The following is a 288,358-nucleotide window of genomic DNA, read 5'->3' as shown; positions in this document are numbered from 1 at the left end:
TGCAGTAACAGGGATTTGTTCATAGTATCGAAGATGAAGAAGTGATCATAGCTCTAAGGTATGCATTTTAGAGGCCATGTGAACTAGACTTTTTTATTTCAAATGATCGTTCCTTTCACACCCCTGAATACTGGCCATTTCTCCTGGAACACCTTGTGTATTCCTCCATTATTAGCGACAGCAGTCTTTACATTTAATTTGACGAGATATTATGTTCATTTGTCATGGTCTTTTTCGAATCAGATCCCACCTCTGAGCAGGTGTATCACTGCTGCTGTTTTCCTCTTTTCCCTGGCGGCAATAGTCAAATTGTCTGGACGCCATACAAGATAAAAGATTTGAGGCTCTACTATGCCACATTCTGAATTGTAACTTTACCTCTGAATAATATTTGAATTCTTAATACAAATACCGCCCTCTACACACTTCATTTGTATTGATGAAATCCCTCATATTTTACTGATCTCGATAAATTTGCTGATGAATCCTTAGCATTTGCTTGATGATGTCGCCATTTACCTGGAGCAAAGCAAAATAATCTGGTGACACCATTTCAATGTAGAAAGATATGATACAATCTGAAACAAAGGTAAGGACGTGTAAATAAAGATATTACAAAGGGTGACGTAGTACATTACTGAGAACTATAATTTTCGGATAAAGACATCATTAATAATAGTATAAGAGTCGAATTTACATACTCATTTTGTTACCTTTGTGTTAACTAATATGTGTTATGAACAGGGCACAAATGTTTGTGACATACAGGTACTGACAATTTTTACTCAATAAATTCCTGAGAAGGGATTTAGCAAGAGGCTCTGTTGGGTGATACACGGCTCTTTTAGGGGTTGAATTGGAACTTACGCTGGTTTACCTATGTGGGTATAGTTTTATTTTTTTCTGTCTATTTTTATCCATTCATTGGCCTAAGTAGGTTACGGCAAATATTAATACGCGGTATGCCCCAGCAATATAGCGCGTGGGGCTAGCGAGAAAAAATAAAGACCATTAATTTTCTTATGTCTGTAAAACTCCTATCAAATGTTTCATCGATCTTATACTGTTTGTCTCCTCCTGTCCGTGATAGAGATAGGATGTGGATTTCCGTTTAGTTCCTTATTTCATCTGATCCATCAGTCTATGTCACTGGTGTCTGTAATGCGAGGTGCGACAATAAAATAATGAGACTGATTTTCTTTGCAAGATGTGGCAACCCTGCAGGCTTGTGTAGGCTCAATACCTTTGGCCTTGGCCTATAATCTGCTTCTAGTCCAAGCGGCACATTGATGCAACTCCTCAGTCATGAGTTGTGCTGTAATAAGTTAAATGTGTTTGTGTCTCTCGTCACGGAAATGAAACCGCATAATATTGCGCAACGGTATGCCATTTCGTTTTGCGTTAATTTGGGTGAAAACGTGACGACAACTTACGGTAAGCTTCAGAAGGCTGTTAGAGAGGAGGTTATGTCAAGAGCTCAAGTTTTTCATTGGCATAAAATGTTTAGTGAAGGCAGAACGAATCTTGAAGATGAAGGCCGCAGTGGACGACCATCAACGTCACGGACGGATGTCAACTTGGCCAGGGTGCATGACCTCGTATGATCTGATCGAAGATTATCCGTGGAAAATGATTGCAGAAGAACTGAACATCAATCGAGAAACGATTCGTCTAATAATAACTGTAGATCTTGGTATGAGAAAGATTTGTGCAAAAATGGTCCCCAAAAATCTCACACCACAACAGCGAGAAACACGGAAAAATGTGACAGCCGATCTGTTAGAGCAAACGGAAATCAGTCTAGAATTGTTGAGCCGTGTTATCACTGGTGATGAAAGTTGGTTTTTTCAGTACGAGCCAGAGACAAAACACTACAGTTCGCAATGGTGCTCAAAGGGATCACCCAGACCAAAAAAATCTCGCATGTCAAAGTCAAAAGTGAAATGCTTGCTTATGTGCTTCTTTGATTCCAAGGGCATTGTTCATAAAGAGCGGGTGCCTCCTGGACAAACAGTTAGCCAATATTACTACAAAGAAATTTTAGAAAGACTTCGTAAAAGAGTTCTTCGTGTTCGTGCCAACATTGCTTGGATTCTGCATCACGATAATGGGCCATCCCATACTGCTCTGTCAGTACAGCAATTTTTAACCTCAAAACAAATTTCAGTACCACCACAGCCACCTTATTCACCAGATGTCACTCCATGCAACTTTTTTCTATTTCTAAGGGTCAAAACGGCGGTCAAGGGACACCATTTTCAAACAACACAGGATGTCCAAAAAGCTGTGGTGAGGGTCTTGGAGGATATTACAGAAGATGAGTTCCAGAAATGTTACCATCAGTGGCAGAAGCGATGGAAAAAGTGTGTGCAATCAGAAGGAAACCACTTTAAAGGAGACAACACTGAACTTGACTAAAACGGTAAGCAATATTTTTTTTCTTATCAGTCTCATTACTTTATTGTCGCACCTCGTACTTCTTAGAAGCAAGAAATTTAAGCTGAGCAAGCTGGATGCCGTAACATTGTCTTCAAAGAAGAAGAGGGGGCAAATAACTTCAGGGCTCGAAGAACTATCATTTAATAACCCAATATCATATCTCACAAATTTTTCCTGCATACAAAAAATCATAGGCCCGACTGTCTGGAGTGAGCGTCGCTGTGCATAAATTAGCTGAGACGCACGCTCCCGAGCGAACTCACTACTGTTGTGCCTCTTGTGCAGCGAGAGGAAATTTCCATCATATTTACTGTTCTTAAAATTATTAATGAAACAGTAGATATTATGGCTCGAAGTAGTCATAGGGTCATACCCTACAAGTCTGCTTTCATGCCCAGCAGCTAAACTCGCTGAAAAAATAATTTCATACTGATGACCTGCTGACACATGTTTCCAATAGCCTGTTCCACTTCATCCTGCAAGAAAGCACAAACACGCAGATTCAAGTACAGACCAGTCTTCCCCCGCCACCACCCACAAGGCGAGCATATTATACAGGGCTGGAGCTGTGGCCCCTATATTGCCAGGATAGCGTGGAGCAGAGTGCAGTGGTGAGGACCTGTCGAACGCCCAATGAGACACCGTGATCAGAAATCGCGTTTCTTACTCATGAATAAACAGTTGTTTTTCTTCAGGGCTGCCATTACACAGGAGAGCATACGGGTTCTGGCCACTCTGGTATGTGCTGACACCAGGAGACAAAATGGTTCAAATGGCTCTGAGGACTATGGGACTTAACTGCTGTGGTCATCAGTCCCCTAGAACTACTTAAACCTAACTAACCTAAGGACATCACACACATCCATGCCCGAGGCAGGATTCGAACCTGCGACTGTAGCGGTCGCGCGGTTCCAAACTGTAGCGCCTAGAATCGCTCGGCCACACCTGCCGGCCCACCATGAGACCTCACAGTCTCGGTTGCCGTGGCGAGCGAGGTGAGGGACGCTCAGCTCTTTCCAACGTCACAGTCAGATAGCTGCAGCTCGGTAGGTGCTGCATGTTCTGCCTCTGGTGGCTACCATGTTACCAGAGCGCGCTCTGTGACATCATAGACTGTGCCCCAGAAAAGCAGCCGTTCTGTACGAGGTGGCCGTAGTCATGAAGTGTTATATCATAGCCCCTCGTTGAGGGAACAGCTAGCGACGCAGGTGCCCACTCGTAGACGCAGGTCAGGGGGCAGCAGCTACTGCGCTCTCCTGTGTTGATGGCAGTTCAGCAACTCACCAGGTACCAACAGCTTGGCCTTCAGGGGGCTTGGCATGCAGATCTTCTCAGCAACAAAGGCAGAAGCGAGGTGGCAGCAGCTCACAGCAGCTAAGTCCTTCAGGTTGGACAAGCTGTTGCATCATGGATGGTAGCCATCTAAGTGGGCCATGGATAGAGCATCAAAGGCCCCACCTCAGCACTTTTTAGCTACAAACTGCGAACTAAGACGTGAAAGTCAGGGTATTTGTACAAGTCAGTCTATCTGAGATGTAATTCTGTGGCATCAATGACTGATTGTTCTCCAGTTTTTTGAACCCGCCAAAACTCTACACCATGCCGCAGTTTACTAACTCTATTCTTCATGATTTCATTCCAATTGTTTCTGCAGCATCTGTGTGCCAAAAGTTATTCTTGCATACGACTTAGGCGCTGTTGCTTCACTGTGTAGTCAACAGAAAGACATTACACTCATCGTGGAACTTTGACTCAGTGCGAATTTTCACCTGATGATTAGTACATATTGCGAAGATTGACTTGACCATGGTTTGTAAATGGTGCCACATCGCTTTGAAATTTTCGTAGATAGCATTCGAAGAACTACAACCAATTTTCGAAGTCATGTGCGTCAGGCTGTAGGTACAACGAAATGTGAAGAGGATGAAAAGCAATGGAATGTAGTGTTCGCAGAAAACTCGCACTTCCACGATGCATCTCAGAGACATTTGCATTGTGTGTTACTGCTGCTGAAACTTTAGTTTCAGTTCTTCCATCAATTGCTCTTTTTTTCTCAGCTTACTTCATTCCCCACACTTCCAGTTACTCGAATTTTTTGATAATGTTTGCAAAGACAGATCGTGATGCCTGGCACGATGTAGATACTCATCAGCATACTACCGCACTCAAATAGTTTGGCGACATTCGCCAAAAACGATATACTCTTTTTCAACTGTCGTATACGTTGTGAATGCCTCACTAACGTAGGAGCAAGTTAACCAACTGCTACAGCAACAGAACGCAGGATTTAAGCGCATAGATAAACAGAAGAATCATACTTGAGTTACGTGTTTGCTTACATTTGGTATAATAGTGCAGACAGACGGCGGGGCAGTGGTTGGCGGCGCTATTATCTTGATACTACTTGATCAAGTCTGATACATGTTATGTCAGGCCAACTTGGGAGAAGGTAGGAGAGAACTAGAGAGGATGAAGGAAGGCAGTGTTGAGAGGGGTGGCTGGGAACTTGCAGTTGATAGGAAGGCTGGGAGGATGTGGACGCGGTCCGACAGTTTTGTTGCATCTTTCAGTATCTGGTTCCGCCCACCAGACTGAAGGGAGAGGAGTCTCAAGATGTTGAAGGAGCAGGAAATGTGCAACTAGCTCCCTCCATGAACAGAATGGCCAGGAAAGACTCTAACGTTAGAAAGAAGAGAGTACAGTTGCTAGGCAGCTATCATGCCAGGTGTGTACGCCCTCAATTACAGGAGATGTTAGCAGAAAAATATCTGGTCACCAGCACTTTCAAGCTGAACGCTGGGCTAAATCAGGTGATTGAGGTTCAAATGATTCAAATGGCTCTGAGCACTATGGGACTTAACATCTGAGGTCATCAGTCCCCTAGAACTTAGAACTACTTAAACCTAACTAACCTAAGGACATCACACACATCCATGCCCGAGGGGTGATTGAGGGTTTAGGGTGTTTGTGTAACGGTTTCATGAAAAATGACTGGACAGAAGTAGTGAGTGGGCCAGGGAACAACTTAAATAGGTGTCAGGCGTACACCCAAGAAAGATAGCTTCTCTTAGTGGCAGCGTCAATGTGCGCATGGTTGAGCTGTTCTGGCAGCATGATTTGCCTCGCTTTGGCAGTGCTGTTAGGTGACTCATCGTGGAGCTGAAGATGGAGCTGATGACTAATGACCGTGCGCACATTTCAATGGTGTTGGTGGGGATTATTGAAAGATGGGGCTACACTAGGTATAGTATGCACTTTGGCGGGATTGGGAAAGGGTATTGGTCGACGCAATTACTGAGAATATAGCAGATGAATTTGGGACCACACATTCTCAAATACCTGTTCTAATGAGTAGGACAACTAGTCTTATTGGGCTAAATCAAGACAACAGGTTCCCTCCCATGAAAAGTCTCAACTGGTTTACAAATTTCTTCAACGTGTGCACGGAAGATAGAATGTAACACACAATCTTCCGTTATCAGAGAGAAAGAGAAATCATAAGGACAAACACCATCGTAATTTGCTCAGAATTATCTATTCTTCACCAAAATATGCAGCCTATTAAAAATGAAGTACACCAGCTACAAGTTGAATTACAATCTTTGCCCAACAAAGTCGTATGCATTACAGAGCACTATTCAGAGACATTGAAATACGGTATATAGTGCTGTCGTCATGTGAATGTGCAAACTGCTGTTGTAAAAATACTTTAAAGGGTATTTATGTCAGATATGGTGCACATTCTAAAGTTAGAGTAGATCTGGTCGCAGTTAATGTAAATAACCATTTTGAATAGGCAGCAGTTGAAATAGCAAAGCTAGATGTCTACAAAATTCAGTCATTCAGTGCGTGTACCACTCATACAGTGGTAATGTGGACATTTCTTCAACAAATTACATGAAGTCCTGGAAAGAGTCTCAGCCCCAAAAAAACTGACGTAATAACTCTTGGAGACATGAATATTAATGCAGGTGCTGAATTTCAAACAGCAATAATTTACTAAAACTTTTTGAACACTTTTGGTTGGCACAAATCCCAAACACTGCCGCTAGGATATCAAAATGTTAAGCATCAGTTTTACTCCATGTACTTATAGATATCGGCAAGGAAAACTGTAAAGTAGTTTTAAAAGATCTTGGTCTCTCTAATCATTACTGTCAGACAATAAAAGAAATGACACTTATTCCAATGATAATAAAACTCAAGATAAGCTTAGTGAAACCCAGATAACTGCAGGCCTACAGAAGAATCTTCTCGGAACGTAAAAGGCATAATTTTTTTAGGACATTGTCAGAAGCAAAAAACTCTCGGTAAACACAGGGTCGAAAATGCATACCATAAGAGCTACGAGAAATTTTTCATCTTCGATACTGTGAAGCAGATCTCTTCTACTGAAAGCTCTTTGCTTTTCATATTTTGGGAAATGGTAATGTGAACCAAAACAAGAAAAAAATGTCCAGTAAACATGTGCTCTAAAATGCACATCTTAAGAGCTATGAGCACGTGCTCATCTTCGCCACTTGGAAACACAACTATTCTAATGAACAATTGCTCATAACTTTTATGGTATTCATTTTAGAGCAAATGTTTCCTGGACATTTTTTTCTCGTTTTGGTCCATACTACTACTTCCCAATATGTGGAAAGCAAAGAGCCTGCAGTAGAAGAGATTTACTTCGCAGTATCGAAGATGAAAAATTGCTCGTAGGTCTTATGGTATGCATTTTCGATCCTATGTTTACTGAGACTTTTTTGCTTGTAGTATCGTGTACTTTCAACTATATGCGTTTACGCCATTAATTATATGTACGAGGGTTGGAAATTAGTGGCAACTATTTATTCACGCCCGATACAAAAGAGTTACATGTTTGAACCTGTTACTGTCCTTCAAAGTAGTCACCGGCGTTGTGTAGAACCCGTTGTCAGCGATGTGGAAGGCGTAGTATACCGTTAGCAGAGCCTGTTCTGTTGGTGGTGCGAATGGAGCGGTCTACTGCCTGTCGAATCTCTGGAACAGTTATGAAGCGAATACCACGAAGTGGTTCCTTCATCTTCGGAATCAAATCAAAGTTACAAGGACTTAAGTCCGAGGAGTATGGTGGATGGTACAGTACTTCCCAGTCCCATCGACCGAACAGAGCAGCCACAGCTTGCACTGTATGTGCCCACGTATTGTCGTGCAAAATGATGGGTGGATTGCGCAGAAAGTGTCGCCGCTTCTTTCGCAAAGCTGGTCGCAGGTGATAGTCCAAAAACGAACAATAATACTGTGCATTGATGTTCTGCTGTGGAGAAACGTAATGCGTTAGGATAACACCATCACAGTCGTACACGAGAACCACCATAACTTTCACCATACTGGGGCTCTGACGCACTTTCGACTTCCGAGGCGACCTATAATGACGCCATTCGTTGGTCTGGCGTTTCAGTTTTGGCTCACACTATTGTGGCCCATGTCTCATCCAGTGTTACGATACGGCGTAAGAAAGCCTCTTCTTAGCGCTCATAGCGCTCCAAACGCGTCTGACCAGAGTCGTAACGCATCCATTTCTGCATTTCCGTCAAGTCATGTGGAACCCATGGTGATGCAACTTTTCGCATACCCAGACGTTCCTTCAGGATGCGAAGCACAGTCGTATGCGCTAATCCAGTTTCGTGGGCGAGCTCACGAATCGTATGGCGTCGATCACTGTCCACTAACGCGGCGACAGCATGATTTCATCTTCAGAGACGCTAGGACTACCTGCCCGATGCATGTCTGCGACAGTTTGCCGACCTTCGTTGAAGGCTTTTACCCAACGTGCCACTGTTCTGTACGGCAATGCCGATTCCTCTCACTCCTCTTGACGACCTTGATGATACTGTCGTGCTGTACGACCTCTGGCACATTCAATCCTGATCCAACTCCGTTTTTCCTGTTTCGAAAACATAGTGACACCGTTACGTTAGACAGCTCGCTCACAAGTGACTGTGTTTCCCTCGATTGTGCGCACGCCAGTGACGTGGAACGGGCGAGTCTATTTGCTCATAGGTAAGGTAGGTATGTCAACAACGTGTGCTATCAGCGACCATAGTAGATTCCATTGCATAGTGTCTCCACAGCAGTGTTGCCACATTTAAGTTCCAACATACGTATATAAGTGATTATATAGACATAAGTAATAATTTCTTGTACGTACCTGGCGATTCATCGACATCTGTATTGTTATCCCACTTGGATTTCATATAACTGTCAAGCTGTCAAGTAATTTAATTGTAGCACATACATCACATTGTCACCTTAGCTTCCCATAAGAAAAAAAAACAAATTATAAGCATTGTATACAACTGTGAATTATTAACACTTTTGACGTGAATTAATCTCTACTTATTTCGTCAATGACAAAGGGGGCCGTACCTCAGTAACTCTGGGTGGAGCATGGCGTTGAAACAATATTGCAATGTTTTAGGTCGTTAATCATGTTTCCAACCCATTCCAACTTCCTAATATCCCTAGAAACGAGAAAATTTGATGAATATTCAAGTGTGAGGGATTATTATTAACACTTTTTTATGTGAATTAGTAGCTACTTCTTTGACTGTGAACAATCAGAATCATTTGCCATGATCTTTGGATAGGGTATAGTGTTATGTCACTGTAAGCAACCACGACATTGATCTGATTATGCAGCTCAATTATTTTATCTAAGTCCCCAGAAACAAAACAACAATGAAGTATTGTATGCGCTTGTACATTGTAAAAGAACTTCTAGGTGCTGGCATAATGCTAGCCAACTCATCATAAGCAGCAGCTGCAATGTCGACTTGCTTCCACTGCTTAATTATGTTATCTAAGTCCCACAGAAACAGCAAGAAGAAACAATATATCACAATTATTGTGTAAATGTCTAAATTGTAGAAACACTTGTAACATGAATTAACACATACATTTATTCACTAAGAGTTGTGGTAAATAGTTGGAGACCCATTTGATATGTGCTTTATGCTGCCTTCAAGTACAGCTGGCTCATACACTAGTATGAGGTCTAATTGGTTGCACAATCCTATGGAAGAAAAACACATATGTATAAATTGTAAAAACACACACAGTCATACACAGTTACATATCAGTCTGACCTTCTGCAGCTGGCTCATGTGGCACCCGTTCTGCACCGATAATATCCTCATTTAATAATCCTGGAAAATGATAAAACGTCATGTAGCAAACATAACAGAAAGACACACAAATCTATACATAAACATATGTACGTTCAGTCACAACTGTCATCAATAGTCTTCGTTAACTTCTCTATGTTATTATCACCAAAGAGAAAATTCAGTAGTTTATGTCTTTAATGTGTGTAGGGCACATACCATCAATGTAGTTTCATACTTGGCGTTAGCAGACAGTGTGAAACTGAAATGAGTTCAGCCAGCAGAATTGCTGTTTATATATACTGTTGCACTCCATAATGATAATTCAGGGAGACTGAAAAATTTTTAAGTTTCTCCAGAAAATGTCACAGCCAGAGCGGAAGTCAAGGCATGGTGGTGCACAATATCTAGAGTGGAATGTTAATGTGGAGAAACAGTCGATATGGCATGCAGCATGGGCACACCACTAAACTAAATGCCACACACCACCTGAGTTGAAAGATCAAGGTGCCAATGCAACTGAGCGGCCTCATGGAGATTCAGTCATAAGATTGCCCAGTGGATAGCCCTTCAAAAACTGAACGCAGATCAAGCACGAAAATAGGAAGAAGGTGCACTGAACTGTGAAAAAAAGCCAAACAGGAACAGTGAACTGTCCAAGCTCAACAAGTGTAACATCGAGTGAATTTGCAGAGCCACGGTGTTGTGGGTATGTGGTGGTCACAGTGTTGGAAGAAGAGAGAGATCTGTGTTCGAATCGCTCTCGCGCCCCAATTTTTTTTTTTCTCCTCACAAATTATGTACTGTCCGTTCGGTCATTGACGTGTCTGTTCGCTGTATTCAAATTTATGTCTTTGTCGTGATGTAACGTCCGTTTGCAACAGCGAGGTGCAAGGAAGGGACCTCCTGACGTACGTACCTCCTATTTGTTCTACACAAATACCTCATGTTATGACACTAGTGTACCGTTTTGAAAGTTTTGACCCCTGAATTCCTTTGTCGTAACATTGTTCACATCTGTTTGCTTGTTGTTTTCATTTATGTGAGAAGTCTATGCGGCATATCGCCTGCTCTCACTGTTCATCACATTTACTTGCGACGATAGCGCATTCTTTGAACCTGACTCATGTTCTATAAACGGTGTATGGTATGACAATTGCCAAACCAACATAAGGAGAACAGACAAGTCAATGGCCGGACGGACAGTTCATAATTTTGCGAAAAAATAAATAAATAGAATTGCGCACGAAGGAGATTTTAACATGGATCTCTCGTGTTGTAGACCAGCATCGTGAAAACGCAACCAGGACGCGTGGGTCTTGCAGTTCAACTGAGGTTTCACATCTTTATCTTTGGTCGTTCACTGTTTCTGTTTTACTTCTTATTTCACAGTTCAGTACACCTTCTTCTTGTTTTCATGAGTGATCTCTGTTAAATTTAATGGACTATCCACTGGCCATCTTACCTTTAAACCTTTGGGGAGGGGGGTTGGGGGTACGGGGGTGGGAACGGGAATTTCCCTTGTAAGATATGCTGCTGCCGCAGTTATTGAGAGACATACCACTGGACATATGGAAATCTGTGTGCTACCAAAACGACGGATGTCACTCCGATTCCGCACATGTAATAACAGATTGCTGTAAGAAAACATTTGGAGAGCGTTGAAACGTTCATTCAGGAAACGCAAAATCGTCTGCGTAGTCACCAAACTTAACGCTTATACACTAAGTGATCAAAAGTATCCCGACACCTACCTGAAAATGATTTACGAGTTCGTGGCACCCACCATCCATAACGCTGGAATTCAATATGGTGTTGGGCCACCCTTAGCACCGATGACAGCTTCCACCCTCGAAGGCATACGTTCAACCAGGAGCTGGAAGGTTTCTTGGGGAATGGCATCCCATTCTTTACGGATTGCTGCACTGATGAGAGGTATCAATGTCGGTCGGTGAGGCCTGGCGCGAAGTCGGCGTTCCAAAACATCCCAAAGGATTCAGGTCAGGACTCTGTGCAGGTCAGTCCATTACATGGATGTTATTGTCGTGTAACCACTCCGCCATAGACCGTGCATTATGAACAGGTGCTCGATGGTATTGAAAGATGCAATCGTCATCCCCGAATTGGTTTTCAACAGTGGGAAGCAAGAAGGCGCTTAATACATCAATGTAGGCCTGTGCTGTGATAGTGCCAAGCAAAACAACAAGGGGTGCAAGCCCCGTCCATGAAAAACACGACCACACCATAACATCACAGCCTCCGAATTTTACTGTTGGCACTACACACGCTGGCAGATGACGTTCACCGGGCATTCGCCATACCCACACCCTGTCATTGGATCACCACATTGTGTACCGTGATTTGTCACTCCACACAACGTTTTTCCACTGATCAATCGTTACTGGCGTGATGTGTGGCTTATGACAGCCTCTCGACCATGAAATCCAACCTCACTTCCCGCCTAACTGTCATAGTACTTGCAGTGGATCTTGATGCAGTTTGGAATTCTTGTGTGATGGTCTGGATAGATGTCTGCCTATTACACATTACGACCCTCTTCAACTCTCGGCGGTCTCTGTCAGTCAACAGAGGAGGTCGGCCTTAACCCTTTTGTGCTGTACGTGTCCCTTCACGTTTCCACTTCACTATCACATCGGAAACAATGGACCTAGGGACGTTTAGGAGCGTGGAAATCTCGCGTACAGACGTATGACACAAGTGACACCCAGTTACCTAACCACGTTCGAAATCCGTGAGTTCTGCGGAGCGCCCCATTCTGCTCTATCACGATGTCTAATGACTACTAAGGTCGCTAATATGGAGTACCTGGCAGCAGGTGGCAGCACAATGCACCTAATATGGAAAACGTATGTTTTTGGGGGTGTCCGGATACTTTTAATCACATAGTGTGTATTATTACCTGTGGCGAAAATTAAAACAAGAGATCTATTAGGAAACACTGACGACTCCCGAAGACATGAAAGTCTAGTGACAGGGGCCTGAGGTGCAGTAAATTTCGCATGAAATTCAACGTCCACTGGTATTGTTTCTCCAGAATCACTTTATGGTGTGTAACAATGTTCAGGGTCAACATTCTGAGCTCTTACGAGGAGAACACGGCAAGTGCCCTAACCCAATTTCCCAGAAACTTTGCTCAGTGGGAGAGGGGTCAAAATAAGCGAATACGTGGCTCGGCTTATCCGTAGATACTCGACCGCGCCTGAAAAAACGAAAGTCAAAATTTTCGAGATATTTTATGTGCCTTTTACTGGGGGAAATCCTCAGCTGAACTACTGGCACACCGGTTAGCGCCCCAGCTTTCTAATTTTGCTCCCCGTGTTCGAAACCCGATATTACTTTTGTTTTTTTTCATGTACATAACCATGTCTGCAGAAGATTACTACACCAATGTTTTCCAGTGTATGGTGATATAACTTTGTCCTTGTTCCTCTATTAACTGTATGTCAAATGAATGATTTTAAATAAAATGAGAAAATTATTTGAAATTGTTTTCGATGAAATTCTTGCAGTGTACCTCGCTTCGTAATTAATTGCAGGCACCAGTTCTCGGAGAAGTGACCTGTTATGGATAGTTTGCCGCGAAATTATTGCCAACGTGCGAAATCTTCGCCAATGATAACGACGTTTCTTTCCCGAGTGAGATTCATAGTAAGAAATGTGACTGTGGCAAACATGCCCTCGCGGGATGCGCATAGTATTCGGAATATCTCTGTTTCATGTTTCTACGATCGAATGCATCAAATCCTCCTAAAGAATAAACATGTGAATAATGTTTTTATTATTGTTTTGAGCTTTTCCTCATTACAGAGGCTTATCTCCAACATATTAATTTACTCGGAAATTACTATACAAAGAATAAACGTTATTAATTTTCAAAATATTTCTCCAGGTGTTTCGATCTTGTGTGTTCTCTTCCTCTGCGCCCATTCTCCTCATTATGTGCTGTACATTTTGGAACCAGGTTGTCATAGGTCATCCTCTTCTTCTTCTCCCCTCCGGTTCCCACTCCAGTATCAATTTTGGTACTCTGGCTTCCTCCATTCGTCGTACATGCCTGTACCACTGTAATTTCTTCCCATCCATTACGTCATATATTCTTTCTTTTATTTCCATTCTCCATATTATTTCGGTGTTCCTTATCTTCTCTTTCCTGGAGATTCTTGCCGATCTTCTCCAGTAGCCCATGTCTAGAACTTGTAATTTCTTAATGTGCTTCAGGTTATTTGTCCAGGTCTCCGTTCCGTACAGAACCACACTTTCTAATATAGATTTGTGTATTAATATTTTAGTACTGTTCATAACATTTCTGCTTCATAAGACTGAGTTAAGCATCCCAATGACCTTCGGTCCGCTACTAATTCTTTGTGAATAAAATTTAAGAATTAATATAAGAACTGATATGAGAATGAAATATGTAAATACGAGAATTTAGAAAGATTGTAACCACTCAACATCACACACACATACATTATATAGCAAATATTGTGAAATCCAGTTGTAATTTTCCAGTTAGTATAATGCCCTTATATCCTCTAACTTGATGAGAAACATTCCAGCAGTAACCGTCTTCGGACACGGGTATACTGTATAAATGGAAACAATAAAAATAAAAGAAAATAGATAAAATGTAATCGTATTTCGATTACGGCCCGCAGAATTTGCAAGTCGAGACGCTAACGAGTGAGCCACCATTATGTCTGAGGAGACCTGAACGTAAAAGGCTCATAAAGTACCTGGAAAATATCTCGACAACACTGACAGTGATTTTTGCAGAAACGACCGAGTATCTACGGATAAGCCGAGACAAGTGTTCGCTTATTTTGACTCCTCTTCCGCTGAGCGAAGTTCCTGGGGAAACAGATGATGGCACTCGGTGTGTTCTCCTCGTTAGTATGACAGCCATGATAACAAGCACACGAACCATACCTTAGTTACGTGCTTGCTTATATTTGGTATAATAAGGCAGATCTCTTCTTCTGGCGGCGGGACAGTGGTTTTCGATGCTGTTATCCTGGTGCTATTTCATCAAGTCACATATACACTACTGGCCATTAAAATTGCTACACCAAGAAGAAATGCAGATGATAAACGGGTATTCATTGGACAAATATATTATACTAGAACTGACATGTGATTACATTTTCACGCAATTTGGGTGCATAGGTCCTGAGAAATCAGTGCCCAGAACAACCACCTCTGGCCGTAATAACGGCCTTGATACGCCTGGGCATTGCGTCAAACAGAGCTTGGATGGCGTGTACAGGTACAGCTGCCCATGCACCTTCAACACGATACCACAGTTCATCAAGAGTAGTGACTGGCGTATTGTGACGAGCCAGTTGCTAGGCCACCATTGACCAGACGTTTTCAATTGGTGAGAGATCTGGAGAATGTGGTGGCCAGGGCAGCAGTCTAACATTTTCTGTATCCAGAAAGGCCCGTACAGGACCCGCAACATGCGGCCGTGTATCATCCAGCTGAAATGTAGGGTTTCGCAGGGATCGAATGAACGGTAGAGCCACGGGTCGTAACACATCTGAAACGTAACGTCCACTGTTCAAAGTGCCGTCAATACGAACAAGAGGTGACTAAGACGTGTGACTAATGGCACCCCATAACATCACGCCGGGTGATACGTCAATATGGTGATGACGAATACACGCTTCTAGTGTGCGTTCACCGCGATGTCGTCAAACACGGATGCGACCATCATGAGGCTGTAACACAACCTGGATTCATCCGAAAAAATGACGTTTTGCCATTCGTGCACCCAGGTTCGTCGTTGAGTACACCATCGCAGGCGCTCCTGTCTGTGATGCAGCGTCAAAGGTAACTGCAGCCAAGGTCACCGAGCTAATAGTCCATGCTGCTGCAAACGTCGTAGAACTGTTCGTGCAGATGGTTGTTGTCTTGTAAACGTCCCCATCTGTTGGCTCGGGGATCGAGACGTGACTGCACGATCCGTTACAGCCATGCGGATAAGATGTCTGTCATCTCGACTACTAGTGATACGAGGCCGTTGGGATCCAGCACGGAGTTCCGTATTACCCTCCTGATCCCACCGATACCATATTCTGCTAACAGTCATTGGATCTTGACCAACGCGAGCAGCAATGTCGCGATATGATAAACCGCAATCGCGATAGGCTACAATCCGACCTTTATCAAAGTCGGAAACGTGATGGTACGCATTTCTCCTCCTTACACGAGGCATCACAACAACGTTTCACCAGGCAACGCCGGTCAACTGCTGTTTGTGTATGAGAAATAGGTTGGAAACTTTCATCGTGTCAGCACGTTGTAGGTGTCGCCACCGGCGCCAACCTTGTGTGAATGCTCTGAAAAGCTAATCATTCGCATATCACAGCATCTTCTTCGTGTCGCTTATATTTCGCGTCTGTAGCATGTCATCTTCGTGGTGTAGCAATTTTAATGTAGTGTACATGTTATGCCGTTGAAGTTTTCTTAGAAGCTTCTTTCAAATGCCACAGAAAAAATTTCAAATTCCATTAGAAAAAAAAGACAAAGTCGATGTCGTAGTTCGGCAACTATAAACAATCAGAATTTCTTGCAAACCTCAGGAAATTTGCTATATTGTCCTATCAGCCGGCTGAAGTGGCCGTGCGGTTCTAGGCGCTGCAGTCTGGAATGTGTGTGATGTCCTTAGGTTAGTTAGGTTTAACTAGTTCTAAGTTCTAGGGGACTAATGACCTCAGAAGTTGAGTCCCATAGTGCTCAGAGCCATTTGAACCATTTTATTGTCCTCTCGCTTTAACTTGGTGAAATCCACATCTCGATCACCTTGATAGCATTATTCAATCTGGATACATTTGGAGGTGGCCTGTCTTACCTCCTTGCCTCCCTCACCCTGTGTACGTTGTGAAAATACGCACTAATGAGAAACTGAGCCGCTCCATCGCGATGCTGGCGGCAGCTCGACTGTAGGGAAGTGTGTTGTTCACTGGGAACACTTTTCAGACGTTCGACTCCAGCCAGCCCTGTAGTATAATATATTTTCTTATGTCATTTTTGAAATTGTTGTGTTCACTTTTATGCACTACAGTCTTTTTTTGAAATTACAAAAGTTACTCCGAAAAATTAAATGTTTTTCCGAGTATAAAAACATGTTCCGGTGCACAACATGGTCATGTATCTAGGAACAAATATTCGACTGAAATTTAAAAGCGTCGCCGTTGAGAAAATCGTGTCAATACTGTATTTCATATTCTATCTGTTACGTTATTACTCTATTAGAAACCAATATTCAGAAAGTGAAAACAAGTTAAGCAGAAGTATTTGTCAAAAATCAGTCACAAGGTAAAGGCATTCTGAAATAGAAGCTATTGGAAACTAGCACAAATTTCCATTTTCAAGACAAGTAAATACTCAATTCCTTTGCAAAAATTGCATGTTCCTTGGTAAAAGACCTCCTTCTGTTTAAAAGTACAAGATGGTGCATGGCCGACGAAGTATGGCTTAACTGTCCTTATGTTATATAAATAATTCTAAAAATATATAGCATTTTACTCGCCATAAAATTCTGTACCTGAAAAACTAACATCATCTCCCAAATAACTTCAGTTCGGGGTGAACATTAATAAAACCGACAAACTACAAGGACGGATTCCTGACTGGAAATTGTGAAAGAAAGGTAGGGTACTAGGAACATGTGTCCGGAAATGGACGATGTACGTCCAACGACAACAAATCGTCCCAGGACAGAGTACAGAGCTGCATCGCATTCACGTCACAACAGATGTTTAAAGTGGCCTGCGTGGGATGCAGACTCATGCAGGATACACATAATCGTACCTTATACCACATTGGCGGGACACTTGTATGGAGCTTGTTCAAGGGTTCGTCTCAATATGCTGTAGAGCCCCTCCTTCAAATCTGATGTACGCACAATCTGCCTCTTCCCCACACGTTCGTCTGGCTGAAAGGTCCCATAGCCACACAAAAGCCCAAAAAGAGCTTGAAATGTTGTGTGATGTGTTTGGTGTCTGTGAGGGTACTTGCTTTGGTATAGTCCTGCTGCCTCTCGACCGTTTCCATTCGCATGGCCGTACACAAACACCATCTCGGCTTGTTCCACATGAATACTGGACTATTCTGGTGCTTACAGTACGCTGCGTCCATCACGAGTACAACAGAAGTGATTTCTAGCGTTCCCCAAGGTGGTATTATAGGCCCTTTGCTCTTCCTTATCTATATAAACGATTTGGGAGACAATCTGAGCAGCCGTCTTCGGTTGTTTGCAGATGACCTGTAGTTTATCGACTAATAAAGTCATCAGAAGATCAAAACAAAATACAAAGCGATTTATAAAAAATAACTGAATGGTGCGAAAAGTTGCAGTTGACCCTAAATAACGAAAAGTGTGAGGTCATCCACATGAGTGCTAAAAGGAACTCGTTAAATTTTGGTTACACGATAAATCAGTCTAATCAAAAAGCCGTAAATTCAACTAAATACCTAGGTATTACAATAACGAACAACTTAAATCGGAAGGAACACACAGAAAATGTTGGGGGGACGGCTAACCAAACACTGCAATTCATTGGCAGAACACTTGGAAGGTGCAACAGAGGTACTAAAGACACTCCTTACACCACGCTCGTCTGCCCTATTCGCATTCGGGAGGACGACGGTTCAATCCCACGTCCGGCCATCCTGATTTAGGTTTTCCGTGATTTCGCTGAATCGCTCCAGGTAAATGCCTGGATGGTTCCTTTGACAGGGCACGGCCGATTTCCTTCCCCAGCCTTCCCTAATCCAATGAAATTGATGACCTCGCTGTTTGGTCTCTTCCCCCAAATCAATCCAATCCAATCCGCCCTGTTCTGGAGTATTGCTGTGTGGTGTGGAATCCTTACCAAATAGGATTGACGGAGTACATTGAAAAAGTTCAAAGAAGGGCAGCACGTTTTGTGTTATCGCGAAATATGGGAGAGAGCGTCACAGAAATGATACAGGATTTGGGCTGGAAATCATTAAAACAAAGGCGCTTTTCGTTGCGACGGAATCTTCTCACGAAATTCCAATCACCAACTTTCTCCTCCGAATGCGAAAATATTTTGTTGACACTGACATACATAGGGAGGAACGATCACCACGATAAAATCAGGGAAATCAGAGCTCGTACGGAAAGATATAGGTGTTCATTCTTTCCGCGCACTATACGAGAGTGGAATAATAGAGAATTGTGAAGGTGGTTCGAAAATACTCTCTGCCAGGCACTTAAATGTGATTTGCAGAGTATCCATGTAGATGTAGATGCAGATCATACAGCCTGAAACACACAAGGAACACACGGCACATGGTCAGAGGAACTGTCATTTGTCAGCGCCATCTACCGTGGCAACGATGCATTTCCGGACACATATTCGTAGGACCTATTTTCCTCCATTTCCAGTCAGCAGTCCGTCCCTGCTGTTTGTCGCTTTTATTAATGTTCACTGTGTATATTATACAGCATTTAAATGTGAAGAGCGTGAAATATTTACAAATGCAGCGCAAAACACAACCTCATATTTGACAAAAACAAGAACTGTAGAAAATGGAGGAAACTGCTTCTGGCGGTCTCTTGTGCGTATTCCTTCACGTGATTCTAAAATCGGTCGCTAGACTGAAGAACCGATCAAAAAACCTCGTGTATTCCTAGGTGCATTATCCTCTAACTACCACACTCCCTCCTGCAACATTCCAGAAGCATGGTGGATCTTTTCTTATACAAAGCCGCCCGCAATTAACGTAGAATGATTAGAGCATCGTGTAAAACACATGCAGATCTCGATCTACCACATCGTCATAAATTCAGTTCTGTATCGGTCGAAAACGCCTACATATCACTACGTACCGCATCCCGAATGAGCTCAGTTCTGTATTCTACACTAAGCGGTTCTTGAAGAGAGGCTGGCAATTTATTTTGTCCTGCCTGTCACTTTACAGCGAGAGGCCTGACCTTGTGGCTTGGTATCTCCGTGTTTTCGACTTACCACCAAGTCGAATCTGTAATTGGTGTCATGGGATAGCCGGTGTTGCTCGCAGCTTTCTATGCGAAGAACAAACACAGGTATGGAATTAGTGCGTGACGTTACTTACCGAATCCGCAGGGCAAGAGCGAACAATATGTCTGTCTCCTCGGGCGCTAGTCGCGTGGGCCCGTTGAGAACGTGGATGTCGTGGAGTATGGCCCTCCTGTAACTATCAGTTCCATAATCCTTTGGGATACCGAGCAACGCGATCATCACTCTCGTAGAACGATAAATTGCAGTATCGATAGACCACGCTCCTAGCGCTGTCATATTCCGACATGTGCTTGGAGGGAGTTCTCCTTCTTACGATGAAGCCACATTCCTATGAAGGAAGATCGACATACAAACCACTCTTTCCCGTTGTGACATCCCAAATCGACCCACGGCACTACACAAAGCTGTAGCCTGACAATATCTCTGTTACAACTTTACCACATCTAGACTCCTGCGCAGGATGTAATAAGAAATAACTGTGTAGACTCTGGCTGTGAGTGAAAGATTCGATCACTCAGGAATAAACTATAAAAGCTGCAAGTGAGTGAGGCAGATGAATCATTTACAAGATCCACAAGCGAGCATGAACAGTAGATGTTCGTGTTGTTTTTCAAGTGCTCTGTTATATCTCCCCGTTTTTATTCATCTGCATATGTTATACCAGAAGAGCCAATTTTCAGTGCTAGTATTAGCGGAATATCTCCAAAGGGTGAACCATTTTTAGTCTGATGTGCTTGACGTACAAGTTAACCTAACAAGTTTAGCGCCTGCGCTGAGCGCAAGATGTCGATAATAGGTCAGAATGACAGACGATTACGAGGGTGAAACCCAGCTCGCGCTATTCGTCCACGAGACTCAGAGGGCCATAGACACGGGTTCCCAGGTAGATGCCGTGTTTCTTGACTTCCGCAAGGAGTTCGATACAGTTCCTCACAGTCGTTTAATGAACAAAGTAAGAGCATATGGACTATCAGACCAATTGTGTGATTGGATTGAAGAGTTCCTAGATAACAGAACGCAGCATGGCATTCTCAATGGAGAGAAGTCTTCCGAAGTAAGAGTGATTTCAGGTGTGCCGCAGGGGAGTGTCGTAGGACCGTTGCAATTCACAATATACATAAATGACCTTGTGGATGACATCGGAAGTTCACTGAGGCTTTTTGCGGATGATGCTGTGGTATATCGAGAGGTTGTAACAATGGAAAATTGTACTGAAATGCAGGAGGATCTGCAGCGAATTGACGCATGGTGCAGGGAATGGCAATTGAATCTCAATGTAGACAAGTGTAATGTGCTGCGAATACATAGAAAGAAAGATCCCTTATCATTTAGCTACAAAATAGCAGGTCAGCAACTGAAATCAGTTAATTCCATAAATTATCTGGGAGTACGCATTAGGAGTGATTTAAAATGGAGTGATCATGTAAAGTTGATCGTTGGTAAAGCAGATGCCAGAGCGGGATTCATTGGAAGAACCCTAAGGAAATGCAACGCGAAAACAAAGGAAGTAGGTTACAGTACGCTTGTTCGCCCACTGCTTTAATACTGCTCAGCAGTGTGGGATCCGTATCAGATGGGGTTGATGGAGGAGATAGGGAGGATCCAGTGGAGAGCGGAGCGCTTCGTTACAGGATCGTTTGGCAATTCCGTGGCCGTTACGAAGATGATAGATAAACTCCAGTGGAAGACTCTGCAGGAGAGACGCTCAGTATCTCGGTACGGGCTTTTGTTGAAGTTTCGAGAACATACCTTCACCGAAGAGTCAAGCAGTATATTGCTCCCTCCTACGTATATCTCGCGAAAAGACCATGAGGATAAAATCAGAGAGATTAGAGCCCACACGGAGGCGTACCGACAATCCTTCTTTCCACGAACAATACGAGACTGGAATAGAAGGGAGCACCGATAGAGGTACTCAAGGTACCCTCTGCCACACACCGTCAGGTGGCTTGCGGAGTATGGATGTAGATGTAGACGTAGATGATGGTGTCCTTAGGGCTGTCATCAGTGACGGGTGGCGCCCGTGAGACGTAAGGCGAGAGGTGGACCGGGCTCAAGCGAAGTGAGACAGAGGCAGACATTGCGTAAGCAGTGTCTCAACGACTCACGAAGGCCGCACGTGTGGCGTTGCGTGAGCTGTCCACATCTCTCTTCATTACGTGGCCCGATTAAAGACTCCTTTACAAGAACCACCAAACATTATCAGCCATCTTGAAAGTGGGATGGTGATAGATATGCAGCTAAGGTCGCACGTGTAACGCTGTGCGTCCGATGGCGAGGTCCAACTTAAAACGTCCACAAAAACCGCGAAACGCGATCTCCAAAAGCAGCTTCTATCGTTGGTGCAGCACACATCTTCTCCATAAGCGTAAGATACAAGCGCAACCGAAGTCTATGTCTGCACTACGCAGATCATAATACACGACTGACATACGTTGCTTCTTTTTCTGCGATTTTAATGGAGCATTTCGAGTTCCTCTTACACTCAAAACCCGCGATTAATGGTAGCTTACATGGAGACACGTCCACGTTTCTTTCTATTTACAGTGACATCATTAGATATGGATCTTTCGACCAGCTTTGTCAGTAGAATCAACAAGAAGTGAACGATTTTTGGTTTCCTCTTTCTTCGGAAGAGCTAATTCAGGCTTTTTTTTTTGCGGCCGTGCCCCTTTCCTTTTTCCTCCATTTTACTATTTTCCATTCAGATTAATCTAACAACTACGTTTCCTTTCTTGTCTAGTAATGTGTATGAGGAATCGCATATTGTTTGTTGTGGTCTTCAGTCCGAAGACCGGTTTGGTGTAGCCCTCTCTTTTGCGAGCCTCTTCATCTCCGAATAGCTACTGCAACTTCCATCCTTCTGAATCTACTTACTGTACTCATCTCTTGGTCCCTCCTACGATTTTTAGCCCTCCCCCCCCCCCTACTCACCCTTCCCTCCAATACTAAACAGGCGGTCCCTTGATATCTCAGAATGTGTCCTATCAACCGATTCCTTCTTTTGGTCAAGTTGTGCCACAAATTTCTTTTCCCCCAATTCTGTTCCGTAACTTCTCAATCTTCTTCTGTAGCACCACATTTCCGAAGCTTCTGTTCTCTTTTTGCCTGAACTCTTTATCGTTCTTGTTTCACTTCCACACATGGATACACTCCACACAAGTACCTTCATAAAATACTTCCTAACACTTAAGTCTATATTCGATGTTAACAAACTTCTTTTCTTCAAAAATCCTTTTCTTGCCATTGTCACTCTACATTTTATATCCTCTCTACTTCGGCCATCATCGCGTATTTTGCTGCTCAGGTAAGAAAACTCATCTACTACTTTAAGTGTCTCGTTTCCTAATCTGCTTACCCGAGCATCACCTGATGTTCGACTACACTGAGTTACCCGTGTATTGCTTTTGTGACGTTCATCTTATGTCGTCCTTTCAGGACACTGTCCATTCTGTTCAACTGCTCTTTCAAGTCCTTTGCTGTCTCTGACAGAATTGCAATGCCATCAGTAGACCTTAAAGTTTTTATTTCTTTTCTGTAGAAACACTGGAACACGTGAGGCAATACTGACCTTACGACTTATCTTAGAAGAAAGATTAAGGAAAGGCAAACCTACGTTTCTAGCATTTGTAGACTTAGAGAAAGCTTTTGACAATGTTGAGTGGAATACTCTCTTTCAGATTCTAAAGGGGGCAGGGGTAAAATACAGGGAGCGAAAGGCTATTTACAATTTGTACAGAAACCAGATGGCAGTTATAAGAGTCGAGGGACATGATAGGGAAGCAGTGGTTGGGAAGGGAGTAAGACAGGGTTGTAGCCTCTCCCCGATGTTGTTCAATCCGTATATTGAGCAAGCAGTAAAGGAAACAAAAGAAAAATTCGGAGTAGGTATTAAAATTCATGGAGAAGAAATAAAAACTTTGAGGTTCGCCGATGACATTGTAATTCTGTCAGAGACAGCAAAGGACTTGGAAGAGCAGTTGAATGGAATAGACAGTGTCTTGAACGGAGGATATAAGATGAACATCAACAAAAGCAAAACAAGGATAATGGAATGTAATCTAATTAAGTCGGGTGATGCTGAGGGAATTAGATTAGGAAATGAGGCACTTAAAGTAGTAAAGGAGTTTTGCTATTTGGGGAGCAAAATAACTGATGATGGTAGAAGTAGAGAGGATATAAAATGTAGGCTGGCAATGGCAAGAAAAGCGTTTCTGAAGAAGAGAAATTTGTTAACATCCAGTATTGATTTAAGTCTCAGGAAGTCATTTCTGAAAGTATTCGTATGGAGTGTAGCCATGTATGGAAGTGAAACATGGACGATAAATAGTTTGGACAAGAAGAGAATAGAAGCTTTCGAAATGTGGTGCTACAGAAGAATGCTGAAGATTAGATGGGTAGATCACATAACTAATGAGGAAGTATTGAATAGGATTGGGGAGAAGAGAAGTTTGTGGCACAACTTGACCAGAAGAAGGGATCGGTTGGTAGGACATGTTCTGAGGCATCAAGGGATCACCAATTTAGTATTGGAGGGCAGCGTGGAGGGTAAAAATCGTAGAGGGAGACCAAGAGATGAATACACTAAGCAGATTCAGAAGGATGTAGGTTGCAGTAGGTACTGGGAGATGAAAAAGCTTGCACAGGATAGAGTAGCATGGAGAGCTGCATCAAACCAGTCTCAGGACTGAAGACCACAACAACAACATGAACTTTCATTCCTACTCCAATGTTTTCTTGGGTTTGCTGTACTGCTTTTTCAACGAACAGTTTGAATAACATTGGGGACAGGTTACAACTCTGTTTCATTGCCTTCTCAACCGCTGCTTCCCTTTAATGCCCCTCGTCTCTTATAACTGCCGTCTGGCTTCTGTACCAGTTGTAAATAGCCTTTCGTCCCCTGTATTTTATCACTGCTAGCTCTAGAATTTAAAGAAAGTTTTCTAATCAACACTGTCAAAATCTTTCTCTAAAATCAATATATCTTGTGTTATCCAAGGATTTTTGCTAGGCCATGTCTTTTAACCTATTTGATTATCTGCTGGCTTCACTATTTCACCTTTTAAAGCTATCCGTTCGCCTCCTACCGTACTCCTACCATCCTGTTCTCGTCAGCTGTTGCCTAATAGTTCCTCTGAAACTCTCAACAACCTCTGGTTCTTTCAACTTATCCAGTTCCCAGCTCCTTAATTTCCTACCTTTCGGCGGCCGCTGTGGCCGAGTGGTTTTAGGCGGACCAATAAATTGTGGTCAGAGTCAACAGCTGCCCCTAGAAATGTCTTGTGTTAGCGGTCATTAAATTATTGTCTGTACAAAATTCTACCAGACAACTTCCTCTTTCATTCCTTTCCCCCCAGGCCATATTCACCGACTATTTTTCCTTCTCGTCCATTTCCTACTATCGAATTCCAACACCCATCACAACTGAACTTTAGTCTTCTCTAACTACCTGAATAATTTCTTTTATCTCTTCATAGATTTCTTCAATCTCTTCATCATCTACGGAGCTAGTTGGCAAATAAACTTGTACTACTGAGGCAGGAGTCGGCTTCGTGTCTGTCTTGACTACGATAATGCTGTTCATAGTGGCTTACCCCCATTCCTATTTTCTTATTCACTATTCAACCCACTCCTGCATTACCCCATGTGTCTTTGTATTTACAACCCTTTATTCACCTGACCGGAAGTCCTGTTCCTCGTGCCACCGAACTTCACTAATTCACTCTATATATAACTTCAGCCTATCCATTTCCCTTCTTAACTTATCTAACATACCTGCCCCATTAAGGGATGTAACGCTCCATGCTCCGATCCGTAGAATGCGAGTTTTGTTTCGCCTGGTGATGGCATCCTCTTGAGTAGTACCCACTAGGAGATCCGAATCGGCGACTATTTTACCTTCGGAATACTTTACCCAAGTGGACACCATCATCATTTAACCACAAAGTAGGACCTGTATGCCCTCGGGAAAAATTACGGCTGTAGTTTCCGTTTGCTTTCAGGCGTTCACAATACCGCAACAGCAAGGCCATTTTAGGTGAGGTTACAGGGCCAGGTCAGTAAATCATTCAGACTGTTGCCCCTGCAACTACTGAAAACGCTGCTGTCGTTCTTCAGGCTGTCTGGCCTGTTGTGGCTACACGTACGGTACGGCTATCTGTATCGCTGAGGCATGCAAGCCACCCCACCGATGGAAAGGTCCACGGTTGATGGGTGGGCCTCATGTACGTCCTATATATTCTCCAGCTCATATTTTCTCGACATTAACGTCCGTTACTTGTTTTTGCTACTGCTATTAAATAATAGAATGAAAATATGTCTATTCACACGTTTTCACCTATTAGGCACGTATGCTTTGCATGCATATCGATGTGAAACTATCAGAAAAGTGTTTCTTTGAGATATTGTCCAACTCGTGCATCATATTGGCTTGAACGTCGGTTATGTCGTTAAAGTTTTCACCTTTCATAAGAATTTCTGCACTTGTCTACTTGTGGTAGATTCGTATTGATAACATCAAGTCTTGTCACTCGTGGTGTTTTTCCAGAAAAAATTTGTTCACACTTCACATTTCAATCAAGTCGCATCAGCGTCCATGCGCCATTGTTTATATTCGGAAGTCCGGTAACCTTCGCACACACTTTTCTCTTCTTCAACACATTCTGGAGAAATTTGCAAGAGACTATCGAGAGTGTTAATTCTTTTTATGCTGAATCCCCCAGATTATATGGCCTTCCGAAGATTCACAAGGAAAAGGTTCCTCTTAAGCGTGCTGTTAGTAACGTTGGTGCTCCGAGATATTCTGCAGCAGAGCACCTTGCTACGCTGTTGGGCCCACTACTATGAACTTTTCTTCCGGAGGATGCTAGTCTTTCTCTCAGCTTTAGTAGGCCACTAGTAGATCGGTGTGTGCATCGTATTGAGAAATCGGCGGACTTCTAACAAGGGGCTGCGTTTGATCGACTCTGATATTTTAGTAAGTTCTGATGTAGTCTCTCTCCTCAATCGAATTTAGGTACGTTTTTCGCAGAAAGTACGGAAAGCTGGCTATAAGGTATCCAGACTTGTCGTAAAGGCCAAAAATCCACACACAACAGCAGAAATGTCGTTAATGTCTGCGCCAAAGAACTGGTGAAATAATTCTTGACTGAGAAGCTGCTATTGAACCTTAAAAAATTCATCTCTCTGCTGACACATTCAGCCATACAACATCTTTCCTACATAAGGTATGCTGATGAGGATGTAATTGCAAGTAATTTCTTTTTTGTAAAGAACTGTCCGAACGAGCAACCGGTGAAGAAATACGTATTTCGCGTGACCAGTGAACATTTGGTCCGTAACGAATTAACGTGAGATGATTGCCTTAGTGTTTGTAGAGACGGAGCTTCTAATGCAGGCCGAATGAAAGGATTCGTGGGTAAAATACGGAAAGTAGATCCTGCTGTCCTTGCCTGTAAAGGACGAAGTAATAAAAGGCCTCAACTTCATCACAATTCATCACAACGCGGCCCCTAAATACGTGGCTTTTTAAAGTTTTATGTCAAGAAATGGGATCACAGCATACTACACTTCTGCTACACACAGAAGTAAGATGGTTATCTCGAGTAAACTGTTGACATCAATGTTCGAGCCTAGAGATGAGATATCTCCATTTTTTGCTATTGAGGGGTATGAGTATGCGGATTTATGGATACAGACAGTTAATAATTGATCGTGTGAGGTGTTCCCACTATATGACCTCTTACTGACGATAAAAAGGTGTTGATGGACTTAATTAAACATTTCTTATTCTTACGGTAGAATTTAAACAAATACGAGATGTGATCAAAAATACGGTGAATAATATTATTAGCAATAAAGTAATAAGTTTACATGGGATCTGATTTAACCTCCTTCAAAGTAATATCTTAATTATCTCAGTGCTGAAACCATGACTGCAAGCATTTCTGAAAGGCTTCTTTTGTATCGAAAAAAAAAACAATGAGCGTGATGTTGATATTCGATTTCGAGTGACATGCCTTCTTAGGAAGAGGAGATTTAGTCGTTTTCCATTGGGAACTGTGAATTTTCGTCTCAGTGTCCTAACCATAGAAATAAGTTTCATCTCCAGTTACAATTTTGGATATGAAGTCCGGATCTGAATGAAGACGATCTTTCAACTGCCACACGATTTTCTTTCTGTTCATCACACAAGTCTGGGAACTAATTTTCCACTCACTCGTCTCATCTGCAAATTATCGGTTAAAATCTTAGCACGGACCCGCACGAAGTGCTAAGTTCTTTGGTAAGCTCTCAAATAGTTTTCCGCTTGTTTGGACGAACAATTTTTGTTACTTCACACGTTTTCTTCTGTGTTTGAGGTTAATGCACTTCCCGTACGTTACTCATCTTCTACTGACTCATTTTCGCTTTTAAATCTTCATATAACCTGTAAACAGTATTCAAAGATACAGCGTTATTGTCATGCACTGATTTCAACATTTCATGAGTTTCTTTGAAAATTTTTGTAATATGAAACAGAATTTAATGTTCACACGTTGTTCGAAACCCATGATGCGCGACAGACACGGTAATCACAGCCTCACTCTCTGGACGCTGACTGAGAAAATATAGAGGGTTCCAACTTCACGCTGCGTTTCTCAACGGATCAAGCAATCGGACAAATTAAACACATAAAAAAAAAAGTTTTGCATCACCCCGGTTCCCAGAACTCCTGAAGATAGACGTTGACTGTGGATATTGTATCACAGACACAGTCCCTTTGACTGTTCAGAGATGTCACTAAACCCGCCCAAAGGTGTAAACAACCATGCATGAGCAGCGCCTATTAGGCGGAGGGGGTCCGACAGCCGATCAGTTCCAGTCATTTCACCAGGAAGGAGGTACACAGCTCTCTTCTGTAGTTCAACCATGCCTAGACGGTCAATACCATGATTCGATCATGTCCGCATTGTTACTTTGTGCCAGGAAGGGCTCTCAACAAGGGAAGTGTCCAGGAATCTCGGAGTGAACCAAAGCGATGTTGTTCGGGCATGGAAGTGGTACAGAGAGACAGGAACTGTCGATGACATGCCTCGCTCAGGCAGCCCAAGGGCTACTACTGCAGTGGATGACCGCTACCTACGGATTATAGCTCGGAGGAACCCTGACAGCAACGCCACCATGTTGAATAATGCTTTTCGTGCAGCAACAGGACCTCGTGTTACGAATCAAACTCTGCGCAAGAGGCTGCATGATGCGCAACTTCACTCGTGACGTCCATGGCGAAGTCCATTCTTGCAACCACGACACCATGCACCGCGGTACAGATGGGCCCAACAGCATGCCGAATGGACTGCCCAGTATTGGCATCACGTTCTCTTCACCGACGAGTATCACATATGCCTTCAACCAGACAATCGTCGGAGACGTGTCTGGAGGCAACCCGGTCAGGCTGAATGCATTATACATACTAGCCAGCGAGTGCAGCAAGGTGGAGGTTCCCTGCCGTTTTGGGTTGGCATTATGTGGGGCCGACGTTTGCCGCTTGGTCATGGAAGACCGCATAACGGCTGAACGATACGTGAATGCCATCCACCATCCGACAGAGCAACCACATCGGCTGCATATTGGCGAGGCATTCGTCTTCATGGACGACAATTCGCGCACATCTTGTGTCCTTCAGGATAACGACATCGCTCGACTAGAGTGGCGAGCACGTTCTCCAGACATGAGCCCTATCGAACATGCTTGTAATAGATTGAAAACGGCTTTTTATGAACCAGGTGGCCTACCAACCTCTCTGAGGGGTCTTCGCCGAATCGCCGTTGAGGAGTGGAACAATCTGGACCAACAGTGCCTTGATGAACTTGTGGATGGTATGCCACGACGAATACAGGCATTAATCAGTGCAATCAGAGCAACGAATCAATGCAAGAGGACGTGCTACTGGGTATTAGAGGTACCGGTGTGTACAGCAATCAGGAACAACACTTCTGAAGGTCTCTCTGTATTGTGGTACAACATGCAATTATGGTTCTCATGAACAATCGAAAGGGCGGAAATGATATTTATGTTGATCTTTATTCCAATTTTCTGTACAGGTTCCGGAACTCTCGGAACCGAGGTGATGCAAAACTTTTCTTGATTAGTGTACATCAAATGTGAAATATTGCTACATGAATTTGCTATGTTGAAATCGGGAGCTAATAGTAGAATAAAAGCGGGTTAAAAGCTGTGAGCTGTCTGGGGAGGTTAATCTTGTATTACTAAGCAACTGTTTCATCAGGTATCTAGTCTAAGTTTACCAAATTCCCAAACAGACTAACATTAATGATAATCTTTTAATAGTCATACCACAACCGGTAATATATATATAAAAAGGAGAATTTAAATAACAAGAAAGAAATCAGTTTATATTTGGAAATTTATTTTTAAGATTGGTCACTGAAATTTCAGCATATTAAATTCTACTCGTAACAAGCTGGTGCCTTATTTAGGATTGCGAAAATCTTACGGAACACATCAAATATGGAGCCAAGATTGGGAGTCTGCATACAACACTGCATTCATAAAACAACACACAAAGAACATTGAAACATATCCAAGAGAAAATTAACCACTACCAACAGATTCAAATTTTCACCCAAAGAAATTACGTTCGTAGCACAATCCTGTCCGTCATGTAATTACCACACACTGGTATACTAAATTCATATTAACTCTTTGTGAAATCTTCCCGAAAAGAATAGCTGAGGGCTACTTTGGTGATTACACCACATGCTTCACGTGGTCAACTTGGTTTACACAAAGCGTATAACTCCACAATAATTTTGATAATTAAAATAAATTAGATCGAAAAGCAAATTACAAAAGAAAAACCTCGAACTGGTTATTAACGTCTTATTATTAACCTGATGGGTCAAACAGTTATATAAGCACGTGGTACTGGTCTCGCAAAGTACACTCCACGTGGGTTGAACATAAAGAAAAGTTGTTATATTGTAAAATATTGTCAAGACGAGACGTTATAATCACACAAGTATTCACATTTAAGATTGATGAACTTAGTTAGAGTTACTGATCAACACGTGGTTCCACTTTACTCACAAAGTAGTAACAAAGCAACAACCGGAAAATAATATGAACTTCACACGAGAATTACACTACGCTGCAATTTAAGATAACCTTAGATATTTTAGAGCTAAAGCCGAAATAAAGATGATTAAATTTTCAGTTAGGCTGAACTTAACAAATCCATTGTCCTATGGACTTAGCAGACACGCGCTTAGCCGGAGATCTTACCACTTCAGACGCTCGCCACGGTCCCACAGCAACTGCCTACTACCGAGCGTGCTTCCTGAGGGTGGCTCACAAAGACAAACGGAAGTGGCCAGAGGGGCAGCTTCCTATACCAACATGACAACGGACGGACAGAACCATACTAAGGATAGAAACCTCTTTGCTTTTAGGAAGCGTAGCTACCTGTTCCGACGTTGGTCCTACTGTTCTCTAGCAGACAGGCTTGTCTGCTACCCTCAAGCATGCAACTACAAATACATTTGCTCATTCATACTCTCACACAGAAGGGAAGGGGGATGACAGTATCTTATCATATACAGTATATAAAAGAAAGCAGATGTAGGTTCCGTATGAGACTGTGTGACATGAATTACATATAAACTGTGTTTTAAAGTGTAGTAGTGTGACAGATCGTTCTTGTTTACGTGTAAAGGTAACACGTTCCACTACTCAGTCTCCTCCCAGATAGTCAGAAACGCCACAGTAAATTTAGAAGAGGAATTTATTCCATAAATGACAACAGATTTAAGAAATCAAACATGAAAGGAATCCAACAGAGACCTTTCATAACCCCAACGCTCCGGGAAAAGACTGTGCAGGGAATTTTCTGGCCATGCTAGGACATTCCCAAGCAGGCTTCTCACACCCTACTTAAACCAAAAGTGTAAAGAAAAGGCAAAAGGTCACCAGTTACTTGCTAAAACACAATAATTTCAACACATCTTTAGAATCTACCAATTTCAAGGAGGAAACAAAAAAACAATCTGTGACACCTATTTAAAAGATATTGTAGACCTAATTCGGTCAGCAAGTAAAAACAATGGTTCCTGTGTCATTAATATGAAAACAATTTCTGGTTGTTACCCATATGGAGTTCACCAGTATTTGCTCATTGCAAGAGCCAACTGATCACAGGAAAATTTATGACTGTTTATTAACAAGTAAAATTTATGAAAATAGCAAAGATGCCACAGCAATTAAAAAAAGAACATCAAATAACATCGGTATTATAAAGCAGAACATTACAATGCACAATCCGCAAAAGCAAAAAAATGATAAGAGAAAAAACATGTTTTACAAAGTGGTTATCGCAAAAAAATTCTATATCGTATAAAACTAGTAATTTGTAGAATTAAAATAACTATGTGGCACAATTTAATCACTCTCCTATATTTCAATTAGCTAGCAAACAATGAGCACTGTGTCATTTTACTGAAACTTCAATAATTATATGATTGTTACCCTTAAGGGGTTCCTCACAATAAATATGCCCCATGCAAAGACTAATCGATCACAGTTCAATGAGAATGAATAGCAACTGACTGATAAACTATGCAATGCCACATGAATGAATTTACGAAACAAAATAACACAAATCTAATACATCACACAAGAACAAACATTGATCAATAAAACAGTACAATAGTCAATATCTAATAAAAAAACACCAATAAATAAAACACCTGCAAAATACAAGAGTCAAAGTCTAAAATAAACAATAAATAGAACACCTGCAAAATACGAGAGTCAAAGTCTAAAAAAAATTAATAAATAGAACACCTGCAAAATACGAGAGTCAAAGTCTAAAAAAAATTAATAAATAGAACACCTGCAAAATACAAGAGTCAGTCTAGTAAACACCAATAAATCGAATCCCTGCAAAACACACGAGTCAAAGTTTCTGTGACAGAAACACACGTATATGCATTGAACTAGGAACCGTATAATCACTGTTCACTGATACACTCACTAGTTCCACTATTCCGAGGCACAATATAAGGGGAGGGGAAGGGGGTGCGTCGCCGCAGCTGTCAGTAGGGATTTTTTTGTCCATCTGTTGCGTGCAATCCCGCCGTCTCTGCCCTCTCATGAAGTTTCTCTTGGTGGTCTGTGTCACGTACATCTCGATTTGGTTCCATGTTTGTGTTGTCAAATTCGTACGGTATCCTCGATTGACACGCCAGGTTGATATTCCTGGGCAAGGATGGCACTTAGTGGCTCTTCTTTTGTGCCACCCTTAGCGACCAGAGAACATCGAACCATGATTTACTGTCGCTTGACAGTAGGCATCCATCAGGAAATGTTGATAGGCGTCGTTGAAGTCTGCCAGTTTCTCTGGACAATATGTGTCAAAAGGCTCCACGCCCTTTGTGTTGTTACATTCTTGAGTTATCCTCAATTGACTCGCCGGTTTGATATTCCTGGGCAAGGATGACACTTAATGGCTCTTCTTTTGTGCCACCCTTAGCGACCAGAGAACATCGAACCATGATTTACTGTCGCTTGACAGTAGGCAACCGTCAGGAAATGTCGATAGGCGTCGTTGACGTCTGCAAGTTTCTCTGGACAGTATGTGTCAAAAGGCTCCACGCCCCTTGTGTTGTTTCTCCGCGGCCGTCTCGTCACGGTCGCGTGCGTGTGGTGCGTTGCCAGCAGATGGATTTCCGCGCGGTGGACCGCTCGCCCATCTCAGGTCATCGCCTCGAGGAAGGGTCGCCCGGGGCGGCCGCCCATTAGCTCCAGGTACAAGAGAAACTGTTTGCCGCGTACCTTCTTTTGTTGTCGGCCGCGCTCCCGAAGTGGCCTGGCTGACAGCGTGTCCTGCTGGGAAACCCGCCAGTTTACAACTAGTCCGGCTGCTCCCGCTGTCTCTTAAGAGTTTTGCCGGTTCGCTTTCACGTTCTCAACTGCATTCACAGAAATTTTTCATCATCCTTATGTGATTACACAATGTCATATATAATACCACTTAGTATTGTCTTTCACAATTTTTAAGAACAAAGTGAGACTTAATTCTTTTTAATTTTTTTTTATAAAAATAATTAGATGAATCGACAATATAAAATAAAATTTAAATGACTTGACAATGGAAAAAAAATAAAAGTGAAATGACTTTACAATGTAAAAAAAAATAAAAAATTAAATGAACTGACAATATAATATTTAAATCCACATCACTAATGTGGTTCACTTACGTTTTAATAAATCCAATGCTACTTATTAATTCACTAAAATGAATAGGATTATGCCTTGTGCAAGTATAGGTCAGGACAGCATAGGGTTCACATGTTATTTACACACACATACATGCACACCTGTTGTCTATTCTACAAACTAACTACCCATAAACATGCATTACTCAATATTCTACTTCTACCCACTACTAGTTAAGCCAATAAGCTACTTCAATGCTATTTCAACACCGTGTATATACCACTACAACATTGTTCTAATTCGTCCTCTTCTCGACGCTCGCGGCATACGTCTTGTCACATGATAAATATGGAGAAACTTTCCTTAAACATACACAGTAAAAAGAACAATGGTTATTTACACACCAAAACATTTATACCAGTTCGCACACCTGAAAAGAGACTCGCAATTATACATTTATCATACTCATATATTCAAACATAAAACAGTAAGAAAATTTCATGTAAAATTACGTTATCACAAGAATTAATCACACAGATGGCTCTGAGAACGGTAAAAATGTCTGCACTATACAGGTTATACTACATTTTCTTACCCATTTTGCTGCGATTTCGTTCCTTCTTTAAGTTACCTCTCGCTTCCAAATCAGTCATTTCGCCTGTGGTGGTTATTCTGGATTCATTTCTCATGAATGGCAAAATTGTGGTCACCTCTATTCTGTAAAACAGTATCATCTTAACATATTGAACTTACAACAGACACAAAAGATCCGAATCCTCCTGCAGTTTAAATGACAAATGTTTTGCTTCATCCGTATTACCTTAAACCAAACTTTCCTTCGTTCCCATAATCAAAATTATTTAATCATCCTCTACCTTCAAGAGGGAAATTTCCTCAGCACACATCATATAGGCTGCAGTGCATCCCGCACCAGCGAAAACAGTAAGCTGTAATGCTCACAGCATCAGCAAAACACATAAACGTCGCTTTTCTAGGACAAGTATTAACGCAGAATAATTTTTTTTTAGGCTTTGGCTCAACATCAATCAAGAGTACAGAAAGGATCCATATTTCTGTTCCATTCTCCATTTGCTGAAAAACTGGTCGTATTTGACTACCACAATAATATTTCAGGGCCACGTAAATTACACAAACCACAATTCTTCTTTCACCTTGAAGGGAATCAATCTACTTACGAAATCCACAGACAGCACTTTCCGTACTCAGCTATAAAGAACAAAAAGGACATATATCATCAATATTAACATATCATCGCATATTGGGAAGCCAATGGTTAAAGAATCGTATTATCGCGTCCTGTTTTCAAGATTCCAGATTTACTCATTCCTTTCTCAGAGTTCTCCTGTCTTAAAATATTCATACAGCACGCATACTATATAGTAAGAGATCCTCATTTATACTGACAGATATAGAATAGTAATAGATAGATAGTAGCACTGAAAGCAGAAAATCGGAAACAAGGCTACTAACAGCTGGGGACCTGGGTTTGCCAGACCCATAATACCCACAGATCGGATATTCCCCTGAGTTTTGCATTAATTCAACACAGATCTTGCTTCTCTCATGAGCGGCTCTTTTCAATTTACACACACAAAAAAAAACAGCATTTCACTCGTTCACAAGGAAACCTTTTATCTTTACGTTTGAATCAAACTAAATCCTAATTGCACAAGGAAAGAAAAAAAATTAACAACATCACTTCAATCAATCACATAAAAACATCTTTATCATTAATCTTTACCAACATATTATTCAAAATGCATGTCACAAATTTAAACTAATCAATTCATTCTCTTCAACGTCCTCTCTACTTCTCACTGTCCTTTCTACTCATTTGCCATGTCGCTCATTTGTTCCGATTGGGCGCCTTCTGTGCTGATCGTTTGTCATTGCCGGTTTTGTTCATTTCCATTTGCTGGATTATGTCTAGGGTTGGCCGGCCGAATTTCGACATCATGAGGTGCTCCCCCTACAGTCCTATTCCCACCGTATTCATCGTAGTATCGATTCTGGTTGCCGTACCTGTAGCGTTCACGATTCTGTCCACGTCCTCGATCATTTCTGTTGTTCCACCTGTGTTCGCGACTGTTACCCCAGTTTCTATACGGCCGGTCCCGATTATTGTTTCGTTCGCGTCGCGACGACCAGTCACGCCGTTGATTAGTAATACGGCCACGACTGCGGTCGCGCTGCTGTGCCCCATAATAACTTTGTGCCTGATTAGGCGGGCATTCTGCTGTATTGTATTGCAACTCTTGGAGAAGCGTCTTAAACGTTTCCACGTCCTCTTTGCATCGTCCCGCAAGAATGACGTGCCGCAAGTGCATCGGCAATTTGGTGATGCATATCCTAATTAGTTCCGCAGGCCCGTATGGGTCGTATAAAAATTGATTTGCCTGCAGCATGTGGTCGAATAGGCGTGCAGGGCTGCCGAAACCAGACTGGTTCAAATTTGGCAGCATAATTATGCCATGTTTGACCCTGTCTTGTGCCGCTTCCGACCAATAGGCGGAGAGAAAGGCTTGTCGAAACTCCCGAGTGGAGTTGCAGTGACGCGCTGCCGACCTCATGCGACTCGCCGGTTCGCCTTCCAAATAGCCACACATATATTCTATCTTATGTGAACTTGCCCAGTCGGGAGGAAGACAGAACTCAAATTGCTCGAGCCATGCTCGTGGGTGTATTCCTTTTTGCGAATTTCGGAATATCTCAAACTTTCTTACCGTAAGGAAATGTTTGAAATCAAATCCCCGCATTTCCTCCTGTCGAGGCCCTTGAAGGTTTCTATTTTTCTCATGCCTGCCCCTCAAATTACATTCTTCCCTGTCGTCAAAATCTCCCTCGTGGCCGGAGTCCCTCTCTGCACTGTTCGTACGGCTATTTTTAGTGCTATTGGCGAGTTCGGAATCACATGCCATGCGGTTTTCCAGATGCGCCACGCGTTCTTGTAATTCGCCTGTTACAGCCTTGTGTTGCCTGTTCACTTCGAATTGTCCCTTCTGAAATCTCAGAAGCGAACGCACTTCTTCGGTCTCTGCGGCCGCTACCGGTGTAGTATTTTCTCGCTTTCCGTCAGCTTCATCGTGCCTACAATGTCCGCTAATGCCGCAATCTTATCATCTATTTGTCTCTTGTCCTCCGCCCCAGTCTGCTTCAATTGTTCTACTTGCTGTCCAACGCGTGGATCGCTAAACTGTTGTCCGCTATTGTGTTGCTAACGGACGTGGGACAATGCGTTTCTGCCTCTTGGACCCTCGAGAGTACCTGCTGATGTTCCCTTTGGCATTCTTCCCTCAGCTCTTGGAAATTCCTAAGTAGCCGTTTTTCGCTTTCTTTAGATTCGGCATCGCGACTCCGCTTGCTCTGTTCTAAGGCTTGCAGACGATCATCGATTTGTTCAAATGTACGGCCTAATTCTTTCATAATATCACTTTTTATTTCACTTGCCAGATTGTTTATTCTTTGTGAGATATCATCGGACACTCTCTGCATCGACTTGTCGACTTTATTTGTCTGCTAGATTAGTTTTTCGTCTATTTGTTCGCCTAGCTCGCGGATCGATTTTTCGGATGATTCTTTTTGTTCTCGGAACGATTTTTCAGATTTCTGTGCGTTTTCTTTATTTTGTTGCAATAAGGCTTTCATGAGTTCTGCCAAATCATTTTGGTTAGTGGGAGGCAAATTAATTTGTGGCTCTGATGTGAGCCCGTTCGTGCTGTTCTGCATTTCGTCTGAAGTATTTCCCATTGCATTTTCGGAACCGCCCGACGCGTTAACATTCGAAATCAAATTATCCCCTTGGTCCATGTTGCTTAAGTTGTCGGACCGCTTACTTTTAGTTTGGTTACGTGTCTGCATTAGTTCAATTTATACCCAGTACGCAACACACTAATCACAGTAAATGTATCCCCCAAAAATTTCGACAGTTACACGAAAGGTACCCAACCTAGTACTCACTTTTTCACACGCAAAACAAATTTTTATCTTTGATCGAAACAGTGGAATTTACAAGCGAGAAAAAAAACCACACACACATATAAAACACACAAATATAGAAAACAAAACAACAAGACAAACAACACAACGCCGCTCAACAACGCAGTGAATCTTTAGAAAGTCTCCTCAGAAACAACGCAGAAGTTCTTTGAGCGCTGTAGGGAAAAAAAATTAAGATTATACAACGCTTGCAATCTAACGTCTCAGAAATTCCAGAGTCTAGCGGAATCACAGAACAGGGTCGCCATGTGTAATATTGCTGCACGAATTTGTTATGTTGAAATCTGGAGCTAATAGTAGAATAAAAGCGGGTTTAAAGCTGTGAGCTGTCTGGGGAGGTTAATCTTGTATTACTAAGCAACTGTTTCATCAGGTATCTAGTCTAAGTTTACCAAATTCCCAAACAGACTAACATTAATGATAATCTTTTAATAGTCATACCACAACCGGTAATATATATATAAAAAGGAGAATTTAAATAACAAGAAAGAAATCAGTTTATATTTGGAAATTTATTTTTAAGATTGGTCACTGAAATTTCAGCATATTAAATTCTACTCGTAACAAGCTGGTGCCTTATTTAGGATTGCGAAAATCTTACGGAACACATCAAATATGGAGCCAAGATTGGGAGTCTGCATACAACACTGCATTCATAAAACAACACACAAAGAACATTGAAACATATCCAAGAGAAAATTAACCACTACCAACAGATTCAAATTTTCACCCAAAGAAATTACGTTCGTAGCACAATCCTGTCCGTCATGTAATTACCACACACTGGTATACTAAATTCATATTAACTCTTTGTGAAATCTTCCCGAAAAGAATAGCTGAGGGCTACTTTGATGATTACACCACATGCTTCACGTGGTCAACTTGGTTTACACAAAGCGTATAACTCCACAATAATTTTGATAATTAAAATAAATTAGATCGAAAAGCAAATTACAAAAGAAAAACCTCGAACTGGTTATTAACGTCTTATTATTAACCTGATGGGTCAAACAGTTATATAAGCACGTGGTACTGGTCTCGCAAAGTACACTCCACGTGGGTTGAACATAAAGAAAAGTTGTTATATTGTAAAATATTGTCAAGACGAGACGTTATAATCACACAAGCATTCACATTTAAGATTGATGAACTTAGTTAGAGTTACTGATCAACACGTGGTTCCACTTTACTCACAAAGTAGTAACAAAGCAACAACCGGAAAATAATATGAACTTCAAACGAGAATTACACTACGCTGCAATTTAAGATAACCTTAGATATTTTAGAGCTAAACCCGAAATAAAGATGATTAAATTTTCAGATAGGCTGAACTTAACAAATCCATTGTCCTATGGACTTAGCAGACACGCGCTTAGCCGGAGATCTTACCACTTCAGACGCTCGCCACGGTCCCACAGCAACTGCCTACTACCGAGCGTGCTTCCTGAGGATGGCTCACAAAGACAAACGGAAGTGGCCAGAGGGGCAGCTTCCTATACCAACATGACAACGGACGGACAGAACCATACTAAGGATAGAAACCTCTTTGCTTTTAGGAAGCATAGCTACCTGTTCCGACGTTGGTCCTACTGTTCTCTAGCAGACAGGCTTGTCTGCTACCCTCAAGCATGCAACTACAAATACATTTGCTCATTCATACTCTCACACAGAAGGGAAGGGGGATGACAGTATCTTATCATATACAGTATATAAAAGAAAGCGGATGTAGGTTCCGTATGAGACTGTGTGACATGAATTACATATAAACTGTGTTTTAAAGTGTAGTAGTGTGACAGATTGTTCTTGTTTACGTGTAAAGGTAACACGTTCCACTACTCAGTCTCCTCCTAGATAGTCAGAAACGCCACAGTAAATTTAGAAGAGGAATTTATTCCATAAATGACAACAGATTTAAGAAATCAAACATGAAAGGAATCCAACAGAGACCTTTCAAATGGTTGCAGCATATTCATCCTATTTTTTGAGCACATCTTCTATTTTGGAGAAAGTGTTGAAGATTTTGACTGGGTTCGTGATTCATTTGTGGATTGGAACCACAGTATGAGTAATTTAGGTGTAGGCTAACAAGAGCAACTGGCAGGTTTGAAAGCAGGCAGAAAACTGAAATTTTATTTTCGCCAGACTTGTTAACCATTTGTAACTTTCAGCGAAGGGCCATCAAATTTTGACTCAAAGCCGTGTTAACATTTGTTTCTTTTCCTAAAAAATAGTGGGGTTCACACAGTGTCACCTGCCAATATGTTGAGCAGACGTAATTGCGTCAGAATTCCGGAACAGTAGTTTACTAAGTTTATTACGTGAGGAACTGAGGACAAGTAAGGTGAATAGCTCATGGAAAAGCACATCCTCGGTACAAAAATAAATGTGTAATGCCTTCACGTATGATGATCCACCAATTATCGATGCCCCTTAAAAACTGCAGTCTTTCATCGAAAAAGCCTGCAGTTAGTAGAATAACATAGTAGATAATGAAGTTTCGCGTAATAACCGTGAGCTGTGTGACTGCTCAAGTTACGTGATAGAGAAACCTAAATTGCAATTTAACCACAGTTACTCAGAGGAGATAGGAAGCTAGGGATCTTTGCTGATGGACAAACTTGTGGTTGGTACATAATTTTAATGTCAACGAAAGAACAAATTTCATTATTACAGAATTACAGAATCAGAATAACAACATAAAAATTTAATTCGGTCCTTTCAAAACAGTATTTAAAGATAATAACTAGATCTGATTGCAAAAGGATCACAGACAGTCACCACCATAAGCACACTGTTAAATTCGTTGCTTACGTAACCAAAATTTACACAACACTAATGATTCACCTTGAGTTACTTACGAAAAGATCTCGTCCGTCCCGCCGGCCGGGGTGGCGAGCGGTTCTAGGCTTTCTTTCCTCACATTATCAGTCCACCTAATTTTCAACATCCTTCTGTAGCATCACATCTCAAACACTTCGTTCTTTTCTTCTCTGGTTTTCCCACAGTCCATGATTTACGTTCTCAAATTAAGGTCGATGTTCGATGCTAGTAGACTTCTCTTGGCCAGGAATGCTCTCTTTGCCTGTGCTAATCTGCTTTTTATGTCCTCCTTGCCTCATCTGTCATCCATTATTTTGCTTCCAAAATTGTGGAATTCCTTAACTTGGTCCAGTTCGTGGTCACTAAATTTTGATACATTTATAGGTTATCCCATTTCTGCACCCGCTCGTTACTTTCGCCTTCCTTCGGTTTATTCTCAGTCCATATTCTGTAATCATTAGACTGCTCATTCTATTCAGACGTCCTGTAATTATTCTTGATTTTCACCGAGGATAGCAATATCGTCAGCGAATCTTATCGTTGATATCCTTTCACCCTGACTTTTAATCCCACTCTTGAACCTTTCTTTTATTTCCGTCATTGTTTTTTCGGCGTATATATTGAAGAGTAGGGTCTGTCTATCATCCTTTTTATTCTGAGAACTTCAGCCCTGTCCCCTCTGGGTTCTTCCACACATTGTGTATTGTGCTGTCCTTTCTGATGTGTTGGCAAATGTGCCAACACCTTGTAGATAGAGGAGGCCGAAATGCACGCTATCTAACGCAGACGGGTGTGAATTCTGGAACAGGATAAGTAGTGAATTCTAATAAGAAAAGTATGCAGCTCCTCGAATACTTAACTTTTATATAGTCCTTTGGTTTACAACGTTCTTGACGAGACATTTCATACGATAACTATCAAACTATGTAAGGCTAATGGCGCCTTGCTAGGTCGTAGCCATGGACTCAGCTGAAGGCTATTCTAACTGTCTCTCGGCAAATGAGAGAAAGGCTTCGTCAGTGTAGTCGCTAGCAATGTCGTCCGTACAACTGGGGCGAGTGCTATTCCGTATCTCGAGACCTGCCTTGTGGTGGCGCTCGGTCTGCGATCACACAGTGGCGACACGCGGGTCCGACATGTACTAAATGGACCGCGGCCGATTTAAGCTACCACCTAGCAAGTGTGGTGTCTGGCGGTGACACCACACTTTCCTCTAGTTTACTCCTATTTTTCTCACAATTTCTAACATCTTCCACCATTTTACATTGTTAACCGGGTTTTCCAGGTCGATAAGTCCTATGAAAGCGTCTTGATTTTTCTTCAGTCTTGCTTCGATTAGCATTAGCAATGCCAGAACAGCCCTCTTGGTTCCTTTACCTTTCCGAAGGCCAAACTGGTCCTGATCTAACAGATCCTCAATTTTCTTTTCCATTCTTCTGTATGTTATTCTTGTCAGCGACATGGATACATGAGACGTTAAGTTGATTGAGCGATAGTTTTCGCACTTACCTACCCTTACTATCTTCAGGACTGTGCGGATGACATTCATCCGACAGTCTGATAGTATGTGGCCAGTCTCGTAGATTCTATTCACCAATCTGATAGTCGTCTGGATGCCGCTTTCCCCTATTATTTCATAAATTCTGAAGAAGTACTGTTATCTATGACTTTCGCTTTATTTGATGGCAAGTCTTCCAAAGGTCTGTTCCACTCTGACCCTAATAATGTATCATCTATGTCTTCCACATCTACTCTTATTTCTTGTAGTATTACGTCATCAGATAGTCTCTCCTCCTCGTACACGCCTTCAGTGTACTCTTTCAGCCGATCGATTCTCTCCTCTGCGTTTAACAGTGCAATCCGCCTTGCATTCCTAATGCTGACGCCTTTGCTTTTAATGTCATCGAAGGTTATGTTGAGTTTTCTACACTCCTGGAAATGGAAAAAAGAACACATTGACACCGGTGTGTCAGACCCACCATACTTGCTCCGGACACTGCGAGAGGGCTGTACAAGCAATGATCACACGCACGGCACAGCGGACACACCAGGAACCGCGGTGTTGGCCGTCGAATGGCGCTAGCTGCGCAGCATTTGTGCACCGCCGCCGACAGTGTCAGCCAGTTTGCCGTGGCATACGGAGCTCCATCGCAGTCTTTAACACTGGTAGCATGCCGCGACAGCGTGGACGTGAACCGTATGTGCAGTTGACGGACTTTGAGCGAGGGCGTATAGTGGGCATGCGGGAGGCCGGGTGGACGTACCGCCGAATTGCTCAACACGTGGGGCGTGAGGTCTCCACAGTACATCGATGTTGTCGCCAGTGGTCGGCGGAAGGTGCACGTGCCCGTCGACCTGGGACCAGACCGCAGCGACGCACGGATGCACGCCAAGACCGTAGGATCCTACGCAGTGCCGTAGGGGACCGCACCGCCACTTCCCAGCAAATTAGGGACACTGTTGCTCCTGGGGTATCGGCGAGGACCATTCGCAACCGTCTCCATGAAGCTGGGCTACGGTCCCGCACACCGTTAGGCCGTCTTCCGCTCACGCCCCAACATCGTGCAGCCCGCCTCCAGTGGTGTCGCGACAGGTGTGAATGGAGGGACGAATGGAGACGTGTCGTCTTCAGCGATGAGAGTCGCTTCTGCCTTGGTGCCAATGATGGTCGTATGCGTGTTTGGCGCCGTGCAGGTGAGCGCCACAATCAGGACTGCATACGACCGAGGCACACAGGGCCAACACCCGGCATCATGGTGTGGGGAGCGATCTCCTACACTGGCCGTACACCACTGGTGATCGTCGAGGGGACACTGAATAGTGCACGGTACATCCAAACCGTCATCGAACCCATCGTTCTACCATTCCTAAACCGGCAAGGGAACTTGCTGTTCCAACAGGACAATGCACGTCCGCATGTATCCCGTGCCACCCAACGTGCTCTAGAAGGTGTAAGTCAACTACCCTGGCCAGCAAGATCTCCGGATCTGTCCCCCATTGAGCATGTTTGGGACTGGATGAAGCGTCGTCTCACGCGGTCTGCACGTCCAGCACGAACGCTGGTCCAACTGAGGCGCCAGGTGGAAATGGCATGGCAAGCCGTTCCACAGGACTACATCCAGCATCTCTACGATCGTCTCCATGGGAGAATAGCAGCCTGCATTGCTGCGAAAGGTGGATATACACTGTACTAGTGCCGACATTGTGCATGCTCTGTTGCCTGTGTCTATGTGCCTGTGGTTCTGTCAGTGTGATCATGTGATGTATCTGACCCCAGGAATGTGTCAATAAAGTTTCCCCTTCCTGGGACAATGAATTCACGGTGTTCTTATTTCAATTTCCAGGAGTGTATATGCTGAGTCAATGTGGAAGTGCGCAACCATTATGAGTATAATTATTAGAAGCAATTTAAAAAGACTCTGTGATTGCTTAAAACAGTCACTGGTTACTCTGAATTTGTTTATTAACAGTCATGATGAGTTTCGGGTTTAATCCCTCATCTGATTAACTTTTTAAAATAGACAACAGTAACAGCTGGTATGTTAGAAATTTTACAGACACACAGATTTCTTATAAAAGTGAGTTCTAAAGGAACAATATTAAAGAACAAACGGTTTTTTATACAGAAGTACATGTCATTTAGATATAATACACGAGACTCTGTTGTAGACGTGAAATACTGTCATTACTAATACGTAGAACAACAGAAAGCGCCTTTAGTTGTACAGTTCGACCATAACTGTTGAAATACCATATAAACAATGTCCAGTGCACGGTCACGCTAGTTGGCCTAACCGTGTCGATGCACGCGTAAAAAGCGCCACACGGATTCGTGGCCAATGTATTACAATTAAATTTTTAAGGCACAATTGCCTAAAGAGCGTTTCAGTATATAAAACATTTAAAAACTGTTTGCCCAAACACGGGTAAAAATCCTATTTTACTCATAAAAATTCAAGTGACATAAAAACAAGCGTATAAAAATCCTTACAAGGCTTTTTGTTTGTATACATATGTAAAACTTTCATGAAGTGAGCAACTGAAATCTTTTACAGTACAAACTGGTTATGTAACTTAACTACAAATACATTTTCATTTTTATTAAACTTCACAAATGATTTTGCAATTTCAGTTTCAGAACAGATTCATGGGTCATCACTTACGTGGCCTAGTGCAGAATAGGTGTAACATTAGATGAAGTTTAAATTTCATAACTGAAAGGTTGTCAATAGCTCAGATGATGGGATAAGCAGGAACGGGATACTACTACTTTTTTCGATGGAAAAACAGTTCGTTGAAAAGGCTAAAACATCAGTTACTATTGCTCGTTGCCTTCTCGTTAGTAAAAACGGTTGAGTTCGATCGGTTATTGACTTAAATTTCCATGTTTTCCACTATATTCAAATTATTACCTTTATTTTCAGTGTGCAGTGCTGAGAAACAATTTTCAATGGAAGCTAACTGATGATTCTGTTACCTTATGTGGTATCCCACGGTATTACCATCACTAGTATATCCTTCTCCCTGTAACATATTTAGAACTCCCTTTCCGTTTGACCGAAAGGCCACAGGATCCACATTTGAGTCTGTATGCACCAGCATTACAAAACTTATTTTTTTGGGCTTCCAAATTATGTCGCAGAATCTGCGGATGAGCAAGGACCCAAGAACTTTTACTTTGTAATAAAAATGAAAATGTATTTTATGATAAGCTACGTAGCCAATTTGCACTGTAAAACATTTCAGTTGGTCATTTCTTGACAATACAATTTTCTATACAAATAAAAAGCGTTGTAAAGACTTTTATACGCTTGTTTTTGTGTCGCTTGTAGGACAGAACTTTGCCGTGAGTGGGCAAAACGTTTTATATATTGACTCGCTCTTTAGGCAACTGCGCCTTAAAAAATTAAATTTAATGCTTACGTTGGCCACAACTCTGTGTGACGCTCTTTAAACGTGCGTCGACTTGGTTAGGCCACCTAGCGTGACCGAACCTTCCTCCCGGCACACATGGTGGCGCTGGCCATAGCTTTTATGGTATTTTAACAGTCAGGGTCAAACTGTGCAATTAATGGTGTATCCTGTTATTCTACATATTAGTAATGACAGTATTTGACGTCTACAACAAACTCTTATGTATTTGTGTCTAAAATGGCATGTACTTCTGTATCAAAAAACCTTTTGTTCTTGAATATTGTTCGTTTAGAACTGACTTGCATAAGAAATTTGCGTTTCTGTGAAGTTTCCCTCATCTACAACCGCCGTCACAAAGTCGAACCCTCAAAATCTCACTCCCACCCCCAAATCCTCTAGATTCCGAAAATGCCTCCTCTATAACCACCACCTTGCCGCTGATTGTAAGAATCCTCCCTCCTGCCCCCACTGTAAGCAATACCACTTCTTTAAGAAATGTCTCAACCTCGCTCCCCCCCCCCCCCCCCACCCTTCCTCCACATCCAACACCTGCAAAACACCCACCTTACTTACTCTGCTAAGCGCAAGGCCAAACCACCAACCATCAGACCTGAATAACCTGTGCCTGTCCGTCCTACTGGCCACCCATCCACCACAACAACTCCTTCCACCTGCCTCCCATTGCTGAATACATCATCCGTTTCCTCACCATCATCTTCCAAAATATCCACCACTTCCAACAACCACACACCCTTCAACCAATCTTCCTCGCTGCCTGATCAGTATTCCACCTCAGCACCCAAGCTGCATACTCCTCATACTAGGTCCACTTCATCTTCACCTGTCTCGACACACTTGTACAAATCTCTCCACCCCTAGCCCCCACACCCCACTTTCTCACATTGCATCGTGTCATGAGAGCACTGCAGCATCCTATATAGCAACATCCGCTCCACCCACCAACAGGTCTCACTTTATGCATTCCCTGTCCCAACACAACACTGATACCTTCATCCTCAATGAAACGTTCCTTCATCCACACCACACGATCTGTACCTCTCCCTATATCCTCCACCGCACTGGTAATCCACTCCTCTTTGCCAGAGGTGGAGAAGCAATTGGCCATCACAGGAAAATCCTTGTTTGGCCACAACCTTTACTCAATAATCCTACTGAACACCTTATCCTCAGCCTCTTCTTCAAAACTCTAACTGTTACTTGTGCTATTATCTACATCCAACCTAATAATCCTCTCCGCTATGAATTCCTCATCCACATCGACCACATTTTTTCCACCTATATTATTGCCACAGACCTCAACATCCATAATAGATCCCCCACAGAACTCCAACCATGTCGTCAGTTTACAGACTCCCTCCAAGGTGACATTGTCCCCATCCTACAGCACACTCGTCCTGACAGCAACAACACCCTAGATGTCTTCCTAGCATCTTTCAAACTCCTTGGAAGCCTCACTGCAGAAGTCCTTGATAAAGCTGGAAGTGACTGCCTGCCTGTCCTCCTCACCATATCCTAGGCACTACCCCCATCCTCATGCAGCCCATCCCAATATCCATCCAAAAGTTGTCCATGACTACTCCTGAGCCAACTGCAGTGCCTGCCATGAAATTATAGATACCCAGATTGGAAGCCACCCTTAACCTTCCAGCAACCCAATGATATGCCCCATACCACAGCCTTCTTACAGCAGACATTGTCAGATGCTACCTCCACCCTTATCCCTACTGAAACCATGTATCATCATCATCCCACCCTCCCACCACAAGCTGTCCTCATTCTATGTGGATCCTATCGTTAATATCGCTCCTTCCTCCTGACTCGTGATTGGGATACACTCGCACGTCACTGGCAACTACAGTGATACAACAGAAATTTACTCAATGCACATGCACCAGACTCCATGCTACAAACTCATTAACTCATCAAAGTACTGGAAAGCATTCCCATCCACTCCATCACTATCCAATCCTTCACAACAACCTTCCCTTACCTGACGACCTGAGAAAACCCAGTCACTTTGCATTCTATCTCCGACATCTTCTCTATCCCTGTCGAACATCACTTTGACTACTCCCAATTCCCTACAGTCGATGAATGCAGAGATATCACAATCCAACCACTGGCTCCCAGCTTCCAGTACTTGAACAACATTCCAGAAATAGAATTAAATACCCCTATCACGGCACAGGGCACAGAATATGTCCTTCACAGAAAACTCAACACCTCATGGTCACAAATGTACTACCTATTGACATATCAAAGAATGCCCTATCTCCTTTCTCATCACCCTTGCAACTCTGTAAAACACTATTCTCTCCACAGGCTACAATCCTGACCTGTGGAAAACCTACAGAATCCTGCTTTTCCTCAAAAGTAACAAGCTCCCCACTTATACCTCCTCGTACTGCCTCGTCTGCCTCATCTCAGTGTTTAAGGGGAGTAGGACGTCAAACGGGCCGACCTGGAGCAGGAGAGACACCATAGGACATTTCAATTTCCACTGTCAATACTTTTACATATAAATTCATAAAACTTTCTAAGCATGACTAGAAAGGATTCAGGGTTCACACTCAAAGCAGTGGAAGTTCAAAAATAACAAAATAAAATTTTACATGTGAAATTTCATCATTTTTTCACTTATTATTGGCTGCATTTGTTGCTACAGGTACACTTTCCTTCATAAGTAAGAGAGACTCTTCGATGAATTTTGCCTAGCATACAAACCATACTTACAGGTGTATGAAACTAAAATTTATTTAATTTATGAAAGAAATGAACGAGCAATTTTAATATATTTGGAAAATTCTAGAGTTTCATACACATATAATTATGGTTTATGTGCTGTGTAAAATTCATCGAAGAATCTCTCTTACTTATGAAGAAAACAACAAATGCAGCCAATAGTAAGCAAAAAAATGATGAAATTTCACATGTAAAAAAATTATTTTTTTATAATTTTGAACTTCCACAGCTATGAGTGTGAATCCTGAATCCTTCCTGGTCATGCTGACAAAGTTTTATGAATTTATTTCTAGAATTATAGACAGTGGAAATTAAAATGTCCCATGGTGCCTCTCCTACTCCAAGTCAGTCCATTTGACATCCTACTCCCCTTAACAAGGTTTTTGAATCCATCCTCTACCATGACATCACCACCATCTGCATCAACATCATGTACTTCCTATTATGCAGCATGGCTTCTATCCCTCCTTCTGTGGTGATTATCAATTCCTGAATCTCAGCCAACTCCTATCCCAACAGCTCAACAACCATGAATCTGTCATCTTTGTCTTCCTTTACCTAGAGAAAGCATATGAGTGCCTATGGCATTCCAGTCTCCTTTTCAAACTCCAGACTTTACACTTCCAATCAACTATGTCTGCCTTATTGCATCCTTCCTATCCAATCGCACATCCTATGTCACTGTTAACAACATTGGTTCCTGTCCCTTTCACTCCACTGCAGGAGTGCGCCAAGATTTCATTCTCTCCCCACTTCTTTAACTTTTATACACTGCTGATCTGCCCAAACTAACTCCTCCTGTCCACCTCCTTCAGTATGCTGATGACACAGCTTTCCTCATCCTCTATTCTATGCTCCAGAAATCCCAACAATCCCCTCCAAATCCGTCTCAATCAGTTTACCTCTGCTTTAACCAATGGCTCCTTAAGATTAGCCCCTCCAAAACTCAGGCAATGATTATAAGACACACTACCCCCACCTTCCATCTCCATGACTTCTACCTCACCATTTACGACTGTCCCATCCAGCTAACTAACACACTAAACTATCTTGGACTAACCTTTGGCCAACACCTAAAACGTAAACCTCACCTACTAACCATTGAAAAAAAAGCCCACAATAGACTAAAACTACTAAAACTACAAACTGGTCAAACATGGGGACAATGTCCCTCCACATGCACGCATCCCTGATATGCCCTATCCTTTGCTATGCAAATGTTGCTAGGATCTCCATCCTCCCAAGTTCTGTAAGTCCCTCTAGATCCTCGAACGCCTTGCTCTCTGCCTCGCTTTCCCCATCCACTTACCTTCCCCCATGAGGACGCTTCACCAACTCATCAAATTCCCAACTCTTCTCACTCACATTGAACCCCTCCAAATAGCCTACACCATCTGTAAACTCAACTCTGACAATCCTACTCTGTCCCCTCTCCTTCCAAATCCTAGTCTGCTGCTGTGCCTTTACCTACACATCCCACCAATCCTTCACCTGCATACCCTCCACATCCTCTCCTGGACCTTGAGTTCCACTCCAACATATACCCGTCCTGCAAACACTAAACACATCCTAAGCTATCCACCTCCCCCCCCCCTCCTGCCCAGGGTTCCCTCCTCCTCCTCTTCCTCTCCCCCTGCAACACCTCATCCTTTTCCCCTTTCCTGACGCCCCCCACCCCGCTTTACTCACCAGTCTACAGCTCCCAGTGCCAGAGCCTTTCATCTCTGTATTTGCTGCTGCCAGACCCCGTAAATCTTGTCTTCTACTACAGTGTTCCAATCCCCACGATTATCAGATTCTCACTTCCTTTTACATGCTGAATTACCCGTTTGATTTCCTCACTTATTTTTCTCTATCTCTTCATCTTTTCTTGCGATATTAGCTTGTACACTTGAACTGTTATTGTTGATATTGGTTTACTGTTGATGAGAATAATTCTCTAAACTGATCACAGTAACTCACTTTCTGTCCTACACTGCTATTCATGACACATGACGAATCCTATTCCAGTTAAAACATTTTCTGTTGCTGCTGATTTACCCTACATTTGTCTGATCAGAAATTCTCATCTTCTTTCCGTTTGAGTTCACTGAAACACACCACATCTATACTGAGGCTTTGCATTTTCCTTTTAAGATTTTCCAGCTTTCCTACCACATTTAGCCTTCTGTCAATCCATACAACGATTCATAGAATGTTACCCTTTCGTCGCTGTCTCGACGTTTCCTCGTGGTTACCTTCCTGTTGGCAGTCCCCTTCTGGAAATCCTAAATGGGGCTAATCCGGAATCTTTTGCCAATGGGGAGATCATCAAGACGTTACGGGCGACATGTCCTGTGGATACACATTAAGTATTTTTAATGCAGTGATTTCCTTTGTCTTCTGCATCCTCATGCCATTGGTCGTTGCTGATTCTTCCGCCTTTTAGGGACAGTTTCCTACCGCAAGGATAAAGACCGGTTAGCGTCAGTCCTTGGCCCGAACCTGTGCCAACACGACTCTGCTCACTAGCATTCGTGAGATACTGTGCACAGGAAGTATAATCTCTCCTCTGCTTTCCTAGCAAACGGCAACCAAGTTTTTTAGATAGCTGCGTTCTCCGTCAACGCTCCTTGATAAAATTTTTCAACTTAAATTTTCGAAGTGTTGTCATGTGTACAGAGGTGTCAGGCCTTCTTTTTTCTGGCATAGTGCAGCAACTCGACGTGGCATAGTCTCAGAAAGTCGTTGCAAGTCCCCTGCAAAAAAATGGCTCTGAGCACTATCGGACTTAACATCTGAGGTCATCAGTCCCCTAGAACTTAGAACTACTTAAACCTAACTAACCTAAGGACATCCATACCCGAGGCAGAATCCGAACCTGCGACCGCAGCGGTCTCACGGTTCCAGACTGAAGCGCCTAGAACCGCTCGGTCACAACGGCCGGCGAGTCCCCTGGAGAAATACGACTGCTGTCTATCTGCACTTGGTATGGTCAAGCAAAAACTACGTCACACCATTTAATATTGGAATACACTTTTTTTGACAGGTTAAAATTGCTAGTGACTTCAACGTAAATGACATAATGATTCATTTTTGTAAAAATCCTGAGAATCGAGGTAGACATACAAATCACTACTTCCAAGTGAGTCATTCCATCTCTACTCACGGCACGACTCAAAGCTAATGCCCGACATATCTGCACTGTGTCTAGAAGTGAAAACTGCCTAGTAAACATGGGCTGCAAAGTGCATACCTTAAGAGCTGTGAGTACCTGTTCATATTTCCTAATGTGAAACACATCTCTTCTAAACAAGTGCTCATAACTCTCAGATTATGCATTTTAGAGCACATGTTTACTAGAAAAATTTTTCTTCTTTTGGTGCATTCTATCTCCACCCAAGTCTGGAAAGCAAAGACTTGCAGTAAAAGAGGTCCAGTGTCAGAGGTATCAGCACGATTTTTGGTTATAACTTTTGACTCGGTTGTTTTCAGGCCAGGGTTCCTTACGCCAAATTGATACATTTGCCGTTCTCCATCATCCCTAAAAGTTTGTAACAACATCAGGGAAACATCCTGTGGCTGCTGGATCGGCGCCAGTTGCGTATGCTTTCCTAGAGAGTGAAAAACAAGTTGATGTAATGATAAACTGTAGAAGGTGCAGATGATTGAGTCTAACGCGGCCTCCAAGAGTGAGCACCTATACACATGTTGCTTTTCAAATTCTCTTGCATACCTCCACCTTTTCATTCATCCATTTATTCATTCGTACGTTAATGTAATATAAACTTCTTGACTACACATATTACTCCTTCTCTATGGTATAATTTCTTGATTTACGTACATAAACCAACGGAAAAAAACCGCAACACAAAAAACTTATTGATGCTGAGTACTAAAATTTCTGGAATACATGTGTCTAGGTAACATATTTAAGTGATTAACATTCCAAGATCAGAGGTTAATCTAAGCGCAAGATAAACTATTGAAAATATGAAATGTTGGTACATTAATAACCGGTGTGCGCGCCAAAACGTTGAATGCAAGCATGCAAACGTACATGCACTGTGTTCTTCAGGTGCCGGATGCCAGGTTTGTGGGATGGAGTTCCAGGCCTGTTGCACTTGGTCGTGGCCGTGCGGTTCTAGGCGCTTCAGTCTGGAACCGCGCGACCGCTACGGTCGCAGGTTCGAATCCTGCCTCGGGCATGGATGTGAGTGATGTCCTTAGGTTAGTTAGGTTTAAGTAGTTCTAAGTCTAGGGGACTGATGACTTCAGATGTTAAGTCCCGTAGTGCTCAGAGCCATTTGAACCATTTTTTTTGCACTTGGTCGGTCAACACAGGGATGGTTACTGCTGTTTGTAGATGACGCTACAGTTGTCGTCTGATGTCCAACGCGTGCTCGACTGGAGACAGATCTGGTGATCGAGCAAGACAAGGCAACATATCAACACTCTGTAGAGCATGCTGGGTATGTGAGCGAGCGTCATTATGGTGTGCGTACTGTAAGACCTTCGATACACACACCATCAGATTATTTGACTTGTCGCTCTAACGAAGTAGGCGAGTGTCAGCAACATGTCTCGTGGTCTTATCGTGGCGTGTTTATCTTCTGCCGTTAGGTCAGACGATAGAAATTCCACTCGCACGCTTAGAGTAGCAGATTGACGGTGACCAACTTTAAGCAGAACTTGATTAATTTTCACACACATTTATTAAAATAATAGAAAGCATAGATATTACGTAGCTTGATTCTGGATGCGGTTTACAATTGACAATCTGAAGTTCCTTTGGTCTTGGTACGTTAATCTTATTCTCACATATCTCTGATACTTGACAAAGTGTCTATTCATTTCTCTTCATGGCTATGCACAGGAATATGATAATCTTATTAGGCGCAGACTGAAACTTGACTACAGAATAATGCAAACTAATGCAGACTGACTAATCGGAGGTCTGTACACTCGTTATAATACCTCGCGCGTTCAGGTATCACAGCGCGAGTGTGATCCGTGAGGAGAAAAAGTTCTACGTTAGCAGCAATCTCATTGGCTGCGTTACATATTAATACGCGGATCGGTGGAAGCAGAATTTGGTCCGTCTCTATGACAGCGCCATCTCGTAGTGCGGAGACGGACGAGCGCTGCGCCTGCGCTGTTGTGCTTAGCGGGGCGCGCTCTAGTGGGAAAGTTGTGTTTGCGCTGACTACACGGAGCTACAGGGTGTTTCAAAAATGACCGGTATATTTGAAACGGCAATAAAAACTAAACGAGCAGCGATAGAAATACACCGTTTGTTGCAATATGCTTGGGACAACAGTACATTTTCAGGCGGACAAACTTTCGAAATTACAGTAGTTACAATTTTCAACAACAGATGGCGCTGCAAGTGATGTGAAAGATATAGAAGACAACGCAGTCTGTGGGTGCGCCATTCTGTACGTCGTCTTTCTGCTGTAAGCGTGTGCTGTTCACAACGTGCAAGTGTGCTGTAGACAACATGGTTTATTCCTTAGAACAGAGGATTTTTCTGGTGTTGGAATTCCACCGCCTAGAACACAGTGTTGTTGCAACAAGACGAAGCTTTCAACGGAGGTTTAATGTAACCAAAGGACCGAAAAGCGATACAATAAAGGATCTGTTTGAAAAATTTCAACGGACTGGGAACGAGACGGATGAACGTGCTGGAAAGGTAGGGCGACCGCGTACAGCAACCACAGAGGGCAACGCGCAGCTAGTGCAGCAGGTGATCCAACAGCGGCCTCGGCTTTCTGTTCGCCGTGTTGCAGCTGCGGTCCAAATGACGCCAACGTCCATGTATCGTCTCATGCGCCAGAGTTTACACCTCTATCCATACAAAATTCAAACGCGGCAACCCCTCAGCGCCGCTACCATTCCTGCACGAGAGACATTCGCTAACGATATAGTGCACAGGATTGATGACGGCGATATGCATGTGGGCAGCATTTGGTTTACTGACGAAGCTTATTTTTACCTGGACGGCTTCGTCAATAAACGGAACTGGCGCATATGGGGAACCGAAAAGCCCCATGTTGCAGTCCCATCGTCCCTGCATCCTCAAAAAGTACTGGTCTGGGCCGCCATTTCTTCCAAAGGAATCATTGGCCCATTTTTCAGATCCGAAACGATTACTGCATCACGCTATCTGGACATTCTTCGTGAATTTGTGGCGGTACAAACTGCCTTAGACGACACTGCGAACACCTCGTAGTTTATGCAAGATGGTGCCCGGCCACATCGCACGGCCGACGTCTTTAATTTCCTGAATGAATATTTCGATGATCGTGTGATTGCTTTGGGCTATCCGAAACATACAGGAGGCGGCGTGGATTGGCCTCCCTATTCGCCAGACATGAACACCTGTGACTTCTTTCTGTGGGGACACTTGAAAGACCAGGTGTACCGCCAGAATCCAGAAACAATTGAACAGTTGAAGCAGTACATCTCATCTGCATGTGAAGCCATTCCGCCAGACACGTTGTCAAAGGTTTCGGGTAATTTCATTCAGAGACTACGCCATATTATTGCTACGCATGGTGGATATGTGGAAAATATCGTACTATAGAGTTTCCCAGACCGCAGCGCCATCTGTTGTTGAAAATTGTAACTACTGTAATTTCGAAAGTTTGTCCGCCTGAAAATGTACTGTTGTCCCAAGCACATTGCAACAAACGGTGTATTTCTATCGCTGCTCGTTTAGTTTTTATTGCCGTTTCAAATATACCGGTCATTTTTGAAACACCCTGTATGTACACAACAGTCATCGTGTTGGAAAACACCCCCTGTAATGCTGTTCATGAATGGCAGCACAACAGGTCGAATCAGCCGACTGACGTACACATTTGCAGTCAGGGTGCGCGGGATAACCACGAGAGTGCTCTGGCTGTCGTACGAAATTGCACCCCAGACCATAACTCCAAGTGCTGGTGCAATGTGTCTAGCACGCAAACAGGTCGGTTGCAGGCTTTCAATTAGCCACCTTGTAATCAACACATGGCCATCTGTGGCACCGAGGCAGAACCAGTTTTCATCATAAAACACAATAGACATCGACTCTGCCCTCCAGTTAGGTCTCGCTTTACACCATTGAAGCCGTAAATGGCGATGGTTGGGGTCAGTGGAATGCACAGTACAAGGCGTCTGTCTCGGAGATGTCCATGAAATAACTTATTTTTCACAGCTCGCTGTTTCACTGTCGTGCCAACTGCTGCTCAAATTGCTGCTGTAGATGGAGTACGATGCGCCACAGTCATACGCTGAACACGGCGGTCTTACTCTGTTGGTAGTGCCATGGCCGTCGGGGGTCCGGTCTTCTTGCGTCAGTACATTTTCGTGACCACCACGGCCGGTAGTCATATGCAGTGGTTACATTCCTGCCAGATCTTTCTGCAGTATCGTAGATGTAACATCCAGCTTCTCGTAGCCCTACTACACGACCTCGTTCAAACTTAGTGAGGTGTTGACAATGGCATCTTCGTCGACTTAAAGGCACTTCTGATTACCACCAATTCACCACGTCCAGTCTCAAAGGTAACTAACGCTCATGACCTTTACAGCGTGTATTTAAAGAAAACCTGATTTACATCCTCATAGTGGCGCTATTAGATCCACTGTTATGTGACTGGTGCAAAATTTTAATAGACATCATCTTTCAGATGTAAAACGACGACTACCAAATTTCGTTTATGTCGCACCATTCCCTCTTGGCGTTGCTATTTCCTTTTTCGTAAGTGTATATACCTTTTTCTTTTTTTTTTCCAACACAGATTCTATTCTGTGAATGCATTCTGTCTTACTGAACTTCTCCTTTAATTACCGCCCACATCTTCGACGTGTGACTCATGAAGGTTAAAAACATTTCCACGCACGTTTTGAAGATAAATCTTTACCACTAGCTGTTAATGGCCTGAGAAAAAGTAGCCCCATTATCACACGTTATATCACGCGATTTTTATCAGTGCGTAATATCACCCACACGCTCTGGGACAGGTCAGATATAACTGGATACGGATATATATATTGACAGATACAAGCACGCTCGAAGTGTTGGCTGCGAGCTAGAGAACTGGTACCGTGTTCCCACAGGTAAGACACGGAAATTTGCGATCAATTTATGTTTATACAACTTTTTAGAAGTCTCCATTGCAGATTGGTGTCATTGACTATACAGTTTTCCCCACCTTTAATCTCAATTAAAATGTTGTAATTTCGAAAACGCCTCACAGCATGACTGTTTCTGTTATCTGTCGGGACACTGATGTGGAGTGTTGCGAAGAGGTTCTCACGCTGTGGGCCAACCATCTTCGTAAGCACAGCTTGTAAACTGGGCATGTTTTGAAAGTCGCTGAGAATGTTATGTCCTCAACAGGAATTTTACTTTATCAATAATAACTCTATATTGCAAACCAAACTCCACTAATTATTGCAAAACATGGATTAAATCATTTTCAGTTGCAGATAATTTATTTTGATAGTACCTTCTGTTGTGAGCAAGCGAAGCAACTTTCGCCCGACCGCAACTGTGGGATCTTTGATTGCTCGGTGAGGGCGGCACATCAAACTAGAACATATGAAATATTAGTTCCCTTTATTACAAAAACGAATAACATGATTACATAAATGAATAACTTTGACACATTTGTTTGCCACAGGATTTCTGGGCAATTTACAACTGTCATGGACTAGCAAAGCATCACTTGAAGTACATATTAACTAACTGTTCTCCTACAGTACAATGTTCCACCGTTAAATGAACAAGTCCATCACAAATATTAGCTATCATGGTGGTCCCATACTGTGATATTGGTTCACTCAGAAGAATATGAAGATGGTATCTGTTCTTTCGGACATGTCCGAAAGAACACATATCATCTTCATATAGTTCAGGCTAACCGGCCATTGACCTTCTTCTTGCGGATGCACACGTATTGCCCGAACTGTTATGGGGCTCGGTAAGATTGTCTGCCGCGAGTAATGTGTATAATGGGCAGGGACACTATGAATGTAGTGTGTGAACATTAAGTTGGGAATGTGGGTCTCACTGGGAGCGTGCAAGGGATAAGTCACTGCAGTCACTATATCCTCTGTGTCCCCGGTGGCTCAGATGGCTAGAGCGTCTGCCATGTAAGCAGGAGATACGGGGTTCGAGTCCCGATCGGGCACACATTTTCAACTGTCCCCGTTGATGTATATCAACGCGTGTCGGCAGCGTAGGGTCTTTCAGCGGTGCGGTTCGTTTCTGGGATTAAACGAGCACCTACCTGTGAACTCGTTGCAGCAGATTGCCGGTAGGAAAGCCGCGCAGAAACATAGCGTGGTGCAACGAGCACCAGCCTGTATACAACGTAACTATTCTAAGAATCGGCAAAAGGTCTTAATTTTGAATGAAAGGTGAAAATACTGGCAAAACCTTGGTATATTCTGAAGTCGAGAATTACGCGTTCACACCCAAGCCCGTGGTAATCCTAACACAATCATGCACAAACCCTTTCATTCACGTTAGCAAGTTCATGGTAACGTATTTCCCGAAATCTGAACAGCTACTAAGAACGGATGCTCGCCATACTATTAAGTTTATCAGTGTCTAAAGCACTTCAGTTTTTAGTCACCAACCAGCTCTATATGCCACGCGGGATTACTGTCTTTTCTCATATACAAAATTACTTAAAATCCGTACTTAAAAAAAAAAAAAACGGAATAAATATGCCATCACTTTAAACCACTTCTGAGGTATATAACCCAAATAAAAGCGGCAAACTATAACTTCCTTCGGAGCTCACACTACACACAACCATACCATTGAAAGGGTGGGCTCCGACTACTTAGACTGCTGTAAGCATTCTCTATCTCCAAGAGAAAAGACGCGCGAACAATACTCCTTTCTGATTGGTCAGTTTTCTTTAAGGCCAATACAAAAATATTATTCTCCTGCGTTAGTCCGCGCTTTTCATGACTAACCAATCAACAAATAACACATTATCTAATGGTACTTCTTCTCGAAATAAATATTTAACACTCTGATATTTTATTCATACTAAATGATTCTGTAACGAAGCGCGCTGCTCTCCGTTGGATCTTCTCTACTTCTTCTATCAACCCTATCTGGTACGGATCCCACACTGGTGAGCAGTGTTCAAGCAGTGGGCGAACAAGTGTATTGTAACCTACTTCATTTGTTTTCGGACTGCATTTCCTTAGGATTTTTCCAATGAATCTCAGTCTGGCATCTGCTTTACCGACGATCAACTTTATGTGATCATTCCATTTTAAATCACTCCTAATGCCTACTCCCAGATAATTTATGGAATTAACTGCTTCCAGTTGCTGACCTGCTATATTGTGGCTAAATGATAAGGGATCTTTCTTTCTATGTATTCGCAGCACATTACACTTGTCTACATTGAGATTCAATTGCCATTCCCTGCACCATGCGTCAATTCGCTGCAGATCCTCCTGCATTTCAGTACAATTTTCCATTGCTACAACCTCTCGATACACCACAGCATCATCTGCAAAAAGCCTCCGTGAACTTCCGATGTCCTCCACAAGGTCATTTATGTATATTGTGAATTGCAACGGTCCTACGACACTCCCCTGCGGCACACCTGAAATCACTCTTACTTCGGAAGACTTCTCTCCATTGAGAATGACATGCTACGTTCTGTTATCTAGGATCTCTTCAATCCAATCACACAATTGGTCTGATAGTCCATATGCTCTTACTTTGTTCATTAAACGACTGTGGGGAACTGTATCGAACGCCTTGCGGAAGTCAAGAAACACGGCATCTTCCTGGGAACCCATGTCTACGGCCCTCTGAGTCTCGTGGACGAATAGCGCGAGCTGAGTTTCACACGATCGTCTTTTTCGAAACCCATGCTGATTCCTACAGAGTAGATTTCTAGTCTCCAGAAAAGCCATTATACTCGAACATAATACGTGTTCTAAAATTCTACAACTGATCGACGTTAGACATCTGTTCGACGTCCCTTCTTGAAAACTGGGATGACCTGTGCCCTTTTCCAATCCTTTGCAACGCTACTCTCTTCTAGAGACCTACGGTACACCGCTGCAAGAAGGGGGGCAAGTTCCTTTGCGTACTCTGTGTAAAATCGAACTGGTATCCCAACAGGTCCGGCGGTCTTTCATATTTTGGGTGATTTTAATTGTTTCTCTATCCCTCTGTCGTCTATTTCGATATCTACCAATTTGTCATCTGTGAGACAGTCTAGAGAAGGAACTACAGTGCAGTCTTCCTCTGTGAAACAGCTTTGGAAAAAGACATTTAGTATTTCGGCCTTTAGTCTGTCATCCTCTGTTTCAGTACCATTTTGGTCACAGAGTGTCTGGACATTTTGTTTTGATCCACCTACCGCTTTGACATAAGACCAAAATTTCTTAGGATTTTCTACCAAGTCAGTACATAGAACTTTACTTTCGAATTCATTGAACGCCTCTCGCATAGCCCTCCTCACACTACATTTCGCTTCGCGTAATTTTTGTTTGTCTGCAAGGCTTTGGCTATATTTATATTTGCTGTGAAGTTCCCTTTGCTTCCGCAGCAGCTTTCTAACTCAGTTGTTGTACCACGGTGGCTGTTTTCCATCTCTTACGATCTTGCTTGGCACGTACTCATCTAATGCATATTGTACGATGGTTTTGAACTTTGTCTTACTTTTAAGAAGACAGATGAAAGATGGACGAGTCTGAAGGACTCGAAAGTATCTCGTTTTTGTTTCGTAAAAAGGACGAACGAAAATATATCATTGATATTACTACATCGAGATCAGAGAAGTTTTTCATAAAACTCAATTTAGTCACCGAAAAATAATACGTTATGCAGTGCACATGTCACATAGAGTAACAGATTATTTCTTTACATTTATATGTATGCTCTTCAAGCCACCTTACAGTGTTTGGGGGAAGCTACTTTCCGTACCACTGTCACTTTCCCCCGTTACCTGTTCCAGCAGAGAATGGTCTACTGGAAGAACGATTGTTGGTAAGCCTCCAAGTTAGCTCGAATCTCTCTGATTTTACCTTCATCGTCTTTTCGCGAGATATATGTAGGTGGAAGAAACATATTGGTTGACTTTGCTAGGTAGGTGTGCTCTCGGAATTGTAACAGCAAGTCACACCGAGATTCACAGCGTCTGCCACTGTCTCTGTGACGATTTCGCGCTTATTAAATGAACTCGTGATTAAACGCACTGACACCATCGTTACTTCACTTCCTGAGGATTCTTCCAAACAATCTGTTTTGCCCCTGCCTTAACTGCGATTAGTTTCATGTAGACTTTCTACTTTAGTCTAAATGGCTCCCTGTGTATATTCCCAGATATTAAATGGATGTTACCTTTGTTTCACTGATTGTCCTGCAACTGTGCAATCACTATTGCCTATCTATGTGCCACACGCTGAATTTGTTTTTCACGGATCAGCTGCCAATCCCTGCACTTAGCTTCGATCCTCTGCAGGTCTTCCTGCATTTTTCTACAGTTTTCTACTGTTTCGACCTCTTTGTACGCTTATAACAGTGTCATCCGCAAACAACCTCCTGACGCTTCCAACGTTATCAACGAGGTCATTTATGCACCGTTCGTCCAAAAAGGTGTGTCAGTTGTGACAGCCGTGGATGGTCTCCCCGACCATCGTAAATCGTGGAGCTCCGCCGAACTGCCTTCTGGTGACCTCACCCTCTATGCCCAGCGACTAATTGTACCTCTCTCGATAGCAGATGCTCCATAGACTTTGCACAACCGTTTGTGAATATTCCTCGCAGTTTTATTTCTCTGCAGCGAGAAATTCAATGGCGGCACGTTGGTTGTAACGTACATCACCTACAGAAGCCATTTTGAAACTGTCCTGCGGCTACGCTATTTGTCGGAAGTGACTGAAACTTGGCGCGCTGACTCGGGAGACTTCAAATAATACATACGTAACGTTACGCATTCGCAGCATTGTTTTCGGCTGAGAAAAAAATGCGCTGCATTACTTTCTCGACAACCCTCGTACGTGCGCTGATAAATAAAGGAGGAGGATATTAGTGTTTAACGTCCCGTCGACAACGAGGTCATTAGAGACGGAGCGCAAGCTCGGGTGAGGGAAGGATGGGGAAGGAAATCGGCCGTGCCCTTTCAAAGGAACCATCCCGGCATTTGTCTGAAGCGATTTAGGGAAATCACGGAAAACCTAAATCAGGATGGCCGGAGACGGGATTGAACCGTCGTCCTCCCGAATGCGAGTCCAGAGTGCTAACCACTGCGCCACCTCGCTCGGTGATAAATAAAGTTCTGACCATGAGCCTAGAGCGCATGCCATATATAATCTCCCATACTGTTTTATAATTAATTCCCTTTCAAAACATTCTAATAACAATGAAGAGGCTGTAATATGTGAACACTTGTAATATGTGAACACTTTTGAACGACACAATTTATTCCACCCTAAATTCAAGTATCACGCCCCTACTTGTTCTGATTGCACTAACACTACAACTGCAGTTAACCATCTATCACGAGCTTATATGAGTTTTCCATTGCTGATTCATTACTGTGTGATCGTATTTTCATTACACAACAAATCCTCCGATACAGAATTTATCCTGAGCTTCAAAATTATTATTTTTAGCAACGATCACTTTGCTTCCACACAAATGCTTTCTACTCAGATTACGGCACTAATCTTTTCACAAAATAATTCACTTTTTTGCGGTAAGCGCAGGCACTCGGCAGCTGCCGTGCAAGCACGCAGCTCGACTAACTCACTCCTTTGCGCCGTGAGACCTGCAGGCCCCAACTTCTGCCTTCTAAAGCTATATGGCGCCCCCGTCAGCGACATTGCTGCGCTGGATCGAAGAAGCGTAAAGGTCGATTCGATCCTTCAAGTATAGCGTCGATATCGGTACACTTACAAACTCATTAAAGGCTTGGAGCAAATACTGACAGCTGGCTTCCAAAATTAGTAAATGTAATTTAATACGAGAAAATAGACAAAATTACACGATATTAGGCCGCTGGTGCATCATTTGAAAAGAGGCGAAACTACGACACTACATGCTTCCCGTTAGCAACTGTCCTGTTTGTGTGTTGCTTGGAACGCAGAAGGCGAGCGCCTGTGTGTGCTGCTACGAGCAGTGCACTTCCGCGCGGTACCCGCAGTAGTTCAATGCGTACAGTTTCTTTCGCTATGTTCGCTAGCAAACTAGTTGAGATGTACTTGCATTCACTCACACTAACAATTCCTGTCGGTTTCGAAATCGACTGTCGTTAACAAGGCGTGAGACACGCCTGCAGTCCTTATTGGTTAGGATCGTTTTACGGCATGTGTTCCTTATCGTGTTACGTGGCTAAGAATGGTACTGCATTGCTTGTAGCCACGTTGCACGGTCCTCGTTGATACACCAACAAATCGGCCACCTTAAGGGGCTCCGGAACGCCCTATACTTGCAATGTTAAAATAACGCTTATAAATTACATCTTTCCTCACAAAGTATTTGAGGTAGGAAGTTGAACTTTTTACAGATTATGTATTGGAATATGGGCTACAACTTAACACAGGGATTTTACAAAATTTTAGTTCATTTATTAAAGATGATTTTTTTTCAATTGTAATGAAAATTCACAACATTTTTTTGCAATTTTTTATTTATATATTCAAAAATATACAGTTTTTTGGAAAAAGGCTGTGTTAAATTATGCAGAAGGTACTGTGTAACATTTACTGAAAGTTTGAAACAAATATGTTTGGAAGATCCTTAGAAAACATGTAATTAGTATGAGAAAATAAAAGTTTTGGGAATCGAGCGACAAAGATTGGATTAACTTTTTAGTGCATTCCAGGTCCATAGGATGGATTATCTTCATCCTCTGCAAACTCCTCCTCCAGCTTCCTCTTGTTCCTCCTCCTGTTTACTCTTGCTTGTATTTCTAGACTCTTTACAGCCCTGTCTGCAGCCCGAAGGCGTTCCTTGTCTAAAGCAAGCATCGCTCGTTGTTGTGTTCGTAGATTTTGCTACCATTTTCTTCAGTTGCAGTTACTGCAACACTGTTCCAAAAGGTGGTCGTGTATGAACACTTATCACATTTCAGTTGTATTTCACTAGCAAGTCCTACGTGCTTTATTATGGAGAGTTCCAGACCAACTTCACTACAATGAATACATCTTACACAGTTTGAAAAAATTCCTTTGAGAACCGCCATATCAAATATTTCATTCACATCCGATTCGCCCATAAAACATTCATAGTTTTCACTCATTGAACCAAGCTTCTTCTGTGAAGTATTTTCTTTCCCACTTTGACTGCTATGGGCAGGTGTACTTGAGAGGTTAGGTTCACTCACTTGGTTATCGTCTTTACTGTTTACAGTAATAACACATACCTTTGGCTTTCCAACATTTCTCCTTTTCTTAAAAGCCTTCAGAGGATTTCTAATAACTTTACTTTTACTCATTATTATACTTCAACAAAACAGAGACTCGAGAAACAGAATTAATTACGAATATTTTCGAGATAACGACAGAGTAAATAAACGTGAAACAATCGACAATCACACCAGCGATATATATTGAACCATCACAGGTTAGCCACAACACATACTTTATCTCACATCACTAAAATGTACCTGATGAACACGGACGTTAATAATAACACCATTTGACAGCAGTTTAACAGCGCCACAGTGGGTCACGCCCATGTAGAACACATTTCAAAAAAAATTTAAAAATAGTTGTAGTCTTCGGAATTGAATAAATTATATATCTATTAAAAGGTAATAGTCTGCAGATTCAGAAAACGCAAAAAAGTAAAAATTGAACTTTTCATGATTTTGAGCCTTTCCGGAGCCCCTTAATGGTGTTGCCCGGGGCATATTCAAATAGGACTGCTCCTTTCTGTCACGTCTATCCATCTTGATGCTCTGATTCCATACAAACGACAACCACACACACACACACACACACACACACACACACACACACACAGGTGCGCGCACGCTTGCGCGCGAGATGTAGCGTCACATGACCACCTAGTAAAGGTTCTCCACCATCTACAGAGCTCCCGAGCGATAAGGGTGCTTTTTTTAAATGGTGACTAATACGAGGGGCGTTCAATAAGCAATGCAACACATTTTTTCTCTGCCAGTTTCTGTCGAAAAAATGCGGAATTCGTTGTGGGATACCGTGGAGTATATCCGCCCCAACCCCTGTATCTCCATGGAGTTCCCATCGTTGGCGGTGTTATAGGTAACCTTCAAAATGGCGTCTGTAACTGATGTGCGTACCAAGCGGACAGCTGTCATTGAGTTTCCTTTGGCGGGAAACCAGAACATCGCAGATATTCAGAGGCGCTTGCAGCATGTCTACGGAGACCTGGCAGTGAACAAAAGCACAATGAGTCGTTGGGCGAGGCGTCTGTCATCATCGCAACAAGATCTCACAAACCTGTCCGATTTCCCGAGTGCCGGCCAGCAGCACACAGCAGTAGCTTCTGCAGCGTTGGAATATGCGGACTGTCTCATTCGAGCTGATAGACGGATCACAATCAAACACCTCGCTGCTCAACTGGACATTTCTGTTGGTAGTGCCGCGCGGGGTTAGCCGAGTGGTCTAAGGCACTGCAGTCATGGACTGTGAGGCTGGTCCTGGTGGAGGTTCGAGTCCTCCCTCGGGCATGGGTGTGTGTGAAGAAAAATTTCAACGCCGCACCCTCAGTCCCTAAAGTTATGGTGACGGTCTTCTAGGATTCTGAAGGGGTTTAATGTCCTCGTGGTGCAATTATCAACCCTGAAGTACGAGGGTCACTCCAAAAGAAATGCACACTATCTTTGTAAAAATACAGTTTTCATTCTGCATGTGTGAAAGCTTTACAGTGTGTAGATACATCCTTCCTGCTTCTTTTCAAACTTAGTTCAACCTGTTCCCGTGCGTGGCGCCGTCACAGCATGTCTTCAAGATGGCTGCTAGACTTGACGTTCGTCAGAAGCAACGTGCTGTCATAGAATTCCCGTGCTATGAAAACGAGACAGTGGGAAACATCCACAAGAGGTTGAAAAAGGTGTATGGAGATGTTGCTGTCGATCGCAGTACAGTTAGTCGGTGCGCAAGCAGGTTACGTGATGAAAGCGGACACGGCAATATTGTGGATTGTCCTCGCAGCGGCAGGCCTCGTATTGCACACACTCCAGACAATGTGCAGAGAGTTAACGAATTGGTGACTACTGACAGACGCATTACAGTGAACGAATTGTCACGCAACGTGGGGATAGGGGCAGGAAGTGTTTGCAGAATACTGAAAGTGTTGGCGTTAAAAAAGGTTTGTGCCAGGTGGGTTCCCAGGATGCTGACAGTGGCTCACAAAGAAACAAGAAAAACGGTATGCAGCGAACTTTTGGAACAGTACGAGAATGGTGAAGATGAATTTCATGGAAGAATTGCGACAGGTGATGAAACATGGCTCCATCATTTTTCACCAGAGACGAAGAGGCAATCAATGGAGTGGCATCATGCAAATTCACCCAAGGAATAAAAAAATTCAAAACCACGCCTTCTGCTGGAAAAGTTATAGAGCTACGGTGTTTTTCGATTCCGAAGGACTCTTGCTTGTGGACATCATGCCAAGTGGAACCACCATAAATTCTGATGCATATGTGACGACACTGAAGAAACTTCAAGCTCGACTGAGCCGTGTTCGACCACATCGGCAAATGCAGGATGTTTTGCTGTTGCACGACAATCCACAGCCACATGTCAGTCAAAAAACCATGGAAGCGATCACAAAACTCGGATGGACAACACTGAAACACCCGCCTTACAGTCCTGACCTGGCTCCATGTGACTATCATCTCTTTGGGAAACTGAAAGACTCTCTTCGTGGAACAAGGTTTGAAGATGATGACTCCCTTGTGCACGCTGCCAAACAGTGGCTCCAACAGGTTGGTCCAGAAGTTTACCGTGCGGGTATACAGGCGCTGGTTCCAAGATGGCATAAGGCAGTTGAGAGGGATGGAAATTATGTGAAGAAATGAAAATATTGTTCCTAAAGGATGTATCTACACAGTGTAAAACTTTCAAACGTGTAAAATAAAAGATGGATTTTAAAAAAATAGTGTGCATTTCTTTTGGAGTGACCCTCGTATATGGTGCTTCGTTGGCTGTTCTTCATCCGCCCTACAGCGTGGATCTCATACCTTATGACTCCCATCTGTCTGGCCCAATGGAGGATGCAGGGAAGCAGTATGTGGATGATGGGGACGTTATTGATGCCGGCCGCGGTGGCCGAGCGGTTCTAGGCGCTACAGTCAGGAACCCCGCGACTGCTACGGTCGCAGGTTCGAATCCTGGCTTGGGCATGGATGTGTGTGATGTCTTTAGGTTAGTTAGGTTTAAGTAGTTCTAAGTTCTAGGGGACTGATGACCTCAGATGTTAAGTCCCATAGTTCTCAGAGCCATTTGAACCATTTTTGACGTTACTGATGCAGGTAGACCTTGGCTCCGACGTAGGCCAGTAGAGTGGTACCATGCGGACATACAGGCCCTGCCAGTGAAGTCGCAGTGAACGGAGATTCTCTTGAGGGTTTTCTAGCCGAAAGAGTGGGAATAATATGACGTAGTGGAATCCTGAATAAACCAACCTGCTTTCGGAAGAAAATGTGTTGTATCACTCATTGAACGCCCCTCGCATGTTGCCCAGTGGGCTGGGATTGCCAGAATGCTAGAAGGTCTTTGGAGAATAGCTGCTTATTTAACAAATTCAACACTGCTGTCTCTACTCGTTGACTGTGTAGGTGAACTGGCGATTTTCTAGTAAATTTAAAGAGTAATTAGACAATAGTAAGCATCTGAGAGGCATACATCTAGCATCATTTTAAACACCGTATCTTATAGATTAGGCTATACTTGCTTATATATATATTGACATCACTACTGGTGTTGCCAAAAATATAAAAAAACTCCCTCCCGCTCCACCCCCCCCCCCCCTCCTGGAAATGAGTTTTACATCTGCTAACATAGATTTCAAGTAGAAATTGAAACAAAAATATAACTTCACAAGTACATATTTATTTAATATTTTATGACAAAAAATTATGACATATAAATGAAACATAATTTACTTCCAAATAGTAGTATTGAAAAGACAAGAGCCCAGCATTGCAGTCTTTGTGGCTTGATAATTACGCTTTCTTTCCTTATCTGTTTAACAGTCTCTTTCTTTCCTCGGTCAGAGCAAACTTCATACAGCAGGATGCGGCGTTTGTTGTGTTGGCTTTTCTGGAAAATGGCATCCAGGATCTGCCTGGCCTGTGGTTGGTGTTGATCCCAGTGATTGAATGATCGACTGTCTCCTCTTGCAGCTACCAAGTGCATTCCATCTTTTTTTATAAATCCCACTAGAGGTATCTTCTACTTGGTGACATTTTTGTACAAAACAAAACCATTCACAGTAGAATTAGGAAAATTTGAAAGAAAACTTCTTTCTACCACCTTACTGTTTTGCTAAGGGATGGGTAGCAGCTGCAACGCTGATTGACGCAGTCTGCACCAGTCTTGTTCACGCTATTCTCTACGAGACTGTTTGCCTTTATTGTTCCTGTAAAACCTCCTTTTGAAGGCACAGTTCTCTGGTGGTTGCCTGACGTTTTGTGGTGAGGCGATGTACGTCACGTTTATTTTTCCAAGCTTTCTTGTTTGGAAGCTTGTTGGTAGGCCCTTTCTGTTCCTCATGATTGTTCAGACAGCTAGTGTCTGATGTTCCTATAACATTATCAGTAAAGGCACACAAAGTTCACGTCAAGTTGGAAGGTGGTCCAATTTTCAACCGTTCCGCGCATCCCACTCCAATGGCCAATGGCAGCCAATAATAGATTACTGGGGCCATTAAAATTGCTACACCAAGAAGAAATGCAGATGATAAACGGGTATTCATTGGACAAATATATTATACTAGAACTGACATGTGATTACATTTTCACGCAATTTGGGTGCATAGATACTGAGAAATCAGTACCCAGAACAACCACCTCTAGCCGTAATAACGGCCTTCATACGCCTGGGAATTAAGTCAAACAGATCTTGGATGGCGTGTACAGATGAAGCTGCCCATGCAGCTTCAACACGATACCACAGTTCATCAAGAGTAGTGACTGGCGTATTGCGACGACCCAGTTGCTCGGTCACCATTGACCAGACGTTTTCAACTGATGAGAGATCTGGAGAATGTGCTGGCCAGGGCAGCAGTCTAACATTTTCTGTATCCAGAAAGGCCCGCACAGGACCTGCAACACGCGCTCGTGCGTTATCCTGCTGAAATGTAGGGTTTCGCAGGGATCGAATGAAGGGTAGAGCCACGGGTCGTAACACATCTGAAATGTAACGTCCACTGTTCAAAGTGCCGTCAATGCGAACAAGAGGTGACCGAGACGTGTAACCAATTGCACTCCATACCATCACGCCGGGTGATGCGCCAGTATGGCGGTGACGTATATACGCTTCCAATGTGCGTTCATCGCGATGTCGCCAAACACGGATGCGACCATCATGATGCTGTAAACAGAACCGGGATTCATCCGAAAAAATGAAGTTTTTGCCATTCGTGCACCCAGGTTCGTCGTTGAGTATACCATCGCAGGCGCTCCTGTGCGTGATGCAGCGTCAAGGGTAACCGCAGCCATGGTCTCCGAGCTGATAGTCCATGCTGCTGCAAACGTCGTCGAACTGTTCGTGCAGATAGTCGTTGTCTTGCAAACGTCCCCATCTGTTGACTCAGGGATCGAGACGTGGCAGCACGATCCGTTACAGCCATGCGGATAAGATGCCTGCCATCTCGACTGCTAGTGATACGAGGCCGTTCCGATCCAGCACGGCGTTCCGTATTACCCTCCTGAACCCACCGATTCCATATTCTGCTAACAGTCATTGGATCTCGACCAACGCAAGCAGCAATGTCGCGATACGATAAACCGCAATCGTTATAGGCTGCAATCCGACCTTTATCAAAGTCGGAAACGTTATGGTACGCATTTCTCCTCCTTACACGAGGCATCACAACAACGTTTCACCAGGCAACGCCGGTCAACTGCTGTTTGTGTATGAGAAATCAGTTGGAAACTTTCCTCTTGTCAGCACTGGCGCCAACCTTGTATGAACGCTCTGAAAAGCTAATCATTTGCATATCACAGCATCTTCTTCCTGTCGGTTAAATTTCGCGTCTGTAGCACGTCATCTTCGTGGTGTAGCAATTTTAATGGCCAGTTGCGTATTCATTCTCTTTCCAAGCGGCTAGACAGCAAAAAATCTCGCTCCTACATGCTGCACTGTTGCCTTCCTTTGCGACAACTGAATTATGCAACTTCTAGTTTTTTTATTTTTTTTTATTTTTTTGTTTTAGCAATATAAGTGTGAATGTGTATCTGTAAATGTTTAAGTGCGATTTAAAAAAAAAAAAAAGCCAGGTGACGGCAATAAATGTGAAGCGCTTCACAAGCGGGCGAGGGGGATTACTTATCGCAGTTATAACTTTTTCAAACATGAATTTGAAAGCAGGTCTCCTACTGTTGACATTTGAAGACACAAGAACGGACTCCAGAAACATGTTGTGTCGGCAAGAGAACTGTAAAGAGAATTATAAACGAAAGTGTCAGAGCTGCAGGAACCATACAAAAAGTTGGTTTCATGTCACCTGGAAAGCATCTAAATCGCAAGGATGGTTTTAACTACGATGTTTTAAAGTGCTCCATGTGAATGATGAATCCCCAACATTACAAAAACGTGTCACAATTATGCAGGAGGAGATTAGCTTCAATGTTAAGAGCTTTGTCAATGTAAAGAATTTTAAAAGACGTTGGTTCCTGATATGCGTATTAGGAAGAGAGTTTTTAGTTCAAAGAAATGACATAGGTGCAGCACAAACTACATCAGATATAAAGATTCACAATACAAGAGGTGGAGGTAGTTCAACAGTGTATTATTTTGATGAAACATGGGCCAATTAGAATCATTCCAGGAAGATCTGCTGGAAAATGAGTGATGGTACTGGCGGTTTTAAAGTTTTCATAGGAATAGTTTCTCAGATAACTATTCTGCATGCTGACTCTTCTTCTGGTTTTGTTTCTGAGAGTACGAGTAATCTTGTATTCACATGTAAGAAAAACCGCAGTGAATACCATTCAGAAATGAACGCTGTCAGTTTCGTGACGTGATTCACAAATCTTGTCATACCTTGCTTCGAAGTCGGTCATCGCCAGTTATAATTCAACTGTCACAGAGAAAACACCAAGTATAAACACCAGAAAAGCGGCAAGTTTTCCCTGGCTTAAAAAATAAATGCATTAAGCACAGTATAAATAAGATTCCTGCTGATCTCCTGTAGCTCGTTAACTTATACAAGTCACATGACAAAACGTACAAACTTGACTTCCTTGCACATGAATGGAGTCACTCAGTTTTGCGTTTTCGCATGTGTTACTGTCAGTGTTGCCCTATGGAATTAATTTTGGCAAAGGATAAGGCTACTTGGAAGAATAAAAGTTCAAGATAAAGTCCACTGAATCACTTGTGCATGAGGCAATAGACAACATCCCACCTGTAGCATAGGTACAGTCTGTGCGGCATGCTGAAAAGAATAATTTGACTGGGAGGTGATGATGGATATAAGCCTTGAACCTATCATCGTAAATTTATAATCAAATTGTTCGGAAACAGACTCAAGTAGAAGTGGGGGTGGTATTACGATGTAGAATTTGGAACAAAGTAATAATATTTCTTACTTTTAAAGACACATGGTTTAAAAAATGGGTTTGTCAACATATCAGTTGCATACATAATAATGCGGACTTCCTAGCCTTTTTGATTAGGACTTTGTATTCTTTGAATTATGCAGACTATGAAGTTCAACTTATTTCCCAAGGAGAAGTTAAGCTTCTCCCATCATGTTGTATGCTCTAATAACATGGGAGAATGCAGCTGGAGAAATTCGTCAAAGGCCGATATTTCCACATGTAAACCCCTGTCATTTTCAAGGCACGAACTGGATAATGACCTAAAATGACAGTAACTGTTACTGGTCGAGATATTGGTGGTTTTCGATTTTATCGATCATCGTTCCCTGGAGTTATTTGCAGATGATGGTTAATTGCTTGCTTGTTCAATGGATTATAAAGGGAGTCTCTCACTATAATGTCGAACGAGTTAGTTTACTCTCATAATGCTTGGCAACAGCGAAAAATAGTCTTTTCATTAGTCTTTCCCACCACTAATTGTTTTTTACGCTCAGCGATTACACTTAACTACAGCCAAACGCATCGATACACACACCTTATACACATTTTTAAAAATTCTATTGAGTAAAAGCAGTTGTCAAGCAAATATAAATATTTCGGTTTGTGCTTGAAGTTAATTTTATTGTGTGTTAAATTTTTACTTATAACACACTTCAAATCGCAATAAATGATAATTATGACAAACAGTTTCAGTGATCTTGTCGTTAGTCAATTATCATTTAAAGAAAAATTGTACTTCACATCTTCACAAAGCTGTGTCAGCTGTTCTCGCCTCCCAACATCACGCAGAGCAAATCTGTGGAAAAGTGGACGCAACGTCGTTTCTCTCATGACGACTGATCGAAATTGTTTTTAATATTTGTTATTCTCCTCATAGATTTCAACGTATAATACGATATACCGTAGGCAGCAATGCAGTTCGGCAAGGTGGACTTCGTTTGCCCGCTCTCTGCTACCGTGCATGCGCAGTTCTTATCTATCCACTGCTCCGTCTCTATGCACGGAAGCCCCGTCTTATGTGACGCGAGCTAAAGTAACATTTCAGTGAAAGGGAAAGCCGTCCATATGGCCAACAAAAGCGCGCCTGTTTGGCATACGGGCATAGTGCTGAATGTATAAAAAAAAAGTGCCTGTGATTTAAGCAAATTATTCTCGCTTACGTCTCATATATTTTATCAACCCAAGACCTTTTTGAACGTCTGTCATGGTTTCTGTTGTTGTGGTCTTCAGTCCAGAGACTGGTTTGATGCAGCTCTCCGTGCTACTCTATCCTGTGCAAGGTTCTTCATCTCCTAGTACCTACTGCAACCTACATCCTTCTGAATCTGCTTAGTGTATTCCTCTCTTGGTCCCCCTTTACGATTTTTACCTTCCACACTGCCCTCCAATACTAAATTGGTGATCCCTTGATGCCTCAGAATATGCCCTACCAACCGATCCCTTCTTCTAGTAAAGTTGTGCCACAAACTCCTCTTCTCCTCAATTCTATTCAATACCTCCTCATTAGTTATGTGATCTACCCATCTAATCTTCAGCATTCTTCTGTAGCACCACATTTCAAAAGCTTCTGTTTTCTTCCTGTCTAAACTATTTACCGGCCACGTTTCACTTCCATACAACGCTGCACTTTATACAAATACTTTGAGAAAGGACTTCCTGACTCTTAAATCTATACTCGATGTTAACAAATTTCTCTTCTTCAGAAACGATTTCCTTGCCATTGCCAGTCTACATTTTATATCCTCTCTACTTCGACCATCATCAGTTATTTTGCTCCCCAAATAGCAAAACTCATTTGCTACTTTAAGCGTCTCATTTCCTAAGCTAATTCCCGCAGTATCACCCGATTTAATTCGACTACATTCCATTATCCTCGTTTTGCTTTTGTTGATGTTCATCTTATATTCTCCTTTCAAGACACGGTCCATTCCCTTCAGCTGCACTTCCAGGTCCTTTGCTGTCTCTGACAGAATTACAGTCATCGGCGAACCTCAAAGTGTTTATTTCTTCTCCATGGATTTTAATTCCAACTCCGAATTTTTCTTTTGTTTCCTTTACTGCTTGCTCAATATACAGATTGAATAACATCGGGGATAGGCTACAACCCCGTCTCACTCCCTTCCCAACCACTACTTCCCTTTCATGTCCCTCGACTCTTATAACTGCAATCTGGTCTCTGTACAAATTGTAAATAGCCTTTCGCTTCCTGTATTTTACCCCTGCCACCTTTAGAATTTGAAAGAGAGTATTCCAGTCAACATTGTCAAAAGCTTTCTCTAAGTCTACAAATTCTAGAAACGTAGGTTTGCCTTTCCTTAATCTATTTTCTAAGATAAGTCGTAGGGTCAGTATTGCCTCACGTGTTCCAACGTGTATGTGTCATGGTAGTGCAGTAAAAAGGAGGAGGAGCCAGTTACGGACGAAGCGTGTGTTCTGCTGCAGGTGAAGCATGAAGTTCTGGACGGTGACGTGCGTGCTGGCGGCGCTGGCGGCGGCGTGCAGCATTAGCGCCGCCAGCGCACCCCCGCGGCGGCCCTCGCTGACCGTCAGCAACGCCATCCTGCGCTCTCTGGCCCGCTTGCCCAGGGCCGAGGCGGTGCGTCGTTTCCGCAACCTCGTGCTTGGACACCAGCGCAACGCTATCGATGACGCCATCATCCAGCTGCTCGAAGAGCTCAGGTCCATCATCCCCGAGCCCGTATCCATTTCTCACGTCGACGTCGATCTCCAGTCGTCTATCTTGGAGTAAGTGCAGTTTACAGTTTTGTGTGTTCTGTGGATCACATACGCACCAACTTGTCACGATGTGAAATGTGTCAATAGGTTTACAGGTAAAAAACATTTTCTCTGTCAAAATACGACTACGTACTGGCCATTCACGTAACTGGATTTTTTTTAAAAATCTTGTCTACAACAAAATTTGCTAAATGCACCCACACCATATACACACACAGAAGTGACAAAAGTCGTGGGATATCTCCTAATATCCTGTCGCACTTCCTTTTGCATGGCATAGTGCAGAAACTCGACATGGGATGTACCAGGTGTGCCGGTATGAAATGACCGTTAAGATACAAGTGTGTCAATAGGGAACATTTGTTGTGAACGAGCATTAATTTTTTTTTTTTTTTGTTTGGTTGGTATGACATCTGTCAAAGATATTTAGTATACATCAAGTCATTGAACAAACAACATAATATGTTTTCATCGTGTTAACAATGTCGAATTTTGTACCAGAAAATGATGATTTGTGGAAAGCAGAATTTTTTGTTTTAATTTGAAAAAAAAACTGCTGCAGAGTCGCGTCGAATGCTTGTCGAGGTATATGGTGATCATGCTCTATCAGAAGCAACATGCAAAAGATGGTTTCAACGGTTCAGAAATAATGATTTTGATGTAAGAAATGAAGAACGTAGAAGACCGCCAAAAAAGTTCGAAGATGCCGAATTGCAAGCAATATTGGATGAAGATGATACTTTGAGTCAGATGCAAATGGCAGAAATGCTAAATGTTGCACAACAAACAATTTCTGACCGTTTGAAAGCTATGGGAAAGATCCAAAAGTGTGAAAAATGGGTGCTACATGAAATGAATGAAAGACAGATGGAAAACCGAAAAACCATTTCTCAAATTTAGCTTCACAGACATGAAAGGAAATCAATTTTGCATCGAATTGTTACTGGCGATGAAAAATGGATTTATTTTAAGAATCCTAAACAAGAAAAATCATGGATTAATCCAGGACAACCATCAACATCGACTGCAAAACCAGATCGATTCGGCAAGAAGACAATGCGGTGTTTGGTGGGATCAGAAACGTGTGGTGTATCTATAGCTTCTAAAACCTGGTGAAACTGTGAATACTAATCGCTACAGACAACAAATGATCAATTTGAACTACGCATTGATCGAAAAAAGACCAGAATGGGCCAGAAGACATGGCAGAGTAATTTTTTTACACGACAATGCACCTGCACACAAATCAAAACTGGTTCAGGATACAATCAAAACACTTGGCTGGGAGCTGCTACCCCACCCGCCGTGTTCACCAGACTTGGCCCCTTCCGACTACCATTTGTTTTCATCAATGGGATACGCATTGGCTGGGAACACTTCGATTCCTACGAAGAAGCCGACAATTGGGTGTCTGATTGGTTTGCTTCAAAAGACGAACATTTCGATTGGCGTGCTGTCCACAAATTACCAGAAAGGTGGTCAAAATGTATAGAAAGCAATGGTCAGTACTTTGAATAAAATGTTTTTACTTTTCAATTCAAAATTAGTGTTTCATTTTCACAAAAAACGCTCATTTCATACCGGTACACCTGGTACTTAATAGATCAAAGACCCCTGGAGAAATATTGAGCTTTGCTGTCTCTAGAGCTGTCCATAAATGCAGAGGTGTTGCTGTTGCAGGATTTTGTGCACGAAATGATCTCTCGATTATGTCCCGTAAATATTTGATGGGATTCATGACGGGCGATCTGAGTGGCAAAATCATCTGCTCGAACTGTCCAGAATGTTCTTCAAACCAATCACAAACGTGTGGCCCGCTGACATCGCGCATTGTCATCCATGAAAATTCCATTGTTGTTTGGGAACATGAAGTCCATAAATGGTTGAAAATGGTCTCCAGGTAGACAAATATTGACTGGAAATGACTATTTCCAGTCAATGATCGGTTCGTTTGGACCAGGGGACGCAGTCTATTTCCTAAAAACAGGGCCCACACCATTAAGAGCCACAACCAGCTTACACAGTGCCTTGTTTACAACTTTGTTCCATGGCTTTGTGGAGTCTGTGCCACACTCAAAACATACCATCAGTTCTTAGCAAGTGAAATCGGGACTTATTTGACCAGGCTGTCGTCTAGGGTCCAACCGACATGGTCACGAGCGCAGGAGAGACCTGCAGGCGCTGTCATGCTATTACCAAAGGCTTTCATGTCGGTTGTCTGCTGCTATAGCCTATTAACGCCAAAATTTGCCGCACTGCTGTAACGGATACGGTCATCGTACGTCCCACATTGATTTCTGCGGTTATTTCACGCAGTGCTGTTGTCTGTTAGCACTGACAACTCTACGCATACGCCGCTGCTCTCAGTCGTTAAGTGAATGGCTCTGAGCACTATGGGACTTAACATCTGTGGTCATCAGTCCCCTAGAACTTAGAACTACTTAAACCTAACTAACCTAAGGACATCACAAACATCCATGCCCGAGGCAGGATTCGAACCTGCGACCGTAGCAGTCCCGCGGTTCCGGACTGAGCGCCTAGAACCGCTAGACCACCGCGGCCGGCCGTTAAGTGAAAGCCGTTAACTAATGCGTTGTCCGTGGTGAGAGGTAATCCCTGAAATTTCGTATTATCGGCACACACTTGACACAATGGATCTCGGAATATTGAATTCCCTAACGATTTCCGAAATGGACTGCCCCATGCGTCTAGCTCCAACTAACATTCTGCGTTGAAAGTTCCCGTTGTGCGACCATAATCACGTCCAAAACCTTTTCAGATGAATCATCTGAGTGCAATGTTTTCTCCACTAAGGTACTGCCCTTTTACACCTTGTGTACACAATGCTACAGCCATCTGTATAAGTGCATATCACTATCCCTTGACTTTTATTACGTCAGTGTAATATCAACTCAGGAATTCCTATATGGGGTAGGAGTTGTCAAGTACAAATGATTTTATTTTGTACAACTTCGTAACTCACAATGGAGGTCGCCAAACGTCTGTATTGCTGCATACTTTGCTACTTCCTGAGCAAGAGTAAGAATAAGATTAAATATAGTGGAGAATATTTTTGTTCCTAGTGTTATACTAATGAATATTACTATTATATTGAAATTTCGCAGCAAACATCATAAGAGAGCAAATGCACCGAGAAGCTGTAGTTGTTATGCCTATATTTTTAAATGGCTGCCTACATGACGTTCGCAAATGATCACCTGATATTATCCTTACAGCAAGTTTATTAACAATGAATAATTTGTATCTCAATGGAATTGCACCAGCAAATTATTCCGTATGACCTCACTGAATGGAAGTGTGCAAAATAACCCAATTTTCTAATTCCTTCATCATCAAAATCAACAATTACAAGTGCAGAACATTTTGGTGAACTCAAGCATTTGAGAAGATCTAGACTATGGGATTTCCAATTAAAATTGGGATCCCTTCCCTTTTCCCAGGCTGTATTGTCACTGATGACTATACACTGGCTGACAAAAATACTGAAACAGCCAGGAGGGGAGGAAGGAACGAGACGAAACTTCATACGCTGAGATTGTATGTGACGTTACTTCAGTGATTACAATATCGAGTCAAATTGACAAAGAACTTGGCAAGACAAGCCCACTTATCCGTATGATGTTGCACCCACTCTCATTGCTGATTCAGTTGGGATACATGCATTGTGACGGAGTTGATGTCAGAAATGGTCCCACACGTGTTCTGTCAGGACAGCTCTGAGGATCTTGCTGGCCCTGGGAGTACCTCAACATCATGCAGGCAATTCCTACAGACATGTGTCATGTGAGGACGAGCATTGTCACGTTGGAAAATAGCAACACGAAAAAGTCACCTGAGAGGTAACAATTGAAGACACACGATGTTCGTGACGTACCACTGAGCCATCCGAATTCCCTCAGACACTACGATGTCCTAAAGTCGTAAGTAACGGCTCCACACGCTATGATGCCAAGAGTAAAAATGTTGTGCCTCTCAAAAACATTAGAAGAATGGCGCCACACCCTTAGTCCCCGCCATACTCGCCAACAGTGGCCATAGGGGTAGTGTAGAACCGTAATTCATTGATGAACATAATGCGATGTCATTCATCAGCAGACCTTGCTCCCTAGTTGCAGCACCACTCCAAATGCAGTCTATGTGTGAGACCGTAGTACCCCAGTCCGTCTGCTACTAGTCTTTGACAGATGTTGTGAGATAACACAAAATGTTGCAGAGCATCCATTACTTGTTCTTGGATGGCAGGGCAGTTGTGGAGGGATTACATAGTGCTTGGCGCGCATAGAAAGTAATCGACCAGAAAGTTGACAACGATTATGCCTGCCCTCCCGTTCTTATTCAGTTAAACATTGGGCTACTAACACATCCAAATGTCCCACAAATCTGGATATTATACGATTCAACTAGCCAGCCAGATGGAAACCTACAATGAGGCCCATTTCAAACTCTGTAAGGTGCTGATAACGCCATCTCACATGAGTAGATGGCATCTCCACGTCATTTGCAGTTATCACTCCCCGTATATACCCTACGAGGCTCGGGAATAACATTACACACGAGCAACGTTAATGCATTCTGGTAGTCATTCTACCTGTCTCAAAGAACTGCAACTCTAATCATTTACATATCCACTAGCGGCGTGTATGTGGACGAAGTTACACTCAAATCCGACCTTTCTTCCAGGTGCTTCACTTTTTTGTCAAGCGGTTTTTTTTTCCATGTCAAATGATAGGCCATTTACCGAGAACCAATAAATAATAATTCAAAATTTTTCATTTACTGCTTAAAGCTCTATTTGGCTTCATTATGAGCTTGCATCCTTGAAACCCACCTGGAATAAAATTAACTTTTCCACTGCATTAGAACGCATTTTGAAAACATCGATCATGCAGAACCCAGCGGAATTCTTCACACACACACACACACACACACACATACACGCACACACACACACACAATGTACATTCAGTGTTTCTACACTTTCAAAAAGAATGAAAGTAGCACACAAATGCTTGCTACAGAACTTACATTTGCGCGTCATAAGTAATCACACGTTCGCGACTGGACTTCGAACTTTTTGCTGAAGGGAACATAACGTGATATTTTTATGTAGTCTTTCAGATACACGAGTTCACAGTACGCAGTGAGATGCGTGATAGTCGTTAGTGCTGATGTTTATTAATGAGGGTAGCGTTAGCTGCAATCCTACTTCCCACAGGCGACACGATCGTCTAGAATAAAAATTACCAATCAAAACTGTAGTCATCAACTCTCGGAGAGACCTTGATAAAACATCCGATTGGTGCCAAGATTGGCAACTAGCTCTTGTCATAGAAAAATGTAAAGTTGGGAACTTAACAAAATGTGAAACTGTAGTTGCCTCGTAGCAGACGATTAAGGAGTTTAGTTGCAGTCAACCTTCTCACAAAAATATCTGGAAGAAACGAAATGTGTAGTGGTCGCATAATATCAGCTGTCGGTAAAGCATATGGCTGTACCTGGAAGCAGCCACAGTTTGCCTGCAAAAAGACGTCGGTTGCAGACCACTTCGATGGATTATAATAGAACACCGAAGCAACCTACATCTCGTTTGCCTAGCAGGAGAAATCGAGCTTAAGCTTGTACAAAGATGACAGCACGAATGAATATAATTTCTTTGAATCGCCAGAGAGTGTAACAAACAGACTCCAGATGACAATGGAGCATGTTTTTCGATTTCATACATGTTAGAATCTGACCATACTTCATCGGAATACCGACACTTGAGGATAACTGCTAAGTCACAACTGAATTGTAAATAAAAGTACAATACAATTGAGAACTACACTCCTGGAAATGGAAAAAAGAACACATTGACACCGGTGTGTCAGACCCACCATACTTGCTCCGGACACTGCGAAAGGGCTGTACAAGCAATGATCACACGCACGGCACAGCGGACACACCAGGAACCGCGGTGTTGGCCGTCGAATGGCGCTAGCTGCGCAGCATTTGTGCACCGCCGCCGTCAGTGTCAGCCAGTTTGCCGTGGCATACGGAGCTCCATCGCAGTCTTTAACACTGGTAGCATGCCGCGACAGCGTGGACGTGAACCGTATGTGCAGTTGACGGACTTTGAGCGAGGGCGTATAGTGGGCATGCGGGAGGCCGGGTGGACGTACCGCCGAATTGCTCAACACGTGGGGCGTGAGGTCTCCACAGTACATCGATGTTGTCGCCAGTGGTCGGCGGAAGGTGCACGTGCCCATCGACCTGGGACCGGACCGCAGCGACGCACGGATGCACGCCAAGACCGTAGGATCCTACGCAGTGCCGTAGGGGACCGCACCGCCACTTCCCAGCAAATTAGGGACACTGTTGCTCCTGGGGTACCGGCGAGGACCATTCGCAACCGTCTCCATGAAGCTGGGCTATGGTCCCGCACACCGTTAGGCCGTCTTCCGCTCACGCCCCAACATCGTGCAGCCCGCCTCCAGTGGTGTCGCGACAGGCGTGAATGGAGGGACGAATGGAGACGTGTCGTCTTCAGCGATAAGAGTCGCTTCTGCCTTGGTGCCAATGATGGTCGTATGCGTGTTTGGCGCCGTGCAAGTGAGCGCCACAATCAGGACTGCATACGACCGAGGCACACAGGGCCAACACCCGGCATCATGGTGTGGGGAGCGATCTCCTACACTGGCCGTACACCACTGGTGATCGTCGAGGGGACACTGAATAGTGCACGGTACATCCAAACCATCATCGAACCCATCGTTCTACCATTCCTAGACCGGCAAGGGAACTTGCTGTTCCAACAGGACAATGCACGTCCGCATGTATCCCGTGCCACCCAACGTGCTCTAGAAGGTGTAAGTCAACTACCCTGGCCAGCAAGATCTCCGGATCTGTCCCCCATTGAGCATGTTTGGGACTGGATGAAGCGTCGTCTCACGCGGTCTGCACGTCCAGCACGAACGCTGGTCCAACTGAGGCGCCAGGTGGAAATGGCTTGGCAAGCCGTTCCACAGGACTACATCCAGCATCTCTACGATCGTCTCCATGGGAGAATAGCAGCCTGCATTGCTGCGAAAGGTGGATATACACTGTACTAGTGCCGACATTGTGCATGCTCTGTTGCCTGTGTCTATGTGACTGTGGTTCTGTCAGTGTGATCATGTGATGTATCTGACCCCAGGAATGTGTCAATAAAGTTTCCCCTTCCTGGGACAATGAATTCATGGTGTTCTTATTTCAATTTCCAGGAGTGTAGATAATCTGATTGAAATAAAAATGCTGAAATTCCTATCTGTCCATAGACCATATATAACATAGACCGCATATGTACCCATCTCTGTCACGTGACTCTGGGCAGAAAGCTGAGTTCCTGTCATTACGCCCTGTGTAAAGTGGAGCTGACAGTTACAGTTTCCCTCATTTATAGCTGAAATCAATCATTGGTTTTGACAATTCGACGAACTGTAGTACGACTTTTACGTATGTAGTACAGTTAACCCAATTTCTCTGAAATTCCTCATACTAAGAAGTGGTTATCATTTTTACGTGTGGTCAAGTTGAGACGTACTGACAGTTCTTTTAAAAAGTGACAGAATGATTGTTCTTTTGTGAATACTTCTTTTTTACGCGGTGAATTCTTGTAGTTCACCACTTCCACAGGAGTGGAAGACAAAATAACAATTTCGAACGCAGCATTACTTTTCTAACGATTCCACAATAATATGAGTGAAATGATTCAGTAACCTCTGTAAGAAAGGAAATTCGTTTATGTACATAATGTCAGGTAGTTACACAAAATAAGCACATATGCTTTCTGACTTTTGCTTAATCCAGTACAGATACCGAAATGATATCAAGATAGGAAGCGTAATACATTACAAAACGTTGATTATACTGGTGTAGTGAGTTAGATATTAATGATATGTCATCTCACAAGCTTAGCCACTCATCAAGTTTTACATCCAAGGACCAACAACTTTCCTAATTTTCAACTTACGGAAATATCTCTGCAAGTATTTTAAAGTAATTTACTTACACAACTGAGATTTTCGTCACTTTACGTGATCTGTAGGGTAAAAAACAAGACTTATCTGAGCATATGTGAAGGTCTTTACTTCTGCATCTAGTAAAAAGCACAACATTTGATCTGTAACATGGAAAAAATGTCATAAATTGTGCACTATAAATGAGTAATGACATACTCTGATTCGTGTTCCGAGTCACGTGAGTTAGATATTGGTTTCAGTAAAATGACGCCATGCGCAGTCTTCGTTATCTATGGTCTGTGCATCTGTCAGACATTTGAAGAAACAACCGAGCGACCGCTATGGTCGCAAATTCAAATCCTGCCTCGGGCATGGATGTGTGTGATGTCCTTGGGTTAGTTAGGTTTAAGTAGTTCTAAGTCCCAGGGGACTGATGACCTCAGATGTTAAGTCCCATAGTGCTCAGAGCCATTGGAACCAAACAACCGAGCGAATAGGCGTAATGGTCAGCATACTGGACTCGCATTCAGGAGGACGACTGTTGGAATCTACGTCCGGCCATCCTGATTTAGGTTTTCCCTGATTTGCCTAAATCGCTCCAGGCAAATGCCGAGATAGTATCTTTGAAAAGGCACGGTTGATTTCCTTCCCCACCCTTGAAACATTCCGAGCGTGTGCTCCGTCTCTAATGACTTCGTTGTCGATGGGACGTTGATCCCTAATCTTTCTTCCTTGAAGAAGAAAGACTAATATCGCGTGGTACCCCTTTCATAATATTACAAGAATATTTTCTTGCTCACTACATATAATTCAAGTAGATATCACGAAGATAACGTAACGTAACATAACATAACAGATGCCAAAGGTCCATAAGTAATTATTGATACCATCTAAATTGGGAAAAAAACCTTGATTTGTTGTTCATTAAGAATATCCACATTACAATGATTTCTTGACTGTAGACCAAGATGTAGAAACAGAAGTAACATAGTTAATTGTGGATTTCTCCTAATTTGCTTCTCTTTGCATTCAAATGCTGGTGTAGTGAGCCTGGTTTAGATTTTTCAACTGTTCAGCTAAATCACTTCACAAGCTGCGACATTGTAGCGAATAAAACAGTGACCCATATTTAGAATACATTTCCTTTTAATTTATGTCTATGGTCACAAACTTTTCGTTTACACATTACTGGTTTCGGTCTATAATGACCATCTTCAGATCTGTGTTTTAGGACACTGGTTTTATAAAACGCAGATCTGAATATGGTCATTATAGTCCGAAACTGGTGATCTGTGACCAAAACGTTTGTGACCATAGACGTAAATTAAAGGTTAGATTAGATTAGATTAATACTAGTTCCATGGATCATGAATACGATATTTCGTAATGATGTGGAATGAGTCAAATTTTCCAATACATGACATAATTAAGTTAATTTAACAACATACTTAACTTAATATAACAACTTTTTTTATTTTTTTGTGTTTTTTTATTTCTTTAATAATTTTTTTTCTTAATTTATATCTAAAAATTCCTCTATGGAGTAGAAGGAGTTGTCATTCAGAAATTCTTTTAATTTCTTTTTAAATACTTGTTGGTTATCTACCAGACTTTTGATACTATTTGGTAAGTGACCAAAGACTTTAGTGCCAGTATAATTCACCCCTTTCTGTGCCAAAGTTAGATTTAATCTTGAATAGTGAAGATCATCCTTTCTCCTAGTATTGTAGTTATGCACACTGCTATTACTTTTGAATTGGGTTTGGTTGTTAATAACAAATTTCATAAGAGAGTATATATACAGAGAAGCTACTGTGAATATCCCTAGATCCTTAAATAAATGTCTGCAGGATCATCTTGGGTGGACTCCAGCTATTATTCTGATTACACGCTTTTGTGCAATAAATACTTTATTCCTCAGTGGTGAACTACCCCAAAATATGATACCATATGAAAGCAATGAGTGAAAATAGGCGTAGTAAGCTAATTTACTAAGATGTTTATCACAGAATTTGCAATGACCCTTATTGCATAAGTAGATGAACTCAAACGTTTCAGCAGATCATCAATATGTTTCTTCCAATTTAATCTCTCATCAATGGACACACCTAAAAATTTGGAATATTCTACCTTAGCTATATGCTTCTGATTAAGGTCTATATTTATTAATGGTGTCATACCATTCACTGTACGGAACTGTATGTACTGTGTCTTATCAAAATTCAGTGAGAGTCCGTTTACAAGGAACCACTTAGTAATTTTCTGAAAGACAGTATTGACAATTTCATCAGTTAATTCTTGTTTCTCAGGTGTGATTACTATACTTGTATCATCAGCAAAAAGAACTAACTTTGCCTCTTCATGAATATAGAATGCAAGTCATTAATATATATTAAGAGCAACAAAGGACCCAAGACTGACCCTTGTGGAACCCCATTCTTGATAGTTCCCCAGACTGAGGAATGTGCTGATATTTGCATATTATGAGAACTGCTTATTTCAACTTTCTGCACTCGTCCAGTTAGGTACAAATTGAACCATTTGTGCACTGTCCCACTCATGCCCCAATATTTCAGCTTGTCTAGCAGTATTTCATGTTTTACACAATCAAAAGCCTTTGAGAGATCATAAAAAATCCCAATGGATGGTGTTCGGTTATTCAGATCATCCAAAATTTGACTGGTGAAAGCATATATGGCATTTTCTGTTGAAAAACCTTTCTGGAAACCAAACTGACATTTTGTTAGTACTTCATTTTTACAGATATGTGAAGCTACTCTTGAATACATTACTTTCTCAAAAATTTTGGATAAAGCTGTTAGAAGGGAGATTGGACGGTAATTGTTGACATCAGATCTATCCCCCTTTTTATGCAAAGGTATAACAATAGCATATTTCAGTCTATCAGGGAAAATGCCCTGTTCCAGAGAGCTATTACACAGGTGGCTGAGAATCTTACTTATCTGTTGAGAACAAGCTTTTAGTATTTTGCTGCAAATTTAAATCACTTCACTCAATTCTTTCACCTCTCGTTGAAAACCATGCTGGACTTAAATTTATCTGCTATGTGTTAACATCATTTGTGACTGCATTTTTCTGCAGTATATTTTTGTTTGTAACTTTTACACTAGTAATGCCACTCTGGCCTAGATAGTCATTATACTCACACCTTGCATAGCAGTGATAAGAACATAAATTGTTGTAACTAATCAGTCAACCTCCAGAACTTTATAAAGTAAGTACATGAATTTTTTAATAAAAATATCTACACTGCTTGTTTTATTTCTTTATTTACAATAAAGTTTCTGGTACTGCCAACATCATATCCGCTGAGATTAAATTTTACCGCCATGTAATATCTTTGGTGTATATGAATGTTGCTAAGTGCAATTATCACACTAATTGACAGTATTTCTGTGTCACTCTTCGTACAGCGTTTTGCGAATAAAGTTGTTCGGTATTTATGTGTATTGCCTGTATTGTCAAACCACATCCCAACAGGTTATGCACCCACAATATGCGAACGGCAAAACGACTTTCTTCGATTAGACAAAAACTTAAATTCATGAGGTTAAAAGAGCGGGAATTATTTAGTTCGTTTTCACGATGGATATGGCGCATGTGACTGCTGCATATGGAGTTCGACTAGAAGCGCTTTCAGGGGATAATCACGACATATTGAGAATACAGTTCGAAGCACTACTCATCGAAAACGACACTTTGGATACGTATCTAGAGACATATTGCAACCTGCAATGTCTGCTGAAGGTAAAGTGGTCGCTGCTGTAGAAGCTGCATACAGTGCGTGGCCAGTGGTTAGAGTTGCACTCTACCAGAACTACGGTTCGATAGTTTTGGTGCACTACATAAATGACGCAATAAATAGTAGGGTTACCAGTAGTATTGGTAGCACCGGTAGGTAAAGAAACATAAATGAATGTGTAAGACAGAAACTGAGACCCTGCGATTTCTCTCTCCCTCTCTTTTTTCTGTGTGGTTGTTTGTTTTGTACATAATTAGAACACATTGTGTATTTTATATCCTTGCATAAAATAATTGTGTTTTATAGGTTATAAAAATTAGTTGACAGAGTAACTTCTGCCCTTTTATGTAATTGTAGCAATTACTTTTGATGCAAGTGCAGTCAGTAGTAGAGCAAAGAGAGCGACACCCAACTCTGCATTGTTTCCAAATTTATTCAAGATGGCGGATCCAAGATGGTGGCGATAGAAGTGGCAATGTCACAATGACGGCATGGCAGGAAGTTCAAATTTTGGTGGGAAAACAACACATTTGGTCTACCTCCATTACCTTAACTCCCTCCCCTCCCCCATCCACCCTCCCCTCACCAAGAAAATCGCGGGAAGTTCAAATTTTGGTGGGAAAAAGGTCGCTTGGGATACCTCCACTAACCTAAGAAAAGGGCGATAATATTTTGGTTATTTGGGATACCTCCACAAACCAAAGTCATCCGAACACTGCCTATTCCTTGGAACTGGTGGGAAAAGAGCTCATCCTGTGCTGGGCTGCTGGACAGAATGAACTAAGTCTTTCTTTTTCATGCAGTGTTTATTTAACAATTTGAGTTGTCATAGGCGTTCACCTTGGGGTCCAGCATCAAACTGACCTCATACACAGTACTGCCACCAGAGGGCTCTGTCGCCCCATCGCGATCTGGGGCAAAATGGCGAGAAAAGGACTCAGCCTGTGTCCTACTACTGGAGAGAGGAAAGAGTGTACTTTATTTATTTTCAGTGGGAAGTTGGAACAATTTATTTAGGGATGGTTTCAAGTAGTTTATTTATTTTTTATGCTGATACAAAACACTCACCCTGATGTGCACGGGGTCGCACTCGTAGTCTACAGATCTGCAAACTGCTCGTAAATTACCGAAATAAATCAGTACACTGCTGAACAGATACGCGAACAACTCGTAAAATGTCAAAATAATGCACATAAATTGCTCTGCAAACACACTCACTAATTATAAGCTGTCGAAATAATGCATTGCGCAGCCTACAGACCTGCAATCTGCTAGTAAGTCACTGAAATAATGCATTACACTGATGTATACACACGAAAACAACTTGTAAATTGTCAAAATAATGCATGTATAACGCTCTGCAAACACGCTCACTAATTGTAAACTGTCGAAATAATGCATTACACAGCCTACAGACATGATCACAAAATAATGCCGTACACTGATGCACAGACAAGTTCACTATGCATAAAATTGGCAAAATAATGCTTATATAATGCCCTGCAAACACGATCACTACACTGAAACAGCTGGTATAACGCAGCGCACAAACACTCATTGCATGTAAAAGCGCTTTCGGAATGTCATTAAGAAATTCTACTGCGACGTATCAGCAAACTGTTCCCTACTGGGTTCCAAGGAGGAATAATAACTGGATGCATTCTTCCTAACGATCCTGACGCAACAGCCCAACCCACATGCGAGACGCCTCTGGCCGTGCACATGTTTACACAGCCACCACGGCTGACTTGGCTTTCATAGCTGTGGGTCCAGCGCCGAGTGAGATGTTTGCATAGCAACTCACTCTCTCAGGCGCAGCTGAAAGGTTGCAGTGTTATACTGACGTCTTATGTCTATGTAAATAAGAGCCAAAAGTCCCTCTCGGAAATAGTAATGTGTCGCAGAAATAGTTAATGGATGCTTTTGTTGTTGTAGGAGCTTTTGTGGTGTCTCAGCTTATCTGCATGGAAATCCTTGCCCTAACAGGACCCGTTTACGGAAATAGTCCAAAATAACACTGAACGCATTCTTCCTGATGGTCCTAACAAGTAATACCATGCAACCTTTCCTGGAAATCGCCGGCCCCTGTGGCTATGCGGTTCTAGGCGCTTCAGTGCGGAACCGCGCGACTGCTACGGTCGCAGGTTCGAATCCTGCCTCGGGCATGGATGTGTGTGATGTCCTTAGGTTACTTAGGTTTAAGTAGTTCTACGTTCTAGGGGACTGATGACCTCAGATGTTAAGTCCCATAGTGCTCAGAGCCATTTTTTTTCCCTGGAAATCGTGACGTCCTGCTTTCAACATATGTCTCAGAAACGGTGAAAGCTCTCACCACCAAAAGTCTTCAGCATGCATGTGCACGCTAGTGAAAACACCATTAATCATAAAAGCATTCTTGTTGTTTGGAAAGAGAGCACTGTCTAAGCACAGACGGGAAAATCAGAACAATTACGCAAACACCATTCGAAGCACTCTCCTGCAGAAGAGAAAAATGGCTGGAATTTTCTATGTACTACAGCTGTTGGTCTGGAGATGTCCTAATGCCACAATAGTGGATGAGGGACAGCATCCCACCAGAGATGGAGGATCTGCTTCAACTTGTCTTTGAAAATTTGAACAAAGAAGAAGACATCACATTAATCTCAGAACTTTCCATAGACACCTTGCTCCTATATTGTTGAACCAGTTCATAGAGGTTCCTATGACCCAGCACAAACGATGTCTTGTGAATCAATGGAGTATTCTGATTGGCTCTTACTGAAGATGAGACTTTCAGTGGCAAAACTATTTTGTACAGATCGCCATATTGCACTGACAGTTAAACCTTGTGAAAGATGTCTACAGATCATGAAATACAGGGAGACACTTCCTCAATTACACTGCTCTGCCACTGACGACAGAAGCTTGAATATTTCAGTATGAGACTGATCTCCATCCCGGCTGTACATCACAACATACTGTGTCGATGTAGTAAACACGCAATTCATATCCTACACCATACAAAATCATCACTTCTGCATCCTGCATATAGCTAGCAACCACCAGACACTCATACGTATACTACAAAGAGAGATAAGATAAGTACATGGATCGTATATAGTCGTCGCAGCACCAGATATTTCCTGCAAGATCGGTAGGTCACCCACCGCAGCCGACGGTCACAAGTCATATGTCCCGCACACACACTGCTCTGATGCGTGACCAGAGCAGCCTCAGTAGATTGAGGCCACCCTCCGAACTGTTGTATAAAGGCTGGGTCGGTTTCCCTCAGCACAAAGGCGTTACTGTTTCTGACCCTGATCTACTTTGCTTTCTTGCTTTCTACGTCCATCTCCAAATTCCAGAATTACAAGAACACATGTATTTTCACATGGTCTGCCAGAATATCATACCATCTGCGTGATACTTCTCGAAATCAAGCACATAGCAATATGCTACTGGTCACTTGCACTGTATAGTTCTAACGATGTAGACTGGAAATTATTTCTCTAGAAACCCTAAACTTTAGCGAGGTGCAGCGTGCTGTAAACCACTGGGTAACTAGAAACTTATCCCATCTGCGAAGATCTTTACATGAAAACTCGAAAGAATAGAGGAAACTGATATTTCCATTCACGAATACTGATGTCGGTGATGTAACAGATTCCAAATCATTCGTATAATTCACAAAATCAACTAATGTGCTTCTCTTGTCTAGAGAACCAGCAAATATGACATTACACCCGTTTTCCACCTGCTAGATGCATACACCACAAGTGATGATGCTCTCTCAACGAAATGAAGGTGGGAAATGTGCATAAGCAGTCAACTGGACAATTTACATGGGAAGGAATAATGGTCCTGCGCAAACACACATCCATACTGAATGTTCTCAAATTTCCACGGGGAATACATGCTATCACGAACGTTGCCCAACACATAGTGAGTACTGATTCACTATCCAGCCTTCTAGAGGGTGATAGGGTTAAATCAGCTACATTCCTGTACCCCAACCGGTCTTTCCATTCGGATGGCTCCTACCGTTAGCTGGAAACATGAATCATTCCGCCATCAAGAGCTCCTCACACACCACACAGAATCGTCCTAGGAAACCAGCCACATATATTTTATCACTGTACTTACAATTAAATATTATAATCGCAGTCTCTATTGGACTACATTCAACAATCAGTGAAGTATCGGAAATACCCCCTGCTGACGGCAGTGGCTCTGTAAATAGAAATATATGTATCATTCCTATCACTTGACATACTTTTCCAAGTAAAAAAAATTCTTTCATTCCCTTTGCGGCTATCACAGTATTCCACGTCAAATCCATACCTTCCTTATGACTGGTCATAGTCTTTTCTTTTCACATGACGGCGCGCGCACACACACACACACACACACACACACACACACACACACACACGCGCGCGCGCGCTTTATAATACTGATGCTCAAGGTACACCTATCACTCAACACCAATAACTGATTGCAAGGCGATACGAAACAATACTGACTGAAAATCAGCGATGGGTGGATGTGCCTCATAAGTTTTTCTTGTGAGTGGTACCATAGTGTCTTAGAAAGAGAAATATAATCGTCTTATAAGCCGCCAGATGTTAAAAACTACTATGTTACTGTCACAAGCGGTCTTGGTTCTACAAATGCTTACAAGTATCACTAACGATATCCATGACAATAACTATACAAGCCTTATAAATCGAGGTATGGCACTATGTCTGAATGAAGTGGTTTCTCCAGACAAATACCGCAACACTGAATATAGACGGTGATCGCCAGAGTGTATATTAACAGACCAACAGTGCGATTACACATCGCTGATGGTGTAAGCTCGTAACAAAATAATCGAATTTAGAAAGTGATTTGGCTAAGGAACGCGGTATGAAGTTGGTATTTACAACTCCCCCACGCCACTGCTAGATATTTCTCCAGTATTTGCAACACATTCGGTCTCCACATCAGGGGATCTGCAATATATCCACTGGGTTGTAGGTGATGGTTGATTGAGAATGATCACATACAGTAGACGGTGTGCTGATTGAGGTTGTAAGAAATGTGCACTAGCTTGTAGAAATGCTGTCTGCGACCTGGAATCAAGTCTTCCATTCAACCACATACCTGCGTTGGATCCTATGGAGAAGTCTTTTAATGATTACAGCCTCTAGTGGATCAGTTTCTGGCACTATCATGTCTCGACACGAGTCATCTTTTTCGAACCTATCTGCTACAGTAAAATTTTAGGTAGTCCCTATGCATCTTGCAACTGCCCCTCAGACTCTGCGCTGCCATCCCTGCAGTTTTGCGCACGTGATCATTTCAGTTTAAGCCGGAACTGAGTAGAAGTCGGGGAAAGCTATATCTACCACATTCTGCGGTCCATGTAGAAACAGGCTAAGTTGAGTTTGATGGAAATGGGAACATGTTGTCGTAGGTCTGCAAACTGTGCACGATGTGTAAGTTAGGCGCCAAATGAAGCCCGCTCCTGGAGCACAAGGTAGTGTAAAGACAGGACAAACAATTATGGTGGTGTTTCTTATTGGGAAAACCAGGAAGCCTCAATATCATACAGGTACTGCAGTCCGAAACAGATTCACATCCCTCAGGGTACATTCACGTCTATCACCCCAACATGCTATCATCGTTATTCTGTACCATCCAACAGAGAAAAATTACGAACTATAAAAGCTCCGCTAACTTCATCCAATAGAGAACTCGATAAGGTTTTTACCGCACCTCTCTCTCTCTCTCTTCCGATATATCGGAAACAAACACTGTCTGCGTGTCAGCATCGAGCACATGCAGCAATGCTATTAAATATATAGGTATCGATCCATTGGAGCAGTCAGCCAGTGATCGAAGTCGCTTGCACAGACCGGTGTTAAGTGTCAACGCCCGTACGCTAGGAGGAGGAGGAGGATGACCATATCCCACAGACTATACTGTCAGTCGCAAGAGAGGCTGCCTGTGTCGTTGTTTGAAACATCGTTTTTTTCCTGCTGTAACACGCTTTGTGCACTGCCATACATTTTGTTTTTACCACCATGACATTAAAACGTTCTGATCCATTGCCCCTCGCAGAAAACTAGACGTCACACGGTGTAAATCACCTTGTTGCTGCTATCACAACACACACACACACACACACACACACACACACACACACTATATGATTTTAACTAAAAGACAGTCACAACATAAGGAAACTGGAGAGTTTTAAGGCGTTGTGGAGGGTTTCCAAACTGCTCTCCGAAGGTGATTGACGACCTCTACATTTAAACTCATTTGTCACAGTGATGGGATAGCTGATGACTCTGTGATCCGCTTCGTTTAATTCCTCATATTGCAGTCATGTACGTTATCGCTGTTTCGGTGCTAGCCATCCGCAGAAGGCGTTGCCCCTCCACCAAGACTCTTTCTCCACCTCAAACAAGCGATGTCAGTCAATCATTATGTGGTAATCAACAGCGTACCAGTGGATGGATGGGATGGAAAAGACACCGTCGATGTACTGTAATAATAAGCATCACAGTTGATAGTGCGAACAATTTTAGCAATTTTACAGTAATTTCGACTCCGATCAATGATGCGACAGCATGCTTCCCAGTTTCAGTATCATTGCTAAACTGTCCCTTCTTTTACTTTGCGAGTACCACTGCGAATGTAGATAGATGACTGTGCAGTACGTCCATTCATTGTTAATTCTCGAACATATGTATCATCATAGTACAGCAGACAGCGATCAACATATTTCTAACACGTCGAGCATAGTGCGTAATGTACGATCTTTCTCTATGTGGATGGGAGTCACAGGGCATTCTGGGATTCTTAGGATAGTGTCTGAAAGATCCCCTCGCACTGTCTTGGACCAACACGCCCTGCAGCACCGTTACTGATTTAACCTGCAGCTGACCAGAAGTAGACCATTACATTCCATGTCTCGTGATTAATAGGGATCTTGCAGAGTCCGTACCCATCCAGGTGCACAAGGTTTCTGCAGATGCGCGGACGTCGAGGGGTATCGGTGTATAGTAGTAGATTTGAAAGTATTGTCGTGTAATAGGACACCATTAAGAAGAACAAGAAATGGGTGGTTTTTATGCACGATGGAGCTCCAGATGGATGGAGTTCAAAGCATTTTACGTAAATCACCTACGCTGTATACTAAGTTTTAGGTATACTGTTTACACTGCATCTGTAAGTATATTTTTAAGGTCTTGCCAAAGAACTTGATGTTTAAGTGTATACACATACCTATCCCAGTATATTACACATATTAAATTCCTACTAAATTACAATGAACCATGAAATTTTAGAGATATTTGGTGATACGAACGTAATTCATCGGCAGTCAGTGTTAAGGCCAATCGTTTCAAAAGTAAAGCATACAAAATTTTTGAAAAGAGAGTCAAACGTTCTGTGTAATGATTTGTCTAAAAGTATGAAATAAAAAAATATTAGGGACGTTTGGTGCACCTCAATTTCTGTTCATAATTTCGAGCACCATTCAAAGGCACGTAGAACGTTTCTCTGATCTACTTATTTCCTTTACACAAATCATTTCGACTGATTTCTTTCATTTTTATTTTCAAGTTTTATTCAGAAAGAATGATCTTACGGACTCCTCGTTTGCCTTCCTAACGTACTTGATACGAAGGAAGCCTTTTTGACATTTAAATACCGCACCAATGTATCTTTTTGTGTGCAAAAGCCGCGCGGGATTCGCCGGCGGTCTAGGTGCTGGAGTCATCGACTGTGCGGCTGATCCCAGCGGAGGTTCGAGTCCTCCCTCGGGCATGGGTGTCTGATAGGATAATTTAGGTTAAGTAGTGTGTGAGCTTAGGGACTGATGACCTTAGCAGTTAAGTCCCATAAGATTTCACATACATTTGAACATTTTTTTGTGTGCAAAATAGCTAGGCCTCGAACAGATGAAATTTTTGACACTTCATTTACATAGCTTGGCAGCAGCATTTCGTGAAAGATTTCAATGTTTCCTCAACTCATTAATTAAGTTTTCGTTAATTACCGTGATTACTTTTATGCAGTTAAATATTTTCTGAAAAACTAGACCTCACGCTGGTCACTTTGATACATCGTATATCTGTTTCTCTCCCTTTGTTTAGCTACGAAAATTCGGAAAAACCTCATGGTGTAATTTATAGGGAATTTGTTTTCGCTCTGCTCACGCGTTTACAAAAACGTATCGAGTGTTAGTCATACGATAAAATAATCCTTTCCGCGTGCTGTCATTTACAAAAATCGTCGTTTCGCTATCTTAAACCGTTTATGAGATACGACGATTTGTACGACTACTTGATTCTCGAAGCGCAGGAAAGCTTCGGGCGCTCCGCGAGCGACCCGTCCGTGGATATAACAATCAATATCTCAAGAATGAAAGATATCATTCCGGTCTCAACTTTAAATACAATTTAGATATATTGGTTACATTCCATACGCAATAATGTATGGCCTTAACGGAACCATACGGAAAGTCTACGCAATGTGATTTTACCTCTGCAAATTCTTCAAATTTAGTGCAGTCGTGTACTCAATTTCGTGCGGCACAGTCACTATGACGAATAACGAAAACAAAAATCAGACCTTTATCGTTTAAAGACAGTAAGCTATAAGATGCAGAAGAGTCAAATTTTTTCTCCGAACAGTTTTTTTTACTTTATTTTTCTTTTCTTTTTTTTTTCTTTTTCTAAATCGGATGATAAGTATTTCATAGTTGCCGTCGCGCCCACTCCACTGCTTCGCGAGGAGACACGTACGTGGCTGTCGCTCTCTTTCGCGCGTGCTGCAGCAGCGACAAGATTCAAACACGTTTGAATTCAAATGTCGCCAGTTGCAGCGGGAGACAGGCAACGACACCACGTAGGACACTTCGGTAATTGTACGAGCGGTTGTATTTTGTCGCCTGAAGCTGTCGGTCGCTTCTGTCGCTTACGCAGTACGCGGCCTAACATAACGGTCACGACATTTCGCCTCGATTTTGTTGCCTCTTGCGTCAGCATCGCGCCAAGCGGCCAATAAGTAAAACTGTTGAATTCGGCACGATCGTGAAGGCGAAAGAGAATAGTTCCTGTTTATTTTGATTTTTAAAAATGTGAGCGTAGCGTAGCGCAATAAATTGCAACAACAACAAGAAGGATATATTACATTTGTATTTTTTTTTAGGTTTCCTAAGGAACCTGGAAGGTATACACTATCATGTTACGAAATTGTATGGTCAGGATTCGCTTGCGCGCGGCCCCTCCCGCCAGAGGTTCGAGTCCTCCCTCGGGCATGGGTGTGTGTTGTTCTTAGCGTTAAGTTAGTTTAAGTAGTGTGTAAGTCTAGAGACCGATGACCTCAGCAGTTTGGTCCCTTAGGAATTCACCCACTTTCGTAAATTTTTGATTCGCTTGCAAACTACATGTATAACGATGATTGACGTTTCGTTTTAGGACGGCTGAAGAGCGGCGCCTATGGTGCTGCCAGCCCACACCTTATGGGATACTGAAATACAATAAGGGAAAAAAATCGTTTTAGGAGCAGAAAATTGCTAGTGATTACCAGACAATAACATCTTATGAAAAAGACCCAGTTTATCTTGATAATAATGTTAAGTTTTGTTCGCTACACGTCGAACAAAGCCAGTTCATGAATGCAGACAATAACAAACTCGTCTGGAATGCAGTAACCACACTGTTTGACATCCCAAATAAGCCACCTGAGATGACGATGAAGAGGAAACTGCCATAAAGGTTCGACAGTCTGTCTAAAGCTGTAAAACACTCCTATGGCACAGAAGCAGCCAGTTCAATTTTCCATATATCAGTGCCAGATTCATCTTAATAGTCAACACAGACCTGCTTTGACGATGAAGTGGTAGAATTAAGTGCAGTTATTCGTGGCTAGAAAAAGCGTGTGGTGTATCGGAATGTGCAGATCGCTAGACTTCGTACAAAACTATTATGGGACAAGGAAACTGCCAATCATTCTACGTACAGAGAGCAACAGGTACTGTATCAGAAGTATCAAGTGAAGAAGGACAAACAAATTTTGAAGACTATAGGAACCCGGTATATAAAAAAGGACACCCTTAAGCCAGATTAGCATGCCATCTGCGAGATGGAAAGACTAAAATAAGCTGTTTGCGCTCAATTTATTATATTACAGCACTCAGGCATACAGATTTTGTCAGAATATTTTATGTTTCCCTCACTGTATACATTAAAGAGGTATGTGGAAGGCATACAAATAAAATGTGGGATAAGTGACAATGTGTTCCACCTTTTAAAGCAGAAGGTACAGCATTTCTCCGATACTGATAAACTAGTGCAAATGTCATTCGAAGAAAAGTCTCTAATGGAAAATTTAACATGTGACAGCACTTCGGACAGTGTTATTGGCTTTGAGGACTTGGGGATTACACTCACAGTTTATTTCTCCTGCTATCTGGCAGTTGCTTGTCCCACTTTGAATAATTTTTTTTTTTTTTTAAATTATGAATTTGGCCAGCTATGGACCGCATACAACTTAAGACTTATAGTGTTTCTTTTTCTTCCGTTCTTCCCAGTACTTCTTCATTTTCTCGCCAACTGCTCGTCTCTGCTCATCTGTCCACACTCTCTTGGGTCGAGGTTTTGGCGCATCTTCTTCATAGTTTGCGTTTTCTATAAGTAGCCTAAAGTTATTCCTGTCACGTATTATTTCTTCTGTAGCACCTATTTTGTTGGCGTCTTTCTTTACTGCTTCTATCCATCCTACGGTGTTTTTCAGCTTACTAACGTAATTAAAAATTTTCTTTGTAATTCGTGTTTCTTCCATTCTTTTTAAATGTCCATAAAATTTTAGCCGTCTCTTCCTCATTGTATCTGTGGTCTTTTCTGTATTTTTGTATAGGTGTTCATTTCTCCTTTTAATCCACCTGTTTTCCTTGTTTTTCTCAGGACCTAGAATTTTTCTTAATATTTTTCTCTCTCTTTTTTCTAGTTCTCTTAATTCGCCTTTCTTATTCAATGTTAGGCACTGATCCATATGTTGCTTGTGTCCTAATAACTGAATTATAATGTTTAATCTTTGCTTGTATGGATATTGATTTCTTATTGCAGTAGTTTTGTGTTAATTTATATGCAAATTCCAACTTTTTTATTCTTTCTTTATTTGTTGTGTTATCCAGTCCATTGGCTTGGATCCACTCCCCCAGGTATTTGAATCTATCAACTCTTTTAATTTTTCCATACTTTGTTTTCATAAACTTTTCTGTATTATGTTTGTGTTCTATATACTCGGTTTTTTCGTAGGATATTTTTAGCCCAGTCTTTTCAGCAATCTCATGTAACATATCAAGCATAACTGTTGCGTCTGTTCGGTTTTCGGTTATCAGTGCCATATCATCCGAAAAGGCTAAACATTTTACTTCAAATTTATTCTTTCCTTGGCCCATGCTTATACCCTTTGTGCCTCTGTTTTTTAATGTGTTTTCCCATGTTTTTACTACTTTATCTAAAACCAAGTTAAAGAGAATTGGGGACAGTCCGTCACCTTGTCGAACTCCTGTTTTGATTTTGAATGGTTCAGAAATTTCGCCTTGAAACTTAATTCTTGATGTTGTATCTGTGAGCGTTTTTCAACAAGTCTTCTGCTGTTTTCATCTATCCCTGATTCATAAAGTATCTGGAATAGTGTTTGTCTGTCAACTGAGTCGTAGGCCTTCTTGAAGTCTACGAATGTAACTACTGTATTTTTATTTTGTATAGCTCTCACTCTCAAAATTGTTTTTAAATTAAGAATCTGTTCTGTACATGATCTACCTTATCTAAATCCTGCTTGATAATCTCCTATATTAGGTCCTGCTTGTTCCTCTATTCTATGTAAAAGTGCTTTAGAAAGTATTTTGTATGTCACTGGTAACAAGGATATGCCCCTGTAGTTGCTGGTGTCTGTTTTATCTCCTTTTTTATGGAGAGGGCGGATCAATGCTTGTTTCCAGTCACTGGCTATGATTCCTTTTGTCCAAATGTCTTTAATTACTTTGTGAATTTTCTGACATGCGGATAAGCCCCCTAGTTTCCACATTTCTGCCACTATCCCATCCTCACCTGGTGCTTTGTTATTCTTCAATGCTTTGATAATCTTTTCTATTTCTTCTACTGTAGGTGGTTCCGACGGTGGATTTTCATGTTGTGGTTTTTGAAATTGTAACCTGTCATTAGGCTCCTCACAATTTAATAGATTTTCAAAGTATTCAGCTAAGATTTGGCAGTTCTCTTTATTGCTTAAAACCATTATTCCATTTTTATCTTTAAAATGTAAACTTGGTGACTGGAATCCTGTTAAAACTTCTCTGAAAGTCTTATAGAAGTCTCTAGTGTTGTTCCTTTTGAAATCAGAATCCATTTCTTCTAATCTGTCTTTGTCATATTTTCTTTTCACTGATCTGATGATTTTTGCTGTCTTTTTCCTTTCTTCCTTAAACTCTTCCCAGTATTCGTGTTTCTTATTGCTGTTCCATTTTTTCCATGCTTTTAGTCGATTGTCAATTGCTTCATCACACAGCTCATTCCACCATCTGTGTTTTGGTATTCTTCGTGGCTGTCCCATTTCTTTAACTGACTCTATCATTGTTTCTTTAATTTCTTCCCAATTATCCATTTTTCTTGTGTTCAGTATATGACAGAATATGTCCTGCTTTTGCAGGAGAAATTTTGTGTTTACTCTTGGAAATCTTCTTGGTTTTGGTTTAGGTTTGTTTGGTTGGAACATGGTCTTTATTTCTGTCAGATAATGATCTGAGTCTATGTTTAGGCCCTTCCTCACTCTGACATCCAAGATTTCCTTGTAGTTGCGAGTTGTTATTGCCACATGGTCCAACTGATATTCACCTTGATTTGGATTAGGTGATATCCACGTTTTTTTCTTTCTTGCAAGTTTCCTGAAACATGTCAACATTAATTTTAGATTAAACTGTCTACAAAAATCTATAAGTCTTTCCCCATTTCTGTTGGTTCTTGCATGTGCTGGATAATCTCCAACTACTCATTTAAATTTTATTTCTTTGCCAACTTGTGCATTGAAGTCTCCCACTAAAATTTTTATATGTTCTTTTGGTAATATGGATGTTTCGTGTTCAAGCATTTCCCAGAAATCTTCCACTTTGTCAACATTTGTTCTGTTATGTTGGTTAATAGGTGCATGTGCATTTATAATAGTGTAGTGTTTATTGCCTGACTTGAACGTCAGAAATGAAATTCTTTCTGATGGGGAGCTAAAATTAGTTATTGATTCCGTAAGTTGCTGTTTGACCATAAATGCGGTCCCTAATATAGTCGTATTATTGGAATTTTTAATGGCTGGTTTTCCTTTGTAGATCCTGTATCCACCTGATTCAAATGCATTTTCATCCAGATACCTTGTTTCTTGAAGAGCTAATATAAGTATGTTGCGTTGATTGAGAGCGTCCGTTAGGTGTTTTAGTTTTCCAACTTTCATAAGTGTGTTGATATTCAGAGTCCCCAGTAGATGTTTTTTCTTGGGTCTTATCTTTGAAGAAGTACTCGGAAGCTCCGACTCTTCCTTACATGATGTTCTAGGCTCTCCAGAATCCAAAGGCCTAGTTGCACCGCCATGAATAGCGATGGAAGATTGGTTACTTCCTGGAGTAGTTTCCATTTTGAAATTTACCATCATGTCTTAGGTTAAAGTTTGGTTTGGGGAAAGGTAGTTGAACCTTTCGATGATAAAAATTCAAGCATTTAGCTTAGAATTATAAGTGAATAATATATTGAATAATATATTGAATAATATAAAGATGAAGATTGTACTTGTGGCAACAGGCGACAATGACTAAAAAACGGAACAACAAATGGTGCGTCGATCCCTTTTGCGCGTAGAGGTACCTGTTTGTACTTCTTACGTGTGAATCTATGTGTTAATAATCCATTGATATCAACATGGTAAGCAGCAATTCTATCCAACGTCACACGTGTTTCTTCACGAACTTGCCACTGGATTCATGATTTTTATCCCTAATTGCGCTAATTTTAGAATCATTTTTAGAAACATCTATGTCTTCTGATATTACACGAACTCTTGGAGGCAAAAAAATAATCCAAATTTTCGTATATGACGTAGGAAAGACATGCAACATTATGCTTACGACGCATCTGAGGTTCTTCTTTCTCGCCGCTTCGAGCGCTAGTGTCGCTCCAGCGAGTAATATGTTACAGACTCAGACGTCGCCACGCGCGGGCGGTTTGCTTAGCAACCTCATGCAATATTACAAATGCCACCATGTTGAGTAGTAGGTCAATGGAAAATGAACTATCTTTAGCAGCAGTCGCAGTTGATTTCTGTGCTTCCACAAATACTTGCAAAAGACTAAATTAAAAGAATGGGAATGGTAATTTATCAAACTTGTTTTGAAACCATTTTCCGGAAAGTAGAATATTATTTATGGAATATATTACATTCTTCACTGAAAGCAAGTGGATCAAGTACATTTTTCTAGTGTGTTAATACAATTAATTTTTCATTTGTTAGTCCTCAATTTATTATTTTTCATTTATTAGTCGTTAGATTAGATTAGTACTTGTTCCATAGATAATGAATACAAAACTTCGTAATGATGTGGAACGTGTCACGTTAATAAAAGGTGTCTATACAAGATATTACATTAGACAAAATATTACATGACACTCAATATTTTTAATTTTTTTAGTTTCAAGTATTTACACAATGTTTTTTTCGAATCTCGATGTGACTATAGAAGTGTTGTGAGTAGCAGTGCTACACACAACTCTTTCCATAAATTATATGAGAGAATTATCACTATAGCTGCATAATATATTTGCCATCGCGTGAGGTGGTGCAGTGGTTAGCTCACTGGACTCATTCGGAAGGACAGCAATTCAAACCCACTGCCGGCCATCCAGATTTAGGTATTCCGTGAATTCCCTAAATCGCTTCAAGCAAATGCCAGGATGGTTGGTTCCTTTGAAAGGGCATGGCCAATTTCCTTCCGCATTCTTTTCTAATCCAAGCTCTATTTCTAATAACCTCATTGTCGACGGGTCGTTAAACACTAATCTGCTCAACTTCTTAATGTATTTGTCCTGAACATTTAAATTAAAATGTTAATTAATATTATGGTACGTCACCCTGTTTAGCAGTCAGACTTTAATCATGCCTGTAATTGTTTCATAAATCACTCAAATTCATCAGCTAGAGCCCAGCAGATACTGACTATCTCTATGAACTTCCAATCAGTTCTGCTTCTACAGCACAACCTTCAAAACGTTGATCACTGCAAAACTGGAGGGTTTATTTTGTATTACTGCTTAATATAAATGGTAGCTCCAGTCTCAGATTCGCTTCTTGGGGTAGTTCATGGACCCTGAATAACCATAAATTCTAACGTAAAGTTCTTGCTCAACACAGGCAAAGTAAAACGAAACAAAACTGGACAACTACACTTAATAATTAGATGAGTAGCAGCCATAATGCAACACATTGCTGCTAACCAGCCAGGCAGCCTTATTGCAAGCATGAATCACATGCGAACCATTAGATTTCCTGGGAGTAACAAGCAATTAGTGATCGATCGCTGTGATTGGGCCATACATGTGCGATCTACGAAGCAATGAGTCACCCATGCAATGGATTGCAGCGATTCATTACTCTTGTGTGGGGCCCTTAAAGTTTGACATGTTGTTTGATCATTTAATCCTCCCACAAACGATCTAACTTTTTTGTCAAATTTGCTCTTATCTAGCCAGGGATCTGTCAAACAAGCCCTTACCAAAAATGTTCTTCGATTTAACCACACTTTTGAACCAAATACCATTACTGTATGCTGTATTTTGGCACTAGTGGAAATGGCTATATATGCAGATTGTGGAAGTAGGGTACTAAGGTGTGCTAGAAACAATACTGAATAATGTCTAACATGATGATACATTAATCATTTAATACACTGAGCAAATTTACAGAGCTTTCACACAATAACAACGTCAAGAATGCATTGATTGTCTCTGCTTTTTCTCCTCCAAAGATCCTCTCCCTGGGATGTCAAGGAAGTTTCGACCTCTTGATGTTCTCACAGAGCCCCTGTGGGGTGTACGGAGCACTGTGTGCTGCATTGACAGCAAGTGATGGGCGAGATCATCAGACCAACCATGCCACGGCTCGCGCATGAGCAAGACATTGTCAGACTGTTTCTCATTGAGGCGTTTGTTGGATGGCTGCTGTACAGTGGTTGTGAGCTCATTTCAGGCCTCCAGCGTGTGTAGGTATTTGTTGTCTGTCACAGACGGGGGAGGATCATGCTTGAGAACGATGTACGTATGTTATTGCACAAGGTGTTGAGGCAGCCCTCTGAAGTGACTGTAACGTGGTTAGTGGCGATGGCCTGTGTAGGTGATGGAGACAGTAGTTCCTTGAGCAGCTGAGGAGGTGATGTTAGTGCCAGGGGAGAGGTTGTTGGCATCAGCTTAATCTGTTTTCCCGTGTTGGAACTGGGTGGTCCAATGTCTATCTTTGAGGGTCGTAGTATGGTCATCCTGCAGAACAAACACAGGTCTGAGTCTCATAAATGACATTGTTGTTGGTATGTCGTGTACTAGTACACTGAATGTTTGTTCACCATGGGAGAGCATTTTGCAAGGTCCTGTTTATGGTGGCTGGATGTATGGTGTCATCACATATCATTATGAATTCACACTGGCAAAGGTCCTTATGAACGAAGACTTTTGGCTGCATGTTTGGTGATGGCGGCAGCATGAACATGTTCTGAGTATGTGTATGAACTCAGTCCACTAATGTCAGCAGGGCAGTGTGCACTGTGGAACTTAGGCTGCACAAAGTCCACAGAAAGTGATAGGGTTTTGCCATGGTAAGATATGGTGCACATGTGACAGAGGCCACACAGGCAACACTGGGCTGTGAAGAGCGAAAACTCGAACTGTCAGCCCTGGTCCATGGTGATCTGCTCTGGGATTCTGAAGTACTTGTTCCACATTTCTATAAACATGCGCACTGTCATTTCTGCTGTAATATCGCAGATGAGTACTGTCTTGTCCAATCTTGATATTCGATCGATGGTTGAAAGCAAATACTGGAAACTCTCCAATCAAGGACGATGTCCTACAATGTTGATAAGTATTTGTTTGAAATGTGCTTCAGTTTTGGACAGTGTCTCAGTTGTGGCAGAGCATGTCAGCCAGTTTTGCTTCATTGATAGGCTAGGCAGCCCTGTGCGGTCTTGCTTAACCCCATGCCACACAAACCTGTCCATTACCAGGTGTAGTGTTTTCTGACTCCTGGGTGGCTCAAGTTGTGTACTCTGTTGAACACTTCCCATTGCATGCTGAGCGGCTCAATGGGGCGTATTCTCCCTGGGGACACATCGCACAGCAGTGGTCACTCAGTATTCAATAATGTTTGGCGTTCAATCTGAAGACTGATCATCCAATCTGTCATTGGGCTGCTCTGTGGTCATAAGTTCATGGTCGTATTGTAACGAAATTGCACCAAGAGGTAATCTGCGATTCCGTTGACCATCCCTTGAACGTAGCAGATGTCAGTAGTGCTCTGCAAAATGAGGTCGAGGTGGAGGAAATGGTACCAGCTAACTTCTTGAGGTGGGTTCTTGATTGTGTCCACAAGTGTCTTATGTTGGGTGTAAACCATAAGATTGTGACCTTCTTCCTCTCAACAAGAATCTTTGATCACAGTGTAGATCACAAATAGGTCACAATCTAGGACAGACCACATAGACTGGGGAGGCGTGAGCTGCTTGGAGAAGAATCTAAGCAGCTGTGGTAAGTCATCAACAATTTGCTGCAGTACAATCCCCACTGTGGTGTTGCTAGTGTCTGTGTAAGGATGATTCATACAGCTGGGTCAGGATCAGCAAGGGTGACAACATTAACTAGCGATCTTTTTTGAGGTCTGGAATGCTTCTTGCTTGCTTGCCGTCCATTCAACCATTTTTTTGCTGTGTTTGTTCTTTCCAGCCAGCACATCTCTCAGTGGTGGCTGTGAAGCAGCCACATTTGATAAGTTGTGGCAATAAAGTTTAGTGTGCCAAGGAAATGACACAAGTAATGGTACATCTCCAGTAGAGGCAAGTTCTGGACCATAAGTACGCACTCTGCTGTGGGGTGGACGCCACCCAGGATGTGGCTCAGGAATATGGCCTCAAGTTGTTTAAATTGGGATTTAGCTTCATGGAGGGCAGCTAAGACCAGCTCTAAATGAACAGAGTGGTCTGTAATGTTACATAGCTGCTAAAGGTGTGTAGCAGTGGGAGAGGCAGAATAAGAGCTCCTTGATGAATTGCTGTCATGTTTACAGTGCAAAGCTGTATGGCACATGCAGGTACTCAAATAGACCAAATGGGGTAATGATGACAGTTTTCAGTGTTGCCTGGGCGCATTAGAATCTACAGATATACCGATTTACAGTAGATGACACTGAAAACTATGGTGCCCATGAGTGTATGAGTCAAGTCTTGAATGTTAGGAATTGGGTAAAACTGTCATGGATTGTCTTGGAATTAAGAACCCTTTAATCAAGACAGAGTCTCATGGTACAGTCTTTTTTCAGGACAAGTGTGATGCTAAAGGCCCATAAACTGTCCGATGGTAGCACAATTCCCACTTGGAGTAGTTCATCAACAGTGTTCTTAATCATCTGCAGATCTGCTGGACAGAAGCCCACAAAAACGATCACATTTGTTTGTCAAATTTACTCTTATCTAGCCATTGACCTGTCAAACAAGCACGTACCAACAAACTTTGTCAATTTAACCTCACTTTTGAAGCAGACACTATTTGTGTATACCGCATTTTGATACTTGTGGGAATGGCTACAAATGCAGCTAAAGCATTTCTATCATTGACTTTGGCACTGTGTTTACTGGTCCAGGGAATGGTTTCAAATGAGAGAGAAATAAACACATGCAATCCTGTTAAAGGAATTCTTACATTCAAAACCTGATTATGATTACATCAACCTTCTACGAATTGACAGTGAAACAGACAAACAGAACAAGTTATTAGAAACTTATTCACCCTCACATTAAAAAAGAAGATAAGTAGTGGACATTTGTTTTCTACCTGCCCCCTCCCCCCAATGACAGTTCATTAAAATACCACAAGATGGGAACATAATTTATAGCCTCATCTGCCTCTGAAACAGTTATTCTCAAAGTGGGCTTTGTTTGCTGCGCTGGTTCAAAATTCCATGGAAGAATCCGAGATCTTTGACTTATTTTTATTTTATAGCACTCTTCGTTGTATGTTGTGTGCAGAATATTGATTCCTTCTTAATCTCCTACTGCATAATAAATGGCTAGAAAAGATGTGTCACTTCTACCAGTCTGGTAACTGCCAGTGTTCTTTTATTTTTATCCTTGATTGTATTTTCCATAGTTGTAGAAAACTCACGATACAGTGAGATAAATTGTCATGAAACTATTTTCCAATAAACATATGTGGTGAAATGTCAACACAAACAACCTCTGCCACCTTCTCAAACTTTTCCCCATTCAAAATTTCTGTCAGATATGCTCTATGTTTTGACAGAAATGTCAAACAGCACCATACATGGTCAAATATTTTGCAAACAAAACAAAATTTGACAAACTGTTTGATCGAATACTTCTGTATTATAAAGCTGTTCAGTTTCAATAAAATTTTTTGCAACTGAACATTGTTTTATACGTCCTAAGTTTTGACATGATTATGGCAGTAGCCAAAATGTCATTACAAGTAAATATACATATTATCTAGAAAGCCTTATTTACAAAGAACTCCACAATAATTGTTATACTCATTCATTTTGCGTATTAATGAGCATATGGTTGAGTTAATTATGTCTGGCACTGGTAATGACTTATTGCTGTAACGTGAATGGCTTTTCTTTTTTTTTCCAGACTGACAGGTGCTTTGGATAACGTGACAATAAATGGTCTCACGTCGTACGTCATCAACAGTGTAAACAATGACCTGGACAACATGCAGGCCAACTTTTCAGTAGGTATCCCAGAGATCAACTTCGCAGGACAGTACAATCTTGAAGGGTCAGCTGGAAGCATCGTTGGCCTCTACGGTGAAGGGCCTTTCACGTAAGTTCACCATCTTAGCATGCTACTGTGCTCTTTGTTTAGAGTAATGTACAGCAGGTGTAGATTAAGGCACATATTTGGAGCAATTTCACTCTGTTTTTAAAAATGAGGTTGAACAGAATACTGTGCATCTGAAACAGTCACTCTCAAAGTGGGCTTTGTTTGCTGAGCTGGTTCAAATGTTTTATTACAATTTGCATCATGAATCTCTTCTGAAGATTCTGCGTACACCATGTCCATTCTCTTATCAACAGTCTATTACCATGTTAGCTAAAACATAATTGTGAACAACGTGTAATGAAAAACATATGCACTCACAGCTAACAGGTTTCAATCCATATTAGGGGTTAACATCGTACTGTACCGGTTTATTAATGCAACTTTATGCTTTCTTTTCATTTTATGCAAACGTAATGTTATACCATGGTTAGCCATAATGTACTACATGTTACTGCCACAGCCTACTTCTATATGTTAAACTGGCATTTTGTCAACCACAGAACAAGTAAATAGGGAAATACAGGTATGACAAAAGGCTGAAAGTGATTTTTGAGGGTGGTAGACGCCCTGCAACCAGACTTCATGGCTGACTGTTGATGCATAGGCTTATCCTATAACCACATTAAGTCTTCACAATGCAAATAAAGTATTAATACTTGAAATGGGCTTTAGTTCTCTTTATCGAACACACCACACTATCACCATTTGCGAAGGGGTCATTTATCTGCACTTGCAATACAAGAAAATGAACAAGTTAGTTACTGAGGAGTACAGGCTGCCTACCTGTCAGGAAAAAAATTTGTCTGCTCTTTAAATAAACACGTGATTTCTGTACTGACAATGGGAATTAGTGCATAGACCAACAGATGTTTTTTTTTAAATTAATTTCTGCATGCTAATTACTAATATATCACATGGCACTGTTCCTAACAAGTGGAGTGTTCCAATTCCGACTGAAGGTAATTAGCAGCCTGCCTTCCTAAATGTCATTCATTAATTGCTAGTGGCTTATGATGGGTCATCGTACAAGGGGCATTCAATAAGTAATGCAACAAATTTTTTTCCTTCACCAGCTTCAGTTGAAAAAATGAGGAATTTGCGTGGGATATCACAGAATATTCCCACTTCAGCCCCTGTAGTTTTATGAAGTTCCAATAGATCGTGGCACAATATGTAGCCTTCAAAGTGGCATCTGTAATGGAGGTGCATTCCAGGCAGAGACCTGTCATTGAGTGTCTTTTTGCAGAAAATCAGAGCAAGTCAGGTGAGGCATCTGTCATCATTGCAACAAGGTTGTGCAGAACTGTCGGATCTCCTGCATGTCAGCCAGTTGCATACAGCTGTGATTCTTGCAACATTGGAACGTGTGGACACTCTCATTCAAGGGGACTGACAGATCACAATCAAACATCTTGCTGCTCTGTTGGACATCTCTGTTGGTAGTGCTGACACACTCGTCTACCAGTTGGGATACTCAAGGGCGTGTGCCAGCTGAGTTTCTAGCTGCCTTACAGAACAACATAGAGCAGTGAAAGACCATTTGTGCAGAACTGTTTGCATGTCACAAAGCTGATTGTGGCAAATTTTTGTCGAACATCATCACAGGCACTGAAACATAGATTTATCACTTCAAATTGGAAACAAAATGGTGATCCATGGAGTGGCACCATACCACCTGTCCTCAAAATAAAACGTTGGAAGCTACAGGCTCAGCCTGTTAAGTCATGCCAATGTTCGGACCCTCTCAGCCTGTAAAGTCATGGCAATGGTCCTCTGGGACTCTGAAGGGGTTATTCTGTTTGATGTCCTTCATCAGGATGCAATGGTCAAAAGTGAAGTGTATTTACAAGAGTTGCCCAAGAAGTAAGGCACCACATTTTTTTCTCAGCCAAAAACAATGCTACGAATGCAACACATTACATATGTATTATTTGAAGTCTCCTGAATGAGCGCGCCAAGTTTCCGTCACTTCCGACAGATAGCATAGCTGTAGGACAGTCTCAAAATGGCATCTGTAGGTGATGTACATTACAAGTAGTGTGCTGTTATTGAATTTCTCATTGCAGAGAAAGAAACTGCGAGGAATATTCACAAATGCTTGTGCAAAGTCTATGGAGCATCTACTATCAACAGAAATAAAGTTAGTCATCGGGCACAGAGGGTGAGCTCATCAGAAGGTGGTTCGGTGGAGCTTCACGATTTGCAGCAGTTGGGAGACTATCCTAGAGGAACTATCAAAAACTCATTGGACTGTTCTTCCTTGTCCACTCAACAACACAGATATTACACCTTCCAACTTCAATTTCTTTAGCCCATGAAGGATGCACTTTGTGAGAAACAGTACATGGTTGATGGGAAGGTTATTGACGCAGAAAACCATTGGCTTTGACACTGACCATGTGGGCATACAGCCTCTCCCAGTAAGGTGGCATAAGGCCATCACATGGAATAGAAATTATGTTGAAAAATAGGATTTTGTAGCCAAAGGAGTGGGGAGTAATGTGGTGTAGTGGAATCCTGAACAAAACCAACCTGCTTGCAGAAAAAAAGTGTTGCATTACTTATTGAATGCCCCTTGTACAACACATTTTCAGTCACGACTTTTCTTGGGCTTATACGGGCCTCAGAAATCAGTTAAAGCCCTGTGTCAAAGTATGTTTGCTATGTAAGTGTCCTAGGGACTGAGCTCACTTGGAATCTTTCCTCTTCTGATACTCTTATAGAAGTAATGATTCTATGCAGTGAGCTTTTTCAGCTGTCTGACATTTCAAAGATGACAATGGTCAGCATTGCCAAAGGCTAGATAGTATTCTTTAACTGCTGTCCTTATGTGACACCCTACTTTTTTGTCTTTCTGAAATCTTTTTGAAATACTTTCACATTATCACTTATTAAAAAAAAAACATGTTTACAAAGTATTGTACCAGATATAGTTTGGATGAAAAATTTTCTTACAGACAGAACTCAACAGGTCTTCCTTAATAAGGACACACACATGAAAGGAGTGTGGCGTCATGTGTGTCACAAAGCAAGTCTGATAGGACTGCTGCCATAACCAAAATCCATAGTGAATACGCACAGCATTTTTAGAGATGGATCAGGAATGTCTGTGGACTGTCCATTGGGCAGTTAGTGCAGAACTGTATTGAGTTCAGTTTGCTACCCCAATTAACATTGTATCGAAAAATGCATGGCACATGAAGACTGTTGGTCACATCAAATCTGGACACAGTTCCTCATTTTTCACATATTCTGCGCAGTACAGAACATGTTTTAACTTATGTAGATGGCAACTTCACACAACTGCAGCTCGACATCCACTGCAAAATGGGCACTTGTTATGCAATCTTTTCTACCTCAAGATTTCCATTGTATCCCATATTTGCCTTTGCTTTTAGATCATCTTCTATGGGGAAACAGTCAGTGGAGATGTAAACCACAGTAGTACCAGTGATCAGATAATCAGACGTATCCCTCACTTGCAAAACAGGTATTAAAAAAAATGTTGAACAAGGAAAATCCAGATCCTTTTAAAAAACCTGCACATTGTGTTTTTGTAATATGTAACAGTTGTATATCCACTGTTCTGTCAATTTCTACTAAGTTAACACTGTTTCAATATTACCTGACCAATATTTTCAGATTGCTGGTGCAGGATTTCCAGACATCTGGCACGGTGCACATTGGCACTGCAGATGGTTCCAGCAACTCTGCTGTATCAATCACGGCAATGGAAGTACGCTTCTCTGTTGCAGTCTTCCAGGTAAGTTCTGAAGAACATCAACTATTTTTATACAGCAGAGAAGACTGCTACATTATGACTGCTCCTGTAATTCACGTAGTTCAATGGTTGCAGTTTCTCACATGCCCACATCTGTAAAAACGTATACTGAATCATAACACCTCTGTGATGGCATTGGTGAACTTGTCACTTAGCGCCATAAGACACTAATCACTAACCATCTCTGAGATGATAAACACAAAGGGTCGAGCAGGTGGTGGAGCAGTCATAGTGTCAGCTTTTAGGTATTAAGCATGAGAGGGTAACAGGTGGAAGATGTCAAAGTTGATTATGACTCAGTTTCCAAGGTATCTTATGCTGATTTTTTTCTCTAATTCACCTTAAGACTGAAATGTCCCTCTCCTTTGGAGGGTCAAAGAAGAAGCTCGCAGCCGTGATCCACATGAGCCAAATGACACATGTGTGATTCTGCTCTTGACATAATAATTACGCCACAGTCACTAAAGCAAACATTTATTAGATGCTCATGGGTTTTCCTACCCTATCATTACACCCATTAAATTGTTTTCATTAGGTTCACAAGCCTTGTTTTTACTAATTCAACCAATAATTTGAGTTCTGTTGGTACCAGCCCTCAGAAATCCCCCTTGTGATCATTGGACGGAGAGGTCAGAGATTGTTGTCATCAGTGCTTAACCACCTATTGGTGATCCTTAAGTTCACATGATAGTATGTAAAAGGACAATAGTCTACATTACTTTTCATAGAAACAACTCGGATTATTCTCTCTCCCCAGATAAACTTATTCCCAAGGTACACTTATTGCAATAACAATGTTCCTGACCAAGTGCCTATGTGACATGTGCCTCTCACAAGAAACCCCTTGGGTGCGAGGTCACAAGTTCAAATTTTTCCTCTTCAAATCCTGGTTGATAATAGTTAAAAACAATTTCCTTACTGAACTATGGAATAGGTTTGTTTATCTCATCTACAAATTTTTGGCCCAATTCCGCAGTTTGCTGTGCATCATCAAGTTAATGCTTTAAAATTTTCTTATCTTACATCTTCCAATTCTTTAGCACTGTTTGAAGTTATGCAACCATCCACTGCCAGCACTGAAAGCATCATAATCTATGTCATACACAATTTACTGTGCATAATGTAGTAGGTCACTGTCATGCACGTTCTGTAAATTGTATTGAGCATCCTTGAAACGTGCAAACACCAGTTTTTATAACAAGTGTGCATTGTCCTCCCTTCAATATCTGTAGATTTTCTTATGCACTATACAGTCGTATTAATGTGGACTTATTCAAAATTTGTTCATAACGATTTTTTTACTATGCTGCAGATGATTTTCCACATATATAATTATGTTTAGTACCTGCTTCTTTGACAACAATGTCCTTTACTTCATTTCAGTGGTGACACAGTTTGTGGCTTCCTGTTCAACAAGGATGATGGACCACATGGCTTGACACCTGTTTCAATATCACTTTAACTTGTTAAGCACACATCATCATTACTGTACTCCTCATGTACATTTTCCGCACAGTTGAATATGTACGACACCACACATTCCACTGACTCATCTTGCAAAAATGTTAATATTTCATCTTAGACTTCTTTTTCACTCTGCAAAATTCCTTGAGTTCCATTCTGAAGAAAAGTCAACTTTGGCAAATGTTGCTGTAGATACAATGCAATGTTTGCTTTGTTTATTGTTGCCATTGCTCTGCTTTGTATCAACACTAGTAGCACTGTGGCACTGTTGCGAGTTACTCATTGAATAAGCAGTTCAACTATGCTCCATAGCGTCATGCTGTGCTCACCATTTGATACCTCCAGTCCCACCCCCTGTTGCTATGAGTTGCCAATATTGTGGCTGCACAGCAGACATCATTTGGAGTGTTGAATGCTGTAAACATCATTAGCTTGTTTGCAACCTCACACTACAGGTGTTCCTTGCCAAATTTGAAACTTCCTCTTTTCAAGCATCTGTCTCACTACATATACTGTCATGAATAAAGCTACTGGAACTGTACTGTTTATAAGTAATATTGAGTTTATTACAACTCTGATACATCAAAATGCACCCTACATCAATCTAAAAACTAACTTCATTACATCAGCACACACACTACTTGTACTTTCATGCAAGTTAGCAAGTTCCCCACACAGCTGCTCTAAACAAAAGCATACTGATTCATGTGACACAAGTTTACTCAAAATGAATACTTCATGACACTATTTGTGACAGATGGGGTGCAGCCCAACTCATACATACTCACACGATGATGTCACTCTAGAAACTGCCTACTGATGTGGCACCCCCACACCATCTTTGCTCATCCATCCAGCAGAGACAGGTAAAGGTAAGATTTGACATGTAGCAGCAGTATTGATAACTGTTCCCTTACAGGACTGATGATACCTTTACCTTTCATCAAGTTAGTTTCTTCCATCAGACTCCCACAGCTAAAAGTGCTCATATAAGTCTACCACCAGACGTTTCTTGCAGTTATGCTAAAATATCAACACTCTTCTGATGTCTGTTCCACATTAGCTGCCCACAACAACAAATGAAACCACTAATTTCTGAGCAACCGCACACTTTTGTCTCTGAATTCATGACTCCAGAACAAATTCCAACAACTAGAATGGGTTACCTTTGGAGACCTGCAAGTCTGATTCACATACTTCCTTAAGCTCATGGGCTGGCTGATCACGTGACGTGACAGTAGCACTCTTAGCACATAAAATCATAACTGTGGCATCCGTGACATTAATGTTTTTAGGACAACACCCTGACATGAATGGCACCTCTTTCCCAACACACCATGCCTACAAATTATGCCTCAAAACTCATGTTTTTGAGAGTACTTTCATTTTATGCTCACCCACCTTCAGATGTTCATATTTATTTACTTGTTGTTCCTTTAATTACGACATTTTACAATAGGTCTCTTAAAAAGTTCCATTGCAAAATTATGCAATGTTGTTGGCACAGAAAAGATGTTCATGACATCTGCAGGTGGGGTGCCAAGCATCATGAAACCTAATTGTTGAAAAATGAACACCTATAAAACAACCGGTTGCAGGTAATTCATTATAAATTATCTTCAGTCTCAACAGTTGCAATGTCTAACATGTCCACAATGGACATGAATTATTTACTAACATTAATACAAGAAAGAATATCAAAACAAAATATGGCAATGAGATAGGCCATCCCAATTAACAAACAATTAGCAGTAACCTTGTGATTTCTGACCACAGCAGGTCACCAGAAGTTTTGACATTTAGTGTGTTAATATCCATAAACACTATTGAAAAACATTTTTTAAATACTTATCCAAAAATGCTTTTGATGATTGTTCTCACAGATGTGGGTCTTTCTGTAACACTAAAAAAATTATGCCATCATCTCTTTGCCCATTTTAAAAAGTTTAAAAGTCTAAACTGCTTGAACTTACATTTGCTGCAGCTTATGGAAACCAAACTGGAAAAATTCAAAGAACAGAATGGAAAGACCTGAAAATGCATCCCAGGCAAAGTAAAAAGCAAGTGCCTTGCTTTCCCACACATTTTTCCAAGGTCTGAACTGAAATCAAATCATGGGCTGGATCCAGCCTGAAGGCCACTGGTTGCAAACCAATGGTTTAAAATGAAGCTGTTTAGTCAATAAGCACTGCAATTACAGTTTGATTAGCTTTTGCCTCCAAAGTGAACTTTCCTATCAATGCTGCTGCTACTTATGCTAGTTAGAAATGTCTGTGTTGTGTTGCAGGTGTGGATCCATGGGTGGGAGGGGGGTCAAGACTCTGCCCCCTTCCCAAACAACAAATTTTTTAGCTAACTTTTGGAGAATGCAGCACCTAGAGAACTAAGAATCTCAAAAATGACAAGGAATTCTAAAAAATTGCAAGCTTCATTTAATACAAGGTACTTTTCAGTTGATTTCCTAAGGGTTAGCCTACATGAATTGGTTTGTGACCCCACTGGGAGTAGGAAATATTCCAGCCAGGAAAATTTCACAAACTAATCTGCAGCATTTATATGGGATCAACAGATAACTTGCAGTCCTGTACATGTGACTCTAGTGTATATCATGATGCTGCAATTAGTTTCAGCATAAACAATCATCTCCCTCTGCTCCACCTAAAGAAAGAGCAAATAGAACAGTTAATAAATGGTATGACAAAAAATGCCCTTAACCATGTACATGAAAGTGTTTTACACAGTACTCCATCAAAATTGCAACACTTGGTAGGATAACCAACAACAAAATTTTATTTCTCATGCACATACAGTATAGTGCTGTGCTAAGAACAAACAGCTTAATTTTGTAAGTGATTTGGGAGTATACAGAAGTCAGCTGAGCAAGGATCACAAATAGAAGTATTTCATTCCATGCTGCTTCAACTCTATCCCAGAGTTTATCAATCATAGTGGCAGGCGAGTCAGTCTCTCGGCAATCTGTGACGAGATGTTTGCTGTGGGTGAGTGATCTGGACAATGTGTTGGTCAGGCCAACAAATGAACACCCTTTGTATTGAAGCCTGTCACAACATCAAAAGCAACATCCAGTCTGCATAATCTTGTTGAAGGAGAATGTCATGGAGGCTTCAAAATTGGGCATAGCCAGCAGGCTCAACACATCAGAAATGTAAAAGCTGCTGTCCATATTACTGGATGTGCAAACCACAGGTGATTGTTGTGCACTCAGTGATACCCCCACCATCATCACAAGCAGACCTCATATCACTATGATGAATGCAGTCTGGCAACGTTTGATGTCCTCAGAGCCTCTGCACAAGGATATGTTGTATGGGATGCTCTATGCAGAACCTGGACTTGTCAGAAAAGACAGTGTGGTACCATTCCTGTGTCTAGTATCATCGCTGGGTGCACTTCTGTTGATGTGCCTCTCTCTGACTTATCTTGCTGTACATTAAGCCCTTATCCTGACAGAAGGTACATGATATGGTCGTACAATCTTACATGGGTGATTGAGCAATGTTATCGTTCTCTCATTGATCGGTGCCCCTGAAACCTTTTATAGGGTTAAGTACAGCCTTCCTGAACCCATCATATGATGGCTGTGAGACCCCAAGCAATGCGAGTAGTAATGTTGCAGAACAATAAACTAAACTAGTCTTGATGAGCCACAATCCTAGCACCATCAGACTCATTAGCATGCTGGCAGATGTTTTTCCTTCTTACATCTGGAATTACACAATCTTCTCACAAACAACTTTCCATTAGAACTACTGACGGCCTTGGGAGAGCCAGTCCTGACAAAACTCTACCATCTGGTGAGCAAGATGTATGAGACAGGTGAAATACCCTCAGACTTCAAGAAGAATATAATAATTCCAATCCCAAAGAAAGCAGGTGTTGACAGATGTGAAAATTACCGAACTATCAGTTTAATAAGTCACAGCTGCAAAATACTAACGCGAATTCTTTACAGATGAATGGAAAAACTGGTAGAAGCGGACCTTGGGGAAGATCAGTTTGGATTCCGTAGAAATGTTGGAACACGTGAGGCAATACTAACCTTACGACTTATCTTAGAAGAAAGATTAAGAAAAGGCAAACCTACGTTTCTAGCATTTGTAGACTTAGAGAAAGCTTTTGACAATGTTGACTGGAATACTCTCTTTCACATTCTAAAGGTGGCAGGGGTAAAATACAGGGAGCGAAAGGCTATTTACAATTTGTACAGAAACCAGATGGCAGTTATAAGAGTCGAGGGGCATGAAAGGGAAGCAGTGGTTGGGAAAGGAGTGAGACAGGGTCGTAGCCTCTCCCCGATGTTATTCAATCTGTATATTGAGCAAGCAGTAAAGGAAACAAAAGAAAAATTCGGAGTAGGTATTAAAATTCATGGAGAAGAAGTAAAAACTTTGAGGTTCGCCGATGACATTGTAATTCTGTCAGAGACAGCAAAGGACTTGGAAGAGCAGTTGAACGGAATGGACAGTGTCTTGAAAGGAGGATATAAGATGAACATCAACAAAAGCAAAACGAGGATAATGGAATGTAGTCTAATTAAATCGGGTGATGCTGAGGGAATTAGATTAGGAAATGAGACACTTAAAGTAGTAAAGGAGTTTTGCTATTTAGGGAGTAAAATAACTGATGATGGTCGAAGTAGAGAGGATATAAAATGTAGACTGGCAATGGCAAGGAAATCGTTTCTGAAGAAGAGAAATTTGTTAACATCGTGTATAGATTTAAGTGTCAGGAAGTCATTTCTGAAAGTATTTGTATGGAGTGTAGCCATGTATGGAAGTGAAACATGGACGATAACTAGTACGGAGAAGAAGAGAATAGAAGCTTTTGAAATGTGGTGCTACAGAAGAATGCTGAAGATAAGGTGGGTAGATCACATAACTAATGAGGAGGTATTGAATAGGATTGGGGAGAAGAGAAGTTTGTGGGACAACTTGACTAGAAGAAGGGATCGGTTGGTAGGACATGTTTTGAGGCATCAAGGGATCACAAATTTAGCATTGGAGGGCAGCGTGGAGGGTAAAAATCGTAGAGGGAGACCAAGAGATGAATACACTAAGCAGATTCAGAAGGATGTAGGTTGCAGTAGGTACTGAGAGATGAAGAAGCTTGCACAGGATAGAGTAGCATGGAGAGCTGCATCAAACCAGTCTCAGGACTGAAGACCACAACAAACCTGGATGAGAAACCTGCTCCATAATCTTTCCTTACAAGTAGAATATAGATGGCATTGCTCTCACTTACTTTGTGCAGTTACACTGAAATGCTAATGATTTGCATATACAAGTATGTAGCATACTTCATGCCAGTTTGACATGCTTCGTTTCTCAGTGTACACACAGTAAGCAGAGGGAAGAACATGTCTTATGCGTGTATTTTGGTATGCAGGTGAATTTTGAAAACCTGAATGGTGGCGGTTTGGTGGGTGATCTGCTCAACGAGCTCATCAGCGACCTGGCACCGGAGTTCATCGCACTGAACCAGGAGCAGCTGGGCGATCTGGTGGAGCAGATCGTGCGTGACCTGGTCAACCCCTACTTGAGCACGTGCACGCTGCAGGAGCTGCTCGACTTCCTGGGCTACGAGGGCCGCAGAACGCCCAGGGCCGACTCCACCTGCATCCTCTACCAGCTACCCTAGTCACTTCCATTTTTATTGTACATATGCTAAGAAAGAATAAACATTTCATTTACCAAATCAATCAACTTTTCTTCTTTTTTTGTTCATTTGATTCTCTTAGTTGCTAACTAATAGCGACTCTAACACCGAAGCTACTACATCTACAAGGGATAGTCAGAAAGGTTCATTATCACCTTGAAAAAGTTGTGCAACAACTATGAAACTTGATGCTGCTATTAGTACTTCTCTATACTCACCTTTCAATGTTACATATTTTTCTGAATGACAGCTGACTTGCCAGATACCTTGGTTATCAAAGCAATATTTTGATTATTCAGGAAACCTTGAAAATTACCTTTTCACCATTTTGGAAATGCATGCCATGCAGTGGTTTTTTCGCCCAAGTAAAGAGGAAGAAGTTAGTACCCAAGAAAAGAAAAAGAGTTAGTGGGTTACAGGCCAAGAGAACTGAGTGGGGGTCAAAATTTGGTAACATGTATGACTGCCTCCAGTGCAGAACGAACTGGAGTGTTGTCACGGAATAAATACAGCCCCTTGGACAGCTTCCCTCGATATTTCATCAGGAAATTTCAGTAGTATGCTCCTCTCATGGTTTCCCCCTTACCAGCATAATTTATTAGCACCACACCATGACAGTAACAAAAAAAGTTGTCTGATGACAGTTGAGCCTCCAATGTTGAATTCACATCCGCGTTCCTTTGTCTTGGGGCCATTGTGGTACACACAGCATTTGTTCATGGTATATAGGTGATTCAAGAATCAATCCGTATTGATCTGATACATCTACAACATCCAGCATAATTTATTAGCACCACACCATGACAGTAACAAAAAAAGTTGTCTGATGACAGTTGAGCCTCCAATGTTGAATTCACATCCGCGTTCCTTTGTCTTGGGGCCATTGTGGTACACACAGCATTTGTTCATGGTATATAGGTGATTCAAGAATCAATCCGTATTGATCTGATACATCTACAACATTTCTTCTGCGGCTTGGCAGGTTTTTGGGAAGGATGTGAGCTGTCACTCAAAATTTCATTCAAAATGTTGAGAACAGATCCATCGTTGGTTTACATTTTTCCACTATTACCTCGCTAACACAATTTTCATATTTTCCACTATTGTCTCAACAGTGATACGCCAGTCTTAGAGCAACTGGGCTTCCACTTCTCTTATGATTTGTGGTTCTTCATGGAGAGGTGGTCTACCCGTTTTTTGAGCACAATGGAAGTGTCTGCATCACCGATCCACTGTGTTATATGATGGTGCCTAGTTGCCACACACTTCCACCATCTCAGCATGGATTGTTGTAGAAGTTTCCCCTTCAAATGCAGAAAACATATTACTGTACAATATTCCACTTCATCAATGGGCTGCACCAATTTGTTCAAGCTCCCCTGATTGTGTGGTGTGGCACTATAGCCCACAGATTTCATTGTGTACCATGACTGCAGTGATGTATCTGTAATCAAACAAAAAATACATTAATTAATTTTAGTTTTTTAGGTGATAATTAAACCTTTATGACTACTCCTCATACACTGCTTTCCAGAGAAAAATAACAAACGTTGCAATAATTTGGGAAACTATAACAATTATCACAAAAGTTAAGCACATTGCTGGTGCAGTAGTGCTGCACAAAAATATCGTATGCAAACCAGGAGCACAACAATCTGCTTACTTTCAACGTACTGTAAAGAAAAGCCATTTTAAGACAGAACAAGGCCCATAGCACTGATGAAATTCAGGGCCCATATTCAATAGTACATACTCATATTTTGTTTTAAGTGTTATTTTAATAGATATAATGTGTGAACATGATGTCTAATAACATTTTATTTCACTAATTTAAGCACTAACAGATTTTATGCCCTTTAATTTTTGACACAATCATCTAACCAAAATAAGAAATATACCTGTGAACTAATGACCTTCATTAGCTCCATTCACGTTACACAGAGGTGATAAAAGTCATGGGATCCTCCTAATACTGTGATGGACCTCATTTTCCCAGCACAGTGGAGCAGCTCACCATGGCAGGGACTCAACTAGTCTTTGGAAGTCTTGATGTCCCTATAGCTCTCCATAACTGCAAATGTGTTGCGGTGCAGGATTTAGTGCACAAACTGACCTCTCAGTATGTCCCACAAATGTTCAATGGGACTCATGTTGGGTGACCTGGATGGTCAAATCATTCCCCTGAATCATCTAGAATGTTCTTCAAACCAGTTGCAAATAACTGTGGCCCAGTGATGTCCTGTATTGTCATCCACAAAAATTCCATCATTGTTTGGGAATAAATGACTGAAATAAGTGGAAATAAAATGGAATAAATGGCTGAAAATGGTCTCCAAGTAGCCAAACATAATCATTTCCAGTCAATGGTTCTTTATTTATGTCCCATCTCAGTAAGCAAATCGTGCGACTGTGCAATAATGTGTCATGACTGTCAGGTTGTCTAAACAGTCGCTGTCTCTGTTTGATGCCAGGTCATTCCCAATCAGTTCTGCTCATAAACCACAGTGTGGGTTGCATAGGCATTTATTCCTGAATTACACTCAACACGGCCAGAAAGAATACAAAAAATGCTTATTCATAAGAAAACTAATACAGAGAGAGACGTCTACATTCATCTATAGATTTAATCATTAGTCATTTTTTTTAGACTATACAAGCACAGAAGAACATTTATAAAAGGGAAAAGAAAAGAATGTGTTGGATACCAATCTGTGCAAACTGTCATGTGTCTCAGCACTCTTATAAAAAGGAATTAGCCATCCCTTCCACACAATGTTACGAGGCGCATTCAATAACTAATGCAATATTTTTTTTTTGTCAGCCAATTGTGGGTGAAAGAAATGTGAATTTGTTGTTGGTCTCCAAGTAGCCAAACATAATCATTTCCAGTCAATGGTTCTTTATTTATGTCCCATCTCAGTAAGCAAATCGTGCGACTGTGCAGTAATGTGTCATGACTGTCAGGTTGTCTAAACAGTCGCTGTCTCTGTTTGATGCCGGGTCATTCCCAATCAGTTCTGCTCATAAATCACAGTGTGGGTTGCATAGGCATTTATTCCTGAATTACATTCAACATGGCCAGAAAGAATACAAAAAATGCTTATTCATAAGAAAACTAATACAGAGAGAGACGTCTACATTCATCTATAGATTTAATCATTAGTCATCTTTTTTAGACTATACAAGCACAGAAGAACATTTATAAAAGGGAAAAGAAAAGAATGTGTTGGATACCAATCTGTGCAAACTGTCATGTGTCTCAGCACTCTTATAAAAAGGAATTAGCCATCCCTTCCACACAATATTACGAGGTGCATTCAATAACTAATGCAATATATTTTTTTGTCAGCCAATTGTGGGTGAAAGAAATGTGAATTTGTTGTGGGTCATAGAGGAATATTCCTGCTTCAACCCCTTTAGTTTCATGAATTTCCAGTTGGTGATGGCACTGTACGTAACCTTCAAAATGGCATCTGTAATGGAGATGCATTCCAAGCAGAGCTCTGTTGTTGAGATCCTTTTAGTGGGAACCAGAGCATCGTAGATATTCATAGGTCATTGCAGAATATCTATGAAGACCTGTCAGTGAACTGGAACATGGTGAGTTGTTGGGCAAGGTGTCTGTCATCAGCGCAATAAGGTCACACAAACCTGAGTGATCTCCTACATGCCTGCCAGCTGCACATAGCTGTGACAACTGCAGTACTGGAACATGCAAGTACTCTCATTCAAGGTGATTGACAGATCACAATCAAACATCTCACTGTTCATGGATGAGGCCACAACACACAAGTATGCGCACCCAAGAGGAGCTCACAAAACTTCACTGAGCTGTTCTTAGTTGTCCACCTTACAGCCTGGATCTCACACCTTCTGACTTCCATCCGTTTGGCCCAATGAAGGATGTACTCCACAGGAAGCAGTATGTAGATGGTGGGGAGGTTATTTATGCAGCAAGACATTGGCTCTGACATCAACCAGTAGAAAGGTACCACGAGGGCCTACAGACTCTCCCAGTAAGGTGGCGTAAGGCTGTCATATTGAATGGAGATTTTCTTGAAAAACAAGGTTTCTTAGCCAAAAGAGTGGGGAATAATATGGTGTATTGGAATCCTGAACAAAAAAAAAGGTGCTAACAGAAAGAATAAATATTTGGCATCACTTATTGAATGCCCCTCTTATATTCTGCTGCTACTCCCCCAGAATGCTTTCCGGAAATTAATGTTTAACACTTTTAAGACATGTTGAACATGGCCACAAGTCATTTTTAAGACAACTGATACAATGTGGAAGATTATGATGATGACTGACAGTTAAACATGAAAGCATGCATGAAAACTTTACTGAAATGTGTTTAAACACACTAGAGAAACATACTATAAAAGTACACCTTTTCTTAACTTATGGTAGGAAGATTATTGTTTAACATACCACCAATGATGAGACCATTAATGACAGAATAAAGCAGGGGTTGAGGAAGGATGGGGAAGAAAATTGGCTGTGAACTTTTAAAGGAACTACCCTGACATTTGCCTTACATGATTTAGGGAAAGTCAGACAGAGGTGGTCGGACTGTCAAATGTTCCTTCTCCTGAAGTTCACAGAATATGAAGACAGTTTGTGGTCACAGCTTCTGCACTAAGAAAGATCAGCCAAGGATTATACTGCACAACAATGGCACATATTTTCAGCTGCACATTTGAATAACTAGGACTACTGTAATCACAATGCATTTACCATCTCCCTTTCTGGAACCATCGTATTGTCAGGTGAGGGAATGAATAGCAGTGACCCCACCCCCTACAAACAACTACACTGGAGTGCATACCAGTTTAACGGCATTCTCTTCATGGATGGTCCTCAGTTTAGTTTGCAAGGTAACTCTAGACTTTTTTTTAATTTGATGAGCAGTGTAACTGTGACATTCATTAAAATGTATAAAATGGTTGCCTTTGGACCAGGTAGTGTCCATGAGAGAGATGGAACTTCTTAAAGTGGGTGCACACCTGTCCATGGCTCTTCTTCAGGCTGTGGTGCACAGCTCTGTACAGATGACATTCTCATTTCTTCTATATGTCCTTACACTGATGGAATGAGCAATGACTTCATCCTAAAGGGGAATGACTGTTGACCACAAGGCATCTGTGTCATCTGACATGTTTCAACAGTTACTGTTCAGCACACTGACTGACCAGCTGCATCTCTTGCTCTAAATCCCTAGAGTATCTACACCTACAACTACATTTACATCCCTACATTGTAGACCACTGTGAAGTGCTCATCACAGGGTACTTTTCATTGTATCACATTCCATCCATATATGAAATGTAATATGTTTAATCTTGTGCTCAGCCTAGTCTTGTGATTTCTAAGTTTTTTCTGCATGATTGATATATCATTTACTTTTGAGTGTTGAACTAATTTGTTGATTCCATTTGTGAGCACAATATTTCTAAGACTGACCCAGTCATCTTTTTCAGGTGCTGCAAGCTGGTTGTTATGTGTGCTTGCTGCCTGATCTCCAGTACTCAAGTAGGCGTTCAGGCAATGAATGCACATAATATTACACCTTGCAACACCTGCAGAGGATGGCAGGGTCAGTCTTCAAAGGATCATACATAAAAATAGATCAACAGCTCAAGTGAGCACCCAAAAGCACACCATTAATCTATGCTTGCCTTTGCAGCTACTTAGCACGTGATACACAGGAGGCTGCAGAATTGTCCTGTATCCTTCATTTAATATTGGTTCTTGAAACTTTGTGAGAGGGTACTTGGGAAGTTCTCAGTAGTCACAGGCTGCCGTCCTCGATTTTTGCCCTGTTGAGACCACTTTTATAAAACAGTGTTTATGTACAATAAAGGTTATAAACATCATTATTAACAGCACCCAACATCAGTGTATGTGCCCTATTTTCAAGCCTTTGGTGAGACAGGGTTAGTCTGAGGTGTCTCTCATCAGGTCTCCAGGCTTGATTTTAAGCCTTGTCAGAGTGTTATCAAATCATTGGAAAGTAAGTAGGACATAAGACCTACATTATATTCCATAGTATGGTTTAGTGACATACAGTTTCTTACATATTGTACCACATAACATGCTGGCACATTGGACAAAAAATTATCAGCCCAGGAGACATCACACTAATACTGTGTAATACAGCATTGATAATGGTTTACCAAATTATGAGGATATTGGTTCCTATGTTTCACCTGTTATTAAAAACAGTCCCAAATATTGTCCATGAGATGAGATTAGGTAATTTAGTGCATCATTCAAGGTGTGATAAGAAGTCTGAGAGTTCGTCAAACCAGGGACGTATACATGCAGCCCTGTGAGCACTACTGCTGTGTGATAGCCCTTTTTCAGAATCAATTGCACAATTGATCACTCCACAGATGGAATGACACAACTTATTTAAAAACAGAAACAAATGATTCTTTAGCAGGGATCTTCTCTTCCTCATTTTTCTTCTGCCTTAGCCTCTGGCATACATGCACACAGTATTTTCTCATGTTTGCACGTTTTATGACAATATGTGCTTTAAACTTGGAAATGTTCTTGTTTGAAAGAGGTTATCATTTCTCCCTTGTCCTAACCCACATTTCTCTGTGTCAGAATTTGTCAGACAAGACAACATGGAAGTTTGGTAAGAAGATGCAACTGATTGGCTGCAACTGTAGTAGCCTATATGCAAATTTGCATGACCACTCATAGAATCTGCCTTCATAATTTATGAAGTCTGATTACAGTTTCTTGAACACATTTTTATACACATCACCATTGGTGACACAAATCTTTATTACCAATACATAGTCTACCTTCACCCCATTAATGACTGACCAGGAAAACCAGCTACATCAATCATTTCATTTTCTTTGACAAAACATCTTGTCATCCTAGACAATAATAATAATAATAATAATAATAACAATCCTGCTCTCATTAATCCCACTGTAAAACCATTATTATTATTATTATTATTATTATCGTCATCTTGGGAGCCAGGATGTCCACAGCATACTCATCATATAAAGATGTAGAAGAAAGGACAACACGTGGTCACTAAGAAAGTTAAAATAAACATTCATGGTTGCCTGAATGACTGGGTGCTAGTCATGGCACATCATAAAACTGGCTCTGGCTTAAAGCAAAACCTCCACATACTGCAGGTTAAATGCCACATTGGGGTTTTGGTGTATTCGATGTCCTGCATCACTTGGAATAAGGTTGAATTGTAGCCCCTCAAACAACATTACACACACCCAGTTGGCTAATGGCCAGTTTCTGTGTTGTTTGTCCCACTGCAAGAGTGCTGCTTTATATGCCACAGTGAGATACATGAACCCAAATGTCCATTGCTTACAGTTCCTCTCACAATGTTTGCTTGGAAACTGGTTGAGATGGACCTGCATTCACTGACAGCAGCAATTTTGTATCAGGTTTGAAACTGACTGTCACTTGTGATGAAGCAAGCTGGGATCTCTTTACTTCTTCTCTTGTTTTGCCATCTGCCTCCTTAAATTCATTTTATTTTCATTTTTGCCTAATTACCATTAACATGCGTGAGTATAATCTGCATTTCCATAAAATAGGAAGGTTGGCCCTTATTCTTAAGGAAGATAACACCAGGTCTAATTTTGTGCTTAGTTTTTTATATGTAATTAATTTCCTAATTTATTTTGACTATTCCTAGTACACGTTTTTGTTATAGGGTGAAATCAGTAATTGTTCTGTGACTTAGATTCTATTGTTGACTTATATATAAATTCTGTACTAATTGTAATCATTTGGAAGAAGAACTACTAGGATTCTTAAAGTATTTATTTGGCTCTATTTCAAAACATATTAGCAAAGCTAACACATAATTAATTCCAAAATAATTACCAGGTTTGTCAAAAGTATTTCATTATTTAAACAAATAATTCGGCCTAACCTTTGTAGTAGAAGCATCTATTAAAAAGAAGGAAGTTTTTTATATATTCAGTTAACTGAATGAGTTATGTTTTAATTTCTGCAATTTAAACATCCAACATGTACAGTTTCACTGCCTATTATTGTGAGGATATATATAAAGGACTCATATTTGATCCCAAGACAGTCAGTCCATGGCCGATTTTCACACGTGAAATGTGTATTGGCTAGATTAACAATGATGCATTAACTTAACCATGGAATAAGTGTAACACAAATAGACTGTGTGTTAGAACAGTTAATGACAATGTCTGTTTAATTTATTTGAAAAATAGTGTCACATGTACCATATTATTCTGCAGGAGCTGTGTGGTTAGGTTTTTACTGCTCATTTACCAGTGGTGAACTGGCCATATAATTGTGTAATATTGGGGGATTGTGAACAGTGAAAGTAAAGAACTGTGAAACACAATTGTGCAACCGCTGGCTACATCATTTACAGTATTCAGAGCTGAACTTCTACCCTCTATTTTTCAGCCAGTATAACTATGCAGTACGTCGACTCTGAGAACTATCAACGAAGAAATAAACAGGCAAACACACACGCTGGTAAGACTTGACACTTATCACCAATACCTATAGGTTAGGATCATCCTACGACCACTGTTCTTGTGTCGTGTTATGTGGCTGCAAGTGCTACACCATTCCTTGCGTACACATCTTTCAGAACATGTTGATACACCAGCAAATGAAGCAACCTCATTAACATAGCCGCCATGAGCTGTCCAAACATGAGAGCTCATTTCTGCCATTCTGTCACTTTTCCAGGTCGACCCATTATAATGGATGGATTCTGTACAACTGCCTGGCACACACACACCATTTCACTGCCATGACTGAAGTTACTGGGTGTAAGTTCTATTTGAACAAAAGCACTCCAAAGTGACCAGTGTACCCTTGAAGAGGGAAATTAATATTTCGTCCAGTGAACTTAAATTAACATAACAGAGCTATACAGGTAACAGATCATTTAGGTCATAAAATGACTTTCCTAGCTTTCTTTGTCGGCTAATTCATCAAATTGTCCTTCTCCATAGCTAAGCAAACAGCACACCGGGCTGCTGTGTGGAGCATCCAGATTCGCTTTGTGGTTCTACTGGGGATTTTTCCTTGGTAGGAGGATCGGAATGAGGTGAAGTTAATCTCGTGAGGACAAATGAGGATCAATTGGAAGCAGTGGCTCCAAGATGACAATGGCTGGGAAAGCCAAAAGCCAAAAAATGCTTTAGGAAGTTTCTATAGCTGTCATTCATTACCAGTGTTGAAGACTGGATAGTGAATTTGACTGCAGTAACAGCGTTAAAACTGTAACTCTCCTCCTCAATGTTGAAGAAAAGTGGCATTTAATTTTGCTATAATTGCAGTTTACTGAAATAGCGTGAGTTTCTTGAAATATATTCATGTTCAAGCTGGCTCTGAGAACTGAGTTTCTTGCTGTGGAGTGGTGCACATATTCATGCTACCCTTTGCCTGATAGTGCTGCTTTTCTTGTTTCTCACCATGTGGCAGCTGTTGTATGCAAACATCTTAGACTACTATTTTAATATACTGAGCTTTTATTTGAAAGTGGTGCAAGTCCATTTTTTAAATAAAAAGAGAGATCACATAAAACAGTTTTACACTAATCACAAATTATGTGGTATCTCACTTGTTATGACTACTCTCTCATTGAAGGCTCACACCAAATTTTATTCACAGCTGTTTGTTGCGCCTGGCTGACAGGTTATACACCACACATTAGTGTTTTGATGGTAGCATAATTTGTAGAGTTGAGTGTGAGCCACCAATGGTAAATGACACCTGCTGGGAAGGTCTAGTGTGAGCCACTGATGATACATGTCGGTGTGAACATCTCAAAGTTATTTAAGAGAAGTAGATGAAAGAGATTTAGGACCTAACTTAAAGGATTGATGCTGTCAATGATTGTTGTTTTGTTGTTACTTCAAGTTTTTGCTGAGAAGTCCTGTATTTTAATTGTTTTGCACACAACAGGTGCCTTTTTAAATAAATTTCAACAGCCAAATTCAGTAATTCTTCCATTTATTCATAAATTTTTGCACCACCACACCACCCAGACCATTCAACTACTCCATAACAGCTAAGTTCAACTCAGTGCTACATGTGCTCTCTGCTTGGTCTTGCACCAGATCTTATACAGGCACATGACAATTGCTAACTGCTTTCACATTGTTACAATTTTAATTTACAGTGAGGAAATTTTCTTTTATAAAGCTTTAAATGTGTCAATTTATTCTGCAGAAACAAATTTGAAACAAGTATTTTTGTTAAACACAAAACATTCCTGCACGAAGTTTTGTAAAACATTTAATTTCAATAACCAATTTACAGACAAGTAAATTTCAGAATATACATCAAGTATTTCAGTTCCCATCAATTACAAGGTTTCCAATGCTAAAGTTGTATTATTTTACACAAAGAACTGTCTTTAAAACTGTTCTGGAAGTTGTTAACATACTAAATGTTCACCTTTTGAACACTGCTTATGTCATTTCAGTGTATGGGAGCAGGATACGAATAGCGGTATACAGAATAAACTGTCCTCAGTAATATCTGCACATACATATATTTCGACAATTATCATACACATGCACACAGTACAAGGTATAAGAACAGACTGAATTAACATGGCAGCTCAGATGAGCGACTGGGTCTCAAAGATATGACCTCTCGATGCCACACAGCCGCCCCCACCTCGCAGTACAGAGTACCGCATGTGAGCCTTGAGGGAAGACCGTGTGGGCATCGATGCTGATGGTGGTTGTACGAGCTAGTAGATGCATGACCGGGACCTCCACCCCCAACTGAGACAGGGAGCGGAGGCGGAGCGATGGGAGGCAGGTCCGCCTCGAAAAGTCATTGAGTCAGTGAGGATGGACGATGTGGTGGACAGGCCAAGAGCAGGCAGGTTGAACGGCGGATGGCAGGGTGTAAGTGTGGCAAGCCTGGATGCTAATCAAGCATCCGGCAATATGAAGGCACGAATTGTCATCGGGTCGCACTCACGAGGGACGGTAAGGCTATACACAACACTGACATTTACCTGGTCGTTGGGTGGCGGGACCGCAGTGTCTGTGAGTAGAATGAGAACTCGGTCATTGAGAGTGACAATTGAAATGTCACCATGCAGTGTGGGATTATGTTGCAGAGCAGGGTGACTATGGGAGAAGGTGTCTTTGTAGTCAATGAGGTAGCAGCGAAACCTGCACACAGGGTGGAGGGTGACGTGTCTGAGAAACCCACGAAAGGCGACGGGTAAACAAAACGGCGTGGTGGCCCGAGGAGAAACATTGTCAGAATCCATGGCGATAGTGAGATTGGTGGGAAAGTCATTAGGAGAATCAGACTGAGCCAGCAGAGGGACGTTGGGGTCCACAAATGCCGGTTTGAGTCAGTGTAACAAAACAATTTGTGGACTGTATTTGACGATGATGTCGAAAGTTGTATCGCCCCACCTGAGGACTTTAAAGGGCCGAGATAAGGTAGTTGCAGAGCAAATCATCTCTCAGCATTACATGGGAGCAAGTGTTGAGAGCGGTTGGCACGTGTCCGGCGGGGAGTGGCTGATAGGTGGGTGCAGGTGTGCATTTTTGAAGTGGGTACACATGCGACTTATGAAATCCAGGGATGGAGGGAAGTCTTCAGGAACTTGAGGCTGAATTAGTTCCCCTGATAGGATGGGGTTCTCCCTGAAAACGAATTCTGAGATGGTTCCCTGTAAGTCAGGCTTGAAAGTTGAACGGAGGCCAAGCAGTACCCATGGAAGTGCTTCAGACCAGAGGCAGTTGTGGCACCTGAGCGCCATTTTTAGAGTGCGGTGCCACCATTCTACTAACCTGTTGCTTTTTGGGTGGTAGGCTGTGGTGTGAATTTTCTTTATGCCGCAGACGTTACATAAAATGGTGAACAGGAAAGACTCAAACTGCCGACCCTGGTCGGTGGTGATGGTGGTCGGACAACTGAACCTAGTTATCCCTAAGGAGATAAGACCCTTGGCCACAATCTCGGCAGTGATGTTATGTAAGGGGACTGCCTCTACCCAGTGGGATGTGCAGGCAATTGTGGATAAAATGTATCTGTGGCCCTCCGACAATGGAAGAGGACCGATAAGATCGATATGTACATGACGATATCGTCCTGGAGGGGTGTTGAACTTGCCCAGTGGTGGGATGGTGTGGTGGCCAATCTTGTTGCGTTGGCAGGGGATGCAGATGCGTGCCCAAGCCTGACAGTCCTGTTCTATATTTTTCCAAATGGAACGCTCGGAGAGCTGTGTAGTGCCATGGACGCCAGGATGAGCAAGGTTATGCAGAGGCCTGCCGGCAAAGGAGGGGGGGGGGGGGGGGGGAGTAACGGGCATAAGGTACCGGTAGAAGAGTTGCTCCCACACCTCGTTCACAATGCCAGGGAATTTAGCTTTAGTAAACACAAGGGATGTTTGAGGATCCATGAGGGGAGCTTGAGATTCCTCATTGGAAACTTGTAGGGTGGCCATGTTGGATAAGTCAATGTTGTGTGAAATAGTATTGATCCACAAAAAAAAATCTGTGGCGATGTTGTCCGTGCCGTTGTGCAGTTGTGTATTGGGAGACTAGATCAAAGTGACGGAAACGCCGAGGGGGGTGGGTCCTTGGGGCGGGGGGGGGGGGGGGGGGGGGGGGTTCCAGAAAGCATCTGCTGGTGGTGTGTGATCCGTGGGGATGAAGAAGGAGTGACCCTCCACTTCAGGGCAGAAGTGTTTGACAGCCTCGTAGACTGCAAGGAGTTCTCTACCGAAAGCAGAGTATTTCTTCTGAGCTGTTGATAGTTTTTAGAGAAGAAATGAAAAGGGGAAACCGTGTCTGCCTTGTGTTGGTTGCTGTAGTACCGCTCCCACTGTGATGTCACTGGCGTCCTTAGTGATGAACAACTCGGCCGAGGGGTCAGAGTGGGTGAGTGTCACGGCGTGAGCTAAAGAAGTTTTTAATGCATTGATAGCCTCCAGCATAGGTACAGTCCAGCGAATAGGTTTGAGTCCTGAAGTCTGTTTACCCGACAGTGAGTCTGTCAGTGGGGCCTGCACAGCAGTGGCAGAAGGCAGGTGATGACGGTAGTAATTTATTGTGCCCAGGAAATGTCAGAGTTCCTTGTAAGTAACCAGGGGTGGCAGTGAAGTGATGGTGTGCATGTGAGATTTGGGGCGGCTGTATTCCATCGGTGGATACGGCATAACCCAAGAAAGTGACAGAAGGCAGACGCGACTGGAATTATTCGTTGTTGACCTCGACGCCATTGGAGTTCAGGGTCTGGAGGACCATAGGTAAATGATTTTCATGTTCCTCAGCTGGCTTGCTGAAAATGAGTATGTCATCCAGATATGCGAAGCAAAACTCGAACTGTTGTAAGATGGAGTCAATGAAATGCTGCCACGTTTGTGCCAGTTTTTTTAGGCTGAATGGCATGAAGTTGTATTGGAACAAACCAAGTGGCGTGATAATAGCTGTTTTAGGGATGTCATCCGGCGCTACGGGAATCTGGTGGTAGGCATGTTTACAATCAATAACACTGAAGATTGTAGCGCCCGATAACATATGGGTGAAATCATTTATGTCAGGCACAGGGTAATTGTCCGTGGCAGTACAAGTGTTTAAACGTCTGTAGTCACCACACATTCAGAAAGAACCGTCATGCTTGAGGACGAGGCGGATCGGTCAAGAATAATTGCTGTCTGACGGTTGCAGGATACCTGCCTCCAAATGCTTGTTAATTTGCTGCCAGGCAGCATGCAACTTAATAGGGTTCAGTCGTCTAACCTTGTGCCTAATAGGAGGGCCAGCAGTGGTCACTATCTTGTGTGTCATTCCATCAGTGACGGAAAAACTGAGAACTGCACACGAGACTGATCAATGTCCTGACGCGAAATTTTTGGATGGGTAGGGTGTGATGAAGCATAGCCTTTAGTGCAAGTGGGAAAAGGCAGGACAAAAGTCACATGTCTAGTATGTGTGCATGGCATGCGCTTGTTTGGAGAGGGCGGTTGTGCACGCAGTGCGGAGAGGGTCGGAATGCGCGGCGACTGACTGCTGCCAAACTTGCACTTGGTACCCGGCGCGGGTGAGAGCGGTGTTGGCATTGCACGTCGAACAGTGATGGCCATCGAGTCAGGTGGCTGGCGCGCAAGAGAGGGGAAATGTTTATCAACACGTGGGGTGGCTGCCCACGGTGTGGGCATAGTCGTATCACATGCGTGATTGTTATTAGAAGCACTGTATGACACGTGAATCGTCACACGCAACTAATGTTTTTAGACTAACCTGATGAGTGTCCAAGTTGGTGTCTGCTGGAGAAACACGATTGGGTGGAGGGACTGCAGACTGCAGTTTCAGCAGCGAGGTACAAGCCGCAATGAGCTCATTTTGTGTGCTATTTGTTGTTTCAGCTCGTCATTTTCCCCGCGGAGTTGTGCCACCGAGTCGTATTCTGACAATACGTTAGTGACGCAGGTCACAATGTCACCTGCGAGGGCGGAGCACTCGCGTACCAACTCCATGGAAAACACAGAAAAGGAGATACGTGCATCGTAACCTTGACAGAGCCTGAGGTTTGTAACGCTGATGCATTGACAGCTCATAGAAGTGACTTCATTGGTGACGGGAGGGGGGGGGGGGGGGAGCCATTGATGTAGGTATGATAGACAAGACAGCACCAGTGTCGAATAGGAAAATGAGCCGTGACAAAATGTCAGTCACGTACAAACAACCACTTGGCTGGGTGGACGAGTGAATGGAGTGCAATATATGAGGACGTCTGTGAGGTTCCCCGCAGAACTCGGGGTCTCTTAGGTCCTGCAGTCAGCGTTTGGGTGCTGGCGAGGTAATTGGCACTTATTGGCATTATCACCGAAAATCTTGTGGTACCAACAGTATGGATGAGCCGGATGTGGTTGTGGTGGTGACTGTGGCAGTGGAGGAGGCTTGCCCTTGTTGATTTGTTCTGGAATGTATACTGGCACGTATGGTGGAGAGAGCGAACATATACTGCCAGGTGATGTAGAAGACACGGAGGTGGAGCGAGCCCTGCCTCTGCCAGCAGACAGTCGGTACGCAAGAGCAGTTGTACCAACTAGCAATGAGTGGTGAGCTGGTTGGTGTTGTCGTAGCAATGAATACAATTGATCTGTGATGCGGAGACGAGAGCTGATTGACTTGAAGGAGTGCAGTCCCCCAGGTGTTCCTCGTACAAGATCTTGATGATTAATTCTTGTGGTGAGCAGGTGAGTTGTTCCATGATCGTTTTCTTCATGAACTCTTACCTCGGTGGAGGCGGTGGCGAGAGGAGTAGACCACAAATTAAGTCCAAGTGATCATTGAGGTGTGTGATGAGACACAGGCATTTAGAGGTGTCGTCAGACACATGATGCAACTCATAAATATGCCTGACAAGCACAAACTATAATACAGGGTGGTCTTCGTATAAAGGTGGCAGCTTCAGCAGACAACCTGAGGGAGGGGATGAAGGCGGCTTTGGTGTCCCTTGGAAAACCGGCTAGTCCTCGGCAGGAGAGGCCATACAGCAGGCCAGCACAATAGGAGTGGGTGTGTTACTGGCAAGAACGTCCGTAGCAAGGGCAGGTTGCATTGTCCTTGACATGTCGCTAAAACACGACGCGGCTGGCACGGTCAGTACCGTGGGAACGATTGGTTGCATGATACATGTAGGTGTCCTGTAAACTGGACCGTAGGTTACAGGTACTGATTTCAATTTGCCCACCTTGGAAATAACGCCGAAGGTCAGCGCTGCAGACACAGTCAGAGCTGTGGGAGAGGCGAGCAGCTGAGCAGTTGGAACTGGGCCCCATGTGAGTGGGGGGTAACTAATGTGACAAAAGTGTGAGTTCTCCACGCACATTGATAACACGCCCTGTGGGGTCAGACTATAAATTACCGGTGGTGTGGTAAGATGCCCCTGGAAGGCGAAATGCTGAAAGATGTACTCGAACCCACGTGGTCAAAAAGTTGAGCAACAAGTCTGGGGGGTGAGCAAGGAGAATTTTGCACTCGAAAATGTCCATCATTGGACTGCAAATGAGGGAAAACCAGAACGGGTCACAATTGATAGTGGCCGGGTGCGTTTTGCACAAATGGCGGCGTGCAGACGGCACGACAGTAACTGTTGTTGCAGCCCGTTGAGAATCAAAGTATGTGTGTGAATTATACATTTGAACATTATACGATTGATTGGTAGGTACACAGTTCTGAATATTATCCACTTCACACTTCACGCATTGGCGAGCACAGTCCGGCAACACGAAACCTGAGTCCATTATTTGAGTTAACGGTGTAGCACTCGACCGTTGTAGAACAACAAAGTTTGAGGTTAATGTGGTTGGAGATCATGAATCACTATGGAATAATGGAGAGCCGGCCATTGACGAAAGATTGAAGGGGCCCGGCAGTCATAGTTGGGCTTCCAAATCTTCGAACAAAGCGTTGGGTGAGTCGGCCATGGTGGTGTGTGCATAACCTGTTGATTTACAACACCCAGCGCGGAAGTCGCGGAAGATATATATATATATATATATATATATATATATATATATATATATATATATACACTGACAGTTATCATACACAGCCCGGCGCGGAAGTAAAAAAAAATATATATATAACACACACACACACACACACACACACACACACACAGTGACAGTTATCATACACGTGCACACAGTACAAGGTATAAGAACAGACTGAATTAACATGGCGGCTCAGATGAGCGACCTGAGTCCCGAAGATTAATGTTGTCTATGGTCGATATGACCTATCGATGCTACAAGTGCTTTTTAGTAACTTCTGTTGAAACATTCTATGTACTTTATACAAAATTTGCATTGCATGACTAGATCTTTATCTTCCCGTACTTAAAATTATTCAGGTGACTGAATGGAAATTTGCATTGCATGAATAGATCTTTATCTTCCCATACTTAAAACTATTCAGGTGACTGAATGGAAATATGTATGCACAATGTTTCAGCTTGTACAAAATCATAATTTTTCCTATGATATAAGATGATGAACTTTCCTGCTGCATGTCATGAATTGCAAGTGTTGTTAAACAGTGATTAATATATGTAACAGACTCAAATATTATTGTAAATATACAATAACATAATAAAAATTGCAATATGAGGTTTACTCTAATTAAACCATGACTTGCCTACTCTTATATGAAAATTTCAGACTTTTATGATACTACACATCTCACAGCCAACTTGACAACATTATGTCAAAAATGTAATAGAGCAAGTTGCCAGAAATCGGCATTTTTTTCCACTTTTTTTTGTTGCTTGATGCAGCTTAATAATGTGTAAGGTAGACTAAATAGGAATGAAGGGAGGTTGTGCTTCATAATTGAGTACCTGGTGTTATATCATTCTGACAGGGAATATGGTATTCTTCTCCTCATAAATTGTTAGGCAATTAAATTTGCCTGTCTTATATTCACACTTTTTAAAGAAAAGTTTATAAATGTCACACATATCAACAAAGTGGGAAAAGATAGGTTGCAACTTAATGTGTCATCTTTACAGTAATTAAAGATGACTCCTTGCAGTGTGTAGTCTTAACCTCCCACAAATCATCATTAAATTTCTCTTAGTCTCTTCATTATTTTCAAAAGCATCAAGAGGCATAAGATACACAAAAGAAAAACTTTTCACTTATCTCCATTTTCTCTTCTTGTTGGCTCCAAGTCTCGCATCTAGGGGTACATTCTTGTGGCTGAAATTTCGATTTAACATTGTGGGTTCCTGATAACCAAATAACTGATGAAGATTTGCTTGTATATTTCATGAATTTTATCCTCTGTCACATTATTAAATATCCCACCGTTTTTACAATTTCCCCTTAATATTCCAAATTACACTGTTGGTGTCAATCACATAAGTACATCTGTCTCCATCACAGGCATGTCCACTACCACTTACATTCTGCAGTACTCACAATATTCCAAAGAGTTTACAAAGCAAAAGAGTTTACAAACTTTCTTGACAAAAGAAGAAGCTTCGCTAAAATATATCATTATTTTGTAAATGAGTCCAGTAATAAATTTTATAATTATCATCAGATTGTAAATTAATAACAGGAATTTGAAGTACACCAGAAATTTCATAATTTCAAACATTTTTAAAAGAAGAGTACTTTTAACTGTATGTACATAGTAATACAAAATTAAGTTCTTTTTATATATTTTAGCCTTAAATGTAATACATTGTATACAAAATCATATGAAATTCTCTTACTGAAATAGCCGAGAATGTTCTCCTGTACCAGATTCTGGATTAATCCTGGTATTGGCTACTTCTATATATAAAAAAAATGTTATGTTAGAAAAGGGTGTCCCTTTACAAGTGGTAATTAAAGATGACTCCTTCCAGCAGTATGGGTCAAAAGTGGTAGAACTGCTAGGTGGTATTATGACAAAGTGAAAGGCATCTGAACCATAAAATACAGAAACAACATCAAAGCATTATTAAATCATTGCCTAAAATGAACTTAATAACTAAGAAACTTATGATCTCATGTTTAGGCACTTGAATTAAGGGTATATCCAGTGAGGGGGGGGGGGGGGAGGTGAGAGGGCAGACCCCTACCCCCTGGCCTGCCCCCATCCCTAGAATAAGAATCTTCACCATTCAAACTGGCTATCAGCCTGCCAGACAGGTAGACAAATTCACTATCAGTTGAAGGATGCTACGACATCTAGTTGCTGCTCTGTTCTCTCAACCCGTGCTGCCTCCCCCCCCCCAAGCCTTGGGTAATCTTCTGATTTGAATTATGGCCTGGCTGCCTTTTCATGATTTTGCAAATGTCTGCCAGTGGCAGAAAAGAGAGCACACTCTCTAACAACCTACTACAGTCATTTGGCCTCTAACAATACTCTACACAAAACATTAAATACAGTAATCCTACCATCCTATGTATGTAAGAACAGTTTTTATCTAGCAAAAGAGGCTATTTCTGTGACAAGCTGAAAATTTTCTCCATTACCAAGCACACTACACAGAGTATACTGCACATGAGAATTAAGATAATTTAAAACTTAATGCACTGATCAGGCAGAACATTATGACCACCGACCTACTATTGATATAAACCTGTCCAGGTGATTGCAGTGTCACCTGGCAAGGAATGATTGCTACTCAGGCACATACACAGTGCCTGCAGTATCAGCGAGCGTGCTGTCCATGTGTAGAATGGGGAAGGTGCACATTCTATCTGAGTTTAATTGTGGTCAGATTGTGATGACCTGGAGGCTTGGCACAAGCATTTCGGGAACTGCACAACATGTCAGATATTCAAAGAGTGCTGCGGTGAGTGTCTTCAACACTTGGAAAAATCAAGGAGAAACCATGTCCAGATGTCGTGGAGCCCTCATTACAGATGTCGGATTTCATAGGCTGGGCATATTGGTAAAACAGGATAGACAGTCAACTGCGACAGAACTAACATCAGACTTTAATGCTGGGCTGTGTACAAATGTGTCTGAACACATGCTGCACTGAACACTCTGAACAATGGGCCTCCACAGCCGATGATCCATGCATGTGCCAATGTTAACATGACATTGAAAACTATGACTGAAATGGGCACATAACCATCAGAACTGGACGTTGGTGCAGTGGCAGAGCACTGCATGGCCTGATAAATCCCAATACCTTCTTCATCGTGCTGATGGGCTAGCATTAATCTGTTGACTTCCAGGGGATAGCTGCTTGACACCTGTATTGTGGGATGGAGACAAGCTGGTGGTGACTGCAGTATGCTCTGGGGAACATCCATGTGGTCATTCATAGGTCCTGTGGAGCTTGTGCTAGGCACAGTGACTGCCAAGGAGTATTGTACACTGGTTGCAGGCCATGTACACCCCTTCATGATGATATTTCCTGACAGCAGTGGCAGTTTTCAGTGCAATAATGTGCTATGTCACAAGGACAGGAGTGTGATGGAGTGATTGAAGGAACACAGTGGTGAGTTACAATTGGTGCGCTGACTCCCCAACTCACAAGATCTGAAACCGATCGAACACATCTGGAATGTGGTTGAAAATGGTGTCAGAGCTCATCGTCTCCCTTCCTGGAATTTATGGGAATTAGGTGACATGTGTGCACATGTGGGGCCAACTCCTTCCAGCGAGCTACCAAGGCCTCATTACTTCCATGCCATGATGCGTCGCTACTGTTATCCACGCCAAAGGTGGACATACTGGCTGTTAGGTAGGTGGTCACAATGTTCTGGCTGATCAATGTATAACATTATGCATCTGCATAAGGACAGGGTTTAGATGCAGATATGGTCCAAGGGTATACTTTCCAATCCCTTGCTCTTTATTACACATACTGTATATATAACTCAACATTTTGAAAGAAAATATTAACATACAATGAACATTCTATCAATAACTATCTGAAATACATTTGTTATCAACATACTATGGGAACTGAACTTGCAGGCGCACAAAACAAATACAAGGGTTGGAACTTTAATAGTGACAACTATTTATTCACAACCAATACAAAAGAGTTACATGTTTGCACCTGTTACTGTCCTTCAAAGTAGTCACCAGCATTGTGTAGAGCCCATGGCCAGTGATGTGGAAGGCATAGTATACTGTTAGCAGAGCCTGTTATGTTGATGGTGCAAATGGAGCGATCTACTGCCTGTCGAATCTCTTGAACAGTTCTAAAGCGAATGTCATGAAGTGGTTCCTTCATCTTTGGAATCAAATCAAAGTCACAAGGGCTTAAGTCTGGGGAGTATGGTGGATGGTACAGTATTTCCCGTACTTCCCAGTCCCATCGACTGAACAGAACAGCTACAGCTTGCGCTGTATGTGCCTGCGCATTGTCATGCAAAATGATGGGTGGTTAGCAGAGTGTCACTGCTTCTTTTGCAAAGCTGGTTGCAGCTGATGCTCCAAAAATGAACAGTAATACCATGCAGTGATGGTCTGCTGTGGAGGAATGTAATGCATTAGGATAACACCATCACAATTGTACACAAGAATCACCATAACTTTCACCATACTGAGGCTCTGATGCACTTTCGACTTACGCGGCGATCCATAATGACGCCATTTGTTGGATAGGCGTTTCAGTTCTGGCTCGTACAATCTGGTCCATGTCTCATCCAGTATTATGATACGGCTTAAGAAAGCCTCTCCTTCGCACTCATAGCATTCCAAGTGCATCTGAGCAGCGTCATAAAGCATCCATTTCTGCATTTCCGTCAAGTCTTGCAGAACCCATCGTGATGGAATATTTTGCATGCCCGGGTGTTCCTTCAGGATGCAAAGCACTGTTGTATGTGCTAATCGAGTTTTGTGCATGAGCTCACGAATCGTATGGCGTCAATCACCGTCCATTAATGCTGCAACAGCATGCTCTTCTTCTTCAGACGATAGGATGACCTGCCTGATGCATGTCTGCCACAGTTTGACGGCCTTCGTTGAAGCCTTTACCCACTGTGCCACTGTTCTGACAGTGTTTCCCTCGATCGTGCGCACGCCAGTGACATGAGGCAGTCGAGTCCATTTGCTTGGAGGTAAGGTAGGTATGTCAACAATGTGTGCTATCAGTGACAATAATAGATTCCATTGCATAGTGCCCCCAAGCTGTGTTTCCACTATTTAAGTTCCAACCTACTTATATTTGTGCCCCTGTGCTATAGTAATGCTATAATAAACTGGATAATACACCCACAAACACAATATAAAACAATTAAGGTGCTGTAATGTGAGCTGCTTCAGCATACACTTACATTGTTCGTGCAACAATGAAACAAACACAGTAAATGTGCATACAAAAATTGTCCGCAGAAAGACTACATCCATCTACAATGTTGTCTTCTTTAATATTCAGACAATGAAACCATGCTAATACTCTTCCTTCATCAGATGCACAAAACGCTGCATGATTACACAACTCTTGACACAGTCTAAGAATATGATACACCAGCCGTAACTGCATGGTCTATGATAGTGATAATAATGTGTCAAAGTATATTAAACAGCAGAAGCGTGGTGATAGCAGAATTTGTAACTTAGGTAAATGCAACAACGATCAGAGTCCTTATATCACTGAAGGTTTCACTTACTAATTTAATTGCATCTTTCATTTCCTTGCCTAATATTTCCTACTTTATTTTGTAGCTATTGACACCCTATACTAATACTTCATGATATGAAAGTTTGGAAGGACAACGTAAATTGTGTGTAAAACAGGTTCTAACAATTATTTGTATTCTCTAAGGCTTTCTTGGTAAAACTGGAAGTTTACAAGCTTTTTGGCATTTGCAACTGAGTTATCATTTTATTTACACAAAAAATATGGAATGCTTCACAATTTTGTGTGTTATTTTTGTGCAAGCCCATGCCATGAAGTGCAAAATCATGAGGCATTCTACATTTTTGTGTAAAGAAAATGATGACTCAGCTGCAAACCCAAATACTTTAAAACTTCATATTGGGGAATCCAGTTAACTATATATTTACACTCTAGAATTGCTAGCAAAAGCATAAACCAGACAGACTAAGCTGTTAATGAGAATATGAGAGGACCCTAAGAATTTAATTGCAACACAGTGGTGTGTGCTTAATGAAGAGAACATTTCATTTCAGAAGTTGTGTTTGCAGTCAGCATTATTCTGCTATTGTTTCTATATTATAAGGCTCACTGGCATGATTTCCATCAAAATTATGCAGAACAGAACAGTTTACACACTATGTACACATGATGTGGTGTGTGTGTGTGGCTACCTATTTGCATTTGCAGATTCGTAACTTGCACAATGGTTTAAAGTGGATAACAGCATAAAGTACTAATCTTTGAGATTAATCAATGGAAAAAGGAAAATTCTTTGTCTTCTATATTACATATGCTGATGTTTCAATTTCAAAAATTTGTCTATAAATTAGGAGATGCCCAGAATATACACTCCCGGAAATTGAAATAAGAACACCGTGAATTCATTGTCCCAGGAAGGGGAAACTTTATTGACACATTCCTGGGGTCAGATACATCACATGATCACACTGACAGAACCACAGGCACATAGACACAGACAACAGAGCATGCACAATGTCGGCACTAGTACAGTGTATATCCACCTTTCGCAGCAATGCAGGCTGCTATTCTCCCATGGAGACGATCGTAGAGATGCTGGATGTAGTCCTGTGGAATGGCTTGCCATGCCATTTCCACCTGGCGCCTCAGTTGGACCAGCGTTCGTGCTGGACGTGCAGACCGCATGAGACGACGCTTCATCCAGTCCCAAACATGCTCAATGGGGGACAGATCCGGAGATCTTGCTGGCCAGGGTAGTTGACTTACACCTTCTAGAGCACGTTGGGTGGCACGGGATACATGCGGACGTGCATTGTCCTGTTGGAACAGCAAGTTCCCTTGTCGGTCTAGGAATGGTAGAACGATGGGTTCGATGACGGTTTGGATGTACCGTGCACTATTCAGTGTCCCCTCGACGATCACCAGTGGTGTACGGCCAGTGTAGGAGATCGCTCCCCACACCATGATGCCGGGTGTTGGCCCTGTGTGCCTCGCTCGTATGCAGTCCTGATTGTGGCGCTCACCTGCATGGCGCCAAACATGCATACGACCATCATTGGCACCAAGGCAGAAGCGACTCTCATCGCTGAAGACGACACGTCTCCACTCGTCCCTCCATTCACGCCTGTCGCGACACCACTGGAGGCGGGCTGCACGATGTTGGGGCGTGAGCGGAAGACGGCCTAATGGTGTGCGGGACCGTAGCCCAGCTTCATGGAGACGGTTGCGAATGGTCCTCGCCGATACCCCAGGAGCAACAGTGTCCCTAATTTGCTGGGAAGTGGCGGTGCGGTCCCCTACGGCACTGCGTAGGATCCTAAGGTCTTGGCGTGCATCCGTGCGTCGCTGCGGTCCGGTCCCAGGTCGACGGGCACGTGCACCTTCCGCCGACCACTGGCGACAACATCGATGTACTGTGGAGACCTCACGCCCCACGTGTTGAGCAGTTCGGCGGTACGTCCACCCGGCCTCCCGCATGCCCACTATACGCCATCGCTCAAAGTCCGTCAACTGCACATACGGTTCACGTCCACGCTGTCGCAGCATGCTACCAGTGTTAAAGACTGCGATGGAGCTCCGTATGCCACGGCAAACTGGCTGACACTGACGGCGGCGGTGCACAAATGCTGCGCAGCTAGCGCCATTCGACGGCCAACACCGCGGTTCCTGGTGTGTCCGCTGTGCCGTGCGTGTGATCATTGCTTGTACAGCCCTCTCGCGGTGTCCGGAGCAAGTATGGTGGGTCTGACACACCGGTGTCAATGTGTTCTTTTTTCCATTTCCAGGAGTGTAGTTCTCAGTGTAAAGGGTACTTCAAAATAGATATAACAATTACAAATGATTATAACTATGTAATTCATAGTGATACACCAGTAAAGAGAATCTAAAAGAAAGTTCATAATTTTATTGTTGAATAGGCAAACTGAATCAGAAGCCAAAAAGTGAAAAGTTATGTACCACGAGTGAAATTAGCAGATCCCATACAAAAGGTATTTTCATCTTCAACTTTTGTAGCCCTGTCTTCCTAAGTTGCGTGTAATATTACGATATATTGATAATTTTTACTTATGGACCGTCTGGCATTAAAACAAGCGTTCAGTACATGGTGCTGTGGAATGTGGAAAAAACCGCAAATTGGCGTTCATAAGAAGAAGAACAACACCAAAAATGCAACAGGAGTGTAATATGTAAGAAATTGTCCACGCAACCTGCCACTGATGACGCCTTGCAGAAAATAAAGGCAAAACGCGTATGGCACTAAAATTGTGTTTTATTCAGTTGCTGTCAGACGGTCCATAAGTAAAAATTATCAGTATACCACAAAAGGTATTTTGTGTGTTAGAATTTAACAATTATCATTACATCATCATAATGCAGTGAAAATATTGTCAGAAACACAATTAAGCCCCTCCAAATGCCAAATATTCACAGATGGCATTTGCAGTTTCAAGAAACAGGATTTTTGTGCAGAACCAGCAGGCCATGTGATCAGCACAAAATGTTGGAGAAATTCACCAGTTGTTTGAACATAGTCCACAGAAGTCGACACCCAAGACTATAGGGGAGCTAGAAACGCCACAAAAAAGGGTTTAGCATGTTCTCAAAATAATATGGAAATGTAACCACACATAATACAAATTTTACATGAATTGAAACAGGAAGACTAAGTCAAATGTTAAAACTGTGTTACAGCAATGCTGGAAGCCATTGTGGATTAGACATTTGCTGTGTATCTTATTTTTAATGACAAGGTAATCTTCTACGTGAGTGGTAAGGTCAGATGATACAACATTTGATATGGTGCACAGAAAAGTCTTCATGTGTAATTACACATCCATATGACTCACCAAAAGTTAATGTGTTCTGTACAGTGTCAGCACAAAAATTGTATGCTTCATTTTTCTTCATTAAGGTTGGTGATTTGGCAAACATTTACTAGGATATACTTGGGCAATGGATGATACCACAACTTGATACTGATTCCATGGACAACATTTTTAGCAAGATGGAGAACCCCCAAATTGGTGTATAGAGGTTCAGAAATTTTTAAATCAACATCTTCCAAACCTTTTGATCAGTCATACTGGAAATGGTGACACTGTGTCCTGCTCTTGGCCACATAGATCTCTGGCCTGGCACCCACTAATTTCTTTTTTCATGGGATTATCTGAAATAATTTGTGTGTAGGCCTCCTGTGCCAAAATCAATTTCAGAATTCAGATTGCGCATTTCTAAAGTGTTCACTCTGGTGACTCCACATATGCTTCAGAATGTATTATGTAAATGGATTATTACTTGTCTGTACAACCAAAGAGAGTTCTATAGGACACTTAGAAAGTACGCAAAAAGAAACTTGCTTTTACGTTGTCTGTAATTCTTACTGATGTATTACTACACATTAAACAGTAACAGCCATGTGCAATTGCTATATTCAATTTGAATTGTTTTGTACGTTTTTTTGATGATTTTTAAACAATGTATGTGCTAGCCATGATTAATTATGCTCTATGCAAAATTCTACATGTCAGCCTTGAATTTGATTTCTTTCCTTAGTTCATGTTCTCCTATAATTTTTCCTTCTCTTCCCTTTCCTGCCATTGAATTGCAAAGCACCATCGCAATCAAATTTTCGTCTGCCTTAATGATTCGAATAATTTCTTTTTCTCATTATACATTCTTACAATCTCTTTACCACCTGCAGAGCTAGAAAGCCCTTATTCTTGCACTACTGTGGTGACTAGTGGGTTTGTTCCCATCTTGTTTGTGATAATCCATTCACTATGCTATTCACAGTAACTGAACCACTTTCTTGTTTTCTTATTCATTATTAGATCTGCTCCTGCATTACAGATATCTGATTTTCTGTTGATAACAATGTACTCATCTGTGCATAACTGTTGTTCTTCCTGTGACTGTGTTTCACTTATTCACACTATATCTCACTTCAGTGAAACCATTTCTCTTTTTAAATTATCTAATGTACCCACAAAACTAAGAGCTCTAACATTTCATGCTCCAACTCATATAACACCAATTTCATTTTTCCTACTGGCAAAATTCTGTCAATGGCCTTACTGCAGTGGTAACACCGGTTTCTGTCAGATCAACAAAGTTAAGCACTGATGGGCTGGGCTAGCACTTGGATGGGTAACTGTTCAGGTCTGCCAAGCACTGTTGTCAAGCAGCATGCATTTAGGTCGTATGAGTGCAACTGAGGAGCTATTTGACTGAGACGTAGTAGCTCTGGTCACGAAAACTGACAATAGCTAGGAGGGGGATGTGATGACCACTTGCCCTTCCATACTTGCATCCACTGATGTCTATTGGCTGAGAGTGACACTGTGGTCGGTCAGTACTGTTGGGCCTTCTGAGGCCTGTTCGGACAGAGATATTGGCAAAATTTTCCTGGGCAGTCCCTTTCTGGATATCTAAATGGGGGACTGTTTTACCTCTGGAATATTTTACCCAAGATGATGAAATCATAATACAATCATACACCACAGCTGCATGTCCTTGGAGCAATGTAGAGGTTGTAGTTTCTCCTTGCTTGTAGCTGTTCGCAGTGCCAACATAAAGCCATGTCGGCTAATGTTTCAAGGCTAGATCAGTCACTCATCTAGATGGACGACCTTGCAACTATTTAAAAGGCTGCTACTCTTCTTCAGGAACCATATGTCAGTCTGGTCGCTCTACAGGTATCCTCCATTATAAGTGCACCTACAGTACGGCTATCAGCATCAGTGAAGCATGCAAGACACACCATCTTAGTATGGTCCATGGTTCGTGGGAAGTCTCTTACAATCTTTCATATAGTAAGCTATTTATTTTCTATCCTTCTCTGTATAGGCAGAACACAGTTTCTGGTCACTCACACTAACAATAACGCAGAGATTGATGGAGTTCTCAAGGTCAATGAGACCAGAATTCATGAAGTGAACGGCTAACCAAAAGACAAGTCAAGAGTGAAGCGAGGTTTTCTTAAGCATATAACAACAGTTCAGCTGCAATCTCAAACATCTTCTGTCCCCTATTGCCAATACAATGCCTTGGGTCCACTCGCTGTTCTGGATGAAAGTACGAAACATGATGTGGGATCCCTCACAGTAATACGGCTGTATGAAAATGCAGTGGATCGGTGGAATCAGGCACAGAAGACCAGACAAGGTGTGGTGTCTGCTTGTGTGTAAAATTTCCACTGGACTTTGTCCATATATGATGGTGGATTGGTAGATGGTGAGGAAGATGATGAGTGCTACTCCCACGTCTGTGTTTTTAAGGCCTTGACCATCTGCTAAGCATCTGAAGTGGACAAAAGATGGAAAGGGGCAGTGGTCAGCTCCTTAATGCAGTTGCATTGACAAAAATCCTGGAACGCAGATGCAGTGAATGAGGGCTGTTGTTGAAAACCATGGTGGAAGGTGTCCCCTCTAATGGTACAGCAAAATCAGCAAGCACTCTTTGTCAGCATGATCAGGACAAAGCCAAGGGTTGAAATGCTGTGGTGGAGCTGACTGAATGTAGGCACAGGGCTGGCAGTTCTGGTTGGTGTGTTATATGGTGGTGTCAATACCAGGCCAGTAAACATGATGCTGCGGCATTGGCTTCATCCTGTGCAATCCCCAATGAGGAGGAGCTCCAGTATGGGGGGTGGGGTATAGGAGGAGCCGCCACCAGGCATTCGGAATTGTCCATCAATGTAACACCATCAGTGACATTAAGCCTGAGCTGTAATGAAAAACTGGAGCTTCATTAGGGGTTAGTGTCAATAGGCAGGTGCTCTGGCCAACCCACTCGACAGCAAACATCAGCCTGTGGAACAATGGAACATGGCCTGTTTCTGCAGCCACTTCAGACACCTTAATAGGGAATTCTTGGAGGCTGTGTTGCTGATTGGCATCTAAAACAATTCACAGGCCTTTGTGCCTGTCAAACTCTGCATCCAGGCCACAGAACAAGTGGGAAAGTGTGTCTGCATTTGAGTGCAGCATGGTGAAGCAATAATGGATCTCATATGCATAGTTACTCAGGAACAACGCCCACTGTTGCAGATGATGTATCATGAAGTTTTAAATGGGGGCTACATAGCAAAATAAGGGGTTTGTGACCATTGATCATGTGAAACTTAGTACCCCAGAAATATACATGAAACTTCCTGCTCCGGAAATGATAGCCTGTGCATCTTCCTTAACTTGTGAATAATTCAAAAATGGCTCTGAGCACTATGGGACTTAACATCTTAGGGCATCAGTCCCCTAGAACTTAGAACTACTTAAACCCAACTAACCTAAGGACATCACACACATCCATGCCCGAGGCAGGATTTGAACCTGCGACCATAGCAGTCCCGTGTGAATAATTCCTCAGTGCCGCAGAGAATGCTTTAGCATCAAATGCAATGAACTGCTCCATGTCATCTGCATATTTGTGGGATAGCATGGCACCAATATGAAGCATCAGTGTCAAGTGTTAAGATTTGAGGGAATGGAGAGATGCTAAACAAGGCGATGGCCTAAGGTACTTTTCAAGCTGCACCAGAGCTTTCTGGCATGCCTCTGGCTACACAAATTTTACACTCCCCCCCCCCCCCCCCCCACAAATGATTTTGATTTATTGGGTGGGAATTCTGAGCTGCACTGGGAATAAATGTTGCATAATAATTGACTTCTCCCAGGAATGGCTGAAGTTCTTTGAAGCTCGTAAGTTAGTAATTATGTTCACATGATCTTGTTGCTATGAGAGCGAGCTCTTCTTTACGTAAGACATATCCCAAGCACTTTACACTTGGCACAAAGAAACTACATTTGCTGAAGCAACAGCTTGGAGCTGCTCATACAACATGTATAGGTTATGCAGGTGCTGCTCCCACAAACAAGTAATCTAAATAATTAACACAGTTCAGGACACCTTGGATAAGTTGCTCAATGTATCTCTGATTTATCACGGGTACATTTGTGACTCCAAAAGGCAACCTGTTATAACAAAACATGCTGAATAGCATATTAACCACAAATAAATGTTTCATCATGTCATCAACAGGCAACTGAAAGTAGGCATCAGAGAGGTCTATCTCTGAAAAATAGACCTTTAAAAACAATGTTCCCTCACTCGGTTTTCCAACAGTTCCTCCAGCCTAGCAACTGGATGCAGATCGACATTTGCTTCCACATTAACAGCATACTTAAAATCACCACAAATTCAAGGTAATCCATTTGGTTTCTACATCTACATAGATACTCCGCAAGCTAGCGTACGGCGTGTGGCAGAGGGCACCATGTACCACTATTCATCATTTCCTTTCCTGTTCCACTCGCAAATAGAGCGAGGGAAAAATGACCTCCTATATTCCTCCGTATGAGTCCTAATTTCTTATATCTTAATTTCGCGATCCTTATGTGTATATTGGTGGCAGTAGAATCATTCAAGTCAGCTTCAAATGCTGGTTCTCTAAATTTTCTCAATAGTGTTTCTTGAAAAGAATGCTGCCTTCTCTCAAGGGATTCCCATTTGAGTTCCTGAAGCATCTCCGTAATATTTACATGTTGTTTGAACCTACCGGTAAACAAATCTAGCAGCCTCTGAATTGCTTTGATGTCTTCTGACAACAATCGAGCAGTACTCAAGAACAGGTCACACCAGCAACCCATATGTAGTTTCCTTTACAGGTGAACCACTCTTTCCTAAAATTCTCCAAATAAACCAAAGTCTACCATTCACCTTGCCTACCACAGTTCTCACAAGCTCGTTCCATCGTATACTGCTTTGGAACGTTATGTCCAGATATTTAAACGACTTGACTGTATCAAGCAGGATACTAGCAATACTGTATCTGAACATTACAGGTTTGATCTTCCTACTCATCCGCGTTAACTTACATTTTTCCACAATTAGGGCTAGCTGCCATTCATCACACCAACTGGAAATTTTGTCTACATCGTATCTTCCTTCAGTCTCTCAACTTCGACACCTTACCATGCACTATGGCATCATCAGCCAACAACCGCAGATTGCTGCCCACCCTATCTTCAAATCATTTATGTATATAGAGAACAAAAGTGGTTCTATCGCACTTCCCTGGGGCATTCCTGACGATATCCTTGTCTCTGATGAACACTTGCCATTGGGTACAACATACTGGGTTCTATTATTTCAGCAGTCTTCAAGAGACTCACATATCTGTGAACTTATTCCATACACTCGTACTTTCATTAACAGCCTGCAGTGGGGCACTGTGTCAAATGCTTTTCAGAAATCTAGAAATATGGAATCTGTCTGTTGCCCTTCATCCATAGTTTGCAGTATATCTTGTGAGAAAAGGACAAGCTGAGTTTTGCACGAGTGATGCTTTCTAGAACCGTGCTGATTCCTGGCTATAAGCTTGGCGGTCTAAAGAACATTTTTTTATATTCAAACTGAGAATATGTTCACGGATTCTGCACCATACAGAAGTTAGGGATATTGGTCTGTAATTTTGTGGGACCATTCTTTTACCATTCTTATAAACTGGAGTCACCTGTGCCTTTTTCCAGTCACTTGAGACTTTGTGCTGAGCAAGAGATTCACGATAAATGCAAAACAGATAAGGAACCAATGCCGTAGAGTAGTATTTGTAAAATCAAACTGGGATTCCATCTGTACCTAGTGATTTTTTACTTTCAAATCTTTCAATTGTTTCTCTACCCAGGGATGCTCATTACTATGCCATCCAAATGGGAGTCTGTCCGATGGTCAAATGACAGTATGTTTGTGCAATTCTCCTGAGTGAATGATTTCTTGAACATGAAATTTAAAACTTCTGCTTTCGTATTGCTACATTCAACTGCCATACCAGACTGCTCAACAAGGGCCTGAATAGAAGCCTTAGACCCACTTAGTCATTTTACATAAGACCAGAATTTCCTTGGGTACTCTGCCAGATCTTTTGCTAAGACGTGATGGCGGTAGTTTTATGCTTTGCACATAGCTCTTTTCACAGACGCCCAAATTTCTACTAACTTTTACTTGTTGTCATTTGTACGTTCTATTTTGAACCAAGTGTGCAACAGCCTCTGCTTCCTCAGTATTCTCCGACTTTGCTATAAAACCATGGTAGGTCTATTCTATCCTTTATCAACTTAATAGGCACATAACTCTCCAGACCGTGATTTACAATCTGATTTAACTTTGCCCCTAACTCTCCTACATCCATCTTACTGGAGCTAAGTGATGCCAATTCACTGTCTAAGAGAGATGCATTCTGTTTATATGCTCTATCCAGAAGAAACACTCCCCTAGCCTTCTTGAATGATTTATTAACTTTTGTAATCACAGTTGCTATAATGACATCATAATCACTGATCCCCCGTTTCTATACAGACATTGTCGATAAGGTCTGACCTTAGCTACAAGGTCTAAGATATTTGCTTTGTGTGTTGGCTGCTGAGCTGGCTCCTCAAGACAGTTTTCAAAAAACATGCCAAAAGTATTTTGCATGACTGTCTGTCTGTACCCTCTGCAACAAATCCATAGACATCCCAGTCGATACTCAGTAGGATAAAATCTTCTCGGCTCTCAAGCCACATCACTTCCAACAACATTCTTGAGCTTCTGATTGCTAGCTCCACCATCGTCATCAGGAGTAAAGCTACTGACTGCTGGGACTGGCTCTATTTTCCACTTACACACCTTCATTATGGTGGCTGGCACCAATTAGAGAGGTGCTGAAATGGTTGAGCAGCTCATAGCAGCTCCGGCCCGCCGTGGGACCAAGTGACGTCAGGTGCTGCAAGCGACTGGCGCCACATTTCGAAATGCTGCTCTCACCACCCTACAAGCGTTAAGCATCCGCCATTGGTTCCTTTCGGCATCCAAAGCCTGCCCCCATGTCCTACTTAGTGTGTAGCCCTGGTCTCTGTTCAAATTGTTGCTGTTCGTTCTTATCTTGGCTGCCTCTTTTATGCACACACGTGGGCCAAGACTTTAGTGTTCTGACTGTATTTTGTGTCTGTTTTCAAGGCGATGCTCAGCTAAAGCTGACTTGTCATGCTCCCTTTGCGCAATATGTCTCTTGTGTTCGGTGTAATGCTCTGCAACTGTGCAAATTGTCTGGCTTACATGATGCTGTCGCACTCGCAAGAGACACCATACACACCGGGCACATGAAGAGCTGTGTCATGTTTAACAGGGCACAACATATTTTGTATCTTGGGAGCGGGCCGGAACACTGGTCTCAGTTCATGTCTCTGCAGTAAATATCCTAACTTCCTGCTCGTTGCCCCACAGTATGGCAGGAAAGCCACCGGCTTGGCTTCTTCTGCCAATTCACAAGGTGTCCCTCTTCGGTGACTCCTGAAAGCATTTGCAATTTCTCTTTTGCTGTAGCCATTCTCCCTGAACACGTGCCTCAAGAGCTGCAATTCAGACTGTAGGTGGTGGTCATCATAAAAAACTTTGGCTCCATATATTAACGTGTTTAGGACCACTTTCTTGTGTACTGGATAGTGAAAACTACTGGCATTCAAACATTGACCAGTGAGTGTTGTTTTCCTGTACACTGAATGACCAAGCCAGCCTCCTGCCTTCCACTCAACTGAAACATGTAAGAACGGTAGCTTGCCATCCTTCTCCATCTCAATGGTAAAATTTAATGTTGGACACTGTTCACGAGATCCATGAAATGCTGCAGTGTATTTCCACTGTGAGGCCAAATCGACGTACCTAAGGAAGCAAGACGGACGCAACACCGCAGAGTTCAGAGCCTTCTCCTCAAAGTGCTCCATGAAGAAATCGCAACTGCAGGAGACAGTGGCGACCCCATTGCTGTGCCAACCATCATTTCATAATATTTGTCATGGTACAAGAAATATGTTGTCATTAGACCATGATGGAATAACTTGACGATTCCAGGTGGAAACTGCTGGGCCAAAAGATCCAGTGTGTCTTGTACTGGCACCCTCATAAAAAGTGACACAATGTCTAGACTAACCAATACATCAATTCGGCCCAACCATTAACTTGCTTTCACCTATGCCTCTTATACACGACCAGATAACTTCACTGTCACACTTAATCTCGACCTCACTAGAGACAATATTTTTGTTTCCAGAATGAGATTTTCACTCTGCAGCAGAGTGTGCACTGATACGAAACTTCCTGGCAGATTAAAACTGTGTGCCCGACCGAGACTCGAACTCGGGACCTTTGCCTTTCGCGGGCAAGTGCTCTACCATCTGAGCTACTGAAGCACGACTCACGTCCGGTACTCACAGCTTTACTTCTGCCAGTATCTCGTCTCCTACCTTCCAAACTTTACAGAAGCTCTCCTGCGAACCTTGCAGAACCTGGCAGAAGTAAAGCTGTGAGTACCGGACGTGAGTCGTGCTTCGGTAGCTCAGATGGTAGAGCACTTGCCCGCGAAAGGCAAAGGTCCCGAGTTCGAGTCTCGGTCGGGCACACAGTTTTAATCTGCCAGGAAGTTTCAATATTTTTGTTGACTGCAATGAATGCTCTACCTCCTATGGCCTCTAATCAGTCTTTCCAATAATGTTCAATGACTCATTAAATATCTCGGGGCTTTCCGCTTCGGATTTCAGCCAGTTCTTGGGCCCAAGAATAATTTGAGTGTGAGAACTTTTGTAGAGGGCAGTAAACTTGGAAACTTTACTACAAATACTTTGACAGTGTGCTGTTACAATTATGACAGTCGAAGCATCTTTATTCTGAATGCTGTTTGACTTCCCTTGCTGCATATCGACTGGTGAGTGTTCATCAGAGCACCTCAAACTACTGCCTAGCCTGAAAAGACTTGACGTGTACTCCACAAGTACTCTGCTACTTGAGTAGCTGTTTCCTTTGTGTGCTGCACCCCTGACCTATCAAGGAGAGTCCTACAAATCCCCACATGATGACGCAGGTCTAGAAATCTGCAAAGCCCATGCGACAGGCGTCATTGGTATTGACGTGAGCCACAACACGCAGGTAACTGCTGTATTGCTTGATAGCCGCAGGCAAGACCATCTCCACATCTTGGGTGAGGCCCCCTGGCATACATACTGAGCTTACATTGGCTTTCTTTCCAGTCCTGAATGCTATCTGCCTAAGGGGCTCCATAACGCCCCTAACACCGGAGCTCTCAATAACTAGTAAACCCCTGCCCACGTCTGCCTGCTTAGACCCTTCTGAAGAAGCGGCCACCTTTCCACTCACAGGGTGAAAGTGTGAGGCCAGTCTACACAATGGCCCTCCACCTTGAGTGACGTGAATGCACTACCACCCACCACTCATCCTGCTGTGGGGCAGATCCACCTCATTGGGTGCACTAGGAGGTGCCTCAAAAGCAGAGTCCATGGAAAAGACAAGCAACACCTGAGGTGTCCCATGCAATGCGCCACATTCTCCGCCACTGCTACACCCCAAGGCAGGAGCCTGAAGGTGACTGACTGACCATAGCCAAAAGTGCATTCAGCTGTTTGCGAACTGTGGCCAGCTCCTCCTACGTTCGCACACAGCATGCACACATCCTAGCCATACTAGCAAGACTAATTGTAGAAGTAAAGTACAAAAGCAGACAGAATTCCAAATTGCAACTTGCTACATTCCTGATGGGTCACCAATGAATGCTGATGTGTTAATGGGCTATGTAGCCGGCTGTTCAGTAAGCAACTAATGCACTATAGACCAAATGAATTTACACTTACAAAAATTGGAGATTAAACATCTTAAAAAGAAGAAACATGCATGAAATTTTATAAACATACTACTATGAAAACACAGAAAAAGATAAACACTTAACTTACTGCTCTGTAGCCATATATCAGCTGAGAGCTGCGTTACTGTGACACAGGAATAGCCCACTGGCTAGACAATACTGGGGTTATCACTCCTTTACTTTGCAATCTAACTAATGCTCGTGGATGGCAAAAGGCACCGGATGATCTCTACAAAACATAAGCACTGCTGATTGCTTTAAGCAAATGTGGGCGTGGAACCCTGCTGCACAACCCAATGTACATCAAACAGCTGCTTGAAACTGCACTCAAAAATTATAGAGCTGTGTGAATGGTGTCACAGTTGAAACTAGATTCAGTTGGTTCTGAATTTGAAAACCAAATAGCAAGAAAGCATCTAAGCAGAAACTTTTAGTTGTTGTCGTCTTCGAGTTGACAACTGGCAACCAGTATGTGTCCACCTTAATCACAGACATGGCCTTTCCTGCAACCAAATGGAAATATGCCAGCACTCCATTAATATCCAGTTGCAATGTGAGCCTCTTATCTTGTCTGCTGCTGCTATCGGCACCAGCAAGATAGCATGCTGCACTGACAGTTGCATCAGTGATAACACAAAAAAATTATCTGGCAGTGGCAGACTTTTTTAAGCTCCATACTGGAAAGCCGTAATTTTTCCCAAGGGCATGCAGCTTTACTGTATGGTTAAATGATGATGGAGTCCTCCTGGGTAAAATATTCCGGAGGTAAAATAGTCCCCATTCGGATCTCTCAGCGGGGACTGCTCATGAGGACGTTGTTATCAGGAGAAAGAAATTTGGCATTCTACGGATCAGAGTGTGGAATGTCAGCTCCCTTAATCAGGCAGGTAGGTTAGAAAATTTAAAAAGAGAAATGGACAGGTTAAAGTTAGATATAGTGGGAATTAGTGAAGTTCGGCAGCAGGAAGAACAAGACTTTTGGTCAGGTGAATAAAGGGTTATAAAAACAAAATCAAATAGGGGTAATGCAGGAGTAGGTTTAATAATGAATAAAAAAATAGGAGTGCGGGTAAGCTACTACAAACAGCATAGTGAACGTATTACTGTGGCCAAGATAGACACGAAGCCCATGCCTACTACAGTAGTACAAGTTTATATGCCAACTAGCTCTGCAGATGATGAAGAAATTGATGAAATGTATGATGTGATAAAAGAAATTACTCAGGAAGTGAAGGGAGACGAAAATGTAAAAGTAATGGGTGACTGGAATTCGAGAGTAGGAAAAGGGAGAGAAGGAAACATAGTAGGTAAATACGGATTGGGGGTAAGAAACGAAAGAGGAAGCCGTCTGGTAGAATTTTGCACAGAGCATAACTTAATCATAGCTAACACTTGGTTCAAGAATCATAAAAGAAGGTTGTATACATGGAAGAATCCTGGAGATACTAGAAGGTGTCAGATGGATTATATAATGGTAAGACAGAGATTTAGGAACCAGGTTTTAATTGTAAGACATCTCCAAGGGCAGATGTGTACTCTGACCACAATCTATTGGTTATGAACTGTAGATTAAAACTGAAGAAACTGCAAAAAGGTGGGAATTTAAGGAGATGGGACCTGGATAAACTGACTAAGCCAGAGGTTGTACAGAGTTTCAGGGAGAGCATAAGGGAACAATTGACAGGAATGGGAGAAAGAAATACAGTAGAAGAAGAATGGGTAGCTCTGAGGGATGAAATAGTGAAGGCAGCAGAGGATCAAGTAGGGAAAAAGACGATAGCTAGTAGGAACCCTTGGGTAACAGAAGAAATACTGAATTTAACTGATGAAAGGAGAAAATATAAAAACGCAGTAAATGAAGAACGCAAAAAGGAATACAAACGTCTCAAAAATGAGATCTACAGGAAGTGCAAAATGGTTAAGCAGGGATGGCTAGAGGACAAATGTAAGGATGTAGAGGCTCATCTCACTAGGGGTAAGGTAGATACTTCCTACAGGAAAATTAAAGAGACCTTTGGTGAAACGAGAACCACTTGTATGAATATCAAGAGCTCAGATGGAAAACCAGTTCTAAGCAAAGAAGGGAAAGCAGGAAGGTGGAAGGAGTATATAGAGGGTGTATACAAGGGCGATGTTCTAGAGGACAATACTATGGAAATGGAAGAGGATGTAGATGAAGATGAAATGGGAGATACGATACTGCGTGAAGAGTTTGACACAGCACTGAAAGACGTAAGTCGAAACAAGGCCCCGGGAGTAGACTACTTTCCACTGGAACTACTGACGGCCTTGGGAGAGCCAGTCCTGACAAAACTCTACCATCTGGTGAGCAAGATGTATGAGACAGGCGAAATACCATCAGACTTCAAGAAGAATGTAATAATTCCAATCCCAAAGAAAGCAGGTGTTGACAGATGTGAAAATTACCGAACTACCAGTTTAATAAGTCACAGCTGCAAAATACTAATGCGAATTCTTTACAGACAAATGGAAAAACTGGTAGAAGCCGACCTCGGCGAAGATCAGTTTGGATTCCATAGAAATATTGGAACACGTGAGGCAATGCTGACCCTACGACTTACCTTAGAAAACAGATTAAGGAAAGGCAAACCTACGTTTCTAGTATTTGTAGACTTAGAGAAAGCTTTTGACAATGTTGACTGGAATACTCTCTTTCAAATTCTGAAGGTGGCAGGGGTAAAATACAGGGAGCAAAAGGCTATTTACAATTTGTACAGAAACCAGATGGCAGTTATAAGAGTCAAGGGGCATGAAAGGGAAGCAGTGGTTGGGAAAGGAGTGAGACAGGGTTGTAGCCTCTCCCCGATGTTATTCAATCTGTATATTGAGCAAGCAGTAAAGGAAACAAAAGAAAAATTCGGAGTAGGTATTAAAATCCATGGAGAAGAAATAAAAACTTTGAGGTTCGCCGATGACATTGTAATTCTGTCAGAGACAGCAAAGGACTTGGAAGGACAGTAGGACTTGGAAGAACAGTTGAACGGAATGGACAGTGTTTTGAAAGGAGGATATAAGATGAACATCAACAAAAGCAAAACGAGGATAATGGACTGTAGTCAAATTAAGTCGGGTGATGCAGAGGGAATTAGATTAGGAAATGACACACTTAAAGTAGTAAAGGAGTTTTGCTATTTGGGGAGCAAAATAACTGATGACGGTTGAAGTAGAGGATATAAAATGTAGACTGGCAATGGCAAGGAAAGGGTTTCTGAAGAAGAGAAATTTGTTAACATCGAGTATAGATTTAAGTGTCAGGAAGTCGTTTCTGAAAGTATTTGTATGGAGTGTCGCCATGTATGGAAGTGACAAGTGGATAAGAAGAGAATAGAACCTTTCTAAATGTGGTGCTACAGAAGAATGCTGAAGATTAGATGGGTAGATCACATAACTAATGAGAAGGTATTGAATAGAACTGGGGAGAAGAGAAGTTTGTGGCACAACTTGATAAGAAGAAGGGATCGGTTGGTAGGACATGTTCTGATGCATCAAGGGATCACAAATTTAGCATTGGAGGGCAACGTGGAGGGTAAAAATCATAGAGAGAAACCAAGAGATGAATACACTAAGCAGATTCAGAAGGATGTAGGTTGCAGTAAGTACTGGGAGATGAAGAAGGTTGCACAGGGTTGAGTAGCATGGAGAGCTGGATCAAACCAGTCTCAGGACTGAAGACCACAGCAACAACAACAACTGCGACTAAATTAGATGTGCCTCTCACACAGTGAAAAATGCTAATTATGATATCCCTATCAGTAACATTCACTACTGACAGATGTTAAGAACATGAGACGTTGTTGTTGTTGTTGTTGTTGTTGTCTTAGGTCCAGAGAGTGGTTTGATGCATCTCTCCAAGCTACTCTATTCTGTGCAAGGTGCTTCATCTCTGAGTAACTACTGCAACCTACATCCTTCTGAATCTGCTTAGTGTATTCATATCTTGGTCTCCCCATACGATTTTTACCCCGCAAGCTTACCTCCAGTACTGGACTGGTGATCCCTTGATGCCTCAGAATGTGTCCTACCAACCGATCCCTTTCTTTAGTCAGGTTGTGCCATACATTTCTCTTCTCCTCAATTCTATTCAGTACCTCCTCATTAATTATGTTATCTACCCATCTAATCTTCAGCATTCTTCTGTAGCACCACATTTCAAAAGCTTCTATTCTCTTCTTGTCTAAACCGTTTATTGTTCACATTTCACTTCATATATGGCTACGCTCCATACAAATACTTTCAGAAAGGACTACCTGGCACTTAAATCTGTACTCGATGTTAACAAATTTATGTTCTTCAGAAACGCTTTTCTTGCCATTGCCAGTCTACATTTTATATCCTCTCTACTTCGACCATCATCAGTTATGTTGCTCCCCAAATAGCAAAACTCCTTTACTACTTTTAAGTTTCTCATTTCCTAATCTAATTCCTTCAGCATCACCCGACTTAATTCGACTACATTCCATTATCCTCGTTTTGCTTTTGTTGATGTTCATCTTACATCCTCGCTTCAAGACACTGCCCATTCCTTTCAACTGCTCTTCCAAGTCCTTTGTTGTCTCTGATAGAATTACAATGTCATCGGCGAACCTCAAAGTTTTTATTTCTTCTCCATGGATTTTAATGGTTGGTTGGTTTGGGGAAGGAGACCAGACAGTGAGGTCATTGGTCTCATCGGATTAGGGAAGGACGGGGAAGGAAGTCGGCCGTGCCCTTTGAAAGGAACCATCCCGGCATTTGCCTAGAGTGATTTAGGGAAATCACAGAAAACCTAAATCAGGATGGCTGGACGCGGGATTGAACCGTCGTCCTCCCGAATGCGAGTCCAGTGTCTAACCACTGCGCCACCTCGCTCGGTTCCATGGATTTTAATACCTACTCCGGATTTTTCTTTTGTTTCCTTTACTGCTTGCTCAATATACAGATTGAATAACATCAGGGAGAGGCTACAAACCTGTCTCACTCCCTTCCCAACCACTGCTTCCCTTTCATGCCCCTCAACTCTTATAACTGCCATCTGGTTTCTGTACAAATTGAAAATAGCTTTTCACTCCCTGTATTTTACCCCTGCCACCTTCAGAATTTGAAAGAGAGTATTCCAGTCAACATTGTCAAAAGCTTTCTCTAAGTCTAAAAATGCTAGAAACATAGGTTTGCCTTTCCTTAACTTATCTTCTATGGTAAGTCGTAGGGTCAGTACTACCTCAAGTGTTCCAACATTTCTATGGAATCCGAACTGATCTTCCCCAAGGTTGGCTTCCACCAGTTTTTTCCATTTGTCTGTAAGGAATTCAAGTATTTTGCAGCCATGACTTATTAAACTGATAGTTCGGTAACTTTCGTACCTGTCAACGTCTGCTTTGTTTGGGATTGGAATAATTATACTCTTCTTGAAGTCTGAGGGTATTTCACCTGTCTCATACATCTTGCTCACAAGATGGTAGAGTTTTGTCATAGCTGGCCCTCCCAAGGCTATCAGTATTTCTAATGGAATGTTGTCTACTCCCAGGGCCTTGTTTCAACTTAGGTCTTTCAGTGCTCCGTCAAACTCTTCATGCGGTATCATATCTCCTATTTCATCTTCACTTACATTCTCTTCCATTTCCATAACATTGTCCTCATGTACATTGCCCCTGTATAGACCCTCTATATACTCCTTCCACCTTTCTGCTTTCCCTTCTTTGCTTGGAACTGGTTTTCCATCTGAGCTCTCGATATTCATACAAGTGGTTCCTATTTTCTCCAAAGGTCTCTTTAATTCTCCTGTACACAGTATCTATCTTACCCCTAGTGATATATGCCTCTACCTCCTTACATTTGTCTCTAGCCATCCCTGCTTAACCATTTTGCACTTCCTGTCGATCTCATTTTTGAGACATTCGTATTCCCTTTTGCATGCTTCATTTACTGCAGTTTTATATTTTCTCCTTTCATCAATTAAATTCAATATCTCTTTTGTTACCCAAGGATTGCTACTAGCCCCCAGCTTTTACTCCATCCTCTGCTGCCTTCACTATTTAATCTCTCAAAGCTACCCATTCTTCTTCTAGCATATTTCTTTCCCCTGTTCCTGTCAATCGTTCCCTATTGCTCTCTCTAAAACTCTCTGTAACCTCTGGTTCTTTCAGTTTGTTCCACCTTGGCTTACTAAAGGAATAAAAATATCTTGTAACCACAAAAGGGAATTGTATCTAACAACAAGAAAGAGTAGTGACCCAGAAACAGCCAAATATTATACTGTGCTACATTAAGAAAGGTTATTAAAAAGTCCAGAAGCATGTGCATCATATCTGAGATTAATACCTCTGATAACAACATCAAAACAATTTGGAATATTATTACAAGGGAGACAGGGCAACCGAGAGTACAGGATGACGGCATCACCATCAAAGCGAATGTAAACTTGATAAACAAGCCGGAAGTCGTAAACATTTTGAATAATCATTTTTTAAATGTTGTAAAGAAAATAGGATCTAAACGTTCATTAGAAGAAGCAAGGCAGTTAATGGAAGAGGCCTTACCCACACCATTTGAAACAATTGAAATTTCACCCACCTCTCCTTCTGAAATTAGGAAGATAATAAACTCTCTAAAGAATAAAAATTCACATGGAATTGATGGCATTTCCAGCAGGATAGTAAAAGCTTGTTCCCAAAAAATAAGTGGGATTCTTAGCCACATATGTAATAGCTCTCTGAAGCAGGGTATTTTACCACATAGACTGAAGTATGCCATTGTAAAACCACTGCATAAAAAAGGGGATCCGTCTGATGTCAACAACTACTGCCCAATCTCTCTTCTGACTGTCTTATCCAAAATTCTTGGAAAAGTTATGTATTGTAGAGTAGCTTCACACCTTTGTAAAAATAAAGTTTTAACAAAATGTCAATTTGGTTTCCAGAAGGGTTTTTCAACGGAAAATGCTATATATACTTTCACTGATGAAATATTAAATGCTCTGAGTAACCGGAAGTCACCCGTTGGGATTTTTTGTGATCTATCAAAGGCTTTTGATTGTGTAAATCATGGAATACTTCTAGATAAGCTCAAGTACTGTGGTATGAATGGGACAGTGCTCAAATGGTTTAAATCATACCTAACTGGAAGAGTGCAAAAAGTTGAAGTAAGCAGTTCACATAACATGCAAAAAAACTGGTGATTTCTCAAACTGGGGAACGATCAAGAATGGGGTGCCACAAGGTTCGATCTAGGGTCCTCTGCTGTTCTTAATATATATCAATGACTTGCCATTCTATATTCATGAAGATACAAAGCTGGTACTTTTTGCTGATGATACAAGTACAGCTATCACACCCAACAGACAAGAATTAACTGGTGAAATTGTAAACGACGTTTTTCAGAAAATCATTAAGTGGTTCTCTGCAAATGGGCTCTCATTAAACTTTGACAAAACACTGTATATACAGTTCCACACAGTAAATGAAATGACACCATTAATAAATATAGACTTCGATCAGAAACCGGTAGCTAAGGTAGAATATTCAAAATTTCTAGGTGTATGCATTGATGAGGGGTTGAACGAGAAAAAACACACTGAGAATCTGCTGAAACGTTTGAGTTCAGCTACTTATGCTATCAGGGTCACTGCAAATTTTGGCGATATACATCTGAGTAAATTAGCTCACCACACCCATTTTCATTCTCTGCTTTTGTATGGCATCATATTCTAGGGTAACTCAGTTCATTGCACAAAAGCGAGTAATCAGAATAATTGCTAGAGCTCATCCAAGATCATCCTGCAGACACTTATTTAAAGAGCTAGAGATCTTCACTGTAGCCTCACAATATATATATTCCCTTATGAAATTTGTTATTAACAATCTGAACGAATTCAAAAGTAATAGCAGCGTACGTGGCTACAACACTAGGAGAAAGGGTGATCTTCACTACACAAGGTTAAATCTAACTTTGGCTCAGAAAGAGGTAAATTATGCTGCCACAAATGTCTTTGGTCCCTTACCTAATAGCATCAAAAGACTGACAGATAGCCATATAGCATTTAAAAGGAAATTAAAAGAATTTCTTAATGGCAACTCCTTCTACTCATTAGATGAATTTTTGGATGTACACTCCTGGAAATGGAAAAAAGAACACATTGACACCGGTGTGTCAGACCCACCATACTTGCTCCGGACACTGCGAGAGGGCTGTACAAGCAATGATCACACGCACGGCACAGCGGACACACCAGGAACCGCGGTGTTGGCCGTCGAATGGCGCTAGCTGCGCAGCATTTGTGCACCGCCGCCGTCAGTGTCAGCCAGTTTGCCGTGGCATACGGAGCTCCATCGCAGTCTTTAACACTGGTAGCATGCCGCGACAGCGTGGACGTGAACCGTATGTGCAGTTGACGGACTTTGAGCGAGGGCGTATAGTGGGCATGCGGGAGGCCGGGTGGACGTACCGCCGAATTGCTCAACACGTGGGGCGTGAGGTCTCCACAGTACATCGATGTTGTCGCCAGTGGTCGGCGGAAGGTGCACGTGGCCGTCGACCTGGGACCGGACTGCAGCGACGCACGGATGCACGCCAAGACCGTAGGATCCTACGCAGTGCCGTAGGGGACCGCACCGCCACTTCCCAGCAAATTAGGGACACTGTTGCTCCTGGGGTATCGGCGAGGACCATTCGCAACCGTCTCCATGAAGCTGGGCTACGGTCCCGCACACCGTTAGGCCGTCTTCCGCTCACGCCCCAACATCGTGCAGCCCGCCTCCAGTAGTGTCGCGACAGGCGTGAATGGAGGGACGAATGGAGACGTGTCGTCTTCAGCGATGAGAGTCGCTTCTGCCTTGGTGCCAATGATGGTCGTATGCGTGTTTGGCGCCGTGCAGGTGAGCGCCACAATCAGGACTGCATACGACCGAGGCACACAGGGCCAACACCCGGCATCATGGTGTGGGGAGCGATCTCCTACACTGGCCGTACACCACTGGTGATCGTCGAGGGGACACTGAATAGTGCACGGTACATCCAAACCGTCATCGAACCCATCGTTCTACCATTCCTAGACCGGCAGGGGAACTTGCTGTTTCAACAGGACAATGCACGTCCGCATGTATCCCGTGCCACCCAACGTGCTCTAGAAGGTGTAAGTCAACTACCCTGGCCAGCAAGATCTCCGGATCTGTCCCCCAATTGAGCATGTTTGGGACTGGATGAAGCGTCGTCTCACGCGGTCTGCACGTCCAGCACGAACGCTGGTCCAACTGACGCGCCAGGTGGAAATGGCATGGCAAGCCGTTCCACAGGACTACATCCAGCATCTCTACGATCGTCTCCATGGGAGAATAGCAGCCTGCATTGCTGTGAAAGGTGGATATACACTGTACTAGTGCCGACATTGTGCATGCTCTGTTGCCTGTGTCTATGTGCCTGTGGTTCTGTCAGTGTGATCATGTGATGTATCTGACCCCAGGAATGTGTCAATAAAGTTTCCCCTTCCTGGGACAATGAATTCACGGTGTTCTTATTTCAATTTCCAGGAGTGTAGTAAGTGGGTAATTTCCCCAACCCCCACAAAAAAAAAAAAAAAAGATAATATTAAGTGTCATGTAATATTTTGTGTAATGTAATATCTTGTATAGACACCTTTTATTAACCTGACACATTCCACATCATTACGAAGTGTCATATTCATGATCTATGGAACAAGTAATAATCTAATCTCTATCCAAGTCCCATCTCCTTTAATTCCCACCTCTTTGCAGTTTCTTCAGTTTTACTATACACTTGATAAACAATAGATTGTGGTCAGAGTCCACATCTGCCCCTGGAAATGTCTTACAATTTAAAACCTGGTTCCTAAATCTCTGTCTTACCATTATATAATCTATCTGAAACCTTCCACTGTCTCCAGGCCTCTTCCACATATACAACCTTCTTCCATGATTCTTAAACCAAGTGTTAGCTATGATTAAGCTATGCTCTGTGCAAAATTCTACCAGGAGGCTTCCTCTTTCATTCCTTATCCCCATTCGACATTCACCGACTACTTTTCTTTCTCTTCCCTTTCCTACAATCGAATTCCAGTCCCCCATGACTATTAAATTTTCATGTCCCTTCACTATCTGAATAATTTCTATTATCTCATCATACATTTCATCAATCTCTTAGTCATCTGAGGAGCTAGTTGGCATATAAACTTGTACTACTGTGTTAGATGTGGGCTTCGTGTCTATCTCGGCTATAATAATGTGTTCACTATGCTGTTCATAGTAGCTCCTATTTTTTTATTCATTATTAAACATACTCCTGCATTACCTCTATTTGATTTTGTATTTATAACCCTTTATTCACCTAACCAAAAGTCTTGTTCCTCCTGCCACCGAACTTCACTAATTTCCATTATATCTAGCTTTAACCTATCCATTTCCCTTTTTAAATTTTCTGACGTACCTGCCTGATAAAGGGACCTGACATTCCACACACTGATCCATAGAATGCCAGTTTTTTTCTCCTGATAATGACATCCTCCTGAGTAGTCCCTGCCCGAAGATCCGAATGGGGGACTATTTTGCCTCCGGGATATTTTACCCAAGAGGAGACCATCATCATTTAACCATACAGTAAGGCTGCATGCCCTCGGGAAAAATTATGGCTGTAGTTTCCCCTTGCTTTCAGTAATTCACAGACATTACAGTATAAAATATTTTTTATTTCTGTAAGTAATTATGCTTTCATGGTTAAGTGGCAGTTTATTCCCATCCCTCTCCCCCCCCCCCCCTCCTCCCCTCCCCTATCACAACCCATTTTTCACATTTTCAAGTATACCTTTGCATAGGGTTACACTGAAATATCTAAATAAAATTATTCCAATGCTTAATCAGGATCTTCCAAAAGCTAAGTACATCTAATTTAAGTAGCAGCGGTTATATCTAGGTATCAAAACAATGTAAAACGCTATCAGTTGCCATGTAGCACCTCTGACAACGAGAAGTATTTCTCAAATGAGTTCAAAATACAAGGGAAGGGTTTCAAGGTGACATGTTTCACATAAAATAGACACATCGATAACAGTGAACATTCACAATGGCACAAGAAAATATAACAACTTCCATACAGAGAAAATACTGAGTGCACTCTAGATAGGAACACAAACCGAAACACTGGAACTTGGCATTCTGTAGTCATCTGTCGCTCAGTCATCTATATAGTAAAGTGGTTTTTGTCTCTTCCCACGCCTTTTTCTTCTTATTATTTTTTCCCCCTCAGACTTTTCCATAATCACATTAATGGAGACTCAGGAATTTTAGTGTATCTGGTAACAGATGGTTTCATGTAAACACAAACTATTTGTTTCCCCCCTTGAAGTGCGACAAAAACTATGAATGAAACTCTTTGCAGTCTCTGTTTTCATAATATGTGACTTCCACAATAACCCAAGATACACTCTTCCACAAGTTCATTGATGAAGCCTGCTTTCTCATACGCTGTACATTATTAATAGCTATGAAGCCTTAATCACTACCTTAGTTCCACAAAGCTTTTTCCTAAAATTTGTTATTATTAGAGTAAGTTTCATTAATGGTATTCTCATGCAGTTTATTATTTATTTGCAATTGCACAGATATCGAAGTAGTAATCCAAATTCCATGGAAGGCAAGTCCTGACAGGTGTGAATATTACTGAACTTTCAGATTAATAGGTCATGGCTGCAAATACCACCACAAATAGTCTGTAGAAGAACGAAACAACTGATGGAAGCCAACCAGGGGCACGATCACCTTTGGTTCTGAAGACATGTATGAACACACAAGGCAATACTGACCCAACTAATTATCTTAGAAGATAGACTGAAGAAAGCAAACCAACTTCTAAAGCATAAGTGGAGTTAGAAAGGTCTTTTGCATATGTTAACAGAATTATACTCTCTGAAATTCAGAAGTTACTAGTCATAATACAGAGGGAGCAAAAGGTTATTTATAACCTGTACAGAAACTATACTACAGTTACGAGTTGAAGGAAATAAAAAAGGGAGACAGTAATAAGGAAGGGAGTGAGACAGGGTAGTAGCCTACCTTCCACATTCTTTAACCTGTAAACTGAACAAGTAGTAATACAAACTATCGAGAAAATTGGAAATGGGATCAAAGTTCAAGGAAATTAAATAAAAACTTTGAGGTTTGGCAATGATATTGTAATTCTATTAGTGATAGCAAAGGACTTGTAAGAGCAGCTGAACAGAATGGATAGTGTCTTGAAAAAGGTTGCAAGATGAATATCAATAAAAGTAAAACAAGTATAATGGAATGTAGTCAATTAAATCCGACACAGCTATGGGAATTAGATTAGGACATGGGACAATGTAAGTAGTAGATAAGTTTTGCTATTTGGGCATCAGAATAACTAATGATGTCCGAAAGTAGAGAGGATATATCAACAGCAGACTGGCAATGGCAAGAAAAACTTTTTTGAGACAGAAGGTACGTATCAGAAGTATAGCCATCTGCAGAAGTAAAACATAAACAATTATGGATCAGACAAGAAGAGAATAGAGAAATTTGAAGTGTGATGCTACATAAAAATTCTAAAGATTAGTTGGATAGATCGCACAACTATAGAAGGGGTACTGAATCAATTTGGGAGCAAAAGACATTTATGGCACAAAGTTGAACTCACAGGAAAAATCCTGAGGCATCAAGAAATAGTCATTTGGTAATGAAGAAAGTGGGGGGAGGGGGATGGCGGTAAAACTTAAAACTTGTTGAGGGACAACAAAAGCTAGACCACAGTAAATAGTTCAAATGAATGTAGGTTGCAGTAGTTATGGAGAGATGAAAATGTCTGCAGAGGAGAGACTAACGTGGAGAGCTGCGTCAAACTCATCTTTGGACTAAACGGCAGCAACAACAAAATTAATGCAGGAGTATACATAAACAAAAACACTGTTATATATATAAATTTGTAATATAGCTTTTTCACACTTTCATTGACTGTAAGGCACATAGAGAAGTCATTGCAGGTTGCATCTGAAATAAGGAACACTCGCACATGTTGACACTGAAATTCAGAAAAATAAAAAATAATTTTGTTGGAAATAACATAGATTCATAAAGTAGCCTATTCTGGGATTTCTTTTTGGTGTGTGTGTGCGCGTGTGTGTGTGTATAGGAGTGGAAGGGGGTGGGGGCAGCACGCACACTCTTTAACGTGCTGACTGCTGCCGCACGCTTAGTCATAGGCCAGGCATGCGGTGTTAGGCATGAGGCTCACCTGTGGCTGCCACCAGCCACAGGGCATCAGGCATGAAATTCTGCTGTGGCTGCCTCCAGCCACACAGCAGTCAATGTGTTAAACTACTCTTCTGAAAAATAGTCACCTCTTGATTCACTATTAGATATTACCAACAAAAGCTGCTGATTTCGTAATAGAGGATATGCAACACTTTTATGTTCTCTTGATTGCACCTACGCCCAGACAAATATGCTCATGACATACCTCTGAGATATACTTTTCATTTCTTATATATTAAATCATAAACTATGACTGAATAAATTTGCCGTCAACTTTTTAGAAGATATTTATTCCAAACTTCCAAATAACACAAAAAATAAAATTTAAAAGCTATTTCAATTTAAGTATCTTCAGTCAATATTATGTATTTTTTGTCTATCACTGACAGTTTTCAGAGATCTTCTTTACTTTAAAAAAAACACTGATACAAGTCCACAAGGGCATAAAAATACACAATACTTGAAGAAAAGATATTGGAAATATATATGGCAGAAGTACTTTTCCTTATTTTTAGTGACATAGGAAACTATTGTTCCTTCTTTTAGACATGTGAAGATTCTTGAGAAATTTTTCTTTTTAATGTCCTCAATATAATACTGAAACTGCCATATACTTTTCCTTAGAACTTCTACATATGACAGTTTATTATTTGTGTCCACTCCTTGAGAAGAGTTATGGCACTGACCCAACTGACAGCAACAATATTACAATCGGAACTGAATCGGTAGTTTGAAGAGGTAACAAATCCAAAAACCCCATCTGTAGGAAAAACAAAAAACCTTTTCCTGTTCGTATTTGTAATTTAGTCTTAACCAAAAAATTATACAAGATTGTTTACATTAACCAGCCATCTCAGTGGCATGGAAAGATGAAATGTTTTGTCCAGAAAGATACATCAGCAAATTAAAGACTGAGGATTTGTTTCCTTCTTCAAACTGATTATGTATTAGGCATTAAAACTTCTTATTACATCAGATATAGTTATATTTTCATAAAACTTTCATAATACAACATTTACAGGAAATGTCTATACTATTCAAAGGTTTTGAAACCATTATCTATGAAATTTATTTTAAATATAATTACTGTCCTTCACTTTCACTGTTTTTGGCCTCATCAGTACCTTCTCATAAAACAGACTACTCATATGGAATGCAAGTAACTATGTCATGTACAACCTGGATCTTCCTGTCTGGTATTAGATTTTTTCCAATGTACGCCAAATTCAGCTGTGGTTAAATAACCTTAGGTAAGAAGTGTTCTAACGGCCTGTACTTGGATAGTGAAGGACTTTTCCAGGAACTTCGCACCCTCCACCCATCCCACCCCAAACAGAGGTCACCAGTTCTTAAAATCCAGGATACTTTCAGCAGAGATCTGAGTAATAATGAATCCTGTCTTCATTAATGTGTTCATCAATAAAAGCACATATGCCATTCAGTATTGCAATGGCCATGCTTGCTCCTATTATTCAGTGCCTTTCAATAAATGATAAACAAAAATGCTATATCACTTGACTGATGCTTCATTTGTGATTGCTTCCATAATGGTGATATTTGATCAATCAGGCCCAGTGAGAATGTGTGTGCTTGATTTTTTTGGACGTACATCAAGCAAAGTTCCTTCTCATCTAAACTTCAGTATATATATTTTTACAACAGCAAACATCGCAATTCTTTGTCTTACACAGTGTTGTTACACCTGTCCTAATACTCTTATACTTGTCACCACAAAGTCGTTTGCTTTTCTAAATTTCACAGCTGTATGTTTCTCGACAACGAATACCTTTCTCCTTTTTTACTGTAGTAGTTAATATCAGTTTCAGAGATGGATGAAGACCTTTTTGCAATAACTTCAACACCAAACAATTTAATCGTTCACCTACAACAAAAAACATGAAACCACATTAGAAATGCCAAACTAACATGATTTTGAAACATCTAGAATAATTACTGTATCAATAACTATTATTCATTACCTTTAATGAAGAATATCTAAACTCTGACATCAAATATTAAACACACAAAGATACTCTATGGACTGAAACCACGAGGCAACCACACATTCGACATCAACCAGGCTCTTATAACTCAGTGCATACACACAATTTGGTAGCCTTCAGGCATAAATCTCTAATTTACTGGTGTAAGATGTCTAATGTCTTTGGGAGCAAAGAGTTTTGTACTGCACTTATCTGGTACAGATGGACTCTATTGGGCAAAGGAGCATCTTCCTCTTAATAATTCAAGCTTTTCATCAAGAATAACATGTGCAAAAAGAAAGTAGTCATGCTGATAGTTGGCACAAATTGTTGAAACATACCTCAGCTAGGTGTAAAATGACCTTTCTTCGTTTTTTGCAATCTTACCCCTTAGTTATCGAACCTTATGACTTGGAAAATAAATCTGAACCTTTAGAGACTCACAGAGAAGGAAGTACGGATGGAGGAGACTTTATACCACACACGTCGGATTAATTGTATATGATGCTATCAATGTACTGACTGGAGAATTTCATATTAAGTCTATTACTCAGTCGTCAAACAAATATTCTGAGGTTCCTAAAATTCAGTTTACATTTTTGACTACCTGTCACATCTGCAAGCTTGGCAAGTAGATTTGGTTAAACAGTTTTCCTTTAATCATTAGAATCTTCAAATAATATCTCATGTCAATTTTCGGACTTAAAAACAAACATACAGACTATTTCCCTGATATCTTATGCAGTGTATAAATAAAATACTTCTTTTCTTGATGCCATTTCTGACCAGTAATGATTGAAAGAAATGCAAAAGTACAGTTATTGTGATTACCAACCAAACTGGAACAAAGCTGATTGTATCATATACTTTAGATGTAGCCTCACTAGAAATACTATCAATCTTAAGAATTTGTAAGAAATTAATCAAATCTATAAAAATGCAAATTACTCACAAAAATAGTCATGCTGTATCTCACAGTTAAAAGGACATAGTGGGACAACATATGTTTGATCTTTGAAGGACAGAAAGTAATAACGTGTCACTGTTAGTAAACTATAAGGACGGGTGGTTGGGAACTCGCAGCTCTGCCCACACCCCATTTATTCAAGAAAAGAAAGAAAGAACAGCTCTCAGATATCTGATTAACCATGTTACGCATGAAACTCAGCATATGATATGCCACTAAAAAAGTGTCTCTTCACACAAAAACAAATGCTAGAACTTGGAAAGTCCTGAACAGAGTACAAACAGTGTAAGACATAAAAGTAATCGCCCACTGAATACTCCAGGTGTTGTGCAGTCAACGGGCATGTATACAATTTTTAAATTAGTACTGAGGTTGTCCTTCAGAGCTGACAGACTAATTAGAGGGAGGGGGGAGGGGGCAAATTGAAACATGCACAAACTTATTCCAGTGGAGTATTACCACTAAAGTTAACTCAATGGAACCTATAAGGTAAAAAAAAGTTCTCTCTTCTTCAATAACTACAACTATATTGTCCCAGAAGCCCTGTAAGTTTGCAGCATGAGAATGCTGTGTGTATAGTTTTTACCTCATTAGCTCTCAGAGGAGGAGTGTGTCTGAAAACTTAGCAATGATTTCAGTTTTGTTTATTTGCCTGTCAACACCTAAACTACATAAGAAGTGGTTACCTTCACCCATATTCAATGGACACACACACACACACACACACACACACACACAGCACACAGAAAGAGAGAGAGAGAGAGAGAGAGAGAGAGAGAGAGACAGAGACAGAGAGAGAGAGAGAGAGAGAGAGACTGGCTGCTGGGGACAGGCCACTTTCTGACCACAGCAGCCAGAGACTGTGGTCATGTATGTGCATGTTGCGTTTAAGTGTGTGTGTGTGTGTGTGTGTGTGTGTGTGTGTGTGTGTGTGTGTGTGAGGGGGAGGGGACATTTTGTCTATTTCTGGTGAAGGCCTTGTTGGCTGAAAGATTACTTCCTGAGAGTGTTTTTGTTGTGCCTGTCTGCAACTCAGTATCTCTGCTACATGGTGTGTAAAAACTATCCTTTTCGTCATATTGTCATATTCAATTGTTTAAAATGAATTTATACATTTTCTTGCTACAAAATCAGTGTCATGGCCATGTACTACCTCCTATTGATAAAAAAAACTGAATTTTGTCCTGGATGCACGATGTCAATCCTAATAGTTTTCAGTTATTTGTATATGACATTTGTAACTTTTTTTTTTTTTTTTTTGGAAAGAGCCACAGTTTGTTCTACAACTCATTCAAAAAATTCTCCATTGCACTGTTTGCAGAGAAGGGATGGGAGAAAAAATGTTGACTTTCATTTCAAAATAGAGAGATATTGTTAATATGACATGTCAGTCCTTCAAAAATGCCTTTTTATCATTTGACGGATGAAACTTTGCTTCTTTTTAATGACATATTATCTTCATGTAAAACAGATATAGATTTACAGGTTGCTTGTGTTCAGGATGGGCGCTAACCTAGATTTCTGTTTGTACAGGGGCCTCCAGTGACATTCATGGGGATATAACTGATTACACATTTAAAAAAAAAAAAAATATTTTCTTAAACATTAGTGTGACTATTTTGGTCCGGTTTTCTATTATCAGCAAAGGTAATTAGAATAAGGGCTAAGTTTTATTTATTGATGTCAAAGTATCTTGGAGTTATTTATGAATAGATTTAATTTGCTGTTAATATAGGAGACATATTGAAACTCTGCTGAACAGGACTATCCCATACCACTAATATGTGTTGATATGGAAGCTGCTATGAGGCAGAGTGTGGTATGATTCACGCACACTTGTATACAAAATCTCTAGTGTCTGAATCAGAAAAACAGATGACATTCAGCTCAGACTTTGTTGGAAACCTCCAGACAGTGGCCGCAGAAGAGCTTTGTGTGTTGTCTTGATAGCACCACAATCGTCCCATAACATAAGCCTGCCCTTTGTCACTAGTCACAAATCACAACTTGCCGCTGAAAAAATAAGACATATTATTTCATTTTGCTGTATACTGATCACATTACTATCTTAGTATCAGAGTTATCCTTTACAGATGAAGTGGCAAGTTACATATCTCAACTGGACACACTGGTCACCAGTCACTGCCAAATGCAAAGAACTGGCGACAGGTTAACAGCCACATACCAGAAGTACCTTGTTGCTTCAGAATGAAATTCATCATTTGTGTAAATCAAAAATACATAGCATTATGGAATTAGTGTGGCACTGCTAATAGAAGGGAATTATGAACATTTTGTAAAGAAGAACCACATGTCATTTTATAATTAGAACAATGCATTGTGGTTGTAGGTCTCTACAGAAGAGACCTTGGAATAGCTGGATGAGGATAAAATAATTTAATTTGTTTAAAAGGCCAACATTTTCCAAGCTACAGACACAGGAATAATTTCAATTATGAAACGAATAAATAATTTTTAAAATCTTGATCATGTCTGGAGGCAGCAAATGTAAACTGCAGGAAAAGGAGAAAAACAGACAAATCTGTTGCAATAGTAAGAAGGTTTCTTAAAACTCCTGGACTAAGATTTTGACATCATTAAAAACATCATCTTCAGAAGGACCAATGACTGACACTGGTCACCTCCACAAAATTATGTAACCAGTGTTTCTGAAGAAGATATTTTTCAAGACATTGAAAGCTACGTCAAGGAGTTAATAAACCTATTTACTATTGCAATTGATTTATCTGTATTTCACCTTTTCCTTATGATTAATAAATAAACTTAAAAGCATTCCAGTAACAATAGAAAAGAAATGGTCAGTAGTCACCTTTAGACACTCATGACATAAGACCACTGTGCAATCTTCAGAGTACAAAGGAAAAAGATGCTGTAATGATCCTGGAAGGATACATTCATGTTTCATTTTGTGGCAACGATCCATACTGTCTTGGTGAATCAGTGTCAATTCCAATGTTATTGATAATTACACAGATAATATACACAAAAGGAACAAAATTTTCTGTATGTGAATCATGCCAAAATTATTTTACACACCACTGTATTTGTCCATATACAGAGGAAGAATTGCACTCAATATGTACTGCACAACAATGCTCTCAATGCATCTTTCTGACATCTCTGTCTGACCTACTATGGCTGATGATTCTTTCCAGCTGTAATTTACTTATATATTACTGTGATGTTGATATGAACTCAGGGTTTTGCCAGAACTTCCCAAAAGTTATAGGTTTTCCTGAAAATGAAATAAATAAGTATCATGCAGTCTGCAGCCTAGTACAACACAGTAGGTTTGATACCACTACGATACCCTGTTAATCGGTTTCACTGATTATTTGTTCAAGCAGCTTTTCATCTGTCTTCAAGAGGCTGAGGAGACCAATCCAGACTTTTCATTTCAGAAAAATATGGTATGCTCACTGAGAAACAAATTCAGAGCGACCACACCAGTAGACCACACAAGGATCAAATCATGAACATGTAAATCAGAACAAATGAAAAGCTAGCAAAGGTAAAAGTTTTAGATTTTACTTCAGTTCCATATCCCATCTGCAAATTTATTGGTTTACTTGCTAAGGCCCTTAGTGAGATTAAAGGTTAGATAATGTTCAAATTTCCCCACTACAAGTGTATTATTTCCATCATTTTCTGCTTGAATATTTGTCACGGTATGCAAAAATTATTGCTATTACTGGTGGAGGTGCAGACTGTCATCCAATAGGCTGGAATAAAAAGGATGTGTGGAGACTTAATAATAATAATTATTATTATAATTATTATTATGTGTGACAGGGCCCCATTGGATCTAACGTCACTATTATTAAATTTACAATGTTTCCATGCAGCTCTCAGTTTTTATTTGCAAATTCTCTTTCTTCAATGCATTTTGTTCATGTTTTCCTTGAAGTTTCATTCTCCAACTGCACCTCTTACCTGTCAATTTTTTGATTCTACAAGTTCTGTCCAAAACTTCCAAGGAACTTATCTGAGCTCTTTCTAGATCTTTTTTGACTTGATGAAACCATGAAACAGTTTTGTCATTCAGTGTGTGTTAAAATTTAGTGGGTAAGTCTTGCTGCTGGGAGACTAAAGCTGTGTCCACAAATATTGAATTTACTGCTTCAGGGTCGAATATTTTTGATGATGTCTGATGTGTTTCTCTGTAACCGTCTTCTGTTCTATATGGGCTGAGAATCTCTGATAATTCTGTACTCTTCTTTCAGGAAGTTTCCCATGTCATCCTTATGTGAAGTGGATAGTTTTGCTGATATACAGGGCTTCTGGTTTGATAACTGTGTTGAATGCCAGATGTTTGTATGTGTAGAGAGACATTTTTTGCTGCACATTACAAATTCTTCTGCAGGCCCTCTCGAGTTTCTTAAGCAAATCATCTGCATGTCCCCCTCCCCCTTTCCCTTCCCTCACGAACAAACTTTTTCATGTATTCAGAGTATTTTCACATTCTGAACTGCACCATAAAGACTGATTGTTCTTCTGCAATGGATTAATTTTTAGCCTTTTACCATTTTTTGTTGCAATTTTTCCCCAAGTGTGTGGCTGTTTTTTGCCCTATTCCTCTTTTAAATTGGTGTGTAATTTTTTTGCATCAAATTTCAATCTCTTTATTAAATTATTATTACCACATTTGTTGTGTTGCCCACTTCCATAGCAGAGTGCTCAATGCGACATACCCTCATGCAGACAACTTGCATACTGCATGGGATTTTTCCTTGGTGGCAGGAATGGACTGGAGTGGACTCAGCCTTGTGATGCCAATTTAGGAGATCTCTGATTAACAGGTGGAAGCTCCAAAGTTGGGACATTGACAACAGTCAGGAGGGCGGTGTGCTGACTCATGCCCCTCTGTATGGCATCTGATGATGATAAAGTGGTTTGTCAACTAGTGCATGGCCTTCAGAGATTGATCATGAGGTTTCCTTTTTTTGTGTTTGTCATGATGCTGCTATCACTACCATTAAAGATTTTTGTAATCTAAACCATTTCTCATATTGTTCAGCTACAAAAGGAAAATGACTGTTTTTAAAGGAAAGGAAGGAAAATTATGATGAGTAGAATGCCAGAACTTGACCCCAGGTTATCCTAATGAATAATTGTTATTAAACTGGTGCTACTCTGGATTAAACTTACACTGGAGAAAATTGGTTGGATAATAGTAAATAAGACAGTTGTATTGTTCGTTGTGTCTGTCACATAGAACTTGAAAACAAGATTCATGAGGATACCACAGACATGTTCAAGAGTTAATGTCATTGTTGTTAAGAAAATATTATATTCTGTTATGGAAATTCAATAGTCTGTACACTTTTATCATTGTTTATTACAATAAGGGGTGTATGTTTGCCAAATTTTTCAAATAATAGTTTAGCCTGATCAGCACTGAATTTATAGAATTTGTGTTGCTGGGGATAATCCAATGACAAGTAAATATGTTTTGGAACAAAAGAAATGAAGTATCACTCCATGGAATATTATTGCTTACAGATGCCAACCAACTCCAATACACGGTTGTGCCAAAGAACAGTAGCTGCTGGTCATGTTTCAGCAGACATTGGGGAGGATACCAGTCTTGCAGTGAACTCTTCACACAATAAACAGTATTTGGCTGCTAAATCACAAACCACTGTGACACAAATTGTATTGTTTTGTACACTGAAGTGCCAAAGAAACTGGTATAGGCATGCAGATTGAAATCAAGGATATATGAACAGCCAGAATATGGCCCTACAGTCAGCAATGCCTGTATAAGCTAACAAGTGTGTGACACAGTTTACTGCGGGTTTGACGGCAGGTTATCAAGTTTTAAGTGAGTCTGAATGTGGTGATATAGTTGGTGCACGAGCAATGGGGCACAGCGTGTCCAAGGTAGCGATGAAGAGGGGATTTTCCCGAAGACCATTACACGGTTGTACCGTGAACATAAGGTATCTGGTAAAACATCAAATCTCCAACATTGCTGCAGCTGGAAAAAGATCCTGCAAGAATGGGACCAACTACAACTGAAGAGAATTGCTTAATGTCACAGAAGTGCAACCCTCCTGCAAATTGCTTCAGATTTCAATGCTGGGCCATCAACAAGTTACAGCGTGCGAGCCATTCAACGAAACATCATCAATATGGGCTCTCAAGGCTGAAGGCCCACTCGTGTACCCTTGATGACTGCATGACACAAGCTTTATGCCTCACCTGGGTTCATGAACACCGACATTGGACTGTTGATGACTGGACACATGTTGCCTGGTCGGACGGGTCTCATTCCAAATTGTATCGAGCAGATGGACGTGTACAGGCACAGAGACATTCTCATAAATCCATGGACCCTGTAAGTTGGCAAGAGACTGTTCAAGCCGGTGGAGGCTCTGTAATGGTGTGGGCTGTGTGCAACTGGACCCTTGACATGTCTAGATATGACTATGACAGGTGACATGTATGTAAGCATCCTGATTGATCACCTGAATCCATTCATGTACATTGTGCATTCCAATAGACTTGAGCAATTCCAGCAGGACAATGCAACACCCCACACATCTAGAATTGCAACAGAGTGGCTGCAGGAACACTCTTCTGAGTTTAAACACTTACGCTGGCCAACGAACTCCCCAGACATGAACATTATTGAGGATATTCGGGATACATTGCAATGTGCTGTTCAGAAGAGATCTCCACCCCCTCTTACTCTTATGGATTTATGGACAGCCTTGAAGGATTCATGGTGTCAGTTCTCTCCTGCACTACTTCAGACATCAGTCAAGTCCATGCCACATCGTGTTACGGCACTTCTGCGTGCTCGCACGGGCCCTACATGATATTAGGAAGGTGTACCAGTTTCTTTGACTATTCAGTGTAAATAACATCTGTAAATTTCTTTAGTTTACTAATTTTGAATTGCAAGAAGGCAATCTGTGTTAATAGATTAGAGAAGATAAACTTTCTTTGCCAAAGTTGCTAATAATAACCTTCATTCTCAATAACCAGTTTCAGTAATAAATGTTACCATCTTCTGATCTGGAAAGCATTTATACAGTGTAACTATATGAAAAGCAGTTGTAGTCTACAGTATCAGATACAATATAAAAGAAAAACCAGAAATACTACATTAGCTGCATGAATGTATAAATGCTTTCCAGATCTGAAAATGGCAACACTGATTACTGAAACCAGTTATTGAGAGTAACGATTATTATTAGCGATCTTGGCAAAGAACTTTATCTTCTCTAATCTATTATCACAGATCACCCCCTGCAGCTCAAAATGAGTAACCTAAAGGTTACTAGTCCATGACAGGTGCTAAGGGAAGCACACTTCACACTGCAGCAGAAAATTATAAAATTCCGCTCTCAAATTCTTTTCAACAAGAAGTGTCTGCAGCTAATACAGTATTTCTGGTTTGTATATCATATTGTACCTGATACTGCTTGTTACAAATGCTTTGTATGTAGTTACAAAATATAAGTGCTTCCCAGATCTGAAGATGCTAACATTGACTACCAAAACCAGTAACCAAGATTAAATGTTATTATTAGTGATATTGGCAAAGATGTTTATCTTCTCTAATATATTAATTTACAAATTAAAATCTTTATGAGACACTAGGAAAGTGTATTTGAGTTTCTTCAGGTGCATTAATTGTTTACAAATCTCCCGAAAATGAAGGTGTGTAGACGTTCAGTAGAAGAACCTACTGCTATTCTCAAGGTACACTGTAATACTGAAATACCGGGTTGTTCATTAACTCCTACATATTCATACTGTACTCCATATGTACAAGGATCTTCTCATACCATATTTCTCAAGTGAACATAATATCTAACCTAAACTTCATAATATATAACTGTATGACAACTACCAGGTATACATAAAAAAGACATACACCAGTCAATAGAGAATTTGCAAAATGAGAATAAATTTGTGACAGTTCACAGGAGATGTCATACCACATATCAACCAACAGGTCTAATAACCAAAAAATTTACTAGTAAGAAAATGGACCATTAGAGCTGGGATGACTCTCCTCTTGTACAACTTTCATTAGTTACCTACCAAAATTCTAAGTGAATTTTTCTCCAAGATCATACCAGCTGCAAGATATAATTCCTGTCACATGTTTGGGAGTTGTGTGGAAAAAGTTAGAATACAAATAAATAATTTAAGAGTACAAGAGACCATTCAGTGAATAGGAGAAGCTGAGCGGTCAACAGGTGCACAAAAAAAGAAAGAAAATTTGGTAGATTTCGGAAAAATCCTGTAATAAGCTACAGTAAACGAAAACACACACACACACACACACACACACACACACACACACACACACACAACATACACCTGTGCAGTCACACTCTGCCAACTGAACACACATTTTTCATGTTGCATATGACAGCTACATTGTACACTGATAACATCCGTTTAAAACTACACAATAATGTACTACTTTTTCCTGTGGCTCTTAGAGTTTTTTGCAGTCAGATTCTTAAATCATGTAGATATGTTTCAATAATTCCATACTGAACACACAAAATTATCTAGGGTGTAGCTACCTGCCTGCTGTCTCGCAAGCTTTATAAAAGGAACCCTTAACAGTTTTGTGCAGTAACATGCTAATGATTTCAATTAACAAACTGAATGTGCAATTCAGCAAAGGCATCCATGCAGACTAAATGTGAACACATCCATTATTAGCTCACAGCACAAATCACTTTGAAAATTCCGGACTGATATATACATTGAATCTAATTCATGACATACAGGACTGTGTCAATCTTGTTTTAATATTATCAATCTATCTTTTTCTCACTATTATTAATGTTAGAACTTTGTACATGGCATTTTCTTTTGGTAGTTGCATACAATCTTTTCTAAGGAAACTTGGCAAATGTTGCTTTCACATTACTGAAGCAATAAAGACAATTTATCCTCAGAGCTTACCGAGCGACATGACGCAGTGGTTAGCACACTGGGCTCACATTTGGGAGGACATCAGTTCAAATTTTCGTCCAGCCATCTTGATTTAGGTTTCCTGTGATTTCCCTGAATCGCTTCAGGCAAATGCAGGGATGATTCCTTTGACACGACATGGCTGATTACCTTTGCCATCCTACCCTCATTCGATGGGATCAATGACCTCGCTGTTTGGTCCCCTCTCCCACATCAACCAACCTCAGAGGTTATAGTTAGATGACTCTTTTGGTAAATCTGCTTTCAATTGAGATAAATGAAAACTGCAATCTACGGAGAGCATATGCTCGACTGAACAAGTGTGGCAAGTTAAAACCAGGATTCAAAACCTGTCTATTGCAAGCCATGGGCTGTATGCCATTCAAGCAATACTCTGATATGGGTCTTCCACAATACTCTGAGACTAGTACTTTTGAGAGAAAGTTATAGTGGTGAGGTTGGCTTATTAACAGCCTCTGTTGTTATTAACTAGTCAACTAAATCTTATTTTCCTCGCAGCATGAAGTCAGTATACATAGTTGGTGTTCTAGTCAGAAACAGAAACTAAGCTGACAAATTATGGGCTGCATACACAAGTTAAAAAATTGTTCTGGCTTCCAAATATTGATAAAAAAAGAGGTTAAAAGTTAGCCAGTGTAAATATTGCCATGCCAGTACCCTGCCCTGAAAGCCTCTACAGTGAATTATACTCTTACTCTCCATGCTGAATAAAACAAAGCAGCTGTTTAAATATCAAGTTTCTAGAGGGTCATCCACTAATGCAGGAAGAAGAGAGTGAGAAGAGGCATAAATTTGAAATAAGAGATTAAAAGTGGAATGGAAAATTAAAAAGCCATTTTAATAGCATATGCAAATTTTTCTGACACAAAATATTCCAAAGAGGACGACACAAGGAGATGATGATAATCATTAACTGTGAGCCATTAACATCTGATATCAGTATGTGTGTTTAAGTAACAATTGATCATCATTTTCTGTAGTGATAGAATTAATGTAAAACTTACCTTTGGGAAAGTTTGGGAGTACCAAAAATGCCAAGCTATTTCACAGTTTTCCTCATGCACTATGTTTGCTGAATAACTTGACTACATCATAATAGAGTAGGGGCACAATACATTTGTTAGGATATGGTGTGTACAGCAATGAGTCTTCAAAGCAATCTTCTCAGCACTGCCGACTGTTTTTAGTTTTATTTCTGGATACTTTTTACTTGAGAGAGAGACAGAGAGATTAATGTAATTCTTGTCAAACAATAGCACTCAGAAACAGAACAAGAATATGTGACTACAGGTGTGTTGTCTAAGTTACTGTTCCATTATTTTAAAGGACTTTTATTATTAAAATAAACAACAGCTGTTGAAAGTGTCTATCTACAATGATATATACAGAATAAGGGACCTGCATTCAGGATGAATATTCTACAATTATTTTAAGCATTTAGTAAATTTTCTGTGTGGTGTAATGACATGTATATTCCACGCCACAAGCAGCTACTGAATGCATGTAAAAATATACATAGAATTCAGAATTTATAACAAGGACTGAAACTAATGAGCACAAGAAACAATCACACTTTTCAAAATAATCTCTTCACTAGTGTACCAATCACAGAAATAAGAAACAATGAAGACACTATAAATCTATACATGTTACCATATATATATTCATAAGTAAATAATGGTATCTCATTTTTCACTCTTTACCTAACAAAAGAATCATAACATTTACAACGTTGTACAAGCAAATCTACATTATTTGACAAAATATGACACAAAAGTTATTCTTCCCCACAACAAGTTGTGTTAACAAGACCTGGTGTCCTAAAAGCATTTCATCTAACATTGTACTTTAATATCTTCTTTCCAACAATAAAGCGCCACAGATTTTATTTCAGTATTTGGTAGATGTAACATAGTATCAGTTAATTCTGAACTTCCAAAATATATGTACATCAAATTGTTATGATAAGGGGAAGGAACCACAATGTAGAACAATTTCCTTCAGTATGGACCTTCAAACTGCACAGCATGAAAGCAATGAGACATCACAGCTTCAACAGCACACTAGCACCATGTGATGAAACAACAGTTATTGCATTGCTTAGTGTAGTCACCATTAACAAGTTTAAGGCAGAACTGAGAAATTGTTAACAATGGTACCATTATTATTAAAGGTGTCACATCTACTAATACATCTGAATACAGTAAAAAACAAAACTGGTATAGGCTTTTATTTTTAAAGAAACTATTTCTTCTCATAATGCATATATTTAGCCATTTATAAAAATTTTCCACTTCCAATAACTATTAATCTGGTGATTATGTATGAGGCTGCAGTCTGTAAACATTAAATGTATACAAATGTTATATTTTCTTTTCCTACATTTTGCATTGTGGAACATTATAAATAAGCAAGAGAAACTTCCACATACCTGTCTACAGTTCTTGCTGTAGTTCATATTTGCATAACGATTGAGAAATTTCTGTAACAGAAACTTTAAATTGAAAAATAAGTATAACTAAAAGCTCTCACATGGATGCTGAACTATTTCAGTTCAATGAAAATCACTGAAACGTGTCTCGTATAAAATTCACTCAAAACTAACTGCAACTAAATAATTTTATGATCATTAGTTGAGAATTTTTACTCTACGTCCTTACCGTAAGTTAAAACTAGTTCCAACGATCACATTATTCTAACATGTAATGCCCAAGTTCATTCACAGTTGAGTCTTGGATTGAATATTCTGCTGAATTTCATTTTGAATGATTAAATATTTTAAGGCAAGGTTTTTTCAGCACTTGTGAATGCTTCAGGTGTTTACTTCATACCAAAAAGCATTTTATCATGGCGTTTTGTTCTCAGTGATAAGTTTTTTTTATATTTAAGATTATAATATTTTTATAGTGTAAACTATTCGCATGAAAAACATCAGACATTTCATTTTCTGTTACAAGAAAAGTCAAATATACCCACTGCACTCACATTTTCAAAAAAGAACTAAAAAATTACTGTAGGATTCATTCAGATTTGTACTGGTGTTACTTGCATTTTGTTCCTGGAAATACAAGTACAATAAGGATTTCTTCATAATCAATGAAGTGACTCTGAGTTGCAACTTAAAACTTTTACTTAAGAACAGGAACCAAAGAAGGTAAAGAATTCTGTGCTAGCCTTTACCAGTACCTCTTTTCCTTGTATAACACAAACAAGCAAAATACTGATTCATAATAACATTGGCCTCACCTGCGGCCAATAACAGGTTTCTGCTACAAAAATTAAACTCCTTGTACTTTGTGACAATTAATCCACTGTTTACACTATTGATGTCACACAATCCTAATAAACTAGGTATAAAATGAATGAAGAGGGAAGGATAGGACAGGGAAGGAACAACTGCTGACATTTAAAAATAAACTGAGTTAAGAAAGGATTTAAAATTGATGTAACAGTCAGTCATGATAACAGTGTTCACTATTAAATGAGAACTACACTTGGTACCGTATGAAGTGGACTAGAACATGCTGTTCTTCACCACACAAACGTCTCAAACATTCATCATTTATCTCCTGAGACATCTTGACTGTTCTCAATCCTCATCTTCTTTTTACTTTCTTCTTCTAGTGTTGTGTCAGCCTCCTCAACCACCTCAAGTTCCCTCTTAACAGTTGTTTGCTGGGGAGATTGTTCAGCTGAGGTGGTAGTTGTGACGTATGAGTTACTGCAAGTTACAAAATAAAATCCGCATTACAACATCAATCAATCAAGTTATATAAGCAAGAAATGCAACATGAAGTACAATTACCACTGCATAAATTGCTTTGGAAACATAGAGGTCTGGAAGGCAAAATGGTGAACTCTAATGTAGGTAAGTTGGCCTAACTACAAGTTTTGTGCTTTGATTATAAATTAACTTGTCCGATAATTAAAGCCTTCATGACATTTCTGCTGATGATACATTACAGGTTACTGATTTTTAATGCAGCATGATATCTGTTGACAGACAAGATGTTTTCACTAAAATAGTGTTTCTGTAATTCCAATCTTCCCTCTTTGTTATATATTTCTTCTCTACATGCATTCTTCCTTGCCTTATCTTCATTATGCTTTTAACACCTTCTATTTGCATTGCTACAACAGGTTGGCACTCCATTAAAAGAAAACAACTTAATTCAGAAAACAAGCTAAACCAGTAAAGTTCACAACTTATTAATCATTATCTATGACACAGCATTAATTTGAACATACACTGTACAGTTATTTTTCGTAGGTGTTTCAGCTGACAAATTTTGTTTCAAGTCTCTCTTTTCATTGTGTATGTTGTACTCAATTTCCAGTCGCAATTTTGTTATAATCCACACGGTAAGAGCAAAATCGATGAGATTCTAAGAAAAGTATAGGTTACACGAGAATTAATACCACAAATTTCCACTGCAATCACCGTGTCCCTTGCAGGCAACAATAAAGCAGTTATATTTCAGTTCTATCAAACAGAAAATGAATTAATTTGTGATATGTGAACATTTGTTGTAAATAATTGCATATACCCACCTGTAATTAGAGTATGCAGCCTGCACAATGACAGGAGCTGGCGTAAAAGTAGCTGGGGACAAAGAGCGTTCCTCAGCTATACTCACAAGGGTGGTAGTGCTGTTTGGCATTAGGTACTTCTCTGTAAATCAAAATTAAATGGTTACTATTTAGGATTTAAGCAAACTACACATTATCTTATGCAATTATTGCACACAATGATGATAAATCAAATACTTAAAAGTTTTCAAACTAGTCAAAGATGAAAGAAAATATAAGAAATAAAACACTTTTTTTAAATTTTAAATTCTCTAAGTAGTTTCACAAGCAGAGCATATAGTAGGATCATCCACCCCATCACTATTTCAAGTTTTTGGAAAAAATACCAAATCAAAATCCTAAGCAAAATTACAAAATCTCCTATGTCAAAAACAGTACCAACATACGTAAAAGTATCATCTATTTTAATGATCATCTTAGCATAGCAATGTGAGAACAGCCCCTATCCAGCAGTGGATCAGTGCTTCTCATTTCACATATCCTCATTCTTTTCACATTCACATCAAAAAGGTAATAACATTCAGAATAGTGGGTGCACATACTGAATTTTGTTAGTACAAAATTTTAACCACTGAGATAATAACTGAACAGGAAAACTTCGTGCATGTTGACAGCTTTTTGTAGTATAATTTTTACACTTGAGAAGACACACTAAAATCAAGAAAACCTACACAGTGGCAGACCAAGTCCAAATGTGCATATGATATAAAAATATCAGGTGAACAGGAAATATTAATAATAAATTATCTTTAATACCACCTGGTATTTATATGAATGACCAAAAGAAGACCCAAACCAACAAATTTACTGAGATCACACTATTCACACTATACTGTGGGAGAAAGGGGGGGGGGGGGGAGGGGGGGGGAGGAGGGGGTAGAGGGTAGATCAGAGGGAAAGGGAGAGCTCTCTCTTAATCTCAGATTTCTTCAATTCATGTGGAACTACTGTTTTCACAGAGCCCATCATTAATCCTATAACACAGCAGTAACCTGCTCTCCAAGCCTGACTACTGTCAACTAATCAACATAGTACAGACACTGTGTTTCTGTACAAAGACTTCTTTGCACATTCATCTGAAAGTGTCTGTATGCCGTATGTATTTACAATTTAAAAACCTACGGATACCTTTGCTCATCTTAAAAACTGAAGATCAGCACTGAAGTACACACATTCACTTACTCACTCACTTTGCCCTGAAGTATTTGCACAAATGTAAAAATTTTCATTACGTAAAAAAACCTGTTTCCTGATATCACCAGATAATCTGGAAGTCACAGACACAAAATTAATTAAAACAACAGCCATAGGTTTAAATTTCAGATAAACTGCACGACAAGCAGAAAGTATGAGTACTAATCCACAATCTCCATGCTGCAGCATGGAATTCTCTTCAGAAAAAGAACAGAACCCTGCATTTACTCCAGTTTGACCTTTGAATGAACGACAGACTTTCACGTATCACTTCTTATCTGACATTATAGGACAATCATTAATCAATTGTCTCCACTTAATTTGTGTTTTCAAGACACACTGTAATATGTGTCAGTCCATAAATAGTTTACTAAAATGTCAACATTACACACTGTATTTCAGCATTCCTTCACTTTGTGGGCCATTATAAGACTTCATACCAGGTATGTAGGCTGTGTATCAGAACTGTTGAACAGATAAAACTTTAGCTTCATAAGGGATATGATTGCTGCACAAACTGACTAAGACATACGTACTGATGTAGTTTTCTCTAATTATTATTTACACAACTCAAAGATGGAAAGGACAATCATTGTTTACATGACTCAAGAGTGCAAAGAACACTTTTTGGAAAAGTGGAGTAGCTAAGAAGTAGGTAAAGTAATTGTAACAATGGTTCATCACTGCAAAGTGCCGATACTGATTTAAATACACACAGTCATCTATAGTCACTCATGGTTGACCCTGTCCTCATCTTCGAATACATCCATTACTGGAAAGAGAGTTAACAGTCATCAGTTGGACTATGGAATCCTCCAGTAACATTTGCTACCTCAAGCAGTGATCAATGTTTGTGTTTCTTTCCTCTATCTTTAATAGTATTAATCAGGATGATGATGTTTGGTATGTGGGGCGCTCAACTGCGCGGTTATCAGCGTCCGTACAAATTCCCAACCATTACTCAGCCCAGTTTCGCCACTTTCATGAATGATGATGAAATGATGAGGACAACACAAACACCCAGTCATCTCGAGGCAGGGGAAAATCCCTGACCCCGCCCGGAATTGAACCCGGGACACCGGGCTCAGGAAGCGAGAACAAGACCTTGAGATGCGGACTAGTATTAATCAGTTGCACACCAAGTGGTCCCGAATACAATATGCCTCAGGATATATTTGGTTATGTCAACTAGTCCCTTAATTACTTGACCAGCAGTAAATGTCACTCTGAATAATCTGACTGTGCCACTTATACAAAGTACAGAAATATCCATTTTCTTACTCATTTCTCAAAAAGAAAGGTATGTCCAGAGCTCTGGGGTGCTGAATAATATTGATTATCTCTTCTTCTATCTGAATTACGTGAACTGTCATTGTTGATGCCTCGTACACTACTCAACTGTTTCTTAGCAGCACATTCAACATTATCTGCATATAAAATATTCTCCACTCTTCATTTTAAAAAAAATATGGGGAACTGATGGTGAAAGCCTCTTTTGTTTTGCAGCTGATTCATGGTCGACTATGTAGTAAAGTCATCTTGTCTGTTACTTTTAGTCTGGATGGTTCTACAGTATTCTTATACTCACTTGGTCTCTGTTCGATTTTATAGTACCTTAATCCTAGAAGGGTACATCAGGATCAGCCTGACCATTCAGCATTGAGTGAGACCTAGTAGAGGACTAATGTTCTTAGTTTTGGAACATTGCTGTTTAATTAATGTGGCAGACAGATTTTTTTAAGGGTCCCTGTGACCCTGGAGTACACACTGTGTAACTGTTCTGTCACTAAGTGTGAAAAATGTTTATGTGGAAACAGCACGTAGAAGTGACATTTTACTAACGGTAGATGCTATATGGGAAGCATTTTTAGATGAACTCAGTCTTGAAAGTGACGAACGACTTCCCTGATGAAAGTGAACCTGAAACTGATGTTCCTGCAGTGGTAAAAATTACGAGTCTGACGAATCTTCAGACAGTGTTGAAGAAAATACAATTGTCCACTGCAAGAATGGTCATTGTTGCAATACAGCTGTTCCTAATAGAAGAGGCGAGGCAGTTGTCAATAACATTGTACTGCATATTACACGAGTGTGGAAATAATTTATTAATGGATTTATAAGTAATTTGGAACATTTCAAAATATTTGTGTAATACATGCATTTAATTAAATGACTAGCATCTTCATGAAATTAAACTGCAAATAAAGTCTTTAAATCTGGATCACATTCAAGTTATATCACTGAAAATCTTCCATGACAGTTTTTCACTAGTCTCGAGTTTTGGATGCATTAATATTAATAGGGACTGAAAAAGTATGTGACAGAAGTGAAATAAAAAGTGTTTAATACCTAAGAGTCCAATATCATTATAAAATATTCTACACCCAGACAATTTCTCCAACAAATAACTGATGGCCACAGTGACACTGGTGCACAGTTCATTGACAATTTCAGAGGTGTACTTTATTTGGGTTAATTACACTGAGATGCTCTCCAAATAGGAGCTGTAGTAGTTCCTGCAGCAATTTTTTGCACATCTACTTGATCTGGAGCACATAAACCCTAGAATTTCCTGGTAAACTTTCAGTGTGTTCTATCCAAGAACAGTGAATTACTGTAAAATGGTGATTTAAAAAGGAGGACTTCTGTTCTTTGTTATGATTTGCTTAGCAAATCTCCTGGCATGGTATTGTCATGAGTGTTGTCCCATAACATGGTTATTACACGAATGAGATGGAACTGTTCGGGAATAATGGAGGAAATGCTTCACAGTGAACTAAAGTCCTCAATAATAAGTGGTTCAAAGTTAGGTCAATGGGTAAAACATTGAGTCACACTGTTTTCACTGGGTATGTGAGTAACTAATGCATTTCAATAGAATACGGGATCAACATCAAAATTTGGCAAACTTCTTTACCTACAGCACAATGCTCGCAATTACAAGTAACCTCTAATGAGGTCTATTCTTCATAAATCGGTCAATGATTTCTATAGTATTTTGACGAAAATTCATTACAAAAACCATTCAAAATTTGCATTATTCTCTTCAAAATTTACTGGAGATTTTAACAGGGATGTAAAGGGTATAAATATTCATTGGCAGAAAGTTTTCATTCCATCAGTAGAATTTTGCACTTTTGCACATCCAAGCAGCTATTTCTTCAAGTCCCGATCTGCACACTGAATAAACTTCAGTATAATGGCTCACACGTTCAGGATACCTGTGCATCTTGACAAAATTATATCATGCAGCTTATCAAACAACAAAATTCTTGTATGTGGAAATATCGTGAGTGAAATACAAGACATAGAACAAAATAATTATTTATCATTTGTATGCAGTCAGAGCTGACTGACTCCACTTTCATGGCAATATGCTTTAATACAAACACAAAATCTTTTGTACTGAATGAAACCAAATTAATTCAGCATTATGCCATGCTTCTTTTTCACACCTTTTTCTGTTTCTCTATAGAGTCTCTCAGGGGATCAGCAACAGTTTCGGCACATTACAAAAAATTCTTAACAATAAGATATATTTACACTCCTATCAAAAACATATGTATTATACACAATTATAGCTTATTACTTTTTCCCAAAACTTGGCCAGCTTCAATGCATTTTCTGTTCCTTGATGAACATATTCTGTGCAGGAGGCTGGTCACAGTCAGCGTTAAAGCATATGATGAACAGCCTGGTCTTCTACACAGTCGCCCTGAATATCATCTTTATCAGTGAAGCCCCATCTTGTTAAATTAATGTTTGATAGGCCAACTCCAAATCTCAGTCTACTCAGGGACTTCTAAGGTATCCACTCCTCATCATGCCCAGGAGGTAGAGTTTCTGAAACTCTTTTCCAGCCAGGGGGAAGGTAGATCATAGTCCTCCAAAATTGCAATCTAACTTTTATGGCAGTCTTTCTAAGTGTGGTCTATGTTCTAAGAAAACATCTCCTTGACTTCAGTCATTCTGGGTGCAGTCTGTGCCCATACAGAGGATGCGTTCTCTCCTGATCCACTGCGTTACTAGCCTGGCACAACTACTACAATAAACTAACCCTGATGGAGAGTTTAGTGGAAGGAGAAATTTCACACTTTTTGTCAAACAATCCATTTTCTTGTGTAATAACTGCAGTAGCACAAATTTCTATAGTCGAAGTATAACATGACAACAGACAGATAATTTCCTGTTTCCAGTATCAAATGTGCTCTATGAAAGTACCTACCACCAAGGAAGAAGCAACTGCTGCATTTCACAGAAGGGTTACATCTAAAGGCCAAAATCTACTTTGATTTCTCACTGATTAGTTTAAATGTAGTGTCAAGAAAGTATATATTTAAGAGTACTACTGGTGATCATTCACTAACAAAACCACAGATAATTTGCAGGCGAAAAAATGAGAATATATAACAGCCAGTGACACTAACATGTGAGCAAATTTTGGTGTTTAAAACTAATGTGTGATGTCCATGCAGCTATCTCTGAATCCCAAATTAAATGGGACTATCTCCAGGAACATTACCTTTTAATCTCTCTTTAGCCTATTGTCTGTACTGATACAATAGCTGTAACCTCACACCTAATTTCTTTCTATCGGCAAACTATGCTCAAATTAAGCCCTCAGATACATCTTTCGAAACGCAGATGGTGTCACTGAGGTGAGGAAGAAAGATGTGGCCTCCTTATATGCAGTGTAGCTCACCTCCCCCCCCCCCCCCCCCCCCGAGTACCTGGCATTGCCTGGGTATGTATTTATTCCAATCTTCTATTAGTTCGTCTCCTCCTCCTCTCCACCTCTCTCTGACCATCTTCTCCTCCCCCTCTGATCTTCTCTCCCTTCCCCAACTGCATCCATCTTCTCCTTCCCCTTCTTTGCCTGTCCGTCTCTTCCTGCCCCTCCTCCCCACTTTCTCCATGTTGTCACCCCCACCCCAATAGGAAGCTGATGGTTCTTTTTGGCACCAGATCATAACTAATGTGTGTATCAAATTTTATTGGAAATATTATGGGGGTTTAGGATAAGCTTTCTAGACGTGGTTTGCATGTGTATGCACATGTCAAATACATTTCACATCTATTTAAATTATTTCACAAGTATTTGTACACATATTCCACCTGTATTTCTTGCAAATTTCGCCCTGCAGTCTCATTTTCATGCATCTCAATGTTAATGATGTTGTAACTCCTGAAATGTGTTGGTACAATGTTTACTTTGCAGGTACATTCAGTAGGATATGTAAATCTTGTTTGTAAAATGTGTTGTGAACACAGTAGTACAGAAGTAATAAATTAAAACGTCATGCTTCAGGCGGCAGTTTTAATGGATGAATAGCAAATATTTCTTAAGAGACAAACTTTTTCCTATCATAAATAAGAAAAATGGTGGCCACAGGTGTAAAAAGTTTGAAACCATTTATTATGGCAAATCTATTTCAGTCACTGTGTAACCATCTTCAGCACAAATATTTTAGTCTTGAAGACTCAGTTCAAAATTTGTTTGGTAGCTGCTATGTTTTTCGTATTGACGCCATGTTGAAATTGTAATATGTGCTATTACTCCATGAGTCTTCAAGATTTAAATACTTGCACTGAAGATGGTCACACAGTAACTGAAACTGATTTGCTGTAATGAATGATTTCAAACCTCTTATGATTGAGGCTGCCATTTTTCTTGTTACAATACTATAATTGCAGTCACTGAGCACATGGTTCCCAACGGAGTCCAACCTCAAGCTTTTTTCCTTTCATCATTGTGTAGGGGTTGTCAGAAAGGAAAGTTTCATAAAGGTTTAAAGCTATTTGTAATGTTTGGTGTGAATCACTACTTGCTCTCATTGTCAAATACTGGATGAATACCATACGGGTATTCGCACAGTGATGCGTACATTGTCTTTTAATTCACACACTGAGCTCTTTGATATGTAGATAGTTCTTACCCCCACAGCACATCGTTCCGAACAGTAACAGTTTAATCAAGTTTAGTTGAAATCTGTTCAGTGGGTTAATAGGAGGAGACGTGGAACATACACATGTACATTTTTATAACACGTATCAAATGTCCAACAATAATTATATGCCAAATTTGATGTAATTTTTCAGTTTAATTTGGCATTTTTTGCCAATTTTGTTGTTATTCTTTGATAATTCTGGTGTTTTTACAAAATTCAAAAAAATAAAAATATGGCACAGCACTGAAACATCTGATTCAAAACAAGGCTTCCAAAATAGGTAGGTGCTGACAGGTGTGAAGAGTATTGAACTACATGCTTAATAAGTCATGGTTGCAAAAATAATGACAGAAATTATTTAGAGAAGACTGGAAAATCTCCTGAAATTCAACCTTGAGAAGGATCACTTTGGTTTCCAGAGAAATGTTAGGAACAAGTGAGGCAATACTGATTCAACAACTTATCTTAGAAGTAGGCTGAAGAAATACAAATCTACATTTATAGCGTTTGTAGATTTAGAGAAAGTTTTTGATGATGCTGACTGTACTGCACTCTCCGACATTTTGAAGATAGCAGGGATAAACTACAGTGTGCAAAAGGTTACTTACAACTTGTACAGAAACCAGAATGCAGTAATGTGGATCAAAGGATCTGAAAGGAAACAGTAGTTGAGATGTGACAGGGACATGATTGTAGCCAGTCCCCGAAGCTGTTCAATCAGTACATTCAAGCAAGGTGTAAAGGAAACCAAGGAGAAGTTTGAAATGAGAATTAAAGTTCAGGGAGAAGAAATAAAAACTTTGAGGTTTTCTGATCGCATTGTAATTCTGTCAGGGTCAGCAAAGGACTTGGAAGATCAATTGAATGGAATGAATAGTGTCTGAGAAAAGAGGTTGCAAGATGAACATCAACAAATATAAACACAGGCAACAGAATGTACTCAAATTAAATCAGATGATGGTGAGAGGATTAGATTAAGAAATAAAAAGCTGAAAGTAATATATGAGACCAGTTATTTGGACGGTGAAATAACATAGAATATAAAATGAAGACTGGCAACAGCAAACAAAGCATTTTTGAAAAAGAGGAATTTGTTAACATCTAATGTAAAATTAAATACTATGAAGTCTTTTCTTACGGCATTTGTCTGGAGCATAACCTTGTACGGAAATGAAATGTGGACGATAAACAGCTCAGACAAAAAGAGATTAGATGCTTTTGAAATAGAGTGCTATAGAAAAATGCTGAAGATTAGGTAAGTAGGTCAAATAACTAATGAGCAGGAAAAGAATTTAATTGGAAGGAAAAGAAATTTATGGCAAAATTGACTAAAAGAAGAGATCGGTTAATAGAACACATCCTGAGGCCTCAGGAAATAATCATTGAGGCAATGGAGGCAAGGGCATGCCTAAATACAGTAAGATGGTTCATATGGATGAGGGTTGCAGTAGTTATACAGACATAAAGACATTTGCACAGGATAGACTAGCAAGAGAGCAGCATCAAGCAAGTCTTTGGACTGAAGAACACAAAAACAGTAACTGATACAATCTACTTCATATTTTATTACATATTTAATTCTCATGTAACATTTACCATTAACATTACTCCAAAATCAACACTTATATGAAAATTCATAGTGTTTAACATATATAAACATTTAAAAGGTAAACTGTGTGTGACTTAAGTCTTCTTTCATGCACAACATACTTTGATGAGATATTTTTAGATTTTTAAAGTCTATAAATTATTTTCATTGCAGTTGCTGAATTTTTACTAGTGATACAGCTGCAAGGAAAAGATCTGTATGATAAGCACTGTAGTTAACAAGTGACATACACTTGTCATTTTGACAATGTGAAAGTCAAAAACTGTTCAAGCAGAACAAGTGAGACATTACCTAATCCAAACCATTCCAGAACTTTTGACACATTGTGTATATGACTCACTCTATTGTACTCATTAGAAAATGGTGATGTTAAAGATCACTCAAAAAAGAGTAGTAAGTGAGAGGGGAGGGATAGAAAAATAAAACATTTTATGTCCAGCTGTGTGTTGAAAAATCATGTTGCTTACTCCTATCGTTTAGTTTCTGTATTACCGTGCAAATTGTAGAATTATATTACATTCATCTTGACAAATGATAATCTGAGGTACTGTGTATGCAAATAATAATTAAAATAAAATAAACTATATCTATCTGGGTTCCCCATGTAATATACAAGGCCTGTAGTCTAAAACTATTTTCACTCACATTAAATTATACATGTGAGGAAGAATAGTGCCAAATGTCAGTGAAGTGGGGAAGCTTTTAACAGTTAACATGTAAGATAATCAAATTAAGCACTTAAAAAGATGTGTACCATCTGCACATATGACAGATAATAAATGCCGTTTGAGATCGAATCTATTGAAAATTATTGACTGTGTGCAAACAATCTTAACTGGTAGATGTGCCCTTTAACAACTAAATAATCAATAATTTTGAGGCAGAGTTAACCTTTCACTCTGCAGAAGAGTGTGCACGGATATGAAACTTCTTGCTTAACTGGGACTCAAACCTATATCTAATCTTACCAACTGATTTACCCCAGTATGACACTCAATCTACACTCACAGATTCAACTCCTTGGCTGTGGTCATTGCTCCATGACATGGTTCCTTTCAGGAATGCTAGTCCTTTTAGGTTTACACAGAAAAGCTTATATGAAGAACAGAAAATATGAGAAAAGTACTGGCACAAATGAAGCTACAAGGATGGGTCATGAGTCGTACCTGAATAGCTCAGTCAAGATTAGCATTGCCCACAAAAGGCAAGATTTCAGGTTCAGGTCCCAGTATGGCACACAGTTTTATAATTTCGGTAATTCTGAATTATTCTGTAAGAGCATACATATTTTCTTTGCAAGATACAGCAGTTTTTGATGAGTTAAAGCTGATTATCTGAGTCAGCTACATTTTACAAGTGAGACAGAAATAAACAATTTTTCAGTCCTGTGATTGTGAAGAGTATAGTTTGAGCAATTAACATTCAAGAAGTCCTCTCTTCTCTTGAAACACAATTATACCTTCAACTATCTGCAAACATTCTTTGATAAATCCATCTTCCCCTAATAACTTAGAAAACTTTGTGGTGTTTCTACTTATGTGGCTTTGACAGTGCTATGGGGCTGAATTCTTCACTTTTTTAAAACATTTACTGCTGGATATTCAAGTCGTAACTTTTGTAGCCTATTTCAAATGAATGGAGTCGTCTATCAAAATTTTAGATGCCTGTATATCTCTCTTTATAGTGTCCCTACCATGTAGCAAAGTAGATTGGTTCACAGCAAGCATAATAGAAAATACTTATTAAAATAAAATTTCTCCACTTAATTGTCTTGAAACTGATGACACTAGGCCACCAGAAAAAAAGAGCAACAGCATACATGCCAAAATTTTTAAAAGTGGAGCACTGTCTTGCACTAAATGTCTAGCGGGCCATTCCATGTCAAATCACACAGGTTGTGTCAGCCATCATTTCAGATTTTCATGGAACTTTGCACATTTGCTTATATTTATAAGAACTTGTGCAAAATAATTTTGGTCTCAGACTGAAATTTTTTTTATAACTGATTTTAAATGTTGTGATATTCTGGTAACTGGACTCTGCAAGAATGTAAATGCAAAATGGTACTTATGTACATAAATGCCGTAACTCAGGTGTTTATGAAGCTTTCAATTTGGATTTTTTGTTCATACCGTAAGAGAAGCACATCCTTAACAGACATGTAATTATTTAAGCAGTTAAGTTACAAAGGATAGTACAAAAAAATTAATGTGTGTCACTTTCCAATTTCTGGCAAAAGTACAAACACATTGGAAAATGTTTATATCACATTTCTCCAACTTGGTGGGGATTTATTACTGGTCTTAAATAATTCCCAAGACAGTACACATTGTAATGAAATAAAATTATTAATGGGTTTTCTACAAATGGACACACAAATAAATCTGAAATGACAGTACTTTGGTTGTGATGAAAATAATAATAATAATAATAATAATAATAATAATTCTAAGAAAGATTATCGATACCTGACACTCACTGCTTCAGATTTTCATGAAACTTTTTCTACTTTTTACTTTCTGTGTGGCAATAGTCAACGCAAAATCTCACCACATATTTCATGTGGTTTGAAGGGAATAAATGGAAATTTTTTACACACGTAAATGACAGAACTGAAGTTTGTCATTAGGACTGCATTACTATTATTATTACAGGATTAATCAATACAAAGATCAATTAATAACAACATCTTGTTATATTCCTGATATCCTCCTGTTATCCAGCGCATCTTCCTTGTCGATGCTGCAATGTTCCGTTACTCCATTTATATGGTCTGTCCAAGAACGTCATGGGCTTCAGCACTTACATCTGTTGGGTGGTTTCCAGTCATAGACCTTCTTTGGCCACCGATGATCTGCCATTCTCATCATATGTCCATACCATTTTCGTGGTTTTCTTTCAATTCTATCTATCACTATATCATTTTCCTTCATTCTAGCTCTTACTTCATCATTAGATTTCCTTTTGATTCTTGATATTTTGGCACTCCTATGCAAATAATCCATTTCCACAGCTATTAGTCTTCTTTTGAGATCAGCATTTAAGATCCATAGTTCTGATCCATAGCACAGCACTGATTCAACAACTATCTTATCTAATCTTTTTTTATTGCATTACTCCAGACAAAAATAATAACGGAAAGAATCTATTTTCAACACATCACTGTCATATTTCCCCAGATGTATCTTTATTGGAAAAAAATTAATAACTATTCATGACTTATGGAAATATAGAAAATCATCTTAAGCTGTTAAGCTGTTGTAGTCCAAACAATGATTTTCAAATATGTAAAACACTTTCTGACAACTGAGACAAGGCTTATTTTTATCAAAACTCTGATATTATTATTTCTTTTAAAAAGAGAGAGAGAGAGAGAGAGAGAGAGAGAGAGAGAGAGAGAGAGAAGTTTTGACAGATATTGGATGTTCATTTAACATACATCAAATCACTGTTCAGAAGGTCATTCAAATTAGATTATGTAAACCACAACCTACAGCACGACTTCCTCATGAAAGTACTGAGCCAAAAGTTATTAATTTAACTGAAACATTTTCATTACACGGGTTAACTTCATTTAGTGTGTCAAATTAGAATCTTTAAACAATTACTCAAGCCACACTAATGTTAATTTAAAATGTACATGTTCAGCAGTGAAGATCCATGAAACTATCAATGAAACTTCGTAAGAGCATCTCTGTTTTTAATCCACTGCGACAAATTATATTCTGTTAACTTCGTAACTTTTTCATTAAAGTAATACATTCTGCCTATTGATGTTGATTTAGGTACACCAACACCACATAAAATGTTTTCCAAAGGCACAAAACAAGAATCCTCCTTCTCAGATCAAAATAATAACACTGTTGGTATAGGTGGGTAGAGAAAAAGTAGTTCAACGTCTCCTTCTTCATCACTGACATTTCTGCGCCTGCTGTCATATACAGCTGCTACAAAAGAATTTATTTGAGGACAAATGCATGTCCATTATGGGGCACTTTCACTGCCTGAAAAAATCAAGGAAGCTTTTTAGAAGTATTTACTCTCCTAATCTCTAAAGAATCACAGGAAAGTGGTTTATAATGGTGAAAATTCCTGGTACCACATATTGTGTGGATTGTTGTAAATCTCTTTGAGGTTCTTGTGTAGGAAATCTGCAATGACTTTTTCTAAGAAGTGAAAAAAACATTTGTCAATATTATCTCTGCATAAACCATAAAAAACAGATGCAGTTGTTATTTGCACATCATCCAATAGTTGAAGACTAGCTCTTCTCAATATATTTTTTACAGTTCCTCCCAAACAATCGTACATAGATTTACTATAGCTATTGGCAAAAAAGTAATGCTCAGCATCAATAGAAAAACTGTTTTTCTGCTCACACAAAATTTTAAAGCTTTTTCTATTCTTATATTGTGCAGTAAAGTCAGCACTTTCTTCACTTGTGGGTAATGCTCTGCCAGCCATTTAACCATCTATTTCTGGACGTTACAAACCCAACACGTTCCACAACATCACTTATAAAGCAGTGGTTCACTATTACCAATTTACTTTCCTCGTTTATCACATAAACACACATGGGATGGAGTGTACTGTTGCTCTTTGTCCAGTGGTAACTCTGAATTTCATTCTAAATTACAAAACTGTAGTTTTCAACAAAGTCCATTAACAGAATTGCTTTTTCAGGGGTTACATTTTCTTTTAATTTTTTCAATGATTTTGTCTGATACTTAGGTAGAAATTAGTGTGGTCTAAGTACCCGTAATTTTGTTACCAACGTCTATGTATTCACCAGTTGCAGACTGCTTTACCAACTCTGCCCAATGATCTGTGTTTATCCATTAGCTGAATTCAATTTCATCATCAGCATCTTTGTAAGCTAATTTCTGTTTTAATGACTGTGACAGGGTCACTACTGGGACAATCATCACATCTGCATACTGTCTTAGTTTTCAGAGTCACATACAAGAAATTTTATAAGTTCTTTGTATGTTTCTTCAATGTGTTCCACATCCAAAAGCAGTTTTACATTTTGGTGGATCAAATCTCTTCATCTTCACTAAGTTCTTCAATCTTTTTTTACTAAGCTATAGGTTGTCAAATGTCATGTTGTTTTTAGTAATTTTCCAACAGTGCATGAATTCACATTTTCCATTGCAATTAACTGGGCACTAATTCACTCAAAACATACTTTATACAAGTGGAATGATAAGGCCAAACCACAAACAAATATGCACTGCCTCACAGAAAGACAAAGAGAAACTGAGGCCAAATAGACTAACTGTTGCAAGGCACTTATTCTCAACAATGAATTTCAGCAATAGTTGCTTTGTTTTCATGTCTATAAAGGTTTCAAACAAGTTACTGCTGTCAAAAAAACACTTTATCACTGTGAGCAGATGACTGGCTGAACACACAAATCATATATATTATAGTCTTTAAAGAATAGCTGAATTAGTCAAATGAAAGGAAATAAATTTTCACACTAAAAGTTAACCTGCCTGCCTAGAATGAGTTATACTTAAATATGCTAATTTGGTATTCTTTCATCTGAGGCAGTGAGACAGTGAGTGAATGAACTTACTTAAAATGACCCTTTCTATCACAGCAAAAAGTATTTTGATTTCAGATGGGTGTGTCAATTAACAGAAGCTCCATTAAAATTTATTTTATTAGAAAGCTTACAATCTAAGGGATTATTTAAGACCAAAATCAGGTTCCAAGCAGGTTGGAGAAACATGATCTAAGCATTTTTCCACATCCTCAATTTTTCTGAAATCAAAAATTGACGTACATCAATTTTTTTAAAAATTTTCTTTGTAACTTTACTGCCTCAATAACTGGATATCTGTTAATTATATGCCTTAACTTCTGGGAAAAAAATCCAGATCAAAAGCTTCATGAACATCTTAGTCATGAGAATTTATGTAGGTAATTACCATTTTGCAGTGACATTCCTACAGAGCCCAGTTATCAGAATATCGCTACATTTAAAATTCGATATGAAATAAAGTTGTAGTCTGAGACCAAAAATATATTTCAGAAGTTCCTCTGTTATTAGTAAAAGCAAAAGTGCAATGTTTTGTGAAAATCTGAGATGGAGGGTTACAAATCTTTGAATTATTGCAGGTTTTGATGTGGAATGACCCTAGCAACAGTTAAACGCTGATTGGCAGTTTTGTTCTACAATACCTCTTGCACTGTCACTTCGCCTACATTTATTCACAGCAACATTTTGCATGAATGCACATCCCATATAAATAAATTAAGAATAAATAAATTTTACTGGGGGTACGAAAATTGTTGTTGGACGGGGAGGAATGTATTAACAATATTCTCCCCACACCACCCAGAGTTGCCTTTCGTCGTCCCTCTAACCTCTGTAACATCCTTGTGAAACCCTACAATATTCCCAGACCACCTTCTCTACCCATCGGTTCCTACCCCTGTAACCGACCCCGCTGCAAAACCTGCACCATGCATCCCCCCACAACCACCTACTCCAGTCCCGCCACTGGTAAAACATACACAATTCAAGGCAGGGCCACATGTGAAACAACACACGTTATTTATCAGCTAACATGCCTGCACTGCTCAGTCTTTTACATTGGTATGACGACAACTAAACAGGCTGAGCGCATGAAAGGGCACAGACGAACTGTCCGCCTAGGAGATTTCCAATACCCAGTAGCAGAGCATGCCGTCCAGCATAATTCTAAGAACATAGGAACCTGCTACAACATACGTACCATTTGGCTTCTCCCACCCAACACCAGTCCCTCGGAACTGCAGAGATGGGAACTTGCACTCCAACACATCCTTTCATTCTGCCATCCCCCTGGACTGAACCTATGTTAAACAACCTCACTCCCATTTACTCTTCAGTCTTCTCCTTTTTCCCTCTCCTCTTTAGCCATTCACACATCTTTTCACCCTACATAGTTGTGTTTATCTTTATACTATATACCTCTTTACATCTGTATGCATCCTCTTTGGTTTGGAGCTGGCACAGTACTTAACAGTAGAATATCTTTGGCTTCCCTCTGACAACCATGCCTCCATCGTTGCTACCCTCCCTGTTTACCATTCCCTGTTGCTTCATAACCTGGGTTGTGAGTAACTGAATCCACTTTCCCTTCTTCCCTTTTTTCCCCTCTCTCCTCCCTGATGAGGGAACAAAGTTCCGAAAGCTAGGAATGTAAATTTTCTGTTCTGTTTTGTGAATCTATCGGCTGTACTGAGCTAAGTACTGGCCAGCCCCTTTATCTCTTTGTTAGTATTTGTTTCACATCAAAAAAATGTGTTCCTCAGATAGGGTAAGTTTCTAAGTATTTCTTAGTAAACTTTTTTTTCAAGTTTCGTCTGACAAAATTTGTAACATTTGTTACTCAAATTTGAGGTAACAAAATGTACTAATTCAGGTTTGAAGATGGCTGTACCTAGTCAGATAGTTGCAAATCAATATCTCATTAATTACAACACCACTGACAATGGTGCATATGCTAGGACTGCGCGCATATAGTGAGAGAAAATAACCATTTTAAATGAAGAACTCTGAAAATTGTTTAAGCGAAATCAGAATCATGGTTTGAACGCTACTCTCCCTAATTCAAGACCAGTGCCTCAGTGACTCCACTTGGTAAATTTGTTCCTAAGGCAAGGAACAGTTTGGTTTGTCTTTTTTTCTTAAAATAAATAAACCTGCTGTGAATGTAACTAGTTACTGAAATTCGTATTTCCACTTGAAAGTTTGGTTTATCTCGAATAATAATAATTTAACACACTTCACTTAGTACTAAGCAATGTGAGAAAGACTCTGTTAGTAGAAAACATAGTATGTTTATAACAGGTTGTACGGTATCAGGAAAAGTAGAGGGTTGTATCTGATCTACAAGGAGCAGCAGCTTCCTGTATGTGAAAGAAATACATATGAGGAGTCACTGACAATATATTAGTACAAGCAAAACCTGTCTACTAACTGTCTGAATCTAAAGTTACAACGATCAGTTTAGGGCTTGTGTGTCCATGATACTGAGGAGTGACTCAGACTATTGATTCTGGACATTATGCCTGTCTACTGCAGCAAATATATCTTATGTGCCTTAGGCAGAGAACAAAATCTGCTTTGGTGTAAATGTGTGTACTGATTCATTGAAGCAAAAACAAAATGCATAGAAGTGTTACTTGTCCTTTAGTGCAGTATTTTGGAGAAACTTCACCTCTTACACATCTTGTTGTGATCTCCAGTCAGCGGACTGGTTTGACGCAGCTCACCCTGATACTATACCTTGTACGAGCCTCCTTATCTCCCAATAACTACTGCATCCTACATCTTTCTGAATCTGCTTACTGTATACATCTCTTGTTCCCTCTCTACAATTTTTACCACCCACAATTCCCTCCCATACCAAACTGGTGATCCCTTGATGTCTCAGAATATGACCTATCAACCGATCCCTTCCTTGTCTTCCAAATTCTCTGCAGTACCTCCTCATTAGTTATGTGACTGATCCATCTAATCTTCAGCACTCTTCTGCAGCACCACATTTCAAAAGCTTCTATTCTCTCCTTGTCTACACTATCATACACGTTTCACTTCCATACATGGCTACAGTCCATACAAATACTTTCAGAAAGCTACACTCGATGTTAACAAATTTATCTTCTTCAGAAATGCTTTTCTTTCTATTTCCAGACTACATTTTATATCCTCTCTACTTCAGGCATCATCAGTTATTCTGCCGCCCTCATAGCAAAATTCATCTACCACTTTAAGTGTCTTGTTTCCTAATCGAATTCTCTTAGCATTACCTGATTTAATTCGATTACATTCCTTTAGCGTTGTTTTTATTTTGTTGATGTTCATCTTATACCTTCCTTTCAAGACACTGTCCATTCCATTCAACTGCTCTTTCAAGTTCTTTGCTGTCTCTGACAGAATTACAATGCCATCAGTAAACCTTAAAGTTTTTATTTCTTCTTCCTGAACTTTAATTCCTACACTGAATTTTTGTTTTTTTTTGTTTCCTTTACTGCTTGTTCCATGTACAGATTGAATAACATCAGAGGTGTACAACCCTGTCTCAATCCCTTCTAAATCGCTGCTTCCCTTCCATGCCCCCTCGACTCTTTATAACTGCTGTCTGGTTTATGTACAAGTTACAAATAGCCTTTTGCTCCCTGTAATTTCTCCCTCCTACCTCCAGACTTTCAAAGAGAGTAATCCAGTCAACATTATCAAAAGCTTTCTCTAAGTCTGCAAATGCTATAAATGTATGTTTGCCTTTCCTTAACCTATCTTCTAAGATATGTCATACGGTCAGTATTGACCTGCGTGTGCCCACATTTCTCTGGAATTCAAACTGATCTTCCCTAATGTCAGCTTCTACCAGTTTTTCCTTTCTTCTGCAAGGAATTTGTGTTAGTATTTTGCCACTATGACTTATTAAACTGACTGTTCGGTAATTTTCACACCTGTCAGCAACTGCTTTATTTGGAATTGGAATTACTACATTCTTCTTGAAGTCTGACATTATTTCATCCGTCTCATACGCCTTGCGCACCAAATGGAAGAGTTGTGTCATGGCTTGCTCTCCCAAGGCTATCAGTAGTACTGACAGAACATCATCTATTCCCGAGACCTTGTTTTGGCTTAGATCTTTCAGAGTTTTGTCAAATTCTGCAAGCAGCATCATATCTCCCATCTCAACTCCATCTACGACCACTTCCTTTTTTATAATATTGCTTTCAAGTTCACCTCCCTTGTATACGGACCCTCTATGTATGCCTTCCACCTTTCAAACTTCCCTTCTTTGCTTAGGACTGGTTACCACCTGAACTCGATATTCATACAGCTGGTTCTCTTTTCCCTAAAGGTCTCTCTAATTCTCCTGTAGGCATATCTATCTTTCTCCTACTGGAATATACTTATAAATCTGCACATCTGTCCTCTAGCCATTCCTGCTTAGCAATTCTGCATTTCTTGCCAATCTCATTTTCTAAATGTTCGTATTCCATTTCGCCTGCTTCATTTGCTGCATTCATCAATTAAATTCAATATTTCTTGTGTTATCCAAGGACTTTTGCTAGGCCATATCTATTTACCTATTTGATCCTCTGCTGCCTTCACTATTTCATCTCTTTAAAGTACCCACTCGTCTTGTACTGTGTTCCTTCCCCCAGTTCTAGTCAACCTTTGTGTAATCCTCCCTCTGAAGCTCCCAACAACCTCTGGTTCTTTCACCTTATCCAGGTTCCATCACCTTGATTTCCTACCTTGTTCCAATTTCTTCAGTTTTAATATGCAGTTCATAACCAATAAATTGTGGTCAGAGTCCACATCCGCCCCTGGATATGTCTTACAATTTAAAATCGGGTTGCTAAATCTATGTCTAACCATTACACAATCAATCAGAAACCTTCCAGTGTCTCCAGGTCTCTTCCAAATACACAACCTTATAATATGATTCTGAAACCAAGTGTTAGCGATGATTAAATGATGTTCTGTGCAAAATTCTACCATGCAGCTTCCTCTTTCATTCCATCCCTCCAGTTCATATTCACCTACTATTTTTCCTTCTCTTCCTTTTCCTACTATCGAATTCCAGTCCCCATCAAGATTAAATTTTTGCCTTCTTTAACTATCTGAATAATTTTGTTTACCTCATCATACATTTCTTCAACTTCCTCATCATCTACAGAGCTAGTTGCCATGTAAACTTGTACTATTGTGTTAGGCATGGGCTTCGTGTGTATCTTAGCTACAATGATGCATTCACTATGGTGTTCATAGTAGCTTACCCCCACTCCAATTTTCTTGGTCATTATTAAACCTACTCCTGCAATACCCCTATTTATAACCCTTTATTCACCTGAACAGAAGTCCTGTTCCTCGTAACTAACTTCACTACGTCCCACTATATCCAACCCGCCCATTAAGGGATCTAACACTCCATGCTCTGATCTGTAGAATGCCAATTTTGTTTTTCCTGATGACAACATCCTCCTGAGCAATCCCCACCCGGAAATCCGAAAGGGGGGCTATTTTACCTCCGGAACAGTTTACTCAAGAGGACACCATCATCATTTACCCACACAGTAGAGCTGCATGTCCTTGGGAAAAATTACAGCTTTAGCTTCCCCTTGCTTTCAGCTGTTCTCAGTATCAGCACAGCAAGGCCATTTTGGTTGATGTTATATGGCCAGATCAGTCAATCTGAAGCATGCAAGCCACTCCACAGACGGTAAGATCCCTGGTTCATACAAAAGCAACAATTAAAGAGTCTTCCATAGCCTTTGCTGGAGTGTACTGACCAGAATGTGGAAGTATGTCTGGTGGCTATTCTCTACCTGTTAATAAAATGCAGTTGTCCAGCTTTCAGTATAACTACTATTTCAAAACACTAACCATGGCCATAAATTTATTTTGCTTTTCTTTTGACCACTGACCAGAATGTGGAAGTATGTCTGGTGGCTATTCTCTACCTGTTAATAAAATGCAGTTGTCCAGCTTTCAGTATAACTACTATTTCAAAACACTAACCATGGCCATAAATTTATTTTGCTTTTCTTTTGACCACCTTGTGTCAGATTATGCCTTCTGATTTGCACATCAAAACTCCCCCTTCCTTCTCACAACTGACTACTTCCTAACTCCCCCTCCCCCCTACAGAATTTTTTTTGCTTTTTCCAGAACTCTGTATGTGCCATGTGGCAATAAGATACTCCTGGCAAAACACAAAAACCCTTCCTTGTACAAAAAGCAAAATACAGTTTTGTGACAAAATTTTAAAAAAAAATCAAGGCTTTTTTTTTTTTTGGGATCATTAAACACAAGGGCCATCCTGAAAGTAACACACATTTTGATCTATTGCGGCACTGGGTGGAGCTACAGCCGCCATCTTGGTGTCATAACATTCCTACACTCAGTGGGCATCCAGTGGTAGTAAAGTGTGGTCCTTGTCTCTGATACTTTACTTTCTGTGACTTGTGAAGATTATTTTGGAACCAAGTTTCCGTTGGCAAAAAACTACAAACCAACTGAAATTTATAGTGACCTTTGTGATGTGTACAGAAAAGGAATACTGAATGATTACGTTTTGCAACATTTTTCCCAAGTTTCAAGGACTTTGATGCATGAAATTGTGGTGGAGAATCTTGGTTACCAAAATTTCTGTGCTAGTTGGGTTCCCACAAGCCTAACAGAAGACCACAAAAAACAGGGGCAGCCTGCAGCACTGACCTTCCTCACAGATTGTGAGAAAAATGGTAACTAAGTTATCGACTGTATCATAACTGGGGATGAGACTTGGATGAAGAATGTTAACTGTGAAAGAAAAAGGCAGTTTATGGAATGGGGTCACACAAATTCTACCAAGAAACCAAGGAAATGTTTGCAAATATTGTCAGCAACAAATATCATGACTACTTTGTTTTGAGACTCTAAGGGAGGAATTTGTATTCATTTCTTTGAATGTGGCACAACAATTAACTCAGAGAGGTATTGTCAAACACTGACAAAGGTAAGGTGGGTGATGCAAAACAAGCACCAGGGAAAACTTAGCGGAAAATTTTGTTTTTTCATGACAACGCATGTCCACACACAGACAAATGTACTTGAGAGCTCCTACGGAGTATGGATAGGAGGTGTCTGATCATCCACCATACAGCCTGGATTTGGCACCAAGCAGCTACCACCTTTTTTCAGCAATGAAGACATGACTCGCTATACAATACTTTGATACTGACACCAAACTGCATGCTGGTGTAAACCAGTGGTTGCAATAGCATGCGACAGATTTCTAGAGACGGTACTGAAAAACATTTGACACGGTACAATAAGTGCCTCAGTCTGAGTGGTGATTATGTAGGAAAATAGGTAAGAATGTCCATTTAAAATGTAAATAATAAAATTTGTTTTTACCAAATTGTTAATTTTTTATTTCAAAACATCTGTTGCTTTCTGGATAGCCCTCATATTTTGTTATTGCCCATTATCTGGTTAACAGAAAGCTCGCATTAAATTTGGACATCATTTCCGTCTACTGCATTTGACATCAAAACTCACTCAGACATTATCTACAAATCTAGCTTTAAGAAAATGCACTTTTTTGGATAAAGGAAGTTACTGGTAAAAACTGGAAAATTGTGAGTAGTTTCGGTACAAAGTCATTATTTTGTCAAAATCAAATAATGGAAACTCCAGGTAGGAATATGAACAATGAAGGAAAAGACAGATTGCTACTTACCGTAAAGAAGGCATGTAAAGTTGCAGACAGACACAATTAAAAGCTTTCAGCCACAGTCTTCGTCAGTAAAACACACACACACACACACACACACACACACACACACACACACACACAGACACACACACACACACAGCAAGCAAACAAGCACATCTCATGCACACACTACTGCCAACTAAAGCAAGGGATAGTAGTGTATGGGTGGGGGGAGAGAGAGAGACAAACTCTGTCTGATGGAGTGTGCAAGGACTAGACTGCTGACAGGCGCAGTGTCAGGAGGTTGTAGGGCAACAAGGAGGGAAAAAAGTGAATAAAAAAGTAGAGAAGCAAGGAAAGACGGACGGATGCATTGGCAGAGGGCTGCAAATAAACAGGGTGGGAGATGAGAACGGAGAGGAGATGATATGACAGAGTGGGTGGAAACTGATCGGTGGAGGGTGCAGTGACAGTATGTTCCATAGGTTGAGGCTAGGATAATTATGGAAGCAGAGAACGTGTATTAAGATAAGTCCTACCTGCGCAGTTCAGAAAAGCTGATGGTGGAGAGAAGAATCGCGTTGGCTCGGGTAGCGAAGCAGCCATTGAAATCAAGTGTGTGATGTTCAGTTGTGTGTTGTGCCACAGGATGGTCTACTTGCTCTTGGTCACAGTTTGACGATGGGCGTTCATCGTGGTGGACAACTGATTGGTAGTTATACCAATATAAAAAGATGTGCGATGATTGCAGCAGAGCTGGTAAATGACATGGCTGCTTTCACAGGTGACCCGGCCACTGATGGTGTAGGATATACTTGTGACAGGACTGAATTAGGAATTGCTGGGTGAATGGATAGGGCAGTTTTGCATCTGGGGCTACCACAAGGAGTTGATAGTTGTGGCAAAGAGTTAGGAATGGGAGTGGCATAGGAATGGACTAGGATGTTATGAAGCTGGGTGGGTGATGGAATACCACTTTAGGAGGGGTGAGAAGCATTTCAAGTAGGATGTCCCTATCTCGAGTAGGATGTCCCTCATTTCAGAGCACGATGGTAAGTAATCAAAGCCCTGGTGAAGTATGTGGTTCAGTTGTTCAGTCCGGGATGGTACTGGGTGATGAAGGGGACACTCCTTAGTGACTGGTTCTTGGAGTTGGTAGGAGGATTGAGCGTGCAAGGAGAAATGTCGTGGGAGATCTGTTTGCAGACTAGGTAGAGGGTAGTGTCTGTCTGTGAAGGCCTTGGTGAGACCTTCAGCATACTGAGCAAGGGCATTTTTGTCACTGCAGATACACGGTCACCAGGTGGCCAGACTATATGGGAGGGATTGCTGGTGTGAAGGGGATCTCCTCCGCATTCTCATCTCCCACCATGTTTATCTGCAGCCTTCTGGCAATGCATCTGCCTGCCTTCCCCACTCTTCTCCTTCTTTGCTCATTTTTTTCTCCGCCTCCCTGCTCTACATCTTCCTGATGCTGCACCTGTTGGCAGTCTAGACCCTGCACACTCCACCAGACAGAGTTCGTCTCTCCCCCCACCCACACACTATCATGGGGTGTGCTTGGTTGTTTGTTTGTGTGTGTGTGTGTGTGTGTGTGTGTGTGTGTGTGTGTGTGTGTGTGTGTGTTTTGTTGATGAAGCCTGTGGCTGAAAGCCTTACGTGTCTTTTTATTTTTTTCAAAAAGTAGATTTGTCACAGAATATTATGAAAGTTGGATGAAGTACTTCAGCTTCCAACAAAAGAATGGATACCAGTTACGCATATGCACACTCACTAACTGAATGCATATAAAAACCACAGACATTACATCCTCCGACTTCACAACTATTTATGCACTTCTCTTGCCAGGAATGAGAAGACTCAGAACATCTAAAAGGAAGTTATGTGGAATTTGGATGAAAGGAAAATGTCATTCCAAACAGATGAGGAAGCACACAATATGCAAGCAATTTAGAGGCAGCTCTTAAAGTTGGGTACTCAATATGTGTCTTCTTCCACTACTGTCTGTTCTAGCTGCAATAGTTCAGCAATTAGTAAATAGATATTCTTTTCTGTCAATATTCATGTTGGAAAGGAACTCTGAACTTTCCACAAATAATTTCTTGTAGTTACAAATACATTTACTTTTACTGCCAATCTAACAATCAACTTTCAAATACAAGTGTTTTGTTACAGCTTTCACACTATACTTAACAACCAACAATAATAATTTTAAGGGAAGAAATGGGTATTTAAATTCATTCCACTAGCATAGTAAATTGTTTTCAATGAAACAATATTCTATACATTACATGAACTAATTATATGGCTTATTACTCTTTTACTTCATTTAAAGATGTCTTTCAAATACAAATTTCCTTTTTTTCTCTATTTATAAAAAGACAGTTTAATAATTACATTATACTATAAATGTGTAAACATAAATGAAAGTGTTTCGCCCAAATGTTTGAAAGGAACATAGAAGAAAATTTATTATTATTATTATTATTATTATTATTATGAGTCCCACTGCATATTTGCTTTAAATAAGATATGGCCAAACGGAATCGTATCTCAGAATATGAATAAAGAATGACATTACTGAGGCCTTCAGTTACTATTGCTCTGCCATAGTAATTTCCTCACACATTTCACATTAGGTCTACCCATATTTACACAGTACAGTTCATTTATTGAAAGCTTATTAATGTTAGCCAATATCTACTTCATGGTTTTTCATTTGACAGTTGGATGTTTCAAAACAAGAGATCTTCACTGGAATTTTTGCTTTCATAGATCTCAGATGAGACTGTCTGAGGAGGAAGGAATTGATCACAGTGCTGCACTTTGTCAGAAAGATATGCATCAAATTCACAAAAAATAAATGACACCAAAGGTTTAACAGGATGAACAAGGGTAGAAAATACTTCAACAACATTGTATGACACCTCGTTGTTCTAGTGCATGCAAATAAAAACAAAAATAAGAGAGGCAGTCAAGATTTGTTTAACCCCGTTGTGTATGATTACTACTTCTGTGTCTTGCAGATGATGAATTATTCTTTTATGTGAATTATACATTCCTTTCTTTCACATCCACATTGCACAACTTAAAAATATCACGTTCTACAAGAATTTATACTGTTGTTGGTACACAGTGGGTCTTGCATGGTATTACTATGTCCTACTGTCAACAGATTCAGCACCAATTTTGGGAGGAATTGGACATTACTTAAGCATTACATCAATACTACACATATACCATGCAAGATGATGAACTCTTACAGCATTTTAACATATTTCTGTTTCTCCACTGTCGACAACGATATTCTTTCAATTTGGCATTTAGTCAATATGTAAATGAAATGACCATGAATTTCCATATGTGGTTTGTAACACCAATGTTAACACCATTGCCCACTGTATCTTGTGGATTTCCGTACCTCTCAACTGTTACAAAAATTTATGCAACACCGCTCATCCACTCACATCATTATTTCAAGCTAAATTAAAATGAGGTGTATAAAGGATACAAGTTTATAAATGCTTTCCCAATGTCTGTGGTTATACATTCTTCATATAAATGTCTTAGGAGAACGACTGGAGTTATTTTCTAACACACTTATTCATGTCATGCAAAAGCTGCAGTTCCTCCAAAATAAAAAACATAAATATAATTCAAAATTACAAGAAAATTGATTTAACTTTGCTACTGTGTTGAAAGAGTATGTGTACCTTCTCTAGTAACTTCTCCACTCACTCCATTGGTAACCACAGCAATCTGCTGTGCTGGCAACATGATCCGTGATTTTCCCATTACTGTGACTTGCTGTGGTTGCCCAGTAACACTGCTTGTCACAAAAGTGACACCTGTTAACACAGCCATACTTGCATTATTTTACTGTGCACCTTAACATGTACTCCCAAAAATACACATAGGAAATTAAACTTCTCACAAATCACAACCATTCTCAAAATTCACAGAGTTTACAGAAATAAACTTGACCAACATAATTTACAAGGATGAATCAAATAGAAACAGGATTTTATTTAAAAAAATCCATTTCTTGAAAAGTACAAGGTAGTTACAATTCATTTCTCCACATAGTTTGCCACTTTAGAAATACATTTTTCCCTGTGAAAAGGAAGGTTTTTTTATCACAGCACCATAGAATGAAGCTGGTTGCACCAGGAGCCAACTGGGCACAAATTCCTTGACACCTTCATCATCCTCACATCAGTGCCCTCCCAGACATTTAAACAGTCCAAAAAAATGAAATCACAGGGTGATAGGTCTGGGTCCTACGGAGGATGATCAAGTTGAGTCTTGTCTGCCAATGTTGCAGAGAACGATGTGTCAAATTGGTTGGTCTTGTCTTTTGGAGCGATATACATCCCTCACCTCCTTCAACAACTCGCAGTAGTGTGCTGCACAGACTTTGTGTTACTCACGCAAAAAATCAATGAGCAAAAAGTCTCACTAGTTGAGAAAAAAATGGTTGCAAAAAAAACCTTCCCAGATGACAGTCGAGTCTTGGCTTTCACTGGAGCTCACTAGCCTTTCCTCTGCCACTCCTGGCTCCTTTGGATGCGGAAGTGTAGTAGTGGACACTACAATTCACTGCAGGTGAAGATCCAACTCAAAAATGCATCAACTTCTTTTGCAGCCTTTGCTCTAAGCCTCTGGCAGACTTCCAAACATCTCAACTTCTGATTTTCGGTCATAAGATGAGGGACTCATCTCAAACACACTTTACAGAACGGTATGTCATTTGCAAGGATTGCTCGACAGTTCCCATACCTTATTCCGACCTGTTCTGCAATATCTGATACTCTCGCCCATCGATTGCCTTCAACAACATCTCGAACCGCATGCATGTTTTTGTCTGTAATGCTGGTCTGAGGGCCAGTGATCATGTTGCTGATCTTCCACGTTTTCATCCTTCCTTGAATTCTTTATGCCAGGCGAATGCATGTGTCCTTGACAATGTCTGATCACCGACTGCACAGTCAATCTCTGGAACATTACTGTTGCATGGTCTCCTTCACAAGCAAGAAATTTTATAATTGTGTGCTGCACCGTGGAGAGGTGCATCTGTTGCTATGGCATCCTGTGCATTACTGACAGAGCTGTTGGAAGTACATAATGGCTGGTTCTCCCCACTACTAATGGCCCCGTCCTAACAACAATTGATGCTCAGGAACAAAAATCCTGTTACATTTGATTCACCTTCATATTTACAAACAAACTTCATTACTATTAATCAATGAATGAAACTATAATACAAAGTCTATTTAGATTGCAAAATTATCTGTGATTCACTCTGTGGAAATCCCAAACTTTAAAAAAAACATGAAGTTGTCTGGAAGTGCCAAAACTGTCACCATCAAGAAACAATATTAATGACGAGCTAAAACTTGTCTTTTTGTTCTGCCTCTCTGCGACTCAACATCACCTCTACATGGTGAGAAGCGATTTATCCTTTTCATAATACTGTCATTATTCAGTCCTGGATTTTCTACTGCTTGATACTATCTATTAAAGGTAGTATAACTCTTAGTACAATAGCAAACACTGGTAAAAATCACACAAACAGATGGCTAAAACCTTGACAGCTAAATGGTTCAAATGGCTCTGAGCATTATGGGACTTAACATCTGAGGTCATCAGTCCCTAGAACTTAGAATTACTTAAACCTAACTAACCTAAGGACATCACACACATCCATGCCCGGGGCAGGATTTGTACCTGTGACCGACCTTGACAGCCTTAATTAAAATTACCAAAATGAATTTCAAATATTTCAAATGTGATGATTAGTAAATTGAAAAATATTATCCATCATATTTTGAAAGAACGTTGTTGAAGAGTTTATATGATTTTTTTGAATGTGAATTTGCAGAACATTTCTAAAAGCATAGCACAAAACACAGATCTATTTAATATCACGTGGTGTCATAATTCTGGGTACAAACCAACTGAATCGTGTAAAAGCTTACTTTTCAAAAATTCCCAGTCTGTACATTCCAAGATGTTTGTAACAGTTGTCATTGCAGTGGTTTTCAGTTCTAAGAGTTATTTGATGCCACATTAATTTATCCTGCGCATGGCTCTCGAGTTCTGCATTAATTACTGCAACCTACATTCACTAGAACCTGCTTATAGAAGACAACGGTTATTTTCCCTCTACAATTTTTACCATCACCCTTCCCTCCATTATGAAACTGCTCATTCCCTGGTGCCTGAGGATGTGAGTTATCATCTGATCGCTTCTTTTAGTCTACTTATACAATAAATTTCTTCTTTCTTCAAATCAATTCAGTATCTCCCTGTACCTTCATTAATTATTTGATCTACACATCAATTCTTCAGCATCTCCTACAGTAACATACTTCAAAGGCTTCTATTCTCTACTTGTCTGAACTGTTAACTGTCCACATTTCACATCTACAAGGCTATAGTCCAGACAAATACCTTACGAAAAATACTTCCTAAGAATTAAATTTATATTGGACGTTGACAAATTTCCCTTTTTTCTTGCTACTGATAATCTGTGTTTTACACTCTCTCTACTTCAATCATCATCAGTCCCAAAAACCAAAACTTACCAACTGCTTTTGGCATCTCATTTCCTATTCTAATTCTCTCAGCAGTGCCCGATTTAATTTGCTACAGTCCATTACTCTTGTTTTACACTCATTGCTATTCATCTAATAACCTCTTTTCAAGACACTATCCACTCTCTTCAACTGATTGTAGAAGTACAATACTGCGGCACCTTTGTTGTTCAGAAGTACAGTGCAATGTTCCTTTATACAAGCAGGCATGACGACGTATGGAAGTTTGGGTCTGGCCACAATGCATGCTTGGATAGCCTAAAGGTAAGGTGACCACTAGGGATAAGTGGGAAATCCGTGTTTGAGTCGCGGTCAGGAACAAATTTTCACTGTCGTCATTCCATTATACAACTGATGCTTGTCCATATTCGCAACTATGAATACATTTCATGGATCTTAGCAGTTCTTCACAGTTTGACAGAATTACAATGTTTTGACAAACTTTAAGGTTTTTGTCTCTTTTCCCTTAACTTTAATTCCCCTGTTCAAACTTCACTTCATATATTTCAATGATGGCTCAATATACAAATTAAATTACATGTGGGATTGGCTACTGCCCAACTCACTTCTCAACTACTCCCTTCCTTCCATCCACTCATAACTACAGCCTGGTATTTGTAAAAGCTGTAGCTCACTCACAACTCTCTGTATTTAAACCCTGCTACCCTGATAATGTCAAATAGTATTTTCCAGTTAACATTGGCAAAAGCTTTTTCTAAATTTACTAATGCTGTGAACATAGATTTACCTTACTTCTATCAATCACCTAGGATAAGTCATAGGGTCAAGTATTGCCTCATCTGTGCCTGCATTTCTCCAGAACCTGAACTTATCTTCTCTGACATTGGTTTCAGTCTTTCCATGCTACTATAAACAGTGTCATTATTTTGCAACTATTAATTATGAAACTCATGGGTCAGTAATATTCACACCTTTCAGGCACCTGCCTTCTTCAAACTGTGATTATTACATTATTCTTGAAGTCTGCGGGCGTTATTCCTGTCTCATATATCTTGTATACCACGTGGAACAGTTTCATCAAGGTTGATTCTCCCAAGGATCTCAATAATTCTGTCTACTTGTTTTGATTTAGGTCTTTCAATTGTCCATCAAATTCTACAATAGTACTGTAACCGCCACCTCATCTATCTATTTCGTGTCCCCCTCCCCCAAATTCCATAATACAGTGTGTATCAAAAGGAATCATCCGATTTAAACAAAATCATAATTATTATGTTATTTGAGATATGTGCATGCTCAACATACTGTTGGAAAGAGCAAACTCTCAAGTTTTACATGGTTCCCACTAGGTAGCAGCAGTGTGCACCCACTTCAGTTCTAGTAAAAATGGTGTTGGGACAACAGAAAGCATTCTGTGTTCTACGTTTTGCGCAGTGCGAGTCAGTAATATCTCTTCAGCATGACTTTCATACTAGGTATGGTGTGGATCTTCCTGCAGCACAGAGCATTAGACGATGGCATGAACAATTCTGAAAAATAGGTTGTTTGTGTAAAGACAAATCACCAGGTTGTCCCCGAGTCTCTGACACAGATGTCAAATGGATCCGCCATAGCTTCACAAGGAGTCCGCAGAAATCCACTCGCCATGCAGCTCGACAGCTCAACATGCCCCAGATGTCCACCTAGTATGTGTTGCACAGCCACACTGGCATCTGGAAGTGCAGGACTTTTTAAATCAAAGGATTACTGAAAAATGGATTGGTCACACTGGACCTGGCTGAATGCGATTATGTCTTGTGGAGGTTTATAAAACACTCTGTTTTTGTGCCTCCATTACCAACAACAATGAATGAACTGAGACATCACATAACAGCAGCTGTAAAAACTATTAACTCAAGACATGTTCACTGCAGGGTGGGAACAATTTGAATACCGCATTGACATATGCCGTGCATCTCAATGGGGGCATATTGTACATCACCTATCAAAACGAATGGAATTTCCCCCCCCCCCCCCCCCCCTTAGTTTCTCAGTAAATAATAATAATAATAATAATAATAATTCACTGTATGTGTTTATTAGTTTCTGAAATACAGAAGTGCCGAACTGGATGGCTCTTTTTGGTACACCCTGTACTGCCTTCAAGTTTGTTTCCTTTGTAATAATCGTAATGGTAAAATTACATAAACAAGGGGTTACAAGGAGTATTACAACAGTCGTTCTCATCCTTCACTATCCATAACTGGAATGATAGGCAGGAAGAAAAATGATTCTCCACAATAGGTCGTATTACAGGTGGCTGACTTTAGAATGGATGATGAACGAATGTAAGTACACAAAACTGCACAAAGCTCAACCTTCTCCAATTACCTTCAGTCCTGGACTTTCTGTGAATGGCTTATCTTCTAATAAGTGATACAAACTCAAATAACTAGCTTATCTATTGATAGCAAAGACTTTCTCTTAAAATTAGATACTGGATTTCTTAACAGATTACTTCATTCTACATCTCAATAAAACTGCATTAAAATAAACAAACTAATGAAAAATTTTTAATAACCAATTTGTGCTCCATAAATAGTCAAACAGGAAAATAATTACTACTTCAGGAATCCAAACTGTTCAGATATTGGGGATAATTTCTACGATGGAAGAGAAATGCAGTGCCAAATGTAAATACTAAAAGTGAGCACACAGTGAGTGAAGAAATTAGCATTTTTACCACTCCCAATTAATAAGTCAACTAACAAAGATAACTACACTATGTTTCTCTTGTCAGTTTTGAGGAACACAAATGAACAGTAATGATGATTTTTAAAGAATATCTAAAGCCAAGGGATTTTTTTCATTAAATGGAGGTTTAGCTCACGCACACTATAGAAGTGACTCAGAACATGACACAGGTAGAGAATGCATTTTTTAACCACAAATTAAATTAAAATACACCCTAACATAAATATAATTTGCCCTTCAAGAATCTTAATAATCTGTAGTGACAACACCTTTGTTAGCAGACGTTATAACCTGTGGCCAGATGGACCAGCATAGTGCTAAGGAAATTCAGCTCATAGGATTTCTTATTTATTTGTATGTCATTAGCCAACATTTGTTGTGATAGACAATTTTATAATTCAGATTCTACATCACATTTAATAGTTTACTATCTTATTGTCAGAATTTGATTAGTAACTGTCAAACCGATATGGTCCATTGAACATTATATAAACACCATGAGAGTTGCCCCACATTTTTATTGCATACTACTGATGAGACTGAAAGAAGGCATAGTAAGATGGCAGTACTTGTGGTTTGCTAACTTTTTTTTTTTTTTAACAAAGACTGCTCTAGATAGTTTGGCGTGTAACTGTTCACTTCGGTGTGGCTGTTCCAAGTCAGATTGGGAACCAAGCAGATTCCAAGGAGTCTAATAGAGTCAGATTCATTTACTTCTTCATTTAGCTAGTGCAGGAACAAATACACAGTTTCAGCTTGCTATTGTTTAAGAAATGCTTGTTACTGGGGGACCATATGGTAGACTTTTCAAGCATTGCCTTTTTTTCCCCACATTGTCTAAGTTGTTGTCCACAGTAATCACGGTAGTGTTATGAGCATGTACTGTGGACTTGTGAAGCATGAGAGTGTACAAGTCATTCATGTACACCAGGAAAAGGAAGGGTTCAAACACCAAGCCTGATACCTCTAATAACTGAGAGTGCATTTGATTGACTGTTATTTACCATAACCATCTGTGTCCTGTTAGTCAAATATGATCTAATCAGTGGCAACACTTTATTCTTGATACCATAACTCTGGCTTATTTATGAGTATTTCATGTGACACAATGTCTAATGCTTTGTTCAGCTGTAGTAGTAAGTGAAGAAATTGATCTCAAAACCATCAAGAATATCTGCAACAAGTGTTTATACTGCTGTTTCCTGTAGATGAACCTGCCCTAAAACTAAAAAGCAAAGTGGAAATCAGACTGTGATCTTCAAAGTACTGGCAAAGCTGTAATTTAGTATGATGTCTATTACCTAGGATATTATAGGTACGAGGGAGATTGGATGGTGACTTTTTAGAATAACAATAGTAGCCTTCAAGCTCATGGGATACTGCCAAGGCGGCATGATGCAAGACACCTGCCTGTTACAGTAGCGAGTGGAGTTACCACATGCTGCGCTGACTCGGCCCCTCTACGTATCCAAAAGTGGCACCTTGTCATAACAAAACCACGACAAGGAAGTATAAACACTAGTCACTCGGCCTAACAGTTTCTGTCATTGTCTGCTGCCTATACTGACGATTACTACACGGCAGCTGATGACGCAATGTAGGTCGCCTCTTATCTTCAACTAACCACTGCATCTGCCAGCTGTTGGTTTATGGGCTGCTCCTAGGCCCTACATCTGAAGAGGCACCATCCCACTGGGCTTTCCCCTCAACTATCAACAACAGGCTTGCGAACATCTCCAAGGGGTCCTGGATTCACAGCTTGCACCTGGGTGCATCCCACACCTACTCCAGGTTATTGGCTGTCCAGTGCTTCTTTGCCCTGTTGGCGGCAGAATGCCTGAGGTAGCAATGTGTTCACAAAACCGCTTATGTAGTGAATCCGTTGTGGCTGCCTAGCTGCATGTTGGTGATAGTGCACGTTATGCTAACATGGGCTCTGCTAACCTGGGGTTGAAGCACATCATCCAGATGCCAAAAGCTGCTACCGTACGAGCTCTTGCTGAATTAAGTACATTATATAATCGAAGTTCTGATTCCACAGCTACCAGGGAACTTGTGCTCCGTACTGGTCACCATACTCACAATCCTGAGTTATCACTTGACATTTTACAATGTCAATGACAATTGGACCATCTGACACTTATGGGGCTGCCATCCTGCAATAACTGCTGCCAGAAGTGTCTTCACAGATTCACCCCATAACAATACAAATTAACATTAAACTTTAAGAACACTCATCCATTATTTAAAAAATCAAGGGAGTTTTTGTTTTTTCTCCCTAGTATAGTGTTGATGCCAGCAATAAATCTGGTATCTGCACTGAAAGCAGAAAACTAGTTCCCAACAGTGTGCCCCTGCACAGCTGCAGCAAAACCTGGTGGGGTTTGTGGTGAAGACTGTTGTTGTTGCTGCTGCTGCTGCTGCTGCTGCTGCTATTACTACTACAACTACACCACTCTTTTTTTCTTGCTTCACCCATATTTGCGTCTATGTTGCTCAGAAAAGTTCTGAAGATTTCTGCCATCATGCATGCCTTACTACTTAAGTCACATGTGCATCGCAATGCCTCTACACTCTAAAACAACAGGGAGTTTTACATTTCAAAATTATTAATGGCAGAAATTTTTCATCGTCATCATCACTGCTCATAAAGGGCAGTGCCAAAGCTTGTCCTCATTTTTTGACCACTGCGACAATTTTCCCTCCATAAATTATAATTTAGATCAGTTCCATCAGTGTCAAAAATGTTCCTTGGTTCATAACTTGGAATCAACTGCGGCAAACTACTTTTACTATTATTATTTTTTATTCCAACAGTCGACACTTTCCAACCCCACAGTCTCAGGCTCTACACTTAACCGTACCAGAAGACATTATGAATTTTTTATAACAACATAGACAGCATCTCAGTGCAAAAAAAATCTTCAAAACCACTCTTCAGGAAGTCTGCAACAGTGCATCTCTGGTTATTGGAATGTTGCCTACTCTCATTACTTGAAAGCATTTTAAAGGATTGTTTACAAGAATTCCAAAGTTTATGTACAGATGGTTTTCCTCTTCAAACCAGAACCTTGCACCTACCCATTCAGGAGAGTTGCTTTATCTTTCAGTACTCCAAACAAAGAAGATGGTGCTAATCACATTTCTTAACAATATCAGTAAGTTCATAGTCTTACTGTCAACTTCTATTAAATTTTAAGTTTTATTCTATCACAGACCACATTAAAGTATTATTAACAGCACATAATTCGACAGGACTATACAAAAAGTGTGGTTGTTTCAGTGCTCAGAATGTAAGTTTAATACGTCAGGTCACACTTAAAGTCGCAGATCAGGTTCAACTTGATAATATCAATTTACCATTGAATTCTATTCTATTTCGGTGGCTTGAAGGAGGATGAAAAATTATCACAAAAAAGATGATGATGACAGAAAACTCACAAACTCCATGTTAGGATTTGTGTCTAACTACACCCACACAACCCGGCTGGCCCATCAGTACCGACAACAACCGTGTCATCTTCAGCCAATGGCATCACTGGATGCAGTAAGGAGTAGTGTGCGGTCAGCGCACCACCATCCCAGTCACTGTCAGTCATTGTGACCTGGAGTATTTGCTACTTGATCAAGTAGCTCTTCAATTGCCATCACAAGGCTGAGTGCGCCCTGTTTCGGTCCTCCCAGCAAGAAACCTGGGGGTTTTCCACGAATAAAACTCGGGACCTCACCGTGGCTGTCAGCTGCATTGACAATTAAGTTAAGGATGCAAATTGGATTTGTGTCTAAACCAGGTGTTATTTTTTTTTTTATAGAATCTTTCATGTTTGTTCCTCAGAAGCACGTTACTACTTTCAACAAGGTTCATTAAAAATGAATTTAAGTAACACTGTTTGCATGGAATTTCACTAGCACCTATGAAAATATTCATTAAAAGTGGAAATTTATTAAATGCAGGTCTTAATATGAGGTTATAATCTAATAAATAAGATGTCTAAATTCTGGTCAGTCATCTTCTCCTTTTGACAAACTAACAGTTGGTGTTACCAGGTAAAGCAAAAATAGTTTGAAAGACAATGAAAAACAACTCAATTCTAACAGCATGGAATGTTGAAAATGTGACTAGAGGCACAATGTCAGCATATTCTCCTTAATAAGGTAGTCAAGAGACCAGAAACAACATTCTGCTGTCGTTTTGGACAATACACGGGCATGAAGTACTCTGACGATAAATTATATATTCAGTCTGTCAAAAAGCAGCATACACTTCACCGCAGGACAACTTTTTTTTACAGCATAAGGTAGCTGTGTGAAGGAACAAGAAGGGGAAAGTAAAGAGAGTAGGACAAAAACAACATGGGTTGTTGCATCTGATGAATTTCTCCAAATGAACTGCTTTGAAAATGAACTTCAACAAGAGAATTTTCACTTTCAAATAACAGTTCCATCCACTGTAGTTGCATAAATACTATTAAATTTAAACTGACAGAGTTATGATTACAAAATTTTCTGTCTATTGAAATATGCCATTGTGGAAGATAGATGCAAATAGTATTTTACAAAGTAATATTATGACTTCTTCTTCTTCTTCTTTAAAGAAACATCATTCCAAACTGTCATGAGCAGCACTTAGTTAAATAGTAATCTGACACTGAACAAAAACTTTCACAATGTATGAAAACCTAATCTTAAGTTTGGTAATAATGAGCAGTGACACCTGCAGCAACTATTAAAACACAGTTCAAATGGTTCAAATGGCTCTGAGCACTATGAGACTTAACTGCTGTGGTCATCAGTCCCCTAGAACTTAGGACTACTTAAACCTAACTAACCTAAGGACATCACGCACATCCATGCCCAAGGCAGGATTCGAACCTGCAACCATAGCGGTCACGCAGTTCCAGACTGTAGCGCCTAGAACCGCACGGCCACTCCGGTCGGCTAAAACACAGTTATCGAGAATTTTGTTTACTTATGCTTATACTCTAAGAATCTAGGAGGCCCACAAAATTCTTTATAATTTGAGGTCAAATGTTCTGAGAGAACTAATGTTTGAACAAGATCCTCAACAAACTGTTTATTACTTAGTTCATGCCATTATCTACAGAATAAATGCATACCAGAGTTTCCAGGAGAACCAGGAGCTGACTGGCTGGTCTTGACCTCTAGGTGTGAGCTATGGACTGCCGGTGATGGGACAGAGCATTCAGGATACTGTTCTGGTGCTGGTGAGCCTTCTCGAGAAAGGGACTCTGGTGTCATCAATCCACTTACACCAACATGACTTGGAGAAGCAGGGGCACTCCTGGAAAATTTAGGATAAACTTTGATTTAAAAACTATTGCTAAGTCTACGTAGATTACACCCATGTGTGCTAGACTTAATACAATAATTACATATAAGGCTTTTGCAGATCCATCTATCACCATATAGCACTACTTCTAAATCACAAAATGCTATGAATCAATTCATAATGAAGGGAATAACAATAACGAGTTGTTCTGTTATTGACAGGTACAGAAACAAGACAGTGAATTTTGCTACACTTTCAGACAAGACCTTCCTCAGAACTAACAGGACACACACACACACACACACACACACACACACACACACACAAAAGGCAACATTCTTGGTACTATTCACATGGCTATTGGCCACTAAATGCCTCATGTATAACCTGATTTGTTACTTTCACTCTTTTCTTTATTTATATTCCACCAAGGACTTCCATTATAATACTTAAATCAATTCAGTATGACCAAACACTTACATAAAACTTTGGGATTTATAAATCTCAGAATAAACACATGGTTTGAGTACAAAAAAAGACTTCATACTATTTTAGCACACTGGTAACTCTTATACAGAGGAAGTGTCATGAGAATAGTTTACTTTTTTCAACTTTCTGCTCCAACTGCCACTATTGCAGTAAAGTCTTACCCATGATTTATAAAAATACAGTTCTTATGTATTACTGTGCATAACCAAGTGAGGCTTACCCAAAATTACCAACGTATAATAACCACAGAAATGTCGAAGAAACAGGGTCAAAACTTCGAACAATGTTATGACAGACAAAAAAAAATTATGTTTCAATCCTGAATGTGATTTGTGAGGTAAAACCAATGTGAAATTACAACACAGTTATTTACAAAAAACTAAAGCAGAATTGATGAGTTCTCAATTTTTTCTGAAGTCATACTTCATTATGCTAAAATAAATATGATTTCACAAGCTATAACACAACACTATACTCTCTGCATATGTAGAATATTCTCTTTTTATGTCTCAACAGCAAAAAACCCTTTCTGATGAGAAGTTCGAAAAAAAGTGTTGTTTTGAAACTAATTTAAAAATTATACATTTGTCTGATAAATGACAAAGAATTGAAGCACTAATTGGATTTCAAACGTATCTATTATTTACAACTAATTCATTCACAGATGACAATTTTTTTTCCTTTTTTCAAATGAATAATGTTTAGAACAAATATTTGAATTTGTTATTTACAAATAATGAATAATAATTTTTATCTCTATTTGTTATACATCATTCGAATAAGTTTTGCCAGACCCTGTCAGTCAGATACTGCTTGTATAATACACTACAAAATCACACACACACATATGCGCGCGCAAGCGCAACTTGCACACACACCTGCAGTTTCAGAGAGCTGAAACTATACTGTGAGCGGCAGCACCAGTGCATGATGGGAGTGGCGACTGTGTGGGGGTAAGGAGGAGGCTGGGGTGGGGAGGGGGAGGGATAGTATGGTGGGAGTGGCGGACACTGAAGTGTTGCAGTTTAGACGGAGAGCAGGAGTTATTACATTCCATCCTGGATTTTCCATTGTTTGACATTACAAAATATGTGTCATAAATTGTGTATCTGTCAAGATTTTAAGGGGTGTGCACTTAGCAGGAGCACAATGCACTCTGTCCAAAGAAAGAAACAGAATACTTTGTGGTAGTACTCCTTTGCTCTAACTGTCTCCGTTCAACACCACTTGCTCATGTTACTGTTTCTCTCAGCAACCGGCAGTGTTAAGCCTTGATTTAGCTGCAGCCACAGTCTGCTCCTGGTTCTCTCTCTCAACAAACTGATACATACAGAATGAGGTCACTCTTGACTGTTTACGTAATATTTGTTGTGTTTATTATAAGTCGCTCTTACACAACACTACAACAATAAAACCGCACACTACAACAATAAAACAGCTGTCACCACAGTGAACTAACAGGAAAATCAAATCAAAATATTCATTATGAAAGCTGAAATCTTGTGACAGACACGTAATGGTAAATGGCACTTTTAGGTTGCGCACTGTGTGTTACACTGTCTGTCAATAGCACAACACTCCCTCACCTTACCTTATTAACCCTCAATACTCAAACATATATAGCTGCTTATTTTGTCCTGTACTGGAACTGCTGTTTTCCCAGTTGACTGCACTTTTATGTTTGCAATAGTGTTCCTGAAAAACCTGTTTATTCAATCAAAACAGTTTAAATAGTCCAATCTTAATCATTATGTAGGTGGATTATCTGGACCAACTGCCATCAATTTTCCATCTTCACTACCACTTCCATGACTATCTTGTTGCTTCCACAGCACTTGAAGAGATAGGGTCATCAGCTGCTAAATATCTTATTATCAAGACAAAACTCTTTATTTTGTTTTTTTATTATTTTTTATGTCAAAACAGCTGTATTTATAGTTTTTTTTACTAACAGCAATAGATAACAAAGCACAGAAGATTCATCCTTAGGTACATCGATCGTTGCCATGCTATGTGCCTGAAGATGAAGCCTTTCTGCTTTGAAACCGATTTAAATTAGTGAAGAAAAGAATAAATACAACTGGGTAGATATATGAAATTATGATAAAAAAATTATTTCCATTCTCCATAATAAGAGCTTCAATGACAGGTGCCCCAAAGAAGTGTGATACAACCACTGTCATTCTCAATATACTTAAACTATCTGACATACAGGGTGAGTAGCAATTTATGCCTCTTTGCTGATGATACTGGATGTAAGGGGACGGTGTCATAATTGAGTGACAGTAGAATGATGCCAGAGGACTTAGACAGAATTTACAGCTGATGTGATGAATGTCAGCTTGCTATGAATTTAAATTTATGTGGCCGAGTAGAGAAAACAACCTTGACACAGTCACTATAATTAAATACCTGGATGTAATGTTGCAAGGGTGATGTGAACTGGAATGAGACCATTGGTTTGGTAGTATGGAAGGTGAATGGTCAACTTTGTTTTATTGGGCGAGTTTTCGGAAAGTGTAACTCACCTATAAAGGAGAAAGCATATAGAATACTAGTACGACCAATTCTTCAGTACTTCGAGTGTTTGGGATCCCCACCAGGAGAGATTACAGGACGACATCAAAGCAATTCAAAGATGTTCTGCAAGATTTGTTAGCAGTAAGTTTGATAAGTACACAGGTTTTACAGAGATGTTTCTTGAACTCAAACCGGAATCCCTGGAGGGAAGATAACATTCTTTTCATGAGGCACTATTAACAAGTTTAGAGAACTGACATTTGAGGCCAACTGCAGAATGATTCTACTGTCACCAAAGTACATTTTGTGTAAGGAAGGTGAAGATTAGGCAAATTAGGGCTCATATGGAGGCATAAATGCAATCATTTCTCTCTTACTCTATTTATGAGAGGAAAAGCAAAGGAGACGATTAGAATGGTATGTGGTACCCTCTGCCATGCACCATACGGTGGCTTGTAGAGTATCCATGTAGATGTACATGTAATGTACTGATTGGTATGGTACCTTTAACAGCTGCAGACTGAGGAAGTAGTACTTGTATAAATTATTTGCTGAAAACATCCCCATAATACCACCACCACTGTTTCAATGCTCCCTTGCACGGGTGTTAAAGGTTGTTCCTTGACAGGAAGTTGCCACAGTAACTCTGTATTTGTTATTTCATCGGTAAGTATGTAGATACAGTTCATAGGTTTTGTGGTTAAATCTTTCATAAATTTAACTGGTGTGTGTGAGTTTTGGTGTCATATCATCAACTCTACAGCACTTTTGAAATTAGAATTACTGTGGCTGTTTCTTACATTGTGGCCATGGCAGTGTAAGTTTGAGTGTCTGTATTTACATACTGCTCCATCCAATAATTTCCACAATTGGTTTTCATTTTTCTTTGTGTGTGGGTCCACAGTTATGGGGAATTTCTTAAAACGAATCATTTTCCCTGAAGAGAAAAGTATTATTTACATGTAACAACTGATCAATTTCATCTACATCATTTTCAAGAGAAGCATTACTCTCATAAATATATGATAAAGCATGTTGATCTAAAGGCTGTGTAGAGTGTTCCTTAGATATTAGCAACATATGTTGTACTCCACATATATCTGAGTTCTTATATGAAACAGCAAAAATAGTAAGTACAAGAACAATATTATAAAATATAATACTGTATGTCGTTCCCATACACATGGTGGTTTTACTTCGTTTCACATACGAATTCAGGTACAAGAGGTAACTACAATAACTTTTTAACGTCTGATGAACACTATGACAACTGTTAAATACACATACTTGTTCAATACATTCGTGTATATGATGGTTCACTTTACAGTGACAAATCAGTCAAAAAATGACAACTGTGATGTATAAGTAATCCTGTCAAAACTAAGCTGCCCTGCCCAAAAAAAGTTTTTATATAATACTTTTTTATTAGGGAATTTTTTAAACTTTTTCTTAACATCTTCTCTTCATTATCAAGTTCACAGACCTATTTTGGGATGATCATATTTTGTTGTGTTCCGATAGACTTTAGCACCAGACAGATTTAAATTATACTACGTTTTCTTAACACCACTGTCACTTGAAAAGTTAATGCTACAGTATTTTAATTGGAGAAATATTATTTGAGCTCCATGGTTGATGATGAACTCAGTTGTCTGAAAGGCAGGGTCATATATGCCTCAGAGGCATTAAGTTCAACTATTGAACAGCATATAATCAACACGTTCAGACTGATCTCAATGTTACAATTTCATTTCACAATATGTAAAGCGTCCAAAGATGGATCATTCTCTTCTTAAAAATATATGAGCAACAGAATCATGGGTCCAATAACGTCCAATAGTCTGTACCAACTTCCGTGTTGTGACCAGCAGTATGTGTGCTATAGTATTTCAGTGACTGTCTGTTCTAAACCAAGGGAGCAACTAAGATTGTCCACAAATAGCATAGCCTTCAGTCACACCGGCTGACATTTTACTTGAGAAATTGGCCATGTACTAATCTTCACAGAACAACCAGCTTGACAGGTATAACACTAGAAGGGATCAAATTACAATGTGCCAGACAATATCATAATCATCTCCGAATGATAAACTCTCCCAATTTCTGCGAGGAAGTATCAATGTTTATTTATTTATTTTTATTGACCAACCCAAAAAACTGGTTTGTGGGCACTCATGTCAACAAATTTATATCCTTTACCAATGTTAGTGTCCCTATACTGCTGATGTGGGTTTTTGCACAATGCCATCATTGATTTCTTAACTCTTGCCGCTTCAAGCCACCACGGAATACACTTCTGTGTATACATTCTAAGGCTGGCTATGATCATCTACTGAAGTCTCATCTCGACACACAATGTACCAAAGTAATGGGAAATATTTTTATCAATATACTACACATTTGTACAAACAACCTAATAATTCCTATTACTTACACCACTAATCACGTACATATTTATCTAACACCAAATAGAAGCAAATACTACGGGTTTAGCTATGAATTATTTTTACTTCCCTTCCCCTTTGTGAGCTGTGAATTAAGGATTCTTGATCCAACAGCTGGCTGTATTTTAATGTGTACACAACAACTACTCTCATCTTTGGTGAAAACACACTTCACACATCAATATTGCCTTAGTTGAATCCAAATCAGTGATTCACTTGTATAAACAGTTTTTATGTAGCCAAATATGCTGCATCATGTAGATTTCCGTAAAATGTAAGCTCTCACAACCACAAACATTACAATTATTAAAATTTTCCATTCTATTATATCATGGTCAAACAGATTTTCTTCATATATGTTTCATCCTCACCTGCAGATGATATCTTCTGGGGGTTACGGCTTCAATTCACTGCACATAATGGCTTACTGCTGACTGAAGTGAAATTTCCACTGAGGAACATCTGCACAGGAATGCACATGTTTTTAAAATTCAAGAACAGATGACAGCTTTCAACTGTTGTGCACTACTGCTACTGTTCTTCAGTGTTGACTAGTGCACAACCTCTTTGCTGCGTGTTTTCTAAGATGTGACCTACACAGCCACACATATTTTTTTATGCAAGATAAAAAGATCTGGGTATTCACAGACTGATCATTGTTACAGTCACATCTCAGTGATAGTTGTTATGTCCTTTTTATATCTGAAGACAGGTACCCACTGAGATCCACATTCTTGTCCAAGCAACTCAGGCTTGTAGACTTTTCTCACTCAGCCCACAAAAATTTCACAATCCCATGCTGTTGCTGCTTCTGCTGATGCTGCTATGGATAGCGATTTGAATCACCATATAAGAAATGCCCGATGTACCTTGGTAGTTGATATGACAACCGTAGTACACAAATTCACAAGCAAAGGTTATGAATTTTGAAGACTGGCAAGCAGTAGAAAAAGCAGAATCTTATGGCAGGATACCGTGTAGCTGTGAGCAGGCGTAGAGGACCCAGCTGAGAAGGATACATGCGACAGGTGAGACTGTGAGTGGGGAAGTAAGTCTTTCCCCTCACTCCGGTTGTCTGTGTTATTGGGAGTCAAAAAAGTAATGTGTGACCACTGACACCATTGTCAGCCTTGTTTTGTTTCATTGTTCACATCTGATGCAGTCCCGCTTCCTTTTACTTTTTATGCACAGCACCAATGACAAAGAGGAGGTTACTAGTGAAACATGTACGCAGGCATCACATACACAATGCACGCAAGGCACAGATTGGAACACCCTACTATTGGAGATGATAAGCATGGAGAGCTGCATCAGACCAGTCTCAGGACTGGAGACAACAACAACAACAACAACAACAACAACAACAAGCAAAAAAGTATTTCCTATGAAAATATATATATATATATATATTTAAATATTTGCATAATCAATGCTAATATTAATAAATTATTGCTACAGCAGCTACTGATACCAAGTGCACACAAATGGAGAATATGACTGAAGTTATTTCAGAAGCGTCAGTGAACTAAAGAGGGAGACAATTTAATATATTTACATTGCTCGAACTTTATCAAGTCAGTCACAGTTACAATGCACAACTTAATTGTATTCATAAAAATGTTTTTAGAAGAACGTGTACTCTTCTGCCTACATCACGTCACAATGAACATACTATTACACTGTCACACTTCTGTCAGGTGCATTTTTCTGTACATGGATAAAAGTGGGAAACTGAATAGGAGAGCTTGAAGGCAAGTGTCAGAAGGGAAAAATATGAGGACTAGCTGTAGCAAATCACACTTTACAGTCAGGAAACCACAACATCCAATCTGATGATACCTGTAGCTGGGATCCAATTGTGCTAGTATGTCAAAAGTGTTTGATATTACACTTTTGTGTGGATGGACTTCACTACAAAATTTTGCTTCAGCAATAGCTAATTTCTGTATGCAGTAAATAAATCATGACCCTCCCACCCTTAGGCCCTGGTGATGTCTTTTGCAGTTAGTGACAAAACTTCAGATTTATCAAGAAAATACATCTGGCTGCAGCACAACAGCCTAGAGAATTTTAATAATTGTACAATGCACACTTTCTTTAGACGGTTATTTGACATCATAAAATTACTTGAGAATGCACATGTAACTTTAAAAAAATTCTGCATGACTTATTATTCAACACCTGCTACTAAAAAATTTCAAGGTTCTACAAGGTTTAGTATCATAGCTTGTAAAATATCAAGGAAGTTACGACCCTCACTAATCTTTCACACCAACTTCGTGGAGAATCCCTTTCTATCAATTATACTGCTAATTCAGATACATCAGATCAGAAATAGATAAAGCAAAGCAAGAACATTGTCTGCTACATACCTTGAAGACAGACCGAAGGGTGCTCGAAAGCAGGATACTCCCCTCTGTTTTCTTCTGCGAAATGCTTGTTCAATCAGTTTTGCTTCAGACTGTGGATCAATGCGCCAGAAAGAACCTTTCCCCGGTTCTTCTTGCGAACGTGGAACTTTAATAAAATATCGGTTGAGTGAGAGATTGTGTCTGATGGAGTTCTGTTAACAAGCAAAATAACTGTATGTACATTCTTATCCTATCACCGCAGAAAGTATAACTGAAATCTCTTACAGTATAACAAGACTACCTCATCTACCCAGAAGAATATTAAATCTTCTCTAACACACATTGGATAAGAAGGTTAAATGCTAACAATTCTATACAATGTTGCTACTCGCCATATACCGGAAATACCGAGTCGCAGATAGGCAACAAAAAAAAACTCTCCACAATTATAGCTTTGGCCATTAAGGCTTTCGTCAACAATAGACAGACGCAAACGCACACACACGCACGCACGCACACACGCGCGCGCGCGCGCACATGCACACGCCCACGCCCATGCGCACGCGCTCGCGCACGCGCACACACGAATCGCAACTCTCACACACAACAGCAGTCTCAGGCAACTGAAACCACACTTGTTACCATTCCATCCTGGATTTTCCATTGTTAACAATTCTATACAGTGTGATTCCATAAAAAGACGCAAAACTAAATGGGGATGAGGAACATCCTGCTCAACATTTTGAGGTACGGAATGTGGTTTCTGTGAAGTTACGTCACGGAATGTGGGTTTAAAGAACTTTACTAGAACTGGGGCCTATTTATCTATTGGTCGATTAAAATAGTAGCAAGTCAACCAGTAACACTTGCATGGATGGTTCAATTGAAAAATTCCTTTCTAAATAGGCAGATGTCCCTATTAAAAAGGCACCTTTTTAAACGATAAGCTGCACGTAGATATTTCATTGTCAGGCTGATAGTGGTTTCTTCAATTTCCTGAGGGTAGCACAAAACGCTTCAGAGTTGATCATTCCATCAGAGGGAGGACACCAATCACAATAACCCCTCTAGAGTCCCAGAAGAACGTCACCACGAATTTACTGACTGAAGGTGCATCTTCAAACTTTTTCTTCGGAGGTTTGGTGGTGTGGCCCCACTCCATGGATTGTCCTTTTGTGTCCAATTCAAAGTGATGAATCCATGTTTCATCGCCTGTGACAATTTTCGCCAAAAAATTGTCATGATCAGCCTTGTAACATGCAAGAAATTCTCCACAGTTTGTCCTTCATTGGTCTTTATGTTCTTCTGTCAGATGGGTAAGGAATCCAGTGGGCACACACCTTTGAGTACCCCAATTCCTGGACAAGTGTGTCACCACTATCGATCAAGCACCTCGAATAAGGGTGGCTGCGCGTTCCAACACTGCAGGAGTCACAGGTTTATGTGGACATCCAGCATGCAGGAGATCAAGACAGATTTGTGCGGCCTAGTTGCGATGATGACAGCTGCCTCCCCTGATGACTCACCATGCTTTTGTACACTGCCAGGTCTCCGAAGACATTCTGCAAGCACCTATGCGTGTCTGTGATGTTCTGGTTTTCCGCCAAAAGAAACTCAATGACGGCTCTCTGCTTGGAATGACCCTCCATTATAGACACCTTTTTGAATGCTACGTAGTGCTGCAGCCTATCAGAACTTCAGGAAATTATATGTGTGGAAGCAGAAATATTTCATGGGGAATATTCCATTATATCCTGCAACAATTCCGGATCTTTTCAACCAAAACTGACCAAGGAAAAAACATGCTGCACTACTTATTGAATGCCCCTCGTATTTGCATATATAGCAGCAGAAACACAAGCATACTTACATATTACGAGGGTTGCCCAGAAAGTAATGCACCACTTTTTTTTCTTCAATTCTTTACTGAACGTAATGAGAATTACACACAAGAAAGAATGGTGTTTTATCTACACACCCTATTTTTCCACATAACCTCCATGCTGTTCTATGGTCTTCCTCCAGCATCAAACAAGGGCATATATGCCATGCCGGAACTAATCCTTGTCCTGGTGGCAGAGCCAGTGCTTCACTATGTGAACTTCCTTTGCTGATTGGCAGATGCAGTGCCAATTGCCAAGTCGTAATGCGCCTGACATCGCGAATGACAACATCAGCTTGATGCAACATGTCAGGTATGGCAGCCGTGGATGGTCTCCCCAGCAAATCGTGGAGCTCTGCCAAATCACCTTCTGACGACCTCACCCTCCGTGCCCAGCGATTAACTGTACTTCCGTCAACAGCATGCCCCATATACTTTGCACAAGCATTTGTGAATATTGCCCACAGTTTCTTTCTCTGCAGTGAGAAATTAAATGATGGCAGGTTGCTTGTAACATGCATCACCCACAGACACCATTTTGAAACTATCCTGCAGCTACGCCATCTGTCGGAAGTGACGGAAACTTGGCATGCTCACTCAGGAGATTTCAAATAACACATAGGCACCATTTCGCATTCGTAGAATTGTTTTCGGGTGAGAAAAAAAAAAAAAAAAAAAAAAAAAAAAAAAAAAAAAAAAAAAAAAAAAAGAAAATGTGGTGCCTTACTTCCTGGGCAACCCTTGTATAAATGTGCATGTTAATGAACTCATCAGAATTCAGTAGATCTCATTTAGTTGTATGTCACAATTATTTTACCTTCAGACGCCACATAATGTGAACAAAAAGAAGGTCTAGCTATGGGGAACTGCTTATCAGGAATGAACGTAAATATATTTTTGGATTGGGGTGAAAACAAATATTTTGAACATTCTGATGACCTGAACAAAATGTCATATACTACCACCGTTATGCAGATGATACACTTGTCTTGCACAATTGCACTCTTGATGAGGCTAACAAATGTTGCCAACAATTTAATACATTTCATAAGAGTGTAAAGACAACAGAAGAATTAATTTTTTTGGACCTGAAGTCAAAAGAGAATGGGATGTCCACTTATTCAATGTATTCCAAAAACCCACTACATCTGATTGCATAATTCACAACCGTTCCTACCATCCTCAGTCTCATAAAGAGACCTATTTTTGCTCAGTTACACAAAGGACAATCAAAATCCTTTAAGTGTGGTGAATATTAAGACTGAATTACACACACTGAAAACGGTAGCATCGAGCTATGGCTTTGACCCAACACCAGTTATGAGATTGTACACCAAAAAGCAGCAGAGGGATACTCTAGGAAGAGAGTGAAAGAAGAAAGACAGATGTATAACATTACCATACTGTGGTCACATAAGCCGCTTTTGTTTCAAAAAATTAGGCTGTAAATTGGCTTCTGGGCAGAGAACACTGTAGGATAGTAGATAAGATCAACGCATATAACAGCTCAAGAGTATATAAAATAACATGTAGTGACTGTGATAAATTTTATGTTGGGCAAACATAGAGAAACTTCAAAATGAGGGTTACAGAACACTTTACTGTTAGTCAATACAATACCTCAACACCTAGCATTCATTTGGAGATTGCAAGCAATTTTTAATGACACTGTAAAAACATCACAATTCCTCAAAAGGCAGAAGAAAGTAGATCACTAAACACCCTAGAACAACGTTCTGAATTTTTTCCTACCTGTGAGAAGAGATGGTTGCTAATAGGAACTTTTATGAATTGTGAATCACATGCAGTATTCTCTTAACCATAATAATAATAATATGAATATAAACATTTTGCCATGTATTCTTTCATGTTTGCTGCTATCTCATTTAAATTTTGTCTGCCTAATATACGACGAAACTAGAGTGAGACAACAGCAAACGCAGAAGAATATACATATCATGTCATGTTTATATTCGTATTATTCTTACACCGAATAGTGATACAATCAGGAATCAAGCACGGCAATTGATTAGATTTTTGAATCTAAGATGACTAATTTCTGTGCAGAATGTAATGTACTAAAGTGGCGTCTACAAAGATTTTCAAATTGAGAAAAATTTTCGCTAAACTCTCGTTCAGAGCATCTTCTATCATACGCAGTCTATTATTTGGTTCTTGTTGATCATTATCAAAGAAAGAAGCAGTGTAAGTAACAACAAATAGCACTCTCTTGCCATTGTTTCGCTAATGAGACTTCTTTTTTTTAAAAAAAAAAACAAAACAAAACAAAAACAAAAACGGCAGTAGCGCGCACAAAAGCAAGCAGGTTGTAAACACTCATTATCAGAATGCGACAAACAATGCATGACACAGTACAGTAATGCATTTTCAGCTTTGAGTGACGTAAACACCTATAACAAAGAGGACGGCACTTATCAGATCAAAGAAAAATAAGCAATCAATTCAAACCAGACGAAGCACGTGAAAAAGGAAGGGTACCCGTATAAATACAGACAGACCGCCTGACGCATAGCAACGGCTACCTGGTAAAGCTTAACTGCTAAGTTTACGACTCGAACCAAACTACTGTAGCTGTATCGTCATTCATTCGACCTAAATTGTGTCTCATATTACAATGGACCAACTTTGTTTCGATTTGGAGGTGCGGCCTAAAACTTTTCTCTCCCCTTGAATTTCAAGTCTCATTTTTCAGGTGCGGCTTAGATTCAAGTGCGGCTTAAATTCAAGTAAATACGGTAACACCCAGACAACATCTTTCATGAACAAACTGAGTTAAGAAATCAGATGTATAGCCAGAATATTGACTGTGTTTTAACCAAACGGGTTCAGTTTAGAGTTCGCCCCATTTCCTGCATGTTAAATTGACTAATCTGACCTGATATGTTGGATCATCATAATATCCAGGTCAGAGCTGACAACCTCATTATATGGTACACACACATTTTTTATCACGTCCATCTTATTCAATATGTTGTTCATGACAGTTTACATCAGTTTTTATCTTTAAGTATATTCTACTCTTATATACTAAGTGTCCAAGCATGATATTTAATCCACCACAGCTATATCTTGAAACAATCTCAGGAATAACAAGAAATGCTGCAATACAAACACACTAACCTATCAGTCAGTTTCATGTTTGCATTCTATGACAGTAGCATCCAATGTGGCCAAAAAAGTCACTGTTTGAACATCTGATGGCTGTAACATGTATGCATGTAATCTTTGTATTGTGAGTTACGACAGATGTTGTATCTTACTGTAAACGCACAAAGACTTTATTATAATTAGATTTTACATATCCAGAAGTTTTTGATTTTTTCTACATCAGAATTGATTTTGACATCATGGATAATCTATAACTGACATAAATGTCATTTGCTATAGTCATACATAATACACAAGCAAACTTATGTGTCTAGTGTTTTGTATACAAATGTTGTTATGTAGTAAAAATTGATAGCATACAATTGCAAATCTAGCAATGTCAAGCAATGTGGAATATCAACATGGCCACACTGGTGGAAGCCTGAGAATATCTTGTCAGCAGTATCGCCAGGAAAGTTTACATCCACCTATAATTTTTTGTTTGTCCTCTGTGTCAGATGCCACTGACGATTCACTCTATGCCCGATTACCAGTCTTGCAATTAAATATTTTACATGCAACAATGATGTTAAAAATATGTATTTTAACAAATACTTACAATTGTGGAGCACCAAGCACATAAGACTTTTGCAGACATCTGTATTCATGAGGTGTGGTCCACAAAACAGTTTTTTCTTGATTTAAATTATCTACCACTGCAAGGCATACTACAGGAAAGACATTCCACCTCTTTGTCACATAATACAACAAACAATAATCTGCCAACAGACTTTTCATAATAGATGGCACATTAGTCACAACTGGTATGTGTTATGATGCTGCAGCACCACTAAAATTCCAAACATGCATTTTGTTTACAGAAAGGACCACAATAATATCTTAACAAATAAAATTATATACACAGAGGTATAGTTATCACAGACCTCAAAAGATTTCAGTTGTTGACTATTACAAGGGCTATTCAGAAAGTAGGGAACACATTGGCACTAAAAAAAAAAAAAAAAAAAAAAAAAAAAAAAAAAAAAAAAAAAAAAAAAAAAAAAGTACAAGAAATACATTTTATTATATACATCTGAAGCGGCAACTGACACACTACTATTCCACATAGTACCAAACACACTGAGGCAGTTATCATAGCAGCGGACAAGCTTTGAAAGACCTTTGTCGTAAAATTCGGCCGCCTGAGACTTCAGCCAGTGAGTCACGCCCACCTAGAGTTCCATGTCATCAACAAAGCTCTGCATTGCAAGCCAGTTCTTCACCTTGGGAAACAAGTCGAAGTTGCTTGGTGCGAGATTGAGGCTGTAGGGCGAATGAGGGAAAATTTCCCATGTGAATGAATTAAGGAGTTCTTTATTGCGGTTTGCTGTGTGAGGTCGAGCATTGTCGTGCAAAAACAAGATTTTGGATGTCAGCTATCCTCGGCATTTGTTTTGAACTGATCTTCTAAGACTGTGCAAAGTTTGACAGTACCGGGCAGAATTTATGGTTTTTGTGTGCCCCCACTCCACGGACTGTAATTTTGTCTCGCAACTGACGTGTTTCATCCAAGTCTCGTCACCGGTTACGATTCAATCCAGTATGAATCACCACGTTTGTGGTAGCCCTCCAGAAATGTCAACATTGCCCCCATTTGCTGTTCTTTATGGTGCTCTGTAAGCATCATGCACAAAATTTGTGGCAGCCTAGCTTTTGAGTGACAATTTCAAACAAAAAAGTCCATGAAACTTGTGGAAAAGGAAGCAAAAGCTTCGTTATAGTGAAGCAACGGTTTTCACAAATCATTTCATCAACTTTAATGACAAGATCATCAGTCACAATGCTCGGGCGTCCACTCTTCTCTTCATCATGAACATTGGTTCGGCCATTTTTAAACCAAATGCACCATTTTCAGACGGAACATTCGCTCATTACGTTGATTATGTACACTTCGCACAGTTCACGATAAATTTCTATAGATTTTAGGTTTTTTTACCAACAAAAACTGTATCACAGACTGCACCTCAAAAACCAGACACGCAGAGACGTTCCCACTATCACAGATGGATGCCGACTGAGCTGCCGAGCACGCACATACGCGATCGGCGTGCACCTAGCGGCGTCAGACAGAAACGTTCCTTACTTTCTGAATAGCCCTCATAACTGCAGGGTACTGATTTAATTTTGTTGCCGGTGGTTTGTAGAAAGGGAGATGGTACTCAGCAGCATCTGAGAGGTGTTCCATAAAGTTCAAGTCAGTTGAACTTGGTGTTCAAGACATCAACATGAGTTCACTATCACACTTCTCAAATTACTGTAACACAATTCTGGCCTTGTAATATGGTGAGTCTTCCAGTTGGAAGATGTCATCACAACCCGGAAAAAGACATGAAGTATGAAGGGATGCAGGTGGTCTGCATAACATTCATTTAGTTCACAGCTGTCAAGGTGTCTTTGATTACTATGCCAAGTCACACAGAAGCATAAAGTGTATGTCCTCCATAGCACAATACTGCACTTTCCAGCTTGAGTCCGGTGACACAAAAGTTATATGTTATGTTCACTCAAGAATATGGTGTATCCACGCTGAGTAGAACGACACCACTTTTAGTCGAAAACTAAGAGACTATTTCCCCAAATATGATAACATTAATGAAGACATACTATTACTAATAACTTTATTTACAATGTAGTTTTCAGTATTTCAGTATTCAATTTGGGTTAAACAATCTTTAACGTTTAAATGATTAATGGAAAGTCTAATATAAAGATGTGAAACAAATACTAACAAAGAGATAGAGGGGCTGGCCAGTACTTACCTCAGCTCAGTACAGCCGATAGATACACAAAAAACAGAACCGAAAATTTACGTTCCTAGCTTTCGGAACAAATGTTCCTTCATCAGGGAGGAGAGAGGGGAAAGAAAGGAAAGAAGGGAAAGTGAATTCAGTTACTCACAACCCAGGTTATGAAGCAACAGGGAAAGGAAAACAGGGAGGGTAGCAAGGATGGAGGCATGGTTGTCAGAGGGAAGCCAAAGATATTCTACTGTTAAGTACTGTGCCAGCTTCAAACCAAAGAGGATGCATACAGAAGTAAAGAGGTATATAGTACAAAGATAAACACAACTATGTAGGATGAAAAGATGCGTGAATGGCTAAAGAGGAAAGGGAAAGAGGAGAGGACTGAAGAGTAATTGGGAGTGAGGTTGTTTAACGTAGGTTCAGTTCAGGGGGATGGCGGGATGAAAGCATGTGTTGGAGTGCAAGTTCCCATCTCCGCAGTTCAGAGGGACTGGTGTTGGGTGGGAGAAGCCAAATGGCGCATACAGTGTAGCAGGTTCCCAGGACCCTAGAATTATGCTGGAGGGCATGCTCTGCTACTGGGTATTGGACATCTCCTAGGCGGACAGTTCGTCTGTGTCCGTTCATGCGCTCAGCCAGTTTAGTTGTTGTCATACCGATGTAAAAGGCTGTGCAGTGCAGGCATGTCAGCTGATAATGACATGTGTAGTTTCACACGTGGCCCTGCCTTGAATTGTGTATGTTTTACCAGTAGCGGGGCTGGAGTAGGTGGTTGTGGGGGGATGCATGGGGCAAGTTTTGCAGCGGGGTCGGTTACAGGGGTAGGAACCGCTGGGTAGAGAAGGTGGTCTGGGAATATTGTAGGGTTTCACAAGGATGTTACGGAGGTTAGAGGGACGACGAAAGGCAACTATGGGTGGTGTGGGGAGAATATTGTTAATACATTCCTCCCTGTCCAACAACAATTTTCGTACCCCCAGACTGCACAGAAGCATATTGTCAAGGGATGATCTCATTTCAGGGGTTGACTTGAGAAAGTCATATCCCTGGCGGAGTAATTTGTTGATGTATTCGAGGCCAGGATAATATTGGGTGTCAAGGGGGATGCTTCTGTGTGGTCTGGGGGTAGGAACATTCTTGTTGGACGGGGAGGAATGTATTGCTCGGGAGATCTGTTTGTGGACAAGGTCTGCAGGATAGTTGCGAGAGAGGAAAGCACTGGTCAGGTTATTGGTGTAATTGTTGAGGGATTCGTCACTGGAGCAGATAAGTTTGCCACGAATACCTAGGCTGTAGGGAAGGGAGCGTTTGATGTGGAATGGATGGCAGCTATCAAAGTGAAGGTACTGTTGTTTGTTTGTGGGTTTGATATGGACAGAGGTGTGGATGTGAGCTTCAACAAGATGAAGGTCAACATCCAGGAAGGTAGCTTGGGTTTTGGAGAAGGACCAGGTGAAATTCAGATTCGAAAAGGAGTTGAGGTTATGGAGGAAATTAAGGAGTGTTTCTTCACCATGAGTCCAGACCACAAAGATGTCATCTATGAACCTCTACTAGGCCACGGGAAGCAGCTGTTGGGTCTTCAGGAAAGCCTCCTCCATGTGGCCCATGAAGAGGTTGGCATAGGACGAAGCCATCCTGGTTCCCATGGCCATTCCCCTGATTTGTTTGTAGGTCTGGCCTTCAAAAGTGAAGTAATTATGGGTGAGGATGAAGTTGGTAAGTGTGATAAGGAACGAGGTTTTTGGAAGATCTTCGGGTGGGCATTGGGAGATGTAATGCTCAAGGGCAGAGAGACCATGGGTAAGTGGGATGTTTGTGTAAAGGGATGTAGCATCTATGGTGACAAGAAAGGTTTCAGGTGGGAGAGGACTGGGAATGGATTTGAGGCGTTCTAGGAAATGGTTTGTGTCTTTGATGTAGGATGGGAGTCTGCGGGTCATAGGTTGGAGGTGTTGGTCTAACAGATCTGAGATACGTTCTGTTGGGGCTTTGAAGCCTGCTGCAATGGGACAGCCAAGATGGTTCTCTTTGTGGATTTTGGGTAATAGGTAGAAGGTAGGGGTAAGTGGCTCAGGTGGAGTGACTAAGTCTATGGAAGCTGTTGTGAGGCCTTGTGAGGGACCTTGGATTTTTAGGATTTTCTGCAGCTCAGTCTGGATGGAGGGAATGGGATCCTGTGTAACAGCTTTGTAGGTTGAGGTGTCTGAGAGTTGACGCAGTCCTTCTGTCACATACTCCACACGGTCAAGTACCACAGTTGTGGAGCCTTTATCCGCCGGGAGGATGACAATAGAGCGGTCTGTTTTCAGCTCCTTAATGGCACGGGATTCAGCTGGGGTGATGTTGGGGGTTGTCGGGATGTTCTTCAAGGAGGACTGGGAGGCAACACTGGATGTGAGGAATTCCTGAAATGTCTGCAAGGGATGGTTTTGGGGGAGGGGAGGAGCATCCCTTTGAGAAGGTGGTCGGAACTGTTCTAGACAGGGTTCAACACTGAGTCTAGTATTTGGGGCTGTGTTTAGATAGTGAAGTGATATTTCCAGTTGAGGTTCCGGGTGAATGAGAGGAGATCTTTAACCAGGGCAGTGTGGTTGAATTTAGGTGTGGGGCTAAAGGTTGAGCCTTTTGATAGAACAGATGTGTCTGGAGGAGAGAGGGATCTGGATGAGAGGTTTAGAACTGAATTGGGACTGGTGATATGTGGCATTTCCAGAGACATCTGTTCTATCAAAGGGCGTAACCTTTAGCCACACGCCTAAATTCAACCACACTGCCCTGGTTAAAGATCTCCTCTCATTCACCCGGAACGTCAACTGGAAATATCACTTCACTACCCAAACACAGGCCCCAAATACTAGACCCAGTGTTGAACCCTGTCTAGAACAGTTCCGACCACCTTCTCAAAGGGATCCTCCTCCCCTCCCCCAAAACCATCCCTTGCAGACATTTCAGGAATTCCTCACATCCAGTGTTGCCTCCCAGTCCTCCTTGAAGAACATCCCGACAACCCCCAACATCACCCCAGCTGAATCCCATGCCACTAAGGAGCTGAAAACAGACCGCTCTATTGTCATCCTCCCAGCGGATAAAGGCTCCACAACTGTGGTACTTGACCGTGTGGAGTATGTGGCAGAAGGACTGCGTCAACTCTCAGACACCTCAACCTACAAAGCTGTTACACAGGATCCCATTCCCTCCATCCAGACTGAGCTGCAGAAAATCCTAAAAATCCAAGGTCCCTCACAAGGCCTCACAACAGCTTCCATAGACTTAGTCACTCCACCTGAGCCACTTACCCCTACCTTCTACCTATTACCCAAAATCCACAAAGAGAACCATCCTGGCTGTCCCATTGCAGCAGGCTTCAAAGCCCCAACAGAACATATCTCAGATCTGTTAGACCAACACCTCCAACCTATGACCCGCAGACTCCCATCCTACATCAAAGACACAAACCATTACCTAGAACGCCTCAAATACATTCCCACTCCTCTCCCACCTGAAACCTTTCTTGTCACCATAGATGCTACATCCCTTTACACAAACATCACACGTACCCATGGTCTCTCTGCCCATGAGCACTACCTCTCCAAACGCCCACCCGAAGATCTTCCAAAAACCTCACTCCTTATCACACTTACCAACTTCATCCTCACCCATAATTACTTCACTTTTGAAGGCCAGACCTACAAACAAATCAGGGGAATGGCCATGGGAACCAGGATGGCTTCATCCTATGCCAACCTCTTCATGGGCCGCATGGAGGAGGCTTTCCTGAAGACCCAACAGCTGCTTCCCGTGGCCTAGTATAGGTTTATAGATGACATCTTTGTGGTCTGGACTCATGGTGAAGAAACACTCCTTAATTTCCTCCATAACCTCAACTCCTTTTCGAATCTGAATTTCACCTGGTCCTTCTCCAAAACCCAAGCTACCTTCCTGGATGTTGACCTTCATCTTGTTGAAGCTCACATCCACACCTCTGTCCATATCAAACCCACAAACAAACAACAGTACCTTCACTTTGATAGCTGCCATCCATTCCACATCAAACGCTCCCTTCCCTACAGCCTAGGTATTCGTGGCAAACTTATCTGCTCCAGTGACGAATCCCTCAACAATTACACCAATAACCTGACCAGTGCTTTCCTCTCTCGCAACCATCCTGCAGACCTTGTCAACAAACAGATCTCCCGAGCAATACATTCCTCCCCGTCCACCAAGAATGTTCCTACCCCCAGACCACACAGAAGCATCCCCCTTGTCACCCAATATTATCCTGGCCTCGAATACATCAACAAATTACTCCGCCAGGGATATGACTTTCTCAAGTCAACCCCTGAAATGAGATCATCTCTTGACAATATTCTCCCCACACCACCCAGAGTTGCCTTTCGTCGCCCCCCTAACCTCCATAACATCCTTGTTAAACCCTACAATATTCCCAGACCACCTTCTCTATCCAGAGGTTCCTACCCCTGTAACCGACCCCGCTGCAAAACCTGCCCCATGCATCTCCCCACAACCACCTACTCCAGCCCCGCTACTGGTAAAACATACACAATTCAAGGCAGGGCCACGTATGAAACTACACATGTCATTTATCAGCTGACATGCCTGCACTGCACAGCCTTTTACATCGGTATGACAACAACTAAACTGGCTGAGTGCATGAACGGACACAGACAAACTGTCCGCCTAGGAGATGTCCAATACCCAGTAGCGGAGCATGCCCTCCAGCATAATTCTAGGGACCTAGGAACCTGCTACACCGTATGTGCCATTTGGCTTCTCCCACCCAACACCAGTCCCTCTGAACTGCGGATATGGGAACTTGCACTCCAACACATCCTTTCATCCCGCCATCCCCCTGGACTGAACCTACGTTAAACAATCTCACTCCCATTTACTCTTCGGTCTTCTCCTCTTTCCCTTTCCTCTTTAGCCATTCACGAATCTTTTCATCCTACATAGTTGTGTTTATCTTTATCCTATATACCTCTTTACTTCTGTATGCATCCTCTTTGGTTTGAAGCTGCAAAGTACTTACAGTAGAATATCTTTGGCTTCCCTCTGACAACCATGCCTCCATCCTTGCTACCCTCCCTGTTTTCCTTTCCCTGTTGCTTCATAACCTGGGTTGTGAATAACTGAATCCACTTTCCCTTCTTCCCTTTCTTTTCCCTCTCTCCTCCCTGATGAAGGAGTATTTGTTCTGAAAGCTAGGAACGTAAATTTTCGGTTCTGTTTTTTGTGTATCTATCGGCTGTCCTGAGCTGAGGTAAGTACTGGCCAGCCCCTCTATCTCTTTGTTAATCTTTAACGTTTCTCAGCCAAGAACTCTTTTTATACCAACTGAACTGGTAAAAATATAATTGCAAGCTGTATTTGGCCTATTCAATGATTAAAATGCTTCAAAATAAGCTCAAAGGTTGACCCATAACACTTTTCACTGACCACAACTAATGACATTTGTACGACACAATAAAGCAGAAAAAAATGTCTACTATAACATCTAGATTGCACTGTGAAGTTTATTAAGGATACGAAATAAACTGAGACACACAGTATGTGACAGCTGACACACAATCTTGCACTAGTGCAGTTACAAAAGAAACTAGATTTTGTAGTACTTGTTGTTCTTTTTTTTCCCTGCCCTATTATGCCTACATCTCCGACATTTAAATATGAACCACTTCTGAATACTTGTCTGTTTGTGAAAGCAGAGATTTTCCAGTATGAGTCAGAGTAAATTGATCATGGACAGTCGTAGAAGGCTGGGTACGAGAGCTTTGCGGACCTACCTAAATCAGTAACATACTATGATTTTGTAAATGTTTCTCTGGCAATGCCTCATTGTTGTCTCAGCTCTGTTGATGGCTACTGTGTTCACCTGCAGCCATTAGCACTCCACAGCTGACTGCTGGCAACAGCGCTGCGAGCTGTCGGGGATCTACTTACACCATCTCGACTATAGTTTTGTGCGAGAACAACGTATAGATGTCTCACTATGTGTCTGTTGACGAGTGTTGCCCTTTGTTTGTCAGTTCAAAGAAATGCTTTCATAGAAGCAGTAGCAAACATAAAAGCTGTTGTTGCAACTGACTGAGCCATTATGCACTTCGTTGTCATGAAATTTTGCATATACTCATTAGATTTTGATGTTTTCTGTAATTCTGTCACAAATAAGTGATGTTTGCTGAGCGAGTAAGAAATTTTTAAAACTCTGGAGAAAGAATAGAATTTTTCTGAATTGGAGGGAGAAATATCTGAGTGGGAACAGTCTCGAAAAATAGGTGAAGGGCTTTTCCCGAACGGCATAACAATGGCTCAATGAACTGTTCCTAGTGCAACTATCAGCAACAGACTTGTAGGACAACATTTTTCTGATAAAATTCCTGCAACTGAGTTGAAACAGTACAGAATGTCATTTTGCAAAATTTGTTTTGAAAACTAAAGTCTATTGGCAAAGCAAGCTGAAAAGAATCAAGCTGGTGTTGCCCTGATTGCAACATGTTTCTCTACGTTTCAGGTTTTTCCATACAAAAGTCACTTATGCGAGAAATCACACAAGAACTCATTCTGCATGACTTTTATTTTTTTAATGGTAGGAGTTCTTTCTGGCATCATCATTGTAAAATTTGTTATGTATCACTTAACTAAAATAAAGATGAAAAAGTATTTTTTTAATGTGTGCTGCCCTTTAAGATATCTCAGACAAAGATGTGCCAATAACATTTCAAATAATGGCATGAATAGCTGCTTTTCTGTGCTTGAAATTTTTCTAAATAGCTGGACTTCAAAGTGTTAAAGTCCTAAACACTACAACCTGGTTGCTTGTCAGACTTTATGCAGAAGATGAGACCATGGATTTGCAGATTATAACTGGAAAATCTAATGGAACATGGTTCTTAACAGATATCTATTTTTTTATGACCTACAATATGCAATAAAGTATTCATAGGTCGCAACACCATAACTGCCCTCTCACAGGACGTCTGAAGTGTGAAATGCATTTGATGATGATATAATGGCTCTCTTGCCAGTAGCTCTGTCAACTGAGTGAAGCCCACTGTCATCAAAACAAACTCTCCCGCCAGAAAAGTAAACAAGTGACCTTGAGGCATAACATGCACACAGTTGTATTCAAACACTGGCTAGGCAGTCTGCCTGCACAAGTGCTAGTGCTTCCAACCAGTAAGCCAGTCCCTGCTGTGTCATGGATATTGAGTGCGTTTTACCCCAGGTTCTGACAATTGAGGAAGAACAGTAATGATACCAATATTCCTTGTGTTGTACAGAGTGTCCATGATTATTTCTTTGACCTTTAAAATATACACCTGTATTTAACAAGATATTGTGCTTTTTACCACAATCCAACAGCACACCAGAAGAAATTTCTATGGCATAAATTTGTACTTTTTAGATTACTTTGCAGAATAGAAGTAAAGCAATAAAAAATAACAAAAGCAGTACTATTACAATAGAAAAGTGTTGCAATGAATACTAATATCACTGGAGTCACACTGTATAAAAACACGCGCGCGCGCGCGCCCACACACACACACACACACACACAAACACACACACACACAATCACAACAACAATAATAATAATAATAATAATAATAACAATAACAACCTGAGATTTTATGATATAAGCGAGCATTAAGACACGATGAAAATACTCACTTGCCAACCCTTGTCAGCTGTGCGATAATAAGGATAGTTTTTGGTAATATATGAATATATACCACTAATGGCCCCCCCCATGAACCATGGACCTTGCCGTTGGTGGGGAGGCTTGCGTGCCTCAGCGATACAGATAGCCGTACCGTAGGTGCAACCACAACGGAGGGGTATCTGTTGAGAGGCCAGACAAACGTGTGGTTCCTGAAGAGGGGCAGCAGCCTTTTCTGTAGTTGCAAGGGCAACAGTCTGGATGATTGACTGATCTGGCCTTGTAACATTAACCAAAACGGCCTTGCCGTGCTGGTACTGCGAACGGTTGAAAGCAAGGGGAAACTACAGCCGTAATTTTTCCCGAGGGCATGCAGCTTTACTGTATGATTACATGATGATGGCGTCCTCTTGGGTAAAATATTCCGGAGGTAAAATAGTCCCCCATTCGGATCTCCGGGCGGGGACTACTCAAGAGGATGTCGTTATCAGGAGAAAGAAAACTGGCGTTCTACGGATCGGAGCGTGGAATGTGAGATCCCTTAATCGGGCAGGTAGGTTAGAAAATTTAAAAAGGGAAATGGATAGGTTGAAGCTAGATATAGTGGGAATTAGTGAAGTTCGGTGGCAGGAGGAACAGGACTTCTGGTCAGGTGACTACAGGGTTATAAACACAAAATCAAATAGGGGTAATGCAGGAGTAGGTTTAATAATGAATAGGAAAATAGGAATGCGGGTAAGCTACTACAAACAGCATAGTGAACGCATTATTGTGGCCAAGATAGATACGAAGCCCACACCTACTACAGTAGTACAAGTTTATATGCCAACTAGCTCTGCAGATGACGAAGAAATTGAAGAAATGTATGATGAAATAAAAGAAATTATTCAGATTGCGAAGGGAGACGAAAATTTAATAGTCATGGGTGACTGGAATTCGAGTGTAGGAAAAGGGAGAGAAGGAAACATAGTAGGTGAATATGGATTGGGGGACAGAAATGAAAGAGAAGCCGCCTGGTAGAATTTTGCACAGAGCACAACATAATCATAACTAACACTTGGTTTAAGAATCATGAAAGAAGGTAGTATACATGGAAGAACCCTGGAGATACTAAAAGGTATCAGATAGATTATATAATGGTAAGACAGAGATTTAGGAACCAGGTTTTAAATTGTAGGACATTTCCAGGGGCAGATGTGGACTCTGACCACAATCTATTGGTTACGACCTGTAGATTAAAACTGAAGAAACTGCAAAAAGGTGGGAATTTAAGGAGATGGGACCTGGATAAACTAAAAGAACCAGAGGTTGTACAGAGATTCAGGGAGAGCATAAGGGAGCAATTGACAGGAATGGGGGAAATAAATACAGTAGAAGAAGAATGGGTAGCTTTGAGGGATGAAGTAGTGAAGGCAGCAGTGGATCAAGTAGGTAAAAAGACGAGGGCTAGTAGAAATCCTTGGGTAACAGAAGAAATATTGAATTTAATTGATGAAAGGAGAAAATATAAAAATGCAGTATGTGAAACAGGCAAAAAGGAATACAAACGTCTCAAAAATGAGATCGACAGGAAGTGCAAAATGGCTAAGCAGGGATGGCTAGAGGACAAATGTAAGGATGTAGAGGCCTATCTCACTAGGGGTAAGATAGATACCGCCTACAGGAAAATTAAAGAGACCTTTGGAGATAAGAGAACGACTTGTATGAATATCAAGAGCTCAGATGGAAACCCAATTCTAAGCAAAGAAGGGAAAGCAGAAAGGTGGAAGGAGTATATAGAGGGTCTATACAAGGGCGATGTACTTGAGGACAATATTATGGAAATGGAAGAGGATGTAGATGAAGATGAAATGGGAGATATGATACTGCGTGAAGAGTTTGACAGAGCACTGAAAGACCTGAGTCGAAACAAGGCCCCCGGAGTAGACAATATTCCATTGGAACTACTGACGGCCGTGGGAGAGCCAGTCCTGACAAAACTCTACCATCTGGTGAGCAAGATGTATGAAACAGGCGAAATACCCTCAGACTTCAAGAAGAATATAATAATTCCAATCCCAAAGAAAGCAGGTGTTGACAGATGTGAAAATTACCGAACTATCAGCTTAATAAGTCACAGCTGCAAAATACTAACACGAATTCTTTACAGACGAATGGAAAAACTAGTAGAAGCCAACCTCGGGGAAGATCAGTTTGGATTCCGTAGAAACACTGGAACACGTGAGGCAATACTGACCTTACGACTTATCTTAGAAGAAAGATTAAGGAAAGGCAAACCTACGTTTCTAGTATTTGTAGACTTAGAGAAAGCTTTTGACAATGTTGACTGGAATACTCTCTTTCAAATTCTAAAGGTGGCAGGGGTAAAATACAGGGAGCGAAAGGCTATTTACAATTTGTACAGAAACCAGATGGCAGTTATAAGAGTCGAGGGACATGAAAGGGAAGCAGTGGTTGGGAAGGGAGTAAGACAGGGTTGTAGCCTCTCCCCGATGTTGTTCAATCTGTATATTGAGCAAGCAGTAAAGGAAACAAAAGAAAAATTCGGAGTAGGTATTAAAATTCATGGAGAAGAAATAAAAACTTTGAGGTTCGCCGATGACATTGTAATTCTGTCAGAGACAGCAAAGGACTTGGAAGAGCAGTTGAATGGAATGGACAGTGTCTTGAAAGGAGGATATAAGATGAACATCAACAAAAGCAAAACAAGGATAATGGAATGTAGTCTAATTAAGTCGGGTGATGCTGAGGGAATTGGATTAGGAAATGAGGCACTTAAAGTAGTAAAGGAGTTTTGCTATTTGGGGAGCAAAATAACTGATGATGGTAGAAGTAGAGAGGATATAAAATGTAGGCTGGCAATGGCAAGGAAAGCGTTTCTGAAGAAGAGAAATTTGTTAACATCCAGTATTGATTTAAGTGTCAGGAAGTCATTTCTGAAAGTATTCGTATGGAGTGTAGCCATGTATGGAAGTGAAACATGGACGATAAATAGTTTGGACAAGAAGAGAATAGAAGCTTTCGAAATGTGGTGCTACAGAAGAATGCTGAAGATTAGATGGGTAGATCACATAACTAATGAGGAAGTATTGAATAGGATTGGGGAGAAGAGAAGTTTGTGGCACAACTTGACCAGAAGAAGGGATCGGTTGGTAGGACATGTTCTGAGGCATCAAGGGATCACCAATTTAGTAATGGAGGGGAGCGTGGAGGGTAAAAATCGTAGAGGGAGACCAAGAGATGAATACACTAAGCAGATTCAGAAGGATGTAGGTTGCAGTAGGTACTGGGAGATGAAAAAGCTTGCACAGGATAGAGTAGCATGGAGAGCTGCATCAAACCAGTCTCAGGACTGAAGACCACAACAACAACCACTAATGGAGTCACACTGTATAAACACACACACACACACACACACACACACACACACACAATAATAATAATAATAATAATAATAATAATAACCCAAGATTTTATGATATAAGCGAGCATTAAGACATGATGAAAATACTCACTTGCCAACCCTTGTCAGCTGTGCGATAATAAGGATAGTTTTTGGTAATATACGAATATATACCACTAAGTGTTAGTTGCTTATCTGGTGCTGAAGCAATGGCTTGTACAATTAGCTGGGCATATGAATATGGTGGTTTTGTATCATCCTGGAAAACAACACAAAAAACTGTAAATTACACTCTGGACACATTTACTATGTAACACATAATCTTCAAAATGAAACAACAAAACTGCAAGGATGTTTCACTTTATCAAATAAATGTTATAGTTTTATTAAAACGAAAGTAACACTTAAGTCACTGGAAGAACACGCACAGCGTAAGCTATTTATAACGATACATAGTGAAACGAATTTTACATTTAAAAGTAATAAATAAGATAATGTGAATACTTAAAATACGGGTACATGAAATAGGATATTACTGTTATACATACACCACAGCTAAAGTTATCTATTTGCACTTTAGTATTAAATTAAGATATTTATTGAAACATTTATGCTTATGGGCAGCAAGAAGGCAAGCCAATTTTTTTAAAATTAGTTATACCAAACAAAGTATGAGTTGCTTCCACTCAGCAGCTGTGAAGTTTACAGTATCTATTGTACAGCAAACATTTAGCTATGCTTTCATGAGAAATCATTTTCTAGCTTAATATCAACAAATGTATTCCTGCCTTCACGAATGAGTAACAAAAAGGACATTCTTTATTGAAAATTATGTGCAGGTTTGCTTTCTTTAAAGTACATACTTCTACTTCTACTGTTACAACACTGAAAATAATTTACTTGGAACTATAATGTCACACATACCAGTGACCTGATGAACAGCAGATAAAAAATACATATGTTTGTGTGTATCATGGATGAAACTGAGAGTTGGAAAAATCACTTTTAATTATGATTGAATTAAAAAAAACTACATATGGCCTTCTATTGAAAATGTTCTGTGTGAGCTGTCCGAGATAAACTCATGAACCACCTTAACAGTTTCAATGCACTGTCTAATAATAATAATACTAATAATAATAATAATAATAACATCAATAATAATAATAATAATAATAATAATAATAACAATAACCTTGAGTATACATACATGTACCATATAAGAACCTATGCCTTGCTGAACCCAGTCTGCAGGAATACTACAAGATGTCATAGCATTTGGAGGAACATTTTAAACTGGTTCGCAGCTTGCTGCACTCAAGGTGCTATACAAGGAACTAGCAGAAGAAAACTGCTGACATTTTCTTTTGGTGTAAAGGCCTAAAGGCCTCTTTACTATCATATTTAGTTACATGACTCTACAGAAAATGTTCAATTTACAGCTCCTGGATTGATCACCAGATCTTTACAGCTCCTCGATTGATTACCAGATCACATTATGTAAATACATATTCACATGGTATAAAAACTTATAAAAAGGGACTTAAGATTCTGAATAAGTAAATCCTGGTGTTCACACTTGCTGTCATAAGATATTGAGGAAAGCAACAATTTCCAATGAGAGGTCACACTTTGGTTCCTGGTAGGGGGTCGGGGGTTTGGACACGTTACTGTCATCCATCTAAAACAAACTCTGTTGCGCATGTGCAACTTTCGAACGAGATCTCCACAGGAAGAATGTCAGTGTGGATTACTTTCCAGCAACAACTACCCGACAGTGATGAGCTGCTGTCTCTAAGAAATATTGTGAGAGTTACGCAACATTACCCAGTGGCAGAACCAAAATACATATACCTTTTAGTTGTAGTTTTAATTGTTTACAGCTCTCTTCTCTACAATTTGTTTATGGAATTTTAACTTCGCCCAAATTTTGCTTTAAACCCTTCAGACCAATATAAGTACTCATTTGATAATAAATAACACTTAGAGGAGCTTAAGACATAGCAACTATAATGCAACATTCACTTAACCAAGTGTCAAGGGATGCTGATGACAAAAATGAACTGGGAGACATTAGCATGGTGTAAATCTGCAGCTAACTAAAAGAAAAACAAAAAATAGCTATAAAAACTATGATATACTTCTGATTCCTTACAATAATCACTCTTCTTCCTCTGCTTCTTCTTCTTGTTCTTCTTCTTTTTCTATTGTTGTTATTTCTACCATTACTACTACTACTGCTGGCAATACTAGTAGCACCCACATAGTCTTCCGTACCTCTAACAGAAAAATACATTCAGAAATGAATAGTTCAGAGATTTACTATTGCAGAACAGGAAATCAGATGGAATTTCTAACTTCGATCTTCTGGCTTTCCATAATGACCCATCTTCTTCCAGTCAGCTGACAAAATTCCACATATTGCTCTGAATTTCAAAGGTATAATACAGATAGTGTACTTATTTGTATTTTACTACAAAAATAAAATTTTACAACCTATACTATGGACATAGACCAGCTCCAGATAAATCTCTCACCCCTCTCTAAACAATGCTAAAGTAAACACTTCATAAGCGGTTGTAATCTTAATTCACAGAGTTTGCTAACCTAGTGTATTTTATTCACTTACTTTCTCAACAGACACTTGAAACACCATATTTATGTCAAAGTTACAAGCTGAACACACAAAGATAATGAAAAAGCTATTAAAATAGAAGATGAGGGAGAGCAGTTTAAGAATTGTTATTAGCTATGTAGATGTAATTTTGCTTCACTTCCTATTCAATACATCAAAAAGAATCTTAAATATTTAACCTTTGGTGGACTGCAAGGTTCGACCACAGTTGGTGGAGGACATGTAGTTGTGCCATTGTGACCACCTTGTCTGTACACTTTGTGGCCATTCCCCATGGTGTCCACACCAGAACTGTGTTGATTTTCTGGGCTTGATGTCAAGGCTGCAAGGCCACTATGACTAGAGGAACCATTGTCTGGCCTGAAAGAAAGATTATGCATTATCATACTATGAAGAACAGCAATAACCAAAGTTAGTAATGGGTCCATCATTTATATGTTTCAACTGATGTGTCTTTATTCCCAGAGGATACTGAAGATAATGGGAACCCCTGCCTGTATATACCAATTAAAACTGACCACAAAACATCTACACTAATAAGATACAAATCAATGTCACTGAAGGAAGTACAAAAAACAGTTTCATAAAACAATCTCAATACAATCAAGATTCTATTCTACAAAGTCCTCATTCCTCCGTTGCAGTGGTTTTTTTTTCTGAAATTTGTCATTTCATTCTCAGTAGGAATTCCTAAATCTTGTGGAATTATTGCCGCCTAATCACTCAAAAACATTCACTGTACAACTCTCAATCCAATATTTCACTATTTATATTTACTCTAAAATCTGAACATTTCAATATTAGCAAAAATGCTTATCAGTGAGCAGAACACATATCACGGTGACTCTGTAACAGATCATTCCTATATTAACTACAGGTCCTGGCAAATATATCATTGATAAGAAAAAAAGAAGACATACAAAATGCGTTATTCATGGGCCATTGTCTGCACATAGTTGACATTTGGAGTCAGGACTTCATCTATCTTTGGTTCCTTGTATTTCATTACAATAATATGATATGATCAGTATGCCCTAAATAAACAGTCTATAATTGTGCTTCTGCATTATTACCTATCATCACAGCTTGATGTAGCGACAGTGACCGTATTAACAACTGAATGTGGGCCACTACTAGCAACAGCTGCTGCTGCATACGCTGCCACCATCTGAAGATCTGCACTAATATTGCGTTTTCCATGGCTTCCTCGGGGACTAGCTGGGCACGAGTTGGCAGCACTAAAATGAAAATATTAACCATTATGCATTACTTGCACAATTTACAAGGACAATCGCACTAACAATAAGCTAATGTTTTCTATTTATTTCGATAGTTATTTTTGTGTGTGTGTGTGTGTGTGTGTGTGTGTGTGTGTGTGAGGGGGGGGGGGGGGGACGTAACTGCAAGGTCGTCTGTCCCTTGTTCCCAGTAGAACAATTACCCAAGGGAAAGAAGAAAACTAAAACAACGTATGGCACAATAACAGGAGAAAGGAAGAACCAGAAGAACAACAAACACTACAATGGACAAAACAGGACAAGAAAACAACCGAGAGATGCAAGATACAGGGAGAAGAGACTAAAAACAAGAAAGCAGATTACCGTGGCTGGCTGACCAAGAGAATAAAAAAGGAGAAGCCAGCCAGTCTACAAAACATTAAAACCTCCACCCTAGGGTGGAGGACACTGAGGGACAAAGGACATGCACTAAAACTCAGATCAAATGATAAAACCCACCCTCACGAATAACACACAAATCTAAAGCTGCTGTTGAGGCATTGTCACCCAGCACTGAAAGTAGGGTGCTGGGAAAGTTAAAAGTTAGCCGCAGAATGGCTAAAAGTGGGCAGTCCAGCAAGAGGTGGACAACTATCATTTGGGAGCCACAGCAACACTGCGGTGGGTCCTCACGACAGAGGAGGTAACCATGTGTGAGCCACGTATGGCCAATGCGGAGCCGACAAAGGTCAACCAATTCCCTGCGAGAAGCCCGCAGGGAAGACTTCCACACATTCAGTGTCACCTTAATGACACCCAGTTTGTTGTGCATACTGTTATGCCACTCTTTGTCTCCCAAAGCCGAAAAACCTAGTGGCGTAAGACAGAATGCAGGTCAGTTTCAGAGATGCCCATCTACAGGAGCGGTTTCCACCTAGCCTGTTTGGCCAGCCTGTCAGCAAGCTCATTACCTGGGATTCCGACGTGTCCTGGGGTCCGCACAAACACCACAGAACGACTGGACCGTTCCAGGGCAGAGATGGACTCCTGCATGTTCGCTACCAAAGGATGGTGAGGGTAGCACTGGTCGAAAGCTTGTAAGCTGCTCAAGGAGTCAGAACAGAGAAGAAACGACTCAACAGAACAGGAATGGATGTACTGAAGAGCATGAGATATGGCCACCAGCTTTGCAGTGAATACACTGCGGCCAACGGGCCACGAATGCTGTTTAATATGGCCTCTGTGGACATAGACGAAGTCAACTTTACCATCAGTCATCAGTGTAAACAACTTCAGAGCCCCGGAACATGTCAAGAATTGAGAGGAAGTGACAGCGGAGAGCGGCGGGGTTAACGGAGTCCTGAAGGTCATGCAAAAGGTCCAGACGAAGCTTCATCCGAGGTGTACACCATGGAGGTGTACGTGAATGGACCTCAAGTAGAGGTGGTAAAGGGAAGGACTCCAGTTCGGAGAGAAGGGATCGCACGCGAACCGCAATCGTGAGTGCTGACCTGGGCCACCGATGCAGGAGAAGAACAAAGGCAGGTGGGAAAAGGAGACAGTAATTCGGATGCTCAGGAGAACTACGAATGTGTGCAACGTAACTGGCAACCAGTTGTGCACGTTGGATCTGAAATGAAGGGACTCTGGCCTCCAGCAGGACACTGGTCACCGCACTCATTCTAAAAGTTCCTGTTGCTAGGCGAATGCCACAGTGGTGCACTGGGTTGAGTAAACACAACACTGAGCGCGAACCATAAACCAGATTCCCATAGTCAAGGCGGGATTGAACAAGGGCTCTGTAGAGCTGCAGCAGCATAGTGTGATCTGCACCCCAGTTGGTGTTGCTCAGGCAGCGGATAGCACTGAGGTACTGCGAAGCACACCTACTTAAGCTGACGAATATGAGGTAGCCAAGTCAATCGGGCATCGAAAACCAGTCCTAAGAACCGATACGTCTCCATTACAGTGAGTGGATGATCATTAAGATAAAGTTCAGGTTCCGGATGAACAGTACAATGCCGACAGAAGTGCATGACACACGACATTGCAGCTGAAAACTGGAAGCTGTGGGCTAGAGCCCATGACTGCGCCTCGTGAATGGCTCCCTGTAGGAGCTGCTCAACAACACCAGTAGTGGAGGAGCAATACGAAACGCAGAAGTCATCCACATACAGAGAAGGGGAGACCGACGTCCCTACAGCTGCTGCTAGGCCGTTAATGAACACTAAAAATAGAGATACACTCAATACGGAGCCCTGCGGAATGCCATTCTCCTGAATACAGGGGGAACTACGGGAGGCACTGACTTGGACAGAGCGACAGAAAGCTTTGGATAAAAATTGAGAGTGGGCCCCAGACACCCCACTCATATGCAGTGGCAAAGGATATTATGTCACCAGGTTGTGTCATTTGCTTTACTTAAGCCAAGAAAGACGGCAACCAGGTGTTGGCATTTGGAAAAGGCTGTTCGGATGGTAAGCTTGAGGGACACAAGATTATCAGTGCTAGAGCGAGCCTGGTGGAAGCCACTCTGACCTGAAGCCAGTAGGCCACGTGACTCCAGGACCCGACCCAACCGCTGACACCATATGTTCCAGCAGCTTACAGAGAACGTTGGTGAGGCTGATGGGCCAACAGCTATCCACATCAAGCGGATTTTTACAAGGTTTTAACACCGGAATGATGGTGCTCTCCTGCCATTGCGATGCAAAGACGCCATCATACAAGATCCAGTTGAAGATCACAAAGAGATATTGCTTGTAATCAGCCAAGAGATGTTTAATCATCTGACTGTGGATCTGATCCGGCCCAGGAGCTGTGTTGGGGTAATGTGCAAGGGCACTGAGGAGCTCCCACTCTGTAAATGGGACATTATAGGGTTCAGTGTGGCATGTAGTGAATGAGAGGACTTTCCTTTCCATCCGCTGTTTGAGGGTGCAAAAGGCCGGGGAGTAGTTCTCCAGTGCAGAGGCTCAAGCATAGTGCTCGGCAATCGCGTTTGCATCGGTAGAGAGTACACCATTGGTGTTAACACCAGGAAAACCTGTTGGGATCTGTTACCCAAAAAGATGGCTGATCTTCGTCCAGACTTGGGAAGGTGATGTATGGCACCCAATGGTCGACACGTACCTCTCCCAACACTCCTGTTTCCGTCGTTTTACAAGCAGGCGAACGCGGGCATGGAGCCGCTTAAAGGCTATTAGGTGCTCTAGGTAAGGGTGCCGCTTAAGTCGCTGTAGAGCTCGCTGACGCTCTTTTATTGCCTCAGCGACTTCCGGCGACTACCAAGGGACTATCTTTTGCTGGGGGCACCCTAGAGAACATGGGATTGCATTTTCCACTGCAGAAATATAGTGACCTGCTCAATCACAACATTGATGGCACCACGTGGGGGAGACTCAACGGTGACAGCAGAGATGAAGGCTGCCTCGTTTAAAGCCCAACTGGCCCCAGTATTAAAGAGGCGGAGGTGAGTTAGGACAGTAAATTTTCGACATCTTTGCCTTGGCCAGCAAGCATGATTGCTACCCCACAAGGGGTTATGGGCATTAAAATCTCCCAAAAGTAGGAAAGGTTTAGAGAGTCGATCAATCAGTGCAGCCAATATCTGCAGGGGTACTGCACCATCTGGAGGGAGATATATAGATTGCAGACAGTTATTTTCTGAATTGTCCATATCCTAACAGCCACAGCTTCAAGAGGAGTTTGAAGGGGCACAGGTTTACTACATACCGAGTTCAGGACATAAACATAAACTCCACCTGACACACACATTGTATTTGCTACGGTTCTTGTAATATCCCCTTTAGCTGCGAAGGCAGGGGTCTGAATTGCCGGGAACCAGGTTTCCTGGAGCGCAATGCAGAAAGCAGGTGTAAAGCTTAACAGTTGCCGTAGCTCAGCCAGGTGGTGGATAAAACCGCCGCAATTCCAGTGGAGGATGATGTGATCATGAGACTGGGAAGGCGTGAAACACTCAATGAGGCAGTCTACACCTCAGAGTCACCTGCTGCCACCGACTTATTTCCTCAACAGGCTATATCCATTGCGTCTGAGGGCCTGACGAGATCTAGGTCCACAGCGGATGCTGGAATCTTCACCTCATCCTCAGACACAGACACAGAGCTTGTAGGCAGCGGTGGTGTGGGTGCCACCGCAAATTCCTTGGTCTTGGGGATCTTCCTTCTGGATTTCTCTCACTGATTCTTGGGTTTCTCTGGCTGGGAGGGTTTCACTGATTCAGTCTCCGGGACTTAGGATGATGACGAAGCCCTACGAACAGTTGCTTTTGGGCTCTTCAGCCACTGGCGGGTTTCACCTTTCCCTCTAGCGGAAACCTGGGAAGGGAGTGACCCAAGGGTCTGGAACTGGAACCTGCAGACTGATGGGGCTACACCTGCTCTCATAGCAGCGGCATAAGAGGAGGTCGTAGCCACAGGATGAAGGTGCTCAAATTTCCTCTTGGCCTCAGTGTAGGTCAGTCACTCCAGGGTCTTGTATTTTATGATTTTCCTTTCTCGCTGTAAAATCCTGCAGTCTGGTGAGGAAGGGAATGATGCTCTCCGCAGCTGACAGCAATGGGAGGCGGGGCACATGGAATATGAGAATGGGGTGGATGTCCACTATCTCGACATGTGATGCTGGAAGTACAGTGGGAAGGCATATGGGCGAACTTCCAGCACTTAAAGCACTGCATTTGGGGAGGGATATATGGCTTACTATCACAGCGGTAGACCAATACCTTGACCTTCTTGGGTAATGTGTCACCCTCGAAGGCCAAGATGAAGGCACCAGTGGGAACCTGATTATCCCTCGGACCCCAATGGACGCGCCAGAAGAAATGAACTCCTTGGCGCCCTAAGTTGGTGCACAACTCTTAGTCAGACTGCAAAAGAAGGTCCCTGTGGAATATAATACCCTGGACCACATTTAAGCTCTTATGAGTTGTGATGGTAACGGAAACATCCACCAGCTTGTCACAAGTGAGTAATGCCTGTGACTGGGCAGAGGACTTCGTTTTTATCAAGACTGACCCTGCCAGCATTTTGGACAAGCCCTCCACCTCCCCAAACTTGACCTCTAAATGCTGTACAAAAAAAACTGAGGCTTCATCGAGACAAAGGAGTCCCCATCAGCTCTCACACATACGAGGTACTGGGGTGAATAAGGTTCCCTGCCATCCTTAGCCTCGCATTCCTCCCACGGTGTGGCCAGGGAGGGGTATGATTTAGGATCATACTTGCCTGCATTGGGACACTTAGAGACTGCTGGCGGTTGATCACCAGCAAGTGATGACGTGGTATGCTTCATCATGTGTCATTGGCCCTGATGCCACCCACTTCAACCAGGGGGCCTCCCCACAGGTGCCACCTAGCCGCAGCAAAGACCGCCTGGCAGGATGGCCATTGCCGGGAGTCCCGATGCTCCAGGGTGACGGGCATCTAATCCTTGGCATACGTGAGAAGTTAATGATGCAAGCATCAGCAGAGCGATACCTGTATAGTCAGGGGGCTTCAACCAACAGGGTACATGGTAGCCCCACCACAATGGACTGTCTACCATGCTGGATATGAGGTGCAAAGAATTCCATGGTCATCATTGGCACAGAACACAACACTGTATAGTGGGTGGAGGAAAACGCACCCAGGAGGGTGTCCTCGCTCAAGAGATGGAGGATGAGTGGGACTGCAATGCCACAATGAGAAAGTGGGCTAAAGATCTCAATGCGCAATAGACACAATGCATGATGTAAGGCACTCTTCCCCAATTGGCTCACTCTTCGGAAAAATTTTGGAAAATGGAGATCAAACCTACGGGGGGCCATCACAAAGGCCAAAAGCTGTGAGACTCCTTTTAGTCACCTCTTACAACAGGCAGGGACACCTCGGGCCTATTCTAACGCCCAGGTCCACAGGGGAGAGGTGGGGGTGGGTGGTGGTGATCTGAGATGAGGGGCGCTCAACATCATGGTCATCAGCGCCCTGACGAAAAGTCAGCTTACCAATCTCATGGGTGGGGACGAAGGCCATCCCCACACGCGTGGCAGGTTATAATGTATTAAAGTCTGCCTCTTTTCTCCACCAATTTAGGGATGAGGCCTGACAATTCACAAAATTTCACCACTCTACACTGGAATCAGTATCTGTGAGGATGGTGGGCAGATGTCTATCAAGACTGAGGGCTGCCCTAATATCAGTATATAGGACAAATGTTGCCAAAATATGCTTAACTGAAAGTGGCATGCCACAAACTTAACAGATTGGTGGATGCTCCCACCAGAGGAGGAAGCCATGTGTTAAAGGGCTATGTCTGATGCACAGTCTTGTAAGCATTTTATGTCATCTGCAACCATTCAGTCTCCCACTGACAAGTGATGCGTCTGTCAGAAAATGAGAGGATGGCGGCAATGGGATGGGACTTCATTGGACAGGACCTTCCAGATACGCTTCCTCGGTGGCGTTGTCGGCCATGTTGTTTCCCTGTATCCTGATGTGGCCAGGTACCCAGTAAATGATCACCTCCCTGCCATGGTGTTGGAGCTGCTGTTAAGGAGTCATGGATGAGCTGAATCACCTGGTCTACTGGATACATTTGGTGAAGTGCTTGCAGTGCTCTAAGTGAGTCGGAACAGACAAGAAATCTTGTACAGTGATATCTTGGATCCTCTCCAGTGCCATCAGAATGCTATATAATTCCATGATCATCATTTGTAAATTGTTCGGGAAGATGTGCTTTAAAAACTCTATCTGGGAAAAAAAAAAAAAAAAAACAGAACAACTGAGGACATTCTCTTGCCAGGATCCATCTGCATAAACAACAATAAAACTGTGGTACGTACTTAAAGTAGACGAAAACAAAGTTGTAAAAACACAATCTGGAGTACAAGTTTTCTTATACTGTGTCAAGCTTAATATCACTCTGGGCCTCTGAAGACACTAATGCGGCAATGTGTTCCATCCCTGGCTGCGTATTTTGATGCCTGATAGATCCAGATCCTTGAGACAGTCTCTAGAAAGCATCCTAAATGGCTTGGTCACATGACACCAATTCCTGAACAGCTGTTCAAAGGTGGGTTGGATCACTGCATTAAATGCCAATGAACCAATTCCTGAACAGCCATTCAAAGGTGGGTTGGAACACTGCATTAAATGCCAATGACTGAGTTGACACAAAGATTTTCAGTGCCTGATGAGCCGAAAGGATACAACAACAAATCCAGAGTGGTGGTTCACCAGCATCTGCACACAGATTCGGAACTGGGCTGGTCCAAAAGGCTCCAGTCAATATTCGAATGCTCTCATGGTTTATAGTATCTAACTTCTTGAGGTAGGAAGTGCAGGTTGATCCATAGGCCACGCTGCCACAATCTAAATGTGATCGAAAAAATGTCCTATAAAACTGCAGGAGGCAGGACTTGTCAGCTCCTCAGTTTTTCGGATAAGGCATTTCAAAATATTCAATGACTGGAAGCCCTTTGTTCGTAGGTCTTTCACGTGTGGGAGCCAAGTTGATTTCAAGTCAAATAACAAACACAAAAAGCACACAGTTTCTTGAAAACATAAAATATTGTCTCTCATTGCGAGCACTGGTTGATTAAAACATCGACAAGCATGGTTAAAATTGACACATGTAGTCTCCTCAGGTGAGGAGCAAAAACCAGTTGTCCTGGCCCAGGTTTCCAGCCTCCTAATGGTCAGTTGTAGGTACCTCGACATTGTTATAATATAAGAGGAAGAGTAAAAGATTTGCAAAGTCATCCACAAACAAAGAGCATTTGACAGGGCTCTTGACTGCAGAGGAAAAGCCACTGATAGCGATGGCAAACAATGTGACAATGAGGACACTACCTTGGGGGACCCCATTCTCTTGAACATAGCAGTCAGACATTGCATCGCCAACACGGTATCGAAAATGCCGGCCGATCCTCGAGACAGGATTGGATAAGAAGTGGCAGGTATCCATGTAGTCCCAATTCATGAAGTTGACAAAGAATGCTGTACCTCTAAGTAGAGTCATATGCTTTTCCGAGGTCAAAAAACACAAAAACCAAATGGTTTTGACATAAGGAGGACTACTGTAATGCCGTATCCAGTAGAATTAAGTTGTCAAGGGTGGAATGGTAGCACCTGAAACCACATTGGGAGCAGCTCAGGTGCCCTCGGAATTCAAGCAGCCAGACGAGGCGGCAGTTGACCATTCATTCAAGAGTCTTACCCACACAACTGCTGAGGGCTACACTCTGGTAACTGTTGAGGGCGCTACAGTCCTTGCCTGGTTTCCAGAATAGAATTAATATTGCCTCCTTCCAAGTTGTGGGGTACTGTTCATCAAACCAGACCTGACTGAAACAAGAGAGGAGCCGTCCCTTTGTTTCGGGGCACAAATGATGAAGTGTGGAATAACTTATCTCAGAGCAGTGTCTCTGGCTGCAGACAAAGCTGATTCCAGTTCCCACATGGAGAACAGATGGTTTGGAGACTTCCTTGTTATGGGAGAAGAAACTGAGGTCCTCATCTCTGCACTTCTATGGAACACCTGAAAAGCAGGAGCTTATCTGGAAGACATAGTGACAGTAAAAAAGTGTTCTGCTAAAACCCTAGCTACGCCTTCTGGCATGTCCACCAAAACACCATTACTTGACAAGGCCATAAAGGGACATGTACTGCCCTTGCCTGAAATCCATCTTACTGAGTCCCAAACTCATGCAGTGGAAATGGACCGATTAATGGAAGTCATGAATTCCCTCTTTCATTCTTTTATCACTCGCTCATGTGTACTCTCGCAGATCTGAAGGCATGAAGGTTTTCTGTAGTTGGACGGTGTTTAAAGTTTCGCAGAGCTGTTCATCTAGTTCCGATTGCCAATTGACAGTCATTATTCCACCAAGGCACAGGCTGTCGTCTGAGGTAGTTACTAGACCATGGGATGGACTCTGTGGCAACCCTTTGGATTTCGCAAGTTACATGGGCACAATCATTTTTTTTTTTTCAAAAATAGCCTGTCAACTATACTGCAACCAATTTGCCCTTTGTATCATCCATCTGCGTTGTCTCCTGTCAGTCACCATCCTAGTCGGCAGACGGATCCACACTGGGAAGTGGTCCCTAGAATGTAAATCTGTAGTCACTTCCCATTGAACTGAGTCTGCATTAGCTGGGGAACAAAAACGAAGGTCAATGGCTGAAAAAGACCCTGTAGCTGTGGAAAAGTGTGCCATCTGACCCGCATTCGGAAGGCAGATATTCTCAGAATGGACGAGTCACTCGATCATCCCCCCACAGCACATTGCGTGCACTGATGTACCCACTAGGCGGAATGGGCGTGGGAGTGGCCGGAAGAGTTCTGTCAATGCATCTGCATTGAAAGCATCATTAGGTGGAGGATATAAAGAACACACTGTGATATTAAAGGGTGCTAGGACTTTCACAGCAATTGCTTGTATGGTCATGGTAAGAGGGACAGGAGATGAGTGGCCTCTGTCATCAATGGAAACAGCCACTCCACCTTTAGCCCTGTCTTCAGTAATATCATCCTTTCTGTATGGGTGGTGACTTTAAGATGCGTTTCTTGTAAACAGATGCAGAACTGTTTCTCCTGGACCAGGAGCGGTAATTCTCCTAAATGTGTGCGATATCCACTTAAATTCCACTGCAACACAGGAGTCCCTGTGGAAGCCATCGTTTAGCAAAGATTTTGCTGACAGCTTCTGAATGACTACTGTTTCAAGCAGAGCAAGCATCCCCCCCCCCCTCCCCCCCCCCCCCCCCCCCCAGCAGGTACACCGACAAGTGCATGTGCTCGTATTTGAGTCTGTGGTCTGAGTTTGTGTGGAGGCATCACACTTGGCAATTGGCATCTTAACGCAAATGCACAACAAGTAGCAAAAACCAGAGGTTGCACAGCTTTGAAAGCTTTTTTAGCTTCCCCATAGGGTATACGTCCCTAGACTTTCAACTCCCGAATTTTTCTTTCCTCGATGTAAACCCCACACTTGCTGCTCCACACTATGTGATCCTCGGAGCAGTTTACACATTTCAGAGGAAGTGTACAAGAATTGCCCAATCGTGAGCTGGTCTCCACAATTGCCCCATGCTGCCCTCCCATTACATCCCATAGTGGTATGACCAAATCTTTGACATTTGAAGCATCACACTGGGTTAGGAATAAACAGGAGAAACTTAAGACGGATATAGCCTGCAAGGATATGTTAATGTAATTCTGGAGTACTAAATGTTAGAATAATGTTGCCAATTTGCCATTGACTCTCCTCATGTAGTTCTGCACTTCCGTGACGCCCATATTTTTCCATTCTTCACGTGACTTTACGGGTCCACCTTCATTATATCGGAGGAGGTAACCACACAATTACTAAAGTTAAGGGTGTTATGCAACTCAGCCTTGACTGGGTATTCATCTAAGGCCTTACAGGCCAGAAGCTTAGATATTGAATTAGCAGTTTCAACTAGAAGTGTTATATTACGAAGCAGCATGAAAGCACTACGTCTTCAGGCCACAAGTGGCCCACTGGGACCATCCGACCGCCATGTCATCCTCATTTGAGGATGCGGATAGGAGGGGCATGTGGTCAGCACACCCCTCTCCTGGTCATTATGATGGTTTTCTGCGACCGGGGCCACTACTATTCGGTCAAGTAGTTCCTCAATTGGCATCACGAGGCAGAGTGCACCCCGAAAAATGGCAACAGCGCATGGTGGCTCGGAAGGTCACCCATACAAGTGTCGGCCACGCCCAATAGCACTTAACTTCAGTGTTCTGACGGGAACCAGTGTATCCACTGCGGCAAGGCCGTTGCCTGCATTACAAAGTCATTTGACACTTTTTAGAGATCCAGCAATACCCTCCAATGTCCAGTGAATATAAATAGGAAGACCTTCTCAAAGGCTCCCCCTGTTTGCTTGATTACAATGAAAGTGTTATGGCACACTAATGCCCTGTTACTATGATTCTGAGACTTCTTTTCAGTAGGACTGATCAACCGAGTCCTCTTTGATGAGACACCCATCCCTTCAGGAGTAGTAGTTTGATGAGACCATTCCATAGGGATCCCACGAGACCCTAGGGAAACAACCATCAAACGAGGCAGAGCCCTGCATGCCTGAGCAAGCCTTATACAACTGTAGGGTGGCAGGTGCCCCAGAGTTTGCCCACTAAAGACTGTTTTACCACAAGAGCCATTCACGTTATCAGCACTTAGCACACCTTGAGGTTAAGGTTGTTTTTAAGAGGTGTGTATCTTCCTCGTGGCCCAGGTGGTGAAGCCAAGGCCCCATTCCCCAAAACACACAACATTCCACCGCTGCACCACACAGTGGTTGCTGAAGCATGTCCAAAGCTTACGGCGACAGAAAGCTGGTGGCGCTTACCAGTCCCTAGCTCAGGAACCCTGGGATTGCCAAGATCATACTCAGCAAATGAATGAGCCCCTGAGAGGTATAAGGAGATGTCACCAATAGTGATGAGTGCAGACAGTTGGTTGGTTGAATGGGGAGGGGGGAGGGAGATGGTCTGTAAGAGCCTGAACAACAAGGTCATCAGTCTCTCAATCAAAGAGTGGATCATCCAGAAGTAGAGACATCCACCAAAAATGTTTTCTGATCTAGTATGAAGATTCATAACAGTTAACGTAAGAAGGCTAGAAATGTAATGGACATCTTTTACAGTGAATAATAAAAGTAAGATGAAGGGAACAGAGAAGTCAGCAAATGGGCTCCGCACGCGATGTGAAACGCCCCACCCATAGCTGTCCCACACCCACTATATAACGTTGTGTGCCACCTAGAACAGGAAACATGGCGCAGCAGAAACAAGGCAAACAGAATCTAAAAGCAATTAAAACAGTGTATAAGAAGGATGAAAGAGTGGTCTGGTCAAGAAGGTAGGATCGGGGAACCCCAAGACCTAGCATACAGCGAGAGAAGCCCCTTCGCTGACCATCCTGCCCCTGCTCCATAGGTAGATTAGAACTTTACAACTGAGAATAAAAACCCCTTTCACTGAAGAAACTGAGAACAAAGTCAACTATCCAATGAACTAAAATGACAGAGAATGAATCCAGAACTCCATACTTAGCATGGAGGACCAAAAGGAGGGGCATTCCACCACGATATGAGCTACTGTCTGTTGGGCTCAATAACCATAATGTGGAGGCGGCTTGTAACACAAAATAAAACTATGGGTCCTACAGCTACACAAATAATCAGCAAGCCACTGTATGATGTATAGTGGAGGGTACCCTGTACCACTACTCGCCATTTTCTTTCCTGTTCCAGTCGCAAATAGAGGGAGAGAAAAACGATTATTCATATGTCTCCATACAAGCCCAAATTTCTCATATCTTATCTTCTTGGTCCTTATATGAAATGTACGTTGGAGACAGCACAATTGCTCTGCAGTCGGCTTCAAATGCCGGTTCTCTAAATTTTCTAAATAGTGTTCCTCAAAAAGAATGTCTTCTTCCTCACATAGATTCCCATTTGAGTTCACGAAGCATCTCTGTAACACTTGTATGTTGTTCAGACCTACCAGTAACAAATCTAGCAGCCCATCTATGAATTGCTTTGATGTCTTCCTGTAATTCGGCCTGGTGTGGATCCCAAACACTCTAGCAGCACTCAAGAATTGGTCATACTAGTGTCCTATATGTGGTCTCCTTTACAGGTGAACCACATGTCCCCAAAATTTTCTCAATAAACCTAACTTGACCATTCACCTTCCCTACTACAACCTGATATGACCAATGCAGAGATGACATAGGACTGTGGATTCCTTCCCGGAGAAGCAGAAGGAAGAGTGCCATGTTCCAATAGTTTGCTTGATTGTGCGGAGTTTATTAGATGGGGCGATTCTGCACCTGGGACTGACAAAGCGACCGGGAAGAGAGTAAGAGCTCCTGTAGACAAACAGTCAGCTAGTTCATTCCCCAGGATACCCATGACTTGCAACCCAGAGAGAGATAACTGAGCAGGCAGCATTACAATGATCAATGAGAAGGTCTTGAATGGCAGAAACCAAAGAGTGGCAAAGCAGCATCAGTTAATAACCTGGAGACTGCTCACTGAGTCTGCACATAATAAAACACAGTCAAGGGAGTCCCTTCTGATAAAATGGAGGACTCTGTTACTGGCTGTCAGCACTGCTGTAAACACACTACACGTTCCCAGCAGTGAGTGGTGTTCCATACCAGTAGGAGATACAAAAGCATATCCTATCTGATACACAGTTTTTGAGTGATCGGTGTAAAAGATGGAGGCACACTGGAACTCTTTAAGAACTGCACATAACAGACGCCAAAAGGACATGGGGTGACCGAGATTTTAGGTCCTTGCAAGATATCAGCCCTATTCTGTGGCCTGGGCAACATTCAAGGGGGAGTGCGTGATTTCCGCACGGGGAGCACAGTCCAGAGAGGGGAAACAGATATCTTGGCATTCCCGCCCAAGGGCTGATGTCAGGAGGACACCACCACTCACATGCAAAGACGATAGGACATGTGGGAATATCCAGGAACTGTTGAATGGTGACTGCATAGCAGACCACGAGCTGGTACTGTCGAATATGACCACCAAAGATCCCCACTTTGGCAAGGAGACTGTCAATGGGACTAACCTGAAAGGTACCAGTGGCCAGATGCATGCCATGATGGTGGACTGGGTCTAACAGTGTCAAAGCTGAAGGAGCCACCAAACCGTAAACCTGACCACCATAATCCAGTCAGGATGAAACCGGGGCCATGTACACAGGTAAGAGCAGCACGTGATGCACCCCAAAATGTGTGGGTGAGAAAGCAGACAGCATTACGCTTCTGCATGCATTTAGTCTTCAAATGGTGAATATGGGGCAGCTATGTCAGCTTTTTATTAAAAAAGAGGCCCAAGAAACAGGACTGTGCTACAATGGCCACATGCTGGATACCAAAGTAGGGTTCTGGGTTGGCAAGGAAGGTAGTGCAATGGCAGCAACGCATGACCCTCGTTTTTGGAGGAAAGAATTGGACAGCACGGGAAAGAGCCTTTGCAGAGGTCCACCAGATGGCACCTTGCTGCTGATGTTCAGCAGAAGCTGCTGAGTAGGATCTGTACCAAGTGCAAAAATCATCAACATACAATGCAAGGGTGGCCCATCAGAGGTCACTAGCCCACTGATGGCAACGAGGAAGAGAATGACACTCAACACTGAGCCCTATGAAATGCCATTCTCTTAGACTTGTGTGGAGCTGAATGAAGTGCCGATTTGAACCTGGGACAACCACATGGATACAAACTGACAAATAAAAATCAGTAGGGTGCCCCAGCGTGGAGGATAAATGAAATGTGATGACTCCAAGCCATGTTGTGTTCCTTATGCAGGACAATAAAGACTAAACTTAGATGTTGGCATTTAGAAAGAGACTGTCGGAATGCTACTTCCAACCTAAGCAGAGTGTCAGTTGAGAATCGTCTCTTCCTAAAACCACACTGATAAGGGTACAAGCCAGGGTAATTGCCCGGTAACTGTTGAGAGACATTTGATTCTTGCTTGTCTTGAGGACTGAAACAACTACACTATCTTCCCATTGCGAGAGGAAGGCACTTTGAAGCCACATATGGTTGAACACTCTGAGGAGATGTTGCCTTTGGAAAACACTGAGATGTGGGATTATCTGATTGTGAATTTAATCAGGACCTGGGACTGAGTCATGTGATGAGGCAAGAGCCTGAAGTAATTCCCAGTCAGTGAAGGGTTCACTGTAGGAGTCAGCTTGGTGGGGAGCGAAACATAAGGGGACGTTTTCAACTTGCCACTTCTGCAGTAGAAAGTAGCTGGACAGGTAGAAGATGCCAATGCTGTTGCAAAGTGGGTTGCAAGGCGTTCTACAAGAACCAAGGAATTGGTACAAAAACCATGCTGTACAACAAGACCTCGAACAGCTACTGATCACTGACCACCCACAAGACCATGGAGTTTGACCCACACCTGAGATGAAGAGGCATACCCACAGAGGAGACATAGCAACCCCAGCACCCCATCTTACTGTTATTGATTAGATAGTGAGCCATAGCACAAAGTCGCTTAAAAGCGATAAAGTTACTCTGTGAAGGATGTCATTTGAATCGTTGCAGGGCTTGTCGGCTATCTTGAATAACTATTGCAATATCTTTGGTCCACCACAGCACTGGGAGGTGAGGGCAGACCTGTACAAAGGGGAAGAGCAGTTCCAGCAGCGTGGATCACCACCTTGCACAATCTCAGTATGTCAAGGAAATCAAAGGATCACTGGAAAGTGATCATAGTCATAAAGGTCATTGCACAGTGTCCAATGTAGAGAAGCCATAAGATTGGGGGTTGAGACTGTTTGACTGATAGCTGAATAGTCGCCACAGGCGGTATTGAAGTGGGACGGAGAACCGTCACTCAGTATGCACAGATCATGGTCTGTGAGAAGCTGGTCAATTAGAAGACCCCTACCAGACAAAGTGTTAGTCCCCCACAGGGGGCAGTGTGTGTATAAGCCCACAATAAGGAGAAAAGGAGGGCATACTGTCGATTAATATGGTCAATTCAACAAAAAAAGTGGCCTGGCTGAAGGTAGGTAAACATTGTAAACGATAATTGCTGAGATTGTTTGCACCCACACCACAACATTATGACAGAACACATGATAACCATGGAGTGTTGGAGAATGGTCATCAGTGAAGTGTGTTTCTCGGAGACCAATGAAAACTGCAGAGGAAGGGAAATAATGTGTTGTAGTTCCGGCAGATGACAGTAGTACTCACTGCAATTCTACTGGATGGTCATGTGATTGGTGGCCAGGTTAGGTGTGAAGGGGTCATGCCACAGGACCACTGCCTGTCACCCCTGGGGATAGCACCACTTCCATGAACATTGGCTCAAGAGTCTGACTGCGTGGGGGGGGATTTGGTGCATCCAGTGGCACAGCAGGAGCCTTGTCCCAATTCTTATTCTTCCTCCTCTTTTTCTTCTTAACATTTGGTAGACAAGGTTCATTCAAGGGGCTACCTGCATTGAGCACAGTGAGAATGAAGAGAGGACAGCCCTGGGACCTTCAAGCCATGGCTCCTTCAGACAGTGTCTGGCATCAGACCTCTGTTCAGGGGGTTGCCAGGGACAAGGATCCTGAGAGGAAGTCCTGTCACCATAAGGTGCTGAAGAAGGAGAATGCTTCTCCGGCTGGGAGCAGGAAACGCCCCAAAGAAGGTACCATGAGAACCACATGAGACAAGAGTTATGGAGATCTGGTTTGAGGAAGGTATAGTGTGTGTGGGGGAGGTCTGTGCCTCAGAATACTCAGAATATGGCATGCAGTCAATAGATTTGTATTCCTGGACTGGATCTCCTGTTCTTTCTTGACACTGACTAATGTGGAGGGTGATGTTCCATACAGTTGACACACAAAGATGGATGTTCACAATGACAACTTTCATAGACTGATTGTTCACAGATGCCATATTTTGGGTCTGCCGTGCATTGAGATGACATACGCCCAAAGCATAAACATCAAAGCTCCTCACAGGTAATGGCACATACAGTGTCTTATCACACCTGTTCACCGTGACCTTAACTTTCTCTGGGAGGCATTAACTTCAAAGGCTAACTGGGTGGGCATGCCCAGAGTAGGTGCAGGAAGTGGTTTGTATTTTTTATATGGGAGGCTAGGCTGTAAGCAACTCCTCGAACCAATACACAGAGATTAGAGGAGAAAACCACAGCTGCTTGCAAGAATAAGGGCACAGAAAATACAAAAAGTATTGCACATTAAATTTTTATCCAAGAATTCTAATATTTTCTTCCTCTTTGATGTAAATATCTACAAAAAAGATTGTTTTTTACCCAACAGCTTTTTATACCAAATAAAAGTTTGGGGGGGGGGGGGTAGGAGAGGAGGAAGGGAGTTATGGTTTAACATCCAATGTTCTGTACAAAACGAACCATCCCAGAATTCACTTGAATCCATTGACAGAAACTACATAACATCTAAATCTGGACAGCCAGATGAAGATATGACCCACATACTTCCTGATTAAGAGTCCAGTACCTTAATCACTTTGCCACCTGAACTCAGCAGCTAAGTAAAATTCCTATTGCTTTCTCCATGTAGACTGTAAGCAAAGAACTTGCACTGGTGAATGAGATCACTGATTTTTGAACATACAGTTTTTTCAAGTTAGTCAAGAGAGGTGAGGGACATAGGTTTGCCAATGTGGTATGATCAGCTACAGCTGAACCCTTTCCCTCTTTGAAGGCAAACCATTAACAGTAGATAACTCTTAGCAATTCTACAATTAAAGTACATTACAAGGAGCTGACAATAACGTGTTTTGCTGCCTATTTTAACGATCACTGATCTATCATTAAGAAAGGGGAGTGATGGTGTATGGGGGTATAGGAGGAAAGTAGGTTGTGGATGCACAAACCTGGTACAAAACAAAATATTTTATATTATTTGACACCAGTTTGTAACAACAGACACAATTTTGGGTCTAAGCAAGCACTTTACACTGCTGCAAAATACTGAAAAATTATAAGGAACATTGAAGATTTCCTTGAATCTGCTACAGGCAGAGCAACATCTTCATCCATCACAAACGAATCACGTCTGTTCTGAGAAATTATTTTTGAGGCTCTATAACTGAGAATGTAAATCACACTAGAAAGAAATAATTATAAGTGAAACAGGAGATGGTATCAACAGGAATGTATCTTAAAGCCATACAAAGACAACAGACACCAGCAAATACTTAAATATCACAATATTAACAACAAAATCAGTTTGTATGAAATGAATTGTCACTGTTTATGCAAGTCTGTACAACTTAATTTAACATTTGGTTTGTTAAAACATTAAAGGTAAAAATTAGTGACAAAAAGGGAAAACCAAGCTGCAACTAGTCTTACTAATGTTCTCATTCTCACCTAATAGTGCCTGTTGGAGAAGGGAATGGGCTGCTGAAACTTGCATCCGGATCTGGTATATTTATTCTAAGTGGTGGTAGGGGAGCACGTGGTTTTGTTGGAGACAGTTGCCGTACAGCTACTGGAGGATCTGCTTCATCAACAAGCGACTGGAAAAACAACCTTATATTTGTGCTTGGAAACCGGAAAGTACACCTGTAAATAATATCACCCAGTTAGAAAACTAATAGCATGTCACTGTGGCACAAAAAATGTATTACTAGAAAAAAAGAAGACGAAATTTATGAATCCTTATTTGCTTTTAAAGGAATTTAAATCAAGAATTTTATTATCCATTTATCACTAAATAGGCTATGTCTACACACTAAAGAACAGTAAAAGCAATTAAATAAGTACAGCCAATATTCTGCATGTCATAGATATCTCTCATATTGTAAAATTGGTTGTCTGAAAGCCAAAAATGTTGTCCCACTTCTGATATCAGGCTTGTAAATTTCTTCCCTCATGACACATTCTGTAATGTTGTTCCTGATATAGAGAATAAAGAAATAACTACGATGATGCACAGCTGGTAGTAGCCCGACCTCAGTAGTACAAGGATGGCAGTGTTCCTCAGGACAACGAGGAACATACAGGGTGTCCACACAAAACCACCTCAATTTCCAAATGCAAACTATGAGACAGTCTGGAGCATCACATAAAGCAAACCAAAAAGTTTTGTGTAGATTATTTTCTAAACAATTCCTATTGTTCGGTGTCCCCCATTGATGTCCACAAAAACTCCCAAAGTCATTTGCAAAAGAGCCACAATTGAGACAGTTAAGGCTTGATATCACAAGTTCCTAGCCCCTGGGAGTTTGATAAACAGTCACTTTCTGGCTCAAAGTGCACATCTAATGAAACTGTACAGGAGCACAGAGAGACCTTCTAACGAAGCCCATCAAAGTCAGTTCAGTGAGCATCACAAAAGCCAAACATCCCTCACTCACCAATTCAAAATCACCACATAAACAACTTCGTTTGCATGTTTACAGAGTTAAATTAGTGCAAGCATTTAGGTAAAATGACTTGGAGCTTCATCACATATGTTGGAGCATATTGCACACAACCGCAGCTATTTCGGAAATGTCATTTTCTCTGACAAACCAATCTTCCACACATGTGGAAAGGTTAACTGGTACAGCATTCACACCTGGGATTCACAAAACCCTCAATTTTTGCCAACATGTTAGAGACAGCTAAAAGGTCAATGCGTGGTATGTGTTGTTGAAACATAGTTGGACTATTTTTCTTCACTGAGGAAACAGTAACAGGAACCGTATATATGGACAAGCTTGAGCAATTTTCTGCCCCTCAGTTTCTTCCCCTTCAACCAAATGTGATCTTCCAGTAAGATGATGCAGCACCACACCAGAGTTGATCTGTTTGAGATTTCCTGGACTGAACATGAATAGGACGTGATGGACCAACCATATGACTGCAACTATCTCTGGACATAGTACCTATGGATTTCTTCCTGTGTAATCATGTGAAGGATATTTTAGGGTCAACAGCCTCTGTCACCCCAGACATGTTTATGCACACATAGGTTGGGATAACAGCACCATTCAGACATTTGAAGGTTCATGAAAGAAGCCTATATAGAAGTGTTTTAATTTTTTGTACAAAACTCTGAGTTATTATATGATGCAACAAACTGTGAATATCAATGCCTCATAGTGTTGTGGTGGTTGTTGGTAGTTTTTATTACTACTACTACTATTATTATTATTATTATTATTATTGCATTTTCAAATTGAGGACGTTTCCTGTGGACAACCTACATTGCATAGAAAAACAATTTTTTCTTTTTAAAATGCTTATGATGTGAGGATACTGTCCCAACACCAATAAACCAAGGAAATACGTGACTGGAACAGCCTTAAATAGATTGCCCAGAAAAAATTATTACTAACCACACCTCTCAGTTTTTATACTAGATAAGCGATTACGCTTTCATAGGTAATAGACTACAACAACATCAGTCGTGTGAGATACAAATAACTATATAAAGGCAAAAATGCACTGACACTAACAAACAAATCAGAACATGCTTTTCTTGTACTTGTGCTTAACTTTCAACTGTACATACAAAAGAGCACACTTAAACATTCATTCAAAACTGCTGAGTATATTATTCACAACAGACAGTCCTGAAATAAAACCAAGTCCTGGCAATTATCATATGTACTTTCCACAACCTTGAGGCATCTTTTTAATATACTAATATTCCAACATCACTAACAACAGCACAAATTATAGATGAAAACTACAGCACTTGATAACCTCCATAAACCCATCTTTGTGTAACTAAGCAGAATTGCATCTTCAAACAAATGTAATGTAATCCAACATTTGAATGAATAATCAAAACTGATAAATTGCGCTTTCAAACCTATTTAACAAATTGTAGTTTTGGAAAATAAATATTTTTTATCAGAGATAACATAATTTATATAGTCACTGCCTATCACTCCAGATGATTCAGAGTTTATGAGGGATACCTCAACATCAAGTGTAATCCCTACTCTGGCTGACTTAACTGCTTTACTCACTGATGAGAATGTTGTTGCAGTTCAGAAATTAGACCCAGGAAACTGACATGGCTCATACCACCACAAAGATGGAACTTCTTAAAAGCAATTGATACAATTTACAAGATCATATTCAACTTAGCAAGCTTAGTTCTTTGTAAGTTCCGTATTCTTTCGTAGAGCAATGGATGACACACTGTAGCATGTAACAGAAAGAAACGCTCACAAAAAGCAGTTCTGTACAACTTGCTATGCAAAATAGTATTCCATTAATAAATCTTGGCTTTATTATCAATTAGATGCTTGGAATATACAAATATATGTACTGTTTAGCAGATTTGAAACAGGACAGCCAACAAAATTATCTGTGGGTTTGAACTGAAGATTTCTAGGATATACAAAAACAGAAAGCGCTACCACAAATTTAAATTTATGGAAAATGTTGATATAAATGTGTGCACAATGTTCTAATCATGGTATAAGTTGGGGTACCTATGCTCCCTTTCATATTTATGCCTATTGTTCCTGCACGAGGAAAATCACTAAAGCATAGTTCATTATAATCAACATCACACACCCGTAAGAACAATAGGTGTTTTTAATGTTCAACACCAGGGTGCTATGAATGTCACTCACAATAAAATTACAGTGTCAACAAGACAGAAGATCTGATTACACACAGCAGGGCAACAAGAGGAAGAAACTTACCACATGAACTGAATTGATTAAAAGGCACATAGTAACCTTCTTGTATTTTTTGTGGTTTATGCACAATAAATGTAAATAATATGCATCAAAATTTTCATCAGAAGTCTGCCTGTTATCTAATACACCTTTTTTCTAAATATATGTTGCAGTTTTAGATTTCATAACAAATAGTGCATTAAGTATGGCATGAATGCAAACACTGGGCTACACTATAGAGCAATCTGTTACCACAGCTATTTCACACTGTAATCTGTTGGTTTAGCTAACATGAAAGCCAAGTAGCCACTCTCCTATCTAATCTACATCTCAGGCTACACTATATATCAATCTGTTACCAAATCCAAGATTTTGAACAGAGATTAGGGCAGGGGGAACAGGAGGGGGAGGTCAAGGAGGGAGGGAGGGCACTTTCACACTGTCTCAATTGAATTTCTGCTACAGAATTCCAACTGTTTATAAGTCTGTTGTTATTATTTATTTATCAGCTTTCGTAGAAGCTACTTGGTCATGAAATAAATAAATACACAGTTTACAGAAAGCCGACTTAAAAATTTATAAGCAAATGAATTGCAGAATTAATCAAACACGAGACAGTGCATACATAAATAACACATTCCAGGAACTCCTGTACAGAATGAAAGTAGTGTGCTACAAGGCAGCTTTTCAACTTTGATATGAATCCTTAAGAGTTTATCACATTTCTTTTATAGTTGAGGAGGAAGCTCAATTGAAAAGGAAACCTGCTCTCTGACTGACCACCTTTGGACAATAAAATTCATCTTTTGCAAGCGTTGATGTCAGAAACTATATGCACAGTCTTTTGTTGCATGTAAATGTTAATATGTCCCTTGAAAGCAATGTTCTGATACTACAGGTAACTCATTACCAACATAATTAATATTACATTTCACATCTTTCACACCAACATTTGTATCACCTGCAAAGAGAAACATTTTTGAGACATCTGTAATGTTGACTGGCAGATCACTGATATACACCAAGAAAAGCTACAGGCCCAGAAGAGAACCCTGTGGCAACATCCACTTCACATTACCCTAGTCACATTCAGACCTCTTTCTTGTTTGTTGACACTGGAGGACAACCTTCTGCTTCCTACTTCCCCGATATGGAGTGGTGTTGTTGGGCTTTTTACACAATCTCATAAAGTCCCAACTTACTCAAAAGTATTGCATGGACCACACAATCAAAGAAAATACCTACTGCTCCCAATACTTTGCTTAGTCCTGATAGTGCCTCATATACAAAACAACAAATTGGACTTCCTGTGGATACTCCGTTACTGAAACCCAATTGCAAGCCTGACAGTAAATTGTGTGTACCGGGATGTACCAGTACTCTCATATAAACTGCTTTCTCAAACAATTTTGAAAATAGCTACTGATAGCAAGGAAATTGGTCACTAATTATCTACAATACCTCTTTCACCCTTTTTATAAAGTTGTTTTACTAATGAGAGTGTCAGTTCATCATGAAACTTACTCTCCCAAAAGACACATTACACAGTAAGTAATCAGTCCACTAATCTCTACAATACCTCTTTCACCCTTTTTATAAAGTTGTTTTACTAATGAGAGTGTCAGTTCATCATGAAACTGACTCTCCCAAAAGACACACTACACAGTAAGTAATCAGTGCACTAATCTCTGTGATCCTACTTGAAGTTTCATCATACCCACAGTAGTTACATACTTGGTGCTCCACAGCCTGTAAGTACTGTATTTGTTAAAAAGATCTTACTGTATGCCATGAGCTCCATTTAAAATATTTAGTTGCCAGATCAGTAGTCTGGCATGTAGTCTTCAATTAAATATTTTAATGGGTTAAAGTGTGGTATTAGACCAGCCCCTGAAATCTTTGTTGTGATGACAGACTGATCTGTAGCACAACCCAAGGTCTAGATTAGGTTGGAAGGTAACACATTTGGTTGAGAGTTGGTGAAGCCAATGAATGGGAAAGCACTCTGTTTGTGGTAACAAATCACCCACTGGCAAAATCTAGTGTTCATGTTTGCACAATATTGGAAAATGCAGAGGGGGAGGGGGTGTTCAATATGAAATGCAAGTGGATTTACAATGAGATGTCTTTTAACAGATGTAATAATTGATTTGGCAAAAGTTATGTACTGAACCCTCCCACCTCCTTGTGTTTTTCAACACATTGGGGATGTAAACAATATGCTTTTCTACTGGTCAAGTTCTTACCAAAACCAGATTTTCTGCTTTGAGATTCACTGGCTTTGCCAGCTCACAAACAAATTGTCACCTTCCAACCTAACCTAGTCCTCGTGCTGAGTTACATATCAGTCTATAACCACAACCAAGATTTCAGGAAGGTGTGGGGGTAGTACAATACAAAACTTTAGCCATCGGTTGTGATACGTGATGTAGTTGTCTCAGAACCCCAACTTTTGAGAGTTCTGCATACTTACCTATACCAATTAAATTTCAATTGAACTTTCTGACTACTGAACAGAGAAGATTATTACATATTTTTCACAGCATTGGTGAATCATCAACAGCCTCTCTTTCACACAAAAAAGGTGTAATATGTTTAGCATGCACATGGTGCTCCAATGTCTTTTTCACAATTGATGTCTAGTTCTAATTTTGCTCAAGAGAGCTTTTTATTCTCTTGGTATAATGCACGGTTTTAACATGTCCGATGACATTCTTCAGCACTTTGCAGTATACCTTGCAGTGAATTTCTGTAATCGGGCTGTGGCTATCCTCCGTACTATAATATAGCTCCTGTTTCCTCTTATGCGGCATTCTAATCCTCTTAGTTATCTAAACAGATTGCTTACTAGTACTGCATATCTGCCTGCAATTTTTTAATAGGAACTGCCTTCTCAAGCAACATAGGTCCGACAAATTTGGACTTCAAAATTTGTTTTATAATTACAACAGCATCGCAAGAGGACTCATACCGGTACATCTTTTTCTTGCTACCGTGGAATGACTTTGCCTTCATTCCTCTCAGCACTGTCTGTGCTTCTTATTCCATCAGGCCATTACTAATTCTTTTCACAGTGTGCCTTTAAACTACAGAACAACCAATGACGATACTGTCTATGATCACACAGTGGTTTCCCTGAACTCTAGTTGGAATATAATGTCTGCACCAGGTTGTAAGGTTATCTGGAGAATCAATGTTTATATTGAAATCCCCACAAAATTAATTTTATGCCTTGTTTTAAAAAGTGAGCCAAGCACTGTGCCAAGCCTGGAGAGAGAAGTCTTGTAGTCTAAACTGGGAGACCTGTAGAGGCCTATAATTAAAAGTTTTTTCACTGAAAATTCAATCTATCTTGCTTAACCTCCAAACATTTGGCCTTTACAATGTTTCAATATAAATAATTCTTTTGAATAAAACCTTACATTTGGCATGACTGGCCACTCCTCCCCTCTGCAACAAAATCCTGATATAGAAATTAGACAAGATGTATCCCTCCATAGAGCGAATTAGTATTTCTTCACGATATAGATGATGCTCTGATATACAAATCAGCAGTTCATCTACTTTATTATTATTATTTCATCAATGTTTAATAAAATACTTCCTAAAACTGTTACAACACAGATGTTTTGAGTAAGGAACAATAAAGCAGAAAGTTTTCTTCATGTTGTCAATAACTAGTTCAGTCTTATGTGACAACATAGGAGATGTCAAATCTCATACTTCAACATAGCTTAGATCCACCACAGAAACAAATCCCGAGCAACAAATGTTCCATATAAATCACACGTTAAAAACTCAACAGTTACACAATGGTCCTGGTTGTTTACAACTATTGTTACAAAGGTCTCAAAAACTTTATATGCGTATACTTCATAAATTGACTTCTTGGGGGCCTCTGTAATTTCAAACTGGTGACAGTGGTCATAAAATCTTAACTGGAACTAATAATGATCCCAGTGATAGCATAACAACAGACCACATTTATATACTGCTGGAATTACCCTGACTTGTTAGATTTCTGACTTTGCAATAAAGTATTTCCTTAATTTTATTTACCAAGGCATTTGTATTGATCTGTATCGTAGTACATCACAAAAGAATATGTGTATGGTGACCTTTTCCGGATATTCCAATGTGGGGAAAAACTTAAGGACTTACTACATTTTGAAATAGAGGCCTAACAATGTATAAGTTATACCTGTTTACTTTAAACTAAATAAAGTGATAGAAACAATGAAAGTTAAGTCTACCAATTGGAAAGACTACTATGCAAAGCAAGGAGGGGAAAGGGTGATTTAACAGGTTTCAAATAAAACTGATCCGTTTGAACCGTAAATATTATTAACAACAGAAGAAAAATAAATGTATAACTATTTTATTGGCTTTGGCTTATATCTCAGAAGAAAAAGCTTAGCTGCAATCTGTGTTTATTTTCATAGCAGATTTTTTGAAAGGCCAATAACATTTGGCGAAAAATTGTTATTATCTCTCTTTTGAAGAGCGTCAGTAATTTCGCAGAACTTATGCACAGTTAAACTTAGATATTTCACGTGGATTCTTTCATTCATTTCAACCGTTTATCAATTTTCTAAATCCATCAGCAATTTTCTTAAATCCAGTTGAAAATATATTCCATGTGTGTATTCGGTGGCGATATAAACGCAATACAGATAAAAATAGGAATAGCCAATAGTTGATGTTTAACCGGCAATGAAAATCAATTCCTACGCACGATGTCAACAATTCGCTTCAGTGATATAAATAGCTACCAAAAGATGTCAGGAGCTGTAATAAACAAACAAATCAAATTACAGCAAAACTTCAGCAAAACATGTTATACACGACCGGTTACAGAAATTGAAGACAGTCAATGTCCTTCGAAACATTACACAAATATTTTCATCAGACACGACACGACCCCCCACTTTAACCCATGTTGTTTACACATGCCTTTACTTACGCTTTAGGTAACTGCAACGAAGGCGCTCCTTTCCTTTGGAAAACGCCATCCACAAAAACGCCGTTCTTCCCACTGCAGGACATATAAAAATGCGGATGTTCGAAGAAAATCTCTATATGTTTTCTAGAAATAAAACTTGAATGTCCCATGTTTACATCGACCTCGCCTCGCGAACTGTTCCGACCAATAGTAATCCTCTTCTGTCGCACCATATATTCGAATTCCCTCCCTTCTAATCGAGCAATTGCTGTTCCTTTGCTTTCTGAACTCCATTGCAGCTTCGAAGGGCTAGCTGGTGCCGATTTTAGGGCTAAAAGAGCCCAAGCATCGCTCTCCTGTGTCCGTGAATGTGCAGACATCACTCGGTGAATATGGCTTCCTGGCAGCCGATCTAAGTATCTCTGCGATCTGGATCGTGTGCCTGTTGTTTACCCACAATCCAGACGTGGGTGGCAGAGACCACGTGATGGCCTGGACAGAAGATTTGAACAACTAAATGTAAAGTCTATGGACAAGGAGGAATACAGAATGTGCAGCCAGAGAGGAGAAAAAAGAAAACCTTAGGAATAAGATTCATTATTATGAGCTGGAAGGGAAAAATATGGAAAATGGGCATTGAAGTTTATAATATAACGAACGTATACTGTTTTGAAGCTTTCACGAAATGTGTTGTACCTGACCTTGTGTTTTGTTTACGTTTGTTAGTTTCTATGAGCCATGAGCACTATAGTGTTTGTTTATTTTTCACTTGATGTACTGCCGATGGAAATAATGAAATAACTGCCGTTCTAGTGAAAGCGTGTATCGTGGATGTGCGTTGTTGGGATTAATTGATTTCTACGGGCTATGCTCTAAGTAAACAAGTGTACTGTATTCGAATATTGACTCAGTTTACATTATTGTTTTTTGGAGGTCGTTCATTTGTTTGTATTGTGGGATTTGAAGTGACTTCTGATTGTCAGTATTATCGAAATCTATGGAAAAAGAAACTTCGCTTCATGACACCTTCTTCAAGAAACACGTATTACAAGGGAGACCTTCCAAGCTCCATGAGTTTGTTTATTAGAGCTTGCAACGCAAGAAAGACATATTGCCCAACGCGTGGTGTGTCTGTGATATATTAAAGACACTAATTTTCATGTTGTGTATATAGCGTTTTAGAGCAACAAATGTAATAGGGTGAAGTGGGGTAAGTGTAACCATGGGGTTAGTGTAACCACGGCTTATGGTGCCTTAAATAAGCTGTATTTTTATCTCTGACCTATCACACATGTTAATTTACTCCTTTCTTTGCTATATTTAACCATAAGTTGTCAAATCTGGCATAAATTGGTAATTAATTTTTGGACTTGAATTGACGTCTACATTTTCACTCTGCGAGAGAGTGACTTTTTGGTTACAAACTAACTTTTGCATGATAATTTCAAATATGAGTTTCGTTTTACTCTACTGATAAAGCTCTTGATATGCCAGACATGGTTACACTTACCCCAACTTTTTCCCATGTGGGGCAAGTGTAACCAATCGGCTGGGGCAAGTGTAACCAGGGGGGGTTACACGTGCCCCAAACAAACTTACCAGAACATATCTATTTATTTAAGCCGTAACCTTGTTTTTGCCATCACACTAGATCAACTAAACTGGCCTTCCTGTACATATGGATACCAGAATACCTGATGTGCTGGATTTGTAGATCTACTGAGTTTGTGAGAGATATATTTTATTTTTTATTTAAGTCTATTATATTTTTAAACCACGTTTCCTTTTATAAAATATGACACAGAACTGTAAAGAATGCCACCATTTCAATTACAGTATAGTATGTGAAGCATTGTTTGACTGACAACAGTGTTGAGCATGATAATTCATCCTGCAGCCAAAGGATGTAGCAGTGTTTAAGAGTGTGAAATCTACTTGGGACCAAAAGTTAACTTGTCACCAGAGACATCATCAAGGGGTAAAAATTAGCAAACATGACTTTTCCAATCTCCTCACTGCTGTGTGGAATGAAACACCACCTGAATTGTTGAAAAGTGGTTTTTAAAAAGCAGGAATATTCCCTTACAGTAGAGAAGTAATTGATCAAACTAAATATGATCCTGAGGCATATAAAAGATATGTAGCTCATACCAAATCTTTGGCAGAAATAAATCCATTGCCAGCTCACGATAATGCAGCCATAGAATGTGTGGAAACTACATCTCTTAACAGAAAGTACTCAGATTTTTGGGAAGCTTTCAGCTGAACAACCTCCAGAATTTTATAGGCCTATGTCTACTGAGCCCTGCAGTTCTCCCAGTATCAGAGTTCTTTCTCAGCCATTCCCGAGCTAACCAATGTTTCATTATGTTCTGGAACTTATTATTGGAAACAGTCCGACAGTGTAGTCCCACTGGTAAAACAAAGAAAAAAAGGATTGCATCAGTAGCTGAAGTTATCACTTTTCAAGATGCCATCTATAAAGAAAAAGATTTTAAAGGAAACAAGAATAATAAGGAGAAATCAAAACAAAATAGCATTATCGGGATAAAAAAGGGCTTGGTAATGAAAAGTAAATCTTCCAAACAAAGTGCTGTTACTTTATGCGAAATGGCATCTCAGAATGTTGTGGAAAAAAAATCCCTGGTTGCTCATGTGGGTAACAAGAAAAAAAGACTGGAAGTTGAATCAACAAGTGAAGAAAGTGAAACTGAAGGAGGCCTATCTTTAATAAGTAGTGATGAAGAAAATGGGACCATAACACTAGATGATCAGAGGAAAGAAATGATAAACTGTGAAGAAGAGGAGGCAAACTTTTTTGAAGGCAAAGATAAAATTACAGTTGGAAACGATGTTCTGGTAGCTTTTGCAACAAAATGTAAGAAAGTTCATTTTATTGACGAAGTTACCAAAATGAGTGATTTAAGGGATCCAGAAGTGATTTTTCTCAGATGCAAAAATAAGACAAAGCATGGCACCACATTCTACTGGTCTGATAGAAGAGATGAGACGGAAGTTCCATCCTCTGATGTCATTTCAGTACTGCCTGAGCCTACTTTGGGTCACAAAGGAGACCTGACATTTGATGTTACATTTGATTCATACAATATTCAGTGACTACATAATAGTTAGGGCCTAAGTGTGAATATAATAAGTTGAATTAGGGCAGTTTAGCATTAAACACGAATTGCCAACAACTTTAGTTCAATTACCATGAAAAATAATAGAAAGTGAACTTATAAAGTGAATTTTTCTTTTCTCTTGAGACTAGATATTTTATTATTTTTGTTAAATTGCCTACTAAAGAAAAAATATTACTTTTGTAGAATTTAAACTAATAAATTACTGGCCTACCACAAAAATAAATCATCTATGATTCATTCTGTTTCAGAGTTTTATGGTTTAGGCTAACACTTATTTTTTAGTTTAGCTAACATTTTCTGCATATTTCATAATACACAAAGAGGCGTGTGCAAAAAAGTTCATATCTTGAGTAAAATTTAAGATATTTTAATAATTTAAAAATCCTCAAATTCAGTAAAAATTGGGTAATCAGGTCACTCACCCCAAGTCTCTTTTACAATTCTCTGTATGGGTACAACAATGCGGGGTTACACTTGCCCCGAACCATGGGGCAAGTGTAACCTCACGACACAAAATTTTAAAAACAATTATTTGACCATATATTTTTTTTTTTCAAAAACAAAATGTATATAGTTTAAAAGTCAGTAAGTCAAACTCTAAGCATGAGAAATTTCAAAATCATATCTTCAATAACAAGTTGGCAATTTGGTGTCAAAGTTGAACTATGCCAAAACTTGGTTACACTTACCCCACTTCACCCTATGCCTAACCAATTTTTGTGCAAGATTCGGATGGGTGTTCATGTTATGTAATATTTATCCTTATCAATTCCTTGGCACTTCCCATTATCCAATAATTTTAAGGTAACAGACTTTGGTATCGTTCATAAGGTTTCATACTGAGGTGGGCCGAAGTGTGTTGATGTTGGACCCCTTTCAAAATTTTGGTTGTGTTGACAAATTGATGTGTAGCATAGCTTGAAGTCTTGGTTAGGTTGAAAGGTCATAGTTTGGTTGTGAGTTGACAAAGCCAACGAATGTAAATTCAAAAGAAAGTAGGCCTATGTGGTATCAGGCTGACTTGTAGCGCCATATTTAATGTACCTTTAACCAAAACTTAAAACTGCAAAGTAAAGTGGGAAACGAGTGTTAAGTAATGGATAAATCTCCAACGAATATTTTAATACATATTCCATATGTCATACATAAGGTACGAAACTGCAAGGGGAACCACTATGTAATTTTTAGCCAAAACTGAATTTTATCATATAATCCCAGTCTTGCACATCTAGACATTCATTTTGCACTTAATGAAGTTGCATTACATTATATTAGTACGTGTTCAATAGATCATGAATACAACATTTCGTAATGATGTGGGATGTGTCAGTTTAACATAAGTTTTCTTTACACTTGTTTTTTTCAGTTTCTACTTCATATCTAGAAATTCAACTATTGAGTAGAATGAGTTGTCATTCAGAAATTCTTTTGATTTGTTTTTAAATGTTGGTTAGTTATGTGTTAGTGGGCCACTACATATGTGGCTGAGAATCATACTTAGCTGTTAGCTGTTGTGAACAAGTTTTTAGTACTCAGGGAAATGCCATCAATTCCATGTAAGCTTTCACTTTTGAGTGAATTTATTATTTTGGTAGTTTCTGTAGGAGAGGTAGGCTGAATTTCAGTTTTATCAAATTGTATAGGCATTGCCTCTTCCATACACATTCTTGCATTTTCTAATGAATAGCTGGATCCTATTTTCTGTGCAACACTTAAAAATGGTTATTAAAAAATATTTTCCACTTCTGACATTTTGTTAACAAACTTTTCATTTAGTTTATAACAACAAAAATAATCAGTTATTGATAATATAACGTAAATGGACAGATAAAAATATCTACTCAGTAAGTGGCGGCAGGGGAACCCACTCATAAAAGGGTTTAAATTTTACAATCTTTTGGGGCCAGTGGCTCCATCTTCTTGTGGAAGAGTAGAAAGAGGAAAGAAGAGGGGTGAAGGGAAAGGACTAAAGTTTAGAAAAGTCACCAGAACCCTGGGTCAGAGAAGACTTAGCAGATGGGATGAGAAGGAAATACTGATTGTTGGGGACCGAGAGCTTAAAAGAGAAGGAAGACCGATTGTTAGGAACTGCACCGTATTAGATTTGAAAACCTGAGAACTTAAAGGTGGAAGACCTTTAAGCTCTCAGGTTTACATCCAGTGCAGTTCCCAACAATCAGTCTTTTCATCTCATCCCGTCTGGTAAGTCTCCTCTGACCTGGGGCTATGGGTGACTTTTCTAAACTGTACCCCATTCCTTAAACCTCTCCAGTCCTTTTCCTTCACACCTCTTCCTTCCTCTTCAAAGTTAAATCTGTTTGTGTGTGTGTTCCCGTGCCATGGCTTGGTGAGTAGATTTTTGTGTGTCCATTTTATTGAGTTTGATAGAAATACAGTCTTCTTGTACTCTTGGTTGCCTGTTTCCCTTTTAACAATATTCCAAATTGTTTTAATTTTATTATCAAATATGCAAATCTCAGACATAATGCACATACTTCTGAACTTTTTAACAGCTTTTCGTAATACAGAGCAGTTTGTATAATGTTTGACTGTTTCTGCATCGTTACTCCTTCTGACTACAAGATACAATTCTCTTCTCTGTTTACAATATTTTTTATCTCTGTAATAATCCATCTGTTTTTAGATGGTTCCTACAATCATGGTGCACTGTTTCCTGAAGGTAACTGTTTTCAAATACCCTCACAAAGGTATTATCATGAAATAGGTCAAATTTTAAATTGGCGTCAGTTCCCTGTACACCTCATCCCGATCTAACTGTTGCAAGCTTTCCCTAGAATTTTCAGTTGTTAAATTATTATCTGAATGCACTATTTTGGGGGACTGTTTTGCATTACTGTATGGAGCTGTGTCGTATAATGTAACAAGGTGTACATCATGATTAGACAAGCCATTCTTAAAAGGAAAAGTTTTTATTTGATTAAATTTATCTTGGTTCATAAAAACACTGTACATCAGTGTGGTGCTTCCCTGTGCTACCCGAGTAGGAAAATCAATAACTAATGTCAAATTGAAAGAAACAAGTAATACTTCAAGATCAAGCTTTCTGCCAGACTCTTTCAGAAAATCTACATTGAAATCCCTCTCTCTGACAGATAGAACAACAAAGAACCCAAGTTTTTCAGAAATAATTGAAAATTTTCCAGTAGGAACCTATACACAGCTACAATAATAAAAGTACCATTATTTAGTATAGGCTTACACACACACACACACACACACACACACACACACACACACACACACACACTTGTGCACATGATTCTGTACGTTACTCTGTACAATTTTTTTTAGTTTCTTAAGTTCTCACACCATGATAAATTTTAACAAACATGAAAACTACTCCTCTGCCCATGGTGTCTCTACTTACATGTGGGAAAAGCTTATTTATACTTTAATTTACCTTTTCCGTATCTGTGACTATATGATATTCGTACAGGTGTAGTACATCTGTTCCATTCTCAATTTCTATATCTTCTAAACAAACAAGAAGCTCATCTACTTTGTTTTTTTTAATCCACTGATATTCTGATGTAGTATATTAACATTTTTTCGCTGTGCTTTTATGAGAATATTGTGACATACTAACATTATTTTTCACTATACTCTTGTGTCTTGTGATATTTTCAACATTTGTATTACCTGCCTGTCTGAGCTTCTCTTTAAGCTTAATTTCAATCAATGTTGAATAATTAGACACTGCTCTTAGCCTGAAAAAAAGTATTCCCATGAATTTCAGTGCCTCTTTTTAAAGAATTTGATATCATCCAAGCCAATTCACCATTCCCTTTCCTACTGAGATGCAGGCCACCTACCAATAGCATCAACAGGAACCAAACCTATACCCGACAAAGTAGCCGCACCAAGCCGCCGATCTATTCCATATTGACCCTCCTGACAGAGCTGCTCGATTGGGACTGATCATACCACATGAAAGCAGGAACCAGGCCAACATTTGTACGGTTCTGCTGGAAATATATTCCACACTAATTGAGGGTGGGAGTAATTGAAATCACATGGTACTTTGTATAGCCTACTTATTTGAATACACTGTTAATTTTGGGGATACTCAGTTGATCCACAATACATTAGAGAAATTGAATTTGAAATGTGCTTGAAATTTAATAGCTTTGTTCTAACTGCAAGGTTTTAATTGCTTCCAAATACTGGTAACATTTACAAGACTATATCTACATGCATACTCTGCAAGGCACCACACAGTGTGTGGCAGAGTGTACCCTTCATGCTAATTATGGATATACCTTATTCCTGGAAGTCATTGCCATGACTACTCTCTCTTAAAATATCTTCTGTATTGTTTGTGAGAATTGGGGATCAAATTCTGGCACAAACTTCAGGTGTTATCTTTTTGACAAACATGTACATGTCCACAGTTAAGTTAATCATTTTTTTTATTTTACTAAAAATATCTTTTCTATCCACAATTAAGTTAATCTGGGTTGTGAACCTGCTCAAATTTTATAACTCTCTTGATGTCCTTTATTTACACAAACAGGACATAGTCCTCACTTGCTATTTTGCTGTAAATTATTTTGCTAGATATACTTACACTTCAGATTGGCTGCAGTGTTTTCTGTTTCATAACTGTTGCATTATTTCTTTGATAACATCCAGGAAAGACAGTCAGGAATAGAAATACATTGTGTAAGCTAACCCTGTCTCGAATAGTCTGCTTGCTAAAAGTACTGCAACAGTTGTACTGATTGATAACAATATATTTAAAGTATTTCTATCTTTCAAAACTACAGTGTTCTTATGGTACCAAAGGGGAAGAGAAAAATAGAGGGGCATCTATGAATCACAAAGTCTGTCAGGAGCTGAACTTTTCTCCATTGTTTCTGTACTTACATCAATGTCAAGTCCTCCTTAGTCAATGTTAACTGAAGAATATTATAAACATATAAAAAATGTCAACAAGAGCTCTTCTCGTATGGTGTCATACCATCTTGGCCTATAAATTGTCACCTTGTTCCTCTACCAAATTCAATGACATTTTATGATTATTGTGTGATATAAGCAACTATCATATATTTTATATATATTCTTCCCATTTTAATTAGAAAAACTCACTATTTTCATTCATTCATACAGCAGAACACTGGCTGTATATAAGAACAGCTTTTTCTCACATATTTACATCCAGTAACTGCAGCCACTTCAGCTTCAAAGGTGTATCATCTGCAGAATCTTAAGACTTACCATGATATTTTTGTTTAAGGTGTGTCTGACTGAGTGTTCCATAGTCACAGTATCCATGAACTCTGCAGTCACTAGTGAGAGATGCTCAGAGTCCCAATTTCTACATTAGAGCATTGCATTTGGCATGATATGACTCATCGGTAAGTTGCGTCTAGTCTTCACATTCCTCTTCAGATGGAACCTTTGTAGCTCAACTGTGGGGCCTGTGACACCTGGACAATGTTTTGAAACTGAGCTCCATATTGCATCTGGTTAAGGTGTCGTACACAGACATTAATCCGGCACAAGGAAGACTGGATCATGTTCCTTATTCCTCCATTTCAGTAAATCCTCTCTGGCACATCCCATGTAGTGGGGGTGGACACTGCACACATGAATAAACTAGAGAGACAAGAGTGGCTAAGTTCAGGTAGGGATGAAATCTCATAGGGTACAATGCAGAGCACATGTCCGGTATGACGGTGAAGATATCAATGACATCAACAGCAGAGGAGGTGTTACCTTAACTTTTCCCGGCGAATCGAATGTTCAAATAACTTACGGGTTTGCTGCTGGGTGACGTCGTTGAACACTGCCAATATTTCGACAGGAGCACACCCTGCCATTCTCAAGGCACAATCAAAAAACAGAGGGACAGAATTAGTGCTACCTCACCTGTTGATTAATAGTAACTATCGATATTTCTGACGTTGGTTATCTTTGGTTGTGTTGACAGTTCTGTGTGTGGTGTCTTCCTTGTTTCTCCTCTGTGAACCAAGGTATTAAATTTGCTTGCACATTTTTTTCTTCCTTGCATTTGTGCCTTGAGAATGGCAGGGTGTGCTCCTGTCGAAATATCGGCGGTGTTTGGCGACGTCACCCGGCAGCAAACCCGTAAGTTATTTGAACAGCAGAGGAGATGAATTGTGGTATGGTGGAGTCAGTAGAAAAGACAGCACTCTATTTAGGGTTTGATATTATTGCAAACTGGTTCTCAGAATAAGGAGCTCCCCCTTCAAATTTCCAGTTGCCTTCACAGAGGGCAGGTGAATGGGTAGAGGATCGCAGCGTCTGATCCAGAGTGGGCGCTGAACATGGCTGACTGCTCTTTTTGCATGTGTAGAAATAAGTAGGAAGGTATTGTGTTTCATTAGATACGCATGGTATAGACATTTATGTAAAATATTCTGGAGCTGAATTTCCCTTTACGTGAATCTCATGGATGGAAATACATTAAGGCCACATGCTGTGAGTGAAGAGGGTGAAAATAAGAAGAAATAGAGTAAAAGGAGGCAAGGGAGGTGTATAACACTTCCGACATGGAATATTCCAGCACTTCAACAGCAAGGCAAATTAGAAACGTCTATACATGAAATGGATGAAAACAAATTGGACATACATGCTATGAACAAACTAAGAAAGTAGGTTGAGAGTAGAGAGGTAGACAGTAGAAATTATACATTTTATTATTCTGGTCAAGAGTCACAGTACTAATAGACAAGAGTCTGAAAGGAAAGGTTTTGGAAGTAAGATGTATAAATGTCAGATTGATGATTATAAGACTGAAAGCAACAGGAAGAGACTTGGTACTTATCCAAGCATACCTGCCAACATCCTGACAAAGAACTGGAAGGTACTGTGAGAAAATTATCCAGTAACAGCTTGTGTCCTGGCATAGGATAGAGGAAGCTTGTTACAGTTAAAGGGGGCTCCAGATCAGTCTGCAATTTCAGGTCATTTAGGAGCAAATGCAGAAACACGAACTTCCAATGGTGGCAGGTGATTGATAGGATCTGCAGCAAACACTGTTCATAAGGCACCTATGAGAACTGCAGATTTTGTGATTCGATAAAGCTGCTTGTAGGAGACTCAGGGGTCTGAAGTACCCCTGTTTGTTGTATTCAGGTGAACTACAACATTAGAAGAAATGATCAGTACAACTGTTGACACAACAGAAGTTGGTTTGAGTCCGTGGAGTGAGAGAAATCAAAGCTTACCCGAGGCTGGTGTTGAGCACCACAGATTGGGTGTCCCAGCAATCTGACTGAAGGTGCGTCCACACTACTCGTGTGGCTCGTGTACTTGTGAGACTTGCGAGCCTTATGAATAATGTGGACAGAGGTAGGCTCCAAGGATTTTCCGCGAAACAGGCTTGCAAGCCGCCCGAGCATATGGCTTGTCTGGCTCTGGCCGTTGTCAGTAGATCAAAGGGATGTGCAGCGAGCTGCGCGAGTAGTGTGGACGGCAACAAGCTCTGACCAATTGGTTCGCTGCACTCGTACAGCTTGGTCTTGGCATTATTCTTTTTCTGTATTGTGGACATTGGCTTTTCTTTTACAACAGAGTGAACAGACGATTTTGCCATTAAATTCATAAATATTTATGAACAATATCCTGTGCTTTGAGACGCAACAAACTCCCAAAATAAAATAAAATTTATTATGGAAATGTATAAAAAACCTATTAACAAACAATAGGGTTCGGTCCCTTTTGGGTTCTCTCTCCACAGCTACTTAACTTTTTGTCTTTCTCAGCTTACACTTCGGTCCCTGCTCTTTGTGATTTTTATATATTTTTGGTGTTATTCCCTTAGATACTATTAATCATCTCATACCTTATCTTAAGATATTTTTTCATATTTATTTTAGCTTACTACCATTTCTATTAGGAATACACCCATTGTTGTTGTGGTCTTCAGTCCAGAGACTGGTTTGATGCAGCTCTCCATGCTACTCTATCCTGTGCAAGCTTCTTCATCCCCCAGTACCTACTGCAATCTACATCCTTCTGAATCTGTTTAGTGTATTCATCTCTTGGTCTCCCTCTATGATTTTTACCCTCCACGCTGCCCTCCAATACTAAATTGATGATCCCTTGATGCCTCAAAATATGCCCTACCAACCGATCCCTTCTTCTAGTCAAGTTGTGCCACAAATTTCTCTTCTCTCCAATTCTATTCAATACCTCCTCATTAGTTATGTGATTAGGGTGTGTCACAAATATCTTTTTTCACCAATTCTGTTCACTACCTCCTCATTTGTTTCATGATCTACCCGTCTAATTTGCAGCATTCTTCTGTAGCACCACATTTCAAAAGCTTCTATTCTCTTCTCGTCCAGACTATTTATCGTCTATGTTTCACTTCCATACATGGCCACACTCCATACAACCCCCCTGCGGGTCCGGGGATTAGAATAGGCCCGAGGTATTCCTGCCTGTCGTAAGAGGCGACTAAAAGGAGTCCCTCCCCCTCAAGGGGGTAGTTAGTGCCTGCGTCCGGAGACGGACGGTTCCACGACCTCTATTTGCGGTCATTTTGCTTTTTCACTTCTCGTTTCTTCCTTCCTTTGGTTGGTTCCTTTCTTTGCTCTTCTCCATCTCACTGTCTTCCTTACTCTTTCCCTTGTCTTCTTCTCCTTGCCTTCTCATTGCCTTCTTCTCCTTGCCTTCTCTGGTCTCCGCCTCGGCGTTTGAGACAGTCTGTCCTCTCTCTCCCTCTCTCTCTTCTTTTTCCTCTTCTTCCTTCCTCCCTGTGCGCACCTGAAGGCCGACCCACGCATTCGCACGCGTAGCCGGTGACGGGGTAACGCGTAATTCCCCACCCTGGGTAGACATGTAAGGCACGCACGTACCCCCTGGTAAAGGCCAGGCCCAGGGAGGGGTGATTGCCTGAGCTGATACCTTCTGACCATGCCGATTGGTCCCTCCGTCTGTTTCTCGGGAGGTGTGACCTGAGGTGTAAACATTCACCTAAGGCGGGAGTGCCCTCTGAGAGGGTCCCCACAAGGAAGGAGCGCGCCATCGGAGACGCTGGCAATCATGGGGGATTCCTCCGCAATGGATTTCACTCCATCTCTCTCGACTTCTGCCCAAAAACGGAAACTTGACCAGCCACCAGTGACAAAAGTACTACCGCCTGCCCCACAGTTCCTCGTCGTTTCTCGATCTGAGGACAGAAAGGATTTTTCCTCTGTCAACCCTTTTGTTATCCAGAAGGGCGTAGATGCCATAGCCGGATCTGTCAAATCTTGTACCAGGTTGCGTAACGGTACCTTATTACTAGAAACTGAGAGCGCCTTTCAGGCACAAAAACTGCTTCGGGCCACACTCCTGTACACGTTCCCTGTCCGGGTGGAGGCTCACCGAACTTTGAATTCGTCTCGTGGTGTGGTCTATACTAGATCCCTCGACGGATTGACTGACGAGGAGATTCAATCTTTCCTCGCTGAGCAGGGCGTGACGGCTGTCCATAGGGTCATGAAAAAGGTCAACAATGTCCTTGTACCGACCCGGACACTTTTCTTGACCTTTGATAGTGTTAAGCTGCCATCGCGCATCAAGGCGGGCTACGAGGTTATTTCTGTTCGCCCCTATGTCCCGACACCTACGCGCTGCTACCAGTGTCAGCGTTTCAATCACACTCGACAGTCTTGTTCCAATGCGGCTAAATGTGTCACTTGTGGCAGGGATGCCCATGAGGGTGACTGTCCACCTCCGTCTCCTCGTTGTGTGAACTGTCAGGGTGACCATGCCGCATCCTCCCGCGACTGTCCCGTCTATAAGGAAGAACGCTGTATCCAAGAAATTCGGGTCAAAGAGAAAGTGTCCACCTCAGCTGCTCGCAAGCTATTGGCTAGTAGGAAGCCCACGCTGCTCCCAGCAGGGAAATACCGTACTGTCCTCGCCTCTCCTCGGACTACCAGGGAGGTGGCAACCCAGACATGCGATCTGACCTTCAGCACCACGGTCGTCCGTTCGGCCAGTGCTAAGATCGCGCAGTCGACGTCTCCTCTTCCTCCCATCACCCCACAGACACCAGCCCCTTCATCAGCTTCTGCTAAGACGAAGACCCAGAAGTCAGATGCACAGGCCTTCAAGAAGGAACCGTCCCGTGCAGACTTCCTACGTACCTCGACCTCCCAGCCATCGACCGGTACTTCCACCAAACGACCTTCCAAGAAGGCTCATAGGAAGCACAGTTCTCCTTCTCCGCCACGGCGCATTTCTTCTCCTGCACTACCCAGCGGTTGCCGCC

The 288,358-nt window shown here is 40.8% G+C and overlaps 2 protein-coding genes across 5 annotated transcripts; one reads left to right on the top strand and one right to left on the bottom strand.

Moving 5' to 3' along the window:
- The first annotated feature begins 73,573 nt into the window (after positions 1–73,573).
- Positions 73,574–116,645, top strand: LOC126456280 (uncharacterized). The gene is made up of 4 exons (XM_050092031.1): positions 73,574–73,869; positions 105,551–105,742; positions 109,385–109,505; positions 116,394–116,645. The coding sequence occupies exons 1-4, from the start codon at positions 73,574–73,576 to the stop codon at positions 116,643–116,645; spliced, it is 861 nt and encodes a 286-aa protein (XP_049947988.1).
- Positions 116,646–165,480: 48,835 nt separating this feature from the next.
- LOC126457666 (forkhead box protein K2) lies at positions 165,481–275,381 on the bottom strand. Of its 4 annotated transcripts, XR_007585499.1 has the most exons (13): positions 274,985–275,381; positions 266,765–266,959; positions 248,684–248,848; positions 247,790–247,970; positions 245,088–245,234; positions 226,116–226,306; positions 218,118–218,302; positions 207,424–207,558; positions 181,701–181,821; positions 179,581–180,870; positions 178,154–178,358; positions 169,934–170,171; positions 165,481–167,091 (listed from the first exon to the last, which is right to left on the bottom strand). XR_007585499.1 is itself a non-coding variant. In XM_050094164.1 (10 exons), exons 1-10 carry the CDS (start codon positions 275,341–275,343, stop codon positions 180,708–180,710), a joined length of 1,842 nt encoding a protein of 613 aa, XP_049950121.1. In that variant the 5' UTR covers positions 275,344–275,381; the 3' UTR covers positions 178,465–180,707. The 4 variants fall into 4 exon arrangements, 1 of the variants encoding a protein (XP_049950121.1); XR_007585498.1 differs by lacking the exon at positions 169,934–170,171; XR_007585500.1 differs by lacking the exons at positions 165,481–167,091; positions 169,934–170,171; positions 178,154–178,358 and adding an exon at positions 178,465–179,486.
- Positions 275,382–288,358: the final 12,977 nt, after the last annotated feature.

Source organism: Schistocerca serialis, chromosome 2 (genome assembly GCF_023864345.2).
Source record: "Schistocerca serialis cubense isolate TAMUIC-IGC-003099 chromosome 2, iqSchSeri2.2, whole genome shotgun sequence".
NCBI classification, from domain to species: domain Eukaryota; kingdom Metazoa; phylum Arthropoda; class Insecta; order Orthoptera; family Acrididae; genus Schistocerca; species Schistocerca serialis.
Note: the sequence above shows the minus strand (reverse complement) of the source record. Positions and strands in the feature narration are given on the sequence as shown.

Bases quoted from the DNA above. Each gene is read 5' to 3' on its own strand.
- LOC126456280 (XM_050092031.1), top strand. From the start codon at position 73,574: ATGAAGTTCTGGACGGTGACGTGCGTGCTGGCGGCGCTGGCGGCGGCG. The intron at 105,743-109,384 runs GTAAGTTCACCA...CAATATTTTCAG, and splicing joins TACGGTGAAGGGCCTTTCAC to ATTGCTGGTGCAGGATTTCC. The intron at 109,506-116,393 runs GTAAGTTCTGAA...TTTGGTATGCAG, and splicing joins TCTCTGTTGCAGTCTTCCAG to GTGAATTTTGAAAACCTGAA.
- LOC126457666 (XM_050094164.1), bottom strand. From the start codon at position 275,343: ATGTCTGCACATTCACGGACACAGGAGAGCGATGCTTGGGCTCTTTTA. The intron at 245,235-247,789 runs GTTAAATATTTA...GTTGTTTTCCAG, and splicing joins AACCTTGCAGTCCACCAAAG to GATGATACAAAACCACCATA. The intron at 226,307-245,087 runs GTGAGTATTTTC...GCTTGTTAACAG, and splicing joins CAGCTGACAAGGGTTGGCAA to AACTCCATCAGACACAATCT.